Source organism: Gorilla gorilla, chromosome 5 (genome assembly GCF_029281585.2).
Source record: "Gorilla gorilla gorilla isolate KB3781 chromosome 5, NHGRI_mGorGor1-v2.1_pri, whole genome shotgun sequence".
Taxonomy (NCBI): domain Eukaryota; kingdom Metazoa; phylum Chordata; class Mammalia; order Primates; family Hominidae; genus Gorilla; species Gorilla gorilla.
The window spans coordinates 131,661,856-131,883,009 of record NC_073229.2 but is presented as its reverse complement, the minus strand read 5'-3'; the positions used below and the strand labels follow the sequence as shown (position 1 = coordinate 131,883,009).

The window sequence follows — 221,154 nt, the reverse complement described above, 5'->3', positions numbered from 1 at the left end:
CCTCAGATAACAAGACATGGGATTGTGAAGGAGTAGGTGATTTTTTTAAAAACTGCAATTTTTTTTAAGGAGAGGGGTGCAAACCTGTCCATGGGGCTGATTTTTTTTAGTTTTGTTTTTGTTTTTTTTTTTGGTCATAAACACTCCAAGAACTGAGCACCTGCCAGGCTTTCCTGTTGCCTTGCCATGTGCCCCTATCCCTCCCCTGTGGCAAGAGAGGACCACACTAAGAACCCTGGGGATGGTCCAGCAGACGGTCAGACATCCAGGGGAACAAACCTCCCTGTTTCCATTCTGTGATGTCAAACCCAGCTGCATCACCCCCATCCACCCGCAGGCAGCTTCTGTGTGTTCCGCCCTGCTCCTGCAGGTAGAGCGCTGGGCACCTCAGCTTCTGGGGTGTCATCCACTCCAATGGTTGTCCTAATGCAAGATGATCCCTGCACAGACAATTGGAAGCTGGATTTTTGGAAATCTAGCATTTGCTTGAAAGAGAATGGCTGTTATTTACTGCCACCAGTTAAGGATCATGAAAACATGTCTGCTAACAATGGACTTTGTGTAATTGTTCTGATGCTAATAAGCAACTGCTGGGACACTTCCCGTGGTAAATTCCTTTGTGGTTTCTGTGGTCTTATCACACATGGGCCTCACCAAGATGCTGGGCTGGAGAGAACACTCACTGTGACTCTCCCAGGCTTCATGAAATTCCCCGACTTAGAAGCAGTTCTGGGCAAAAACACACTTTTAGAGGTGGATTTGCTTTTCTTCACTGTGCTTTCACAAATGAGGCCCCAGATCTGCGCTCTTCAAATCCTACATAAAGAGCCCAGAGGTTCTCCCCATGCTTTGGGCTTGGGGTTCTCCCAATGCTTTGAGCATTGGGCTCGCTTTCCTGCAGAGGAAAAGATGGCAGGTAGAGCTTAAGAATGACACTCTCCCCCAGGTCGGCCGAGTGTGCTGTGCCATGAATTGATAGTGGCAGGACGAGAATAGTAGAGACGCGGGTGATTAAACAGTGATGCCAGACAGTGTGGGGACAGCAGCATCTTTCCATTTGAAGGGTCTACATATACCACACAGACCACCTATACCTCAGCTGTCTTCCCACCCTACCCTGCTCTGGGGCTTGACCACGTGGTCTGAGCCTTAGAGTCAGTTCCATGCACTAGGCGCTTGCACAGGCCAACAGCAACCTCTTCTATTGGCTCCAACTTTGGAATACACCAGAAGCCTTGCTTCTCCAAACAGCTCATTGTGAAATAACAGCACCTCACTAGGTGTTGCTTTACAGCAATGATGTATGACTGAAGGCTACCTCTATCATAAATGTAGCATCCTCAACTACATTCTTTTCAAAGTGTTGTTGGAAACCCATCAACATCCCTTGAGGGTGGATTTTTTTTCTTTTTGGAGAAAGCCAGAGCCACTGGGCTCATGCCTGGTGCATGACATGGGTAATCAGTTTCAGGTTTCAAATCATGTGTTTTCACACACATTCGTTTGTCTTTTCCTTGTGTGTTTCCTTACTTGGTACAAATAGTTTGAATAATAACAGCCACAATTCACTGGTTAACTTAAATATATTAGGCAGGTGTTAGAATAAGGAGCTGCAATGTATGGACTACTTTGAAGGACAACAGTATTTGGATGTATAACATTCAACATATTCATTTTAAAGTAATGTTACTGCTATATCCTTAGGCATGGTAAGATGAGGATATTGTGAGTGTTTGCAAATATACAGAGACCACCCTCACACGTAGAACCGTAGAATCCTAGAGTTGGGGAAAAGAGGTCTTGGGGGACATCTGGATGGCTCCCCTCCAGAGTAGAACCTTCTCCCCCGTGGGTTCCACATTGCTCTGTGGGGGGCAGAGCATGGTACAGTGTGCAAGAAACAAGCTCTCCAAGTCACCTCCCCGCATACCTCCATCTCCTTATCTGGAAAAGGAGGGGAGTCATCCACATGACCTTTAAAAGCATTTCCAGCTCAGTTACTTTGGCCAAGGCCAGTGGGGCCGTGCTGCCATAATAGTTATGGGCTGTTGGCTCATCTCTTTTGTTTCATGGCTGCTGGCTTCTGCCTCTCCTCCTTCGCAACCTCATCTAGATATTTTTTGATCCTCTTCCCTCATGGGCTCATAACTTCTCAAGGCCATGTAAGCACCACTTGACCATTCTTTCCCACTCGTTTTTTACTTCTCATTCTATTCTTTCTTCCTGCCTCCATGTTTTTTTTGTTGGTTTGTTTTCTTTTTTGTCTTTCTTCATTCCGCTAGCTCAAATGCCTTGGGGATGGAGACGGGGTAGAGAAAGAAATAAGAATAAGCCAACTCTGTCCTCCCAGGCCCAGCAGTTCTGACCTCTGCCCAGTTGTCACCCACCTGAAGTATTCCTTGAAGGGTCTGCCCCACTTCCTGTCCAATCTCCACTTGTTCTATTTCTCAAGGTCTAGCCCTCTCAGCTCGATGCCTGAGGTTGGGAATGAGAGTCTCTGCCCTTCTGAATGTTTCATTCTGTGACTCACCCTGATGTACCACTGAGAGGCCTCTTGAATCTTCATCAAGCACAATGCCCTTCTCACTAGCTGTCCGTCTTCATTCAGCCCTGAAGGTTAAGTGACCTGGTGCCAATTCGATGTACCTCTCGAGAATCACAAGCTGCTTCTCCCGCCATCCTGCAACATGCACGGAGTCTCTCTGACATCCAGCAGCAATTCAGATAATGCCAAAGTTCTTTACAGAACACAGAACGTTGTCCAGACCCAGTTAGCACTGACTATACAGCCTCATGACCAAAGCCAGGCCAGAGTCTTGTGTGTAAGTGAGGAGGGTCCAGCCAGCATGAAAAATGAAGGACAGTGAACTACATCAGAAGTATTTCTGGGGTGAGGTATTGTTTTTGGACATTTATAAGACTACTGAGACGTATGCAATATTAAGTGGCTTGTGTCTGAGTAGGGAAAGATGATGACATATTTCCCAAAAGAAAATGTGGTTTAGAGGGAGGAGAAAGGCAGCACAGCTCTGGAAAAAAAATGTTTCCATTCCTGGCCTTTCTACAGCACAATTGCACACCTCAAGGTCTTTCTAGAAGTCAAACATGTTTCCTCCTCAGGAACTGAAAGTATTTCTGTCCAAGTGTGAGAGACTTTGAGGGACTTTGATTTCTTTTATTATCCATTGTGTTCTAAGCCATAATATTTAATTTTCTGTCATCTTCTAGCTATATCTTTGATCGCTTGGGGATTTAAAAAAGAACTCCTCTCATTTTATCCTCAAGAAAATATGAAATATCATTTGCTTTATAGAGCAAATATTTCCATGTTATAGATGTCTGTTGATTAGATTATTTCTCTACTGTATATACCTAGAAGTAATTTCATTAACATAAAAATTTTATACTTTAAATACATTTGTGGATAAATTTGCTTTTCATTCTATTCACATGCAAGAAAACTAAACTGATTGAATAAAATCATTTTATCATAATTGTCTTGCTGCTATTTTTTTTCACTAACAGTGAAAACTTTGTGTTAATGAAGTATGATTGTAACACCATGAATCTTCTCCCTTCATGGGGCCAAAAGGTGTGTTTTACTAGCTACGCTAGGCTGTCATTATCCAACAAGACTCCTGCTAACAAATGAGGGCCCATGAGTTAGTGAAATCCATGTTCCCTAAGCTTGTGAGGTAGAATGACGATGATGGAAATGTTATGTCTTTTGTTTTGTAAGTTGATGGGCTTATTTTCAGAATCTTTCTTTCAACTCAGCCTTGGTTAATCTCATGTTTCCACCTGTTTATGCTACTTCCGTACCCCATATACCCACTCGGGAGGCTTCCCGATCTCGCTGCATCTGGGAGAGCGGCAGCTGCACCTTTTCCCTGGTAAAACGTCTTACTTTATTCGCACACTGCGTGAAACAGCCAGAAACCAAGGGTGCAAATAGGTCATCTCCTTATCCTGGGAAGATTAAAAACAGGGTTGACTACCTTCCCTCTTCTCTACTGAGACAGTATTTCCTCCCTTCTAATTAAGGATTTTTAGAGGGGGTGTGCGTGCATGTTCATGTGTGTTTCTATGATTGGGTTTGCAAACTTAAGAGAAAGGTCATTAGTGAAAGTTTGCACATCATTTGCTTGTGCTGAGGCACGTGTGCAAGAAGGACTCGGCGTATGTACTGCAGATATTCTAATTGTATGAAAATTCCTTGTGCTTTCATTTCTTATGAACGTAATGGAATCTTGGAACATTAGTTCAACTCCATCTTTTACTTGGAAGTGCTCGGGGAGAGAGAAACTTTCAGCTTAGGAAGTGGTGTAATTTTAGGTCCTAGCTTCTTTACAGAACAAAACTAAACCAGTGGATCTAATTTTGCAGACTAGACATTAGTGAATATAGCTCATTGTAATGGTGAGTGGCATTTACATTGGAGAGAGACAGCAGTAAAACCTGTTACCTGAGGAAACAGCCTCTCCTTAATCTTTGCTCTTTGCAAGCACGCTGAAATCAGTGTTTCCTAATATTGGGACAATCCTTTCACCTCAAAGTGTTCCTATGTAATTGTGTTACATAATGGGAAATTGTAATAGGCAATTTGGTTCTGTAATTCAGTTTGCAAAGCATGCAAACATAAGATAACTAGGTTAAATGCAAATTTGCATTACACTAAGGTACCGAGATAGGAAAAAAAAATATGCTGTGTCTATAACTTAGAAACAACATGAATTTTATTCCCCATGTGCCTCAAAATGTAGAGTTTATTAAAGTTATTTATCCTCTAGTTTAATTTCATCACATACTGTGCATACAGATACATTATCTGAGTATGAACCCACGTGTATTCTTACTGCATATATTTACAGATCTCTCATTTGTCATAAGCAGGCTGTAAGTGTAGCGTGTTACTTAGGAGTGAGTTGGATGTACTTATTTTTATCATATACAGTGTTTTCATAAATTGACCATTATATATAAGATACTACATCAAAATGTGCTTTGAATCTTTCAAAGCCTGTTATTGTTTGTAACTTTTGCAGGAGGGCTATTAGTTCATTATTTAGAGGTCAATTTTTCTGTTTTTAATGTATTCTCTTAAACAGTGATTGGTATGTACACCACAGTCAGGTATGTACAATTTAATTAAACAACCACTACTGGCCTTAATGATTTTAATAGTTTGAGGTGGTTTTTGTTTGTTTGTTTTCATTTTTGATACAGTTTTTTTTTCTAGTACAGTGCATCACGGGCCTGTGTATGATTCAGTGAGATTTCTAAATCTTAAGATTTCAACACAATGTAGTACTTTCTGTTCATGCTGTAAAAAGTATTTCTGTATTTTAAATAAAGAATAAAATTTATGTGAGCCTGTATATATTTTATCTGATCAACTTTTCTATGTTGATTACTATTTCATTAGGACTGGTTCCCACAGGTAGAGAGCAAGGATAAGCCTTTTCAAGGTGGTCCTTAGACTACTGAAGCCACAAGGGCTGATTCACTGCTGCCTGGATGGCCCCTGTCACCTGGAGACCTGCTGCACTTCAGGGCAGCCAGCCCAGCTCCCACACTGGCTCAGGAGAGACTTTTTTTTTTTTTTTTTTGAGACAGGGTCTCACTCTGTCGCCCCGGCTGGAGTGCAGTGGTGCAAACACAGCTCCCTGTGGCTTCAACCTCCTGGGCTCAAGGAATCCTTGAAGCACAAGTATCCTTGTGCTCCCTGAGGCCTCCCCAGAAGCTGAGCAGATGTCAGCGCCATGCTTCTTGTACAGCCTGCAGAACAGTGAGCAAATTAGACCTGTTTTCTTCATAAATGACCCAGTCTTGGGTATTTCTTTATACCAGTGCAAGAATGGCTAACACAGTCTCCTTCTTGGTCAGTAATCAGAGACAAAAGGGCCTCACTTCTCTGTTAGTGAGAGGATTAAAATAAATTACAGTGCTTGTCAAGGGCCCTCAGACAGTGTCTGCAGAATCTGGAGTCCTGCTGCAGGGGAGTGTACTCCTGTCGGTTGGTTGTGGCTCTAGTTTGAGGATCATGATTCCTTCTGGATTTTGATCCAACCCCAACCCTGACCTGCCAATTTCCTACCCAGAGGCCTCTACCCTGTCCTAATGCTTAGCAATGATCACTGGCAAAGGCAACGTGGTTCTCAATGAAAGCAATTCAGGGGGTTAAAGGAGGTAATCCTCCCATATCAGTGTCCTCTATGGCTGGGTGAGGCCAGCAAGGAAGGCCAGACTTAGGGAGTGTTGGGGTGCAAGCCTCCAAAGCCTTCTCTCATCATCTGCCCTTGGTTTGCTTACAACTTAACAGACTGAAAATTTTAATCTTGCTACTTGCCCCGCCTTGAACAAAACGATTTCCAAGCTCATATCCGTTCTCTCTCCCCCAGCACGGGTCCACACTGAATGACCTCTGTCATACATCCAAGAAGTCTAAGTCTCTGAGCCAACACAAGAAAATACACCTACAAGTGCCCTCTCTCACCCAGATTTAAGGGTGCCTTCTCTGAGACTGCTCTCCTCCAATAGTTAGACACAAGCTCTCAAAACCCAGCTTCTTTTACTAGTTTTTTCTCATTATAGTTGTACAAACAATAGTATCCTACCTCTAAATGATCCAGGCAAGGAAGAAATCCTGACATAAATGTTACTTTTTCTGTCAAATCTGAACACCGATTTGGCCACCTGAACACCTGAACACTTTCAGGCCTAGAAAAGAAGGAGAGAAGCGGCCGGGCACGGTGGTTCACGCCTGTGATCCCAGCACTTTGGGAGGCCAAGGCAGGTGGATCATGAGGTAAAGAGATCAAGACCATCCTGGCCAGCATGGTGAAACCCTGTCTTCTACTAAGGATACAAAAATTACCTGAGTGTGGTGGCAGACACCTGTAGTCCCAGCTACTCGGGAGGCTGAGGCAGGAGAATCGCTTGAACCCGGGAGGCATAGGTTGCAGTGAGCTGAGATCGTGCCACTGCACTCCAGCCTGTGTGACAGAGTGAGACTCCATCTCAAAAAAAAAAAAAAAAAAAAAAGAAAAGAAAAGAAAAAAAGAAAAGAAGGAGGGAAGCATCTTGCCTTGGGAAAACAGTTGTGCCGTGTGGATGATTAATCATGAAGAGACGGGATCAGCATGAGGCTCAAAGCTGATGTACAGGTGTGTGCACATGAGAATGCGCCTATGCACATGCACTGCCCCCCTCACTCCCTGTTTCTCACAAGCCAGAAGACAGACTGGACGGGAAGCCACAAGCCCAGATTTAATCCTGGCTTTCCCACTGACAAGATGAGGGCTCTGGGCAAGTCAGTTCACCTTTCCAGACCCCAGGGAGTTGGACTAGACAAGGTCCATGTTCCGCAGCCCCACCCTGGCCTGCTGTAATAGCCCCTGGGTCTATGACTTAGCTGCAGAACAGGCCGTTTATGACTAGACTCATGACCTTGAGAGTCCTGAGCTGGTGGGACTCACTGGGGCTCTGTAGGGAAGAGAGGAATTACAGGAGATATATAGCTAAGACCAAGATGATCTACCTCAGGGGTCTCTCTCCTGATTATCTAAGTAGTAAAGTATTTCTTAAGACCGGAATGGAGCTGATTTTCTTAGGCAAGTTACGGGGAAAAGAAAATTTCCCACATACTATGTGAATCACTGTGAAAGAGATATTGCTCCATTCTAGGAATTTAAAGTGCCATCACATATGTTGAGCATGGCCGGATCCTGCCTTCTGATCTCTGACTAAGAACTTCCATTCATTCTAGTGCTCAATGAACTCACACAGTTTCCCATTACCCCTTTCATTAAAAAATCATTTTTTAAGTAGAATTGCTTTTCTCCTTGAACTCTTCACCAAAGTTGATTCCACATCCATCTAGCAGTGGCTCCTAACTTATTGTTAGCCTATTAGTGGAAGCAATAAAAAATACTGAAAGATGAAGGTTATTTAAATGAGAAATATCTCTGTAAAATCCCCACAGGGTTGGTGGAATGGAGAAGTGGTTCTGACAGTAGCTCTGTTGCCGGTTTCAGACTATCAGGTTTGGCAACAATGTTTTGTTAGCAGCAGTTAATCAGCGAATCCCGTTACTTAATAAGGTTATCACTCTGAGCAAAAGCTGCAAATTACACGTTCTTTCTCTCCAGGCTGAAGACAACATCCTTAACGTTTTACATTTATAAGTAATATCTCGTTAGCAGAAACAGGGTAAACAGAAGCACATGGAATATGTCTTTTGTGTGTAATTCAGGATGATATTTTTATTCAGAAATTTCAAAGTCCTGTAAACCTGCCCCCCTGCCAAACTCCTCCGTTATTTGGTGCTGGTTTGGACTGTGTATCCTAAAGAGGTAGGAAAACACACCTTTTTTTCATCATCAGCTGCAGAAGACACCCTGTCATGGCCACCAAGAGTAAATTCACAGGCTTGTAAAAGCCTAACTCAAGTCACCGCCAACCCCAGGTGGCTCTGCTCATCAGCCTTGTCCAGTGATTTAGTGATGGGGGGAGGGCCCTTCTCTGTTAACAAAACCATCTCCATTAACCCCTGTGACTCTCATTTGCCATTTCATCACGGAATAGTCTATGAATTCTGTCTTCCCACTCTCTCACCCCTCCCTTTTCCACCCCTTGACTCACGCTTGAGTTTGAATTCCATAGCATCAGTGGCCAAATTTCTTCTGCGTGAGTTTATGCATATTCACATATCCCTTTCCCCGTGGGGCCCAGGAACCTCCGAGAAGTCTCAGGTTGTGCTGAACTCATTGGCGTCAGCCTTGACCTCCCACCAAGATGGCACCATTGTCCCATGTGGCATAATGGTGAGAGTGTCTTGCAGCTGACAGGAAGTGCTGTGGGAGCTCCTTGCCGTCGGTGGAGGGGGGGAGGAGGGAGGGGCAAGGGAAGTTGCTCCCTTGGTGAAAAATACAGGAGAGGGGGTTCTTGGAGAAAGGCATCTGGGAACCAGGAGGGTATGCAAGGGAGGCTTTCTAGACGGCATCACCTCCAGAGGAGCAGGGCTGTGTGTGAGCACATCCTCTGCACTCGCAGCTGCGTGACCCTGCAGACCTGCTCTTCCATCTCCATCGTCTCTCCAGTTCAGCAGTTGTTGCCTTTATTTTTTCTTTTTGGCTCAGAAAGCTGCAGAGGGGAGGAACTTGAGGGTTTTGTTTTTTTTTTTTCTGGCATGTTTTCTGTGTGCATGTACTGTCTCTACCTCATTCCAGTTGTTGATGACATTTTCCTTCCCGCCCTTTCTTTCCCCTCACCCCACCCCTCCCATGCATTCTCCAGTCCGTAGCATTTTTTAGAGCTGCATATAATTTCCCCAGGGAGAGACTCTGTGTTTTCTGGCTGACTTATTCTTTATATATTCCCAGTCAAACACTCTTCCCCTTTCGGTTGCACCTCTGCATCCTTCCTCCACTTGGCTCTTGAAGCGTTTTTTTCTTGGTGTTTTATTTCCTCCTCTTGCCTCCTCCACTCCCGCCCCCAGTGAGAACATCTCTGTGCATGTCTTACAGCCTTACATTTTCCACCAAAAAACACATTTCCAAGGGGCCTTAGTGACTTGTGAAAATTCCTTCCAAACCTGTCTCCTGGAAACAGGATGGCAGATGAAAGATTTCTTCATTAAAATTAGACACTTTAAAGAGGCATCCAGTAAAAGCTCTGAAAATCCCCAGTGGGCCTTTGTCTGCATCATGCTGGTGTGGAAGCTAGCGGGGAGGCCAGGGCTTCGGGGAAGGGCCGGGACAAAGGGCTCCGGGGTTCCACTACCCCATTTGATGACAAAGAATCTCTCCCACGGGTGGGGAGCTTTGAGCCCGATGGGTTGTTCACTGGCTTTCTACACCATGGCTCACACTACCATTGCTGTTTGCAACAGCTCATGTTGAGGTGCCTGGAGGTCCTCATGACCTGCCCTTTTTGGAGAACGAATAGGATTTACGACTTGAAAAGCTGGTCAAGGCTCTGGACCTCATTCCAAGCTGTGATTTCTCATTTGGGCTTCTAATGTTTGATTATGCAGCTGGGTGGTGTCCTCTCTAAAAAGCAGCTTTTGTGACATTAGCTAGCTCCCCGCTAGGGGTTTTAACTGGACCAGCAGAGTGCAATCAGAGCTTGCAGGAAAATCCTGGGCAGGGCCTTAGGAAACTCAGGGCCTGGGAAAATGGTTTTCCAACTCTGGCTGAAAGCATGAGAGAAGAAAGACCAAGGCCGCATCCTCCTGGGAGCCAGGCCAAGGCACTGGGTGCTTCAGGCACAACATCTGACTGATTTCTCGAAACTGTGGGCACCTGACGGGGAAGGTGAGTGCATGAGGATGGCTCAGGCATCCCCGAGGGGCTGGCAGGAGCTCCTGTGTGGATGCCTGGGTGCCTCCATGAGGACAGAGGCTGGGCGTTGAGAGGACCCGATTCTCCTTAGTGTGGTTGATGAGAATCGTGGGAAGACCAACCCCATTTCCACTGGGTTTGGGTCCTCAAAGAAGAGGCCACCATGGCCCCTCCAACCTCAGACTGAGCAATTCCAGGCTCTGCTCCTCCTGACTCGCAGGTGACAGTCCTACCAGACGCTCTCAGGTGTTTCTGCGCTGTTACAGCTGAGAGCCACTGAATGAGAAAGCACACCTGGCCCGATGGCTTGCAAGAATTGCACCCAACAGAGGGAAAGACTGTTCTGAAACCGCCTGAGACCTCAGCCTCCCACCCTCACCCATTTTTGGAGGTTTCTGCTGAGTAACTTCACAAACTGGGCCTCTGTTTCCTCATCTGTAAAACAAAGGCATTGAATGAGGCCTGGCTTTTGAAGCTGTGTTCTGAGGGGCCCTGAGGGTTGCGGGGACAGACTAGGCCTCAGCCTCCTGCTCCCTCTCATCGAGAACTGCTCCACTTTGATCTACTTCATATGCTGGAGTGTATGATTGTGTTTGAAGAAAGGAATCCACTGTTGTAAAAATTGTCTTGGAAGCCAGTGGTTTCTGGGGGCCCTTTCAGATCTGGTGTTCTGTCCTCCCAATAATCTCATATCACCTGCAGGTGATGAATCATTATCATCATGGTCATCGTCATCATCATCATCACTGGCTAAACTTGTTTTATTATCCAGAGAGTGCAGGCAAGGTGAGTGTAGAATTACCTAGACACAGCCAGGTGCAGTGGCTCACTCCTGTAATCCCAGCACTTTGGGAGGCCGAGGTGGGCGGATCATGAGGTCAAGAGTTCGAGACCAGCCTGGCCAACATAGTGAAACCCCATCTCTACTAAAAATAAAAAAATAAAAAAATTAGCTGGGCGTGATAGCAGGTGCCTGTAGTCCCAGCTACTTGGGAGGCTGCGGCAGGAGAATCGCTTGAATCCGTGAGGTGGAGGTTGCAGTGAGCCGAGACCGCACCACTGCACTCCAGCCTGGGTGACAAAGTGAGACTCCATCTCAAAAAAAAAAAAAAAAGAATTATCTGGACACTCCTGCCCTTGTTTCAAACTGGCAGGGCACAGAATAAATATATTATCACTTCCTCTTATTCCCCAGCAAGAGGAAGAACTTTCAAGCTCTGTGCAAAACCCCAAAAAATCTGTTTCTTATTGATCACCTCCACAAAAGGTCTTAAGACTCCCTGAGATGGGTGGGCTATTAGTAGCCCAGACTTGGCCAATTTTGCCTTTCACTTTCACTGTTATCCATAGAAAGTAAATTGATTTTACAGGGCAGCCCTCAGAGCCCACAAAGAACTGACTTGTACCTGAACAATTAAAAAGTATGGGCAGGGCTCAGTGGCTCACGGCTGTAATCCCAGCACTTTGGGTGGCCAAGGCGGACGGATCACGAGGTCAGGAGATGGAGACCATCCTGGCTAACACGGTGAAACCCTGTCTCTATTAAAAATACAAAAAATTAGCCAGGCATGATGGCGGGCACCTGTAGTCCCAGCTACTAGGGAGGCTGAGGCAGGAGAATGGCGTGAACCCAGGAGGCGGAGCTTGCAGTGAGCTGAGATTGCGCCACTGCACTCCAACCTGGGTGATAGAGCGAGCCTCCGTCTCAAAAAAAAAGTATGGAGGGCAGCCAAAGTAGAAGGAAAATAATGGTGAATTATGGCATTCGTATTCCAGAAAATTAAATATATTTATAAGAGTAAGGAGGTTCCAAATGGTCACTAAAAAGCTGATCACGTTCATTAAGAAACAAGCCCTACCAAGAGAATCCTGAGAGAAGGAACTTTGTAGCCAGGGAGACCAGTGTTCAGACTCTATTTTCTCTTCCAAGCCCCATGACTTTGGGCAAGCGACATCCTCTCTAAGCTTAGCTTGTTCACCTGAAACATGAACATAATAATCAGTAATAGCTTTTATAAGTGAGAATGGAAGAAGATAATAGACATAAGCCCCCAACCATTTCTTCCTTTCTCCAACTCCCAGTGTCACAGAGGACTCACCAGTTCCAGGAGTCTGGGCCAGTGAGACAAACAGAATGCTCTCTATCCTGTGATTAGAGACTAGATAAGTTCCCAGGAAAGGTGAAAGAAGTCACCAGGAAAGGGCTAGGCAGGGTGATATGGTTTGGCTGTGTCCCTACCCAAATCTCATCTTGAATTGTAGCTCCCACAATTCCCATGTGTTGTGGGAGGGACCCAGTTGTAGGTAATTGAATCATGGGGGTGGGTCTTTCCCATGGTGTTCTCATGATAGTGAATAAGTCTCACGAGATCTGATGGCTTTATAAAGAAGAGTTCCCCTGCACAAGCTCTGTCTTTTTGCCTGTCACCATCCATGTAAGACATGACTTGCTCCTCCTTGCCTTCCATCATGATTGTGAGGCCTCCCCAGCCATGTGGAACTGTGAGTCCATTAAACTTCTTTCCTTTATAAATTATCCTGTCTCAGGTATGTCTTTATCAGCAGTGTGAAAACGAATTCACACACAAGGCTTCCCTTTCTGGATCAAGATTCAGGCCAGCTTTCCCTTCTGAACTGGTCCTCACTTGGTTACTCAGTTAACCTGCTGCCCAGATTCTCACATCTAAGAGGAAGTAGAGTAGGCTAGGCCACCCTCCAGCCTACTGCACATGGGACTGGATAGGACAAGGAGAGGAAAGAAAGACAAGATGTCTTTCGTTGAGACTACCTTACTCCTGTAGTGAGGTGTATGGGGTGCACAGCTTACAGTTGAGCCCAGTCTTAAGAAATTGGAGTCGCTGGGACAAAGATAGTATTTTAGTAGCTCTTATAACTTTTCTTTTATAATCCTCTTGCTATGATCTGCCTCATCCACAGGATCCTGCAGTAGTCAGTTCCCAGTAATGAATGCAGCAGGAAGGCCAAGCATGGGGATTTGAGAGCCAGACTACAAGAATTTGATGCCTGACCCTGTCATTTCCTAGCTGTGAGTCTTTGGACAAGTTATTCCACATCTTTGCATCCTCATTTGTAGAACAGGGGTGCTAGTAGTAGGCCTATCTCATAGGATTGTTCTAAGCATTTAATGAGGTCATGCATGTCTAATATCTGTCATAGCATAATCACTTGTATTAGTCATGACAAGTAAAGCAAGCTACCATAACAAACAACCCAAAATATCAGCGGCTTAACATAATACTTGTGTTTCATTTATACCAAAGCCCAATGTGGGTCCAAGTGTTCTCCTTGAAGAAGATACCATGGCAGTTGCCATGGGAGGAAAAGAGAGAAAAGAAGGATTGCTCAGAGGGAACTATACCAAGCCTGCAAACTGCATACATCACTCTACCTGCATTGACCTGAACCCAATCTAATTACAATGGAAGCTGAAAAATATAATTGTCTTCCTGGGTATGCAGGCAGAAAAAAAAATGGGATTGGTGAGCATCTAGTCATCTCTACCACTGTACATATGAAGTTTAGCTGATAATAGTGCTGTTATGGTTATTATCTATAGGAATGAGCATGGACGGTGGGGTAAATTAATGCACAGGCAAACCTAAACTTCAGAGGAGGAAACTCAAGGTTAAGCAAAGGATACATTCTCCATCTTCACTTCCTTCACCTTTTGCCTGACCAGCCCTCCTGGGAGCAGGTGGGCTGACTGCTTTGAACCTCACCTCCGCTGGACACTCCTACTTACCTTCTGGCAGAGGAGCTCCTGGCTATCAAGCAATCTAAAAGGCAGGTGGCAGAGTGACCAGGGAGAAACCTGGAGACTAGATTATTTAAACGAGTCAATCACTTCCCAAATCAGTGACCATTAGCTTCAATGATGACCTGCATAATGTTCAGCTCTGCAACTGGTGATCACAGATGGGGAAGGGGGTCAGACCTAGGGAGTTACATGGATCCTGATGACAGTCAGATGGTTAGAAGTCCCTTTGCCATTCTTTTTCCAACTTGATGCCAATGCTGGTTTCCCAAAAAACCTCCAGCATGTATGCATGCCTTAGGTATCTGCAGAAAACCTATCCAGAAGACAAAAATGTGATCAGGCCTCTGCTTTAGGCAAGAGTGGACTCTCACAGGCCCATTCCTCTGTCTAGGTGGACCTCTTTTACTTCTTTGAGGGACCCAGGATATAAGCCTCTGAAAAGCTACTGAGACCCCAAGAACAAAAATGGACAGAGATTTTATTTTGGCCACCTGAAGAAAGCCATGGATAAAACACCTTCTCAGCAGGCAGATATACCTGTATATGCCATGTGCAGTAGCAGTGGACTTGCCCACCTTTTACTGCAGACTACCATTGTATCTAAATTTCAAGCAAACTATTAGGCTCAACATCTTTGTTAGAATATCGAATCCTAAGGCACAGATGTGGGACCCATGTCAATGAAGTCTTTTATAGCCAACCTTATAGTCCACCTTCCTCTGTCCATCCTTCCAAAATCCACTTCCACATGTGCTTCTGTTGTTTCTGCCAACAGACTAACCAGGTCTTGCAATGCCTTGGCATGCAGCACTTCCATCCTGAGGCAGGGACTATAGTTCCTCATTTGGCTATGCTGAGAACTGACCCTAGCTAATGGCCTAGAGGCAACGGCGATTGGGAGTGTGGGCGAGGCAGATCTTGAAGAGTACATACACCATCTTGTGAGGCTTCAGAGGAAGTCTTTACATCATCTCCAAGCAAAGGGAAGCTGTTTTCCTGTATTAAATAAGAGAGGCCTGCTTCTGCTGGCCTGGAGAATTATGGAGGATTGGTGGCTAGAGATTCTTAGGCACTTCCAACATACTGTCCCTATCCCTAGTCTCAGGGTACCACTCTTTCACCTTTAGAACTGTGAATTTGACATAGGAGACCCAACCATGCAAATTCAGTATGCTTTGCAGCTCTGCTACTATTATTATCAGATCCTGGGCCTGATTTTCAGCAGTTTGTTCTACAGATGCAGAAGTTAGGGGCTCCCATAGAGGCTCTCTGGCTTTCCCAGAATGCTGTAAGTTAGCAATAAGCTGTTTTGAATTTTTTTGTCAAGCATTCCAATGTCATCAAAAGCAGCTTGTACCTACTACAATCCTTATAATTAGGATCACCACATTCCACCAGTCAAGAGCCATAGTCAGTACATAGTCCAGTGGTTCCCAAATTTGCTGCATATAAGAATCACCTGGAGATTTTTTAAAAAGTACTTACTGTCACCTGGCCTTCACCCATAGACACTTTGATTTAATTAGTTTGGGATGAAACCTAGGCAATGGGATTTTTTTTAAAGCTCTCCCCATGATTTTAATGCACAGCAATTTAGAAACTATTGGCATCTCCGAATGCCTCATCTTCTACTTGTACTTCATCACAATTAACTACAGGCAAAAGCCTGGTGATAGTGATGCCAACGCACATCAGGGGTTGTTACCAGTCCACTTGCCACCAGCAATGGGGGCCCTCCACCTTTAGATTAGTGGGCAATTCAACTCCAAATCCCATCTTGAAGGTCTGCTTTCTAAGGCCACTCTTAAAACTATCTTTTTCCAGGTTCCCTAGAAAACAGAGACTGAGCAAATCCTATATGCTAAGGCTTTTGGGGGGAATGAAATTCTAGGAAAGCAGAAGTGAAGAAAAAAGATAAACAGAGAAAAAGAGTTAGCAAATATAAAGTGCATTACTGGTTGGGTGTGGTGGCTCACACCTGCAATCCCAGCACTTTGGGAGGCTGAGGCGGGCAGATCACTTGAGGCCAGGAGTTTGAGACCAGCCCGGCCAACATGGAGAAACCCCGTTTCTACTAAAAATACAAAAATTAGCTGGGTGTGGTGGCACACGCCTGTAATCCCAGCTACTTGGGAGGCTGAGGCATGAGAATCACTTGAATCCAGGAGGCAGAGGTTGCAGTGAGTCAAGATTGTACCACTGCACTCCAGCCTAGGAGACAGAGCGAGACCCTGTCTCAAAAAAATAAATAAAGTGCATTACCAAGCTGGCCACAGCTTAATGAGAAACTGATTCAGTCCTGCAGGATGTCTTCAGAGAGACCATATGGGACTACCCACCCTCAAATAGTACCTCTCAGGATAGGCAGACAGAAGGATTTTCCTCTAATTCCCATCTCCAATTGGTCATAGTTTGCTAGTTGCCATTCCTGGATTTGTGTGTGTATGAATACCAGATGGATCACATAGTACCTTGAATCTCCATAGTAAAAGGAAAGTCCCATGCCAGCAAATGAGAGGCAAGAGATCTACGGCACAGGAATTGAGGAGAGGCATTGCATCAGTTGTCTATTGCTGTGGAACAAACCACTCCCAAAACTCAACAGCTGAAAACAACAACCATTTTATTTGCTTATAATACTACAGGTGAGCAATATGGACTGGGCTCAGCTTAGTGGTTCTTCTGTTGATCTTTCCAGGGGTTACCTACATGGCTGCAGTCATCTAGTAGCTTACTTGGGGTTGAATGGTCCAAGATGGCCACAGTGACATGTTGGGCACTTGGTGCTTCCTGATGGCACCATCTCATCATAGGGTCATCCTTCATGGTCGCTTCTCTTCATATGATGATTCGCCCTCTTGGAGGCTTTCTGACATGGCAGCATTGCATTCCAAGATGAGGAGACAAGAGGCTGCAAGATGTCTTGAAGCTGAGACTCAGAAGTCACACAAGGTCATTTCCACACATTCTGTTGGTCAAAGAAGTTACAAGGCCAGCCCAGATTCAAGGAGAAGGGAAATACACATCTTGATGGGAGTAGAGCAGGCATACTGTAATGGGGCATGCACATGGCAATGAAAGGGGTCATTGCAGCCACCTTTACAAATATTCTACCATGAGCACTGTGACTTTATGCTTACAAGCAGGCTGCTGTTTCATGGCAACAGTGGAGGCAGCAGTGGCCAACTGGCTCCAAAACAATAGCACAAGTGGTGGTGAGAGCTGCTCCAGCCAAAAACCAAGGAGAATGTGTAGATCTTGTGTCCATAACCTGAATTCATTGCAGAGTATACAAATGTTTTAGAAAACAATGTGGCAATATTTAATAAAAAGTTGAAGATGCACCTGTACTCCCACCTCAAAATTCCACCTCCAGAAATTCTCACAGGTGTTCACAAGGTGAGGACAAATATGTCCATGGTAACATTGTTTGAAATAGCAAAACATAGAACAACCTAAAAGTCTATTCACAAAGGAATGGATAAATGAACTCTGATATATTCATTCAATGGTAGTATACAGTAACTAAATGATAATAGATGTATTGCATGAATAAATGTCAGAGATATAAAGGTGAGTGCAAAAAAGAAAGTTTTAGAAGAAGACACACATATTAATATAATTTGTTTAAAATATTTTAAAGGCAAAAAATGATATGTTGTATTGTTTAAGTATGCATACATACATAGAAAAATATAAAAACATGTATGAGAGAGGCTAGGAGCTTGATACCAGCTGGGGCGACACAGCAAGACCCTGTCTCCACAAAAAACTTTTAAAAAATTAGCTGGATGTGGTGGCGCATACCTGTGGTCCTAGCTCCTCGAGAGGATGAGGCAAGAGGATTGCTTGAGCCTAGGAGTTCAAGGCTGCAGTGAGCCATGATTGCACGACTGCACTCCAACCTGGAAAATGGAGTAAGACCCTGTCTCTAAAAACAACAACAACAAAACCACATGTAAAAAAGTGTGATGGTTAATTTTATATGTCAACTTGACTGGGCCATGGGGTGCCCAGATTAATCATGATTTCTGGGTATGTCTGTGCCAGTGTTTCCAGATGAGATCAGCACTTGAATCAGATGGTCCTCCCCAGTGTGGGTGGGCACCACCCAATCCATTAAGGGCCTGAATAGAACAAAGAGTAGAGGAAGAAGGGCTTTACTCCTTTTTTTCTGCACCTCTGCAAATATATATATGTCCTATCGGTTCTTTTTCTCTGGAGAACCATAATACAGAAAGATACTCCCAACTTCAGGATTATGGTTAACGCCAGGAAAGAAAAATGGGATCAGGGAAGAGTATGGGGTGGGCATGAGGGATCAAACAATCTGCAGTATTGTGGTTTTTAAAATAAAAAGTCATCCAAAGTAAACAGAGTAAATGCTAAGTTTTGTTATATGTGGGCTTTGGGTCCACGGCTTTTTATCACATTATTTTCTATAATTATATTTTAAAATGTCATAATAAATAAAAAACAAATATCCTTAAAGGCATCAAAAGACCCTAATTCTGGTCTGGAGTCAGCTTCTAATCTTGCCGTTTGATAGAAATATATATGGGAGAAATACACCAAAATATAAATAGTGCTTATCTCTGAGTGACAGAATTTTAAATGATCTTCGCTTTCTTAATTTTTATTGAATTTTAAAAGAATTGCTTGTACTTTTTTTATCAGAAAAATTAAGATATTTCTTTAAAACTTTGTTCTTTAAGGCTGAGTGCAGTGGCTCACGCCTTTAATCCCAGCACTTTGGGAGGCCAAGGTGGGTAGATCACCTGAGGTCAGGAGTTCAAGACCAGCCTGGCCAATACGGTGAAACCCTGTCTCTACTAAAAATAGGAAAATTAGCTAAGAGTGGTGGTGCACACCTATAATCCCAGCTACTTGGGAGGCTGAAGCAGGAGTCGCTTGAACCCAGGAGGCAGAGGTTGCAGTGAGCCGAGATCACGCCATTGCACTCCAGCCTGGGTGATGGAGACAGACTCTCTCTCAACAAAAACAAAAACAAAGAAAACCTTTGTTCTTTGGCCTTAGAGAAATCATGCAACTTTTCTGCTAACCTTGTGCAGAAATGGTCTTTAAAGCTATTACGCATCACAAGAAAAAATAAATTGAAATCATCATTTTGTTCACTGGACATATGCCCCAGCCTTTGTTAGATCACATCATTCTCCTGCACAGAGCATGTACACTTGGACGTTAAATCCAGCTGTCCTCCAGCGTGGCTGCCCTTCTGGTGGGAAGAAGGACAGGGACATCATGTGCAAACAAGGCTCTCCCTTACTGAAAAGTAGACCTCCCTTCCCTATTCCCTTATTAAATAACTCTCAGCTACAATGGCTTATTTTGACGGAGAACCCCCTTTAAGATATTATCCTTTTCTAAGCTCACCAGGCAATAAATAAAAGGACACCAACGTCTACACACCCCCTCCCATGTGTGCTGATTTTACAGTGTCACTTCCCATCAGTTGAGGTGTTCATCACTATCATAGTACAGAACCTTGAGGTTTCTTTATACTAACTGGGCTGGGGTCTCTTTTAAGGGGTCCCACCTACTTCCTGCCCACCAGTGAATGAGGATAGCTGGTTTGAGCCATCAATACCAACAGCCACAGCTGTGTCACCCTGTAGGTGAGATTAGTAAACTGAGAACACAGAGGCAGCACAAACTCCCTCAGTCCTGACCTGATTCAGCAGATACAAATCTGTCAGGTGGCCCAACTCGAAGTAGCTTAAGCAAAAAGGGGGAGTTATTTATAGCTTATCTAATTGGAATGAATAGGGTGGATCTGGAGACTCAAATTATACCTGCAGTTTGCATCTCCGCTTCCCTCTTTGTGTTGATCTCATTCTGCCTTTCCTCAAATAACTCCCTCCAGAGGGTAGGACCAAAGAAAGGAAAACTGGCAGTAGGCAGTTCCAGACTTACCTTGCTCCAGCTCAGGATCTGCAAGGAAAGAAAGGGAGCGCATTCACCGTCTTGGAAGAACTCTGATTGGACCAACTTGAGCCTCCTGTCCACCATGAGGACCAGTCATTAAAGCCAAGGAATAACTGGCCAAGCCTGGGCCATGTGCCCATTTTTGTAGCTGAGGGATGGGGCAGGGTACAGGGATGGAGGCCTCATCAGAATCTAGGACACAGGCATGGAGGAGCAATTCTCTAAAGGAATAAAGTGTGCTGTCATCTAAGGAGAGAAGAAAGGAAGACTGGGCAAACAAAAACAAAAGTCCACCCAGTGCACATAGGACAGGAGCTCTATTCTGCCACAAGTCTGTTAATAAAACAGTATAGAAGCATCTCCAGTGAAGTTTGTCTTCTCCTCCTGCTCCATTCTAAGGATGTGTGTGGATTGCATGTGAGGTGAGGGGAGGGCCTCTAGAGTAAGATGACAGAGCTACTTGCAGCTGTATGGTAGGCGGAGCAGGGGTGGGAGTTCATCTGGAACTAGCCAAAACTCCTCCTCCTCCTCTCCAGCTCTGTCACCCCTCCCTCTCCTTGTTTCTCTGTTCTTTTACTCATCTCCTTTCTTTCTAAAGGCAATAACCTTCATGCTTATAACCTTGCGTAGTGATAATTAAAAGATATCCTGGCTTCTGAAGAGCAAGCCCTTGAATTTCAGGGGCAGAAAAACAGTGAGTGACAGGAAAATAATAAGCTAATCTCTTATGAACATATACACAAAAATCCTAAACAAATCACTAGCAAACAGAATTCAGCAATGTATTTGATTGCCAATTTTTGATGTACAAAAAGACAGCAAATTCATGTACTTCAATCTAATAAAAAAGAGTTCTATGACCAAGTTGGATTTGACCCAGGGATACAAATAATTTAACATTTCATATTGTCATTTTGACATGTTATATTATCATCTCAATAGACGACTGACTAAAATACATGACTTAATAATTCAAGGTTAATTTTTTAAAACAAAATAGCAATAGAAGGAAGCCTCCTTAACCTGGTAAGGATAGCTAACAAAAATCTTCATCAAACTTAATGACAGAACCTTAAAACTACTGTCTTTATAAGTAAGCAGATGGTAGATGGTGGAAGCTAGGTTTCTTCCCGTTAGAGAGGAAAATTACAGTTAATAAAGGAGGAAGTCTAGAATGAACCATGTTGTACTGGATTACAATCAGAAACATTGTAATCCAGTTGAGCTCATGTTGAGATTAATAAAGATGCAAATGGCTAGATTCAGACATAATTATAGGTATGTGCATACATGAGCTAGTATATATACATATATTCTTAGTTCTGTCTGCTGAGAAGACTAGAAACAGTGATATCCCAGTTGTAAGGAGCACACAAATCACCCAGATCTTGGTTTCCAAATTCCATTCTCCAATAAAAGGAACCAGAGCTCCTTGGAGAAATGGCTGATTCTAGGTCTAGGGCAGGGAAAATATAAAATGAGTGCAGATCTTGTTATATAACCAGAAAGTAAGAAGATGCCAAAAAATAAAAGTATAGGGGCATGTCAAAGGGACACCGGAGCCAACCTGAAAGAGCTCCAATGCCCAAACTGGAAGAATTTGAGCAAGAAAATAAATAACATACTATAAGCCAGAGTATAAGAAAATACATGAGTCCATACTGATATAAACAAGTGATTGAATAAGCAAATGGACAGATAAATAGGAAAGACAAGTCTTTCTTACAGAAGGATTCCAGATAATACAGTATATGAACATACTCCATCCTCTAGGAGGTGAAGCTTAATCCTCACCGATATGGTTTGGCCGTGTCCCCACCCAAATCTCACTTTGAATTGAAGTTTCCATAATCCCCAAGTGTAGTGGGAGGGATGCAGTGGAGGTAATTGAATCATGGGAATGATTACCCCCATGCTGTTCTCATGATAGTAAGTGAGTTCTCACGAGATCTGATGGTTTTATAAGCGGCTTTTCCCCCTTTGCTCAGCACTCACTCCATCCTGCCACCCTGTGAAGAGGTGCCTTCTGCCATGTGATTGTAAGTTTCCTGAGGCCTCCCCAGTCATGCAGAACTGCAAGTCCATTACACCTCTTTTCTTTATAAATTACCCAGTCTTGGGTATTTCTTCGTAGCAGCGTGAGAACAGACTAATACAATCCCTCTCCCCTTTCCCCCTTCTCCCACTTAAGAATGGGTTGGAATTGTGAATAGAAAGGGCATAGGGGAGGTAACTTTACTATGGAAAACTCTGGCAAACATTGCCTTAGTCGGGTGACTTAGGTTAACTTCACCAGTGATGCTTCATGTTGACAGCATGTACTCTTGGATACAACATGATAAGAAGGACACTGCTCTGATATTATTCCCAAAAAACCATAAACCCATTCTATTCATGAGAAAAACATCAGGCAAACTCAAAATTGAGAAACATTCCATAAAATACCTAACCAATATGCCTCAAAACTGTCAAGGTCATGAAAAAGAAAGAAGGAAAAACTGTCATAGACCAGCGGAGACTAAGAAGATATGATGACTAAACAGAATGGGATATCCTAGATGGGATCCTGGGGCAGAAAAGGAACATTAGCGGAAGAACTAGTGAAATCTGAATAAACTCTAGAGTTTAGTGAATATTGATATATCAGTTTTGGTTTCTTAGTTTTGACATGGGTACCATGTTCTATAATTGTTAACAATGGAGGACACTGGGTGAGGGGTCTATGGCAACTCTATGTACTATCTTTGCAAGTTCTTAAAATAAATTTAAAATTATTTAAAAATAAAACATTTATGCCAAAAAATTTCCCTTGAAGTCAGGACAAGTAGGATGACCTCAAGATGCTAACTGACAGTGTAACAAAACAAAAAGAAACAAAATATATCAGGATTAAAAAGGAAAAGCTGAAATGTGCATTATTCAATATCATTGTTTACACAGAAAATCCAAAACAATAAACAAACCATTAGAACTGATAAGGCTTCAGTCAATTTCTAGCAACACACACACACACACAAATATTTACCTACATAACAGCAACAATAACAAAATGTATTTTTAAAGATTCCATTACAATAGCATGAAAAAGCTTATAATTTATCTAGAAATTAACCGAACATAAGATGCTCAAAGCCTTTACACAGAAACTTAAAAGGTTTCTTTGAAACATACAAAAAAGAAATCGAATAAACGGAAAGATACACCATGTTCATGGATGGAAAAACTTTATATCACAAAGATGACACTTTTCCACAAATTAATATAAACAGTAAAATTACAATCAAAATCCCATCAGAGTTTTTCATAATATACTTTCCAGGTAGTTTATTTCCACCAAGAAACAGACCACATGAAAAGCTCCACAGAGCAATGACCAGTAGCAACAGCCTCATCTCTTCTTTGCCAACATCCCAGCATGATGGGGCCTGTGCCTTAGTCCCCACTCACTCCAAAGGTGATGAGTGGGATGAATTTCAAAGCCAGGTGAGTTCTATTTTTTTTTTTTTTTTAAAGCAGAGCAATGGAGAAAATTGGTTCCTGCTACTTCTATTGCTCAGGGACCAAAGCCTCTTCCTCTCTGGGATCTGTCCAGCCAGGACATAATAAATAACCTCACCAGTGGAAAAAACACTTTCATTTGATTCCATGAGTTTATAAATCAGTATGTTACTCAGTTATCCCCTGACTTCATCTAATATTTTTCTCCATCACTCCAGGGGGGATAGTGTCCGGCAGGAAAAACTTACATTCTGAAATGTGTGTTTCATCTTCTTCCAGTATGGAAAAGCGGGCTCAGTGAAGAGGGAAGAGCGAGCATCCACTGCCAGCTTTCCAGCTGGACACGAGCCATACAAAGGCATCCAGGAAGAATCTAGTTGGAAGATGACTCTATCAGGCTGGATCGGAACTTGATGGCTGGCAGCTCTCAGGGAGACTCCACATGACCCGCTCGGAAGAGTCAGCCATCCGTTTGTGCTTCAGTGTCTGTTCCTCTAGTCAGAAGGAAGCTCTAGGACACAGCTTGGGCCAAAAGATAAGCCCCAACAATCGCACCCACGTGTGTATAGTACCTCATAGTTTGCAAATTATTTGATCTCATTTGACCCACATAAGAACCCTGTGGATATCGTCGTTTGAAAGATGGGAAACATGCTATTTTACAGATGGGGATGCAAACCCAGACGTCAAATTCACACCTAGCGCGCAGGCAAGCCAGAACTCATATCCAATTTTTTAAAAAGGAGTGTCCTGAACTACTCCGTCTTCATACACCTCCTACATCATTACTTTGTGTGGTGTTATCCCCAAATCTCCACCTGCATCCAGCTCTTGAAGCTGCAGTTCAGGCTTGGTTGAGGTGTCCGGCGGCGGCAATTTTACCCATCTGAAAGCAGAGAGAGGCATGTGGCTGGTCCGCAGGCAAGGCAGAGAGGGGTCTTTTGGTATCGTAATCATCAGGCCCCCACTAATAAGAAAAGCAGTCTCTGCAAACTAGGAACTTCAAAGAGCAACCAGCAACACCTTCTCTGCGTGCTGCGGCTCCTCCTGGGCCTGCTCGCAGAGCCATCCCCTGGCCAGCCCGCTGCTGACACCTTGTGGCCGACAAACAGAGTTCTTGCCCATTTCCTCTCAGAATTACGTCAAGCAAGGTGGCTGAGTGCTAGGAACCAGGCCCACCTCCTATTGTTCTTCCCGGGTTCCCCGATAGCCCCCTCCTCGGACGCCCAGGGCTTCAGGGTGGCTTAGTGTCAGGGCTGCTTAGGGGCCTGTGTGACCCTCAGTGGATGTCCGCTGAGTTTCCTCAGGACCCAGGCTGCCCAGCCCCTGCCAAGCCACGGTGGCAGTCACAGGGCCCTCTAGGTGGCACCTGCTGCCCAAGGCAGGAACCAGCACACACAATGCTCACCAAAAGACTGGCAGGTGAAATAAGGGTTTGCTCATAAAAGCAGGCATGAGCCAGACGCCTGAACATTGTTCTACTTTGGGGCCCTATATCTGCCACCATAAAGTGTGGGTGTCAGAGGGGTCAGAGGACACCCTGCTGGAAATAGATCTTGTGGCAAACAGCCTCTGGGGACAGCCATTGAGGCAAATGACACCTTGGAGGCATAAATCACCCTAGGGACTTGTTCTGTTGTCAGTGGAAAAACAATTCAAATTCTAAGGAGACACTAATGGCAGCAGAGGGAGAGGGTGCCCCGTGTCTGCATGCCTACGCTTTGAGAAAAGGGATCTAACTAAATAGTAGAGAGTCTTGTTACTATTTTTTTTTAATTAAAAAAATTTTTTGAGACAAGACCCAGCTCTATCATCCAGGCTGGAGTGCAGTGGCACAATCTCGGCTTACTGCAACCTCCGCCTCCCAGGCTCAAGTGATCCTCCCACCTTAGCCTCCCGACAGCTAGGATTACAGATGTGAGACACCGTGCCCAGCTAATTTTTGTATTTTTTGTAGAGATGGGGTTTCACCATGTTGTCCAGCTTGGTCTTAAACTCTTGACCTCAAGTGATCTGCCCACCTCGGCCTCCCAAAGTGCTAGGATTACAGGTGTGAGCCACCATGTTAAGCCTTGTTATTATTTTAAAATGTGGTATTCAGTGATTTTCGTTCAAGGCATTGTTAATATTCCAAACAATGATCATCATTGTGGCTGTGATGAGCTTAATTAGATTAATAAAAATTTAAGATAGTTCTATCTGAAAGCACCAGGATCTCCTATTACACTGAGTAGTCAAGAGTCTGAAAGCAGCCCTCTGTTAATTAATCTCCAGCCCTCTGTTTCCCCACCTATAAAATGTTTGAACAAATTTGTATTTCTCGAAGTATAGTTTGTGAACATGAATGCCTCAGAATCACACAGTCTTATTAAAAGATGCAGATTATAAGATCACTAATCTGAGGTCTGGGGATCTGCAATTTAACCCATTCTTCAAGTAATTCTTATGCACACGTATTTGAGAATCATTAAAGTGATGCAAGGCCTAAGATCTATTGAGACCTATTATGCACCAGGCACTGACAAGAGGTCTTTTCTCTTGAAGAGCCCACAGTCTTGTTGAGAACACAGACAAGTGAACAAAAAGGTACAGTAACTTACAAATGCTGTGAGGGAAAGGAGGAGAGAGTGGGTGACTGCCTGGGGGCATCATCTCTTCTGCTACCATTCCAATGTTTGTCTCCTCAAAACTCATGTTGAAATTCATGCCCCGATGTAACAGCACTGTGAGGTGTGGCCTTTGAGAGCTGACTGGGTGGTGAGCGCTCTGCCCTCATGAATGGACTAATGGTCATCACAGGAGTAGGTCAGTTATCGCAAGAGCCAGTCTGTTACAAAAGGCCAAATTGGCTCTCTCTGATGAGGCCCCTCTCCATGTGATGCCCTGGGTCGCCTCAGGACTCTGCAGAGAGGCCCCATCAGCAAGAAGGCCCTCACCAAATGTGCTCCTAGACCTTGGACTTCCCAGCCTCCAGAACTGTCAGAAATAATTTTTTTTTTTAGCTTTATAAATTACCTAGTCTCACGTATGCAGTTACAGCAACAGAAAAAGACTAGGCAGCTTCACAAAGGAGGTGGTACTGTAGCTGAGTCAGGAAAAATGGGTTCCCCAGGGCACTGAGTTTGGCTGAGGGGGAAGGAGAGGCCATCCCAGACCTCAGGGGCAGCATGTGACTTTTGGCCTCCTCCTGGGGCTGGGACTGTGAGGCATCTGATGCCCCGCCCCTAGGGTGAGGCCAGCATCTGTAAGAGGAGAGGGACGCATTAAGGATTAGCCTGCGGTTTTCATTTGATCCAAAAATGGATCCAAAGCTCTGGTAATCTCATCCTCTCCTTCCAAAGAAGTAAGAGGTCAGGTCCTCAAACAGGGAATACCCAAGGGGCCCCACCCCATGTCCACCACAGTGCGCCTGTGGGAGGCTGCAGGAGCGATGGGTCAGGGAGCTTCCACAAAAGCAGGCCTAAGTTCTGTGTCAGCAAATTATGTTTTTAGTAAAAGGCATTTACTATTTAATCAGTTTTTTTCCTTCTTATTTCTCTTTCTTCTTCTCCCCTTGTTTCCTTTCCATTTTCTTGACAGTCTGATATTTAAAACTGTCTATTTTCTATAGTATTTGGAAACTGCACCCCGAAATATCTTTAGTTACCTACTACATGGGATCTAATTCTTGTTCTTAAATTTACCCCATCCCTCAGCATGAGTTCGGCCCATGCCTTCTTACCCAAATAGCCATCGTCCTGGCCTCCTCAGTCTAGTGGCCTTGGGTATACACTGAGAAAAGTAAAGCCAGGCTAAGCACCATCCCATTGATCTTCTGCTAGTGACACGCTGGAGGTTGCTTCTATCAGCTCACAAGAGCTGATTCTAAATTTTCAGAAATTTACTGAGAAGCTGTTAAGTATAGACATTATTAAAAGTTAAATTATACACACTTAAATAAGTTATATTAAAAGAAAAGGTAATAAATGTTAAGAACATATCGTTTCCATTATTTTACTACATTATATTATCATCTATTCTCTTGAGGTTATTTACATCTATTATATCTGCATAGTAGAAAATTATATAAGAATGTGTGGCTACACATGTCTTTCTAATTGAGTTCTGTGACATCACAGTGTTAGCTTGAAATCTGTCATGGTGAGAATATTTACACCATGGATGTAAATTGGCAAGTGCTGGGAATCAGGTCTTGATTTATTGTTTTGTTGCTTGTCTAGACTTAAAGTGATGGGGAATGTTCATAATGAAGATTAAACTCAAAAGTGTGCCATGTCTGTGTCTGTGGCTGTTACATTGTGAATAACATGAAAATTTGAGGAAATATTCTCCCAGTATTTGATTTAGAAAAGAAGTCACTCATGTCATTGATGAATGAGTGAGGTTTCAACCTATGTCTTCGTGGTTTCACTTTTGTCTAATACATTAAGATACAAGAAAATATCATTCAACATTTATATCAGAACTACACTCATTCAGCAATTGCAACCAGGTAGTTACAAGAATTCAACAAAAATCAACAAGGCCATGCTGTGAGAATCTATTGGTTCTATGGAATTTATAACAAAGAATGTTATATATTTTATCGTTATTATAAATTGCATGTTCCACATCTTTCATAACAGCAAAATGTATAATAAACTTACGTACTTATGGATAATCACGCTTTTTCCCCTCAGAGAGCCCACAGTTAAACACGTTCCAGCACACCATTAATCCACTGAGCTTTGTGTCTGTGGAACACAACTCACACCCCACATCAAGGCAGCAAACACTTTAATCGGTTCTAATTCCAAAGTAACTGCTGAAAGAAGCATTCAGAGAGTTCATGAAGACCCGGGTTCCCATCTTGATCCTGCTACTCACGAGCTAACTGCCACTAGACAAGTCACTCCGCCTTTCTCTATACCTCACTTCCCACATGTGCAAAAATGAGGGCATTGAACAATACGAACAATCCTGTCCTTTCCAGCTCTCAAATGTCATGGCTTATGCACATGTGAGAAAGGGACAGCTCCGAAGTTGCAGGAATTCAAACCAACCTAAAGGCTTCCAAATGTCATCTCTGAGGTCATGTTGTTTACTCACTGTACCTTCAGATGACATGAAAATCAGGCAGCCAGAAGGGCGAAGAGAAGCCTTCTTTTGAGCCCCGTCCATTTGAGATGACATAGCCATGGGCATGGGAAGGGAGTGAGAAAGATGGACTAAATTTGCTCCGTAAGCAGGGCCCTGCCGTCCTCGCTTCCTCAGCTCCTGCCCCTCTTCCTCTGGACTCAGGCTTTTCTGCTCCATGGAGCCTCTTGGGCACTGAGTTCTCCCCACACAGCAGAAACGAGCCCAGCACAGAGAGCTCCCTAACCTGAGGGATGGCCTACAAGAGATTAATAGCGAACTTGTAGGAAGGAAGCATGCGGAAGCTCACACAGGTCTTTTGTAGCCTTCACAACGTTGGGCAGGAAATGGTTAATCAGGGCCGGCCCTGAGCCTGGATGGCTGCAGGCAGGGAAGGGGCAGCGATTAATTACACTACACAGGAAGTGCAGGCCTCCATCCCTCTGCCCAATGGGGAAATCCATTTTCAATTCTGACCTCAATGTGGAAGTGACTCTTCCTGCCAAAAGGAGAGGAGTACAAGCGTCCCCGCCCCCACAGCACAGCAGAACCGGAAGACAAAACACAGGCAGATGCAGCACCAGGGGTAGGCAAAGCCCAGGCAACGTGCACAGCAGGCAGCTTGATGGAGAAATTTTTCCTTAGTGGCACCTGATGAGACAACTCTTCCTGTACATGCACTGAAACAGGGAATAGGTACCAAGAAAAAAAAAAAAAAACCCAGGAAAATGCTACTTGGTATGGAACAGGAATAACAGGAGACACAGACAAGGTCAGCATAACCTAGAAGGAGAGTCCAGACACACCAGACATTGCCTATAGTTCCATAGCAAGGAGTGCAGCCTGGGCAACATAGTGAGACCCTTTCCTTAAAAAAAAAATTGTGTTTTTTGTTTTTTCGAGACAGAGTTTTGCTCTGTCACCCAGGCTGCAGTGCAGTGGCACACTCTTGGCTCACTGCAACCTCTGCCTCCCAGGCTCAAGCAATTCTCGTGCTTCAGCCTCCTGAATAGCTGGGATTACAGGCATATACCATCATACCCAGCTAATTTTTTGTATTTTTAGTAGAGACGGGGTTTCACCATGTTAGCCAAGCTGGTCTCAAACTCCTGGCCTCAGGTTGATCTACCTGCCTCAGCCTCCCCAAAGTGCTGGGATTACAGACATGAGCCACCGCTCCCAACCAAAAAAGGTTTTTCTAAATTAGTCAGGTATGGTGGCACAGGCCTGTAGTCCCAGCTACTCAGGAGGCTGAAGCAGGAGAATCGCTTGAGCCTGGGAGTTTGAGATTGCAGTGAGCTATTATCATGCCACTGCATTCCAACCTAGGTGACAAAGTGAGAACCCCCATCTCTCTCTTTTTTTTTAAAGCAAAGAATAAATGGAAGGCATACCAGAAGCCCACTGCATATTTTTTATCCATATTTTTAATGAAACTAATATATGATTAAAAAAAAACATACATAGTTGCTATTCCATTTTTCTGTTTGTCTAAAGGCCCAAGCTGAAGAACCCCTCGGGGAATGGTTTCAGATAGATCACCTGACCTATGGTTAAGCTCCAGGTTGTGATGCTCAGGGTGGGAAACACGAGGTGAGCTGCACTGTCCTTCCTTCTGCTTTATGGACTGGGGTCTTCGGGGGGTCTGTCTCTGTCTTGGTGTGCAACACGTTTACATGTTCACATACTCTATCAGCCAAGGCCCAACCAGGAAAACAGAGAGCACCTTAGGCCCTTGCAGCCAGGGGAGCGCAAGGAAGGGAAGGGGGTCCACAGTGATGGAGAGCTGAGAAGCTGGGCAGGGGACAGTGAGAAAACCCTGAGGCTGAAGGAACAAACATAGGAAGACTTCATGGGAGCTGCAGCTCTGAAGGGCTTTCCAGAGGGAACTGAGGAAGGTGGCTGAGGGAGAGAGAGAGGGAGAGAAATCCCATCTCCCATTAGCTGAATACAGCCAGGGTGAGGGCCCTGCCATGTGGAGCAGAGCAGGGAAAGTTGAGAAATGGATCTCAGAGCAAACAAGCCCAGAGCCAGCACACTTGCTATCATCTAACCCTGGAAGCAACCCCAAGAGTAGGTCTCATCATCTCCATATCACTGAGACAGAAATCGAGCCTTGGAGACATTAAAGACCAATGCGGCCAGCAGCGCACGGCAGGAAGTGGCGGGGCTGAGAGGGAAACTTTGGTCTTCCACCTGCACACCCACACTGTTCATTTTTCTGTGGCCCTACAGCGGTGTGGAGGTGGTGGTGGCTATTGAGCAGCACGGCACTTCCAAGTTGGTTCCACGGTAGCCGTCCTTACCCTCCTGCTCGTTCCTGTGCCAGGAGCCACGGTCAGGGTGCCACATGGTGCTCTGGCATGAGAGGAGGCCATCCTGGCCAGGACTGCCAGCCAGGGAGGTGGACTCACAGAGGGCCTCTCCAACCTCTCTGAGCCCCCATTAAAGGCCACTGTGAGCTCTTCAGAAGGACAGAGCAATGGGCCAACACGAGGCTGTGCCAGCTAATTATTCAGCCCTCCTTCTGGTCCCTGGAAGCCCCAGCCCTGCTGGACGGGCGGCCTTCTGTGTTCCTCGTGTTAGATGGCCTGGTTCCCCTCTCAGAGGGACTGGTATTTGGTTGATCCTTCAGGTTCCCATTTGGCTCATAAAACACAAACATCTGCTGGGGTTCTGGTTGGCCTGCGGCAGACTTCAGAGTGGAGAGGGATGGAGGAAAGGTGAGGAGAGTGAAAGGAGGACTCGGGCAGCCTTTCTGGGGGAGTTAATGAGTTACTCTGTGATGTGGTGGGGTGGGCGGTGGGCTTTATCAAGCCAGAGCCCTGATCAGCTCCCCAAAGAAGAGAAAGGAAAAGAGAAGAGGACTTTCCCGGAGTTTCTCTGGAAAGTCTGAGGGAGTCTGCGATGCTTTCCTCCATTGCCGCGCTGCCTCCAACTGTTCCATTTCTCACCAGTTGGCTATTATTTTCTAACGCATTTTGATAATTACTTTATCAATCAAGACAGATAAACAAAAGCCTAAAAATACATCTGAGTGAGCGAGTTCCCAGAGCCAACCAGTCTTCAGTACTCTGATTTTTGTGACTTTTTTTTCAGAGATGCTTGGGAAACAGTTGAAGGGCTCCATTCCTTATTAATGTGTGGCCCAGTAGAATACACTAACCAATCTCTGCCCTCCTGGCTCGGATGTATAGGGTCAAAGGAATTCAGTTAAGGAAATGGTATCTAAGCAAAAGAAGGCCCCTTAAAAAACTCGCCTAAAGCCTTTTTCTTATGAGGATGGCTCTTTGCTTTTGATTTGCTTATTAAATCCACAGATGCCTGGGTCAAGAGTTGAGAAAGCCCTTCATGTAGTACCTTTTAAAGAAGTAAAACGGAGAGAGTTGTATTATATCATTGCAACTGTTTAGAAAGAAAAAGTGCCAGTTACTCAATGAATAGAGCTCATATTTCAGAAGCCAAATGCTGTCTAGTTATACCCTGTGAGCGCCTGGACATAAACCCAGCCCATTAACCTCATCTTTATCTCACAGAATGGCCCCGCCCAGCCAGGCTTATTAAGAGCCTCAAGGGAGAAGCCAATGAGCATGGCATTTGAGAAGAGGCACCAGCCTCAACTCCTGCCTTAGTCCTAATCTAAGATTTTGGAATGAAAAATTCACTGGGGCACATGACCCTCTTGAGCTTCCAGGCTTTTGCACCACGTGCCACCCTACCCCCTTCTCTAGTTTTCATTTCTCAAAGTAATAGTGGTCCCTCCCAGGAGGGGGTCTGGGCCTTCTTTCCCCCAAAGAACGGCACAGGACTAACATATTCAGTGACTTTCCTGACAATCCATGGCAGGTACTGCAGGATATCAGACCTGAAGGAAACCATCCAATTTATAGCTGCTCACGTAAAAGCCATCAGGAGGATCATGAAATGATTCTCCATATGGTGCCCTGAAGCTTCCAAAAACTATACGAGAAAGGGGCTTGGAAGGAATTCTTTCCCTTTTGGAGACAAGGAGGGTCGAAGCCAAGCATCTGTGGCAACCTGGAAAAGACACTCCTCTCCGACACCCACCTCCACTTCATCCCCTGGGGCGGCCCCGAGGATCAGTCCGTGACGGCCCAGGCCCACAGGGTCACTGCCATTGGCCACTTAGGCTTGTCCATTAACCAAGCTTATGTTCTCTAGCATAAATGAACTCTACAGTTACATTGTGTGGAGGCTTCGGGACATGGTTTGCCAAATGGAAAAACATTTGGAGGTTGGGAAAATATCTTGCACATAAATTACTGAAGGCACAGAGAATCTAAAAGAGGGATGGAATCAGAAGCCAAGGAAAAGCCAGGAGGGAGCCAAAGAAAAACGGAGAGAGAGACAGAGACCGGGAAAGCGATGTAATGATTTCTCTTAATGACCTGCCTTCAGACCAAAGGCAAGGTTCTAAGCCGTGTTTGCGTCTCATAAAAGCCATGTGCCTGAGTATTAGGAAAGATCCTTTAAATGGCCGGATCAAGCCTCCATTTTTCATCCTTTCTGAGTAGAGTTCTTCATTGATTATGTTAAGTGCCAGCCCCCAGTTAGAAACACAAAAGGCTCATTGTCTTTGACTGTGGCAAAGGCCAGTTACACACTTGTTAATTTCCTGATTTATAACACTGAAGAGACGGAACTGAGAGGGGTGCTTCCTCTCTCTTTCTCTATGTCTCTCTGTCTCACTCTCTCTCTTGCTCTCAGTGGTGGTGGTGGAAACTATTAAAACAGAGGCAGATCAGGAAGTTTGTGATAAAGAAAAGCCAGGCTCTGGTCTGACATACAATCTCTCTCTTGGCTTAAGTAAACTTGCTTCTTCAAGGCTTGCCATCAACAGAGTCCGGCTCACGTTTCACCACTAAATCTGAGTCAACAATCTCTAATCTGGACACTGGGTTCGGAATCCAGGCTCAGGTTGCACTTGGAAGCTGACAGCAGGGACAAGAGCAGAGAAAAATACGGCCTTTGTTTCTGGTTTGATCGTCCCCACAGAGCTAAGCTGAGGTCATGTGTCGTTTTCTGTCATCAACAAGATAAAAGTTTGCACCTTTCTGGCCCTGAAATGTCTCTCCTGCCATTTATATTAAGGCCAAGAAGCTCTCTGGCCCAGAATCGGAGGGCCAAGTTTGTGGAGAGCTTAGATTTGGAGTCCTTTTCATCTTTCTGACATGTGATACCGTGACATAGGCAGCCCTTGCGGGGTTGCTATGCAGATATACAATTTCTGAAAAGTTACACCCGGAAAACGAAAACCCTGGGCTGGATTAGCATTTCACAAAGAACAGGGAGAAAATGTGTAGCAGTTAGGCTAAAAAGCTAAAAAAGAAAAAAAAAGTGAATTAAAGTTTCATGAAAACGAACTCTTTTTTAAAGGATCAATAAGTATAAAAGTATCTTATTTCATTCCTGGCCTTCGTTCCGAGCCCTAATCCAGCCACTGTGTGTGAAGGAGATACTGTGAGCCCTGTGATGGAGATTGGGAAGGGAGGTCTTGGTGTGGGGTGAGGTTCAGTCATGCTGGGGAGTGTGAAATTAAAGGGCTTAGGTACGGTCCTGCTGTTTTATAAAACTCTTCTTTTTTCCTCTCTACCATTGTTTTCATTGTTTTTACTTTGTACCAAGCCTTCTCTTTTGTTTAAGTAAACCTAGAAGAATAAAAACAAACACATAGTCTAAAGGTTCTGGCTAAATAAGTTTCAGTTTCTACCTTCCTTTTCTTTACCGATGTCAAAGGCATGCCTTCCAGAGCTCACTCACTCACAACCTAGCCTTTCCTAAAAAGTGTTTTTCTCAAGTATTTCCAACACCAGAAATTATTTTACATGAAACATTAAAATGGAATGTGATTGTTTGCATGAGACATAGGAGACTGGAAATAATGAGAGGTTTTTCCTGTTATCCCTGAGACCTAGTGACTTCCAGCTAAGACCCTTACATGCCGTCCTGTGAGCCAGCCGTGTCCACACAGCTGGAGAGGCGGTGGCCCCTCGCCTGCTGCTCAGGACTCCAGGACACCCCAACAGTTTTAACTGCAGAAAGTCTGGAGGGAAGCCCAGAGCAGGAAATAGGAAAGGGGGTTTTGAAGGACACAGAGGACATGGAGAAGATTCAAGGAACTCAACTGATACTGCTCCAACGGTGGATGAGAGGCATAGCAGCCAGGGAGCTAGACGCCAAACAACTCTGCCTGTCCATGCAGAAGGCAAAGATGCCTTACCCTGACCCTTGCATTCAGGAGCTCCAAGGCTGGTTAGAGGAAAGCAGAGGAGGGGAAATAAGAACAGTAAAGGGCCACAGAGTAGATCTCCTTAGGCATTCTTACTTATTAGATTCTGAAGCGGCAATGTTTGCACAGAGTTCTCATAGAGGATGGGAATTTATGGGAAGTTTGTTAGGTTAAAAAGAGATGGGCAATTGACTTTTTCTGTAACTCAAGAGATGAGAATCACTGTTACGCTCCTCTGTGTCACCTCCAAGGTTGATGCTCTCCAAGATGAACTGACACGTGTGAAAGTGAAATGAGGTATTCAGTAAACTGGCTCTGTTCTCATGTACACAGCACGTAGACATCCATCCATCCACAAGAGAAAGGCCCAAATGGGAGTGTGCAGTGAAGTGTGGGCTCCAAGCTCACACTCCCCAAGTATAGTTCCAGGCTGTGCCACAACTGTGTGCTCAGTTTCCTCATCAGTAAAACGGGAATACTAGTACTGACTTCATAGGGTTGTTGTGAGGTATAAATGAAGTAATGCAACTAAATGACGTTTAGCAATCCTTGGAGAAATGTACATTACAATTAACAGTGGTGTCTATTCCTTCTTGTAGGAGTTCACTGTCTGTTGATTTGGCCCAAATCTGCATGTGAGGAACAGATGAGGAAGGAGAGCATCATCTGTTGCCTGAGGTCTGAAGCAAGATGGAATGGCATTATCAGACATGCATCACATTGGCTGATTGAGATCCAAACTGAGTTATGAGCTGAGTTGATGCTGGTATTTCTGCATCCATCAAGAGCACCGACTGCCCTTGGGGGCAGTGGGTTCAAATCTGGGCTCTATTACATCCTAGCTGAGTGGCTGAGCAGACCACTTAACCTTCCTGGACTGTATTTTCCTCATCCAGAAATGAGGATCACACTGCCTGTAGCACGTGGTTTTGTGAGAACTGCCTGAGATAGTCCAGGTGAATGTTGTGGTGCCTGGCACATGGAGGTTCTCAGCATGTATGTCCTTTCATCCAGTCTTTCAGCTGGTCAACTGGGGATCCGAGGCATAGCCCAAAAGTGACCATGGGGCTTGGAGTCAGCTCCCTGCACTCTGGGAACAGTGACCCCACGTGGGTCACAGTCAGTGCGGCCCCGGCAGCTCTACTGGTGCTCCTGTTCACCGTCCCATCTCAGCAAGTGCCGGGGGGGAAGCTCGGTGTGCAGTTCAAAAAATCAGAACAATGGGAAGTGGAAAAAGCCCCTGGCTCACGTGCCGTCTGCTCCCCACCCCAGGAAATGTAACACATGTGCCAAAGTGTCCTCACTCCTCTTCCCTTCTCTGAGCTATGACACAAGCCCCCAGCCCCTCTCCTTCAAGTGTTACCTACAGATACCTTGACAGTCCTATTTTAGATCTTGTCCAAAACCAGGTGTCAGGAGAAGTAGCAGTCATTTTTTTTTTCTCCAAACTTAATATGATAGTCAAAGATGTCTTGATCTCATTTGGTTGGTTTAGGCACCAACTAAACAATCATAACTCTGCCCTATGACCTCAACTGCCAAGCGCCTCAGGCCATAGTGAGGCAGCTTAGCCCTGGAACCCACTACTGGGTCCTGCCTCTTACTATTTGTAACGCCTTGGGCAGAAAACCCCTTTGTCTTCATGCCTCAGTTTCTTTGGCTATGAGACGGGGATGATGATACTGTCACTCCCTCACTGGGCTGACGTGAGAATTACATGAATGACTGTCAGCAAAGCCCTTAGCACAGGGCCCTGCACAAAAGAAGCACCTAATGACTGGGAGTCACCTCTCAGCCAAAGTCCCCCTTCGCTAGAAGAATGACATACACAGGTGGCAACTGTTCTTTCCACCCACAGTCGAGAGATAGAAGAAGAGGCATTTTCTGGGTACTGAAGACTATCTTTCCATCTATAAATGTGTCCAAGGGTCAAGGAATTATCTCATCTCAAAGGCACTTTTGGCAAAACACGTAACAATTGCATGACCTGGAATCAGCATTCAGCACAAATGCAAGGGCAGTGGCTGAGTCTTATCCCATTTGTGTTGCTCCCAGCACTTAGTACTGGCCTTGCATTCAGAAGCCCCAAGTGTGCTGCTGACTGGCTGCCTCGGGAGTAGCACTGACACCTCCCTCAAGGACTAGAAACAAAAAATGAAACTCCGGAGTCTTTCTGTGTTTGCTGCACAACTGCTCTGATTTCCAGGGTCTTACTGTCTTCTACTGTCATTAGGCTAGTAGAATAAAAGTGGTTCAACTCAGCCAACACTTTCAGTTCCAAGAGCAGTGAGTAGCTCTTCAAGGATGCAAAGTGAAGAGGGCCACGGTGCGTCCCTCCAGTGAGCCTGGCAAGGTGGGAAGACTGTTCAGCACAGTGCCAGAAGTGGCCTCTGTCCATTTAAACATGGGTCATGGAAGCCCAAGGGAGAAGCAATTAATTGCCCCTCAGGGATTCAAGTTTGGCTTCATGGAGGGGTGGCATGTAAACTGATCCTTCAAGGAGATGGCTTATTAGTTTTTAAAATAAATAATGACAATGAGGGCTTTCCAGGGGCTGTGCATGTGCTCAGGAGATGAGAGGCAAATAACACACAATCCCCATCCTCAAGGACTTTGCAGACTGGTAAAGTGCACAGACAGATGAGCGGCTGGAAAAGCTGAGTATGATCTGCATCAGGGCAGAGGTCAGCACAGAGGGGGTGCCTGCCCCAACAGGGGAGGGGAGGAGCTGGTCCATGCGGCTTCCCAGGGAAGACCTCATCTGAGCAGCTGGGCTGCAGAAATTGCCCAGGGAAGTGGAAGGAAAGACATACCATGTGCAAAGGCACAGGAGGGAGAGAGAGCAGGGGCATAGGAACCAGTTCCTAATTCTAGGCAGGTGTTATGTTGGCAAGGCTGGTGACAGGGAGTGGGAGTGGACTCGGCTGGGAGGCAGCAAAAGCCAGAGCTGGGAGGGCTTTGCATGTTATACCCTGCCCTTGACTTTGACTACGTAGGCTACAGGGAACCACTGAAAACCTGCAAGGAGGTATTACATGTCTCAGGGAGGGTCCCTATTGAAGCTGTTAAAGGAGGCTAAGCATCTGGCCCTTGGGGTACACGGGGTGGCTGAGGAGGGAAAGGACTTCGCCAGAGTCTTCAGTGCCTATGTACCTGAGCCTCAGTCTGGTCTTTTGTTGTGCCATCTGGGCGGCATGGCCTGGTACTTACAGGTCTACTTGTGGCTCAAGGTGCCCATCCCTTATCAGGGGAGCACCTACCTGCAGGGGAGGGCAGCTTTGCAAAGTTATGAATCCAGGCTCCAAACGTGTGATTACATAAACCCTGGAAAACATTGAGAGAGCGTCCTAGTGAGACCAGGAAGTGGTCCATCTTTTCCACAGCCCTATCCTCCCATCAAGTATAAACCACTAGGGCAGGGACTGTGAGTTTTCTTCCTCTCTGGCCTCCCCTCAGCATCAGGCATGGGGCTTTGTGTTCTGCGGGGGGTTGATAACCACCAAGGAAAATCCCGCCTGACTCATTTTTCAGAAAGCAGAATGTCCTCTGCAAGTCCTCGCATCCAGTAAGGCGAGGCGTGCACTCACCATTAACATGCAATCTTCTGGCTTGGTTTAAAATGAGGACCACTTTTGAATAAAACTGAATCACTACCACACATTTACAGGAAGTCAAAGACTCTTCATGAAGATGTCAACAGTTTTTCTCCACACTGGAGGTAGGGGCTGGGTACTGGTGCCAAGCCTCCTGGGCTTGAATCCCATTCGGCAACTCACTAGCCCTGTGACCTTGGGTGATTACTAAACTGCTGAGCTCCAGGTTCTTTGTATGTAATAAAGGGAAAATAAAGGCCCTTCCCATAGGGAAGGTTATTGTGAAGATTAAATGAGACTAATGTGCGAACGCTCGACATGTACTCACACTTACATACATTATTGTTTCTATTTCTCTTTATATATGGTTTTGATATCCCAAGAGAATTGTGCATTCAGACAGCAGTAAGATCGTGAGAAGGAAGAGGAGGAAAAGGGGTGCTGATGGCTTATGAGATGCCACAGAATCTTTCTATGCTGGAACAAAGGTACCTTTTGTTTCCAGAAGGGTCAAAATGTTTGCTTGACAATCTTGGACTACAGACAAAAGCAAAATCAATATCCTGGATGACTGTCTCCATGGCCAAGACCAGATGAATAATGCTATCAGGACAACCACAGCCGGGTGCCTCGGCCGCTGGCACGTCTTTGGCTGGGCTTGCCTCGGCAGAGTTCAGATGGAGTCACCGCCATAAATATAACTCTGCACCAGGAAGCCTCCAAGATTCTCTCGGGCTCCATGGGAGAAGGAAATCAGGTCTCCGGAATCCACAGGATGATCACTTCGAGGGAGCTGCTCGTGGTGCCTCAGATTTTAATGAACATTCATTTTTTGAGAAGCTAAATCAACTAAGTGCGGGACTCTGAACAGGTCGAGTTGCTTTTCTAGGCTTCTGTTTTTTCATATGTAGAACAAGAGAACTGAACTAGATTTACAATGACTAGAACTAGATATTAGCATACTTTCCACCTTAGGAACTTTCTGATATTTAACTCAGGTACCAAAGAGCCAAACGGACCCACCCCATTCACATAAGGCTGAAATAAAAGTCTCTCTAGTCAGTGGGGTGAGATGGTGTGTGGATGTGAGTGGAACCCGTGGAGCATGTTTGCCTCCATTTGATGGTGCTTCTTGAACCTCAGGCCTGAACCCTTGGAGCCAAAAAAGATCAGGACTTGAAGAGCACTTGGAAGGGACACCACACCTGGGTCTACAGGCCTAAACACTCACTTCCCATGCACTGTGTGCTGTCAGTGATGGGCATGGTTGGGAAGCAGACCCTGTAACGGACGGAGTGGGCTCTTGTCTGCAGACAAGTGTGGTCTAGCAGGTCAGGAAGAGACAGTGCCATCCCAGTAGCTTACCATCTTTTAAAACTCCTTAGTTCTATTTTTTAAAATGTTTCCCAGGGGGAGAAAAATGAACACCTCTGTAATAAAACAAAAAACAAAAAACAAAAAAACAGTAGTCATAATAATGAGAAAAGCCAAATAAGCACATGTAAGTGCATTTTTTTCCTTCGAGATTTATTTTTTGTTTGATGAATCTGACACCAGTCAGGGAGAGGAGAATGTTGTGACCCAGCAGAAAAATATGGCCCCAGAGGAGGGGCGGCTTCTTCCTGCCTGGGTGGGTTTGGTGCTGGGGTTGATTTGTTATTATTTTTTAATTTGTTGCTGGAAGGTTTTCTTCTGTTTACTTTTATAAATCTCTCCCCGGGCTTGCGAGCTTCCCCTCCCTCCCGCCTCCCCTTCCCCTGCCCCCAAATTTCATTTTTAAAAAGCGAGCTTGCTCGCCAGGTGTGTCCCCCAAGCTCTCACAGCTCTAATAAATAAGGAGCACCTGTAAAACAGTAGCTTGACTTGTGAAGTGACTCTGTACAAAGGAGAATCTAGAAATACAGTATGTACACCGCATCCTCGGGCCGTGGTGCTTCAAGGCTGGCGCCACACCGTCCTGGCCCTGCCCACCCGCGACTCGCCACCCCTCCTGCTGAGGCTCCGCGGCCTTGTGGGGCGGGGGCACCTGGACCCCTCCAGAGGGAACAATTGCTTTATTTGAGTTAGTAAACAGATACACTGAATCACAAGGTGATTTGATTTTTTTTTTTTTTTTAGTTTTCTTCCTTTTTTGATTTTTTTCTTAATTTTTTCTCTTCTTGTCTTTTTCTTTTTTTTTTTTTTCTGTACTCATCAGAATGGGATACTCCACAACTGTCTCACCAACTCAGTGCCAGTACACATGCTCTAGAGGACTTCTGGACTCGCAGCTACAACTGTACAAGTGCACACAAGTGAATCTACCCTGTTATCCTCCACCCACTGATTGAGGATCGAATTGCACATTTCTCTTAACCATGACAGGAGAAAGCAAACAGTGAAACAGAATCATGGGTGATCTTTCTCACTTTCCCTCTTGTTTTCATTGGTTTGTCCATACCATTCTAATTATCATGAAAGGGCTCTGCATATAGAGAGATTGTCTCACTGACTTCCTGGATCACCGAAAACCATCAGGGTTGAAATTTCATCCGAGTCTTTCCTGACGCCCAGCAAATATTCCCCCTCGGATTATTTTACACCTTGAGGGCATTTTGGTCTTCAGTTCAACACTCTTGCTCTGTTCCCAAATGGGGCGCTATTTAGGGGAATTTAAAGAGAAAGCTGAGAAGAATAAACATTTACCGAGTTCTCTTGGCATTCAGTCTCTGAAAAACCACAGTATAAACTATTCATGCTGCTTCTTACATCTGTCAAATCGCAAATTAAAAGCCATAAAAGTGTAACACTGAAAATATGGCATCAAAAAGGATAAAGGTGGCCTTTGTAAAAATAACAAGAAAAGTATATTAGCCAATAAAATATTCTAACTCTTCATTTAAAAGTGCATCCCGGGCAGGACAGAGATGACTCTGAAGCATTGGGCCTCCAGGACCACCCCTCTCCGCCATCAAAACGTGAACAATATAGGTCCAAAACCGTACAATGCAAATCACAATTCTTAGTGTAGCAGCAAAACCACAGCAGTTTTTAAAAAGATTAAAAAAAGATTTTTTGTGTTCCAATCCATATCATCTTCCAGCCTCAGTCGCTGAGCCTTGAAGATGGGGCGGGGAGAATACCTACATTGGTCCTTGTGGCTTGTCGGTATTTCGTTTTTTTTAAAAGCCAGGGGTGGAATCCCTAAGTTCCTCTGGGGAGAAGCAGAGATGGTGGCAGCAGGAAGGCTGGGCCTGCTTGGTGGGTCCAAGACGCGCGGGCTTCTCTGGGCTAGAGGCCATCGAGGGAGGGCTGCTTCCTCTGAGATGCTTAATGACAGGAAGCGGCTTTATTTGCTTGAGTTTTAGCCAGAGGGGGTGGTGAGCTGACCAGCTGGTGTCATTGGATGGCGTGACATGGTTTGCTCTGCGCCCTCTCTCCATGAGCGTACCCTGTGAGTGAACGTTCCTGGAAAAAGAGCAGAAAGGGCTGTCAGAATCCACTGGACCGATCCCCCTCCCTCCGCCCAGCTGGGGAGAACCCAGGCATGAGTCAGACAGCAGCACACTCTCCAGCCACCAGGGCAGACCTAGGATGAGCCCCAGAACCGCTGCAGCACAGCGTGATTTCAACAGCAGTTTCATTCACGGTCTGCTCAGGTCAGCCCTGCCAGCTTTGTGTGAGGAAATGAAACTCAAGTCGCTTTTTGGAATACCATAATGAGTAGGGTGCACCACGCCCTCACCCGAAGACCACAGCATCCTTTGCAACCCAGCAACCCTCCCCCTCCACATGACTGCATGCTTAACCAGCAGGAGGCTTTTTTTTTTTTTTTTTTTTTGAGACAGGGTCTCGCTCTGTTGCCCAAGCTGGAGTGCAGTGGTGCAATTGGCTCACTGCAATCTCTGCCTCCCAGTTTCAAGTGATTCTCCTGCCTCAGCCTCCCAAGTAGCTGGGATTACAGGCTCAGCTAATTTTTGTATTTTTAGTAGAGACAGGATTTTACCATGTTGGCCAGGCCTGGTCTTGAACTCCTAGCCTAAAGTGATCCACCCACCTTGGGCTCCCAAAGTGCTGGGATTACAGGCATGAACCACCGCACCCAGCCCCAGCAGGAGGTCTTTTGAGTCACCCAAGGTCACTCCAAAGCCAGGCAAGGTCACAGAGGACCCTGGAGCTCCTGACCTCACTCCTGTAACCCCATGTCTCAGCTCTGGTATTTGCTGAAAAGAGGGCCAGTAGATTCACTTTTTGGCAAGTGGAAAATTACTATGGACACATATACCTATCTTCAGAAGTTTCCCACAAAGGCAACTAAGCTGGAAGAAATGCTTGCTTTTCTCCGTGTGTGGGTCTTGCCTGTAAAAGGTGAGCCATTCACATCTCTTCACATCCAAAACAAACAGTAGCACTGGACTGGAAGAAAATAAACCAACCAAGAGCCTTGGGGTCCCAGGGCAGAGGCTCTGAACAGGATTTTCCACCAGGAAAGTCAGTTTCTGGGGAATGCTCATCCCAACATTCACTGAGATATGAGGCTCTGCCTCTTGATACCTGCAGCCTTCTTTCATTTGCCGCCAGTCACTTGGTTTGAAATAGAGCTTCCTGAGGCCACTCAGTCAGTCCTGGGAGCAGCCACTTAGAAGTCTGCCAACTGCATGGTAAAGCCCCAGAGGTCAGGGGCTTGTCTGTTTTGCTCGTGTCTCTACACCCAACTCCTAGCTCAGAGTCTGGCCCGCTGTGGGCGCTCGACACACTTTGATCACATGAGTGGGTCAGGCGCCTCTCTTCTGCCATGCCCCAAAACAGCACCTTTTCTTCCTGCCAATAAATGAGGCTGTCAGAAATGTGAATGGGTAAAATTTGGCTAAGGTGAGGTGGTGACAGAGGACTTGTAAACATCTTTACAACTGTTGAGATTATTCTTAGCACAATGAACAAATAACTTCAGAGAGGTGATAGAATGTAGGACTTGAAGGGACCCCAGAGATAATACAGTACCATTTCCTCATTTTATAGTGAAGAAATGGAGCCACACAGAGACCTGGAAGCTTGCTTGGAGTGTTTGTAACATGAATTTAGCAAGAGCAAGAGGAGGTCAAACGCCCATTGGGAGGACAAAGTGGCAGCTTGTGCTTTGAACCCTGCTATCTAAATCCTGGTGTTAATGGCAACAATAATCAGCAGCAGCCAAAAACAAGGTTTGAAAGTTTCACTGTGCACGACAGGAAATGCCTGAGTTCCCCCAATCACATTAAATCACCAGATCTGTGTGTACTTAATATGTATATTAAATAACCAAAGTGAAAATGCAAAACACCACAAATATGTAATGGGGGTGGAATTACAAGGCCATGGAAACCTTTTCATTTGGCATGGTCAGATTTGGAAATGTGGATATTTATTTCTGAATAAAGAGCTCACATTTGACTGTCTTTCTTTCTTTCTTTCTTTTCTTTCTTTTCTTTCTTTCTCAAGAATAAGTGACAATGGAGAGAGGGGATACAAAAACAAAAGCACCAAGGGCCACTATCAAATGTGAGGCCACAAAAATTGAGGAGCTGCAGAGATGACAAGTGGATCCAAAGACACCGGGGTCACTTCTTCTGGGAACAATTCTTTTGCATTTAGCAAGCACAGCCTGGAAGTTGCTGTGGAGGGAGGGAAGCCATCCCCACCTCTGGGCCTGGAACCAAGAGTGACTGAATCTTGTAGTTAGAGGGGGCCTCCTTCTTTCTTTAAAAGGGAGGAGGGAGAATGTTTAACATTTTCCTCCAGTAAACTGGGAAACACCGCCATTTTGAATTGCTTACTTAGGAATGCTGCAACTGCTTTTTTAATAATGTAGCTTTTTTCTTTAATGCAATCACTATTTTAAAAAATGAATATTTCTCCAGTAAGTTTCTTTATATTCAAATCACCTTTGGACAAAGACCAAACATGGACAGCATCAGCCTACTTAAAGAAAATTTCCAGGCTTTCACAAGAGACTCGGTAAAACGGGATTATAATAAGAGCCATTCTGGAACCTTAACTACAGCATTTGCCATCCCAAACACTATAATAATCATTATTATTCTCTGGTATCTATTATTGTCTGGTAAATAATATGTGTTTTCCCCCAAAGTTCTAAAGGGTGCAGCTGCACCACACTCTATTTTTCGCAGCCCTAGTCCTGCTGCTCTGAAAAGCTTGCTCACACGAAGCTTATTTTAAGAGAATGGTAAAGTAGACAATTTGTGCTGTTTCTTTCCCTCTCACCACATACTTGCTGCGTCTGGGACACCCACAAAGGCCAGATGGTGGCAGTACAAGTCCCTCTCTGCTGATAACATTTGAGGAGGGGGCGGTATTGAAGGCATCCTCATTTGTCCTTCTGGCTCTGGCTGGTTCAGGGCAGCCCCCTTGTTGGTGACACAGGAAAAGACTCTGGAATCGATGAAAATGAAGAACCAAGCTTGGGCTTCACTTTTCTGATATTTATTGGTATGGAAGGTATGAAATCCAACAGAGTAGGGAGGAAACAAGTTTGGATTTTTAGAAAGTGATCATGGCAGGAAGTTCCAGAGTCTGGAGCTGGTTCTATTTTGCCCTTGCCAAGCAGAAGAATCTTACGAAAAAACTGTCCTCCATGTCTAAATGTCTTCATCTGTGCAAAGGGGAAATTACTACAATAAGCGAAACAGAGACCCGAGTTACAGTACAAATGCCTCTGACTGGCTATGTGACCTTGGACCTGTTCCTCAGCCACCCTCCCCCAGAGCCTCGATTCTTCTACTATTGTCCTCAGCCACCATCCCTCAGAGCCTCGATTCCTCCTCCATGTTCCTCAGCCACCCTCCCTCAGAGCCTCGATTCTTTCTCTGTGCAGTGGGGGCCTGGGTGAGCTTCAGTATTAAGTCTTCCATTTCTCACATGCTCAGATTGTGGAATCTTTCAACAAAAGCCAGTATCAAATATGTAGAATTATAAACTTGAACAACTGAATATTAATCTGTTACCAGTATATAAGGAAGCCCATGAACTTCTGGACCCTGAACTCCAAAATTTCAGAAAGAGTCTCCTTCTCTCAGTACACACAAACATACACACACATCTATGGCAGAGGTTTGTGGAATACCCCTTAAAGCAGGGGATTCTGGGGAAGTGGCCACAATTGTGCCTCACACTTGGGTTTTCGTCTGATTTGGGCATTTGTCTGAAGGCAGGATAACCCACCCCTGCTACATGAAGCATCAGACACACACAATTACATACAAATAAGCCCATTTCTTATGCTATATATGTATCATACATGTACTATGTGTGTACCATACATACACGCTGGCACCACAAGGCATGGTCTCCATCAGGCATGTATGACCAGCTATCTTCAGAATTCCAGGCCTGCCTGCCCCTTTTGGCCAGAGGAATGAAATATTTCTCTTCATGGAATCTTAACTGCACACCAAATGCATTGAGAGACTCTCTGTTCACCTGGTGAGTCACTTTTCTGTTTCATCAGGGAAGCATGGCCAAGAATGTGATCTAGATACTCATCCTCCTTTATAACACAAAATTTTCCAGAGAATTATAGATAGCAAAACTGTGCCTAAATACATTCTCTCAATGTTGATACTGTCAAAATATGGCCACTCTCACCTTTACTTCTTTGACCTTTATAGCCTAAGACTTTCACTGTTAGCATTCCATAAAACTTCCAGGCAACCACTCCCAAAAGTAAATGTGTGTTCAGAGAAAAATGTCTGTCTTATTCTACATCCCAACATTTCCAAACTAGCTCTTTTGTGGTGGCAGATTTCACTTCTACCAGGAAGCCTGCCTCTATTACTCTAACCCATTTTCTAAACTTGTATTATTTCCTTCCTCAAATACTTTTGTAATTAGCATAATCAAAATCCAGTAGGCCTGTCCTGTCTTCCTCATTTAGAAGGCAAGCTCCCCATGTCTGTCATATTTATCCCCAGGAGCCTAAAACCCTGTGGCATCAATTCTATGATGTGCAAGAAATGCCTGCTGCCAGCCAGCTTGCCTTTGTCCAATTACCCAGGCCCTACCAGAGATCCACTCACTCGGGCACGTCTGCCCATCACTTATCACAGTTAAATACAGCCATTACGTGCTGGCTGCGGCAACGCTGTTTATCTGGGACAATAACGAGTCCCTGAGGACTGGATTGCTCTCAGGTAGCCGCAGCTATTCTGGGACACTCACAAGGGTAGAGCCCTGCGGTCAATGAACAGAGCCGCCTGCACTAGCTGATAAACTCTGAGTGTGATGCCAGATAGTGGTCCCCACACCAAACCCATCCCAGGAAGGAAGGTTTTTACCAAAATATGATTCCTTCTCTCCTCCATCAACCATTGCTTCATGAAGAGTTTTTAAATGGCTTTTGCAGGATAGAAATTGTTTTCATTTTTGAAGAGGATGGCATCTCTTTTCTTATAGCTCATTAACTGATGAAGATACGTGGGAGATACTGCAGGTTTGGTTCTAGACCACTGCAATAAAGTGAGCATTGCAATAAAGCAAGTCACATGCATTTTTTGGAGGGTTTCCCAGTACACATAAAAGTTATGTTTATACTATACTGTAGTCTATTAAATGTGCAGTAGCATTATGTCTAAAAAACAATTTACATTTCTTAATTTAAAATATTTTATTTGTAAAAAAAAAAAATGCTAACAATCATCTGAGCCTTCAGCGAACCATAACCTTTTTGCTGGTGGAGAGTCTTGCCTTGATACTGATGGCTGCTGACTAATCAGGGTGGTGGTTGCCAAAGGCTGGGGTGGCTGTGGCAATTTCTTAAAATAAGACAACAATAAAGTTTGCCACATTGGTCGATTGTTCCTTTCACAAAGGATTTCTCTGTGTCATACCATGCTGTTTGATAACATTTTACCCACAATAGAACTCTTTCAAAACTGAGTCAATCCCTGCTGCTGTTTTATCAACTAAGTTTATGGAATATTCTAAATCCTTTGTTGTAATTTCATCATTGTTCACAGCATCTTTACCAGGAGCAGATTCTATCTCTAGAAACCAATTTCTTTGTTCATTCTTAAGAAGCAACTCCTCATCTGTTCAAGTTTGATCGTGAGATTGCAGCAATTCAGCCACATATTTAGGTTTCCCTTGTAATTCTCTTGCTATTTCCATCATATCTGCAGCTACTTCCTCCACTGAAATCTTGAACCCTTCAAAGTCATCCACGAGTGTTGGAATAAACTCCTTCCAAACTCCTGTTAATGTTAATATTTTGACCTCCTCCTATGAATCACAAATGTTCTTAATGGCATCTAGAATAGTGAATCCTTTCCAGAAGATTTTCAATGTACTTTGCCCAAATCTGTTAGAGGCATCACTATCAATGGCAGCTAGAGCCTTATGAAGTGTATCTCTTAAATGATAAGACTTGGAAGTCAAAATTCCTCCTTGATCCATGGGCTGCAGAATGAATGTTGTGTTAGCACGCATGAAAACAATTAATTTCTTTGTACCGCTCCATCAGAGCTCTTGGATGACCAAATGCATTGTCAATAAGCAGTAATGTTTTGAAAGAATTATTTTTTCCTGAGCAGTGGGTCTCAACAGTGGGTTTAAAATATTCAGTAAACCATGGTATCAAGAGATGTGCTGTCACCCAAGCTTCGTTGTTCCACTGACAGAGCTCAAGCAGAGTAGATTTAGCATAATTCTTAAAGGCCCTAGGATTTTCAGAACAGTAAGTGAACACTGTCTTCCACTTAAGGTCACCTGCAGCATTAGCCCCTACCAAGAGAGTCAGCCTGTCCTTTGAAGCTTTGAAGTCAGGCATTGACTCCTCTCTATCTATGAAAGTCCTAGTTGGCATCTTCTTTCAATATAAAGCTGTTTTATCTATATTGAAAATCTATTGTCTAGTGTAGTCACCTTCATCAATGATCTTAGCTAGATCTTCTGGGTAGCTTACTGCAGCTTCTACATCAGCACTTGCTGCTTCACCTTGCACTTTGATGTTATGGAGACAGCTTCTTTCTTTAAAGCTCACGAACCAACCTCTGCTGGCTTTAAAATCTTTTTCTGCAGCTTCCTCCCCTCTCTCAGCCTTCACTGATGAAGAGAGTTAGGGCCTTTCTCTGGATTAAGTTTTGGATTAAGGAAATATTGTGGTCGGTTTGATCTTCCATCCAGACCACTCAAATTTTCTCTATATCAGCAATAAGGCTGTTTTGCTTTCTTATCATTTGTGTCTTCACTGGAGTAGCATTTTTATTTATTTGTTATTTAGAGACAATATCTCACTCAGTCACTCAGGCTGGAGTGCAGTGGCATGATCACAGCTCACTGCAGCCTCAACTTCCCAGGCTCAGGTGATCCTCCCACCTCAGCCTCCTGAGTAATTGGGACTACAGGTGTGCACCATCACACCCAGCTAATTTTTCATATTTTTTGTAGAGACAGGGTTTTGCCATGTTTCCCAGGCTAATCTTGAACTCCTGGGCTCAAGCGATCCGCCAGCCTCAGCCTCCCGAAGTGCTGGGATTATTACAGGTTTGAGCCATTGTGCCTAGCCATGGAGTAGCAATTTTAGTTTCCTTCAAGGACTTTTTCCTTGAATTCACAACTTGATTGGCACAAGTAGCCTTGCTTTTGGCCTGTCTTGGCTTTCAGTATGCCTTCCTCACTAAGTTTAATCACTTCTAGCTTTTGATTCAAAATGAGAGACATGGGTCTCCTCCTTTCACTTAAACATTTAGAGGCCATCATAGGATTATTAACTGGCCTACTTTCAATCTTGTATCTCAGGAAATAGGGAGGCCCAAGGAGAAGGAGAAAGATGGGGGAACAGCCAGTTGGTGGAGCAGTCAGAACATACCCAACGTTTATTGACTAAGTTTACCTCTTATATGGGTGCAGTTCATGGTGTCCCAAAACAATGACAATAGTAACATCAAAGATCACTGATCACAAATCACCATAACAGATATGATAATGAAAATGTTTGAAACATTGTGAGAATTACCAAAATGTGACACAGAGACATAAAGTGAGCACATGCTGTTGGAAAAATGACATTGATAGACTTGACAGGGTTGCCACAAACCTTCCATTTGTACAAAGGCAATATTCGTGAAGCATAATAAAGCGAAGCATGATAAAGTGAGATATGCCTGCAACTGAAAAACATTCCTTCTCCTTTCGAGTCTATAGCTCATGGTAAGGAGAGGGTATGGGAGCCAAGGGTGAGTTTCATCTTAGCTCAGTGTTAGGCTCTGGTCTGAATCGCAGTTTCATCACTGTGGTGCTACTCACCCTATGGCTCTGAGAAGCTAAGGTTCCTGAGTACTAAAAATAAAATAAAAATAAAAATTAAAATTAACCAATTATAAGGCCTTGTTTTCTTTAATTTTTAAATAACTTTTTCTTTTAGCTATATCCCTTATTTTACTCGTTAATCAGTAAAAATTACAACCATATATGACTCCCTACTGGGATAACTCTATCTTTAAGTCTTCATTTTACAAATGAAAATGTTGTTTTCCTTTGCTGGTTCTATGGGTTAGGGGAGAGCAGTCTGTTTTTTCTTATAAGCGGTCATTGCTATTTCTTGCTGACCTCTAAAAGTCTCTGAGGGGCGAAGAACCCAGAACTACGGAGCCCCCTCTTGTGCACTCACTTAAGTAAGTCCTTATCTTCACCTTGGACAATGGATCCTCTTTACTAAGTTCTTTCCAGAACCTGGAAGTTTAAGCAAACCAAATGACCAGGTCTCTGGCAGGCCCTCTTCCAAAACCATGGAGGGATTCATGACTAACAGTGTAGTTTTCTTTTTTCTTTCTTCTTTTTTTTTTTTTTTTTTTTTTAACAAACACACTATAGCAGATGGCTCTGTTCACTCCCAAAAAAGAAAAATAGAATAAAGAAGAATTACATGATAGAGCTGTTCTGCAGGAAATTTTGAACAAGAGCCTAGGTCCTATGCCCTGGCTTTCAGAACTAAGTACTTCCCATTGTGGTTTATGTCTTCAATGAAAGGAGTTTTCTTTTTTTTTGAGACAGGGTCTTGCTCTGTCACCCAGGTTGGAGTGCAGTGGCACCATTATGGCTCACTGCAGCCTCAACCTCTTGGGCTCAAGTGATCTCAGCCTCCCAAGTAGCTGGGACCACAGGCATGTACCACCAAGCCTGGCTAATTTTTTTCTAATTTTTTGTAGAAATGGGGTCTCCCTGTGTTGCCCAGACTGGTCTCAAATTCTCGGGCTCAAGTGATCCTCCTGTCTTGGCCTCTAGGCCTTGCAAAGTGCTGGGATTACAGGCATGAGCCATGGCTCCTGATGGTTTTTTTTTTTTTTTGGTAGTGGGGGTGGGGCAAGGTCTTGCTCTGTCACCCAGGCTGGAGGACAGCTGCATGATCATAGCTCACTGCAGCCTCAAACTCCTGGGCCTCAGCCTCCTGAGTAGCTGGGTCTACAGGCATGCCCAGTTAATTTTTAAATTTTTTGTAGAGATGGGGTCTCAAACTCCTGGGCTCATGATCCTCCCACCTCAGCCTTCCAAAGTCCTGAGATTACAGGCATGAGCCACTGTAACCAGACTAGGAGTCAAATTTTATTGCACACCTAATTTACATCAAATACAGCACCAGGCATTTTTATATACTTATTTCACTTGGAAGCAAACAGCAATGCTACTGAAATATTTATTACTATCTCCATTTTACAGATGAATAACTTTGCCAGGAAGGGTTGCTAGAAATAGGAAAAGGTGGATGGAAGTCCAGCTTCTAGAACCCCAAAGTCAAGTTTCCCCCTCCCGCTGGGAGTGCTGACCCCTAGTCTATGTTCCATCTCCCCCCTTCTTTGCCCTGACAGTAGGGTGGCAGGGTCACAATGTCAGAGCTGTATAGTGCCTTAGAGACATACATGGCCTAACACCCTGCCTTTGCAAACAAGAACTCTGAAAAGTTTTTCATAAGAAAAAAAAAACCACACATTTTCATCAAGTCTCATCCAACACACAAACTAGCTGATGTCAGTTCACGGAACTCAGCAGGCCCCTGGCCCACAGCTCTGCTCCCCTCTCCCCACTGTGACTACAGGAGCAGGTGTCACTGTGTCCCTGTTAAAGTGGGAGATGCTAAATCCTAGATGAATTTAGAGACTCATTCAAGGGGTCAGTGGAAAGGACAGGGTCCTTGTCCTTTTCTGATTTCTACCACCCTGACTCTCAAGACTGCGGCCTTCCAAAAATTCTGCCTGTGACAAAAAACCCAGATGTTTACTGTGTTAAGATTAAGTGTGTTACTTCTCTATGTTATATGAACAGAGGCATTCTAGGTAAAAGAGAAAGAATACAGAGAAAAAAGCAGCTTCATGTGGCAAGTAGCTTTGACCTGTGGGTCAACAGCAGATTTTAGGATTTAGATGAGGTCTGGGAAAGCAGTCTTCTCCACACTTGATTCATTCTTTATGACCAGCCCATTAGCAGAGAGAGGGAGGGAGAAAGCTTCATATTAGTACAAATGCCATTGCAAAATGTAAGAGCTATAATACTGATTTCTCCCCCAACAGCAAAAATGATGGAGAGTGTGGTTACTAACTGCTTTTCTGCAACCCTTTAACCCCTCAACCCTAGATGTTCAGGCACAACCTATTTTCTCTCTGGAATTGGCTTCCTGATGTGAGGAAGCCATGCCGTGGGTGGCAAAAATATGACTCTGGTGCTTGGCACAGGGCATGTAACTGAAGCAGCTGCGGTCAGATCCCATGTCCCACCGAGAGGAAAGGCAGATGAGGACTCAGGTTCTAATCCTGGCTGCGCCACCCTGTGACCTTGGGCACTCGCTCTCTTTGTTGCAGTCTCGACTTGTAAAAGTGGAACCAGAGATTTTATGAGAATTTCTGGAATGGTTTCCCTAACCTCTGAGGTTGACAACGTGGAAGTGTTTCATTATTTTCCATTACACATCCAAGGGAAGAAGCTCTGGGCTGTAGGGGCTACCATGACAATTTTTGTAATAAGCATCTACTATGAGCCAGGTAGCTCCCAGACATTTTAACTTGTTATTTACATTGGAGCTGATAACTGCACGAAGTAGGCGTTATTATCTTCATTTTTTACACATAAGCCATGGACAGTGGTTTTGCATGGAAACTCTGGAGCCAGGCTGCCAGTCATATCTCAGCACTGCCATTTACTGGCCACATGACTCTGGGTGGCATACTTAACCTCTCCAAGCCTCAGTCTCTTCATCTGCAAAATGGGCTTAATAATGCTAAGTCTCATGCATTGTTGGTATGTAGCATTTAAACACTGCCTACATGTAGAAAGTGCTCAATAAATATTAGCTATTATAATTATTTAATGAGAAAATGCAGGCCCAGAGAGGTTATAAAACTTGTCCAAATCCTCACAGCTGGTAAGTGACCCAGCCAGTTTTCAAACCCAGGCAGGTCTCACTCCAGCCCCAAGCTCTGTCCTTAGGCAATGCATCCTTTCTAACAGGATGGCAACTGCCATTTTAGGGCATCTGTGATGAGCCACACTTTATACATTTCCTTACCTGTCTCTTACAGCAATCTCATTACTCATGACATAGAGACTGAGGCTCAGAGAGCTGAAGTCCCTTTCTCCCTCACCTGGTAAGTGTCTCTGCTGGGATACGAACCCAAGCTGGCCCAACTCCAGAGCAGATATTCTTTTCCACTAAACCACACTGCCACCTTCCTTCACCACCAGGAGCCCACTGGCACCACATGTGGAAGCTTCTGAAGGTTTACAGCCTGGAAAGTCAAAAAAGAGAAGAGGACATATCCAAAAGGTTGCCAAACTTTCTTAAAAGTAGCCGCAGGCCATGGGAGGATCTGATTCTGATTCTGAGAAAATCTCTGGAGATGTCTAAGGAATATAGAGCAAGCCCCCTGAGCCTTTCTGCTGCCCTTCGGTCTAAGGACAGACAGTCTAGGCATCGCTGTGTAACCTCCACATTCCGCATTCATGAAGTCCGCTGCTGCAAGAGCCAGGGCCTGCCTCTGTGCACGCATGAAACAGCAGCCCACATCTGCCCTTCCCTGCTGGCTTAAGGCTCAGAGCCGCTGGTTGGTCAAAAGGCTGGGGCCTCTGTTTCTGTGGCCATCTGGAGCCAAGCCAGCATCTTCCTTCTTTAGATCCTGGAATGGTCTGTCGATTGTGAGATTTCCTTCCACCGTGCATTGTGACATTTCCTTAGGCCCACTTAGCACAAAGAAAGTTCTTCTCACTGTCCAGAGACAATGGCTTTCCATACTTAACCCATAGATCTGGCAGCGCATGTCCCTTGCACTCCAGCGATGAAGTTCTGCAATGTTTAGAATCAACTGCTGGCAATTAGCCTGCCATCAGAATGCAACCATCAGCTTTAGCAATGCCAGTCTTTCAGTCTACAAACAGCTGCTCAAGTAATTTTCCTCAAACACAGATTTCATCTTGTCATTCTTGTGCTTGAGGCCACAGTGACGTTGCCCAATGTATTGAGTACAAATTCCCCAAACTCCTGTTCTACCACCTTCCCACTCTCCTCCAGCCTCATGCTTCTCACCCTCTGTGGTCAAGCCCTTTGTTCCAGCCAAGTGAACCGGAAGGTCATCCCTAATACAGCTTGCTCTTTTCTGTGCCTTTTAATATGCTACTTCACCCCTCATTTCTCCACCCCTGATCGCCAGCCCACATCCCTCCTCAGGTTCAGAATTCAGAATTCATCGACCAGAAGGCACTACATCAAGACAGCTTCATTAGCTGTTCCTCTACGGAGATGCTTTCATTCATGTGATCACTGAATACTTGTGTGCTCATTCTTCCAGCCCCTGTGCTAGGCACTTGGTTACAACAATGAGTGAACTGGACCCGGTCCCTGCTCTTGCTGAAGCCTACTGTCTGCAGTGTCACATCGGTTTGCAGGTTCTGCATGTTGCTTGTAAAAGTGACCTTGGCTTTTTTTTTTGTCTCTCAGTAGGTTATTAGTTCTTCAAATCAAGTCAAGGACTCCTGCCACACACCCTCCCCTACTTTTTTTCTTTTCTCTCTTTCCCTCTCTCTCTCTCGTCTTTTAATAACACAGACCTGAGCAAAGTCAGCATTAGATATTGTTAGTGCAAAATGGATATGTTTTACCCTCTAGGGAAATAAATGAAGACTATCTCTGAACTATGAATGAGCAAAAGGGGACTGCTTCCCTCTGTTTGGATATGATGAGGAGTTATTAAGTTTCGCAGATTGTAATATATGAATTAAGTATACATTTAGGATTTATAAAATCCAAAAATAGGATTTTAAAAGTTATTATTGCTATGCATAGGCCACACACACATGCACACACACACACACACCCAGAGCTAAGACAAAGGACAAGTTGATCACCTGATCGGACAGTGAGAAGTGCTGTCAAAATCAGGATTAGAACCCTGAACCAGTAGCCCTCATCTTCATTTGCAAGGTTATAATGTTTTTCCACCAAAAATTTTTCATAGTCTTTCAATCAATATATAAGGTTCATGTTGCCTAAACCTTGGGGATTATGAAAATAGCCACTAAGTCCCATGTTTATGATGCCATCTTATTTAATGGGAGGATTGAAGAAATCTGCATGTATTTTTGGTTTGGCAAATCTTAGAATTATTTTTTCAACATTTGGGTTTGGATAAAACCAAAACTTATTTTGCCAAGCACTTTGGCCTTAATTTTCAAACCCATGTGTATTTTAAAAGAAATTTGATCTATATGTTTCTGACTCATTTACACTTAACTCATGAGAATGCTGTTTGGTAAGAGCTATTAGATGTCCAAGCAAGTTTATGAGCCTTTTAAAGCCTTCTTTTCCCCATTCTTACCAGAAAGTTGTATTTTGCCAGCCATAAAAGAGTGTGAGCCCCAGGGGCCTGTGATCACTTTGAAATTTATAACCTCCAAAGCTTAAATGGATTCTGCGTTTGGAAAAAGGGTTTCCCCCTCCTCTTTTTCATATTAAGCGCACAAACAGGCTACCTATGATAAAGACAGGATCCTATGTCTTAGCTTCCAAGATGGCTGAAGGCAAATAGTAAAGAATTCAATCCAACCACCAATAAATTGTCCCTAAGACATTTCAGAGGAACAATATGACACTTTAAGTTCATTTGGACACAGACTGAGATCCAACACTCTAATGGGAAGTTTTTTGTTTGTTTTTTGTTTTGAGATGGAGTCTCACTGTGTCGCCCAGGCTGGAGTGCAGTGGCACGAATTCGGCTCACTGCAACCTCTGTCTCTCAGGTTCAAGCTGTTCTCATGCCTCAGCCTCCCAAGTAGCTGGGACTACAGCCATGCGCCATCATGTCCAGCTAATTTTTTATATTTTTAGTAGAGACAGGGTTTCCCCATGTTGGCCAGGCTGGTCTTGAACTCCTGACCTAAGTCTGATCCACCCGCCTTGGCCTCCCAAAGTGCTGGGATTACAGGAGTGAGCCACCACGCTCACGTGTGGGACTCAATACGGTTCAGGTTAGAACACTTTAGCTTTTGAGTGCTGGGGAATTTCTTTGTTTTAAATCACAGACAACCAATCTTGTTTATGATTTTTTAATACATTTTTAAAATAATAAAATAAGCTGATTCTACTAAAAATGACATTTGAATTAAAACCAGAAAAGCAAGAAGAATGTGAATGCATGCTGCAGCAACTTCATCTTGTATCTTCTATAATGATGCTCAGATACTACTCAATTATATTATTCTAGTGGGAGAAAGCTTTTGGGTAAATTACTTAAAAATGGCTTATAAAGGCTGGGCATGGTGGCTCATACCTGTAATCCCAGCACTTTGGGAGGCCTAGACGGGTGGATCACGAGGTCAGGAGATGGAGACCATTCTAGCCAACAGGGTGAAACCCCATCTCTACTAAAAATACAAAAAAAAATTAGCTGGACATGGTGGTGCGTGCCTGTAATCCCAGCTACTTGGGAGGCTGAGGCAGGAGAATTGCTTGAACCCAGAAGGCAGAGGTTATAGTGGGCAGAGATCGCGCCACTGCACTCCAGCCGGGCAACAGAGTGAAACTCCATCTCAGAAAAAAATAAAAATAAATAAATAAATAAAAGCTTATAAATATTTAAAGTATAAGCATCTAACACATTATAATGACAAAGTTTTACATTTAACCACATGTGCTCCAAATATCTTGAAATTACTCTAAATACGGGTTTAAAATATCAAAAGGGCTTGTTGATGGGATGCAGAGCTTTGCAGAGAAACTTAAACCTGATCATTCTTGCTCCCACAACACCCAAGCTGCACAATTTTTAAAGTGTGTGTGTGTAGATTTCTTTAGAAAAAGATCATGTTACAGTCTGAATTTCTAAAACAAGAGTTGAAGGATGAAATATAGGGTTTCCCCTTCTCTCACCAAATGCCGTTTAGCCACTTTGCTTCTAGATAATTTGTTATTGTAGGTTGGTTCAAATTTAAGACAGTAACATTTTAGAAACACTTGCAGAACTAAGCCAGCTGCAAGGAGGATATCATTACAAATTGAGACACATGTTGTATGGGAATACCATTCATTTTCAATACCAAAAACATGTCTGGGGAAATAAGCCATGCAAATGAGGGAAAGATCTACTTTTTAGTTGTATTTTTTTGGATGTTAGGTCAATGTTCCATATCAAATGAATTCATGAAGCATTTCTCCCTTTTGTTCTTTAAATACTGTCAGTCACATTCTTACTTCCCTTTTTACCCAAAACAAAACACAGCTTACTATATCAAAGACACACAACAAACCAGAGGTTCAGAGGGGAAAATGATGAGACAACTAGTGCTGGTGCAGCCAAATATCTGGATGGGAATGAGACTGGGAGCACTGGAAGTTTTGATTTGCCCCAGCCCTGACCCCTTGGCTACCTGGAAAGCCAGGTCTGCTCTGCCCCCATCTCTCTACTCAGGGCTGTACATCTGGACCGCACAGTACAATTGCACAAGCATTTTTTGCTTATGATCATTAATTCAGTCCAAGGAGTGGCAGAGTTAGGTAACTTGACTGATTTCCAATTTTAAACTATGTAGTACACTTGGGACTATTTTAAAGCATTAGAGAATAATTCCAAGTTTTTGTTATTGTCATTTGCTTTTGCTCCAGTCATTTTTCACTAGAATCTTTTCGATGACCCTTGAAATAAGTTTTGTGCATGTGTGTGTACTTCCCCTCCCTGTTGATGGTCTCATGTTCCCAATCCTGACCCCACCCTATTTTTTTTTCTGTGCTGTGGAAATCCACAAATCTGGAGAAGAACTCTCTGCAGTTAGTATTCAGAGCTGGTGTCTGAAATGGCATTTACCCCATTTCCTTGAGAATGGGACCCTGTTAAACGATGCCAGTGCTAAATTGTTTATTTTCTAAAGCTAATTTCTTTCTTTCTCTGAATGAATTTCGTTTATGCCCTTTGAGGCCCTAAGAAAAAGTTTACACATGCAGAATGCATTGCCTTAACATCCATCCACATAGAAAGTGCTATGCACTTAAAACGGCAACTGAAGGATACAAAATAAGTTGTGCAGGACATGGTAAAAGAAAACAGCATGGCCACCCCCGCCCCTTTGGCACGATCTCTTAGACAGGAAAGTCTGGAAAAGGCGGGGCATTCGGGTGAGGGTAAGTGTTCCACAACATGAGGTAAGTGTTCCACGGTGCAGTGTATTTTGGTCCTCAGACATCTCTGCCCCTCTGCAGCACTTGTCTGCATGAAGGTAGGTGTAAATGATTGAACATGGTGCACAGGCAGCAGCTTAGGCCGGCAAGGGAGTGACTCATTGGAAACCAGTCAGGGAACTGATTTCCAGTGCCCTCCTGGGCAACGGCTGGTTAATAGCTGGCCGAACGCGTCTCTTTCCAAGTGCAGTCTCTCCAAGTAAAGAGGCATACTGGGGAGCTAGGGAGCATGGGCAGCGCTCCCAGACACTGCCACATCAATGCCCTGGTGTTCACCGACCTGTCCACCTCTCTGACTCTGGCCATTCTGCTTTCTTGGCCTCAGTGGCAGGGTAGAAGATCTTTCCACAGAAGAACAGTGTCTCCCTATATCGTACAAATTTTGAAGGTCCAAGTGCTGGGGAAGTATCTAGCTTATTTCTTTTCTTGCTTCTCTTTTCTTCTTTCATCACAGGCCCTTGTGGGAAATGGTAACTTGAAGAAAAGTCTATAACCTTTTGCATTGTGTCACTAAGGCAATCTTATTGAGGCAAGTGCTACATGATGTAGCTCCAACTTTGATTCTGCAATATTAGGCCCACAGCAGAAATTGCCAAACAATATATTCTAAGTTTTAAGAGAAACTTTCCATTAATTCAGCTTCCTCAGAGAAACAAGAAAAATTTCAACTCAGATATTGCTCCATAATAAGGTAAGATAATCCTTCAGAGATATAGAGCATACTTTTTCTGGAGCCAAAATCTATGGACGTCTTCTCCCATGAAAATGCCTCTGTGCATAGGCACATAAAACTTTCCATGAAATTTCAGGGGGAGTTGCTGAAGGCCATCCAGGGACGAGTCCAGGGGGCCAGGAGACCAGCTTTAGGGAGCTGCCATATGGATCTGGAGACAGAGCCAGGACCAGTGCTGCACTAGCATGACCCTGAATGGGTGCCTCCTCAAAGTCTCTGCCCTAAGCCCTTCCTTTGCTTCATTCTAGTCCCAGTCCTGCTGAAGATGGAAGGTTATGGGTACGTCTGAAAGTAATAAATATCCAGTCACAGATGTCATTTCATATTCCATCATAACCTGATTGACATCATATATAAAAGTTGGATGCTTGTACATTAAAACCTTCCCTACAAGTCCCTGGTCATAAGGGTTAACATGGTCCCAGCAGCATTGAATGGGACATATCTCAGGCCAATCTTGACACCATTCATTCCAGAAAACTTTCCTCTACAAGTCTGAAATGATCACAGGAAGCACACTCCCAGGTCCTCCCACTCACATGTGTCCATGACACAGACCTGGTGTCTTCTTTCTGGCTCTTTGAAGTACCTCTACCTAGAACTATATGTGCCAACTGCATCCCAACAGACAAGCTAACCCTTAACTTAGGGACTGTCACCAATTAATATTCCCAGTAGTCAAGTACTGGACCATTAGATAGCACAAGTCTGACACAGGATCCGAGCACATCCCATTCATACTGATTTCCTTTTGTCACTCTCAGTTTTCCTTCTTTTCCTTGTTTTAAAAGTAGGCACCTATAGTATTGTTTCGAATGTATGGACTGACTTCCCAACCTCCTCCCAGACAGCCTCCTCTCTTGAACTTCTCAGTTTGAGAAACTAAATTGGCAAAAAACTTATTTGTGACCTCCACCCTTTTGGCTTCCCCAATGAAGTGAACTCCTTGCCTTGGAACAGTTGTTTCTAGGACTGTGGCTCCATGACCAGACTAACAATTAAACTCCAAAAAGCCAAACTACAGGTGCCTCCTCCGGCTTTCCCTGAGAAAATAAGATGTCAAGTCCCCCCTGCTGAGCCTGGAGTAGTATCATGGAATTGGGACCAGGAAAAAGGGTCTTATATTTTCTTTCTGGTTTTTGAAACTTAGAAATTTGGGAGCCACAAAGGTGGAAAGTTGTATGGACCTGTTGTTCCTTGAGAATGGAAAAAGTGAGATGAAAGGGTTACTCCTTGTACACATTTTTTCCATTGATTATTTTACTTAAAGAGTCTATGTCATTTCCCTGGAAAACTGAGGAGGGGGAATATTTTCTTTTGAATATCTTCAAACATTTGCAAATGGTTACTCTGAACTCCCCAATGTACCATAAACAAGTGTAAACTGTAGAAATTCAGAAAATGTACAAATACAAACAGCTATCCCTCAAGCTCCTAGGCAAAGACAAAGAAGGGAGTATTCCATTTATAAATGGAATTCTTTGTGGATAGAATAGTTCGGAAAATGTTTATACATTGTTTTCCTTATTATTTGGGGGGATATTTTTTCCAGCTTACAGAAGCTGCAGAACTGGCATTTGGAGTCTTAAAAGTTGAAGATCAAAGGAAGTTTACAACCTTTTAAAATCTTCAACTAAACTTAATTAGTTCTGCATCTGGGGAAAATAGCTGTCCACTGAAATCATTTGTAATCATATCAACACACAAGAATGCATAAAGGCAGGTAACCAGGAACAGAATAATTTCCAAATGGGGAAAAAAACCCCTGTAATTTACAAAGAACTAGCAAATAAGACTTCCTTGAAGACAACTGTAGCTGCCTCCGTTGCTAATTTCTAGATACTTTGGTCTGCTTTTGATCTATTTTAAATGATTTTTTTAAACAATACTACAGACTGGGAGCGGCGGCTCATGCCTGTAATCCCAACACTTTGAGAGACCAAGGTGGGCAGATCACTTGAGGTCAGGAGTTTAAGACCAGCCTAGCTAACATGGTGAAACCCCATCTCTACCAAAAATATAAAAAATAGCTGGGCATGGTGGCATGTGCCTGTAATCCCAGCTGCTCAAGAGGCTGAGGCAGGAGAATTGCTTCAACCCTAGAGGCAGAGGTTGCAGTGAGCCCAGATTGTGCCACTGCACTCCAGCCTGGGCAACAGGGCAAGACTGTCTCAAAAAAATAATAAATAAAATAAAATAAAAATAATAAAATAGTACTACAGTATGAAAAAGGCAGACATAGTGAGAAGAATGAAGATGCTGACCGAAGTTATTGACAGATTATCCTATATAATATATAATGAATATATATGAGAAATAATATATAATGAATCACCAACAAGCACACGGAGAAATCATTCACCTGCACCTCACCCACCACATCTCAGCCTGAGTTTTGCTTTTGGTTTGTAACACTTTCCACTTTGGCTTTAACTTGTCACCAGTGTTCAGCATCAGGGCACAAAAGCCATACGGTCCTTTATTTAGTGGATACACTTCCAATTTCCCCAACCATATGAACGATCTGGGTTTCTGAAGGCATAGAAGAAAAACAGCACCACATGTGCACAAAAAAACAGGAAGGGGCCTGGGCACGTTGGCTCACACCTGTAATCCCAGCACTTTGGGAGGCCGAGGTGGGTGGATCACCTGAGGTCAGGAGTTCGAGACCAGCCTGGCCAACATGGCAAAACCCTGTCTCTACTAAAAATACAAAGATTAGCTGGCCATCGTGGCGTGTGGCTATAGCCCCAGCTACTCAGGAGGCTGAGGCAGGAGAATCACTTGAACCCAGGCAGCGGAGGTTGCAGTAAGCCAAGGTCGCACCACTGCGCTCCAGCCTGGGTGACAGAGTGAGACTCTGTCTCAAAAAATAATAAATAAATAAATAAATAAATAAATAAAACAAACCAGGAAGGGCCAGAGAATGTGAGTAAATTGTGGCAGGTTGAGGAGACTGTGCTGTGAGGTGACACGGAACTTCTGAGGGCAAGAGGAAATGTGATTTAGTGGAGGAGAGGTGGTTTTTCCCCCATCTTAAATCACTTGCCTTGTCACACTTTCATAGCTGACAAAGCCTGAGTATTTCTGTATTTCTGATTTTAAAGAAAAGCTGTAATTTCTTGGGGGACCCATCACTGAAAGAACTCTTCAATCTCAAGAGGTAGTGGGCAATTTCATCACCACATCTTCTGAAATTGGCTGGAGCCAGGTTAATATTTTTAATGATTCTGGTCCACATACAAGACTGATTCTTTATTCAGAAACATATATCATCCAAATAGCCATCGTATATTTTATGTTTTTATGTTATTTTGGTCCCAAGCTACTCATATGTTAGTGTCACTATTCTTGACTTGGTCACTTCTCACTCCAATGATGGTATAATAGTAAAATCTCTCACCCTCCCATTCTTCTTCTTTCAGCCTCACCTGAATGAGTGATATTAGAATGTGTTTAAAGTGACAATTCCCAACGCTTTCTGACTTTCTGAAGGCCGTCACTTTTTTTGTCACACATCTTCCCATTACTCACAGCTTTGTCAACCAGATTAAATTACTCTCGTGAAGAAATCAGAGGCATTTTCAACTGAGGTGACTGTGAGAAGGCTGAGGCCATCTGTCTTCAGGCAGCAGAACTTGTAGATGTAAAATCAAGAAGGAATGGTGAACTCATTTTTAGTATTCTTCCTCTACTGGCAAAGCCATCAGAGGAAAAGGAAACCTCGAACGATGGTGGCTGAGAAACCTTTCTTCCACAACTGACAAGTCTCCTTGCTCTGGTCTGTGCTTCCCAAGCAATCTCCTGGCTATGCTAGGGGCCCAACTTAGAGACCAGGGACTGGACACACCACAGCAAGTGCTGTGCTCCACGTTTGTATTTCCCACTGTGGAGTAATGGGTTGGTAATGTAGGCTTGTTGGTGCTGCAGAAACAAGAATTCAACTGTCTGAACACTTAGAGAAGTTAGGAGGTAGACTCAGTTTTTGTTTGTTTTTTAAGAAACTTTCCCCTATGACAACTGAGGGTTGTTTTACCCACTGAGGTGGGTAAAACAATTTTAGTATGTAGGGTAATAAAGAAACTAATTAGCCTATTCTCCTACAGTGGTTTTTAAAAAAATGCAGCTCTGGAGTCAGACAGCCTGGATTTGCATCTCAACTCTGCTAATTTGGTAAAATCTTGGGCAAGTTACTTTAATGTCTCTGTCTTGGTTTCCTCATCAATAAAATGAAGACGATAATTGTCCTATGGACCCACATCCAAATAAATACTACCGAAAAACACTTAGAAGACAGCCTGCATACAAATGTGAGCAATTATTCATCTTACGAGATCCACTCTGCTGGCCCCCGCTTCCTTCCTCCTGGAGTTTGCACTCCCACCAGATGGGGGCACGCCATCATATTTATCTTTGTATCTCCCTAGTCCCTGGAAGGAGCAGCGTACAAGTTAGGTGCTCAATAAATGCTCATCTCTCCTCTTCCTCTCTATAAGAAGTTGATAAATTCAACTGAATTTTGGCCTGTTTGATGCCCGCTTGGATAGATGGGAGAGCTTGGGCTGTGTTCAACAGGCCTGAGTTGAATACGGCTTCCCCACGTACCAGCTCTGCTTCGGGCACAGTATCTAAGCTTCATCTGCCTCCTTGGTGAGATACAGATGATGCCTATTCCACCAGAATTGGCAGGAGGAGCAAATGAGGCCACCTCTGCCTATGACAGGCACACATGTTAGTTCCCCTTCCCAAAATTGAAAAATTTAACTCACTCTCGGCGGCTCACTTGGCATTAGGCAGGAGTCTGTCTATGAGGTCAGAGATGTGCAGTGTCACTCACTTTAGCAATGCCACCCTCTTCCCTATCGAAGCCTCCCATTACCTGCAAAGGTGAGCAACTCATCAGCTGAGCCGCTGGGCCCCAAAAGGGGGAGAGAGCAAAGCTGGTCAGTGACGCTTGAGGCCTACCCTGGGGGATGCTGCTTGGTGCCAAACTGCAGGAAGGAGACCCCATGAACAGGAAAGACACCCTGCCAGGCAAATAGGACTCAGTGGCCTGGGTTCAGTTGACATATGCATGTAAGAGTTAGGTTTCATTCTCACTTTACAAATGGAATCCCGTCCTTATCAAGAAAATTTGGTGACATTCTGCCAATGAGGCAACCAGCTCTATTTAGTAGGTGGCCCAGCTCATGGGTTCACTGGACATTTCACCACTGCCCTGCAACCTCATGATCACACATTTAGGTGTCCCAAGTTAATCTCTTCTCCCTCCCCCCATCCTCCTCTTCTCCAATAGGGTGATTTACGGAGATGAGCATGATAATAAAGTGTAATTGGAGAGACAGTATTTCATGACAGGTTGGAGACTGAGCTCTCCCCTCAAGTAAGTGACCCGGGGCTTGGCACTCACATGCTGTGGCTCAGTTTCCTCGGCTGTAAAATGGGAATGATGCTACTGAACAACTCAGCATCAGAGCTGCTGGCTCAGAATGTTGATAGCGTGACCACACCGTGTACAATATAAAACACACACGGTAAAATCATGACTATAATTACAACTCTCCCCTCTGCCTTGTCAGAAGTAAGGAGAGGTGCACTGGCTGGTGCGGAGGAGCGCCCGGCGGACATACAAACCTTTTACTTATTCTGATTTCTAATTCGGAGGCACCTCCTTTTGAGCGGCGGCTCCAGGTCCTCAGGCCCGGCGCTGAGCATGGGCGAGGAGATGATGCACGGCGCCATGGCAGCCTTCTCCGCGGGTTTTGGCACAGGCTGGATCACGCAGCCGGTCTTGGGCAGCATCCGCAGAGCATAGGCATGGTCCTCGTCCGCGGGGTTATTAAGGTTCGGGTCTGACTTGTCGCCCCCCGCCAGGGCCTCCTCGCCCATCAGCTTTTTGGCCGCCTCCCCGTCCAGGTGGCAGTTGGAAGCACAGTTATTCTCCTTGACCGACTCTAGCTCGCTCACCGCCGGTTCCTCAGGCGACAGCAGCTTCTTGGGGGGCGCGGGCGGCGGTGGCGGCGGCGGCTGCTCGGGAGGCGGCTCCGCGCTCTTAGCGCCCTCGGCGGCGGCGCCGCGCGTGCCGTTCACGATGACGTTGCAGGCCGCGGCCGCCTCGGGGCCCGCCGGGGCGCCCGGGCCTGGGTCGCCGGCGGCGGGCGGGCTGCAGTGGCCGTCCCTGCAGCCGCCGCAGGTCCTGCGCTCCGCGGCGCCCGGCTCGCGCTCCGCCTTGACGTGCGCGTGCAGCGCGCGGTGGATCACGTTGTGCAGCCGGGCCCGGTGGCCCACGGTCAGGTCGATGACGCCGTCCTGCGGGCCCTGCAGCACGCCTGGGAAGCCGAGCTGGCCGCCCGCGCCCGGGGGGCTGCCGGCGCGCCGCGTCAGGTCCACCACCTCGCTCCGGCCGTGCTCGGCGGGCGTGGGCGCCAGGCTCAGGGCCTGGCCCGAGCAGCCGGGGGGCGAGTCCGCGGACTTGGACGAGCCCTGCTTGGAGTCCCGGGGGGACAGGGAGTGTCCGCTTGGCTTGCCGCCCGCCGCCGCGGAGTCGCCAGGGGCGTTCGGAATGAAGTTCTCCCCGTTGCTGGAGAACCCGTTGGGGGGCTTGGAGTCGCTGACGTGAGGGATAGGGATGGGGATGGGGATGGGCACCGGTAGGGGCACGATCACGGGGTACGGCACGAGCAGGGTCGGGGGCGGCACCAGCGGGGCAAGCGACGGCAGCCCGAAATTCATCATCTGGGGCACCGGCATCGGGCCATTTGGCATCATGCTCACTGGCGGGAAGGGAAGACTCGGCAGCGGGGCGCCCGGAGGCGGCGGGGGCAGCAGGCCTGGGGGGTTCCCAGGCATGGTGGGGGTGCTCGGGGGGTGGATGTGGGGCGATAGCATGGGCCGGTGCATGGGGCTGGAAGTGGGGCCCAGGTTTCTGGGGCCACCGGGCGGGGGCCCGATGCCGGGAAGCATGGGGTTGGACAGGGGGCTGTTGGGGTTGGAGGCATGGTGCGGAGGCCCGCGGATGAAGGGCGGGCGGATCTGCTGCATGATCTGCTGCTCCATGAAGATGGGCAGCGGCACCGGGCCGCGGTTGGTCATCACCATGGGAGGGCTCCGAGGCGGGACGCCAAGGGGAGGCCCGATGCTAGCAGGTGGCTGGACGGAGACAGGAGGGATATTTGGAGTCTCGCTGATGGGGATGGACTTGGGCACTGGCGTGGGGATTTTAGTGACAGAGCAGTTGGCAGTGTCAGATGGAGAGACGGTGGTGGACGCCGACGGGCCAGGGCCCTGGCTTTGGCCAGCTGTAGCCACCGGGGAGGGGGCCTTCCTCCGAGCATCTGTTAGCGGGATATTCCAAGAGTCTGGAGTGAGCAGCTGCACCCCGGTGCCTTCTGCTTTATTTTCCATGGGAGGGTGTAATGTGCTGCACAGCCCAGCTGGAAGATTGGCCTGGGTCTCTTTGTAGAAAATGTCCATTTTGTATTGATTGAGACATTTTGCACTGCAGAACTGAAGCCTTCTTTCCCCGTCCCCAAAATCCAGGTATTCTTTTGTGTGTCTTATGTGCTTACACCAGTCACATACCTACAACACAGTAATAAAAAACCACAACAGGTAAGACAAGCAATTTACCTGGGTAGATGACGTTTCGTGTTTCACATAAAGGTTCTTTAAACTTTACCAGCACTTCTCAAACAGGCAGAACTGTTTCCTTCTAAAAGGTAAAATTCTGAAATGTTTGTAAAATGATGGGTTGGCTTTATAAATATGAGCTCTTCAGAATACCAATTATCACAACCTCCTATTCTTTTTTCTTAAATTGTGTTGTCCCCTTTAAGCATGACTTAAAGATGGTTCTGAGAAAAGGGAATATATATACCTGTCCAATGTACCTGCCCACACATTTTCACTTGTCAGAGAGGCTCATTGTAAATGCAAACCTAAAGAGTTTTGGAGGGAAAAGTTCTCCAGAAAGTTCAATGGGCTTGAAATATTACCCCTTACAATTCTCCTCATGCGAAGTCACTTTACACTGTTGACTATGTTTGATAATGCAGTTGGAAAGAGTGTACTGTGTTAACCAATAACACAAAGCGCTGAACATCATTATGTCTGGCTTCCAAGGAGAAACTTGGAATTAATCATGAAGTCTGTGTGAGGTTTAGCTATTCCCAACCTGTGATGTTGCAGCAAGCTAGAATTATTTTTTGAGCTGTTTGCCCACTCTCTCTCAGTAGTCAGAATTTTTGGTGACATTTCTTGGCAGCAGTCTTATTTAACAACTTTTCAAACACCAGAGAACATTTTCCAAAAGTTGTTATGGCTTTTTCCCCCCTTCAAATCTACTCTTGGCAAAAGAAAGACATCACCAAATTTATTTTAAAGTTAGGCTGCAGAACTAATTAAAGGCTGAGAGCTTTTCCCAATTGGAAATCACTAGACATCAAAGTTCAAAAAATACTCATTCTCAGCTTCAGAACCCATTACTTTGGAGAAATTATTGTGATTTCATTAACACATTAATTTTGCAACACCATCAGCTCTCACAGATGGTGAAGACATGATCTACAATTCAAATATGACTCTTGTTTGCACAAATGTCTTTCCTTCATATGGCATTTTAAACAAGAATTAATATGAGTAATCTTGCCATAGCTATAAACAGATAAACAGATGTCAAAATTTTCAATAGTTCTTTCAGTGCCTTACTTTTTTTTGACAGAGTTTTACACACACAATCTTTTTTCTTTTTTTCCTTTTTTTTTGGGGGGGGGGGCATTTTCTCAGCACTCAAGCCATATATAGCAGCAAAGAAAGAATTGTGAAACAGTGCAATGGTGAGTCTATTGAATTTGAGTCTCTCCCCCAATAAAGCACTGGTTCCAATATTGTTCTAAATGAGACCCTGTTTTTGTTGAAGAGGCTGTCTGTTGTTCTGTTGTTGGTGCGTGTTGGTTTTTTAAAAAAACTATCATAAACTGATATAATTAAAAGATGATAAATTTTAATAATGATTGGTCACATAAACAATGCAAAAACAACATATGCTGGGCATTTGATTACTCATCTCATTTAACTCTCAGCTTTCCTTGATTGTAAACAGTGGTGGCATGCTGGTATGTGATCATGGGCGAACACGCACGTGGCAGATGTGGGTCTGTATGTGTAAATCCACTCTTTTCCTTCTCGCTTTTTTTCCACTGATATTTGCAGGTAATAAACTTGATAGTGTGAGACTGAACAACATGTTGGCACACATTCGTGTTTTGTTTAGTCTCATCAAATTGCCCTTTCAAACTACTTCTTGCAAAAAATTTTGGAGAGTGAGAAAACTGCTGAGTTACCTTTGATGATTAGAAAGGCACTCTTTCAATTTAGCTATCAAAACTGTTGCAGTTATTAAAGTGGTAAAAAAAATATTTCAGTGCTAATATACTCCTGTGTTTCACTATAGTGTTTCATGTTCCTCCTGAATTAAGGGAAGCTTTTATCATAATTGAGATGCCCAGTTTACAAAAAAGTGCAGAATTGCCTCTGATGAGAAGAGACCCACAGAATCCATCAGACCCTCAAATTTTTCATCTAGATAAAGGTTAAGTAAACAAGTATTAGAAACATGATGCATGTAAGTTATTGTTTTATAAACCTGATCATTTAAATAAAATTAACGTATAATGATGTGGCACTTAAATTCCACTATGAAATAAAACCACCTGCTTCTGTTTCAATATTAGGCATCCATAGAAAGCCTGCAGTGCAAATTTACAAGCTTGAAGTGAAGGATCAAAAATAGCTTCTTTAATCATTGACTAAAAAAAATTATCAATGAATTAAGCTAATTAAAATAATATACCCATTTTCTGGCATATTTTTTTGGATCTTATTTTTTAGCCATAAGGGAGAAGGGTTTTCTGAAATCCTTAATTGGTTTTTAAATTGCCAGATTGAATTATTTGCCTCCAAAGGATTCCTGTTTCCTCAAGCCAAATAAATATTTTCAAATGGAGTAAAAAATAATAATAATCTAAATATAATTTATATGTTCTCCCTTCCCTTCCTTCACTTTCAGTAATCCAATGATGAATAAGGAATGCTCATAGATCTATCCCAATTGTCAAATGAGAATTCTCCACCATATCTCATCGATTTTGACATAAAAAGAATTACAGACATAAAAGTTAGAAGCAAAATCCTATTTCATCAAACTTTCCCATTAAAGCAAAGGCCTACGGTTAGCTGCTTGATTTTCAGCACCATCCCAAAGTGTTCAAGTAGTAGTGTGACAGTTCATGACTATCTTGTTTTGGGTAACGTGAGAGAGAGAGAGAGAGAGAGAAACAGAGAGAGAGAGAGACAGAGTGTGTGTGTGTGTGTGTGTGTGTGTGTGTGTCCTTGCCTTATTAAATTTCAATTCAGAATACTGATCTAAAAATACAGAAAAGCAATCTTTCTGGTGAAGCAAAAAATTATTAGAGGAAAAACTGTCACTTAAGAAATAATGAATCAAGTCTGTCTTACAGGACTCATCATTTAAGATGAGGTCAATGAATTTATGGCACAAATGGCTATATCATGTGAGGCAATAAAACACGGTACTATCATTCATTCTACATCTAACTAATGACACACTTCTAGTAATTAAAGATTTCATCATAAGAGCCTGAACTGATTACTTAAGATGTGGTAGTTAGATGAAAATATATACCATATCCCTCTGTCTTTAATAAAACAACATTTGCATATCCAGGAAAACACAATATGTGTCTCATAAACTCTGGTTTTCTGAATTGTGGTGTGGTGGGTTATTCTTTCCTTCTTTCACTGACAGCTTTACATTTTATTTCACTTTTTAACTTTTTGAGGAATTATTTTTTCCTCATTATGCCAAGAAGTACCAAAATTCCTTCAGATATTTTAAAAGATAAAGATTAAGAAGTGCAGGGATTTACGCACTGAGCTCTGGAATGATTTCCCCCTAATTTCACCCCAGCTTTGTTTCTGTTGGAATCTGGCCTCTTTGGTTCCACTTCTCTCACTAACAGGTCCTAGATTGGACAGAGGCTGAAGCTGTTTAACGATGCCAATCTGGGGACCCAACAACCAGCAAATGCAATGCCATTGAGCGAGACAGCTGAAATGCTTCGTATCACAAATACATAATGTATCACCAGGAAGACAAAAAGATCACAAAGGAGATAAACAAATGCGTATTCCATTCAACCCTATAACAGCAGTCCTCAAAAAGATTAAATTTACCTTCCTGGGATGGGTCCAACTCTAAACAACAGAATGAACATTTCCTTTAGTCCATTTAGAGTATTTATATTTGGGTGGCTGACTGCCAGAGTAGTACTTATAAGCTCAGTGGCCTGATGGATTCACTCCTTTCCTGTGAAATAAATGTGTGGCAACCTACACCACTCAACTGCTCCAAAGACACTGCCTCAGCAGATATATCACTTGCTCCTGATATAAGAAAGCCGAAAGGCACGACTTGTGGTTCTTATAACTCTTTCCATCTTGTATTTCCCCGGAAAGAGAGAAAGCTATTCATGTTGGCAACTGAGCCTTTATTTTTATATAAACGTCAAAGTCAAGGCCAAAGTATGCCATGAGGTTACCCACATGGGCACGATATACAGGTTCTTCTGGGCTTAAGAGAAAACTCAGGCAACTGAGGGAGGGGGACAGGGTTCCTAATTAACACATTCATCAGCTGTTAGCTGTGGGAGTAAAGTTCAGCCTTTAATGGAATCCACCACTGCCTTCTGAGCGGTAATCTGGCATCAGGCAATATTTAATTAAGAAACCCTTTTGCTGAAATCTTTAACTGGGCAAAGATGTTTGTAGCAATGGAACAGTAAAAAAAAAAAAAAAAAAAAAGATATTAGCACCTCCGTGAATGCCAGCAACAATTTGAAAAATAAAACAAAAAAAATCTTCACGTGCTTTCCACTTCATCTGACTGTCTACTAATATATCTCCTAGGTAACAGCTCAGGAGTTGTAGCTCCTTAAGCAAAACTGTAGCTTATAATAAAAGGGAGGTTCTCTGGGCCTTGGCATGTTGACTGTGGCACTGATCTTGTAGTCTAGGCCAGCTCAAAAATCATGAACTCATTCAAGTGAAGCAAAGGAGGATGGAGGGACGTGGGCAGGGGTAATCAGTGTTTTGAAGGCTTTGGGGTCTGCTCTGCCTGTAGACAGTCACCTCACAGCATGAGCTGAGGGCCTCAGACTGACCCACCTGAGCACTTGCTCCCAGCCCTACCCTGGAATGCCGTGGTCCCAGTATCAACTGTTCCTTTGGGTCTAGACACTGCCACCAGCAGGGCCCTAGTTCAGTGTCCCTGAGTGGCAAAAGAGGCTATGGAAATCACACAGGATTTAGAATCAAAAGATGTTGGCATGAATCTGGGCTTTATTCCTTATTAGCAGCGCAACATTATGAAAATCTCAGCCTCAGTTTCTTTATCTGTAAAATGGAGCTAACAGTCTAATGATTGTGTGCTAGGCATATCACTAAGCTTCTTACAGAGTATATATTTTCAATCCCCAGCCTGTCCCACGTGTTTTACATGTGTTTTATGGGGAGGATGCTTCTATGGCTGCAGGAAGAGGGAAAGGGAGATTTTCATCCACTGCTTTCCTATGAGCCTGTGTGTCTTTGAGATAAAACAGGGCACGTTTCTCTCTGGGCAAACTCATGCTACACCTCACAGATACCAGCCCCCATCTTGCTCCCTAGGAGGCTCTGTCCCCAGGGCTAACAGAGGAGCTGTCTGCAGGGACAAGGAACCAGCCCACAATTCTATGTGCATCCCAGCTGCCCACCATCCTGAAAAGCCTCTATTCAACTCCTGCTGAGCCCTCTTATTTTTCCAAGGCCAGTCATTTTCTAATTCAGGCAAAAGCTTGATAAAGCAACATGGCTGCTTGGAAATGAGCGTTAGAACCATTAAAATGAATCATTCCTCTTCGGCTCAACTGCTGTTTGAATAGTGGAAACCATAAACTGTGCTATGCATATTTTATTAAAAAACAGAGCTGATGGACGATCTGCTTGACTCATTACATGGCAGAACTATCTTCCAAAGGAAAGGCCAGAAGCCACAGTATCAGGTGCCTTTTAAGACTGGATGACCCCAACCTGCCATGGCAGCATGTTCACTTGAGGGAAGAGCCCCCACAAAATGGGGAAGGGCACACCAACACTAAGCTCACCATTCCAAGTTTTTCTTGCAGAGCTGGATTTGAGTGAAGGAAGGAAAAAGATGACCTAGTCATAGACATGCAAAGCCATACGGAATTGAGAGAGGAATTTAAAGTAGAAACAGGAAGGGCTCTTATACAATAAAAACAAATGCATGAAGAAGTTCATTTTCAAAACAAGAAACTTTCTGCAGGTTTAGATTCCAGCATGCTGGTGTTTGCACATAGTTCTTTTTATTTGGGTTTTTTTGTTTGTTTGTTTTGCTTTGTATTTTATTCATTCTCATTCTCTAGCTTGCTCTAGCTCTCTCTCTCTCTTAAATAAGATTTGGAGCTCAAGGAGAGGCTAAAGAACATCTTTGTTAGAAGTGAAAAAATCTCATTAGAAAACTGCCCTGTAGGAACTTTATACCATGACTCAAGTTCTACTTATCTTATAAATTTTAAGCTGGGTTCTAGAAATCTTGGCCCAGGTCACAGGAGCAGATCCTTCCTTCTCTTTCTCATGTGCCATGAACTCTGTAAGGCAGAGCAGAGATGGGCTTGGTTTTCAGGATCTCAATGAGCTTTAACAAATGGCTTATTATGGACCCAAGTCTCTGATTCTACAGCCAATGCAAGAGATGGAATCCTGGCCTGTATTCAGTGACTGCAGGCCCACCCTGACAGCCAAACACATGATTCAGAAGATGATTTTTCTCTTTGGGCTGATGTTTTACGTTGCTTAAGAGTATTAATATACCATGACAAAACTCTCTGCTTCATTTAAGGTGGATGAATGCAACTTACACCTTCACAATACAAGTCATCCAGATGGAAACTAAAAAATTCAATCGTACATCAAAAAACCTGGTCTGCCTGGTACCAAATGCCTGCCTCTTTGTTTTCCAGTTATTTGGTCCTGAGAGGGCACAGAAATCACCTAAGAAATCTCAAAGCAGTGAAATTAAGCCCTAAAAGGAACCTCGGTGATCATCTCATCCTCTCCTCCAACCTCCAGCTCCCAGTGGAGCCAGGCATTTAATCCCTCTGAGCCTCAGTGCTCAGCTGTAAAAGGAGATCATCCACAGTGACGACCCTGCCCGGGAAACATGTGAGAAAGAAAGGAAACTGGGAGGGGACTACAGACATGGAAAATGTGCCTCCTAAGAAGGGAGCAACGTCCTAGCCCATCTCCCATTGCCAGGCCGTCCCATGCCCATTTTATCAGCTCCAAGTATCACAACTACTCTCTGCCCTGAAAAATTTGCCATCACATAATCCAGTTTACTCATTGAAAAGTGAACATTTATTCGGGGCCCATCATGGGTGAGGTGCTGTGCTAGGAACCTGGGACATGAGTAAAATGAAGCTCCTGCCCTCATATGAGGTAGAATCCGCCCCAGTAAACTGGAGGCACAAGTTTTTGTTTTATTTTCATTCAAGCATCTCTGCTTCAAACTGAAGCTTAAGAGAAAACTGATCTGCTATTTGTAACACTTTTATTCATTCAGAAATAAATACTGCGCTGTGCTCCAGAAGGCAATGGGCTGTGGAACAGGGCAGGAGAGACTTAGTACACCTGCCCTTGCGGAGTTCAAAATCTGTCTATTAGCAATAAGTGGAAAAATTAGCACACACTCTCCTCTATCAACAGATTTGTTCTAAAGGTTAACATGCAACTAACAGCTTTTAGCAAAAAAAATCCTTAATATCTACTGTCTCAATGTCAAATTTCCCTTTGTTCTTCTAACCCAATACTGTGACTCCTCTTTTTTTAAAATGTATTATCTGAATCTTTTTTCAGATATGTATTTACCTTATTTACTGTAACTTTTTGTTTTTCAAGTATATATTTGGCTCTCTTTTTGTGTCATTGTTTTTCTTCCTGCTTTCTAATGAATATTTGAAGTTTCATTATTTGTGACTATAAGAGTTTAAGAAAAGTTGCAGGGAAGGACTTTGGGTTGTACTTGTATATAAGGGAAACCCATCAAACTAATGTGTTAAAAAGTGAAGTATGCTAGTTGCCCAGCTTCTGTCTGTGGTCACACACCTCATTTCTTCCGTCATGCAAACTTTTTTTTAGAAAATGGCAAAACTCATATTCTAAAATATGTTGTTTTAGTTCCACAACACAACTAATGAGACATCAAGTAAGAGGACTTTTTGGAAGGATTGCTGTGATTATCAGTGGTATCTGGAGCAGTCCCCCCAACCCCCCCGCCAGGGACTTTGAATCTGCCTTCCAGCCTCCTCACTCCCTGGGTTTTATCTCACCCTGGTGATGGGTGGTACCCCTGAAACACCACAGGGTCAAGCTTACGTTGTGTGCAGGTGACCCAGGTCAAGGGCACTGCTGAGCAGCACTAATGGCACCTCTGATAATCCCTCATTGTGTCCACTACCTTAGCCCACTTTCTGGCTGCTTTTCAAAAGTCTGCAGCTGCTCCTAGTGACATCACATCCACTCACCAACTACATACTGATTGCTTGGGCTCTGCCAGGCACCTGGCTATGGGCTTTACTTGCATTGCTTCATTCAGTTCTCTTCTGACAGTCTCTTGCACATTTTCTGCACCCTGGGCCATAGCCTGAACCTACCTGTGGGCACCCTAAGTTGCCCAACTCAGCCCCTGGTATCCATCTCTGCCCAGTCCTCAAATATCTCCAGGACACTCTAATGAAAGTCATGGCTTTATTATTGTGACTACTGCAAGCCCCAGTTTGATGTAATACTAATAAATTATACACTAGTAACAATAGGTAGCTTTATTTAAGCTCTAGTACCCATGCTGAGCATGCTACATGAATTTCCTCATTGAACCTCCACAAATACCTTATCATATAGATAACTGGGGGTTAGATAGGTTAAATAACTTGCTCAAGATTACCTATGCAGATAATAGATGGCAGATCCAGATTCTAAGTTAAATCTGTCTGGCTTCAAAACTCATACTACCCCACTATCTCAAGGGTTTTTTGCACTTTCCTACAAATTACAGGATTAAGATAGGTGACTAATATTTGACAATAACTTTCTGTTTTGAAATTCCAGAATCACTGACATTTAGAACTCTAAGGAACTTCGCAGGTGAAACCCAACCTATCTCCCACAGCAAGCTTGGGTTTCCTTCTACACATAGGTCATCTTCCAGGTGGCATCCATACTTCCTGTGACAGAGACAAACATTCATACCCATCTACACAGCCAAAAGAGTGATTCATACCATAGCAATCTTTCTCCTTTGCACCAATTTTCCTGGTGGCTTGCTAAAGAGGGTTGTAATACAACTGCAGGTCTCTATGCAATATAATTGAGGCAGTCTATTTTGTTGTCAACCAGCATTGATTATTAGAAAGTTTAACCACTCCACCTCCCTGTCACTTCTACCTACTGTTTGCCAGGGTCTCCCAGCACAGATCAACTCCTCTTCCAAATCTCAGTCTTTGAAAAAATTAAAAGGAGTCATCATATTTGCTCCAGATTGTTATTTTTAAACATCCCCAGTTCTGGCACCCAGTTCCCAGGGCACAAGTTCCCAGGGCCCTTCTATGCTGTCTGTCCTCCTAGGGACATGCTAGTGAGACCAGCTGCCACTGACCCAGGAATACACTTCACCTTGTTAATGCCCCTCTTAAAGGGTGGAGCCCAGAATGGAATGCAGTAGCCTGACTAGCAGAGAGTCCAGTGGAATTCTTCCTCCCTCATGTAAAACACTATACCTCTGCTAATGCCACCCAAGAATGCATGTGCTTTTCAGCAGTCATGTCCCACTGTTAGGCCTTCACTTTTTATATTTTATTTTTTTATTCTTTCCTCTGTGCATATGCTTACCCAAGGTCTTTGTTTTTTAAAAACAAACATTTATTGACTATTCGTTATATTCCAAGCTTGAGCCTTTCACTTCTCTCTCTTAATTCTGGCAACAAACTTGTAAAGGAGCTACTATTTTTCCCATTTTACTTAAAAATGAGAAAACAAAGATTCAAAGAATTGACGTGGTTTCCCTAAACCGTCTCAGCCTACAAATAGTGAAGCCCGGATTCAGATCCAGAACTTCAAACCCATCCTCTTTTCACTCTACTATGCTGCCTACTTCACTCTGAGTTTCTGGTCAACCGAAACCTTTTTCTTCTAAGGGCTCATCAACTATTTCTTTAATAATATATTCAAGGTCTTTTGAGGGTAAGCCATCAAACTACTTGTCTAGAGTTTCAGAAATCAGAAACCCTTTCCCAATTTTAAAAATTTGGTCAACATTTGTCCGTTTCTGTATTTTTTACAGGGCAAAGATTAACCAGAAGTAGATATGAAATCATCTACCAATTTCCTTTTGTAAGCTGGAAGATCTATTTTGCTTAGCATAGCAGGTGTTCTCTGCCTATCTCTCTCTCTCTCCCCCTGACTTGGGATTGGTACCCTTCTTTATGGTATTCCCTACTCTTTGCAGTGTAGAGAACATTCTCTCTACGGAGAAAATGGAAACCAAATAAAATTTGCCCAGCCCTGCCTTCTCATCCTCTTTTGTTAAATATTACATGACTTGCTCTAAATACTGATCTATCCACTTCTACTTCTTTTTCCTTCTATGAACATAGCGTTACTAGCTCCTTTTATTAACTTGGGCATTCCCCCAAGGGTTCAGCTCCTTTTGCAGCCTAGCCTTCCTGATCTAATTTCATTTTCAGAACTTTACACAAAGCCCCAAATAACTCCCCAAATGCACTGAGCCTCTGATTGTCGGACCAAATCCACCTTTCCTTGGCACTTCAAAAAAATCTGCTTTTCTAAACTCCAGGGAATGTGGCTGATCATATCCAGCATTCTCCCCCTCTGCTATCACGTATTCCAAGATAGTGCCACTTCCCCACTCCAGCCACATTCCAAGTAGCTCTACCCTAGATTAATCAGATGGTGGTCAAAGTAGGATTCCCTTCACTGCTCCTCCACCTTCTCATAACTCTCCACGCGGCATGGGGGGAATTATTAACTGCTCTGTTTTGAAGAGAATAATATTTTTAGTAGATAACAAGATAAATTATCCCATATCTTGCTTTGCTAATTAATGCATTTTTTAAATGTCTGCTCCATATTTTATACTAAATATCCCCAAATTATTCTTTTGATGCTTCCTTTTATTTTCCTAAAATTCCTGTCTTGCATTTCCCCCTCAAGAGTGTCAACTGCTATACAAGGATATATTTTCAAGCATTTTACCTACCTATTAGATATGTCTGTGGGGTGTGTCATTTTATATTTTAGTTCTCTGTGTTAGCTCTAGTCTAGGCACAAGACACTGCCAAGTCTCAGTGGGATCTCTGAGACTGTTTTCACCTTTTTGTGCCCATAAGCCAGGGCAACTTTGTCCTTCCCATTCTCTGCATTGGCAGAGACACTCTGGAAGTCAATTGTTTGTTCCTGCTAATGTCTTTGTTTACTCTTGAGAAGAACTGGCTCTTCTCCACAATCGCATCTCTTCTTGTATCATCCCAGCTGCCTTCATCATGTCCAGTTTTCAAGTTTATTGGGATAGTTGTTGCCTCTGCTAGCCACCTAATAGTTGAAAGTTTTCTTGATGAGATTAAATCTGTAAATACATTCTTCCCAATTTTCAATCAGTGCCTCAGGCTTTGATTCCATTTGGCTCAGAAGACCCACATGCTGCCCACTCTGCAACTTTGGGTCCTGCTCCTGTGCCCTCTGGCACCCCGTCTACCTTCAAGAGCTGCTGGGAGGATCAAAACAAATAGTGCAAATGGAAGCATTCTAAAAAATAAAAAGTGCTGCATAAATACAGATGTTTTTATGTATTATTACAAATGTAAGGTAACACATTTTCCTATTTAGAAAAACAGGGCCAACTGTTTTACCTATACTCTACTCTTACTTACCCTTTATTCTGTTAAATCTGTTATTTTAAAAAAAGAGAGGGAGAAAAATACCCTACTACAAATTTTCCTCTGATGTGTACTTCAAAGTAAAAAGTACACTGCAAAAATAAAACCCAGAAACCCAAACCAACAAAACACTTGACCCCCAAATTCTTTACTATGCTTCTAATGGTTTGTGGAGTGTTTGACAGCAATATAATTGCAATAATGAGGAGGTTTTTGGGCCAGGCTGTGGTCTTAAGCTCACTATGGATGTTTTAGCCCTAGGCTCAGCTTCAGGCCAGCACCAGTCACCCCGGCCAGAGTTACCAATGGAATCCCTTATGCTCTGTCACACACAAATGTGACATTTATGGCATCTGGTATATAATGCTGCAAATTCAAAAGGCCCCGTGTGTTGGGCTCATGAACCTGGGGAGAAGGAATAATTTGGATTGCCTATCGTCTTTTTTAGTTAATTAAAACCTGTGTGAGAGTGACTGCTTAGTGGCAATTTCCTAGATACGTGGGAGGGATGTGCTGGACTGCTTCTGATTTCTTTGGATCTCCACACTGGTTCCTTTGTCTCTGAAAAGCTTATTTCCTGTTTGTGGACTGCTGGTTTGCCTAGTTCTTTTCTGTCTTTGTTCTGTGAATTTAGCAATCCTGCTGTGCTAACTACCTGGTTGAAAACCAATGCTCAACAAATACTGGATTCTCCACTAAGGATCCCTCTTACAACTCCATCCTCATCAGCGAATCCTGGGTTCGCCCAACTGAATCTCCTCATCCGGGCCAAATGCCTGAACTGTTAAATGGTGTGAACCAAGACAACCCGGGACACAGATAGGTATTCATATATATTTAAGCACACCTGTTATTTATATAGCTCCTTTCTTCCAATAAATTCAAGTGGCTCAATAGTACTATCATAATATCACTCACTAGAAATCTGTAAAGAGACAAGCAGCCAGATAACATACCTTATTTTAGAGCTAAGTAAATTAAGACTAGCAACAATTACATATCAGTTGTCAGTATTTGGGTAGAAACCCCCATTTCCTAACCTCTGTATGACTAATGACATCATTCTTTGGCCTACTCTGAAGGAGGGAATGAGATGCAGAAGAAAACTGAACTGCCATCTGACCCTTCATACAACTGGACTCTTGGCTCCCGGGTAAGAGGAGAAATGAGCATAACAGAGCTGCCTAATTCAAACAGCCTGCATAACACGCCCTGGATCTGGTGAGACACAGAAAAAAGAAATATGGCGGATGCTCTAAATATGTGAGGGCGGGCCTTTCTTTCAGTGCGTAGTATCTAAGAGTGAAATAAAAGGTGTTACTGGGTATTTCCTGCTGTATCAAGGCATGCCTTTGATACAGATTGGCATGTTCCAAAAGTGGGCAGGAACAGGAGAGGGAACAAAGAGGAGGAGGAAAAGAACTGTGTGCTAGCTAACTACTTCTGTATCAGAACAGAGCCCATGAGATGCTGGTGCCTGCTGTGGTCATGGCCCTGCTGTCTCATTGGCTGTAGCTGCCTGGACCCAAAGACACCTGAAGATGTTGGTGTGGGCTCTGCCTAAGAGGGACAGAGCAACTCAATGGACCAATTAGATGTTCTTATTTGGGAAGTTTGGAATCAATATAATGCCAAGAGACTAAATAGTGGTGGAGAGAGTGGTCATGGGAATAAAGCCAGAGGACCACAGAGGAGAGAGGCAATGTGCAGAAACCACAGGGAAGCATAGGTCACAAATTAGAGAGTGGGGAGAAGGGAGCTGGAAGTGGATGGAGTAGAAGCCAAACTGCAGGGAATTGCAAATCTTTAACGGCCACGTGCTAAATCAGGAAGCAAGGATGCCTGCTCCTTGGGAGCAGTAAGGCAGTCCAGTGGCTCAGTTATTAGCACTGTGGGACCATTCACTGCCAGAACAATTGCTCAGGCACCACAAGGATGAGTGGCAATGGCTATTCCCACCTTTCTGATTTCCCTGGGCTTCTTTATGGCAAGCTTCCATAACTTTAGGAAGACCAAAAGTCTCACCCAGCTTGACAGACTTTCTCAGATTTAATCCTTACCATAACCTTCCAGGTATTACTCTCTGCTAAAAAAAATGAGGAAAATCTAGGAAGGGGCAGTGACTTCAAGGTCCTTGCCTAATCCCATAATACTCCCTCCTGGTGGTCAATGACCCTGTATCTTGCTATGGGTGTGGGGTACCCAGGACAGCCTCAGTCTGGGTGGACCAACTCAAATCCAAGGGCTGGGAGGCCTTGTCTTCTGCCGGTGCAAAAGCATAAAGTTTACACCAGGACATGCCTCTTATAGAAGCCTGCATACACCTGCACTACTATTTCTGAGGGTCTCCATAGAAAGGAAATATGAATACTCTCTCAGGTTCTTGTCTATTCCTAAACCCATTCCAACTGCCCCCCACCCCACCGACCCTACCACTGACCAATATGCCCCAACTCTCTATTTCCTAAAGTATATGCTGAGAAACACTAGATCCACCAATAAATGCTCTGTCACCCAAAAAGGATCCCATGGCCCAATAAGTTTGGGAAATGTTGCATATTCTATGCTCTTCTTTGTAGGTTCTCAGTGCAGGCTGCCATGCCTGAGCATCTGAGGAGATCTGCAGAAAAGAAACATGCTTAAACTTCATTCATCCAGAGTTTCCCCAGCTTTTCAAAAACAGAACTCTTTTATTTTTAAAGTAGGCTTCTATAGGAAAACACTTTGAAAAATGCTACCTTAATCACTTGGATGCATAAGATGGGGCCAGGAAACCTAAGCCTTATCATGTTTCCTTTAATTAAAGCTTTCTTTTGTGGTACTGGACCTGGATCTCATGGCACCTTTACACCCCAGAATCCCATCCTGCACATGATAAGGGTTCAGGATGCAATTACCAGTTGTAACTAAACTGCAGGAGAACGTGAAGGTGATTCCTACACATGGGCCCCTCCGCATGTTAACAGGCTCTGTCCAGAAATCAACGTTACTCGTCCCCTTGTGGCACTTTTCTCGGCCTCAGTGCTCCCCCGCCCCTGCTCACCTCTAATCAGCTTCCTGTGCTCACTGAGGCCTAGACCCTATTATATTTCACCTTGTGGTTTCAGCTTCTGCAGTCACTACAAACTCAATTTCTGTCCTCTCAGTTCTAGTTACCCTACGCAGCCCACAAGCCCGACAGGATGTCATGAATACCAGTACCTATGGCGTGACCTTCCAAACCCCGAGGCTTCACCCAAGAGCATTTTAGGTCACACAGCTGCATTTTCTGCATGACAGACGAATTCCTGAGCATTACATGAGAAAGGAGCCACAACTGAGCAGCCTCTTCACGTGCACTTAAACCAAACAACAACAAATGGCATATCGCTATTTTTTGTATTTATACACAAAGGACTGTCCTCAACTGTCATGCTAAATAAAAACATAAAATCAAGAAAACTACTTCAAACAGCCTTGCTGGCACACTGATTTTGAACTAAATCCCATTGGTCTATGGATGAGGGTTTATTCTAGTCATGTTGATCATTTTATCTCTTCCTTTGGCCACTCTCTGCCACAGGCCTCTGCGCAAATTCAGCCTTATCCAGAGTAAGTGACACATATGTCCTAAAGGGCCAAAGAACTATGGTCTCAAGAGGAGAATGGGTGATCAGCTACCCCCAGACTAAGTAAACTCTTCTAACCAGACAAATACTTCATGGCCTAATAAACCCAAAGGAACTATGAATGCCCTTAATACTATGATTGCTGGAAGGTCACCTAACTTTCCTGAATTGTACCAGTTAGAAGTTACGCAAATTCTTCTCTATTGTCCTGTTCACACTGTACAGTCATCTACCCATTAATTTGACTAAAAAGGGCTGCAACAATTACGTAATAAGAAGGCATATGGGCCGCGCACGGTGGCTCACACCTGTAATCCCAGTATTTTAAGAGGCCAAGGCGGGCGCATCACCTGAGGTCAGGAGTTCAAGACCAGCCTGGCCTATATGGTGAAACCCCACCTCTACTATAAATACAAAAAATTAGCTTGGCTTGGTGGCGGGCGCCTGTAGTCCCAGCTACTTGGGAGGCTAAGGCAAGAGAACTGCTTGAACCCGGAAGGTAGATGTTGCAGTGAGCTGAGATCGTGCCACTGCACTCCAGCCTGTGCGACAGAGAGAGACTCCGTCTCAGAAAAAAAAAAAAAAAAAAAAAAAAAAGAGTCATACAACAACCCAAGCTGCCCACATCTGTGTTGCCAGGCACTTTAAGAGAGAGCATGGGCTTGGCCCTGGGATGATCAAATCAAGCTGTGGGGTGGGCAGGCTCCCCAGCTAATTGAGCTTCTTTGCTGAACACCAGTGAGATGTGAGAGATGAGTTTGGATTGGAATTCCATTATGGGTTTTCAATAATTAAAGATTACATGTTTGGAACCTCATTCTTCTGTATTACTTTTTAAATATTAATCTATTTACATCAGCTGGACTTCCTGCAGCTTGATACGCAGTAAACGGGAGTCACACTGAGATAGACAACTGTGTTCTTAGCTTAAGACATCTTTGATGATCACCAACAGTAAAGGCGACACAAACCCTCTGTTCAACCCAACCCTGTGTAATAATTACCCTGCCTTTTAGAGGGTGGCTGGTTCCACTTTTTTCAGCACACTCACACATTCCTCATGACTACACTGACTTTCCAAATTAGCAAGAATCCAAATTAATTTTATCTCGAGAGTTTTATAATGCCCCTTAAGATCACTGGGGCACGCTGCCCTCTTTAGAAGCAGGGTTAGAAAATGGATGTGGAAGGTATGTGAGGGTTTCCCTGGAGATAACCCCACACTGCAGTGACACTCCAGGATAAAATTCAAAAGCCAGAGCACACATCAAAACCTCATTAAGGGATCACCTGTTTTATACCATGCCCGCATGCTGTTAGGACTTTAGGTGTGCGGGTGAACCCTGCTGCTCTGAAGCCTTCCCTGCCTCCTCCCATTTCATCATGCCTGGCAGACGCTCGGAGCAGCAGCCCAGCAACTGTCCGGGAGCCCCTGTCTGCTGCCTGTTCATCCTCTCTCACCACAAACACACGGCACCCTGAGGACACAGAGGCCCTCCCCATGCCTGGATGCAAATGGCACTGCCCAAGAAGACAGCCTGAGCCCAGACTTCAATGGAATAGGGATTCTAGGCCAGGCAAGACAGCCAAGGGCTGTCTAAATCAAAGGACTGGGCCAACCGTCGTCGCTGTGAGTGTCCGCTGCTTCGGAGATTACAGCCTCCACTGTTTCCGCAGTCAAAGTAATCATCAGACCCGAATCCACACTCGGCCCCTCGCAGAGAGCGCCATAGAACCCTCTCTGATTTGGTTTCAATTTAAGAATTTTATTCCCTTTTAAGACAAAGCGAGCAGTGCAGACCAGCCATATTACAGGGCTATTTTAAAGAGCAAAACACCATTTAACTTAATACAAAAAGATGTAGGATTCAAAGTGGAAAATTACAAGGGAGCTACCCCAGTAATAGAAAAGTCCCCAGCTGCCTACCCTTGTGACCAGAGAGGAAGCTAGATGTACTGAAAGTCCCAAGAAAATCTTCCCAGATATTAGTATATTGTTCTATTGTTTTACTTTTCAGTGCTATCAATGGCATATGCAAAATACCTGAATGCAAATGTCTGTTCTTAGTCTCAGAAGGGAGCCTGGGTCCGTGCATACCATCCAGGCAATGCATGGTGCCATCAGGGCTGGTCCAGGAAAGCTAAAGTCCTAAAGCTGTGACTGGTGGTCCCAGGAAGCTGAGTGTCTCCTTCCCCATGGGAGAGGTAGCTGTACTAGACTTTGCAAAGGATAAGTAGATCCCAAGAGTGCACAGGAAAGGCTCCAGAGGGAAACAAAAGCTCCTGATTTATTAGAGACTCCACAATGGCTGAAGCCGCCCCCCCGCCCCCCCGCCACCCTTCTTCCTCAATGAGCAGGCATCCTTTTTTTTTCTTTTTTTTTTTTTTTTTTTGCCCAGAGACAGAGTCTCGCCCTGTCACCCCAGGCTGGAGTGCAGTGGTATGATCCTAGCTCGCTGCAGCCTTGATCTCCTGGGCTCAAGTGATGTTCCAACCCCAGCCTCTTGAGTAGCTGGGACTACAGGTATACACCACCATGCCTGGATAATTTACAAATTTTTTTTAGAGACAAGGTCTCACTCTGTTGCCCAGGCTGGTCTCTAACTAGTCATCTTCTTTTAACCCAGAGTTTCAAAATCCTTTCCCGTCCATAACTGGAATTGATTTAATTTTGCCTCCTCTTCCTGCTCTCCAGAGGCAGAACTAACAAGCAGAAATCAGCCTGCCCAACCTCAGGGCAGGTAGGAACTCTCCCCAGATTGTCACAATCAGATTTTTCCCTTGGAGAACACACCATCCTTTGAATAATTCCTGGTCTGAACAAAAAACCAAGCACATTCTATAGGTAGACAGAAGTAATTCAGAAGGGGACTGACCACTGAGCTTTTCACATTTGTAAGACAGACTAGGGGCAGGTGAGGGACAAAGTGAAGCCCTCTCATTTTGCCCCATACCCAAAGGCTGTTGTTTCCTCAAGATTATCTCAGCCTTTGTCCCTCTGATTTCCAGGTGACTTGGAAAACAGAGTAATAATCCCTAGAAAATACCTAAAAGCTTAATAAATCTATTGCCGGGAAGTACCCCACTAATATTCAGTCTAAATCTTTCTTTCCTTAATTTTATTTCATTACTCCTACCCTAATTATACCCCTTGTTCTGAGCTAAATAAATTCCTTCCTTCCTCTGTGTTTATGTCCTTCAAATGTCTGAAGACCATGATCATGCCGACCACCCAAATCCTCAAACCTCACTAATGTGGCTGCATGAAATATAGAGAATAACACAAACAGTCCCCATGGGTGCCGCAGGCTCCAGCTGGATCTCTCCTGCTTTGCTAGAACCCAAGGTCCTTACTCAGGGAGTGGCTCCATTTTGAGTTCTCTAATTATCAGCATAAAAAGAGAGACGCCAGTAGGTCAGAGCACTACACAGTTATCAGGAAACATTCAAAATGATGTTCCCACTGAATTTATAACCAGACGGAAACAAATCCCCAAACAGTAATTAACTCTAAATATTTCAGAAATTTACGTCAATGATGCTTAGTGATTTTTTTACAAGGAGGGGCATATTTTAAAACAGCTAACACAATAGATCAACATCAAATTCCCTTTTGATACCGGTTTTGCATTCAGCAAATAACAATCCAGCAATTTTTGAAACCTCAGGGTCATAACACCTTGGAGTAGATCACTGGCACCAGGGGTCATTTCATTGCATTTTCCAGTCCATGCAGGCAGCCCTGCTGCCATATGCTTGGCTGCTCATCTTAGTCTACTGTGATGCTTCTGCCAACGGGGAACTCACTACTTTATAAAAGTGTTCATCCTACTCTTATTAGCAGACTTCTGATACTGAGAAGAGAACTGCCTTCTTGCAAACCCTACCCATGGGCCTGGCCCTCTCTCTCTCGAAGCTACTTAGCACAACATCCTCCTCCACACGGCAGCCCTTCATAAACCTGGCAACAGTGTCATGTGCTCCCTGGCCTTTTTGTCCCAAGGGTAACATCCTCAGTTACTCCTACTGTCCTTTCGTATACATATTTTTTAAGAGATGGGGTCTCACTCTACTGTTCAAGCTGCTTCAACCTACTGGGCTCAAGGGATCCTCCTGCTGCAGCCTCCCAAGTAGCTGGGACCACAGGTGTGCACCACACCCAGCTAATTTTTAATGTTTTTGTAGAGATGGGATCTCGCTATATTGCCCAGACTGGTCTCTAATTCTTGGCCTCAAGTGATCCTCCCACCTCAGCCTCCCAAAGTGCTGGGATTTTAGGCGTGAGCCACTGCACCTGCCTTACTCCTACTGTACTTAAGGCATCATAACATCCAGACCATCATGGACCAGGCTGCTCTGCCTTACACTTCCATTTCATTCTTAACATGTGACACAAGATGAAACACAACATACTTCTGAACCTGCACCTCAGAGATTGCTAGAGCTGAGCTTGCAGATTACATGGATCATTTTGTGACTGTTGAAAAGGCCTCCCCTTCCTCTGCCTTAGGTATGATATTCTACCTTTGAAGGCGATTTCTTCAGGTTAAAATATGATATATCCAGGAGTCCCCTGTTAAAAACCCAAATATCTCTGAAAGGCATACTATTTTAAGCTTCTAGAAGCCAGTATAAATTGATTTATTCAGCAACTTTGGACTTAGACCTGGATTCTAATCCTGACTTTGTCATTTCCTAGCTGTAAAACTGCAATAAAATTATTTAACCTTTCTGAACATGAAGGAATTAGTTAAGAAGGTCTTTGAACCTGGAAATTCTTATACAATCATAATCAAACATAAGCCAAGTATCTGTGAACTTATAACAAACAATTTTTTCTTTCTCCTTTTCCTCTCACTTACTACTTCTATAATTCTCAGAAAACAGACCTGATTTCTCTACATAAAAGTAGAATGAGTCATTCCTATATCTAATATCAAGGTAATCATGGAGTAACATAAAACATCTGAGTCCAGACAGTCTAGTCAAAAACAACTGAATGGCTATGTATTTTTAATAAATGTTTTTCTGCCATCCCTTTGAAATATTTTGAAACATCACCTTGAAACAAGGTCAAAGAGAACCCTTAATCCAGAAAGGCATTTTTCTCCTGGGTCTAGTCTTAGGACCTTCGAGAAACTCTAAATGTTGATCTTGGCAGCAGAAATAAGATGTAAGTGGCTACAGCCTTGACCCCTGGCTGGGATGCAGAAAGCTGCAGTAGGGCACACAGCCTCCACCTAGCGTTCTGAGTTCCTGTTTAAAAACAGCACTTGGTCTCTGGAAACTTCAGGGCTTCTCAAACTTCAGTGTACATCAGAGTCACCTGGAGAGCTTGTTAAAAGACAGACTGCTGATATTTGTATGCCAGTGTTCATTTCAGCATTATTCCCAATAGCCAAAGGGTGGAAACAACACAAGCATCCATCAACAGATGAATGGATAAACAAAACATGGTATAGCCATACAATGGAATATTATTCAGCCATAAAAAGTATCGAAGTATTGCTATATACTAAAACATGTAGGAACCTTGAAAACATTCTGCTAGGCAAAATAAACCAGACTAAAAAGGCCACATAATTCCACTTGTACAAAACATCTAGAATAGACAAATTCATAGAGACAGAAGGAGATTAGAGGTTATCTGGGGCTGGGGATTGGAGGGAGTGAGGAATTATTGCTTAATAATTACCAAGGTTCTGTTTGGGGTGATGAAAAAGTTTTGGAAATGGATAGTGGTTATGGTTGTAAAACACTGTGAATGTCACTGAATTCTACAGTTAAAATAGAAAATGCTATGTTTTATATATATAACTACAACATTAAAAAAAATTAGCCCACAGATTCCTGGGCCCCACTCTCCAGTTTCTGGTTCAGTAGGCCTGAATGGGGCACAAGAATCTGCATTTCTAACACGTTCCCAGGTGACCTGATGCTGCTGGAACTGAATTTTGAAACTGCTGCTCTAAGTCTACAAAGAGGAGGCTAAACAAACCCTTCAAACTCTCTTCTCATCTTGCTTTGTTTTGCTGATTATCTAGAAAAGTTCAAACTTCTGTGAAGGTATAGCAAGGTCAACAAGCTGGAAATAATAAAAACAGCTGAGTCTGTCATTCTGCACTCAGGCTGACCTCAAGCTATCAGTTCTGTCCTTTGGTTTTCTTCTGCCTTTTCTTCTCACTCAGTGTTGAGCCAATGTTGACCATTTGGAATGCCAATAATTAACGCCTACTCAAGCAGAGTGGGAACAGGTGCAAGTCAGAATGGGCAGTGGAGAAGTCAGCCTCCAGGTCTTGTCCTCAGAAATCTTGCCCCAAATTGTCCAATCTCACTATGCTAACGGCAAATTATTTTCTAATAGGCCTTAGAAAAATGCTTGCTGCTTAAAGGTTCAAAAGAACTTGTGTGCCAGCCCTCCTGATATTGATCTGGGCAAGATATTCATGAAAGGTATAGAGGATGTAATGCATATGTCTCATTTGGGGTCTGGTAAACTGCTCCAGAGCTCACGTTTCTGGGATTCTCTTTTTTTTCCATTCTTGGGTTCACCTCAAGTTCACCAGTTTTCCCGATGGAATTAGTTAACTCCTTCAAAATTAATCTATTTTTATTCCTGCTCATTTGACTGTTGTATTTCTACACGTACATGCTTAATTGAGCAAAGTCTGCTGGACATTTTCTCTACAGAGGTAACACTGCACAGCTTCTTGACCGGAAAGAACAGCAACCATGTCACCACCATTGCGTACCCTGACATCAGTGGCTGACATGTAAATAGTCATGGCAACAACACGGGTGAGTCCAATGCTGGCCCGGCCAGACAGCACATACAGCCGGTCCTCCTACTGGGCTGAGGAGGAAAGTGATAGCTTCTACTCAGCAAGCAGATAGTGTTGGTTCTTTTCAATTTGCAGGGCTGTCATGTTTAAATATGAAAATGTTGCTTATAGTCAAATGTTAGTGACAGCAGCCTGTGGCGTCTATCATGGTTTGCACTCTTACTCCTGCTAAAAATAGGCTTGCTTTCTCTGGATTCCTTCAAATTCCACATCTGCAGGAAGTTTTTGTTGCTGTTGCTGGCCTTTTCCTTTCTTCCTGAAAGATTACGGTTCTTTGGCTCCACCGAGGCCCCCTCTTTCTTCCCCTCTCTGGGAGAACGCCATTCAGAAGGATAATAAACACCCCAGGCTCAAACAGTCCCACAAAGACCTCATGTCGGTTCTCAGTTATTAGCACAGGCCTCCGCCTCTGAAGCCTTTAGTGAAGAGGGAACTGGGGCAGCTACAAGGGCAGAACCATTTGACCTTCAGAAGTAAAGGAACGGAGGCTGATGGGGTTGGCTGGGGAGGGTGGAAAGCACAACTGGACAGCAAGTCTTCTGGGTTTGGGCCCCACTGGGCAGCACCTGCTGAGCAAACAGCCTGCTCTCTCCAGCCTGCCAGAATCATTTTGTTTTCCAGGTATTAAATTCATACTCTACAAATGGTAACTATGGTAGTGATGCATTTATTTAAAAATTACCAGTGGAACAAATGTTCAACTCTTCTCAAGGCAAGTATTCAATTGCCTTCATTAATTCCATGGTGTGTGTATGTGTGTGTGTGTGTGTGAGCGTGCGCACACACGTGCGCACACGCACATGCGCAAAGAAAGAGAAAGATGGGGAGAGAGTGGGCATGTGGTTGGAGCAAATGGTACTATTGCTTTAGGTTATGTTCAGAACCAGCCAAACAATCATGTTTCGAACAAGACCTGAATGCTTTGAAATGCTCAAGAGCTTTAAAACACATTAGAATCACTTGAAGAGCTTCTCCTCAGGCTCCCACTCTTGGGGATTCTGATTCAACTATTCTGCATGGGCTGAGCCTCCCAAGGGTTTGCATGGTAGCCATGTGGCACCTGCAAGGACCTTCCGAGCAAAGGCCACACATTAGCATGTGGATCCCCGGGCTGCTCAGACCTACTGTGTCCCTTCTTTCCCAGATCACTGCCTCTCACTCCCTGCTGCCTCTGTGGGCCAGTCCCCTCTGGTACACCCTCCTCTTCAGGAGCTAGCAATGATTCTGGCCATGAAACGTCTTACAGGAGACAGTCCAGAGAGGTCCCCAGAAAGGAAGACAGCCAGTTCTGCAGCCCTGGGTGGGCTGTCTTGCTCATGGAGACCCCAGAGAGCTCTGGACCGAATAAGCACTGTGGAAAGGGAAGAATCCATTTCATTCCCCTTCTACTCGCAGCTCCTCCCAAATGCCTGACACCTGATGCATGCTTGATAGAAGTTTGTGGAAGTGTCAAGTGTTTTCTGTTTTCCCCAGAGTTTACAACGTATGTGGCAGTACAAGGGGCCTTCAACTGGATAAGATGTGACTAAGAAGAGGTGGTTGTAAATGAGCTCCTATGAAGTGGGCCCCATGTGGGTCCCAACTTGTCTTAAGGACACTGGATATGTGTATTTAGAGTGGGAAGAGAGGTCCTCATAGAACTAGAAATCCTCAGTCAGGGATGGGTGAAAGAGCACCAGATGACTAGGAGCTGGCAACACTTGGGTAGCACTTTAAGATCATGACCCCATTGCCCAGTCCTGACTTAGCGCTTTGCTCCCACTTGAGCGCTCCCCTAGGGCCAGTGATGGTCTGGTGGGAGTAGGGCTTTGTCAGTAGGCCTTCCTGGAACCTCTCTCCTCTTCCTAATATTTAGGACTCCTTACGCATAATGGAGCTAGGCAACAAGATTACCCCCTCACCAGGGCTGCCAACACCACTTACTACCTCAGCCTGAAAGACCCTCAAGATCAAGCAGGAAGTCCTGGGAAATGTATCAGTTACTGACTTGTTAAGTACAAATTCTACACCATGAGTTGACTTAAGACAAAGAATCTCTGCATTGTGCTCCATGGCTGTTCTGTAATTTCTCTCTACTATCCACAGACACCAACTCATTCTTGGGATTTGCTGAGGAGCAGGAAGTGTAGCCTAAGAGTATACAACCTGGGGCTTTTCTTGTCTATAAGGGCTATTATTATAAAATCCTATCTCCTTTGACAGCCTATACATACCTCTCTGAAGTGGTGGTCTTCAAGCTGGGGTGGGGTACCCCAGGGGGTGCAAAGATCATTCACTGAAGTAAGGGAAGAAAATATTAGAATGCCTATTTACAGTTACTGTTAATCATTTCCATTTGTGTGAGAATTTATAATTATATAAAGATACTACAACATAGTACATCTATACAATTTACAAATAAGTACACAGTGTGGGCATGTGCTCAAAAAATTATTTTAACTGATGAGGTGTGTGATCAAAAGCCTGCTGAGATCATGGATCTAAGTGACAACAGTCTGGCCTCATTTTCATTTACTGAAAGTATCAAATTAGGGTGTGAATAGCTGGGGACATATTTGATGACACTCCCTAGATTTTTCTTTGGTAGTGGTGGTTTGGGGCGGGGGAGTGCTGTTAAAGAATAGATCAAAAGTCTCTTGTTTCTGTGTCAGGCTAAGGGGTTTTCTGATGCCAAATCGAACAGACTCACTGGATTCCCTCTCCCCAACAGGATGTGATCTGTTCCTCCTTGGGACCCCTCTTTGATACTTTTTCCCTTGCTCAAAGCACAAGTCACTATAATTTCTGTTGTCTCTTGAGTTCCTGTCGTATCTGCCCTTGAGGGCAGTATCTGTCTCTTAACTCATCTCGTGAGGACCTTGCATGTAGTATAAGATGGAGAATACTTGGAAACATAATTGAACCTTTCATTTTAAAAGAGATGTCGATTTCTACAGCCAGGTCACTGGGCACAATGCAGCATGCAGCACTTACCCGGCTTTAGATTCCATAATCAGCAAAAGCTAAAAAATAGCTTTTAAACTTACCATCCTATGTCAGTCCTCTAAATTATTTCTGCCTTATTTTTGAAATCTCAAAAATAGTAATTCATTTCATTTTTTTTTAAGGAAAAGAAAAAAGACATTCTAATACCACGCAACTATAAAAGACATCATCTCAGAAAGAAAAGAGAATCCTTCCCAAGAAAGGACCGGGACCTTGCACCTCCACATAAAGTATATATCTAGCCCCCCCATTTTTTTTCATCTCATTCATCATGCCCCAGTCCATACATCACCAACGAGGAAACTCAGAGGTGAGGGGAAACAACACCACACAAATTCCAACCAAATCACTGGCAGCATTTTGCCCTACCAGGTGGTCAAAGGAGAGACAAGCCCAGTTCTGAACAAAACCATGATGTATAAGATGTAAGATGTTTGTCCCACCTTCTTCATCTCTGTCTCCTCGTTGGTTATCTATCCTTCCTTCAGGAACCTAGTCCTAGGCAAATGAAACTCAAAGTGTCAGTCATCATAAGGCTCTTACCTTAGATGGCATTCACAACCCAAAGAAAGTAACCTCTAATAGTGGAATTTTGTGTGAGTGGGTAGCCCATCCTTTCCACCTGAGTAGCCCCTCAAATCACAGCACATTCATGGCTACAAACCAACTCACCTCTCTCTAGAGCTGGCCCTGTAAAGAGGCCCATAGCTCCAGCAGCCATTAAGATTCTGGATTGACACAGTGTGTCTCATACCTGGTAAGGGGCAAAGCTCTCTATGGAACCCCATGAAATGCTGATATGGTTAGTTCTATATTTGAACTGAAAACAATGTTATACCCCCAAAATATAATTATACTGATTATATTGCATGTGCATAATCAAGAAAACCCAACCTCAAGCCACATACTCCTCACATGCACACAAAAGGCTGCTGAACTACACATGATCAGCTCTTTCTGAGTTCAGCAGTGTTCATTTTTTCCTATTGCTTATTCAGTTTGATAAGTGCTAGCATATGCTTGCTACAATAGGTACCAGGTGCCAAATGCGTAAGAAAAAGTAGGAGAGAAACTCTTAAATGGAAAAAAATTATATTCATTAACTTAATTTTTTTCTGCAACAATGCCAGCATTTGACATCAGCAGCAAAGCACGAGGGGCCAGCTGGAGGCGCACCAGTGTTCCTTGGGAGCTGAATGATAACAGACCAGAATATTTCATGTTGGGCCTGTCCCAGAAATTCCAGGTGGCTACAGACATGATCCTTTAAGTTACTGTCCACTTCCTGTTGTGCAACAAATTGTCACCAATTGCCTGAAAAGAATCAGGACACATTATCTGACCAATGTTTGTTCTGCTGTGGGTGGGGTATGTAAGGCAGACTGGGATGTGTAGCTGGAGCCCCAAGTCCTCTCCATGATTTATAGTGTGACAACAGGCGGAACATTTAAAACCAGGTGTCCTGGAAAATGTATGTGAGCCATATCAATAACATCACCCAGAGCACGTCCCTGGGACTGGACTTAAGGTCAAATGCTCACCAGCCCCAGTGCTTTACCACACACACCTTCTTCCCAGTCCCCTTTCTCAGGGCAGATTCTCTCCCAACAATAGGCGAAACCCAAGGCCAAGGAGTCTACCAGGCACAAAGCTCCCTCACCTGTTCAAGGGATGGGGGTGGTGATAAGCTCCACGTTGGACATCACTATAGGCAGTTCCTTTGAAGTCATGGGGTGGAGGCTGGGATTGCCCCTGGCTACCTCTCCTCACAACACACATTCATCTGCCTGAGCAGAGGGAGGCCAGTCAAGTCCAGCCTCTCCTGCTCCTGTAGGCAGAAAGCAAAGTAGGAGGAAGAGGGGATCCCAGTGAGGGCGCTGCTGCCCTATCCCCCACCCAGACCTTCAATGTAGGAACCCCCTCTTTTCCTTCCAGGGATTAAACAATAGAGCCCAAATGCCAAGCACACAAAGGCAGTTTGGGATTTAGATAGCTATTAGCTGCCTCGCCTTTTCTCCCTCAGCTGGAGCCCTAAAGCTCAGACATCAAATATCTAGAAGCAGTGAAGAAGAGGGCTGAACTTCCTGGGGAGCTGCATTCCCTTGAATGCTGCATCCCTGCTGCACCCCCACTGCCACCCACCCCAACCTGTTACTTTTTGCGATTCCAGCAAGACATTCTCTCAGCTGTGGATAAGAGTTCTATCTAGGGGCCAGGCGCAGTGGCTCACACCTGTAATCCCAGCACTTTGGGGAGGCCAAGGCGGGTGGATCACCTGAGGTCAAGAGTTCGAGACCAGCCTGGCCAACATGGTGAAACCCTGTCTCTACTAAAAATACAAAAATTAGCTGGGCGTGATGGTGTGTGCCTGTAATCCCAGCTACTTGGAAGGCTGAGGCAGGAGAATTGCATGAACCCGGGAAGTGGAGGCTGCAGTGAGCCAAGATCGCGCTACCACACTCCAGCCTGGGAGATAGAACGAGACTCCATTTCAAAAAAAAAAAAGGAGCCTATCTGATCTACACAATATGTTTCTCAATGGCTATGAAAGAGTTTGGGGGTGTGTGAATGTGTAGTGGGTATGTGTCCTATATTAATAAGGAGGTCACTGAAGCTGTCCTAAATTTAGAGGCTAAAAATCATCACCCCCTAGCCTATAGGGTCTCCAACTTTAGTGTGCACAAGAATGCTATAGCGATCTCATTAAAATGCAGCTGAGATTCAGGAGGTCTGGGTGGGACCTGGGATTCTGCATTCTTAACAGGGGCCCAGGCAATGTCCCCACTGCTGGTGGGTGGGCCACATTTTGAGCAGTGAGAGGCTACAGACAACTTGGACATGAAAGAACGGGCCACAGCCATGAGAGCTGTATTTCGTGAATTTTGAACCAGGGCACAGGGTCTGAGGAAAGGTTTGGGTTTTGTTCCTGGAGCCGGAGGCAGTCTGGGAGCCACATCAGAATGCTGAAGATTCATGCTTCCTGGGACATTCTAAGACAGCAGAGACAGTGGGTCCCAAACTCAGCTTCTAAGGACACACTGTTGGTAAACTGGATCAGCTGAAGCTGCTACTGCACTCAAATCTCTTTTCTCCCAGACCACTGGAAAGAAATGTTAATGCACTGATTTAGCAAATTTGTTTTTCGCCTACATATTTTCCTTCCTTTAATTAGAAGCCATAAATTCTTGTTAGAATAAGGGCAGTTAAGAAGCCGAGGCCCCTGAACCCCAGCACCTCTTGGGTTCCCCACTTCAGTTTGCTAGCCCCATGGGGGCCTGGAGATGGGGTTGCCTGGTCTTTAATATTCTGGTACAAGTGTCAGCCCTCCTCTGACTTGCTCTATTCCCACTGGGACTTTGAAAAACAGATATTGTAGTATGTATATAATATATGAGAACAAAGGGGAAATATATCCAGAGAATACAGGAAGCACAAAGACTGTCTGGTTGATGGCTAATCTGTTCAGCATCAGAACTTGTGGGAAATTTGAGCATGGGGGATGAACATGCAGAGTGGAGGGGGGAAGAGGGCTCTAAGCAGACTGACAGGTGACTGGGACCTGAAGGGAAGTGAGGCCAGGGAGAAATTCCAGGGGCCAGATGGGCCAAAGAATTTTTATGAACTGAAATGTCATATTTAATTTTAAATTTTCCACAGTGCTGTGACATAAATGCCCTTCACTAACTTGAATCTTCAGCGAAACTTGCTGCATGTACATGCACGCACCCATGAAGACGCACACATGCCACTGCCTGCTGAGAGATTCGGAGGCTCCAAGGGGCTGACACAATTTGCAGTTCTGGGTCCAGAAACCTCACCCCGCTTCAGGGCCAACTTGAAGGGTGCTATTATGCCACGTCACTGGGGGTGCCCTCATAGGCATATTGCAGTGAAGGTTCAGAGAGCCCGCCTGTCCCCTGACCTCACCTTCTTAGCTTCCAAAGAGAAGGAGGTGGGGAGGGGAGACGGGTAACAAGGAGCAGGGCTATGGGGATGGGATGTGGGTAGAGGTGGGGTAGGGGTAGAGGTGGGATAGAGGGTGTGGGGGGATTAGGGGGTGGGGGCAGGAGCCACTCTTCATAAAAGGAGTGGCCAGGTCTCTAGAACAGGACGAGCAGTGAAACAAAATGATATCACAAGACAATAACCACAGCATGCATAAACAAGAATTACCCAAATTCACTAGGCAAGGATTTATCTCACAGACCGAGGCTGCTGTATCCACTAACAAGCATTCACAGATGACAAAACCAACAAGCAAGTGGCAAAGGAATACTAATAGGACAGCAGAAACAGTCCATCCTGCTTAGACAGCTTGATTATATATTTGTGAACCTGTTGGCTCTTGTTTATGACTTTTATTTGATAACTGTATTAAAGATGGCAAAAATTACTCTCAGTTCACACAATGGGAATTAAATATGTCAATAATTCACAGCATTCTCAAAAGACTGGCACATTTCCAAATGCTGGGCCACCTGAACTCATTTGAAGACCAATGATTTACGAAAACAGACAAAATAGGTGAAACAGAAAAGGGTGTGCAAATCTTGGGACATATGGTCATCACATGATAGCCAAGGTGCCCATGTCTGCCTGTGAGTATAATGCCACCAACAAAGGATGCCCCCAGTACAGCCCTGAGTCCCAGCCAGGAAATAAGAAAACTTTCCCATGGAGATCCAATTGTTCAATCCAAAGTTATTTCCTTCCCCTTCATTTTCTGAACATTATTGCAGGGGCTGGGGATTTGGGGAACTCTAGGTCCCCAAAGCAGGAGAGCCACAGGCACCCTCTAAGTCTAGCCCTGCTTTCTCAGAAACTTATGATGAGACCTCATGGTATCTCACATCTCAGGGAAAAGGGGCCTGCCATGGATATGCTAGCTTAGTACATCTCTCTGAGCATAGAGGCTTCCTTCATGCCCCCAAAGTACTTTTTGGGGGGCTTCCATTACATGGTACTTAAGCTGCTTTTGAGACAGTTTTCCACTGTGTTTTAAAAGTCAGTCCTGGCATGTCTGTAAACATCAGTTCATATTCCTGGAATAAATCTTTTTTGTGTTCCATCCTGCTACCCACAGGGGTACAGATGGCATGTTTTATGTGGCGGCCACTATTTACAGTTCAACCCCATGGAGGCCCATGAGATGCCACAAACGTAGCCCACACAGGAAGACAGCCCCTTGGGCAGAGACATTTGTCCCGACAGGCCAGGAGTGCCAGGAAAGGACACACCTTGAAAGTACACGGGGTGCCTCTGCCACTGACACCCATTCTCCATTCAGGGCATCCCCAGAAGGCACACTGGGAGGCAGGCTTTGCCCAAGTGTCAGCGGAGTGTCCATGGCCAGTGGCCGTAGCAGCAAAAACAGCACACAAAATGCCCAAAATTGGCTGCAGAGTTTAAAACATCAACAAAGCAAATCCTTCCTGACCAGGAAGGCTTACCACATTCATTTGCATGTTCATGAGCATCTGCTAGCTGAGTATCAGTGTATCCTTCTTTCTATTCTGATGGACAGCCATTAATCACAGTAGATCTGCCCTTGTCAGTACCTCAGTAAACAGATAATGGAAGCAGGGGTTTTTTTTTTTTTTGTGGGGGACGGGGGAGGCAAGGGGAGAAGAATCACTTTACCCAGAAGAATATTGTGAAGAAGCCCACTGCTGCCTCTGTCTCAGACTAAGTTAGCATTTGCTGAAAATGTCAACAGATTGCTTCTTGAGTTTTGAGTTGTGCAGACATCAAAAGCTTATTTTGCTTAAAATCACTTGGTTGGTTTAGGCATTTAGAATGTCTCTGACTAAGTAATTTGGATTAAGAGGTTCTTGTTGGGTTTTACTGGTTTAGCATAAATCAGGACATAACTGGAATAGACCCCTTCACATAACCTGAGCCTTTAGGCCATTAATGAAGTAAAATTTGCTCTTTGTGTTGCCTTTTTAGTGGATTCTCCTCCTTCTTCCTTTCCTTTCCCTTTCCTTTTTTTTTTTTTTTTTAACGCGGCTTAGTTGCTATGCAGAGGCTTAGCGCTCCTGCATGGGGATCAGTTCCAGACTTTGGTTTGATTTGAAACAAGCCAAGCAAATTTGCCTGAATGTGATTTCAAAAGGTTTTCCTGTTTTCCTATTTCTCTCATCAGGAGATTGAAGGAAGCTGAGAAGCAAGTCACTATTTGAGTTCAAATAATGCTGGTCTGATTTTCTCAAGTATTCAGTATGATTCAGGAGACACTGCTCGGATAGACAACCCCTGCTCCTCTGAAACACTTTAACAGTTCTCCAATCAGGACTGAGTCTCAGGAAGCTAATTTCAAAAGGCAGATTACTTATAATTGCAGATCAAATCTTTTTCTTCCATTTTTACTTCTGTTTCAGTCTTTCTTTTACCCTTTCTCTATATCATGTGGACTAGATGTGACTCAAAAAGTTAATGGAAATTGCTCTCATCTTAATTTAGGAAAAAAAGAGAAGGAGAGAGAGCAATGAGTATAATTTGCAGATCTGAGCACAGGTCATTACAGGTGTGTTATAGTAGTGTATTCATGAGCCTCCTGGGACAGGCATGCTGAGCTATCCAATAACTTTCTTAATGTGCAATTACACACCATTGGACTATAATTGATTAATTGAAAAGAGAATGTAGGCAGATGTGAGGGCAAGACTTCTGCTGCTCATTAAATGAATATGTCTTTGCTTCTCTTTAATAAATTAAGTGGAACTACTCAAAAGCAATTAAGTCAGTAGTGAAATTCATTAAATTTTAAGTAATTATTGGTATTAAATTCTGTAATAAAATTCAAGACTTTGCATAGTTCCATTTCAAAAAGAAGTATGATTATTCTATGTGGTCAATTTAGCGGAATGGGGGTTCCAGAGAAAACTGTATTAGACCCACTGACATTCTGTGTGGAAATCACACACAGAGAGAGGAAGAGACAGAAGGCAGAGAGGCTCTGGAGGCACTGGCCTGCCCTGCTGGACCAGCCAGGGCAAATGTGACACTTAAATTTAGGAATGGAGTCATGTTTCCAAAGTAATTTCGAAAGTGTTTCTTGCATTTAAAATTTAATCTAAATAGTTTCAGAAAGATGACAAACACTTATTTTTAAACCTAATGTCTTTCTACAATATTTGACACCTTCTCTAGTAGCTAAATTCAAAAATACACATGAATATGCGGAGTTGGGAGCAAATTGGAGAAAATTCTTTCCAGGCCCTACTCTCATATGGGAAACAAACCTGGGCTATTGGGGTATGGGAAGAGGACAAGATGTGCCATAGTTTAGGGACAGGGCCACAAAGAGCTGTCAGAGCCCATAGGTGGCTGCCACAGCTTCTGCTTCTATTCATTCTGCCCAAGAAACTCCGCAACTCAGAAATAATGTCAGAGAGGAACTCAACTGAGCCAATGCTGCCGCATTCCAGACATTCCTGACAACTCCCTAGACATAGGAGAGACCTTGGAGTCTGAGCCGACTGCAGAAAATTGCCAATAGAGAGCCACACCGGTATGGTTTGTTCATTCATTCATACAGCCAATATTTCTTGAGTGTCTATTCAAAGGCTTTATTAAGATTATTTTATACACATTATATAATTTAACAATATAACTCTAAATAATTTAATAATATAAAGTATATAATGATCTTGTAAAAATGAGGGGTAGAAATCTGTAAAAATCGAGTTCATTTCATGCCCATCCAAAATGATTTTGTGCCCTGCACATAGTAGGCACACAATAAAAGCTTGCTGACTAGATAGATGGCATTGATGATATGGATTCTGTGGTAAACATGATGGTATATGGCACTTGCATAAAGTTCTCTAATTTATGGAAACTAATATCTTGGCCAGGATAAACCAAAGAGCTGATGATTATGGCAGCTGACACTGAAGGCGAACTGATTCCAAGGCCTTTATCCTCAGGCTTCAGCTCCAACCATCAGTGTCCTTAACAGTCCTGTCATTTCTTTCTTGCAATAGAAAACTTAAAATGCAAACCCATGAATTTTGGTCTTTTTTTTTTTTAACAGTAGATTCAACCACATATATATTTTTTAACCTGTACTTCAAAATCTAAACATAACTTTGCATGGTTAGTTTCATCATCTAAAAAGTAATCCTTGTATTGTCATTGTTTGCAGGGCTAACACTCGAATGAAGTGAGAACCAGTCTCCTAGCAGCAAGGCTGCAGGGCCACTACATCCTGGAGGCACATTCACATCATGGGCCTGTGAGAGGCTCCACACTGCAGCCTTGACCAGGCACGGCACGTAAAGAGGTATGTGGCTCTTCCCATTCCCGTAGGAGGAAAGGCATTTTACATAGACCCTAATTCCTGTTGGAAGAGAAAAATTCCAATCCTCACACACATTGTAATTTTAGAAAGCATAACTAAAGCTAAAACTAAATTAGACAAAATAGGTATATTAGGCTCAGAAAGAAAAAAGCCAGGACAGAGGAAAGACATTAGGTCTCAATTTCTGTTTGCATGTTTTCTTACCATAATAGGCAGCTTATTGTCCCACAGCTCATTTTAATCTTGAACATGACCTTGATAATCTGTGTATGGGCAACCCAGCTATTTCAAAGAGGAGCTCTAATCAAGGGGAGATGCACTTGAGTTTTGACTAAATGACATTTTGCCCACATTATTGTGGATTTTTGTTTCTTTGTTTGTTCATTTTTACAACTGAAACGAGTCCCAAATGTATTCCAGACATCTAAGCCAGAACAAAGGAAAACTGATTTATCAAATCAATAATAAGTGCCTAATTGATATATTCTGAAACTTATCAGCATATGAACAAAAAAGATGACCCCAAAAAGTAGGTGGTTGTGTTCACTTCCAAAAGAAAGTCAGGATTTTAAATGGTCAGGTAATTAGAAAAATTAAGAAATGTAGGATTTTAAGAAATTTAATTTGGGAGTTAGCAACCTCCTTTTTTTTTTTTTTTCTCAAAAATCATCTTATGTTAATCCAATGTTCTACCTTTATAAACCCAGCAAATTAAATAAAATGGTTTTTTTTGATGAAGATCTTGAAAATATTTAGGATTATAATTGGATAAATACCAGTTTTCTGTCTAGAGTCCTATACATGTGCAAAGTGTAAAGAATAAGCTAAATCCATATGACCGAAAGCTGTATATCATAAGATGGTTCATTTTTAAAAAACGGATTCGGACTACTCATATTGAGTTTTATTTGTTAGTATTTCCTTCTTTCTCTTAAAAAAGTTGAGTACAAAAGGATTTATCTTTATTAGTTACACTTTATTGAGCACTTGCTAAATGACAAGCACACTATATATATTACCTCATTTAGCTTTTACAGCAACCCTAAATGGCACATACAGTTATTCTTTCTGTTTTACAGATGCAGAAACTGACCATCTCAAGACCACAAAGCCGGTAACCCACATAGCCAGGAAGTGTTTCCAGGGTATATACACTACATGGTCTCTATGCTATTTTCAGGGGGGAGCGGTTATTGCATTCCTTGTACTGGAGACTCTACCCACATTTAAGAATCTTTCGTTCCTACTTTGTATTTGTATAGTTTAAATCGTACTGATCCCTGAATCACTCTGGATCACAAATATTTTTAAACTTCAGTTTCTTGCTTCTACTTTGATCTTGTTTTTCCCACAGCACACAACTAGCTACTTAAGACTGTTATCCAAAATCTAAATTTACAGGAAAATTGGCTTGAGATGAAATCTTTGCCAGTTATTTATATTAAGATGATCATAAAAACTTGATGACCAATATTTTTGGACAGTCATTCACAGAGTCACTTTCTTGCCTTTCCAGCTGTTAGAAGTCTTTGTCCTCATCACAGGGTGCCTGGACTGTTCTAACCGCCTTCTAGAAGTCTCCCTGCTCCCCTCCTCCAACCCATGAAAGCAGTGCTTTCATAACAGTACTTCCTGGCTCAGGTACCTAACAGAGATCCCTATAGCCAAAACACCAAATGTAAAATTAGCTGTTTGGCTGTCACTGTTTTTATTATCTGACCACAACCTACTGAATTCATTTTATTCTCGCCATTCACAGAATGACGCTAGCACAGGCAGTCTCCCAACTGGCCCCATATGCATGATGCGCACCCCTCTCATCATCATTCCACATCTTCTCTTTCTCTGGGATGCCCTTCCATCGCTACGCACCCTCCAAGGGCAAGCCCAACCTTCATCTCTTCCAAGGACCTATTCCTGATGACTCCAGGCCATCATTTCTTCCCTATTAAACGGCCTTTACTTCCTTATTGCACACATACATATTTTAATACGTATTCCTATTGTCTAGTCACCATGCCACACCATCTGGCACTTTATTATACACTGGAAGTACATTGTTCATATAAGCATAGTTTGTAAACTTTTTTTTTAAAGTTCTCTTTGTCTAGCCCAAATCTGTAAACTTCTTATGAGAAGGATGCACATTTTACATTATACTTTGTTTGCACTGCAACACATGACTTTTAAGCCCAGCCCTGGGGAGACAGCAGGTACCTAATAAATGCATGTCGATTGAAAGACAAATGTCTTAAAAATCTGGGTAACACACACACACCCCATAACCACCTGCTCTCATGTGAATTCCACTTTTTGAGATGTGTCCATGACATTAAATACCCAGTTTTTTTAAGGCTTTAAATCTCTATAGACATTGTCTTCATGCAGTGTATACAAAAGAATAAATTAGAGCTATGAGAAACAACTCAGACCAAATAAACCAGGGAGAATATATCCCTCAAGAAAAGGTCTTTTTGGTTTGAATTATCAAGACCGGCTGTCTCCATTGATGCAGCTCAATTTTCAACTTGGCTGATTTGATGACAGTCAGAACATTGTTTAAAAATCAAAATGCATGAAGGCTAAGGAAAAATGAAAATAAAAATTCCATTACAACTTAATTTTTCCATGTTATTTATTTTTATGCATTCATATATAAACATTAAATTAGTATAGAAAAAATACTGCATAAATGTTTGAGATGAGTTAAATGCCATAAACTCATAAATACTTCAGTAATGCTTGTTTATTTTCCTTTTCCTATATATAAATACCCACATTTCTACATGGGATATATAAATCTGCCCTCATATATTGTATTTTATATGGTAGCTATGTAATAACGTTGCATATTTTCAAAATTCAAGCTATCTGGTAAGTATATAAATATTTCCCTAAGCCAAAAATGGTGTTTCACTGGAGCGTCTTTACATAATTACCAGACAATTTGGAACTTAAAAGCATCACTGATTGAAATAGCTATCTAATGAAGGGCCCCAAATATTTCACATATCTTAGTATCTGAACACTTTTTATATGAAAGCCTTATCCTAGCACATGTTCAATATTGCCTCCCTTCCCATCTCTGGCTTTGCCACTTAAAAATGTTCACGTGTTTCTTTTCCCCTCCCTGTTCACATAGAGAAACAAATAGCACATCCTGCTCCAATATCAAAATCAGGTTCAAATTTTCCATTCAAAGGAAATCAAACTAAAATGAGATCAGAACACCAAAAAAACAGCAGAGTACTTCACATGGTTAAGTCTGAGGCATAACTTCTATACAATTTGATATACTGAATGTGGATTATGAAATTCTAAAGTATGGATAATACACCTACATATACTTTGTCTCTTCTGTAGGTTGGGAAGCTCTCTAAGAGATGGTGGTGGTGGTGGTGGTGATGGATAAGGGCATCCTAATCTATAGAAACATACTTTATCCTAATGAAATCTATAGCTTGTTTTATTGAGAGAGACAGAGAAAGAGATTATTGCTCATCTACCTATGTATCTCCATGAATTTTCAAGAGAAATATTGATGGACATGCAATCCAAAATAGAACAAAAAGCAATTTTCTGGAAAATCAAGGCAAAAGTAAAGTTTCTTATTTTAAACTCAGCTTATCTGGGGTATGTCTTAATTGATTTAACATTTCACTTGCAAGAATGAACAAGCCATCTATCAGCTCCACTCAAGGAAAAGTGAACAGCATTAAAATGCTCAGCCAAGATAGCCAGAGGCCAACCTCTACCCTGCCTCACTGGCGGCAGAAATACAATCCAGAACCAACTCATAAGCATTTCATTTTTACCTGAACTAGAACCAGGGAGATATGTTATTGCATACATTCATTCAACAAATAATTCTTAAGCGTCCACCTCCATGGTTCATTGAATCTATATCACCATTGGTTGTTACAATGCCTTTATTTTAATACCACCAGGAAAAAAAAAAAACACTGGCAATTAAACAATGACAGGTCATCAATTGTAATATATGACTCCCATTTCTGAGATATTAAAATGTTAGGGGGGAAAGTGCATCTCAGAATTCATGAAAAATGGTGTGAGCTAAGCATGGTTCTCAGGGATCCAGCAATGAACGAGAGAGACAAGGCTCTTGACACACAAAGCTCTCCGCCAGGGCAGACTCATCTGGAATTAAGAGAGAATGAGTACTGTACTCTAGCAAAAGTCTCAGTTCCTGGTAGCATGTAGCTCTCCAGGAAGAGACCAAAAGAGTAGGAAGTGTGCAAAAATACAATTAGGAAAAATATTTTAAGCCAAAATGCAATGAAATACATTATTTTGAAGAATCTTGTTTTCCTGAACCTGCTCATTTGAAGCTTAACCTGGGCTGCTATCTTCCTTCTTCCCTTTTAAAATTGCCTTACCAGTCCTCCCATCTCTAATTTCTTGCCTCTCTTATTAATCACATATGTCATTCTTCTCCACTTCAAATATTTTTTATACTCTTTCCCTTTTCCTCTCAAGAGACTTTCATTAGCTTGTTCTTCTAACCATAAACTAAGCACATGACTGAATATGATTAATATTAGTTCTGGCTGGTTACTGGTACATTTTAATATTGATAATTGATATCCTATCTGATTTCCTGGTTTTGCTTGATATATGATCTATAGTTTCCTTGAAGCCACTGGGGTGAATTCTCTTTGGTATTTTAGGCAATTGTTCAGTTCTAGTAATTAAAACAATAAAGGAGAATATGACTGACTCCCATATGCTAATTTATTGCCAGAAATCTCAAAAGAAATAGATCCATTCACTCTAAGGAATACAACCCTAACAAACCAAAATAGTTCAAGCTTTTTTTAAATAGCCTTAGTGATCCTAAAAAAAAAAAAAAGGATCAAAATCTATAGCAGTCAGATTTTTAAAAAGACACTCAAATGTTTGTATCATATTGAAAAATATATTTTCTATAGTCTACAGCTGATCTTTTAATGTCCCAAGTCTACCAAATTAAAAACTATATACCTTGGCTCTGTTCCCCACAATTTATTATGCACTGGGAATCCGCAAACATTGCCATGACTTTCTGAATAAATTGCCCTTCCTAACATTCCCCATAGATGTTCTTTCTGGCTTCAGAATTCTACCAAAGAATTGTTACTAGAAAGAAACTAGAAAGAGTCATTCTGAATTAATTTCTTAATCCCTTCATTCCACAATCATAGACTGCACTCCGTCTCTGGCCCTGGAATGTAAAAATGTGTAAGACCTGGCTCCTACCCTGAGAAGGCAGTGGCATGTGTTGGCCTGAGCACAAGCATGGGTGTGTGGTCAGAGATGTGGGTCAAGCTCCAGCTCTGTGCCTGCTCACTGGGCCTCCTGCCCTCCCCCAGAGCAAGGAGTATCCCATCTCTGCATTTTAATTTCCCCACTTCCAAAATGGAAACAGCAATATCTACTTAGAAAAGTTACGGTGAGAATAAAGGGCCTTAAAAGGGGTCTATACAGACAGATCACAGTGCTTGTTCATTGGAGGTGCCTCACAAAGGAGGATTTCTTGTCTCCTTCCCTTAGCACGGTATCAGAGGCACATCCATTTGCTATGGCAGATATGGCTCTGTGTAAATTACACCTTTTTCCCTTGCTTTGCATTTATGTTCTTAGTTGCACATTTTAACATTAAAAATTTTACTATTAAATGGTTAGGCAGAATGAAGAGGTCTGGGACCATGTAGAGAGTTTTCCTTGAGTCTTTTTTTTTTTTAAGCTTAGTGCCAAGAATTATCTTTGTGCCGTCCCCTTCACTGTTCAAAAGGAAATTTTGTGGGGTTTTCATGCAAATGTGCACATGTAAAACTTTCAGGTACTCCATTGCTAGTAAATTTGGTCAAGTAGTAGTCTATGATGTACTGGAAAGCAAGCAACCTTGGAATAAATCATAATCACAGCAACACTGATTGAGTGCCAGTTGTTTACCAAATACTGTTCTAAACACCTTACAGGCAGTCATCACTTAGACCCCAGGCCAACCCTACCCAATAGCTACTATTGTCCTCATTTCACACACCAGGACGCAGACACACAGAGATTCAGTGATTTGGGCAAGGCTATACAGCCAGTGGGTGGAGTGGAGGGGATTTCTGAATCTGAACAAAATAATCAGGCTTAAGAGTCCAAGTTCTTCACTACAACACTATACTATTTTTTGGAAATTTTAGATTATCCTACAAAAAGGTATTCAGATACTGCAGTACTTCGTAAGTCAGCAACATTTGCGATGCCGCCAACAAGTATCTCTAGTTCCCTAGGCATAAAAAGGCAAGTGGATAGATGTTCAACCCTTTCTCAGAAGTTCTTTTACCCAAATTAAAAATATTACATTTGAGTTTTTATCCAAACAAACTGGGAGGAGACTCAAGTTGAAGAATAAAGACAGGTACTCCCAGTATCTGCCTCAAGATTTTGTTTAAACTAATGCATCCTTCTAGCTCCATTTTGTTAGTAATAAGACTACTGGTTGTTGAGCTTTTATTAGGTGCTAGGTATACTAAATGCTTCATATACATGATCTCATTGACTGCTGAAACAACCCCATGAGGTAGGCAGGTGCTGTATTTATTCTCGTCATATTGATAAAGACGCTGAGGCTCAGGAGAGTGAGAAACTTGCCCAGAGTGCACAGCTAGCACATCTGCGGAGAAAGGATTGGGACTCCCACTCTTATCCACCAGACCACAGTGCCTCCCTTGGAGAACACACAGTCTTCCATACCTCCCTCTGGCTCCAAGAATCACTGTGATGGACTGTGTGAGAAGCCAGCATGAAAACCAAACCATTATACCTCTGACATTTGTAGACAATGGCTCTGAAATCTGAAGGGCAAAGATCCCCCATGCTCTGGAAAGGAGAGCCTGCCAAATCAAGACTCCATCCCCCAATAAGGCCCCTATATCAGAGCAGAAGCTGAGCAACTCTAGCCCTCCCTCATGTGGCTTTTCTCTCAAATAATGGAATTACAAAGAGAGGTAAAATAGAGTTTGCATGCACGGGAAAGGAGGGGAGATGGTCAACTGTGGTCAAGAAGGTCTTTATATAGGAAAAGTGAAAGGACCTGAACTACAAGACTATGGCAGAAATGGGAGCCAACAGGCTGAAGAGTGAGAGGAAAGTGGCAGACAAAGCTGGAGAAGAAGATGAAACACCAGCACAGATGGGAACAGAGGAATGTGCAGATGAAATATGACTCAAGTGGAATCCATCCCTTCTGCCTGTATTAAAGTCTAGATGGTCTTGCTGGAGAGCATAATTATGCCACCACTATCAGAACTGCCTCTTGCTTAGTCTAAGATTGTGACTTTTATTTCTGGAAAGTTCTATTTTTCCAAGATAGTTTAGGAAACTACGGGAATACAGGAATAACCACAAACTAAAGGGATCTGGGAGATGGCTGGGGAAAAAAAAATGGTGAGACAGGCTAAGTTTCTCTAGACAGCAGCCAGTCCCCCTGGGATTTTCTGGTTATTTTACACCTGTGGGGCTATTGCAGTGACTACTTCAGGAAACTGATACACAGTATACAATGTATGCATACATCATATGATGTTTCGTTTGATGTGATGTGAGTTCCAGTGTGTCATCATGATTTTAATTTTCAGTGCCTGTGCTGCTCAGCTGTAAAATCAAAGCAATAGTATGTAAATTCATGTTGAGCTGGGGCATAAATCTGGCTTTCATTAGACCAAAAGCATTAAGGGGAGGGTCTCTGGTCAACTGCACCTATTCTGAGACATCTATTAAGTTTCAAATGAAACAGGGCAGTTTCTATCACCTTTCAGGGGTCCTTGTTATATCTTCATGATCTAGCAGAAAAGTTCTAGCAATGGCTAATATATGGCAGCCATCCAGAATTTCCCCTCACTACTGTGAGAGGCTAACATGTACTGGTGAGTTGGGCTGGATTGCAAAGACATCCAATCTTGTTTTTAAATGAATACACTTAGAACCAGGGGCCTGAGAGTAAATAAAGTTCAAGTCATCACTGGCACTGTGATGTGTCTTTCACTTTAAGGGCTTTTAAAACTGGGTCTGATTGGCCAAGCTTTACCAAGGTTGTGTTGAGCAGGAAAAGAAAAGCACAATATATAACCAAGAGTCATTTGTTTTATGTATGCATTGTCCCAAAGCTCCAATTCCCAGTTTAATTAGTATCAATGGATTCTTTCTAGCCAGAGAAGAAGGATCCTAAAGATTTTACAAAAAAAAAACAAAAAAAAAAACAAAAAAAAAAACACCAAAAGACCAAATCTGTCCCTCACAAAAGCATACATACTTCAGAACAGTACAGCAAAAAAAAGTGGGAGGGGGTGCGGGGAAGGAAAATGAAGCATGATTAGTCCTGAGTTGATAATTGTTGAAGCTAGGTGAAAGGAACATGGGGGTTCATTATATGATTCCCACTACTTTAATTCTGTATACTTAGAAATTTTCCATAATAATGTTTTTAATCCACAGAAGTGCTAGGAATTCCCATGAAGCAGAATTACTAAAATCCAGACTCGATAGGATAGTGTCAGTTATTGAGACCCCTGCATATGGGACTGCCTGCCTGTTCACCCCTTAGCCTTCAGGTACTCTACACTTGGCCAACCTAGATACTAACCTGGGTGCAGTGCACCTGGCCCATACTTTCCCACCTCCATGCCTGTGCTATTTTCCTCTGCTGGGAAAACCCCCTTCCCTTACACTTCCTGGCAACTATCTAAATCCAACCCATGAAAGGCCTGGATCAAAGGTATCTTCCCTTGTTAAGTTTTTAATGACTGCATACAGAAACAATCTCTTCCTCCTCTGTACTCCAAGAACTTTGCTAGTGCTCTTTTGGGGCACAGCTCACTGTGTAATAACAATCATGACTATAAGAAGATGATAATAACAGCAGCTAATATATACTGAGCACTTACTATGTGCCTGGCTCTTTAAATATGTCATCATTTTCCATCCTTATGATATGCTCTGAGGTTATTTCCTTTTATTATCACATTTTACAAAAGATCTGAAGCTCAGAGAGGTCCAAGGGGCTGAAACAGGGATCCAAAAGTGTGATGTGATATCAGATACGTTACAATAAATGTTAAGCCTCTGCGCCTATGATCCTTAGCTATACCACCAGGATGACAGTGTATAAAGTCCAGCTGGGGCAAGACCTGAGAGCCCACATTTTTGACGACTATGATACTGTATGTGCCTTATTTCTCCTACTGAATTGCAGGCTCCTTCAGGGAAGGGACTGTGTCTTTTTCTATGTTGTGTCCCTACCTGCACTGTCTAGTACAATGCCTTGTACATAGAAGATGCTCAATAATGTCATGTTTATTGAGCCCTAGATTAGCATGGGGTATTTCTACTGCCTAAGGACTACATGCAACTCTTATAATCCACCTGTCTACATCCATGAGGAAATGAAATGGAAAAATCAGCCCACAGAAAAATAGCCTAAGCATCTCTTCTCTCATCACTTCTGATCACACAGCCATAAAACTAAAGTAGTTTTCATATTCTCCCTACACAGGCATTGTAAGTGACCAGGAAGAATTCTTCCTTGATGCTATTTTTATTTCACCTTCCAGCTGTGAGCTCCCTCCCTTTCCCTCTGCAAAACCCTCACCCCTAACAGCCTCAGGAAAAGCCAAAGGGATTCAGACGTTGTCTAGGTGATGACTCAGGAATCTGGAATTGAGGGAGACAGGCTGATTTTACCCCTCTGAGTTTCCTTTCCCTTAGTTCCCCTTTCAAACTTCCTAAGCCTGGCTTTTTTTCCAACCAAATAATACTCCATCAGTTGCTGTTGTTCTTTGGTTATATTTTGACCTTCTTCCTGAACACAGGGATGTTCTCTGGACTGGTCTTTTGAAAACGTGGGGAGTAGGCTCAGGAGTCTTCAGTTCCTTCTCAAAACCCTCTCAATGTTCCTCTTCTTCTCACTAGAGGTCTTTCCCCTCCAATGGCCCAGCTTATGCTATATTTCTGCAAGGTCTTACTCTCAGTGGGCTTTCAAAAATTGAGAAAGTCGTGGCTGAGGAGAAACAGTGAGCTCATAACACACTTATGATCCTCCTCATTCTAGCTCTGAACCCACCTCTAGCCAGAGATACGAGCATTTGAATAGAGGAAATGAGAAGCCTTCTAGTCCCAGAAGAAAGAGGCAGTAATGATAAAGGGACCAAGAATGGAGTTGGGCTAGTCTCACCCATGGCTGGCTCTAAATGTTCCCTTTTCCAGGCTCTTGTAAACCAGGCTGCTACACTGTTAACATGATAGAAATTTCCTACATTTTCTTTTATTAAAAGTTTTCTTTAGTCATAAACTTAGATATGCCAGCAAAACACCCGTGTGTGTGTGTGTGTGTGCACGTGTGTGCGCATGCCTGCAAGTGTGCATGACTATCTATGAAGAGGTAGGTGGGGCCACACTGAATTGTGACATATCAAATAGTACTCGTTTTATCTAATGTCACTCATCTTGACAGCCTTTCATTTTCAAAATTAATAAAAAGCATAAGGAGACTGCTGCACAGTCACCAACTAAAGGATCTTGGCCACAAAGCTAAATATCTAGTCATCTGTGTTGTACATTAAGTGTGAAGGCACATATCACAGTTTGGGATTTAAATGGAAAAATCAATACCCTACAGGAAATCTACAGTTGCATAGCAGATTTTTCTATCAACCAATGCTTTCTTTGTCAGTGCCTTCTGATTACACATACTTGTGTATTCTGGGCATCGATTTTGCTTTGCTTTTGTTTAAGTTACTTAATATTCCTCCCTCTTCCAAGAAGCAGGCATGTGGGGGTGGGGAGTGGGCAGAGACATTAGAGAGTCAGTAATAAAGTCAAGGCAATGTCCCGTCTACCTGGCCAGGGCACTTTCTGTCAGTGTCTGTGGCACAGAGTACTAGTCATCCAGCCACGTGCTCCTGATCATCTGGGGGCCCAGAAGCACCCTGTGCCCTCAGTGCTTTCTCCAGAGCTCCCATGCTTTCTAAACTGGCTACTACTCTTGCAGCAATCCATGCAAGAAGATGGCAGAACCACCCTTCAGCTAAAAAAGTACTTTGGAGTGGAGCTTGCAATCTTCTCTGACAGATTCTTTAAAAATCTGCTCTAAGTTGCACTAAGAAAACTCCAAGGATTTCCTATTTCTTTCTTATGAATGAACAAGTCTTTTTCATATAGAAGCATAACTTCTCAGGGCTTCATAACCAGCCAAACACCACCACTTTTCTTACAGCTGAAAAAAATTAAATTTCTCCTTGGAGAAATAAGCTTACTTATGTTTTCTTTTTATTCCTTTTCTTTTATCACAGGAAAGTATACTGACCAAAATAAAGCATTTCTAACAGTGACTGGAAGGACGAAGATTGTACCAAATTGCTCAAAACTACTGCCAACACAACAATGTGTTTAAGCACAGCAATGACAAAACATCTATTTTCTCTAAAGACAGCTAAAAACGATGTTCACATATATGTTTTGCTTCCTCCAGTATAAACTGACCACAACCAGGACTCAAGCATGTTCATTTTTCCAACAAATAGACAAAAATTAAATATGGCATGTTACTTTTGCAAATTTCTCTAAAAAGAAGTAAGCTACCCCAAAGCATTCTGATACCAAAACACAGCATAAGGGCCTCTGTGGTCTTCTGCTGAATAATCGTAGTTACAGAGACACATTAAAACTGAAATGAACAAAAAGGGTTTCCTCAGAATAGGTAATGCTAGCAGTCCTGGAAGTTTAAGAGTCCTAAGATAAAACATAAGGTAAGTTAAAATTTCAGAAAAAAATTACATTTATAAGCAGCAAATTTGCCTGTGGATTTGTTGGTCAAGGGACTACACACACAGAATAAGTAGTGTAATTGTAACTGTGCAGACTGTGGAGGGGGAAAAGGAGGTTCTTGCTGTCAACATGTAGCTACTGCGGCTAGAATGGGTAAGAACTGTATTTTTGTCTCTTCTGCTCTTTGGACACTTTGTTTTTAATGAACAGTTGGTATCAGAGCTAAATCCAAAGACTGTTACATGTGGGATTTCCTAATGCAGAGACCTGGCAGAGCTGTACTATATTCGGCCAAAAAACTAAACAGAAATTAGACTACCTCAAAATGTAACAACTGAGCATCTTCATTCTCTTTCAGTGTTTTCACTTAGTTGGAGCAAATGTTTTGCTTTAATGCAATTGAAAAGAAAAGAACATTTAGGGACAACATAGCTAGATCCCTCATAAAGCTTCATTTTCAAAAGGAGTGTTTGAATCTCTAAATAAATGACAATTCATTCTCTGTTTACTTTAGGTAAACAGAAAATGCATTGCAGAGCACTCATTTTCAAAAGCTAATCAAGAACATTAGGTCCCAACAGATTCATTTAATAGAAATATAATAGGCATTCCTGCTTGCTTTTCATCTTGTCTGGCTGTAAATGCTAAAATGAACAGCAAATTAACCCTGCATTGGAACAGAGTCTCAATGTCACAGCTGATATCCTCCCTCTCACGACTTGTAAACATCCCCACACCCTGTCACTGCTTTGACTCCTTCTGCATAGGAGAGACGATTAAGTTTGGCAAGAGAGTGGAGGAATACTTGAATTCTAAAGGGAGTACTGCGTGTCAACTCTGCTATCTTCCCTAGCAGAACAAAATATTACCATGTTGTCTCCTAAAATAGTGTACAATGAGGACGTAGGAGGAGGGGTGAGGGTGAGGTTGTTTTTTCCCAAGCTACATATATCAACTGTCTTTCTCTATATTTTTAACTTTACTAGCCATTCTCCAAGTGGCTGCTTATAAACTACTAAACACAACAAGCTAATAAAGACAGGGCCATTCAAGCTCTATAATCAGATATAAAAGATTTGCAAACAATTTGAGATCTTAAAATTAATATTCAGTGATATCAGAATTAGCATTTAGAACTCTATACAGAAAACTATAATATTTCATCAATTATGTAATCATGAACAAACCCTTTCAAAAACTGTTTTCACTGTGCTAAAGTAACATTCTAGACTTGTTGTAAGTATGTTATTCTTACAAGTAGTTCGCAGTTATTCTTGAAGGCAAGCCTTGGAGTTTCCTTAGCATAGTGCTGCTGGGGAAAATTTTCAGCATGTCCATCTTCATCTCTAGCCTGAAGGGAAATATAATGGCCTATTTAGGGACTTACAAATAATGGAAGAAAGAAAGCTAAAAAGCATAACAGCTCAGATCATTCAACAAACGGGAATCCAGAAATAACAACAATATTAAGAAGTTTGTTTAAATACGCAGTACGCCTTTTAGGTATCAAAATTTGGGATTTATTTTTCTTTACATTGTTTAGTTTGAACATGCAAATTCATTGTGGTGTAATATTTAAAACAATATCAAGCAAACCAAAATCAAATAATTTTGTTGGCAATTACCACCACCTTAGTTTTTCAGTGCGCATTGTTCATTGCACATTTAGGATTATATGACATACATACGTGTTTAAACTTTTTGGCATGCTTAAGCAATCTCTAGATAATGCACTTTTAAAAAATTCTAATAGCAAGGCCATAAGAAAAGCAATCTGCATAATTATATTTTGCATTGTAATACTATTAGAGATAAACTGATTCCCCTCCATTTTTAAATAAAGATCTAAAAGGAGCGATGATCTGGTAAGAACCATGATTCTTCAATCAAATGCAGTAAAAAAAAAAAAAAAAAGATTTAATTTAAAAGCTGCATTAAAAGTTACTGGTTATTTTGATCTACGCTGTTAATTAAGAAAGCTGAAGTTTAAATGGAGACATTAACAGAACCCATTAGCAATACCGCTTGCATACAGTCTTCTTTCTAATCTCCACTGGTTTCTGGTTTGGAGTGGGAGAGAAGGGAGAGGTAGGTGAAAGGGGGCGTGTCTGCAGCACACTCATTAAACCATTCATTTGCGTGACACTTGCACTCCGCTCTGCTCTCATCTCATCTTAGCCCTAACTGCTCTCTCTTTCCTGGCCTCCTGAAATTCACAGCTGAGCTGTCTCCCTCACATATGGCTTGCATATAATTATGCATATTCCATTTTACACTGCATTAAAATGATGAGCTCCTGGCTCCCTGCCAGCTGATTTTTAAAAGCCCTAGTGAAGTAGGAAAAAGGAGAGAAACACAGGGAGAGCCGCACAGGAAGCAGCAGGTAGTTCTGTCTGCTGTCTCTTTAGATAAAATGTATGTCTGGCACCAAGGGAACAGCTGAGAACTACCTGTTGTTATGTATGGATTGAGGGGGCAGAAAACAATGAGCATACACTGTGGCAGAGAAGACAATGCTTATGTATTGTTTCTCCTTTAATGGAGCAAAATCTGCCCTGATGAGTGTCACTCAGAGCTCCCTGGCTATACTGGGGCTTGTCATTTTAGAAAGAGATCCATATTTTGTACATTTTAGAATGTATTGCTTGTGTTTAAGAAAGCTTCTGCTACCTAGTCCAGGGAGGGAACTAGATGGAACTTGGAAGTGCAATGTCATGGTCAGTAATATTTAGGTTACAAGAAGTTTGTGGGGAAAAGAGACTGCTCTCTTTTGGTTCACTTTTGAGATTTATAACATCCCTCATGCTTGGTGCCTTTTTATTGTACCTTTTTTTCCTACTAAATCAGACTAAAATAAAAATGCAGTTATAGGATTGGCTATATGCGACAGAGAAAAAAGTTTAATTGTTGTTCATGTCCAGTGGCTACAAGGCACTGAGACCAACGATGTTTCTTCTTACTGCATCGGAACAACTTTGCAGCTAAGCCAGGGTTTAAATTAATATAGCTCAAATGGGTCACATTTTAAATCCCAACTGGCAAAGGCAGCAGTGGCATAGATAAATGAAAGGCAGTTGTAAGAAAGTAGGAAGATGCCATTGGGCAGTGACAATATTAGATTCTTCATAACAAAATGTTAAGCCACTCTATGAGGTACAGGTCTCTTAAAGGCAGGGACCACAACAATTTCATCTTTCTTGTTCTGCCATGCCCAGTGCCTTACTTTTAGTTGATATTTAACAAACATTTAAGTGATGGAAAAAACCCATACGTGGATAGTAAGTAGAACCTACCATAAACAACTCTGTAGAAAATGCCACCTCAAAATATGCTAAACTTGGTAGTAGCTTTATTATATTCCTGATGCACTATGATATATATGCTTGGAAACATACTTTGCATATAATTTTCAAGGGCTACTATTTACATATGTATGTCTATATTCAATATATATGTATCTTGTATATAAATATTCATAAGGTGGAATGTGTTTATTATGCATGTACTATGTATACACATTCATACACACCAGATGCCTAAGGATATTTTCAACATTAGTGGCAAAAATACATTCATTCCACTTACATGTAAGGTGCACACAATGTTTTTTGTGTGTTTAAAGGACAAAAAAAAAAATCCCATTATCTAATATTTGAACATGCTTCCTCAAAGGGGCTACAGACTTCATATAAAGCCGCATAATTTATGAGGTTAAATAAAGTAGCAGTGGAAGAGAAAGGAGAGGGGGATTGAAGAGATTCGGAAGTGGAGAGAGAAAGCTAGAAACTTGCTTTTTTATTGAACCGTTATGTTCACCTCTGCATCAAACTTCCATGGCTCTGGGAATGGCCTGTCCTCTAACACCCACCCTGACTCCAGAGTCCAAGAAATTCTATCCTTCAGCCATTTGCTGTGTTTCCACTACATGCCACAGAAATGAAAAGCATGCAAAGTACAAGAAGTTCTTGAACCATCACCTTCACGTGTATTTGTGTGCACAAATAACTCACGCACACTTCTCACCACTGTAATCCCCTTTGCATTGTGAAATTTTTAATGTGTAATGTTAAATTACTATGACAGGAATAAGTGGAATTCAGTGCATTCATCTAACGCAGGAATTCGCTACCCCAGCTGCATATTAGAATCATCTGGGGTGTTTGTTTTTTTTTTTTTTTTAACATATTGGTATCTGACCCCCTCCCTTTCTAAGATTCTGCTTTAACTGGGGCCTGGACACGGGTGGTTTTTAGAAAGCTCTCAGGTGACTGTAATGTACCAAGGAAGGGCGAGAACTGCTGATCTAAGGAGAGTGCCTACAGCTATCAAGGGGAGGCCCTTGGCATAGCTGCCAGAACGTTCTCTAACCAGGTCCCAGGCCCACTGGAGTGAACCATTGTGCTATGAGAGGGGGATATACAGGTTGAGCAATCCAGATTCAAAAATCTGAAATCCCACATGCTCCAAAATACAAAACTTTTTGAATCCCAACATGATGCTCGAAGTAAATGTTCATTGGAGCATTTCATGTTTTCAATTTTCAGATTTAGCATGCTCGACCAGTAAGTATATACAACGCAAATATTCCAAAATCCCAAACACTTCTGGTCCCAAGCATTTTGGATAAGGAACACTCAACCTCTAGGATGTAGTCCCTATGGTAGACCTTACCCTAAATATTCAAAAAGCCTGGGCAACACAGGGAGACCCCATCTCTACCAAAACAAAACAAAACAAAAATTAGCCAGGTGTGGTGGCATGCACCTGTAGTCCTAGCTACTTGGGAGGCTGAGGCAGGAGGACTGCTTGAGCCCAGCACTTCGAGGTTACAGTGAGCTATGATCGTGTCACCACACTCCAGCATGGGCAACAGAGCAAGACTCTGTCTCAAAAAAAGAAAAAAGATTTAAGAGATTACAGAACTAGTTGCTTGTGGGCAAAAATTATCATTATTTGTTTGTTTGTTTCTTAGTTTCTGGTATGACCAATAATCTTGGAAGAACTACCATACCACTTCCTTAAAAAGGCCTTCCCAAACCTCTCTATCCAAGGCAAATATCTCCTCTGTGGTCCTTCTTAGACTCAACATGGTTGCAACCTTGGAATTACTGGTGTGATTTTTGTCTCCCCTACTAGCCTACAAGCTTCCTAAGGGCAAGGACAGAGTCTGATCTCCCACCACTGTATCTTCAGCCCAGCCACTGCCTGATGCCCAGTAAGTGATCTGTAAGAATGAGTTGGATCATTCACAGAACTGGTGGCAATGTTAGACAAAATCCATAGGACCTTCGTTACCCTAGAGAATCAGTTCATAATGTTTTACAACCTCTTATATATTAAAGTCAGAGGTTTATTCTACATCTGCCCCCACTTGGGGTGCCAGACAATGGCTTAACAAGGAGGGTGGACACAGGACACCAACGACCCCTTCAGGGAGGAATATGTGAACACTAAAATTGTTCAGAATCACTGGCTCATGGTAACAACATAAAGCAGACCAACTTTTAGCTGGTTTTATTATTGTTCTTAAATCCTCTGCAGACAATGCATTCTCTAATTGCCTCTTGAGAGTGGACCACCCCACTGTCGGCTCTAGATATCCACTGGGGCCAAAAGAATTGTGTTCACGTCTGACTTTTTTCCAGAGTGACAAGTTCTGAAAGAAGGCACATCAAGGCACTTCATGATGAACTAACTCTCTCCTTGTGTGTTATTTTCAACAGTTTTATTCTGACTAATGTGCTAGATATTTATGCCAACTACAGGGAAAAGCAAATGGGAGACTATTTTTTTGCATTTTACTACAAATGTGATTGTCAGAACAAAGGTGCATTTTTGACCTATTATTCTAAGGAAACTTCTTCTTTTTTTTTTTTTTTTTGCCATAACAGAAACAAAAATCCTTCAGTTAAACTGCAAGCAGATTTCCCTGTTTTGCTGACAGTTGTGTATCCATTTTCATGTTGTGCCTAACATTTAGATAAATATTAGATGATATGAGAAATTTACAGTAATTGCCTATTTCAAAAACCTCTGGTTTAAACAAACTTTGTATTCACCTCTCTTTCCCTCTGAATCAGCACTAATTCACTTCTCTTATTTTGATTCTTACAATACAGCAAACTTTAGTTCTTCAAATTCACTGCTTCCTCTGAGCCAAAGTCTTGGTGCCATGTGCATGTTGGAGCAAGCTAGGCATTCTTCCTCCTCTGGAGAATGCCTTTAGAAAAGGTGGAACATTCTAGAAATAGCTCCACTTACCTACCCCAGAGAAGTGTGATGTTTCTGACTCCATGAAAAGGTTAACAATATTGCCATTTAAGTCGAAAGATAATTAGGCTTCAGAGTTAATACCTCCCTGTGATGAATGCGAGTTTACACTTCTGTGTCATTGTGATCTCAGGATTTCTTTTGAAAACAAGCAAAGATTCTGCCTGGAATCAGGGCCGGGGAGAGCACAACAGAGTTTCCAAGCTTAGCCCTCCTATGCTGCAGCAGAGGCAGCACATGTCAGCTCACACATGTGGCATTGTTACCGGACTTAAGAACACCAAAAACAGCTCAACTCAAAGTTGTGAGAATAAGTGTATAGTTGAAGAATTGGAGAGGAGAAAAAAGGGGCCATTGATTTTATATTTTATAACTAATTGTTGGAAACAGAAATAATAGAGTTTATTTTCGAATTCAAGGTAAAAGCATGGGGACACTGCTCTGAAAACGCATGGAATTTCATTTTCTGAAATCTCGTTTCTGGTTTAGCCTTCCTTTCTCAAATGCATCCACACGTTCTCTTGAGGAAGCTCAGGAATAAACAGCAGCTATCACACACTGCCTTTCAGTATGCTGTGAATGTCTTTGTGAACTTGAACTAAAGGTCAGCACTGATTCTTTGTCCTGCAGTGGACAGACACCTGGGATCTCTGTTCAGCCACTCCTGCCTCTGGTGGGAACAACATAGGGAGGTCTTCAGAGTAGCTCCCTGCCTCCCCTGGAGTTACTGCACTGTTGAGCTCATCTCAGTGGCCCAACTCCTTGGGTCTGAATTCTTAGTGCCCTTCAACTGGGTCTCCTGTCCTTCACCCCCATTCTTTCTGGTGGAGCTAGATTCCATATCTCCTTCTGCTGGCAGATCCTTATGTGACCTTTAAGCCTTCATTCAGACTGCAGCTCCTTTAGGAAGCCATCAGTGACTCTTCCTCCTGGTCCTTGCCTAAGCTCTGCACCCTCTGTCCCTGTATTTCCATTCCACACCAATTTATTGCATTGCATTATGACCATGTGTGTGTCTGCCTCTCCCACTAATCAAACAGGTCCTTGAGTGTGGAAACTGCATTCTGACCAGCTTCAAATGTCCAGATCCTGGACTAGTGCCTGGCATATTATAAGGGTTCCATAAATGACCGAGTGAGAGAATGAATAAATGAATGGGTTTCTATCCTTTAACACTATCGCTGGATATTCAGCCTTACACTCCAGTCCCTACCAGTTGAGTGTTCTGCCTCTGAACCTCAGGAGTCTTCTCCATACCTGAGTCTCAGCACGGCTCTCCTGGAGCTATCTGATCACACCTGCCTCACACCTAGACCTTCACCAACTATTCGGTGCACTTCTGCCCAACACCTGCTCCTCCTACTTGGTTAGATACCATGGTCTTGGCCTCACAGAAGATCTTGCACTCGATATGGACTTTGGCCAATCATCTTTTTGCCCCACATGTTTCTCTCCTCCACGTCCCTGTTGAATTGATCCTCTGGTCTTTGCCCAACAAATTCTCATCCTCAAAAGTCCATTCCTTGATTAGATTAAGCAACTGTGCACCTTGTTCCCTGTTTCTGATATCTCACCTTCTCCTAGAGTCCCAGGTCTGTCTGAGACTCCTTGGTTACCATCCATGTCTTATTTCCTCTACCAGACTGAAACTCCTTGACGGCAGAGACCATGCATTATGTATGAAGTCTCTTATATAACAAACAATCCTGTAAATATATGTCGAATGGATTCATTAGCTCTCATTCTTCCTTAAGCCAAGGCCTGGAATGTTCTGTTTTTCTCTACTCTGAACTGCCTACCTCTATGAATGGATAACCCTTAAATACGAGTTATTTCTATGCAAATATTCAAGTCACTGAACAGATTGTAGAGAGTTGCATGGTTCTCAAACAAAATTATGTGTGCATGCAGCTTGGGTGGAGGGCTTTCTCCTGGACAGAGGGCTCCCACCTGGCATCAGACTCTCTGCTCTGGAGATATGCCAGTAACCCAGAAACATCCATCTCTGGACCCAGGCATCTGCTCCATTCACATTACTACTAATGTCTGCCTAAGGATCCCTTGCCCTCCCTTTCACCTGCTTGTCGAAGACTGTCTATGGGGATTTCTGCAGTGGTGCTGTTTTACTTTGTTCTTTTAACCAAATGTATTTAAATTCCCATTTAGTATGTAGGCTGTAGGAAAAGCTGTTTGCCCAGAGAGGGCCCTCCTAATTCTCCATCCTCCTTAACTGGCTAACTGACAGGCTTTCTCCATACCTCTTCAGGCTCCTCTGACAGCTCACACACCTCTGATGGATGAGATGGACTTATTTGCTGCAGCTATTTTTTCACTCCATGCAAACCTTTATATATATCATAAATTTTTAACATCCAATTTGGAGTCTTCAAAGAATAATGGTAACAAATATGCAACATGAAGATAATGGGAATCGAATCATGTTTATGGCCTCCATGAGAATCTCCTTAAATGATGTCAGGTCAGGGCCCCTCAGAGCCGAACGCATGTGAGGCTATGGGGCTGATCTCGTGCCTGATTAATGGCTGCCTTTACTCAGGGGCCCTAATGGATTGCGTGACAGTTATGGCAACAGATTCCACATCAGCCTGAAATACAGCTTCCACATGAACTAAAATATATCATGTTCATCCCAGCACATTAAAACTGTGTCTGGAATAATCAGAGCAGTTGCTTAAGCGGTTCTGAAAATGCCTGTTTTTACTTTTTATTTTTAAATCTATTTTTCCTTTATTGGACAGGTGACCCTTTTGCATTTATCTTGCAGGGCTCTTTCTCAGGTCACCTGAGTGTCTTTGTTTGGTAAGAATTGTTATTTCACAGGTAAGGCCCAGCAGCTAGGAGCATGCAGCCCCCTTCTTTTTCATTCTCTGCTAAGGCCACACCACCTGACACCCCAGGCAGCTTCTGATTATTCCGGAAGCTTAATCGACACTGGATTATCCAGGCTCCTTTCCCTTCCCCCACTTTCTTCCTCCGCCCACTGCCTGCCTTTTGGCTTTTCACTAGTCATTTGCATCTATTACCCAGGGACACAGTGAGGGGAAACAAAAGGAAGGGAAACACAAATGATTCCACTTTGCTGCTGGTTGGCACCCACAAAATCCTTAATTAATAGACCTAATCTAGGCATTTCAGGTAGTCCTTTTATTCCTTTTCTCTGAAATCACTAGGCAGAAGGGGGTTGGGCTCATATGATTATATGCAGATCTCATGATGGACCTGAGAAATCAGAGAAAATGAAACAGGCAAGGGCTGTACTCCAGGACCCTATCTGTAAGGCTAGAAAAGGATCCAGATGTTACAGAGGAGATTCACTATCTATAGGATGCCTCCCCCAGAAATAACCCGGCCTCAAATGGGATTAAAAAACACAGTACTAACCAGATTAAGACGCTGTTCTGGTTATTATCCGGGATTAATAATAATGGCTAACATTTCTACAGCTTTTCATGCACGTACCAGACACCATCCTAAGTGCTTTATATGTATCAACTCATTTAATGCACACACTCATACATATATCAAAGAAAAAAATGACTTATGAAGTAGGTACTATCATTATCTCCATTTTATATATGAAGAAGCTGGGGCACAGAGACATTATGGAGTTTACACAAACTCACACAGTTAACAAGTGGTAGAACCAGGATTCAAACCCAGGCAGTCTGGCTCCAGAATCCCCATGCCACACACTGATAATCTCCCACCTATGTGCTGGTGGCAAAGGTAAATTGTGTACAATAACTTGAAAATACTGGTGTCATTACATTTTAAAAACATGTTATTAAGGGAAATTTTCAAATTTTCTTTGGTTTTAGCACTCCAAGATTGAATATACCAAGAAAATTAGGAAAAGAGAGTGTTTAATGACAAATATAACAGAATGGGGGGAAGGGAGGGAGGGTGCGGGGTGGGGGAAGAGGCAGTCTGCAAAGAGCCCAAGAAAAGGGTTCCCTGCAGCTTCAGAAGCAGCGTCAGTACGTCTCTGATACAGCCTGTGGAAGATGGTACTCCAACATCTTCAACACTTAAATGAACTTTTTTTTTTTTTTTTTTTTTTTTTTGAGACAGAGTCTTGCTCTGTAGCCCAGGCTGGAGTGCAGTGGCGCCATCTCGGCTCACTGCAAGCTTCGCCTCCCTGGTTCACACCATTCTCCTGCCTCAGCCTCCCGAGTAGCTGGGACTATAGGCACCCGCCACCATGCCTGGCTAATTTTTTTCTGTTTTTAGTAGAGATGGAGTTTCACTGTGTTAGCCAGGATGGTCTTGATCTCCTGACTTCGTGATCCACCTGCCTCGGCCTCCCAAAGTGCTGGGATTACAGGCATGAGCAACCACGCCCAGCAAAACCAACTTCTTTAATCTAATTCTTACTAAATAAACTTCAGATCATCGAGTATGACACCTAGGCCTCTGAATACCAGAAAAGACACGTCCTACCAAACTCACTCAGTTCTGCAGGTCCTTTAGCAATCTCCTTTGTGGACTTCTAAAAACATCATCAATATTATGATACAATTTTTTATTAATCCTGTAGGTGATGCTATACAGACTACAAGGGGCATTCATGCTATCTTGTCTCCTGTATTCCTGGCATTCGGTATATAAGTGCAGATTGTGACTTTGGTCAACATGAGTCAGTTCATCAAGGCAGTGGATATCCCTGGACCAATCAGTGAAACTGAGTCCCTGGATGTGCCTTGTTGAGAAACCTGCCCACACTGTGGTGATTGTTTTGGGGGATGAGGGGGTGGAGCACCAAAAGCCAGTTGGCCAGCCTCTGCTCTGTCCACAACACCCTCCACTCCTAGGAATAATAGAGACAGAAGTACAATAAATGCAGCTCTGAGCAGGTCGATGGCTAATTAGCTCAAGTTGGTGGGAGCACAAAGCAAGAGCTTAGGTCACTGCCCTGAGTGAGTTAGCTTGATCTGTGTCACTATCACAGAACACACCCTTCGTCATGACCTGCCACGTCACATGTGTACAGGTATTGGCAAAGGGGAGACAGACACCAGAAAACATGTGAAAGGATGCAGATGAATCAGTGCACATCTCTCACTGCTTCTGGAAGAAATAACTCACAGGGCACATGCTGGTGAGGGTAGTCATGGATAGCTATGAGTCACAAATTGAAACAAATGGTGTCCGTGAATTAGTTACTAATCCTGAGGTCAAGAACTATAAATTCTCAACTAACAGCAATACTTGTCAAAGACATGACATCACAATTGTTATTTGTGACAAGAGCTCAGCACTCAGATGAATTTAACTTTCTTTTCTCCCACCAGCAACCACAGAAATGCCATAATCAGGGTATGGGTATAACCAGGGTTGCCTACATCTGTTCTGGCCAGTCCATATGCTAAGCCTCAGTTTACCTCATCCCCTAGGTGCCCACAAACCAGCAAAGCAGGGCTGCAGATGCTTCAAAGCCATTCCCAGCCATCACCCTGCACTCTTGCCACTCATTCCCTGCAGCTTTGGCTTGAGCCCACTTCCACACCATTCCCAGCTCACCACCCTCACTCTGACTCTGGCCCTGCCCTGGCCTTTTGATCTGTGTACTTGGCCTGGCTGGAGCTGACTGTCCTTCATGGGTATGGCCTTGGTCCTGCCACTCAGGTCTTTATTCTGGACAGACATAGGAAAGTATCCCACCCTGGTCACTGCTCTGGCCTGGTACAGTGTTACAGTCAGCATTGCATAATGTTGTCCAAAATATAATTTGTCTTAAAGATAAGATTTCTTTAGGAAGAAATATGAGTATTATATATGTAAAGATCTAAAATCAGCCTGAATATGAAGGAGAAAGCCTAGGATGAGGACAGAATCCTGACTTTTACTGTGCGCTAGCCACATAAATGATATGCAGCAATACTGCAACTTCTGCCAGTGGATGTAGGCAAAGGAGGAAGATGAGGTGACACATCCCTGGGTCTTTCAGACTGTGAAGTTCAAACATGATTTTGGGCAGGATGGTCCTCCTGACAGCTCCAATTATGATCCACGTGCCACTTGACCTGTTAATGGAGGTGCTATCAGACTTAAGGAAGAAAAATATCTGAATTACACTGCCTCCAAAGCCAGGACCAATGAGCCTCTCTGAGGAGCCAAATGCGAAGATGGAGGTGAAGAGGCTTCATAAATAATGACTCTGCTCCAGCGACACTCTCTGGAGTCTTTGTTTCAAACCCCAGCCATTCTGCAGATGATGAATTGAGGTAATAAAAAGTAGGATTGTGGCATGCTTAAATAGGGGATAATCATTTTGGCAGAATTTGACTGGGGTTTAGGGACACGCCTGTTGAAGCCAACAGCTGAGTATCAAGTTGAAGTTCACTTCTGGATGACAATTTTAGTTAATTCTTGCTCCTCTGTCACCCTGTCTTCTTCTTCTTCTTATTATTATTATTACATTCCAGGAGGTGTATTTTGGGGTCAAAGCCCAGGTGAAAGAAGACAAAAAGTGACCTGCGTTTCCACAACCTCTCCCTTCTTAGTGTAAACTGAGAAAAATAATATGTGGTTCTGCCTTGCACAGTGAGCAGCCCCACCCCTTCTGTTTGCTCCATTCCCTCCCTCACTGAACCTTTCTAGCTACCAACATTTCCAAGCTGTCCCAGTTCCTCTGCACCTTGGTCTCTCAACCACCCAGTGTTGCTCTAGATGGCATCTCAGAGATGACTGGAAACCCCACTGTATGAAGGCTGGACCCCACTGGGGAGGGCATCACCAATTCCAGAACCTTCCAACTCAGTGACTACTTCATGGAGCTGTCATCCGGAACAAAGGAAGAAAATTCAATATAGAAACCACTTTGACAATAATAATAAGATTTAATGATTGTTCTGTGCCAGACCCTGTGCTAAGCATTTTACAGACTTTGGCTCATTAAAGCTTCCTAAACCTTTAGGAAGTCCCTATTACTCACCACCTCCATTTTGCCAGCGTAGAAACTGAAGTGTAGAGAAGTTAAGCAACTTGCCTAAGACCAAAGAGCCCATAAAAGGCAAAGTTGGGCTCTGAATGCAGGTGTCATGACACCAGGTGCAGATCTCAACCCCCATGCCACACTGTTTGTGCACCCCAGGAGCACAGTGGGCAGAAGCAGCATGGTGACAATGAGTGGCAGAAACCGCAGGGATTACTAGAAGGCAGAGAAGTTGTGGCTCAAACCCTCACATCCTTGCAGGTCCTTGTGGGTGAGAGGTAACTCGCCCTCTGGTCTCTCCCCTTCGTGGTAAATTATTGGTGTCCAACACAGCTCAAACGGAGGGGTGGTGAGGGAGCTGGCACCTCATGGGGGAAGCTGAGAGCCAATCTCATAGGCTGAGGAACACGGCCAAAGGCTAAGCAGACCCAAACCCTAGGCCCACCAGTATTGGCAGGGTGGACTCTCCATGTATTCTGGACTTGGGGTATGGGACCAAGATGAGGCAAGGATGGGAGGAGAAGGAGGACGGTGGCTGCAGATGAAATAGGAGTGGTGCCAGGGGAGTCCTGTGATTCAGCGTGAGAAACCCTGCGTAGAGATGGGGAAGGAGACATCCCTGAAGCTGACAGACTTCTCACCAGAGGGCTCACTCATTTTGAAATCTCTTAAATTCCAGTTTCATGTGCACATCCCACAAATGAAAGATTATGGGATCTTTAGTGATCCCATAATCAAAGTAAGAGTCAGCTCAAATCTTTTCTCAGGCTCCTAGACAAATTGAGACATGTTCTCAAGGACATGGGATTCTAGATTCATAAACCTTTTCCTATGGTTCTTGCCTAATCACAGAATAGAAAGCTGTTATTCTTTGATGTGGAAAATAGTAAAAGGGGAATAAGAATGATCATTTCATAAGGTTATTGATATTAGCCTTCCCTTCTTAATAAAAACAGGCAATGTTTACATGCAGTCAAGTATCCTAGTATAATAAAGAAATTTCAGTCATTTCTTTGTCTTAAGGGATGAAAGACTTTTGCCTTTGAGTTAAAAAAATGTTTTGACTGGTTCCATAAACTGTAGGATGCACTATATGTGTCATTGCGGCCCCAAAGAATGCAGACAGTAGGGCAAGGGCACTTGAGTAATGTTTTCCTTAGGTCTCCATTCATTCACTTATTCATCTGTTCTTCACTTATTGAGCATCTACTGTGTGCCAGGCAGTAGTAGACAACTGAATAATGAAGCGCCTAAAATGAATGGTATTCAGCCCACATGCTCCATACATTTTAATTTTTTAAGTTCAATGATAACAGTAAAGCAAATGGTCCCTTGAAAGCTCTATTCATATACAATCTGGAGTGTCAAAGATCATATATTTATAGCCTGTTTAAAACTTAGATGTTTAAATAATTATAATTTTATAGCGGTAAATAAAAGTAAACTACAAAAGGCAGGAAGTAGAAAATACTCTTGTTAGCAGGCAAGAATTTTAAGGAAGTAAAAAGCAAGAAAAAGTGAGAGCAAATTCTTAAGGGCTGAGCACCCCATGTGCTCACTTAGTTGAGGACATTAGTACAGAAAGGGTTGAGGAGGGCCATGTGGTGCCACTCCAACCCAAGTTTGATTCCTGGTGCCACCACTGATGGAGAAAAGGAGAACCTAAACATCAGCAAAATGGGGTCCACAACATCCATTTCAGAAATTTGTTGCAAGGATTAAATGAGACAATCCGTCACACAATGCCTGGCGCAGTGCCCCACACAATGCCTGGCACAGAATAAGTACTCAATATATGACAGTTACTTAAATTTCACAAATCTGCTTTCTTTTCTGGAGAAAAAAAAAACCTCAGCTGGCAAGAAGGCAATAGGGACTCACTATCTTTTCTTATCATTAAAGTCTTGATTAAAATTAAATTGCATGCAACTATAAGGGTATGCCCAGCATCCCACTGCAAATGCCAATCAGAAGACACTGCCAAAGGCTGGAGGAATTTTAGAAATGCACAAACACATCCACTAATCAGGATCCTTACCCTCTACACAATCTGGACACAATCAGTACTTAACGACCACTTCTATCTCTCTTCAGCCATCTGACTATCCATTTCGCTCCCTGCAAAAAAGGCATTGTTTTGTTTCCTTTGTATGTCTTCACTCCTGGTGTGTCCTGAGCAGCATCTCGGTCAACAAACTTTCCACACTTACCAAGGGGCTCCCGCGTCAGCAGCCCAGGATTCGTGGGCACTGCAGTATGGTGAATTCCATGGCCTTCACCATACCTCTGCCAAATAACTCAAACTATGATTTTAGTGTTATTTCCCTTGATTACCATTTATGTCACCTCTTTTAACTCCTTATTTTCCAGCTACTAACTTTACCCTACGTAAACTTTGTTTCTAACTCAATAACAGAGGACACCTTTATCATTTGCTAATTTACGTGCTCAGTGCTCAGCAGAGCTTGGGCACACATACATTGTAATCCACACACTGAGTAACCTCACCAAAGACAGAGAGGAGCAGAAAAGATAAACGAGAGGGAGATTTTCTGAACAATCTGATATTTGGCTCACCATTTCGAGAAAGTGTGCAAATTAAGGCCAGGTGCAGTGGCTCATGCCTGTAATCCCAGCACTTTAGGAAGCTGAGGTGGGTGGACTGCTTGAGCTCAGGAGTTTGAGAACATCCTGGGCAACATGGCAAAATCCTGTCTCTACTAAAAATACAAAAACTAGTTGGGCATTGTGGTGGGCACCTGTAGTCCCAGCTACTCCGGAGGTTGAGACACAAGAATCACTTGAGCCCAGGAGGCAGAGGCTGCAGTGAGCTGAGATCGCACCACTGTACCCCAGCCTGGGCGATACAGCGAAACTCTGCCTTAAAAAAAAAAAAAAAAGTGTGCAAATTTGCAGCTATTATTTTCTTATTCAAAAGGCTAGGGCTTTTCTTTTTAACTAAGTGTTGCCAGATTTATTAGGTCCTCCTTCATTTTAGAATTCAGTTCAAAATTGCTATCTTCGGGGTTTGGTTTTGTTTAAATGTGTCCACCCTTATCTTTCTGAAACATCATCTCTTATTTATAATCCTTAGACATGATTCTCCATCACCTGGTAATTTCTTCTGCATAAGTGAGAACTCCCCTCCCTGAGTCAGCTGCGCAACCTGAAAAAGCTTTCTTTTATTTTACCGATTTATTTCATCTTACAGTAAAATGTCCTCCTTGTACAAAACATCTTAATTGCTATTTCTCCTCGTCCCTTGCCTCGTCACAGGAAGCTGCTCCACAGGTACCACATAATGTTTATGCTCATTTGTTTCTTTATATTACATCCTGCCTTCCTGTGCACTAGAATCTGATGCCTACAAAGATATAATCAAAATGAAATTGTATTAGTTTAGATTAGCATCTGTGGCAGCGATTCCTATAAATGATACAGACAAGGCAGTAGCTATAATATGTCTTGTTTCGAGGTTAAAATGAAAAATGACATCTTTGATGGAAAAGACTCCACGGAGACCCCGGTAGAAACGAGGCCTCTTCCTCTGCTCACAGACAGCTCTCTTCCCCGTTATATGGCTGACAGGTGTGTAATCATGTTCCTTAGTCACAGTTTGTGTTGAAATAACCAATTACCAAATGAATGAGAATCAAGCTCCAGTGTGACTGTTGCCACCATTGCAAAGTGATGATGTGTCATCCAAAGCTCAGGCGTTAAGGGGAGGCTCTGACTGGGCTTCTCCTCAGCCAAGGATGCTCTCCAGGGCCGCAAGAAGCCTTGCCGCTCTACACTGAATTTGATAAAATGCAGGACATTTCTCCTTTGGCCCCTGCCCTTTAGTAATGGAGATTCCAACAGGGACACAATGGATGGTTAGCCAGGTTTCCTGGACAACTCAACATCATCCCTACCATTTCCTTTCCTTGACTTTTCCAGAACACATCATCCTCACCTGTCACCAAGCACCCACTGGCACAACTGTCTCTCTGGCCACCCAGATTTCCAAGTGAACAGGGCATTATCTGCCATATTTCTCCTATATCTTTCCTCTGTGACATACATCATCTTCTACCAGACCCCACAGTAACAAAGAACAATGCCAAAGTCCAACAGCCCTGACACTCCAAGTGTACCCTCACCAGGCAAGGAATTCCCCAGATCCACTGATCAGGAGAGGTGTGGTAGATGCAAGTGGCCCACAGAGTCTTGCGTTGTTCTAGGTTCTAGATGAATACCATCAAGGACAGCAAATCCCTTCGCATTCATGAAAACCGTAAGCACAAAAATTGCATTTTTATTGGCCCAAAGGTTATTTGTTAATATGTTGAGGAAGAAAGCTTACAAGTAATTCAAATAAAGTCAAGGAAGAAAGTTGAGATATGGACCTATTTACAATGGATTATGATAGCACTGCTATTACACTTAATGTGGATCTTCACCAAATGTGGATCAATCTCTCCTCTCTGCCAGGCATACCCTGTTGCAGGGCCCATGGGTGGAAAAGCCCTACCTCCCAGACTGGTGGCTGAAAGAATGAAAGGACAGGTGAAAGGAAGTGGCTGCCCCATGGCTTGGTTTCCCATCCATAAAGCGGGGCTCGTACTTGTTACCCACACTTGGTAGAATGAGAGCGTGGCTGTAACCACCATGTAACACCAATAGTTAAAACTCAACAAAAGATTCTGAGTTGTGTGTCCTACTGACAACTTTTGAATCAAAAATACTGTATGCTTTCAAATAAACATCAAGTTTTCAGTAAAGCCAAGGAAGGTGGTGATGCAATTTTTAGGCAGTGAATATCAAGGTAAAAATTCCCTAGATTGATTGATTTAGGCTAAAAGATACAAGGAGATTAAGATAGATTCAAAGAGGTGAGTGAAAAGTACAATTCTTTTATAGCCTTCACCCTTTTTAAAAACTTATCATGAAATAAATCTCATCATGAAAGATGTCCACTGGAAGATTTACCCACAAAGACCAGACCAATATTACTTTCCAATAAAAATGCTTGGTAAGCTACACTTTGCAGGAGACGAAGGACAATAAATGTGTAAGGGGAAGGAAAAAACACCAACTTGCTCTCACCCAGTGGTATTCCTCTGTAACTGATGAGTATTTAACCAGTCCCGTTATTCTCATTAGCATAAGTGCTAACTACCCTTACTTCTCTCTTCCTGGAAGGGCAACTGAGACCCTAAACCTGCCCTTCACAATGGCTAGCATCATGGGCCCCAGTTGAGGGAGAAGGATGAGGTTCGAGCTGTGTAAAGGTAAGCATAAAACAATGTGAGAGATGGGCTGAAAAGGGGGGTGAGAATGCAGGCGGCTGCAGAACACATGGGTTTCCTTCCCAGGTGGGGCGAGGCCTGGAGCTGCATTACGCACAGGGCATTTCTCCTCCACTTATTCATGTGCTCCTGGCAATTTTGGCAGGGGCACCTCGAGTGAAAAGCACACTACTTTGCACATATGGTGGAAAGAGTCTTGTGCATCAGTTGAATGCATACTGTACTACATACACATTCTGTTTTATCTCCGGGCCCAGCCGTGCTGCAAACGCTTGCAAATTGGGAAACCTTCTGTGCAGTAAAAATACGGACAGGAGAAGCTAGACTGTGACTTATAAGATGCAACACTAGCCAAAAAAAGCCAAAGTAACGAAAAGTTGAGGCGTGTGCTTCACACTCATTGCAACAAAGGCAGCTCTGGAAGGTGGGGACTCTCAGCCAGCCTTTATTTCATCCCCCTTTATCCTGTGGTTTCAGGTCCAATGAATGGGCTTCCCTTCCACATGCACTATGCCCTCTGGGAAACCTCTGCCTGTATCCACTGGTGCTTTATTTTTCAGAACGTTTGAAATTTACATGGAAAAACAATTTCAGCAAAATTTCTCAGATTTGCCTTGGTAGGGGATAGTGATGAAATTGTTATTTTTGTCTTATCCTGAAGCCTTCAGCCTACTGTTCTGCAGTGGGATGCCACTGCCCTTAGAGAGTCACTGGCATCATTTTCACTTCCTAAGTGTTTCCGAAAGCAAAATCTGATACTGCTCAGGATTCAGAACTCCCTGTATATTTGGGATATTAAAGGGGCAAAGTGGTGGATTGTTCTGACCTTTCTTCTTTTCCCACTCTTCCTTTACCTGCCACCCAAATAGATTTTTAAAACAACTCTTTTAAAACAACTGTTTTCCAGGTAAGGAGAGTGGTATAAAAATTCTTTCTCACTTCCAATCACGGATCTTTCTTTCTTTTTTATTAGCCTTATATACGTTAATAAAAAAGCGTGGGAGTGTAAAGATTGTGTTAATAAAGCCGATTTTATCACGGTCAATGCATGAAGGTTTCGCTCAGTCTGTTTCAGCCTGCTGAGAGTGATAACATCTTCTTGTTTCAAAAATGAAGAAACCAAGAGGTAGCCAGGTGATCTGACCGAAGGCACAGAATAAGAATTACAATATAGGATTCTTCATAAGATACAGGGTTAGAGTACCTGAGGAAAAGGGCAGAAGGTATCCACCACAATACCCACTAGTGTCCCTATTGACTGGCAGCTCCTTCTCATTCAACACATCTCTCCCCTCCTAACCCTTTCGTCTGGGCAACATCAGAGGTAGCAGAGGAGCAGCAGGCTTAATAATGCTGACGTGTGGGTTGCTCCCAACCTAATTTATTCTATGTGTAGAACCTGTGATCTAGTTTCCATGCTATTCAGAATCATATACTCTCACAAAAGTTTGGAGTGATGGGAGTTAGCCCCAAACTAGTGGGAAGCTTAGAGTTGCCTGAGGCATGCTTTGGCTCATTTGAGTCCGTTGTTCATCTTCAATATGGTTTTAGTTTGTCAAATTTCTAGAAACAATAAAATACATATTTTTAAAATTGTGTTTTGTAAGGACTCCACAGACAACTTGACCGTGTTTCCCACTGTTGAGCACTAGCATTGTCCAGGTTTATTTTTCTTTGTTTTGTTTTTGTGGTGGCTCTTTTTTTCTTAATGAGTTGAAATATATGAAAATACAATGGAGTCAATAATTGGAAATGACTCTCGCCATTTAACCCTATCTATTAACAATAGTGTGTGATCATTGTTACTGGTACAGCTGAAATTCTTAATGGAGATTTCTAAGCAGTATATAAAAACCTAAGGGAAAGACATATTACATACTTGGATAAAGTCCCAGGTTCTTAAAATGTACCTTTTAACAAGGTTACAAGGGAACCAGTCAGTTGAGTTTAAATACTGCCCCTTCTTCCACACACCCACTCTGGAGCCAGAAAAGGTGGAGCTGGGGAGATTCTCTGGGCTACTCTCAGAGTCCCTTTTCTAGCTCTCCTTGGAAACTCCCTTTGTTCCAGGTCTCCCAGGGCAAAGACACACCTTAGCATTATGGCTCACCCAGGTATAAGCAGCTGCTTTCTACACCATGTCCTTATTGGAACAAGAAATGACTTCCTCAAAGTCCGTATTCTGGGGGCATTTCAAGTACTATTATTTTATTTTGTATCATCAAAATTCCTACATGTTTTACACACAAAATTCTGGAAGTGGATTTCATTTTAATACAAAGTATATTATCAGGAGCCAAGTCTCTTTCTAGAGGAACTTCTTCCAGTATTCTGAATTCATTTTATCTCACAGAATACCAACTATGGAAATTATGGGAAAGACACACATGAGCTCTGGTGACTTCTCTCAAGGAATTTTCTGCCTGGTTAAGATTAGGTATATACACATTAATGGAAAATAGAGTAAATAAGTGGCAGATGCTGGTTTAAATATGTGCCCTGCTAGCCAAGGCAGTGAAATAGAGCCATCCTCATAGGCTAGAGTGGTCAGAAGGACATGGGATTTTAGCTGAGTACCATAGGTAAGATTTCAATAAGGATTTTTAATAATTTTTAAAGATATGTCCATCTTTCAATTCCACACTCAAGGAGCAGGACCGAAGAGGAAGAAAATGTGTTCTGGATTTTGGATCAGAACCACAAATCTGTCCGTCTTCCCAATGTGCTTCCTGCTATTTCTTTTCTACTTCTAGTCATGGTCATTTTTTCCTTCCTTCTTTACTATATAAATAAGAAATGCAGGAAAAAGCGAGTCCTTCTAAAACTGGACTCAGCACTTTTGATCATCCTTGATGTCCAGCATAGTGCTTGATACATGTGCTCAATAAATGCTGTGTAATGGACTTCAATGTTACACTAAATGTCTGTAATAAATGTTGTGCAGAGAGATCATTGCAGGTATCTGCCTGACACACCCCCTCCTCAGGAACTGTGTAGCCATGTTTTTGTACCACATGACCTGGTCTGAGTTGACTGGACCAAGGTTGGGCACATGACCCAAGGGCAGCTACTAGAGAAGGTGTCCAGCAACCCATGACACACCCTGCTGCAAGAAGATGTGCGTCAATCCGATTTCCTCCCTCAGGAACGTAAGCTAGAATACACCAAGAGACTGCAGCAGGTGAGAATGGGAGCTGAACTGAGAGGACACAATGTTGAGAGGCACTGCAGAGGCCATGATGGATTTGTACATGTTGAAGTGATGAAGACCAGGAGCTATAGGGACGCAAAGAAATCTGGTCTGGTCGACGGCGAGAAAAACATGGAGCAGACAGCCAGAGAAAATCAGAGACACCGTGAGAGAAGGAGAGGTGGAGAGAAGCCAAGCCCAAAGCTGCCTCGCTTCTCACTGCTTTCTGCTTCCAATTCCAGCCCCCTTTCCTGAAGAGCCTGGCTAAAATACACAGTAACATCTTCTGTCTTCAACTTCACTCCACTCCCTTCCCTTTCTAAAGTCTTGGTGCTTATTTTCTTTCTCCCCCTTGGGGAGAGGGGAATGGGCTCCTACAGATGAAAAGAGTCTCAAGTGAACAAACATAAGGATTTTGAAACAATCAAGTATCTCATCCACAACCCACCATCACCTGCTGAGCCAGGTGGACTGGGCACTGCATTAAATCTAAGAAAGGGAAACACATGAGTGAGAAGGGTTTTGGTTTAAACAGAACTAAGTTGTCCATTTTCCTTCATCACCTGAAATCACCACTAAATATACGGATTAGACAATGCTATCTGTTCAGTTAATAGTGAAGTCAGAGTAGATTTTATTTTTGATGAAAAATCAGCCAATTAGTTCATAGCCTTTCACCCTTCGGTGGTGTCTGTCATTTCTGATTTCTGAGAGTGGCAGATGTCAGCTCCCTTAGCAAGAAACAAATTTTAAAAATTTGTTTGTACACATAAGCAGACACAAACTGAGCTTAAACCCACTGGGGGAAAGTACAACATTATGCTTGAAGCAACTGGAGAACATGGCTTCAACTGCTTTCCTTGCACAGGAGGTGCGGGACGAGCCAGGATGTCTTCCCACTCCAATTTCCTTTTGTATTTCCCATAGTGTTCCTGGTTAGATTTGGAAGGTGCTGAAACTGGTCAATTAATCTGGATACTCAGATGACTTTTAGGTTCATTTTGATTTTTCAGTCCTTCTGGCTCTGCACTATTGCCTAGAGATTAGGTGCATATTCTACAATTTAATAGAGTCTTGTTACTCCCTAGGACTCTTCCTCCTCTCCAGGGGCTCTACCCATCCATCCCACACCTATCTCATTCCAGAGGTCCAAGTCACTTCCTACTCAGATGACCATATGGGAAGTGGGTCAGCTTTAGGTCTCTCTCTCTCTCTCTCTGCCCACCCCCGTCCCTCCCCAGCCGCCACACACCCACTCCATCCACCTATCATGCAATCTGGGTCCAATCCTTTGCACCTGCCTTGTACTGGATTCCACGAAGAGGTGGAGCAACGTAGAACTCTACCATGAGACAGTCTCTGAGGCAATCTGACCTTGGTCTGACTGAACCTGCAGGGGCAGCCTTGTGCAGACAGATTCTACGGCAGATGGAGACAGAAGAACTCAATGGGACTCAGCAGAGACTCTGGAACCCATGGACAACTAGGTCTTATTTCTGATTGTCCATGTCACCTCTTTTGCTTCATTAAATATCACTGAGTCCTGAGCAGATGATTTCTTGGCCATCTCTTGACCCTTCAAATGACAAGGAGACTGTACTCCTTCATCACTGCATGAGTTGAAATACTATAGACTGATGTAGCCATACACTCCAAACCAAAGGAAAAACATCAACAATCTCACAATTTGTGTTACAACCATCCTAGCTTCAGCTCTCAATAGCCATCTCTTGTTTCCCTCTTGCCCTCTTTATTTTGATCTGCTGCCCTTTCAGGCAGTGATGCTGTTTTCTTTAGCAAACCAAAGGCAGTCTGTTTCTGAGTTAAATGTCACTTCAATATTTCCCCAAGTGAGATGTTTGAACCAGTTTATGGGTTTCCTAAGCAACAGGGAAACGCTGGAAAAATATTTGGTATCTCAGGTCTGCAAGTTGCCTTAAACTTTGGCTCCCCAAGGCAAATGAAACAGATAGATTGAATACTCCAGTCTCACAGACGTTTCAAGTTGAAAAATAAAGTATCGGCCTGAAAGCATAGAGCTCTGAGATCTGGGAAACTCTGAGCCACGCCACTCAGGTTTGTGCCCCCAGACAGTTTTATTACTGAAATATTCTAGTGACAGTAAGGGAAACAAGCACAAATCCAGAATCACAGAGCTATGGTCAACAACTAACATAAGAGGAGGGAAGTAAGCCTCCCCAGCCAAACACAGAATTCTGGAAGAAAATTCCTGTGGGAATGCAGATTATGCCCTGAAGGCTGCGATTTGATTAACCTTCTTGTAGCATGTGTAACGACAAATGTTATTGGTCATAAAATTATCCAGCCCTTATTAAAACACAGCTGCAGCTCTGGGCTCAGTGACCTCCTGGGGGAGAGATTTCCATAAGATAGTGATAGACTTTATGGAAGGAGAGCACCTTCCTAGCGTTGAAACTACAGGAGAGTGTTTTATACTTTAATGAGGAGTTCTTGAGAGAGACCAGGCTCCTTAGTATTAAAAGCTTTAAGAAATAGAAGGGCCAGATTACATTCAGTCTGCTACTTGGTGGGCAGCCAGCCTACAGCTCACAATATGGATACGTCTTCCTTTATAGGGAAACGCGCGCACATTTGGGTGTGCATTGTCACATTCACACAGACATACCTATTTTGCATCCAAATGTTTCCATTTCTCTTTGTCTTATATAATCATAGAATCTCACAATTTGAAGGAAACTTAGACTACCCACCCGTCTCCATCACTAAGTAGAGCTGTACAAAAATGGATACTAGTTCCTGCCTTTGGAAGTGTTCCAGAGAGGCTCCGCAACCCTACCGGATGCTATCAAGGGCTGCCACGGCCAGCTGGCTCCTCCCAGTAGCTGGTGCTGGTCCACTCTCTGTCTCAAGCTCATGTGAGGGCCTCCCTGTACTTTCTTGAAGCGCTACATTCATGGGAAATGTGGCTATGAGGCTGCATCCCCTCAAGCCAAAGCCATGTGGAAAGGGTGTCCTCTGCTTTTCCGGACATACTGGAGAATCACTGAGAGACGCCATTTTGTCTATTGTAAGTTTGTTTTTTTTCAATAGGAATAAAAAAGGAACAATGAAAACGCTTATTCTTTTCTGTGGTCCATTTCTCACTATTTATATCTTTCTTTTACCTCACATGAGCCACGAAACTTATTTTTACTAATGATGCTTCCTTTGTGAAATTTTAGATCCACTCCTAGAAATCCTTTCCTAAAATACAGAGTTTTAATATTTCTCTTAAATTGATAAATTTATCTGCTGAGAAAATCAGAATTCTCAGAATAATTACAGAGTTGCAACTCATTTTTCTCAAGTATGTAAATTTCCTAATCATAAGAATGTATTAATCAAATGATATAAATTTCCCAATGGTACAAATGTTTTTCTCAAATAACATAAAGTTTTTCTTGTGAAATTATTTTGACCCATCAAACTCCTACAATCTATTATTCTTATTTTTCTTCTTTTTTTGCGATGGGGTCTCACTCTGTTGCCCAGGCTGGAGTGCACTGGTGTAATAATGGCACACCACAGCCTTGACCTCCTCGGCTCAAGCAATCTTCCCACCTAAGTATTTCAAGTAGCTGGGACTACAGGCATTCACCACCATGCCCAGCTAATTTTTAAATTTTTTTGTAGAGACAGGGTCTCAGTTTCTTGCCCAGGCTGGTCTCAAACTCCTGGGCTCAAGCAATCCTCCTGCCATGTTTCTATTACCATTTTATTACTCTCAAAATTTGTATTATGAATATGTAAAATATATGCAAACATAGAGATAACAGTGAATTTCCAATTTCTCTATTCACAGCTTCAACGACTATTGAGATTTTTACCTTACTTACTTCATCTATCCCTTCTTTTTTTCTTACTGAAAATTCTGAGACATCATGCCATTTCATGTACGGCAGTATATTTCACTTTATCAATTTTTTCATCATTTTGATGTTATTTTAGTTTCCTTTTTGAGATTTTTTTTAGATTTGTCCCTCAGGTTACCCATCTCACAATGTTCAGTCCCTTCCTCAAGGGATCTCAGCATCTCAACATGTCTCAGTCATACTTTGTCACCTCTACTTTGCAGAAGGCGACAAGGAAATAACTGTTTGCCCCAGAACAAAAACACTTCTGATTTTATTATGAAACATGGAATTCTGGTCATGAATTTAAAGTCTCTTTTATTATGCCAATTGGCATACAAAAATTATCTGAGGAAGACAAGTGATTATGCTAACTATACTACTTGGTCAACATAACACGAAATATGCTGCCGTCCATAGTCTCATCAAGACCTCATGGCAGCATGCACCAAATGGCTTGTCAGGGTCTAAAGACAAACGTTTTTTAACCTCCAAAAGGCTTCCTTTTAATATACCATCATTAAGTAAAATTCACTATTTAACAACCAGGGAGGCCAGGTGCAGTGGCTCACACCTGTAACCCCAGCACTTTGGGAGGCCCAGGAGGGCAGATCACTTGAGATTAAGAGTTTAAGACCAGCCTGGCCAACACGGCAAAACCCCATCTCTACTAAAAATACAAAACTGAGGCATGCACCTATAATTCCAGCTACTCAGGATGCTGAGGCATGAGAATCACTTGAACCCGGGAAGCGGAGGTTGCAGTGAGCCAAGATTGCACCACTGCACTCCAGCCCGGGCGACAAAGTGAGACCCTGTCTCAAAAAAAAAAAAAAGAACCAGGGAGCCACTAAGAAGCAAGTGTGTGATGATGTAGTAATATTTTAGTTGAAAGAATACATGACTTTTGTGATCTCTTTTGAACACCACAGAATCTCAGACACAGAAAGAAATAAAAATGTGTGACACACCATTCAGGGGATCTATTTCTTTCTGTCGTTCTTACTCCTTTTTAAACTATCAAGCTGTAATAATTACTCCATCTAAGCAGCCCCCAGTAAATGAAACAGCCCTTAGATAGCTGTCAAGGCTCAGTCTTCCGGAAGCTTTGATTTTAATGAAACTCATTAAGGAAAGAAATTAACAGAAAATATCATAATTTGTCTTGTTTCAGAAAACTAAACAGAAACAAAAGGCTTCTTCACCTGACAAGGAATCTGACCAGCCAAGCTCCTTTATTATATCAGAGCTCCCACCAGGCAGCTGCGCAGAAGCACAGAACTACAAAAGAGAAAGCACCTCCTCCCAGAGAAACGGACCAGCCCAGCCCGGCCCAGCCAAGCCCAGACCGACTTGTCGCCTCAACTTCATGGAGAAAGCCTCCTCAGTCGGGGCAGGGGTTTTTGGAACCATCTATGCAAGCACAGAATATCTAAGGAAATGAAAGGCTATGGACAATAATTCCCATTAAAGGGCTATGGTTGGAGACATTGTCCACACATCTGGCTGTAAAACTCCCCTCTCCTAAGTCTAATTTCTCTCCAGAGAATGACGAAATATTTAGCTTGGATTTTTTTTTTTTAATTTAAAGAAACCCCATGAACTATGTATGCCTTGCTTCTCCTCCTGTAATGTTTTCCAGTACAAGTTTAGCTGAAATGTCTCAAGACATTAAGAAACATTCACCTTAACATCCATCTACCATCTCAGATACTCCCAAGACTTTGATGACACCCAGAATCATTACGCTGATAGGTTTGGCACAGTCCTGATTTGAGTATGTTCAGATTCCATGTGGATTTAATTGGCATCTCTCCCTGATGGGTCACATACCCCCAGAGACAGACCTTTGCAGAAGAAAGTGTTTATGAAACTGAAAGCGAGTATATTATTGACAATGGTCTCACTGCTGCTTCCCAGCTGGAAGCACACATTTCTGAGTCTCTCAAGAAAAAAAGCCTGAAAAGGTGGTTGGGCTTTTCCAGAGATTTCAGTTGCGTCAATAGGAGACAAGATGAGAAGCAGAACAGAACAGAGGCCGTGAACATGGCCATGAATACCCACCTCCACAGTCTGGTGGGGAAAAAGACTTGAGTCCATTCCCAGCCCCGTCACTCCTGGGCTGTCTGATTGAGTAGGTTAAGTTCTCTGAGTCTCAGTTGCCTCCCCTGTAAAATGGGGACACTAACATCTTTGTCATCAGGGCATTATGAGGCTTAAACAACATAAAATGCTTAGCCCAGTATCTAATATAGTGAAAACTTTAAAAATGGGAGAAACCGTGAGTATCCATAGGTGTATGAAGAGGATGCTACCTGTTAGGGGTCAGGAAGGCTCCAGAGGTCAGGTTTTGGGGGAAAGGGAGGGTGGGCTTGGAGAGTCAGGTACTTGAAGGAGAGAATCCAGAGAGGAAGGAATCCCTCATTGGGTGGACAAAGGTGAGACCCTGGAAAGGGAGCAGGTGGACTTCAAGATTCACACTTGGTTGACTTCTCACCCTGGCTTCACACTGTCCTGTAACAGACCCCTGTGAAAATTCTCAAATCCTTCCAGGGCTACTCCTATCTTTACTACCAGGATCTACACGGGAGACCCAGGAGAGAGCTGCATGAAGCATATCTGAACACCTCTTGGGCTGGGGAAGGATAAGTAAGGCTCCTGAAATCCTGTTTTTTAAAAACAGATTGGTAGGGTGAAGGCAGGAAGCTGCTAAGTAGAAACCACCAGACAAACTAGAGGAGAGAAAAGAATGGTTATTCTAAGGCACGTACCATTATTTTAACTGTGAAAGGGTCATTTTGAATTAGTTATTTTCTGTCTTTTTCTGGGCTCCCTCTGATAGACAACCAGGACATCAGGCCACCCTCTCCCCAACTGCTGCCCCCTGAATAAAGTCATAACTCAGTTCTATGCAGTGCATTGAACACAGTTCCTTTTAAGAGAAAAAACTGACATTTCAATTGCAAGTCACTCAGGGACTGACGACTGAGATTCCTACTTTAGATTATAAGAGTCTATGTTTGCCGCAAGGTACAAACTACATGTGTATTAAAGAAACTAATCAGACTATATGTCACCCAAATTTCATACAAATCCATATTCTCTCACACAACACAAAATAAGAGGTTTCATATGACAATTACCACTGTGACTGAGAACAAGATAATTACTCCAACCACGACAAATTTAGGAAGACTGATTAGTTAATCTGCAAACGTTTTGTGTAACCCATGATTCCCTGATAAAGCCATGTGGATGGATGATCAGGAGATTAAGGACCCTCTGACTGTGGATCCATTTATTCTTGACAGGACTAGGTGAACATGGTAATTCTCAATATCTCCTCTTTTTCTTATTTCATGCCTGTTTCTATTGTTTTCTTAGTTTAAATAAATTTCATCTTAATTTTTTCATCTCTGATCCATTTACATACTTCGTACTAAAGGATGTGTATATTGAAGGGAGAAAAATATGCTGGTCAACTAGTGTAGCCTTTACTTGTACAGCCTCCACATCTTCTGTATGGGTTCCCAGGTTCAAAAAACGCACCCTTTACATCAGTGTAGCGTGGGAAGTAAACAAAACAAGAAAAGAAAATGCACCCAACACTTGACAGTACAGATGAGGAAATCTACTAGTTTATAAGCTAGCTTTTTTTTTTTTAACATTTAATCTTATTTGGTTAACAAATTAACATTCCTTTCAATGTTCTTCATTTCAAAAATCCCGTCCTAGTTTATTCAGTTCATCATTTGGTTCAGAAATAGTTTATCCATTCATTCAGCAAATACTTATCAAGAAATTTTCATATGGCAGATGAAGTTTCAAACACTGGAGATGTAGTGGTAAACAAGACAGACAAAATCACTGTCTTCATGGGGGTTTCATTATAATGAAAAACAGGCAACAGACAAATTAACATCTACAAAAAATATACAATATCTAGTAGTATTATACGCTATGAAAAAGGAAAGCCGTTATAAGCATTTAGAGAAGATGGGAACTGCTTATCTAAATAGCTAGTTGTTAAATAAAAAGGTCTCACTTTTTAATATCACTAGAATAACTTAAATTTTTTCTGATCTCTCTAGTATCTTATGAATTAACATACCAGAACTAAAATGCTACCCATGGTATTCTGCAGTTTTAATTATTTTATATTTCATTATATAAAATATATTTATTATATTTTATTAATTTACCTGTACCCTCCCTGCCTCATTCTAGAAAGGATTTATGACAGAGCAGTTACATAAATCGCCCTGCCCCTTTGCTATTCAAGAACTAGATCTTTAGGCTGGGCGCGGTGGCTCACACCTGTAATCCCAGCACTTTGGGAGGCCGAGGCGGGCGGATCACGAGGTCAGGAGTTCGAGACCAGCCTGGCCAACATGGTGAAACCCCGTCTCTACTAAAAATAAAAAAATTAGCCGGTGAGGTGGCAGGCACCTGTAATCCCAGCTACTCAGGAGGCTGAGGCAGAAGAACTGCTTGAACCCAGGAGACGGAAGTTGCAGTGAGCCGAGATCGCGCCACTGCACTCCAGCCTGGGTGACAGAGCAAGACTCTGTCTCGGGGGGGGGGGGGAAGAATTAGATCTTTATGAAAATAGTAGAAACACAAACTCATTTCCAAAGTATTTTATGTTCTCTCATCTGAAGTTGATTTCTTGGACAATCTAAGTGTATCAGTAAGTACTCAGAACCAAGTGTGCAAGAAAGATCAAATGAAAAGACTAAAAATCAATACAGCCTACATCTTATAATCATAAATTTTGTAGAAATTTAACTTTGTAATTTTTTTCATGACATCAGTCTCAGAAGCATATCAGGATTAATCCTGTGGATCAACATTCTAAGTCTAAAATGTTTAAATTTTGCACTCTAGATACAATGAATGGCAATATAACATGGGAGAATAGAGGCAGAAAAACAGGAGAAATTATCCATAAATTATGCAGAATCATCTTCTGCTCATCCTCCTTGGTAGAATGGGAAAAGCTGAATGACACAGACAAAGGATAAACCTAAAAAATCACAAAAGAACATGCATAACCAGTAACCTACCCCATAACCAATCTCAGCCACTCAGCCTCAAAGTTTTTCTTAGCAGCCAGATTTTAGAATAATGATGGTGACAGGAAATCCCTTGTGTTGGTGTGAGAGCTCAATTCATGAATAATCAAGTATCATCTACACAAAATGGGACCAAATAAAGTGAAATATCTGTTTTAAATCCACTACCTGGCACTCTGTCCATCGTTGAAACACTCTATAGTAACTTTCCAAACACTTGGTTTATATTGACCGAGTCTGATATACAGCTAAAGGCCATCAGATATACTTTGATTTTTGATTCATTTTGCCATTCTTGAAAGAGTAGCCATTAACAGTTTCCAAATGGCTATATCTTCCATAATTTTTAATAGTTTCGGAACAATTTGATATACAGACAGCAAAAACAAATTTCTGCTTGTACAAAGCAAGCCTACAGTTCACAGAAGCACTCATATTTATCCTTACGATATATTTAAAATGTATCTTTGCTTTTCAAATCACTTCTATCAGAGGTATTCACTAATTACTTATACAAAGGAAGTTTTATATGTTTTCATTTTTATCTTGATTTCAAAGGAAAAAAATCTCTAAAATGTGAAATATATTTTCTATACCTCAGTTTTAGTTCTTTTTTGCAGTCATATTATGTTTATTTTATTCACAAAATGGTCACTTGCAACAGCAACAAAATAAGTGTACCAAGTACACATATATATGTTTACCAAATATAAGAACTGGTAAAGATCAGAAAGGAGAGATTAAGTTGAAGTCTGGAGGTATGTGGATGCCTTATAAATTATAAAATGTGATATAAATGTATATTCTTGTTATTACTGCTATTAATGACATACTATCAATTAATTTCCTTTGAGGCTCATTATATAATATGTTAGATCACAGTTTTAGTTTGGACCCAATTACCACATGGTCCTCTTTTATCCGTCACCTGATGTTGGGAACTGCCAGATGGACACATCTGCTCCGAGGTTTGACTAGACTCTGTTTCACCCAGGCAAAAGTAAGGTTTAGACTGGCCCAATGTCTACAGCGGCTGAAAGACCTGCCCAAGCTGATGGTTTCCGTTCTACCTCTTATTCATGTATAACCATGATCCTCCTGTCACAGAATCAAGGCTTATAGACTAGGTTGTGCCACTTGCTTTGTTAGGCACACATTAATGCAGTCAAACTATATAATTAATTCATGCCATTTTGTCAAGCCAATTCACAAAGAAAGAACATTGGAAAACCACACTATTACCTCGTTGGATACCTCCAAATAGTATTTAGTGATTTGGTTTCAGGTGTGATGGATCAGACGGGTCTCTAGAAAGTGTCTGAGGTGATGGAAATCATGCTGCTGTGAGCATTATGAGATTTCAGGTAAGCTGATTTGTGTGTGTGCATAGAAGTATAGCACTGGTATAACAGAAAACCTTTGACTACATGGAGATTTCAGAGAGGCCATTATTAGGTCATTCAGCATATCAAGGACAAAGCACTGATTTACTGGGTTTGCTTCAGAGTGTGCATTTCTGCTTTTTACACATGACAAACCACTGAATGGGATCGTTAGACACCACCCTTGACTGGAACCATCTTCTAACACAGGCTGCCTGTGCCCTTTATAACATCCCTATTACATTAACAAGGAGAGCCATGATCTGGTTTCTGCAACTTGCCACGGAATTCTCAGGTCAAGTGTAAATGCATATTACAGAGCACCCTCTGGCATGTATTGTTAATGTCCTCATTTTAAAAAATCTCTAAAAGTCTTCAACTGTGCAACTGGAAAATGTTTCCAAATCCTCTTACCCCTAACATATCAAATCCCATTGTTTATTAAGTCTGATGTTTTGTAAATTTGATCCTGCCTAGTTTATAGGGGAGGAATATCTTCCAAAACAACCCAAGAGAGTTCTTGAGGAGACAAAAGCAAATCAGAAGAACCCGCTTTCTTGGTAAGAAGACAATTCTAGGATTAGGAGACACAACAGTATTGCTAACCAATTGCAGTTCTGTCTGGGTCATGTGCTATCTGTGGCAGAAACAGGCAAGATGGCAGATGCCCTGGGTTATTTTAATTAATTTAATCATGTGACTAATTGGTCTCTGCTGGGTTTCTGTGGTAACTGCTTCCTAAGTGCTGATGGGCAATTGTGTTAAATGTAGCTTGGAATCTGCACGTAGGGCGCAGTGCCTTGGAGAGCCGTGCAGCTGCGCTTGGAAGGTGCCCTGCTGGGCCTCTGATTGTTGGAGTGCAAGGCGCTTACAGCTGCACCGTCTTCTGGAAACAGGCACTGCCTCCCTTTTCTGAAGGAACATTGCTTACCTACCTATGTGGGCGAGAACTCACTGTGGACATATGAAAATGATCTGTGATCAAAAAATACTCAGGTTTGGCAAGGATTTGAGAATTTGATGGAGAAGAGTATCTGCAATAAAGGGACAGTGGAATGGGAAAGAGGAGAGAAGGAGAATTAAGGCGACTCTTCTATGAATAATATGCCGCCCCAGAAGCTATCATGTGTTATTCATAGCTGTCCAACTGATACTAATAAGCCATCCTTTTAAATGCCTTGCAGGGTTTATCTTTTTTTTTTTTTTTTTCATTCTCTTACAATGCCATCTCCTCCTGTCACTGAGAAGGTGCGTGGGAGAACGGGTGGGTGGATGGCCAGTTTTAGAGCACAGTCTACTTCAGACAGATGGAAGGAAAATGACTTCCAAATTTTCTCATGAAGTGGGATGTTTGTATTTGCGCAATGCATTCTAGCACCTGTGCAGAGAAAAAAATGTAATCACAGATTTCCCTCAGAAGGGGATTTTAAAAAATGTAAAACCACTAACTGCAGCACAAGGATGCTGCTGTACTCGAACAAGGCCTTCCATCTGCAGACCCAGCCAGGCTCACAGAATAATAGTTTCTCCACCACCTCCCACCCCCCAGCCCAGCCCTCTGTAGAAAGAAAAGTCAATGCTTGCACCATCTCAAAACCTGAAGAGAAATTGCTTCCTATGTCTATTGGGACGGTGGCATGAATGATGATGCGTTTTTTCCAGAACAGAAGTGGGAGTCATTTAGAGGGCAATGTTGCTTTTCCTTGACAAATGCCACAGTGACCCACCAAACCCACTCTGTGTCCTTTGTGTTCTAGACTTCTGCAGATTGGTGGCTCCAAGGGATTCCAGCTCTACTTCCCCCAGCAGCCCTCCCAGACATGAAGAGATGTCTCGGCAAATTAAGCTAAATTGCCTTCATCTAGAAATTTCACATTAGAGATGAACACTTAATGGGCTGACAGTTTAAATTCCTTTCAGAGGTGGCAGGGAGTAAGGAGTTCTGTTAAGTATTACGCTGCATCTGACAGGGCATCCAGGCAGCAAGATTATTTAATCCAACATCTTACCACGACTAGAGCTTCCCCACATCCATCAAGTCTCTGTAATGCAAATGGAAGAAGCTCTCCTTAACATCACCAGTTTTGTGACTTTAAAGCCATCCATTTTGAGAGGTCTGGGATTGCTCTAAGTATTGGACAAACTGCAGAAAAACTCTGTCACTTGTTTCTCAAGGCCTACATCCTGGAAGGAGCATCATCTCTAGCTCTCAGGCCAAATGCCCTTTTCCCTAATACTGTAATACTCAGTATTACATCTCTAGCTCTCAGGCCTAATACTGCCCTTTTCCTTATTACTGGAGGGTTACTCAAAAAATCTGCTGGGAGGCATACCAGGCAGTACAAGTCAAACCCCAGTCTGGCCACGCTGTCCCTCATGCTGGTGGATTTACAGCTCACCTCCACCTGTCCCAACCTCCATTCTAGGCTGCACATGTCAGAAAACCTTCCATCTTCTATCTCTGGCTTAAGGGAAGAAACCTTGTTTGTAGAAGAGAAGATGGGAGCTGAATTCTCTCATGTCTAATGCATGTTACATTATATAGAACTCTAAACCAGAATTCAAAAAGCCCACACCTGAGGCAGGCAGATGACCTGAGACCAGGAGTTCAAGACCAGTCTGGCCAACACAGCAAAACCTCGTCTCTACTAAAAATACAAAAAATTGGCCAGGCACAGTGGCTCACACCTGTAATCCTAGCACTTTGGGAGGCCAAGGCGGGTGGATCACGAGGTCAGGAGTTCAAGACCAGCCTGGCCAAGATGGTGAAACCCCGTCTCTACTAAAAATACAAAAAAATTAGCCAGGCATGGTGGCGGGCGCCTATAATCCCAGCTACTTGGGAGACTGAGGCAGAGAATCGCTTGAACTGGGGAGGCGGAGGTTGCAGTAAGCCGAGACCACTGCACTCCAGCCTGGGCAACAGAGGGAGACTCCATCTCAAAAAAAAAAAAAATTAGCCGGGTGTAGTGGCGTGCACCTGTAGTCCCAGCTACTTGGGACGCTGAGGCAGGAGAATCACTTGAGCCCAGGAGGCAGAGGTTGCAGTGAGCCGAGATCGTGCCACTGCACTCAGGCCTGGGCAACACAGTGAGACTCTGTCTCTAAATAAAGAAATAAATAAATAAATAAATAAAGTAATAATAAGCCCATGAGTGGATTTCAGAAAGTCCATGAACCCCATGAAATTATGTGTGAAATTCTCTGTGCATGTGTATTCCCTGGAGACAGACTCCAATCTGAAGCTTTCTTCAGATTATCAAAGAAGGCCATGATTCAAACAGTTAAACTCCCAGCTCAGATAGTTTCCTTTCTCTTTTTTATTATTTATTTATTTATTTCAATAGGTTTTTGGGGAACAGGTGGTGTTTGGTTACATGAATAAGTTCTCAGGTTTATTCTCCACTCCACACCCACCCCATCTCTAATCTGGCTTTAAGTACCAAACTATTTAAATGGGGAAGCCTTAGCTATTATGTCTTCATCAGTCTACTATTTATTTATTTATTCATGGAGACAGGGTCTCACACTGTCTCCCAGGCTGGAGTACAGTGGTGTGATCATAGCTCACTGCAGTTTCTAACTCCTGGGTTCAAGTGATCCTCCCTGCTCAGCCTCCTAAGTAACTAGAACTACAGGTACACACCACCACCCCGATCAGTGGCTGACTTTAAAATAGAGTCAGCCACTCTTTCTACTTGGTAGCCAAGATGTTCTCCCATCAACTCCCCTGATGTTGGCCAATCCTTGTGAAGGATGTGCCTCGTGCCATGGTTAACAACACAGCTATGTGGAACAGGCCTGGAATTCATCTCATTTGACTGGAATGGAGAAGACCAGGCTGAACATGGTGAGAGTCTATCCCTCTATTCAACTCCTCCTCCCCTTTGGTCCAGGCTCAGAATGACAGTGAGAAGCTTCTTGGGAGGCTGCCCCTCCTCATTGTCTGGTCTTCCTCCACTCCCCCGGCTTTCCCACCCTTGGTCCTCCGCAACAACTCACCTCTGACTTCCTTTGCTTCATTTTCACCTGATACAACAGCTTCATATAGCACAGCTTAAAATTTGAGCATTCCCTTTTACTATCTGATCAATACACACATCACCTGCAGTTCTCCATCAAGACAAATGCATACTTAAATTATAAATGGAGCAGCCACTGGCCATTTTGTGATAAATATAACTCTGCTAAGAGAGCCCACAATGAAAGTTGAGCATAACTGATCATAGCTCAGTTTAACTTGGTGAAATTGCAGAGTTAAGGTCAAAGAGAATCCATCCAACGGTGAGAAATTGAAGGCCCCCAACCTACCATGATAATGATATTTCATACCAATATACGTATTTACCTACTATTTTCAAGCTTCTCAACTCCTCAGTAAATCCCAATCAACAATTTTTTTGTTATTGTTGTTGAGATGGAGTCTTGCTCTGATGCCCAGGCTGGAGTGCAGTGGTGTGATCTCAGCTCACTGAAACCTCCACCTCCTGGGTTCAAGCGATTCTCCTGCCTCAGCCTCCCGAGTAGCTGGGATTACAGGTGTGCGCCACCATGCCCAGCTAATTTTTGTATATTTAGTAGAGATGAGGTTTCACCATGTTGTTGAGGCTGGTATCGAACTCCTGACCCCAAGTGATCCACCTGCTTCAGCCTCCCAAAGTGCTGGGATTACAGGCATGAGCCACTGCACCCAGCCCCAGTCAACAATTTTTTAAATGAAATAAAACAGAAAATATCAGAGTGGATCACATAGGAAAATAAGTATGGTATTATTTCATGAAATTTTTATTTCAGTTTTAAATACATATGCCCTGTTTTGCGTATTCTAAAACCCAGATATTTCTCACATTTTAACACTTCTGAAATCATGATTCATTTTGCCCTTGTTTTTAGCCAGGTTGTAGCTGTGACATAATTGTATGAAAATCTTCATCAATACCTTCTGGCAAAATCAAGAAAACGCCATCATCAAAGTGACTTAGATTCTGTGAAACTGGTTATGAGTTTGTGTGTGTGTGTGTACTAAATTATAAAACAAATTTTTTACTACTGGTTCATAATAAATAAAAGCTTGAAAAAGAGCATACTAAGCCATTTTACAAAGTTATTATGTACACTTACTAAACATTGATATTCTAATCATAAAGGAGACCAGTTTCTATTGCTCTTCAGGCAACTGCAATTACAGCCTCCTCTTGTTACTGAGTTTAGAAACTTCATCAGAGCTGATATATCTGCTGTGGTAACCACCCCCCCACTAGATGTGTGGCCCCTGCAAGTCACTTAACTTCTCAGGGCCACAGTTTTCTCGGCCGTAGGAGGAGGATGTTGGAGAAGTTTTCTACCACCACTTTAAGGTTGCACAGTTCAGGAAATGTGCAGACACATATTAAACTCTTCACGTGCCTGTCAGTCTCTGCATTACTTTATCCATGAGCCCTGAGCCCTGTCTGTTAGATTCTCTGCTTCTTTGCCTCCTTTATCTCCTGAAGACTTCTTCATAAAACATCCCAAGGGCAAAATGATGTCAAAAATCCATTTTTAAAGTTATGTAGTATTGTTTCAAGCATTCCTACAAAGTCCGTGATATTTTAAAATGTTAAAGCACAACATGGGAATGACAGTAAGGGTTATGCATTGGTTTTTTAATGTGTGACATGTGGCGCTCTCATTCCTGACTCACATCTTTTTTGAGCCTCACCGTCCTTTTTTCTATCCATCCCATTTCCTGAATCTATATTTTGGTCTCTAAATTAGCATGTGCTCACTCATGCATAGAGCCTGGCCTCTGGGCTGGGTAAGTCACCCTGTGGTGCCTGGGTTCTTCTTACCCGCATCAGTTCCAGCATGTCTCACGTCATGTCATTTGTTTACTGGTTGCTCTCCCCATTCAACTGTGACAGCCTCAGAGGCAAGGACCTCTCTTTATTTATCTTTGTATCCCCAGCCACAGAACAATGCCCTTCATACTGCGGATGCTCAATATTGCTTGTTGAATAAATGCATAAGTGAATAAATGTGTGGCGTGAAGTCAACTTCCACACAAGCACAGGACAATTCAGACGCTCAAACAGACACTCTTCTGAGCAGAAACCACGTCTCAGATGTCTAATTTCCACGGCACCCAGCACTGAGACAAGTTCCATCCTCTGAGGACCTCACTGAGTTGCAGATTCATGTGCTTGTTTTACAGACACCAGTCTGTACCCAAATATGCATTCTTATGCTTCTCTCTGGCCTTTCACTACCCACACTATTCCAGTATCCTGGTCCAAGCCGAGAGTGGGTCAACTGTTCCTGTTAGCAGCTGCCCTGCAAGGGGGCTGAGTGACAGAAAGGATTATTTCAGCTTTAGGACTCAAGACCAAAATGGAAGCTGCCAACTTCCTTCCTGTCCCCACTGGTCTTCCAGATGTGGAGAGGAGGGACCCCATGGGTGCCAGGCTTCCCAGGAATGAGTAAGGCCCATCTCTCCATGTCTCCTCCCATGCACAGCTGGGTTAGAGTAACATGACCATAGCTTACCAGGCCCCTGGACATCCCTGGAGAGTGCAGGTGATAGGGGTTAACTATCACGGTTGTTTTGACATAGGTTTTCTCCAGTACATCACCCCATCTCCCTACACACATAGGGAGAAAGAAATTGAGGTCTATATCACCTTTACTTGCCCCTGATCAAACATTTAGCCAAATATCTAGGCCATGGAACATCAAACATCTCCTTATCCAGAGCTGAATTATGTGATCATAAAAAATTAAAAATTAACTGATACTTACTAAGTACTAAATGACTACATTAGAAATGTAAAAAAAAATGAGCAAAAGGGCTTGAATGAGGAGGGGAGCTGTACTTCTGGGGGAAAGGAAATATAAAGTTCTAACTCCATTTACTCTGGGGCACTTTAACTTTCTTCTTTCATCACATTTAATGCAAAATGACACCCTAAATGAAACCCCATAAGGCATCTAGGGTTTTTTTTTTTTCCTGAGTTTCTATTTAATTCTGGTTATTTTGATTTAAGCTTCTATAATCAATTTGTGCTTCAATAATACAAATAACTTCTATGAGCTCCACCCCAGTATAGGGCTTGGGAGTATGCCTCTTTATAATTAATTCTCTGGACTTATCTGGTTTTTTTTTGTTGTTTGTTTGTTTGTTTTTGAGATGACGTCTCACTCTGTTGCCCAGATTGGAGTGCTGTGGTGCGATCTTGGCTCACTGCAAGCTCCGCCTCCCGGGTTCACGCCATTCTCCTGTCTCAGCTTCCCTAGTAGCTGGGACTACAGGCACCTGCCACCATGCCCAGCTAATTTTTTTGTATTTTTAGTAGAGACAGGGTTTAACCATGTTAGCCAGATGGTCTCGATCTCCTGAACTCATGATCTGCCCGCCTCGGCCCCACAAAGTGCTGGGATTACAGGCGTGAGCCACTGCGCCCGGCCGGTTTATCTGTTTTTAATTCAACTTTTTTATTTATTTATTTATTTTTTAGAAATAAGGTCTTGCTCTGTCACCCAGGCTGGAGTGCAGTAGCACAATCACAGCTCACTGCAACCTCAAACTCCTGGCTCAAACAATTCTCCTACCTCAGCCTCCCTAGCAGCTGAGACTACAGGTGTGCACCATCACACCTGGCTGATTTTTTTTGTATTTTGTAGAAACAGAGTCTTGCTATGTTGTCCAGGCTGGTCACGAACTCCTGGCCTCAAGTGATCCTCCCACCTCAGCCTCCCAAAGTGCTGGTGTTACAGATGTGAGCCTTTGCACCCAGCCCTTAATTCACTCTTTAAGTCAACTTTGAATGTGCTGAAATTTGGGAGGTCAATATTCTTTTCTACTTATTAAACAATTCATGATAAAGAACGTTGAAAATTATATTATAGGTTGGCTGGGTGCGGTGGCTCACGCCTGTAATCCCAGCACTTTGGGAGGCCAAGGCGGGCGGATCACAAGGTCAGGAGATCGAGACCATCCTGGCTAACACAATGAAACCCCGTCTCTACTAAAAATACAAAAAATTAGCCAGGCATGGTGGCGGGCGCCTGTAGTCCCAGCTGCTCGGGAGGCTGAGGCAGGAACCCAGGAGGTGGAGCTTGCAGTGAGCCAAGATCACGCCACTGGCACTCCAGCGTGGGCAACAGAGCAAGACTCTGTCTCAAAAAAAAAAAACAAAAAGAAAACAGAAAAAGAAAATTATATTATTGGTACATGGTTTTCTCTGGTGCCAGTAGGCCATGAGATTGGGGATTCCTTTTGTTGTTGTTGGTAAGCAGTACCTTGACTTGATGTCAGATTTGAAGTTCTATTAGATTTACAGCAGTGGTGTCTGCTCCTTTACATTTGATTCACAAATCCCTCATACTCAATGAACTCTCAATGGTACCACTTTAACTAGAAGTAAAAAGTCATCAAACTAAATCATGGGACTGGGTTGTAAGTCTACCTTCTCTCCCTTCCATTCACCTGCAGTAGTCTAAATCACTCCTTCCCTGAAGCATGCCTTATCAGCTGTGCAGTGCAATAGAAGGGGGAAAATGTTTTCCCAACCCAGAAACCCATCAACTTGGACCCCGAAGCACGACATCTGAACACCTAACTGCAAGACCAGGAACAGCTCACAACTACTATCCATGATCATTAACAACCTGCCTGCATTTCCAGGGCTGCCTCCATGGATTAATATATGTACTATGTATTAAACCATCTGCCATGGAGTCTGACCTAGTCTTTCCCCATTGTGGCCAACTGCAAAGGTTACCCCTGAGTGTTAAGAGGCTGAGTACACTTTGATTACATTTACATTTACCAGTTCTTTAGTTTTATTATTAGTTCTTTTGTCCTCAACAATATACCTTTTCAGGCTTTTGTATCCCATATTTGTATAGCCTGCAGTATAATAAAAATACATTTAATCCTCTGTGTCAACTCTTTTAAAGTTCAGCGTTAGCCTTTTATAAAAATCAGGTTCAAGAAGAATGAACTACATGTTTCCTGTGAGAAGGGACATAGCTTGATTATCAGCATATTGTTTGACGTACTTTTGTCTGCTTTTAAAAATTGTCTTTAATGCAGTCAAACATTTAAACGTTAATTTTTTTACTCTAGGCAGGTAACACAATGAGCCCCCTACAGATGGGACCAAGTTCTCCTCTCTAGGGATGCTGAGAGTCAGCCCATATCAGGGACGTGAGGATTAAAACGTTTTGTTCCCTTGTGCTCGCTGATGGCTGAGTGAATGGAATAGCATCTGATGTCAGGTTACCTCATTATATGTATATATTTGTAAGGGTTTCTTTTTGGGCGGAGGGTAATTCTCTGTGGTTTTTCAAATGAAAGCAACTAAGAGAAAGTAGTGAGTGCTACCTCCTTCCTGTCATCTACTGCCAAATAAGCCATCAGTATTACCAAGTGACACTACTCCTAATATAAACCCCTGGGATGGTACACTATTAATTTCTCTACTCTGAGGAATATCATCCACTCCTTCCCCAGGTTCTTAATCCAAGGCTGGGCTTTATTCCTTGTCTTCAGTTGTTTATGTTCCTCAAGGGTCTCTTCAGGAGGAGTCAGCCAAACTCTAAATGAATCACTTGGATTTTTGAAAATCCAAACAACTTACCTTACTTTTTTGCAAGGCTATATTTGGTCGTTTTTATTTAGGTTTGTATCAAATGCTAACTCAAGACATAAATACTGTTTTTTGTTTGTTTTGTTTTGTTTTTCTCAAAGGAGCCTCCTCAAATAGTGACCCTGCAAACTTTGTACTGTTCTGTCATTCCTTAGAGTCTGGCTTTTCTCAAAATTATGATAATGGACACTCACCCATTTCAAATCCAGAGGCTTTCTGTGTGCACATGAGTGCAGGCACCAGCATGCTCATGGGAAGATACTTGGAGGACTGCATCCAGGATGCAGCAAAGCAGACCCTTGAGAGAGGCTGGATGCCCTTGCACCCCAGTGACTTCTCCACTCTCAAGTATACGTGCTATTTTTAATGCTATCAGCAACATCGTACTTTATTTCCTTCATATGTTTTGGACCCTCTGATTTACAGCACTTAAGCTTCTCAAATTTGCTTCAACTGATTTTCCTTAAAGATTCAAACCACTGTTTAAGTTGCAAAATATCCTTATAAAACCTGCTCTACATCACAGATTGATACAGGACAGGGAAGCTTCTCCCAATTGTCCATATACGGCATCTTTCTCTTACACTGCTTCCTAAGGTCCTTGGAGCACAGCTTCTGATATCCAATGTCCATGTGTACAGTCTTCACTATTTTTGGTTGCTTTCCGAAATGTCATCTGTGTGTCCTCTCCATTTCCCATTGGTCTTTAATACGTCTTCCAAATTTCCTGAGACGGATTTTTTACTTTCTAAAGGATGCCTTTTTAGTACTAATAAAACTTTCATACTTGTCTGCTTAATCATGCCAGCTTTACTGTCCCCTTTTTCCTTTTTGTTTTTGGCTCAGAGGTATATGAACCATCTGTGCCTCTAAAACAGTTTGCTTAAATAGCCTCCAGGCAGATTTTATGGTTTTTAAGTTTTTTACTTTAACCTTCAGCCTGCTGTTAGCCATTTTCAGCACAGTTTTAAAATCAGCCTCTTTTGGAAATGACTGTCATTATGTGTGGCTTTCAGGAGCTACTATAACTGGAGAGGAGGCTGCTGACTCCAGCTAAACTGGAGTCCCTGGTTCACAGTCACCTGAGGCAGGTAAAGGTGTAGCTAGCCTTATAAGGGTCATCTCTCCCATCTGGCATCTGAAGAGAGATTCAGATACCTCTCATTAGGAATATCCATGTCCACATCACCCAGGTAAGACCCAGGAAGATAAAATCTGAATTACTTACCTGCCTATTTATTTGTCACTACATTTCTATAGAGTTGTCATCATGACTTTAGGTACTAAAATTAGATGCGAGGCTGAAACAAAGAATACAAAGAAAGGGAGGAGAATCCCTTCCTTCCCGCCACACCATTGCACCACAAGAATCACCCTCTGTTGCCGTGCCAGCAAACATGCTGTTCTCTTTCCGTTTTATCACGATTGTCTTGCCTAGGGACCTGAGTGTCAATCAGCAGTTCTCTGTCCTGGAATTCATCATTACCCAAACTTTCTGTCTGCCCTTGCATTAACGTTAACGTAACTATATAGTTCTCTCTCTATATAACAAAACTATATCTCTTCACCACACCTAGTGGGGATGAGGGTGAGTATCTGCCCTTTCTGTGGCTCTTCCCAGCAAAAAGTGACTTATCTCATTTATCTTTCAACCACATTCATCAGACAGTAATTACACTATTCTCCTCTCTCAAATCAGTGCATTTTTGCCCAATCTTTTCTCTGCTGTCATTGTTGCTTTTCTAGTACATTTGATAGTTAAGAACACTTAAGCTCTTATAGTTATCAGTGTGATTATTACAGTATTATGATGTATTTATAAAATGCTTCTACCTTCAAGAGTTACAAGCTGTATACTCTCCGAAATGATTTAGTATTAATGTGCTAACTCTATAGTCCATGAAGCTGATCGAAAAGTCAGAGCAGGCAGAGGCCAGCAGGCAAGCAACGAATCCCCAAGGATTGGTAGAATGAATGAATGAATGAATTTGCAAACAAATGGATAAATGGGGTTATCATTCCAGGGAATATTTGTTTGTTCGATTGTTCTCTTGTTTGTGGGTAAAACACCATTCCTTCATAAAGAACATGAAATTAGCAAAGAAAGCGCATACCAATGCCAAAATTAGAAATCACACTGTGGTGTCCTCAGCCCAATAAGCTCTTCCTTCTCTCTTTCCTTACTTAACACCTCTTTATCCTTCAGATTTCAGTGCTAGCCCCACTTACTCAGGGAAGCTTCAAGATCTTCTGACAAGTCAACTCACCCTGATAAAGGTTCTCATGGGACTGTGCCCAATACTATCATGGCACTTGCCACAGTGATGACTTCACATTTCCGTTATTATTTAAATAAACATCTGTCCCTCAATGGACTATAAGCTTCATGAGGGCAAGGACCAGGTTTTGTTGGCCACTGCAACTCCCACAGTTACTGTTCAACAAATATTTGTTGAATGCATAAATAAATAGATTAATTAATAATGGTGAAAGCTGCAGTCTTCAAGACTTCTACTCCTTTGGCCACCTGAACTTGAAGCATTTAGCCTCAGACTGTGTCACAATTCTTCTGAACACTTCTCTTTTCCTTCTGTTTAGCAGACACAGTTTTCAGCCACAAAGAAAGTAGCTTCAGTGTGTGGACCAGCTAACTCTTGATGGGTAACAGCAGCCTCATCCCATCAGACTTCTACTCCAAAGCATCTAGCTCCCCACATCCAATACAGTCCTTGGCCAGCCTCTCCTAGGCCACTTACACTGAGGAAACTATATTCTGAGCTATCTGCTGCTGTAATGGCACTACTGTTCCTATTTATAAATGGGAATAACAGCTAACCACAATCCCTTTGTTTTAGTTCTGTGCAATCTCATGTTCTAAAGTCTGAAAAGAGTGGAAATAGTGATCACATCAGTCCTGATACTAGAGCCAATGTTCTAATAATCAGGTTTCTCAAAACAGCTGGTGCTGGGTAGAAGAGGTGGTTCATCTAAGGACCCTATGATGATGGCTAACCACATTTTTATCTTTCAATCCACTTTGGATTATTTTTCCCACATGTCAAGGGTAGACAGGCATGACACATCCATCGTATAAAGAATTCAGCCTCATGAATTAACCTCAGGAGATCATCTCTCTTTCTCTCTAGATGGCATTTGCTGGCATCTCCCATCAGCCATCACTCTGGTCCCCTCCCTAACAGTTCCCTGACTTTCATTCTGGTAGCTACCCCTCCCCATGCTGCCCATGGGCTTCAGAGGAAAATGAGCTCAACCTGAATTTCAGAGGGAAGCCCTGATTGGTTCATGCTAGACATTCCATTGCTCTCTCTCGTCATAGCCTGCCCCCCCAATTCAGGTATGAGCATGTAATGTAGGCATAGACAATGAGTATGAATTTCAAGACTCTTTTTTTGGAATGCTAGGCCAGAGACTGATTCCAGAGGATGTCAACAAGAAAGTGTGTAGTCCTGATTGCTGCTAGCAGCTGTCCCATGACCACTGGGGAGCTTGCCATGAAATGTGGCCAACACTGTACATGGAAGAATACAGAGATGGAAAGAAATGGGACTGTGATAAGACCACTGTGCTGCTGAATCAACCTGCCCCAAAGTACATACTAGCTTGGGACTTTATAACTCCAAATGATATCTTTTATTGTTGAGGTCTTCTGTTACTTGTATTAAAAATCCTGACACACCCTACAAGTAATCACCAGACTATACCTACTCTCAGAATAAAGCTGACATCAAAATAATCCCTTTACCCAAAGATGGTCCCTTCAAGATTACCATCTCTTTACCATAATGCTACCTCTAAGGCTAGAGCTTGAGAAGGCCCGTGGATGCTGTAGGTCTCTCAGAGCAAGAGTTAGATTCTGTATGGAGCTTGCCTTCTGAGGCCCTAACCTCTCTATCGGGTTGGGGACAAGCCCCACCTGCCCTACAGAAAGAAAATCGCTGTGTCAGAACACTTACCCAACAGCATCCCTCCCTGGTGCCTTTCCTCCCACACCTTGCCCAAAAAAAAAAAAAAAACAAAACACACACACACACAAAAAACACACACACAAAAAACTAAATTGGTTCAACACACTTTTGCTACTGGGAAATGTTTCATAACTACTAATGAATAATTCAGTGAATAAGATATTTTTAGTTTTCTATTGCCAGACACACCCAACTTTGATGTGAATGCTGTTGCCTTTCTTACTCTTCAAATCCCCCTTGCATACGGGATCCTGAATGTGTTACTTCCTTCACAGAGGCCCAATCAACAACAAAAATCAGATCATATCACCCATCCTGCTCAACAGCTTCCAATAGCTGCCATCACACTTAGAATGAACTCCAAACTACTGCCTCTCCAGCCTACGTCATTTGGCTTCTCACCACCTTGATCATTCCGCTCCAGACATCTGTACTTCTTGCTGCTGTTCAAAAATGCCAAGACTGTTCCTGCCTGAGGACCTCTGTTTCTCACTTACTCCCCCTTCTCCACAGGACACTCTGCTGCCAGCTCCTCACACACAACTAGCTCCGTCACTTCCTTCTGTCCCCAGCACACGTCACCTCCTCAAAAATAACTCCTGTGATCCTCAGATATGAAACAGCAGCCCTTCACTAGCCTTCTCCCTCACTCTGCTTTCTATTATAGCACTTTTTCCTATCTGAAATCATATTACAAAGATATGTTTAAGCCTGTATATATCATCTATCTCCCCCGCTAGAGTGTAAGTCCCTTTAAGACAGGGACTTTTTCTCTTGTTCAAAAGTCTACCCACCAAGACTAAAACATGCTTAGTGCCGTATACAGGCTCAATATATCTTTTTATTTTATTTTTTAAAGAATGAATGGATGATTAAATAACAAGATTTTTTTTTAAGTGTGGCTAAAAACAAAAAGCTGTAGGGAGGTACTTATCTCCTGTTGGGCAAATTCCCCTTTTTCTTTGTTATCAACTTATATTGCTCCACTTATGAAACATACAATCCTACAGTTTATCACAGAAAGTGTCACATCCTTCAAAGATTCTCCTTATAACAAAGATTTAGATGTGCAGTTATAAAAATGCTCACCATATTTTAAATAATATGAAATCATTCTATCAAAACAGATTATAAGATAACATATCATTTATGAGATCCACATAAAAATCACTGCTTTACCATGGAATGTCTGGCAAAAGGCCAGCGAAAATTTGCAGTCATAATATCTCAAAATTCCTATTATCCATTGAGCCTCCAAAATATAGCTATTGGAGTGGGAGTGGGATTAATTAATGCTAATTAGCTAATCAAGAAAGTTAAACATTAAGAAAGTTTAAATTTCTGTGACAAAAATCAGATGCAAAATCTTTGAATTACGTCATAACTTCTACTATTTCGATGGAAAAATAATCATTTCAAAGTCAAGGCACTTGTTTTTCTACAATCAAAGGTGGTTAAATACCTTTAAATACATTTCAACATATTTATGAAGGAATTATCCTACATGCCTCCAAAGCTCTCTCATAAATCAGTATAATGTTTCCAAAGCACATTTGGAAGTACAAAATTCATATCTACTAACTATATTTTCCTCTATTCGAAGATGAATTAAGCAGAAAATACATTAATGTCTGAATTTATAATAGGAGTGGTTAACCCTCAACCACAGCAAACTAATGAGGAATATTTTACCATGGAAAAATTAATCAGGGCTCTCCAACACTATGCAATTTGACATTTTGAGGACTTAATCAGGAATGGATTTTATTCCGCTATTTACTTTTCATCATGGGGATGACTTACAAAGACACTACCTGTTAGAACAAATATAATTCTTGAGCTTAATCTTGTCACTTTAAAGAAATTTATTTTAAATAATATTCCATAGTTTAAAAATAGTCCTCGCAGAAGCAACATTACTAAGATTATGTCATTTCTGGGCCAAATTCAGCTCTCAAACATTGAGCAAGTATCAACATAGACACAGTGAGCCTCAGAAACTGAATGTGACTAAACCTCTGTTAGCAATGAGACAACACAACTTCTGGGAGGTTGTGACTTCTGGACATGGACTTCCATCCCCAGCCATCGATTATCACTATCTTTGTTAAAGACTACAGGAGTTTCATTTAACTAGAGTGCTCAGTAAATTGCAGCAGAGTTCAAGCATCTTTATGGATTCATTAAACCATTGATCTGCCTCACAGAGCTTGTAGCAGAGCCCAGCTCTGGCCCACAGCCTGTGTTTACAGAGAATGCAATAGACTGATGTTTGTAACCTCCAAAGGCAGTCTGTCAGTAGACATTAGATTCCACTGTGTGCACAGCCACCCTAAGAGTGGATTGTAACATAGGGAATTTCCCATTCTTAGTCTCAACTGCTGGGACAGAAATGAAGTGACCATCTGTAGCAAGATTTTCTTTATTCCATTCTAATCTGTGATAATATAAACAAAGAGCAAAGAGCCCAAGGAACAAAGAATTACATATGGCTTGGCCAGTTCACACTTCTGTTTATGTGTACATAAGCTATCCAGAGGTATTGAAATGGAGGAGAAATTAAGATAATCACAGGCATGCCTATAGCTTGGATCCCCCATGGGGCCTCTCGAGTATATTAGGCATTGTGACCAGACATTTCAAAGGTGTACAAGAAAAATTCAGGACTTAATCTACTACCTTAAAATATCTCAAGGCAAGCCACCTGCCCTTTTATGCCTGCACTTATTCAGATACTTAACATTTTTAACAAAGCACTGAATCAACAGAGTATAACTACTATTCCAGGAAAAAGAATAATCATTATCTCTTGGTTTCTCAGGACAGTTCACCAAGCATTCTCAGAACCTTCTCCCTCCTCTGGTTTTTATTAATAAGGTCTCACAACACCTTCCTTTTTAAGTCAGGCACAAAGAGTAACTTTGTGCTGAATGCAGCTTATGATCAGAGAATCACATCAAAATGACCTGTAAGATAATTCTTTAAATGCTCATTCTTCAGATAAAGCTGAACACTGTTAGTGGCAAGGTGAGAGAGTTGGAAATGTAAGTGTCTGGATCAATAAGGAGAATGTTCGTCCCAAATAAATAGATCCCTTCCTGATCATTTGTTTCACTGAACTGCCCACTGCCCAAACAGACAGTCAGACTATGAACTCCAAACACGCACATTCATCACTCTGCAGAAGCAGTCACCAGAACACAATGTGGCTGATGCAATCTGACACTGTGGTTAATGTTAAAAGGGAGCGTGCCTTTTAGATGGATTGGATAATTACCAGCAGTTCCGATGAGAAAAAACTTGATTTAAGTGAACAGCATTAGCCGTCACCAGAAGGATGGCCAGAGATGTACTATGTCTGAAAATTAACATTCCAGCATATACGTCAATAGCACTGTGTATTGATCCCCAGGTGACCGGATTCTGATTTATGAAAAACTCCCTCTCTTCCTTCCGCTCACTGAAAAATGTTGAACACAGACTGGGGCTTGAAGCTATTTCGAGTTTTCATCAACTCTTCACATTTAATCTAAAATATCTAATGTTATTCAGAAACTGATGTCCATTCTGGCTAAAGGGTTAGAATTATTGCTGTTTCCTTCACAGTCTCCTAACATGTGGCTCATTAAAAACTAGAAGTGGTTGCTGTTCCTTTCAGTACAAACCCACTTGCCCCATGCTGTGTTCCAGGTATCCCTCAGACCAGAGTTTCTCAAGTGGTTTTCAAGTGTTTTGGTGAACATGAGGTCACATGCCTCTCCCCAAGCTTCTGATGGCTTTCTAGAGTACTATGTCCCACTCTGTCTGCAGAACCTCTGCCTTGGAACACTTCGCAGCTCTCCTCAAGAGCCTGTGTGTCACTTTAAATGGACCTACACTTTACTTCACTAGCCAGAACTTTCCTGCTCTAACCCTACTCCCAAATGTGTTTCCAAGGACTGACGTTTACCCCTCCTCTGTGATTGCTTTTTCCAGCCTCTCATTTGCAGCAGCTCATCAATATTCCATTCTGTAGTTCAAAATACAAGACAATAAGAAATATTTGGGTTTGCTGTTCTTTTCCCCAGAGCTTTCTGAGAACACCCATTTGCTATGACCAAAAGGGAGCTCAGCCACTGGCCTGCAGACTAAAACCCTGGGAGGAGAAGCCACTATACACATGAGGCAGTGGATAGGCTTATAGCACAGTACTAAGGAACACTGCAAAACCAAGCAATCATCCTGCAGGCCAGGGTGCAGCTGGACAGATTCAGGAGGCTCACTGGTGGCTGTTAAAACCAAGGGAATCCACAGGAAGAACCCTGGGGCTCCCCAGGTGCATTTACTGGTGGGCCAAAGATATTTGCCAGCAACTGGCAAAAGCAAGTATGTGGCCTGAGCTTCAGGTGGTCAGGGGACATTAATTGCAAGTAATTTCTTAATGTCCTTCTCCAAGCCTTCATGAATGATAGCCATTTTGCAAATTAAATCTTGCAGGTATTTAAAGGAAAAAGAGTAGACAGGTTAATCACTAGATTAACAGGGCAATTGTTACACATTTCTTCTGTACTACTTGGTTCTATAATTAAGTCTGAAACTGAGAAATCTTTCCAAGGATATATTCAACTTTAATAAAAAGACAAATGGACTATGTCTAAATAAAATATAACTCCAAATAACATGATGATACATGCTAATTAGAGATGGGTTCTTCCAAAAGAAATGTCTTCTAAGAGATCGCTATATAACCAAGAATATAGTTTGAAAGTAAAAGAAATGCCAATAATACAATATTCTCCTCCTTGAATATTTATGTTATTATTATAATGATTGTTAGGAAATCTTAATGGCATCATTTGCAAATGTTGTTTCTGTCTATATAATCTTTTTCTTTTTAATGCATCCTTATCCTCATCTCTGAGCCACATTGGTTTCTTCCCACTATGGTCTGCTGGGGAACCACAATATTATGATATTGAAGAAGTATTTCGATCTTTTTTTTTTTTTTTTTGAGATAGGGTCTTGCTCTGTTGCCCAGGAAGGAGTACAATGGCACAGTCATGGCTCACTGCAGCCCCAGCCTCCTGGGCTAAGCAATCCTCCCACCTCAGCCTCCTGAGTAACTGGGACTACAGGTGAGCACCATCACAGCCAGCTAATTTTTGTATGGTTTGTAGAGACAGGGTCTCGCTCTATTGCTCAGGCTGGTCTTCAACTCCTGGGCTCAAGCAATCCTCCTACCTCCACCTCTCAAAGTGCTGGGATTACAGGCACGAGCCATGGCGCCCGGCCTTTCAAATTAGAAAAAACTAGAACAAGGAAGCAAAACTTTGGTGCTCTTAGGAATTTGTGTTTACTTGTAAATTATCAACATTCCGAATCCATAAAGAACACTAAAAACTTGAGATCCGAACAAGAAAAGTAAACAATCATCCTTTACATTGCCTGCAGTGGCCATTTGTCTTGACTTTTAATTTCCTTCTTGATTTTTGGATATTAGTTTGGACAATAAGATATTTCCCATGTAAAAGGAAAGAGATCAAACACAGGCCATTTGGAAGTGACTAACATTTGTGGTCTTGTTTGTTACTTCTTTTTAGAGGGATAATGGTTACAAGACATTACTCCCTTAGGAAAGAGTATTTTTACGTGTGCATTACTATGCAAAGTAAAACTGGTGTTAGCAAGTTGGACTAAATGTTTTCACAAGAGTGCAAAATCACTAAGGAGTGTCTGCAACTTTCCAATTCCTAGATGAATTACAAGGACAGAAATGCTCTCAAGTCCAAAAATGGGCTGGGAAAAGAGTGAGCTATTAGTTCCCTGAAAAGTCTCCAATACATGAAATAATGAGATTGACATCCCATTGTCCATACAATGCCCACAGACTACATAAGTATTTTTCTTACCCGTTGTTTCAAAAACTTTTAAGCCAGCAAATAAGCCTTCGGGGATAAGGACCCTACAACATATATTATGAATTAACACTATCCACTTCCTAGAGCCAACATTCTGAAATGTGTAAACTAGTAGTTAGAGTCCTTAAGTGAATACAGCTGTGATTCATGGTCCTCTCCTGGCAGTGTTGAGTAGAAGTATTTTGAAGAAAGCCTAATATTCGTAGCAATCCAGACAACTCTTCAAATAAAAATTTAAATTCAGTTAAAAATATAACCTATATACTATATAGGTTAACCTGGCTTCAATCCATCCCACCTTATTGCATAGTGACAGTCTGTGAGAGATGTATGTGACACTTTCAACCCACCCCACTAAACAGAGAAACCCAAAGAGAAATGAAGGATTGAGAGGCAAAAGAAATTTAAAGAGCCCATTTTCAGTGGGCCATCATTTTGAGAGTTGGGTTATTTTTGTCCTTGTTTTCAGCAGCAAATCAATTCCTGACTCTACACCCAAGCGTGTGTGAAGAGAAATGCACAGAGACCACAAGCACAGCTGTCCAATTTACATTCACAAATGCAGGTGTTGCTCAGACACAAAACAGAGGTCAGCTGAATACTGCTCCTAATTAGCTACCTTTTCTACTAGGATTTTTCTTTGTAAAGTTATGCATGCAATTTGGGTTCAACTTAGAGACCATTTTTAGATCCCACCATGCTAACCAGCAAGAAGCGGGCTGTCATTATAAAGCATAATTTACAGCACAGTTAATTTTATGTTTTTTTAAGTCTACACTATACCTAAGGCAAAATTCTGTTCTGCACACACATACATTATTCACTCTGTTTTCTATCCACTTCTCAAAACTTAAAAAAGGTAGAATTTAGCCAGAAAAAAAATCTGTTACGTAGGAATGGGAAGAATTTTGCCCTTTTTCTAAGATTAAGAAAGTCCACAATTTAATTAACAAGGACTAAGGACTCTGTTAAATGATACAAGAAGAGAAGTAGCTATTTGCTATTGTCTTCAGTACGGAACACCCAGGGGCTTATTACAAGCAGTTCTTAGAAATGGCAGGATGGAGACTGGTATCTAATACAATCCATTAGGAAACCCAAGCCCTAAATGAAATGACCACAAAATCCTATCAGTTAACAGAAATGCAGCAGCTGTACATGTTTATTGTAAGACAATATAATATTGTAACAGAGATAACACTCTTTAAAATCAAAAAAAAAAAGAAGCCAGCAAATGATATGACTAGTTTATTTCTCTATTTGGAAAAAAAAAAAACACACACACACACACACAAGAAGGCATAGCACGTCAGAGCTTTGGGATATATAAGGAAGGACGAAGACTGCAGAGAAGGGAGGAATTGTTTGTACACTAACAGACAACTGGGATCAGCTGGCAAAGTCACTGGCTAAACACCAAACTGCTGCAACTTCCAGGTTTAGCAAGATGTTCAAAGACATACCCCAATAACTCCTGGTAGAAAGTGAAATGTGATGGTCCTTCTCCCACTGCTGACTTTACCTGCTGTAAGTATTTCAAATGCTAATTCCTATCCTGGCTCCCAGTTACCCATTTTTCAAAAATGTACCCTATGAAAGTTTAAATTCAGTTTGACCTTAAACTTTATAATGATGTAAACAATATAGATATAGATATGGTATTCTGGAGTGTTTTTCCAAATGGAATCAGGTGCCTTTCTTCAAAGGCTCACTATAAAATACAGTTTGCAAAATATAACATGTATCACCAGGATTGTGACAAATCCATCTTGCTTGATTTTAGTCCCTACAGGCAGCCCATCAAGATTCAGACCCATAACCCTTCAGAATTATAGAAAGACAAAAAGCCCTGTTCTATAGCCATCTTCTGGGATGGAATGCAAAGTATTTTGTTGTGGTAAGTAGGGCTTTGAAGAAGAAAGCACTGGGCCCACTCCTGGGTTTGTTACTCCAGTGCTCGGCATTCAAAACGGGAGCCCCGGGGTCTCGGAGATCATTTTAATCCCCCTATATTAAAACAAAACGTGTCTCCCGTGCATCGTTCTTCCCACCCTCCTCCCCAGATTCACTGGCTCCTCCCAGGGGAAAGTGAACTTGACTGCTGACAGTCCCAAAAGAATTCCAAACAATTTCCTTACTTGCCTCTCTGTTTCAGTGAAGATTATGAGCCTAACTCTTAGAGACTGCTACTAAAATTCCACCCTGCTGAATTCTGCAGCCTAATTCTTTTGGCATTATGTTTTTTGGCAGAATGAATGTGACCCAAATTTTCAGGAGATAATTTGCTGCAACAGTGCCTGCAATGCAGTGAGCCCATAATTAGCATTTCAGGATTGCAAATATCACACTTTTGGAAAAATAATAATTGTTTGCTTCAAGAAAGAACAGATTTGGATCTTGTATTATAGAAATGGAAACAACAAAATGTGGACAATTTTAGTAAAGATTTTATGAATTGAGGAAGCTTTACATATCAATGGAAAATAATTGAGGACTAGCAAGTTACCGCAGTAGTTGGTGGCAAAGGCTACAGCAGTTCTTTAAGGATTCAGAAAATAGTTGTATGCATGTGCGTGTGATTGTAAAAACATCATGCATTCCATTTCCCATCCATGGTGGCTAACACTATTCAAAAAGGACATTTTCAGACCTGGGATGTCTTCAAAACAAAACAAAAAAAAATTCTAACGATGGCTGTTCCTGTGTTTACCCACCACGCTTCTCACAAATGCTTGGCTGTGTGAGCAATGTTGTTTCACGTATTCATGATTTCATCTTTTCTCAATATCAATCAGCTTTAACATAAGATGTCAAGAGAGACTTGACATTTTTCTTGACAAGAACTCGTGGGCCAGATTTTGAAAAGAGCAATAGCAGTATTTCCACTGGGTACAAGAATTAAACTAAGTGGGCTAAAACTTTCTGGCCATGCTTTTGTGGCTAATTACTTGGCTTTTATAAGAAATATCTACCACTTATCTTTCATGTACTCAGAGTGCAGTCTGCACTCTACTGCTGGAAAGACACTGGCCATGAGGATACCAGCTGTGATCACAGTGTCCTCATCAGATTCATTCACCCTCTCAGAACACAAACACTAAGCCAAGAGAAACACATTAGAAGGGGATTCCTTATTCCAAAAGGTTAAGCATGACACAAAAGGGGAATCAACAAAACAGAGAGAATAAAAATATAAAAGTAAAAGGTGCGCAGTGTTTTCCGCTAGAAGCTATGAGGCACATGCGCGTGTGGGCTGGTGAGGCCTGTGGGGGGCCGCCTCTCTCTCCGGTGCTCTTACCTTATTTCTCTTGAAGTAGGCTCGTCGGCAGGCCGCAAAGCACTTCTCGCTGCAGAAGCTTTTCACCTCACTTCCCATACTCAGGGAATAGCGCTTGATTCCCACTTTCTGGCACCAGGCACACATTATTTGTACATTTGACACATCATCTTCTATAATAAAAGTATAAGAAAAATGTTCATATCAGAAGCAAACATCCCTTCAAATTTAGACACACCCTGAACCTGACAGAGCTACCCGGGCCTGATTTTAGTTTCTGGACCTTGGAGGAGAAGTGCTTTTTCTTTCTCTCTCTCTCTCTTTTTTTTTTTTTTTTTTTGGCTCCTAAGTTTCCAAAAGACATTTACTTAAAAACCAGAGCATGACTGCAGAGCCACAAGGGCTCCTAGGGCTTCTTAGCCTGGTTTAAAAAAAAAAAAAAAAAAAAAAAAAAAAAGCTTCATCTGCCTAGTTAAACCAGCCCCAGTACTAACGAAGCTTGTAAAATAACCCATTTCTTCAAAGGTCCTGTGAAAGCCTGCAGGATCTGCACTGGGTGGGACAATTTGTAGGGTGCTAACTTACAAACGGAACACCCTCATGTGAACCTTGACCAGGCGCCAGACTCAACCATGGCATGTTCCCTATTACTGTTAAATGATATGTGCTATTGTTTACTCTTGCAATGTAATAATTCCTAAGCAATGCGTTTAGTCAAAAAAGGAAAGATGTGCGTGGCCAGACTCTGGCAATGGAAAGGGAGAAGCCTGCTTGCTGAACAGACTCTGACAATGCAGCCTTCCGGCAATGGTGTCCTAAGGGAGATGCAGGCCTGATTGAAATTCTCCTCCATGTGATGTGGTTCATGGGCCCTGGATGGAGGGATGGTAATCGGAATGTCAGATCATTCTCAGCCAGATTGGTGGTCCTCCCAGCCCTTCATGTCATGTCATGGGGTTGCTCAGAATGAATTTAGGTGGTTTGCAAATATTTCCATTATTTAAATTGTATTTCTTTTCCTTTGTATGAGAAGAAAACAAATTTAACTAGCATAATGAGCCCATGATATCACAAATACTACTGCTTAAAACAAAGGATTTTAAACTGAGTCAATTAGTAAAATATATTCAGTAAATCATAGTGCAGGTGGTCAGAAGTTATGACAAACATTATGATGGTGATATTCAGGTCTGGGAAAAACTGGCCTCTGAGGGGTGGGTGGGGGTGAATAAAAGGAAACTTTAAGTAGACACCTAAGTAATATTTCCTTGTTGCCTCTTAACAGCTTTTGCTACATCTTGAGTTTTCTCTGTCCTCCCAATTGATAGTGACTGTGTGTGTGTGTGTGGTGTGTGTGTGTGTGTGTGTGTGAGAGAGAGAGAGACTGATTGCCACATCTCTTCTTCCTTTACGGAATTTTTTTTTATTAACCCACATTCATGCTCCAGACATCAATGGTAATCACAAAATCCCCAACAAGCACTTGTATAGTGTTGTCTGATTTCTGGATAAAATCCCCCAAAGACTAATTGCTAAGCAAGGCCTGGTCCATGAGTTGTTGACATATTCAGGGTTCACAGAGTCTGTCATGCAATCATTTCATTTCCAGGGAAAAGATTTGGTTTGAGGCAGTGTGGTCATCAGCCTGCAAAATTAGAAGCAAACTAATTTGTAGTGCAGAGATATGGCTTTTTTCCCCGAGTATCACCACTCAGAACTATGTGCAGCATTTTATTTACCTCAATGGAATAAATATTGCCATTTTAATGACCTTTTAGTATTTCACAAATTACATATTGTGATCTATTGTTATCAAGTGAGATAGTATAAAAAATGACCTTTGATGTCAGTCCAACATTTTTTATAACTTTCTTTAAATGGTATAATATGAAATCAAATGTCAAACAATTACTGTATTTAATAATTTGTTCTATTCAAAGCAAGCTTTTTGATATTTCAGGAATATCCTTAACAAAACAAAATTTAAAAATAAATAAATAAAAGCAAGCTTTTATTTATATTTTACATGATCTCTAATATGGCATCTCTCTACATATGAACATTTTACATGGTATGAAAAATTAGCAAAGCTTTATAATTTACCTTGGTGTATGGAGGAGTTTTCTTAGATTAGAAAGAGCATATATTTTAAGATAATCACCTATCTTTACTAAACTAGATAGCAACTAATAGTTTCTATTTTTCCCAATTGATAAGATACTTTAAAATCTTAAATTCCTGAAAAAGAAGATACAGCAGAATTCTCATAAATTATCCACTGGCAGTAAGCTTGATTCTGGTGAAATCTGTAAGGAAAAAAATTTATGTGGGAAATCACCTGGCCTCACAGTTTAATGAGGAGACCCCACTTCCCAAGGAGCCATTTTAGAACATGCATTAGGTCCCCCTCATTATTTCTTCCTTTAAATAATCTGATTTTGGAAACAAAGCATAAAACTGTTTAAGTCCTAGATCTTCAGCTATAATGGACCAACACTGAGATGAGAAAGAATAGAGTGCAAAGCTATTCACAAGGCCAGGCGCTTAGCTTGCAGCTTGGACCTGGCCTGAAGGAATGATGCTTGAGGCCAAAGGGCAGCTCCGGGGTCTTTCTCAAGCTTCAATCCATCATCACCAGACAGACCCACTTGTCATTTTTTAAAGGGAGGCAAGAATACTTTCTTACAAATGACCTAACAAATAAACGAACAAAAAGGTAGAATTTTAAAACAGATTATTTCTTATAAATCATTCTTACTACAAAGCAACAATATGAGATGAGACCAAATACATTGTGCACTTTTATATCTGGCTGCTGGAAAAACTTCTAGAATGATGGTTAGCATCTGCCTTGTTAAATAAGTCGACGCTCCCCGCAGTTTTTCGTACAACTCCATTTCATAAAGGTATATGCTTTGGGAAAAGCCCATCAGATTTCTCCTTTTCTAGTATTAAACTGTTATCAGCAGCTAATGATCCAAAGAACAGTCTGATAATTGGGTTATTCAAAAAATTTAAAAAACATTTTCCGATATTTCAGGCATTCTAGATTTATAAAAGTCTTTTATATTAGTAACAGATTTTAGAAACTAATAAAGAACTGTGATTATCTAAATTAATATTGTCAGCCAAACTATAGTTCAAAATTCTGTCATCAGACATGAGATGGTATCCCCATCTTATGACTGCACCCCTAGAAAAGTGAACGCTTCTTAAGTGGTTAAAGTCAAAAGGATCAGTCCACTTCAACACCTGCATCTCTTTCTACCTGAAACACGGAAATGAAATGCATGCTTTACAATAAACATGGAAATGAAATGCATGCTTTACAATGGCAAAATAGAAGGTTTCAGCACTTTAACTTTTCTAACTTGATCTGCTTTAAATTTTTTTTTCTATTTAAAAAAATATTTCTTCAAGCTAGGGAAAACCTAATTACCTGTCTTACATTTTGGCTAACGGTCTGTGCCATTAGAGACTTGAGATTACCTCAGAGAAGATTCACATAACAGATTTTTACATTACATTACCTTACAGCCATCAGCCTGTGCATTTTTATAACAAACAATACGACAACAAATGTAAAATGTTTACAGCATTAAATCACATTCCCAAAGAGAACGGTTTGTATAACATAATTTTCATATGATAATATCATATAAATATGTATCAGTCAAAATAAGCATATTTCAATTAATCATGAAAAATTTGTACCACCTCTTTAGAATTTAATTAAGCAGAACGTTTAAGGCATTTTCTTTCCAATCTAATGTTCCAAGAGCTATAGAACATTTTTCTACTTTACATCCCAGAAGTTCAGATTACTCCAAGATGAAATCAAAATTGTATTTATTTATTATAGTGCAGAGAAGTATGAGATCAAGCATTTCTGGAATGCCCTGCTGAAGTTGTTTGAGAAATTGCCTTATCTGGTGACTTTTAAAAATAAGGATGGCCATTGGTCAGTGATCTTCTTGGGGCATTTAAATTGGCTATAAACATGTATACTAACTTACCTGACCAGTGCCCAAAGAAAATCAGTAGGGCATTAATGGACTCCAGGCAATTAAACTGTAGATTTACCACCCCTTTGTAACTTTCATGGGAGTCCAAGACTGAGGGGAAATTCCGAAAGTATTTGCTGGGACATCTATCTCCTCCAACAGTTCCTAGAATGCACACATCCAGATAATCAATGAAAGACCTGGATTATATTTGAGACAAGTTACAAGGCAGTCTGAGGAGACTCCTGTGTGTTCCCCATGCCATGAAATGACATGAAATGGCCCATGGCCGGCCTGCACTGTGTCAATCTACTTGTTGCAGCAGCTATATTTAAAAACAGAATAAAGTCAAGGCCTGGAAAGCAGGCAAGAAACTGAAGTTTGCTTTCTTTATAACTTCTGCAAAAAAGAAATTCCTTTTTGAAATAATTCAATTCCAAAGACTTTAAAGCAATCTAACTTAAAGTTTCTACAGAGTCCACCAGGAGTTTCTGTACAATTCCCTGTGTTCTAGGGGTGAAAATACAAGGAGACCCAGAGAAAACTGGGACCACTAAACCACAAAGAACATAGTGATAGTTAGCAGTACTTAGCAGGTGCCCGCACAATGCACGGCTCATTTCAATGTTATTTAATCTTTTTCACAACCACCACCAACCAGGCAGTTACTAACATTAATCTCCATTGCGCAAATGGGGAAAGTGAGTTTATATGTTAAGTAATTTGCTCCTAATCACACAATAAGTACATATCAGAGCCTTACTGAGGACCAGGCCATCTGATTCCAGAGCCCAAGCTCTTGACCACTACACCTTAGAGACCACAGCTTTTCTAAGCAGTAAGATTATAAACCATCCTCACAGACCTCTCTCCACAAAAAGGACTAAAAGCTGTCACACATTTTGCAACTTACACAGCACATTGCTCAGTGACACAACAATAGACAAAGAAAATGAAATCAAAAAGGTCAAAATGTCTTTGAGGAGACAGCTGAAGTGTTAATCAATATTTGTTGATTGATTTTCAAAAAACAAGTTAAAGGCCCACGGTGCAAGCCTTTACTTCTTTATGACTATGAGACATGGATTTGCTGCAAACATTCTGTATAACTTGCACCAGCAAGTGCTACTTAAACATTAAATAATAAGACAGGCCCAATAATATGTGGATCTCAAGCAGTTATTCTACCCACAGGCAAGCAATACTCTTGCCAGCCTTCTCTTTTCTAAGGAGCAGGGATCACAGCAGAACATGGATAAGACTGGCTTTCCATGTGGTTGAAATGGGAGACCCCCCTACCTCTGTAATTTCAAGGGTGCCAATAAGAATATCCTAGCTTCAAAAAATTATCCTTCAGCTGCTCACTAAGATTAAATTCTACCACTAGAAGGTCATTTCTTTGGCTAAATGTTTCTTATGAACCATTAAAACACCAATTCCCTGAAAGCAACGAGGCTCAATATATACTTGTAAGTAATGATTTATGCTTTGAAATGAATGATTCTTTCTGAAGAATATGTTTTTACAAGGAATGGGAAGAAGGGCAGAGGATAGGGTTCCAATGAGAAAGGTAGAGAGGCAAAGATGGGAGAGTTGGGACATATTACTTAGCTAATCTCTAGCCTTGGAAAGAGCTAGGGCAACCTGAGGGCAGCCAAAGGAAGGCAGTGTGGACAGGGTGATGACACTGTAGGACATGTCAAATGTTCAGAGTGCCTTTTAAGTATGAATATGAAACACAGCAGACAATGGCATATAACTAAGGATTGCCAGAAAAGAAAAGCAACAGGCAGATCCACTTAGGACAATCTCAAGAGGGTGACTTTTTATAAGCAAATGAGGTAGTAGATGTACATTGCTTTGCAAATCTAAGTTGCTACTATTTGAAAGACAGTGTGGTGAAGCACAGAGATGGAGACAGAGGACCTTGGTGAAAGTACTAATATTGCCCCTTCTAGTTGTATGTGACAAGAGTAAGTCGATCAAGGACTGGTCATGCCCACCCTAACTATAGCTTCGGTGAGGATCAAATACGATTAAATATGCACATTCTATATGTAAATGAGCCTTCCTTAGAACGAGTGGCAATTAGAACCACAAGAAAAGGGTAGGTGTCAGCTGTATGCAATCTGGAGAGGCCCAGTGACCAGGCACCAGTCTCTCCAATCACATCCCCTCCTGTGGATGACATCTGTAAAACCACTATCCTTGAATACAAAGAACAACTCAGTAATTGGTTAAATTTCACTAACTTAGATTATTTAAGAGTAAAGCCATTAGAATTAATAAAAGCCTCACAGCTATTCTTTTAAAAAAGTACTTAACTTGAATTAATAGTTGACAAGATGTTGCCAAATATATCACTGCACTGCCAGATATTCTGTAATTAATAGATGGGAATTCTTTGTAATTATTACATTAACTATCCACACATGGGTGGATCTTCCTAAGTGCCTGAGAAGTTTGCTCATTTAAAAAGTATCAGAGCAACAACTGAAAATGTCTGCCACTTTGGTAACTGAACTATCAAGAATTCCCAAAGAGTGGTGTCTGAAAAAATAAAATTTTATTGAACTTAGCTCTCATTAAAAGGATAATGCAATTAAATGACAAAGGTCCATAATACTACATGAGTCTTTGTAGTACCTAAAATTATCCCTAATTTTCTTTTGTATAAATAGATTTGAAGTTATTTTAAGAATTTAAATAGTCCACTCCTCTCTAAACAGAGTAGTACTTAACCCCAAAATAAAATCTAAATATTCTATACATAAATTAAAAATTGGTTCCAATAAGTAAAAGGAATGACCCTATATTATACAAAATTACAGAAAAATGACAGACTTTAAAATTAATTTTCAATTTTCTAACGGAACATTCCACCCAATTTTAAATTATTTACATTCATATTATGAAGACAGACATAGACATAGATACAGATATAAAGAATATGATTCCAGAAAGAACTACATGTTTACATGTGAGCTGGATAGGACCTGAGGTGTGTGGCTCATTTTATGACAGGCAGAATGCAGTAAGAGAGAGGTTCAGACAGTTGTGAGAGCCATTCCAGAGGGCACGGCATTTGAGTTGGGTCTTGAAGGATTTGGAAGGCGGGGAAGTTAAAGAGGAGAGAAAGGACAGAGGAACTGCAGGAGCCAGAGAGTGGAAGACAGGCTTGAAATGGGCAAGAATCCTGCAGTCATCCAGTTGACCAAGCTTGTGTGAAGGGAAAAGTAGATTAGACAGGAGCTGATAGGGCCTGAACAAGGAGTCTCATGGATGTCATTTTGCCATAGGGGGAGGGAATCAGCTCGTCTCTATTCCACAGGTAATAAGAAACTCCCAAATGTTTCTCAATAAAACATGACAGACTGGGCACTGTGGCTTACACCTTAATCCCAGCACTTTGGGAAGCCAAAGTGGGTGGATCACTTGAGGTCAGGAGTTCAAGACCGGACTGGCCAACATGGTAAAACCCTGTCTTTACTAAAAATACAAAAAAAAATTAGCCAGGCATGGTGGCGGCTGCCTGTAATCCCAGCTACTTGGGAGGCTGAGGCAAGAGAATCGCTTGAACCTGGGAAGTGGAGGTTGCAGTGAGCCAAGATGGTGCCATTGTACTCCAGCCCAGGCAACAAGAGCGAAACTCCGTCTCCGGGAAAAAAAAAAGAACATGACAGGATCAAAGATGTGTTAAGAAATGTTACTCCAACAGGAGTAACAGGACGGATCAGAATTTGGAGAGACTAGAAATCCAGTTCCACATCTAGAAGCCTCAGTAAGCAAAGTGAGAGCAGGGTCCATGTCTCATTCTCTCTTGTGTGTTCAGTGCCTTGCACAGAACAGTGCTCATGCTACATGAAGGAATAAATGGCTGCAGAGGAAAAGGGATGAAGTCCTGAACTTACAAGGTGACAGTGGAAATGAAGAAGACAGATTTAAGAATGAGATGAAATCAATTATCAAAAGGTAGAAATGTTGCGAACCCAGAAATCACTGAAATTTCATAGTATTCATCTTCCCGTGTTTCTAGTCAAAGCAGACAGCGAAAAGTCCACAGCATTCTTGGGGAAGGTGACTCCAGAGTCAAATTCAAACAAAATGAAGTTGCTTTACAGTCAATGTCCCTTCCTCATTTACTCTCCCGTACTCCAATGAAGGACAGCAAAAGGAGAGACTGATAAAGTCACAACATTGTAATTCTGTCTTGAATACCATGCTGAACTTGGATTCTTTAACATGACACTACTAAGTACATGTGCCTCCAGCTCCCTGACATTAATGTGAGTATTTCCCCATAATTTCACTGACTTGCCAGTGAAGGAGTTTCTTCTTGTAAGTTTCTTTGACAACCTCGCCTCTGCTTCTCAGTGTTCACTGTGGAGTCTGTCTTTCCTATGTAATCACCCTAAGAAACTGGAATAGGAAAGGAAAAAGGTAGAGCTTCAGACTAAGGAAAACCCACAGTCTTGTATGCAACACTTCCGAAAGCATGTTCCACAGAACACTAAGCCCATAGGGTACTTACATGGACGTGATTTTTAAAAAAGACTTCCATGATTAAATATGAATGGAAAACAGCAGGCTAAACAAAGTTAAACAACAGGCCTTTTACAGCAGGACATTTTGTTTCCACCAATGTACAATTAAGAATCTTTGAAAAGGAGAGAGAGTGTGCCATATTTCACAGATTTAACAGTGGACATGTCTTTTCACAGAGAATTCCCAAGACTGGACTTCTGAGGAAGCCTCCTGGAACGTGCTGCTCCACTGCCCTACATCAGCATTGAGGCATGAGCATTTCCATGTGGGTCATTAATTATCAGGAAGGTTTCTTCTCTTTTGCCCACAATTATATCCTCAATTGCCAGGAGCCTCCTTTGCCTGCACTGGGCAGAAAGACAAGGTCTGCAGCCATGTGGCCAGTGCTGGGCACGTTGACCAACACCTACTAGTCCTCAGTATGCATGTTCAGATTGACTAAAGACACCCATGGTCCACAAAGTCCCATGGTGTCTGTTGCTTGCATCAAATACAGAGAAGGCAATCCTTTTCCTATAGAGCCCTACAGAGAAAATGGGAGAAATCAACAATAAGGCAAAGAGAGAGTAATACAGACCGAATAGCTCATGTTCACTGGCTGGCTGCCATAGACAAGACGCTCAATTAAAATCGTATCCCCATCCCTGGGCCCTCAATCTGAACCTCTGAGCAATCTAAGATGTCCTGGGACAATGATGCTGCAATCATGGATTTGCTGTCTGCTAGACTTCTCTCTCCTAGATGGCTGAAGTCTACTCAGCATCTAGTCCACAAATGAACGTGATGAGCGACAAGGGAGTCAGATCAAAAAGTGTGCTCCAGCAAGCCTACCACTCATAGAAAACCAATGCTGAGGCCTTGCCCTGCCTAGAGGGGCACCATCTTCAAAGAGATACAAAAGTGGCAGCATATAAAGACTAAAAGGTCAAGCTGCTTTATACAGGACCTCAGAACAAGAAAAGCATTTCCATCATCTGCTCTTTAATGGAAGGGCTCATTTCCCCTTCTGAGATCTGACTGTCCCAATATTTACACTTAATGGGTCCCACCGTGGTTGACAATCTCCCCAGAGGTAGACAGAGGATTCATTTCTTTACTCAACTTCGTGCCAGGCACTGTATGATGGGCTGCAAACGCACTGACTAACAAGACACGCATGGACACTAACAAGGCCTCAAGGAGCTTCCCATGGCTGCCCCTAGTGTAAAAGGCCAATGTGCAGGAGAAAATGGCCAAGGACAAGCCTGGCCTGCTCCCAGGGCTCCATCACCATGAAGGGTCATAGGAGCCAGATGTTCTTGGTGACTGTAGAAGGCGGGTGTAAGCATCTCCACTGGAGGGGAGCACAAGCAGCCCATCATGACAGAAGAGCAAGCCAAGTCCCTCCTCGCTGCTCCAGCCAGTCCTGCCAAGCAGCAGGCCACGTGGGGCCACCTCCTAGGGGAGGCAAATTGACAGGCTAGAGACTGGGTGTCAAAGGGACACCTGGGAGGGCCCAAGCACTCAGAGAGAGCACTGCTTGTTCTCCTCCTCAGCTCCTTTTCTTCCCTCAATACCCTGAACTGTAGTCACACCCAGAAAGTCAAGTTCAGTAGGTTGAAGGGTATGCAGAACTGCATTCAATTAAATGTGTTAAAAGAAGCAAGATGAACCTACTACAACATTTCAACAAAATAATTTACTTCACTCTTCACTCTTCTCACCTTTAAATATTTATTTAGATTTCTTAGAGCAAAGATTGGTTGAAAGACTCTCTGAAGGGGCCCTATGCCAATCCCTACTCTGGAATGTAATGAGACACAGCATGCCAAAATAGTCCTGCTATGGGAAAAGTAGAGGGCAACACTAACAAGAAATCCTTCAGAGCACTCTTCTCTCTAGACATTCCTCTTGAGCTGCACTACGTATTCTTATGACTCCAGTTACCATCCATAATACGACGATGCCCAAATCAACACAATTATCTTTCATGAGCTACTATGTCCAACTGCCTCCCAGACATCTTAGTAAGTCAAGTCCAAAGCTGCATACACATCCCTCTCCATTTCCAGTCCCCTTCACTGTGTTTCCCACCTCAGTTCCTGGCCCTATCATCTACCGAGTTACCTGATGGCAGAAACCCAGCATCTTTCCTGCCTCTTCTCTCCCTCTCACCTCCCACCTCCCACATTCTGATTAATCACCAGGTCCTCCTAAATATTTTTACACAGCTGGGTGTGGTGGCTCATGCTTGTAATCCCAGCACTTTTTGGGGCCAAAGCATGTGGACTGCTTGAGCCCAGGAGTTTGAGATCAGCCTGGGCAACATGGTGAAACACCATCTCTACAAAAAAATACAAAAATTAGCTGGGCATGATGGTGCCTGCCTGTAGTCCCAGAAACTGAGGAGGGAGAGGTGGGAGGATCACCTGAGCTCAGGGAGGTCAAGGCTGCGGTAAGCTGTGATGGCACCACTCGACTCCAGACTAGGCAACAAAATGAGACCTTGCCACAAAAAAAAAAAAGTTTTTATACTACACCCAATCATTCATTCATTCGATGAATATTTATCAAGTCTACTTATATGTGAGGCACTGTTCTAGGTGCCTTATCTTCATGGAGTTTGTTACTCTCAATCCCAGTGAAGCCACCAATACCTCTTGCCCATACTACAAGTAGCCTCCTAACTCACTGTCATGTAGTTCCTTCTCTCTATTCTGCATCTAGAAAATTCTTCTGAAACACCAATATGACCACTGCTCTCACCTGCTCAAAACTCTTCAGTGGCATCCACTGCCCTCAAGAAGAAAGTGGCACTCCTGGCATGGTCTCCATGGCTCCTAAGACCAGGCCAGCCTCTCACTTGTCTGCTTTCTGGATTCTGGCTTCTTTCACTTCCTTGAGGCCCTCCCTCCACTCAGCCTTTAAATGTGCTGCTTCCTCCCTCACAACCCTAAAATCCTTTGCCAGTTTAGTCCTACTGATGAATTCAGTCCTTTGTACCTTATCTTACTTAAACCTCATCCTAGGGAGACTTTCTCTGACCCCAAACCTGGTCAGATCCGACAGCACTCCGGACTTGGTAATTCTCAGACTTGATTGAGTTGGTTTTTGTCTGTGTGTGTGTGTGTGTGTGTGTGTGTGTGTGTGTGTGTGTGTTTTAATGTCTGTCTCTTCCACCAGACTATGAGCCAGGTTAAGACAGGAGCATATCTGTTTTGCTCACTAGAATAAAATGTCTGACCTGGGGCCTCAGCACAAGGAGAAGAAAAGCATCCTTACCAGGTGCACCTTGGGTGTTGGATACCCAGTGGGGGAATGGAGGGAGCCAAGGCAATAATTCTATCTTAGGTATGTGCTCAACACAAATGTGTATATATGTGAGCCAAAGGCACATAAAATAATCTTCATAGCAGCATTTATTCATAATAGCTAAAAACCGGGAACAACCCAAATTTCACCAGCAACCATTAACATACACTTGGGATTCCTTAGATGGGCTTAGGTGGGTAAGTGTAGGTCCTGAAGTTGACTGTGAAATTGTGTATACTAAGAATTCCTGCCTGCATATGAGAACTAGATTTCCATAGTTTTTAAGAAAATTTTAAACTCCTCCTAATTTAAGCAACTAAGCCCTAGAATGTAATTTAACCTTTTTAATCCTATATTTAGTCTGTTCATAGCTTTCTCAAATCAAGTAGAATATTTAAAAATCTCATCATTCCTTATTATTAAGGAATTATTACCAAGTGAAATGCAAATGTACCACAGTGAAGCCTAAAAATTAAGTTATAGGCATAAGGCATAGATATACCCCTCTGTGGTCTACTTGAGAGCTGCATTTGATATGGTGTAAAGTGGAGAGAAATTAGGAGACACTGGGTGAGTGACAAAAGTAGAATATACAATATCTCTACTTCCCAGTGGTTCTTATCAGGGTGTGACTTGGCCCCCAGGGGACATTTGGTAATATCGGGAGACATTTTTGATTGTCACAGCTAGGAGAAGGGGTACTAATGGCATCTAGTGGGTAGAGGCCAGGTATGGTGCTAAATGTCCTATAATGCACAGGACAGCCCAAACAAATTATCCAGCTGAAAATATTAACAATGCTGTGCTTTAGAAACCAGGCTCCACAGTGATGACAGGTCTGTGTATGGGACACCTCTTGTGCTCCTCTTCAAATCCTCTTGGCCAAGGGCACTGCCTTTGAGAACAAAGTTGCCTTAGAGGGAAACACTAGTGAAAAGCCCCAGAACATACTGGGATCATTATGACCACTCTCCTGGGTCAAGTTAATCAACTAAGTCTTCTCCATTTAACAGGAACTTTAAGAAGTCAGCACTGGGACTGTCCCTAGAATAACAAGAAATGCCAGAAACATGGCCACCCTCTAACAAGAAAGGAAAGGCACAGCTGACATTTCCTCTTATTTCCTGTTAGCATCTTAGCTCCTTGTTGACCTGGGACAAGGTATCCTGAAAGTATTATCCTAGCTACGTCATAACTCCAAAAAGAGTTAGAAAATGTCAAGAGAAGTTCTGGGCTGCCTCCGGAATCACAGAAGTATGTGATTTAGAATCCATGATCAGATTGTGTCCCCATCCATTTCAGAAGTGAGTTCTGGTCCTGGTTCTGCCATTAAGGCAACTGAGTGACCTTGAGAAGATCATTTAACCTCTCCAGACCTCATTTCCTCTGCTGTAAAAGTGAAAATTTAATTAGATGATATTCTAGGTTTCCTCTAAGTAAAATTCTAGCATTCTGAAGCTCTCACAATAACACAATCCATTTAAAGGAGCTGAGGCAAAGGATATTCTTTTTACTTTCCTGTTTTACTCGAACCCCTGACTTAGTTTGTTTCTCCTCTTTCTGTGTAGCCACCACTGTTTTTCCTTACCCCTATCATAAGAGGATTAGAAAATTCTTTGGCTGACAGGACAATTTTAGAAATGGCCCTTTCTGAGTGCTCCGTTATCGTGCCACTGAGAATCTGGTGCCCTTTTTACTCTTTCGTTGTATATTCATGCTGGACTTTGAAGGGAAAAAAGACAAATGTTCATAAAATTCTAACTTTTTTATATTCCCTTCCATTAATTTCTGGTCTTTCACTGTGGACTTCCATACACATGGCACTTCATCCTGAGTTTCCCAGAAAACAGAATCTGAGTCAAAGACTTGCATGTAGGTGCTTTACTGGGCATGTGATGCCAGAAAGTAGGAGTGAGGGACAAGAGAAATGAACCTAGGGAGCAGAAAGAGCCAACAGAAGGATGTGCTATTTAGTTGGCTACTGCTAAGGGAGACTGGTGTTCAATTGCAGAGGTAATTCTTTGGAGTGTATTAAAACATTTCATAACTATCTACCCAGGGCACAAAAGAAGGAAAAATTCAACTCTCATGTCCTGTTGATATAGCATGCTTTAATCCCCTACACTGCTGGTTTGCAAATGTGTAAGTGAATGCCAAAAGGATCCACATAGGATGCCCATGCTGCTATGTCAGAGAAGTCCCAGAGCAGGAAGCGAGAGACGTATGCCACAGGTGCGAGGCAAGTAACTTTCAGAATGCACACGCCCAAGCTGGTCAAAGTGTTACAGCAATCATGGGATTAACACATGGGGCCAAGAGGATTTGAAGAGGAGCACAAGAGGTGTCCCATACACAGACCTGTCATCACTGTGGAGCCTGGTTTCTAAAGCACAGCATTGTTAATATTTTCAGCTGGATAATTTGTTTGGGCTGTCCTGTGCATTGTAGGACATTTAGCACCATACCTGGCCTCTACCCACTAGATGCCATTAGTACCCCTTCTCCTAGCTGTGACAATCAAAAATGTCTCCTGATATTACCAAATGTCCCCTGGGGGCCAAGTCACACCCTGATAAGAACCACTGGGAAGTAGAGATATTGTATATTCTACTTTTGTCACTCACCCAGTGTCTCCTAATTTCTCTCCACTTTACACCATATCAAATGCAGCTCTCAAGTAGACCACAGAGGGGTATATCTATGCCTTATGCCTATAACTTAATTTTTAGGCTTCACTATGATACATTTGCATTTCACTTGGTGATAATTCCTTAATAATAAGGAATGATGAGATTCTTAAATATTCTACTTGATTTGAGAAAGCTATGAACAGACTAAATATAGGATTAAAAAGGTTAAATTACATTCTAGGGCTTAGTTGCTTAAATTAGGAGGAGTTTAAAATTTTCTTAAAAACTATGGAAATCTAGGTCTCGTACGCAGGCAGGAATTCTTAGCATTTTTTGAGACAAGGATCTTTTTGAGAAAAAAAAAAAAACAGCCTTTCCTAAATTGTGCACATATGATATACACACAGTTTCACAGTCAACTTCAGGACCTACACTTACCCACCTAAGCCCATCTAAGGAATCCCAAATGTATGTTAATGATTGCTGGTGAACATTTGGGTTGTTCCCAGTTTTTAGCTATTATGAATAAATGCTGCTATGAAGATTATTTTATGTGCCTTTGGCTCACATATATACACATTTGTGTTGAGTACATACCTAAGATAGAATTATTGCATTATACATTTTCAAGAACATTTAATTGTATAAATTATTGCATATGTGTATGTTCAGCATTAATTGATATTGCCAATCAGCTTTTGATAGTGGTTATATGTATTTACACTCTCACCAGCTATGCATGAGAGTCCCAGTTGCTCCATATCCTCCTCAAACTTGGTATTGTCAATCTTCTTCATTTTAGCCATTCTCATGTGTGTTTACTGGTCTCACTATGATTTTAAATCTGATGTCCCTAATGAGTAATGAGATTGAAAAACTTCTCATGTTTACTGATAACTTGGATATTTTCTTTGATGAAGGGCCTGTTTACATTTTTTGCCCATTTTTCTATTGAGCTGTTTTATTTTTATTTCCAGAAATTCTTTATACATTGTCAATATGAGTCTTTTACAGGGAAATGCATTACAAACATCATCTGGTACTCAGTGATTTGCTTTTTCATTCTTTTGAAAGATTTTTTCTTTTTTTATTTGTATAAATTCATGGGATATGAGTACAATTTAACTACATTGATATATTGCACTATGGCAAATTCAAGGCCTTCAGTGTATCCATCACTGGAACAACACATATTGTATCCACCAAGCAACCTGAAAGATTTTTTAAAATCAGCAATCATTCTTAATTGTATTATATGTAATTAACTTTTTCCATTATGGTTAGTACTTTATGTATGTAGTTTAAGAAATATTGGTGTATTCAAGATCATAAATAAACTCCCCTAGGCATTCTCTAGAAGCTCTATTGTTTTACCTATCACATTTAGATCAACAATCCATCTACAATTTGTTATGAATGATGTGAAGTAGAGAATCAACATACATTTTTTCCATAAACATATTTATTGAAAAGACCATCCTTTCTCCACTGCTCTACCGTGTCATCTTTGTTGTTATAGACTGAATGTTTGTGTGTCCCCCAAATTCATATGTTGAAGCTCTAACCCCCAATATTATGGCAATTGGAGATGAGGCCTTTGGAAGATAATCAGTGTTAAATGAGATCATGAGGATGGGGCCCTTGTCCAGTGGGATTAGTGCCCTTATGAGAAGAGACAGCAGAGAGCCTGCTCTCTCTCTCTCTCCCTTCACCACATGAGGACATAGTAAAAAGGCAGTGACCTACACTCCAAAGAGAGAGAGACTTCACCAGACATTGACCCTGCTGGCACTCTGATCTTGATTTCCAGTCTTCAGAACTGTGAGAAAATAAATTTTGGTCGTTTAAGCTACCCAGTCTATGGTATTTTATGTCAGCCTGAGCTGACTAATATATTTATCATGAGTCAAGTATCAATTTAGATTTGTTTCTGGACTCTGTTATAATTGTTTATACCTATATCCTTGCATTCTTGCCTACTATCATAATTATTCTGTCCTTACAATAAATCTTGATATCTAAGAGTGTAAGTCTCCCAATTTTATTTTTTTCTTCAAGATTGTCTAAACTATTCTTGCTCCTTTGCATCTCCATATACATTTTAAAAAACAACTTTTTAATTTCCACAAAATTTTATGCAGGATTTTTATCAGAATTAGATTTAAATATATAGATCAATTTAGGAGGAATCTTCCTCTTTACAATATTTAGTCTCTAATCTATAAACATGGTATGTCCCTCTATTGATTTAGGTCTTCTTTAATTTCTCTCAGCAATGTTTATGATTCTCTGTGTAACAATCTTACACATATTTTGTGAGATTATTTTCCTGGGTATTTGATGGGTCTGATACTACTTTAAATTGTATTTTTAAGATTCACTTTTGAAATTTTTATGGCTGGAATACAGAGATATAATTGATTTGCAGATATTGACTGTGTTTAGAGACTTTGATAAATTGAGTCGTGAATTATAATAGTTAACCTGTAGATTGACTGTAGGGAGGTCTATACAAAATAGCATTTCTATCTTACAAATCTTGAGTTTCTTACTCCTTTTTATTTCCTTATTAAATAATTGTCTGTTAATTTCCAGTACAGAAGTGGGTGATACTGATCTTTCTTTTCTTTTCTTTTTTTTTTTTGAGACAGAGTCTTGCTCTGTTGCTCAGGCTGGAGTACAATGGTGCAATCCCAGCTCACCACAACCTCCATTCGCTGCAACTTCTGCCTCCCGGGTTCCAACAATTCTCCCACCTCAACCTCCCAAGTAGTTGGGATTATAGGAGCGCATCACCACACCCTACTAATTTTTGTATTTTTAGTACAGACTAGGTTTTGCTGTGAAGGCTGGGCTGGTCTCAAACTCCTGTCATCGAGTGATCTGCCCACCTCGGACTCCCAAAGTACTACTATTACAGGCATGAGCCATTGTGCCTGGCCCATAATGGTCATCTTAATGTCATTCTTGATATCAAGAGGAAAGTTTTCAATACTTCACTATTATGTAATATTGGCTGTGGAGTGTTCTGTTGATAACCTTTGGACAGATTAAGGAAGTTCTATTCTATTCCTCCTTTGCCAAAAGGTTTTTTTAGTCATTTATAGTGCTAAAGTTTATCAAAATTGTTGCTGCAGCTATTACTTTATTCTGTTAATGGTTTTACTTTAACAGAGGTTTTACTTTATTTTGTTAATCATATTGACTGATTTGTAAAATTTAAACCAACCTTGCATTCCTAGAAAAAAATCTAAATTAGTCATGATGTATTAACATTTTGCATATATCATTGGCTTTGGTTTGCTATAGTTTTGCTCAGTATTTTTGCATCAATGTTCATGATGAACAGAAGTTTTCCTTCTTTTTTTGTTTTTTGAGACAGAGTCTCGCTGTCACACAGGCTGGAGTGCAGTGGTGTAATCTTGGCTCACTACAACCTCCACCTCACAGGTTCAAGCAATTCTTGTGCCTCAGCCTCCCAAGTATCTGGGACTACAGGCATGTGCCACCATGGCCAGCTTATTTTAGTATTTTTAGTAGAGACAGGGTTTTGCCATGTTGCCCAGGCCGGTCTCAAACTCCTGAGCTCAAGTGATCCCTCCACCTTGGCCTCCCAAAGTGCTAGGATTACAGGTGTGATCCACCATGCCCAGACAGAAGTTTTCAATTTTAATGTAATAAAATTACACTAAATTATTGTTTTCCTTACTTATAATGCCCTTGGCATGTAATGTGATCAATGTTATGCTGAGATCATAAAATAAGTCTAAGTATTTATTTCTTCTCTATTCTCTGAAAAAGCTTCTCCAACTTCTTTTGTTTGTTTTTTTGTTTTTCTTAAATGTTTCACAGAATTTACCATTGAAGCCATCGAGGTCTGGAATATTCTTTGTAGAAAAGATTCAATTATTTTATTTCCTTAATAGGACTACTCAAGTTTTCTATTTCTTCTGTCTGTTTTGGTAAGTTAAACTAATGTGACGTCTCTGTCAAAGAAACTCTGGGAATTATTCTAGTAATCACTATGCATAACATCAAAATGATTAGTTCTAATAACATATGAACCTTTTTATTTACTCACATTTCATATTTCCTAGCACTTATCTTAAAAAATGTCAAATCTATTATTTCATTCACTATTTGTTCAAAGTAAAAATTAACAATCATTAAAACTTGTCCCAAGCAGTATAAATCTTTCATCAGACTTCTGGCTGCTATAACTATACATATATGCAGTTTGCTTTATATCTGTTCAATTAACAAGTACCTGTTAAAGCACATTAAAACATACCCTCTCAAATCATAAAATCAGGAGAGCAACTAACCATACAAGTCACAAAAAAAGGATTTTATAAATATAGGGAAATAACAGATCATGTAAGCTAACCACATCATTTTGCAGACAAGGAAACTAAGGCTTAGAGAAACTACCTTATTCAAGATTACATGGCCAATAAATGGCAGAGCTGGCATTAGCAACCCAGGTCTCCTGGTTCTTGCTCTGGCAGTCTTCACATCATGCTACCATTCAAATTATACATTTCATCTGGCATTAAAAATGATAGAACACACTAAAATGTGCCTTACACATTTTTAAGAACCCTTAATTGTAAAGAGAACAATAAAGCAGGACCCATATCATAGTATCTAACATTTTCAGGTTTCATTTTGGAGCTTTTTTTATCACTTTGAATTTTAAATTACTATCTTCTAGCCTATATTAAGTTTCAGGTGCCATTTCCCCTCAACTGTATAAATATAACAGTTCTTGATTATCTGCCTATAGACTTTTTGCTACTCCACTTTAATTGCCCTTGTAGTCCTACCATGCACCTTCCATATGCAACTAAAATTATATCATACATTCCAAGGTCAAACTAGAATGATGTTTTGATCATATGCCAACAGTACTATTAAGTTCTTGGTAGTCAAGGATGATGACATACATCTGTATTGTCTAGCACAATGTAAGGAACATTCAGTAAATACTTAACTGACTGAAATACTGCCATAGTGTTTTGGATAATCCAGTGGTTAAGGATATAGGCTAAGGAGACATAATGTATAGGTTCAAATATCAGCTCTGCCACTCAGTATCTGTGTAACCTCAGGCAAGTTGCTCAACTTTTCTGGGCCTCAGTTTTCTCATCTGTAAAACAAGGTTAATAATAGCATCCACACAGAGTTGTGAAAATTAAATGATATAAATCTACTAGCATAATACATGCTCAAAAACTATTAGCTATGATGAGATTATATCATTACATTATTAAGTACTCACATTTCTGCCATTCATCGTTAATTCCTCCTGTCCTATCCTAAGTGATTGGGAAAACTGAGGGTTCAGTGAACCTCTTTTTCTTTCTTTTTTTTTTTTTTTTTGAGAATTGCATCTGGTACATAAATAGTAAGTCATCCAAATCCCATTAACTCTAGGTAATTTTATTTAATAATCATTTTAAAAGTTGGACAAATAAATAAAGTCCAAAGCAATTTTGATTAAATCCTGTTTTCTCAATGGCTATTTGGAACACATCATCATATGCAAGCCCCAAGAATATTGAATAACAGATAAAATAAATAATGACCATAATGCAAACCACATTCTCATTCCCATTTCCCTGCAAGTACAACTCCATGTCAGAATTATAAGAGCCAAAAAGTAACATGCTTATTAACTGTGGGTTACTCAGCTATATACATAGAGGTTAGCAGATCACGTGACTGTTTCCATATTTTCCGTTAAGCTAATGGTTCCTTAGAGTCCAGTTCTTATAACCCCTTAGGAATTTCAAGATTTGCCTGAAAAAATATATCATATTTCCCTGACTATAATGGAACTCAAATTTGGAAAACTAACTGAAAAGCAAACCATCCTGGAGGACAGGAAATGGTCATTGTTTTCAAAGACAAGACATTCCTGCACACAGGAAATCAAGCTGGTTTTAGGGGATCGATCTTATGTTGCTCCACACAAACCTGTCTGTGCCGTGTGGACAGGCTCTTCCTTTTACTTCACATGTGCAAACATGGTAAGAAATGAGAATAAGGGCACTTATCATTTGAGGTAAAAGACACTTTATTCAAGACTGCCACATAAATGCGTAAAGAGAAGTATATTCCCTCTTTTTTTCACATTTCATTTCATTTTAAAGTATTCAGAGATTTACAGGGATTCTGGACTTGGAATAGGCAAGTTGTAAGCCTCTGGGAAAACCTGTCAAAAGACTCAGATCTAAAATGTGGTTTTCTAGGTACACACGGTTTTCTGCAGCAGAAAAGCTCTCACTAGAAAAAGTTGCTTCATTTCATTTTTCCTTGTGAACAAAAACAATCACACTAATAGTTTTATTAATTTAAAAAAAAATTTTGGGAGCAAAATGTTGTCATGGAGCAAACCCAAAACTAGAGGAGAAAAAGTCCTGGTTTGAGTCTCAACTGGGCCAGGGTCTACCCTGGCTACTTTGACCAGAAGTTGACAAGGTGGGGAGACCCAAACCTGCCCTACCTCTGCAGAAAACTGATGGCCAGTCAATGCAGCCAAGGGCTATTACACTTGTAAAGCAGTGAAGACCATTATAAGGCCTTTGTCAAAGATATGTATTCAAAATCCCTTCTGAGTGCTTTACCTCAATCATCAAACTTGGAGGGGACCAAATTTAAAGCTCAATTAAAATCAGAGAAGGCCAAATATCTTAATGAAGACTCACTACAGCACAGTTCTTACAATCCATGCCCAAGCCCTTTAAAGGCATGATCATCTTCGAATGAAGTCTCAAAGGGTTGAACCCATGCTAAAGTATCTAACATGAGATGAATTACAGCAAAGTTACCGTTTAATTAACCTATCTTTCAAAATTCTTGCTGACATATTTTTTGCCACTTCAGATTATGTTCATGATGTGATTTTTTAAATTAGCAAAAAAGGAGGTTTTTACATTTGTTCAAACTGAAAGAATAAAGACATGTTTGCACAAAAAGAAAGTGTTGGTCAATACTTTTATTATTTTCTAATATTCTTATAAGTTTTCTTCATGGCTTGCCTATATGGCAAAGCCTTATTCTGTTCATTTCCTAGAGTCTGCAAAAAAGTCTGTGATTATTATTTAAGGATCATGGTGATTCCCTTCACTGCATGGGGGCGGGGGAGGGGGAAAGCAAAAGCAAAGCTATTATCCTGTATTTATAACACGTCTGTTACCATAGTAATGCCTGTGCTGTCACAAACCATACCAAGGGCCAGAGGCTGTCTCTGTGCGGGGAAAGGCAGCACAGAGTCGGAAGATGAATGCACACATGTGCGGCCAGAGCAGGGTCAATGCTGTGGTAACCACCAAGACACGGGAGCTCCCCTTCTCCAGAGAAAAGGGAGGGCAGGGCCAGAAGAGCAGTTCTCCAGGCCCAGAAGTAAGCTACACCCACAATTCTGTATGCAGCTGTGAGAAAGGAGAGTGGAAATCCAAGTCAATGCAGTATCACCGTGTTCCCAATCACGAGTATTCCACTGGGCCCATTGGCTGCCAAGACATGGATGGGATCCAGTGGTGAGCCTGCCCCAGCACATGAAACACATGCTTGGGAAACAGTGCCTGACTGGATGGAGCCCTCTGGTACCCTCAAAGAGAAGCAACTCGCCTCATGATGGCAAGAACTGTAAAACAAAGCTAGGATTTTACCCCTACTGGGCCATCCACACTTATAGAACCACAGATTCTCAGGGTTAGGGAAGAACTCATTGAGTGTCCCCAAAAATGTGGACTTGAAAAAGTAACTTTTAGCAGGAAGAGAGTGTATGCCCTGTCATTGGGGTATCTGGAAGTAGTATATTAACAGGCATTATTATTCTGATACAATCTAGGGAAATTTTGTAGGAATATGCTAAAAGGCAATTTACATTAAAAGAATTTTGGATTAGGAGTCAGAAGACCTTAGTACTAGTCTTGGCTCAAGTACTTAGAAGCCATGTGACCTTGAAAAAGCCATTTAACCTATTTGAACTTCAGCTCTTTAAATTTAATATCTAATATGCTATTTCCCAGAGTTATATGAAGACCATATTAAATAAAATAACCAACGTGAATAAATTTCATAAACAAAAAATTTTAATGAAAGGTATTATTATTATTAGCACTTTCACATAGCCAGTTTACAATGGGATAGGAATAATTTGAACACTAACACAGGAATCCAAAGCATACACATGATCCTCATCTTCCCTATCTTGAGAGGTGAACTTGCATGATACAGTCAACTCTAAATTATTCAAGGGCTGATTATCAAGGGGCCTTTTGCTCCTAGCCACTGTACCCTTTATTTGTTTCCCCACAGGAATGCAGCATTAACCTACATACAGCTAGAAAATTGACAGTAGCATATCTCAACCCAATTACCTTGAATCACAACTCTGGTAAAAGTTTTAGCAATGGAAGAGTTAAAATGATTCACTAGATGGAAGTTTTGGATAATTTGTTGACTTTAGCCATGGATAATTAAGAGTGATGGAATCCTCGTTTCACTATCAAGGAAGCTGCAGTCAAGGTCAAACAGGTTGGGACTAATCCAGACAAAACACTAGCATTTTCTCAGTGAAATGCTTATATATGTGCAATAAGATTTGAATATCAGTCATTCATTCATTTATTCAACAAATATTGTGTCAAGCTCACCAAATACCCTGAAAACTCACTATTTTCCTGCCCTTGCTGTTCTTCCTTTCTTGAAATAATACATACTGCACCTCAGCAAAGTCCATAGCCTGACTCTTTGAAACTCTAGTCACCTTCCTGTTATCATGAGACTTTGGCTAATCTTACCTTAGCACAAGCAGCAAATTATGTCCGTGGGCCACACCCTGCCCACTGTTTTTTTTGTAAATAAAACTTTATTGGAACACAGCCACACCTATTTGTTTATGTATTATCTATGGCTGTCTTTCTGCTACAACAGAAGAGCTCTGTAGTTGTGATAGACACAGTATGGTCTAAAAAGTCTAAAATACTATCTGGCCCTTTACAGAAAAGGTTTGCAGACCCCTGCCCTAGATAGTATGACTAAATCAAAATTCAACTTCCCTATAAGTTCCTGCTTGGTAACTAAGAGAATAAGCTCCTTAAAAGTAGAGAATCTTTTTGTATCTTTGTCTTGTCATATAGAACCCTTGAGTAGGACAGAGTCAAAGTTGGGAGCAGAGATAGAAAATTAAACATGTCCTTCCCTACATTTTATTTTCAACAGATGAGCGCCTTGGAATTCCATGGAAGACAGCACAAAACCAATAAAACCACTGGTGTTCAGTTACTCTGGCTTCTAATTCCTCAGAGTTCCTACATCTAAGACTTTCAAGGCTCAATTTTTGGCCTCTGTCCCTTCGCATATTTATTTCCTGATCTGATGTGGAATTAGAGTTAAATAGGAGCTGTGTGCTTGAATTCCACGTGGCTGGCTCAGCAGGAAACTCCAGGGCAGGTTTTTTGGCATGCCAAACTTATGTTAGCCTCAGCTATGCTAATTTCTAAAGCTGTTTGCTTTGCTCAAATAAATCTTAGAGACCAATTTGCATTTGGATGCACACCTTTTTATGCACAATTTATGTGCATGATAACTCTAGGGCAAAAAAAAAGAAAAAAGGTCTGGTTTTGTGAGGCAGGCACTATGCTAAGGGCTTTACATACATTTTCTTTTCTTTTTTTTTTTTTTTTTGAGACGGGAGTTTCGCTCTCGTTGCCCAGGCTGGAGTGCAATGGCGCGATCTTGGCTCACCGCAACCTCCACCTCCCAGATTCAAGCGATTCTCCTGCCTCAGCCTCCCTAGAAGCTGGGATTACAGGCATGTGCCACTATGCCCAGCTAATTTTGTATTTTTAGTAGAGATGGTGTTTCTCCATGTTGGTCAGGCTGGTCTCAAACTCCCGACCTCAGGTGATCCGCCCGCCTCAGCCTCCCAAAGTGCTGGGATTACAGGCATGACCCACTGCGCCCAGCCTTACATACATTTTCTTATCTCATCTCCACAACAACCACATGAGGTAGGGCTGGGATCCCCATTTTACAGATGAGAAAACTGAAGTGAAGAGAGCTTATGTAACTTGTCCATGTTCACAGGGTGGTACATGACAAAGCCTAGATTTGAACCCAATCTGTCTGAATCTGAATCCCATGTACTTGTCACTTACTCATACTACCTTACTGATACCTTTATCATCATCTCCCCTCCCCTAAGCCACTAGGCATATATTCAAACGTAAACTCTACATTTACAAAATTAGTTACCCTTTTTTTCCCACTTGGCCTATGTAAAATACGTCTTTGGTCCTTGGGAAATAAATGTGGACCCCTCCGTATCACAAAACAATCAACCAAAGGAGAACAGGGGCATAATAAGGCAAACTTTATATGATACACCAATTAATTAGTAATTAGTAGACAAACACAATTACAAGTGATTTTGACAGGTAAATGGATTTTAATGACATATCTAAAACCTCAATACGAAAGGACTTTTTTTTTTCTCTTTTTGAGACGGAGTCTCACTCTGTCACCCAGGCTGGAGTGCAGTAGCATGATCTCAGCTCACTGCAGCCTCCGCCTCCCAGGCTCAAGCGATTCTCCTGCCTCAGCCTCCCGAGTAGCTGGGATTACAGGTGCCTGCCAACACGCCTGGCTAGTTTTTGCAGTTTTAGTAGAGATGGGGTTTCTCCATGTTGGCCTGGCTAGTCTTGAACTCCTGACCTCAGGTGATCCACCCGCCTTGGCCTCCTAAAATGCTGGGATTACAGGTGTGCCAGGCTGAAAGGACATTTTTACTGCTAAAATGCAGCAGGCCAAGCAAAAGAATGTAGCGGGAACCATGAAGGAAAACGAGAGTAACACTTAGAATACAGTGTAAGTATATCTATAACATAAGCCCAGGAATTTGTATCTACAAATTTCTTCACTGTTTATGGAAGCATAACCAAATACCTATCTTCCCTAATAAAAACACAAACATTAGCTTTAGTATGTTATAATAAGTACTGCTGTTGAAACTCAGTATTTATCATTGTTCAATTCAACATACAGAAAAATAACCAGCATTACAATTAAACATTCTAGGATGATTCCAACATTTTACAGGGAGCCAGATACAATATTATTTAACTTCTTTCTCTGTGTGAAATATATAGCCCAGCTTGCAATATCACATAACGCTCAGCCCGTTGCCATCTAGATCTAATACACTGCCATCTAATTTTCTGGAAATATAAAAGAATGAATTACATTTTCATACAAGTGAAAGATCTCCATTAAAAAAAGAAAAGAAAAGAAAAAAGCTCTCAAAGAGAGCTTTCCAGGAATTAGAAAACACTCTGTTGGAGAAGATATGTAATTTTCAGGGGTGTCCAACCTTTGGGCTTCCCTGGGCCACACTGGAAGAATTGTCTTGTTTTGGGCCACACATAAAATACATTAACATTAACGATAGCTGACGAGCTAAAAAAATTGTTTTAGGGCCCGGCATGGTGGCTCACACCTGTAATCCCAGCACTTTGAGAGGCCGAGGTGGGTGGATCACCTGAGGTCAGGAGTTCGAGACCAGCCTGGGCAACATGGTGAAACCCTGTCTCTACTAAAAATACAAAAATTAGCCAGGCGTGGTGGTGAGCAGCTGTAATCCCAGCTACTCAAGAGGCTGAGGAAGGAGAATCACTTGAACTCGGGAGGCAGAGGTTGCAGTGAGCCAAGATAGCACCACTGCTCTCCAGCCTGGGCGAGAAGAGCGAAACTCTGTCTCAAAAAAAAAAAAAATTTAAATCTCAAAAAAAATCTCATGATGTTTTAATAAAGTTTACACATTTGGGTTGGGCCACAGGTTGGATAAGCTTAATCTAGGTGGTTTCTCTAACGGATTTAGAGGAAAGCGTGTTGAAGAACAAGCCTGCCTCATGCCCTTTTACAAAACTATCCCTCTCCTCAGAAGACCCCAGAGGAGACGTGGCCCTCCTTGTGCACCACCCAGTTTTCAACCATGGTTACTTTTTTTTTTTTTGAGACGGAGTTTTGCTCTTGTTGCCCAGGTTGGAGTGCAGTGGCATGATCTCGGCTCACTGCAACCTCTGCCTCCCAGGTTCAAGCGATCCTTCTGCCTCGGCCTCCCGAGTAAGTAGGATTACTAGCTAATTACTAGCCCGCCACCACACCTAACTAATTTTTTGTATTTTTAGTAGACATGGGGTTTCATCATGTTGGCCAGGCTGGTCTCAAACTCCTGACCCCAGGTGATCCGCCCGCCTCGGCCTCCCAAAGTGCAGGGATTACAGGCCAACCATGGTTACTTTTTTTTCTTGCTAAACAGTCATTGTCTATATTTTATTTTTAAAAACCATTTTATCTTTTTTTTCTCATTTAAACAGGTGATTTCAGAGAAGGAAAATAACTTTGTTTTGTAGTCAGTGGTAGAAAAGGTTTACTGTCAGTTGAAAGTTTATAGCCTAAGTAGTAGTAGGTAGGGAAATTTTCCTAATGTAACAGTAATACTCTAAGTAATGCCTGTATTAACATTTCTTACCTATAAGGTCCCTAAAACAGCCTCTACCAAAGTTAACTTGAGCATTTAATAATTATTCCTAAGATAGTTAAAACAACTTTCTATGAATTGTTATCACTGAAAACACCAGTAGTGACTTACCTGCTGGTGGCTTTATGAAAGGTGGTGGAATTAAAGGTACAATAATGGGCACATTGCCATGATCCTTTGACCCTGCAGGTGAGTCACTGAGTCCATTTCCAGTGGCAAGCCCTGAATAGCCTGTGCTTATATTGTATGGTGAAATAACACTGTCCTCGGGTAATTTTGGTTTTGGCAAAGAATTTTCTGTAAAAGAAAAAAATCATATTCAATATGACCAAGGAACGTAATGCAGTAGACTTAAATTTTTCCTCATTTTCTCAAGTAAAATGGCCATGAACCCAACATATTTCTTCTTGCTAATCTTTAAACAATGTACTAGAACTCCACAGTTCATCCAGGAACTTTTTAGTGTGGTTACCATAAATTTCCAGTGGGCTCCTTTATAATTTGCTCCACTATGATAGCTAATATTCCAGTTGAATCACGGTGATAAATTTTAGCACTGTAAAATTCCATAGAAAATTGAGAGGTGGTGGCTGGGCAAGGTGGCTCACGCCTGTAATCCCAGTACTTTGGGAGGCCAAGGAGGGTGGATCGCCTGAGGTCAGGAGTTCAAAACCAGCCTGGCCAACATGGTGAAAGCCCGTCTCTACTAAAAATACAAAACTTAGCCGGGCATGGTGATGTGTGCCTGTAGTCCCAGCTACTCGGGAGGCTGAGACAAGAGAATCACTTGAATCTGGGAGGCGGAGGTTGCAGTGAGCTGAGATCATGCTACTGCACTCCAGCCTGGGTGACAGAGCAAGACTCCATCTCAAAAAACAAAAACAACACAAAACAAAACAAAACAAAACTGAGAGGTGGCTAGGCGCAGTGGCTCAGACCTGTAATCCCAGCACTTCAGGTGGCCAAGGTGGGCAAATCACTTGAGGCCAGGAGTTTGAAACCAGCCTGGCCAACATGGTGAGACCCCCGTCTCTACTAAAAATACAAAAATCAGCCAGACATGGTGGCGCACGCCTGTAATCCCAGCTACTTGGGAGGTTGAGGCACGAGAATCGCTTGAACCCAGGAGGCGGAGGTTGCAGTGAACTGAGATCGCGCCACTGCACTCCAGCTTAGGTGACAGAGCAAGACTCTGTCTCAGAAAAAAAAAAGAAAGAAAAGAAAATTGAGGGGCAATTAACCTTTTTTTCCATGTACAACGTGATATACAGCAAGCATAGCTCTCTGGCTACCAGGGGAAAGCCTAAAACATGCCCTCCAGCATTGTAACTAGGTCCCACTGTATTATAAACTTGTATCATAATATAATCACATGAACCAATGAGAAAGAAACAGGGAAGAAAACTGATGCTTCACAAGATATTGATAATACCCATTAAAAAAATCACAAAAATAAAAATTTTAAAAACTTACAATGATATGAGCTTTGTGCATCATATCCTTGCATGTGAATCACTTAAAAAAACAAATGAACAAAAACCTCAACCATGGAAAACAACTTTTTTGTTCTAGTAGCATATCCTGGCATGCTGTATGCTCCCCAGAAGCAAAGATTATTACCTAGGCCAAGTATTATATGAGCTATTCGTTTATAGAATACAAACTCATGACTTGCATTTTTCATTTACAGTGAAATTGATGATACTATCTCTGTAGCATGATGTGTACAATTTCATAGTAAGCTTAACATAAAATTTGTCATGTACATTCAATTCCACTTGCCTGCAGGGCAGCTCAATTACATTTCCTTGCTTGGCATATAAGAAGGGAAAGCTCTATCTTAAAGACTGGAAATAAAACGTTTGAACAGGTAGTTTATGCCAATAGATTTTGAATGCAACGCAAATATTGATCAAATTGCCAGTGATGATGTACAATTTGTTTTACCCACATTTTATTAAAGTTTCCTGAATGGGCTGCTTCTTCACATACTTCTCTTTTCTTTGACAAGCAAGCTCCCATTCCTAATTTAGGTTCATAAATTCAGTATTCATACAGACTTCCCCCATGAGATATCTGGCACTGTTACCCACTGGTAGAATCAGTGTTAATTCAGCTCTGCCAAGGCTCTGTAATTTTCACTCTTTAGCTGGGCTTTGATTAAAAAATTCTTAAAGAGTAATATAGGCTCTAATCATCTACCACTCTCTTACTCCTCTTTTTACCCTATTCAAGTGCGTGGGGGCAGGGAAAGAATGAAAATGTCAAGCAAAACAAAAATAGTAATTCCGTTTAGATTTCCCACTGAAAAAAAGGAAGGAGGATTACCAAACAGTGAATCTCTCTAGCAGTCTGAAGATCTAAACCTAACATTTCACTTAACAGAAACCCCAGTCCCCAACAGATGATGATCTATCAGAGTGATCAGGAAACTCTAGTTAGCAAACTTCGTCCCTTTCTTTAAATCTGTATGCAGGACCATGGCACTTAGGTCGCTAGTCCTTGTCTAGTTCTCCCATTGCTGGGAGGAGATTAAGCTGTGTCTATTTTTGTTTTATGTTGTTCTTTTATATTCTGCAGAATTCTGCTTATGGGAAAGCACTATTGGGGATGTATGTTTAAATCAACCATTGGCATAATCAACAAAGCAACTCAATTGAGTCCCAAAGCAACTCAATTCTGGCAGGTTGAGATAGTTAATCCTTCTTTGCATGAACAAAAGGACATTAAATGTCATTACCTTTGAGAACAGAAATGTGCTGCCGGCTCTCCCCATCTGTAGGGTAGCTCCTGAATTCAATATCTTCACCATCTTTTAATTCAACCTTATCATAGCCATACCAGCCAAGGAGTTCATTCATGGTGTTTTCTGCAAAGTTCTGAAAGAGAAGCATAGGCTACTACTTATTTCTATAATCAATAACTACTTGAAAAGAATGCATAAATTGAATTCTGCTTGTCCTACCTCATTTATTTGCTGCCCTGCCTCACTTCCCCTAGTGTGGTGTTCATTTTTCAAATCATGTTCAAAACGATAATGTTTTTAAATCTTAGGATGATGCATTCAATTATGACAGGGCTTCAGATATTTGTAATTTAAAGATAATAAGACAAAAAAGGTACTATATTTGTTAGTTTTGCCTATGAACAGGAAGTCATATTTTAGCACATTAGTCTATAAAATCTATATCCAACGTCAATACAAAAATATTGAAAGGTGAATCACAAAAACAGCTAAGGAAAGATTTTGAAAATGAAAACAACCTTTTGTGGTTCAGATCAATTTAAATTAAAATTGCTTTCTGATTTAGGTGTTGTTTTCTTAAGATAACTCTTATCGCGGATAACACCAAATTTCAACAAAGAAAAATTTCAGAATTGTTAACAGTACCATACAGAAAGCTAGGTTACAATAGGTTACAAGGGTCTTTCTTTTTTATTTTTTTCCTTCTGCAAGAGTTTTTTCAAAAATCAGGCCAGGCACGGTGGCTCACGCCTGTAATCCCGCACTTTGGAAGGCTGAGGCGGACAGATCACTTGAGGTCAAGAGTTCAAGACCAGCCTGGGCAACATGGTGAAACCCCTTGTCTACCAAATATACAAAAATCAGCTGGCCCTGGTGTCACACACTTTTAATCCCAACTGCTCGGGAGGCTGAGGCAGGAGAATCACTTGAACCTGGGAGGCAGAGGTTGCAGTGAGCTGAGATCACACCACTGCACCCCAGCCTGGGCAACAGGGCAAGCCTCCATCTCAAAAAAAAAATTTTTTTTTAAATCAACACATAAGTTTTTTTTATAAATTTCATTAGTGACAGGTTCTTTTTCCATAAAATCTAAGGTCACTAAGATTGTCTTCTGACAAGTAACATAAAAGTACCAAATAACTTTAAAGTTACTAGCCAGCCCATTTGGGATAATGTATGAAAACATTTTATGAACTATAAATCAATACATAAATGTAAGATAATATCACTGTTGCTGTTGTTATGGATATCATACTTCGAAAATAATAAGTATAATTGGACAGATTTAATATCTTATATTAAAGTGACTGTATCTTTTTACCTTATCAATTGCTATATCTGGAAACAAGATGTAAGACTCTGTGTTAATGATTTTAATGCTTACGTGTGCCTTAAACATTCCTGTCTCGCAGGGAACCACGAGCTTCCTAAGCTGAGCCAGAAAAACTATATATTCTAACCTTCTCTGTGGCTCAAAGAATCTTTTATTATCCTTCTTAGAAGCTGTCATTTCTGAATTACACTACAATATATAATTTATATGCCTGAAACAAAGCACCAAGGCTAAGCCAGAGTGTGCACAGTCTCAACGTGTGAGTTCCGTGTTTTCTTGAATTTCACGACTTTAAATTTCAGCAGGGGTAGCATAAAAAATAAAAGACATTACACTACTGACTCCACAAAAACAAACCTGGCATTTCAAACTACCCACAGGATGCTAGATTTTTTGCTTTAGTACCCACTTAAGCTCTGAACTCCAACTGGGTCAATCAGTGATGGTACAGTGCATTAACAATTAAGAAAAAACTAGCCAGATTGATTCAGTGCTACCATCCGCAAGGCCAACAGTCAGTCACATCAAGCTTTAGTGAGGCATTTATTCTCTCTGATGGCTGGTCGTGTCCACAGTAAGTAGATATTTTTTTCATGAATGCACAAAGATATGATCAATATGAATAATAAGCTCAGCAACTTTAGGAATATCACTGAGGAGGACTGGGTTGAACACTGCCCCACTCAATCAAAAGAGATCCCTTTAATGAGGCATCAGTCTCCCCAACACCTAATTTCTTTCACTGAGATGAGAGCCTGACTTGAGAATGACAATCCCTAGGCACACAAATAGAGGTCCTCTATCAGTGGTCTCACAGCAGAAATCTCCAAGGATGAGGCTTATACTTTTCATCAAAAAAACAATTCCCAACAGCATTAAAAGCCAAATGCAAGCCATCCTATTGGTCTGTGTGCCATCTGCCCCAATCTCTAAGAAAACTGTGCCAAGACAGAATATCTTTTACATATATCCTAGTGACTATATCCAGTTTTACAGACCGGTCATCTATGGGTGCCACTTTCTCCTGTTTCTGTCTAGCCTCTGAAGTCACACAAAGGCTACGAATGCATAATCATGGAGCAACCCCCTAGCCAAGGATATAGATTTGTTTCAGTCCAGCTGCAAATCCATTCAGCCTTTCAGAACCAGTTCCAGGAATGGGATCCAGAAGTTTTAGACATTTGGGTAAAAACTGAAACCTCAGTTGGAATATTAACACCAAATTCACATTATTTGGGTATCAAAACTGCATCAGTTTAGTTTATGGTTTGTGCTGAAAAGTCAGAGGCTTCATGGAACAATCAATATGAACTTGATCTATTCCATGATTTTCAAGTTACTATAAATGTCAGGGTAAATAAACTCTAAAACATTCCCTTTTTTGTCATGGAAAATAAAAATAAACACCTTAATGTTTTGATATATTGCTACAAAAGCAGAAAACAAAGATTTATAAAACTTCAAGCCATAAATCTCAAAGCTTTCATGAAAGGGGCAAGATGAAAGAGAGAAAACGAACACCGAAGTTTTTTGTAGTACAGCTACAAGAAATGACTATTACTTCTGTTGTATACACTATTGTATGAAGAAGCCAAAGGACTCCAAGGAGTCAAAAATTTAAAAATTTAAGGCTGGGTGTGGTGGCTCACACCTGTAATCCCAGCACTTTGGGAGGCCAAGGCGGGCAGATCACAAGGTCAGGAGATCGAGACCATCCTGGCTAACATGGTGAAACCCCATCCGTCTCTAATAAAAATACAAAAAATTAGCCAGGCGTGGTAGCAGGCGCCTGTAGTCCCAGCTACTTGGGAGGCTGAGGCAGGAGAATGGCGTGAACCCGGGAGGCGGAGCTTGCAGTGAGCCAAGATCGCGCCACTGCACTCCAGCCTGGGCGACAGAGAGAGACTCCTTCTCAAAAAAAAAAAAAAATTTTTTTTTAATTTAAATTTCAAGGTGAAGTTTGATGCTAGATGTCACAGGAGTTCATTATGGTGCTAAACCAAAGTAAATAAAATAAATTTTTAACGTTATCATCCAAGAAACATATTCTTTTTCCTTTCCTTTTTTTTTTTTTTTTTAGACAGGGTCTCACTCTGTGGGCCAAGCTGGAGTGCAATGCCATGATCTTGGTTCACTGCAACCTCCACCTCCTGGGCTCAAGTGCCTCAGCCTCCCAAGTAGGTGGGAGTACAGGCGCAAGCCACCATGCCCGGCTAATTTTTCTATATTGTAGAGACGGGGCTCACCATGTTGGCAAGGCTGGTCTCAAACTCCTGACCTTAAGTGATCCACCTGCTTCGGCCTCCCAAAGTGCTGGAATTACAGGTGTGAGCTACTGTGCCTGAAGAAACATAATATATTCTAAGAGACATGAATTTAATGTTTATGGCCTATAAAGATTTTCAAGTCTTTCTAGCAGAGAATTCCAACAGTTACTTTTCAGCATTTTTTTGCACTATTATCCCTTAAAAAGGAATTTCCTATTTAAAAAGTTATTCATTTCCTGTTTCATATATATATACATGTGTTTCATACATATATATGTGAAAAACAATAAAGGTAATAGTAGTTAAAATGCAAAGAGATTTTCGAGATAAGGATGTTCAGTAATAAAACAAGCCACTGAACGAAGGCAGGTTATGAAATCTGCCTCCCTCAAAATCTTTACCCAGCATTTCTCCTGAAGACCTAGGGCAAGAAATGAAGCAGAGTCTCTTAAGAGTGCCTCCCAGTTTTAGGATTCTGTAAAATCAAAGAACTTCTACTTATATAAGAAATAAAATACCTTTTGCAAAGAAATTTCATAATTACAGTGATCATACCTCATGAATTTTACTGAGTCACTATTTCAAATATTTTATCATTGCTCCCATAAATCATCAAAATGTGCCAGAGATTTCAATATTTTGGCATCTGAACTACATTTTGCAGACTGCTTCTTGCCCTTGGAAGTGACACAAAAATCATCTCTCAAACCATGTGGTCCAATTTGGGTTTGGAAAATAGGTCACTGTAATTATAATAATGTCTAATAGTCTTATAGCACTTTACAGTGTTTCTATATCTTTTAATTCTCCTGATCCTTTCAATAACCCTATGTGTTAGGTATTTGATTTCCACAATAAACTTTTGGTGAACCTATATGACATCATCTTTTCACGACAGAAAATTAGAACATCAAGAAGGTAAAAGACAGGCATGAGAGATCTAGTAAAGTCAAAACTAAAATACATATCTTCTAATTCTTAAGCCAGGTCTCTTTCTATTATAAATTCTGTACTTCCCAATGTATCCGCAATTGCAAAGAAGCTACCTCCCGGACCAATCAAAGAGCTGCAAAGATATCATGCAAGAGGATGTCAATATCATATATAAAGAGATTTCTAAACAGGGCATATCTACTTACGTTAAGACTTTGCTTGCTTTTGGATTTGATCATTGACCTCTAGTTTCCTTAACAGGGGTGCTCAAAATTCACAGTTAAAATGGAATCTCCTCATTTCACAATGTTTTGATACTACATCTGACTCTAATTGCTTTGTACTTCTAATACATAATTTCCCTGCCTCTTTCCTTCCCTCTCCAATTCTCCTGTCTCACCTCTAGTGTTCATAAGAAAAAAAGGCAATCCTAACATTTAGTCTGAAAGCATGATCTCTTCTGAGAATTAAAACAAAAACAAAAAAAGGTCACAGAAAGATAGGTGGAAACTAAATTTTACTATGTCTTTACTCCTCCTGAGTTCTTCCTATACCAGCAAAATAATTTTTGTTGCATCTTAACTGCCAGGATATTCATCAAACACCTTCCTTATTCAACTGGAAGTACTGTACAAATGTCTAAGTTCAACCGACATGATTTTTTTTTCTTTCTGAGGAGCTGTGAATGACACTACGTGATTTTTGATTGAACATTTTACCAGGTAAATAATAAAGAGTTGACTTCATAACACTGAAAATAGCAGTAATTACAAATTCGCAAAATACCTCTGAAACACAAGTACTTCAAAATCTTCAAAAAGAACTGGTGATTTTATTTATTTTGAAAACAACAAGTAGATTTTAAAACACAGATACTGATTTTTTCATACCAGGCCTTGCAAAACTGAATGCCAACGTGTTTTCAAATTTGTATTCTACCCAAGACAGCAGGAAGTATTCAAAGAGCCCCCAATCACTCACCCAATGAGGGGCAAGTCATGCCCTTCCCCTCCCCATAAACATAATTCCCATTTTCACTGCAAGTCCCAGTTCTAGTAAAATATGTCATCTATTCCAAAAACAATGTAAGTTACTTGAGGGTAGGAACCTTTAATTTCATTTTATGCCTCACCTAACACAATGCTGAGCACTTAATCCAGTCACAAATATTTATTTAAACGCAGTTACAGAGAAATGATCAAATAAAATTCAGGAAAACCTAATTTTAAAAATAAATATGTAAAAGCTTAAAAATTATAACATGTAGTATTAGTAAGCACTCTCATGCTATTGGGAATTTAAATTGCTACAACTGTTAGAAAAAGTAATTTGACTCTATGCATTAAAAGCCTTAAAATTGTACATACCCTTTGACTTAGCAATTTTACTTCTAGGGACTGTTGAAACTATTCTAGGAAAACAGCTATGGAAATATACATGTTTCAGCATTGTTTTCTTAGAAACAAACTAAATGCCACACAATAGGAATCCTAGTTAAATAAATTATAGTTTGGTCACATAATGGAATACTATTTTGCCACTAAAATATATACTGTAGATAAATTTTTATTGCCATGAAAAGCTATTAACAGTATATTAAGTTTTAAACGGAAGGTTAGTATAGTATGAGACCTTTTTTCATAAAAACTATATATCATATATAGAGAAAGGGCATGAAAAGACATATATCAAAATGTTGACAGTAATTGTGTCTGGGTGGGAAAATTACAGGCTTTGTTTTTCTTTTTGCTTATTTTTATTGCCTACTCTTTTTGTCATGTCCATGTATTATTTTCATAAAAATAAAAAACTAGTTTTAATTAAAAATTAACACATAGTCTCAGTCATAGACAATTACATCAGCTATAGTCACAGTCCTAATGACAATAAAAAGGATTTGTTGGTTACATTACTTAACTTCAAAACATTCTGACACCCATTATCCAAGAAAGTGGAGCACATGAGAAACGCTTTCAAAGGAAAAAGAAACTCCCAATTCCAAACAATTTATAAAGCATGGGGGAAAAATGCTACTATCTCTGCTAGTTAAGGTTATGAATAGTAGAATGATGGTTACTTCTGAAAAATATTTTATCTCCCTTTCCATCTCCATATATTCTGACTTACTTCTGGAGCAGATATCTATCAGGCATCATTGGACTCATTAATAGAGATAAAGAAAGGTAATCTGCAGAAGACAGGCAGAAGCCTTGTTCAAGTTCCAGAGTGAAGCAGGAATTGAATCTGGTTAGAAGTCAGTTTCTAGCTCTACTCTCAGGCCTGGCCCAGGGCTGAGTCTGAACTGTCTTTCTTAATACAGACCCAATGGATCAGTTTTATTTTATGGTTCTGCCAAGAAAAAGGTCATGACATAAAATTTAAATAGTGCAAAAGAAATATTTGAAGAGCCCTTTGCAGATTACAAAGTACTTCCTCATTCATGATCCCACTGGATCCAATGGTATAGTTAGGATGAACCATCCCCACAGATGACTCACTGGAGGGTCATCAATGTGAATGAAATAGTAAGGGTGGCCAGATTCCCACTCAGTGCAGACTTTATATACTGAACCCTGCTGTTTTTACCTGAACTACAGCTTTTGAGCCTGAAATTCTTTGAAGATGGTTCCTATGCTCCATTTTGGTTCATTTTGCAGAATTGCTCTTAGCCACAACACAATGATTTTAATGCAGAGGACATATCATTAACACTAATACTCAACTCTGACCTGGAACAGGCTGGAAAAGAAAGTCTTACTCTCTTATTGATATATCCTAAATTGGATGGCTATATAATTGGCATATGAAACCAAAATCATGTGGTTCTGCATATAAAATGTATGGTGTTTTACTGTCTCGTCGTGATACAGAGCAGACAATCATGTCCCCACATTTTAATCTGCTGCCAGGACATCAAATGTCCTAAAAAGGTCAAACAAATGCTGTGAAATTGTGAATACCAGCCCTCAGGCTAACACTGTGGCAGGCATGGCAGGTGTACAGCTGTGTGCAGCTGTGTCTTTTCACAGCTGCAGAACTGCCTTAAAAAATCACCAAGACTTGTTACATTGTTTTCCTGTCTGTGCCAAAGTCACTGGCCTTAATGCAGCACAGAGTTCCACAGGCCTTTGGTTATATAAGAGATATTAACACCCATCAGTCTACAGATCCTAAAATATACATTCAGCAAATCTCACTTACCACATGCTTTCATGTCTGTTTACATGTTTCAATTGGCACTATCAAAAACAAAGTCTTCCGTGTTTTTTTTTTTTTCCTCTTCTAACCTGTAATATCCCCTCTCCTTCAGGAACATATTCAATAATCTTATTAGCTTGAGAGTACAAGTGTGGCTGAATTCCCATTCCACAAGAGGAAGTTTTAGACTTTAGGGATTTTGATGGTATACCTTCTACTACTTGTAATAATTTTGTTAAGTATAAAGAGTCAGTAAATAAAAGGGAATTTTATATAAGATATAAAAAGTTTGGTTACCCTAACAAGAGACTACCTTTTCCTAGAACTCTCCCTTTTAGAGAGCCACTGTGCTCACTAATATTTGCCCTTTTTTAAGGCCCTGTTTTTTACTTTCCTTTAAAAATTCTGTTACCTCTTGGTTTCTATAAGTCTGTCTTTCACACAAGGAGAGTAGGGCTTGGCTTCTCAGAGCAGTGCTTGGCAAGCACAGAGGCAGGAAACGCAGAAGGGAATGAGTCTGTCAGACTCATTTTCTTCTAGTTCAAATGTTTATTTCAGATTCGAGAGGAAGTGGAGTGGTTCCTTTCCATTTCCTCGTCTCTGGAATCTGCGAGTTGTATAAGTAAGTTTAGAGAATGACGCTCTACCGTACATCACACCAGTTCATGGATGGAGAAAGAGACTCTTCCCAGAAAACTCCTGGTTTGAACAGACCATAATATATAACCATCCAAGCTCTCACAGGACAGTCTTTTATGGGTTTAGCTTGGAGCCTTTGGCAGGACAAGTGAGAGCAAGGCTGAAGGCTCAGGAACATCTTATACCTGCTCCCAAGAGGCCAGGGCTATGTGCCCACTAACATTAGTCCCCATCCCTGCCACGTGGCACACCTGAGGCCACTGCTTAGAGAGGGGGAGTCTAACATAATTTGTGAATGCCATAGTGGGATCTGGGGTCCTAAGTCCACTTTCTAAGTTCCTGAGAATTATGCTTCAGACACCAGGATAGAGTTTCAACAGCAAAACTTAAAATATACCTGTTTTAATAATGAGCCAATTTCAAACTTAAACTTGCTGACTTTTCCAGTCCATGCTCTGATTTCTCTCTCTCTTAAAATCAAGCTATTTATCTCACCAGCTCGGCTCTGCAACTTGCTTTATTGTCTGTGCAACTGACACAGGTTATTTTTAATGCCAAATTGAGACCATCAGAAAACAAACTAGAAAATCTTGTGGTAAGTTTACTACTAAACTCTAACAGATGTGCCTGACTCAAATTGTAGGCATCAGGACTGAAGCGTAATTTTAGGTACAAATTACTTACTGAGAATATTTATAGACAGAAAACTTCTTCAGCAAAGAAGCATCTCTGACATTTAACACAGATTCTCCTGTAGTTTAGCAATTGATAAAGAAGTTAAACATTGTAAGTGCATTAATTATGGTTTGTTTAGGAAAGTTTCCAGCACAGAATGCTTGATCTAATCATGCTGGTTTTGTCAAAGAATTTTAAAAGACAAAAATTGAACTCATAATCTCTACTCACAGTTTGGATATTTTGAGTTGTATTGTTGTTTGGTAGCTACTGATCACAAAAGATCTATGTGCACAAAATAGATATCCTTAAGGGCAACCATATTTACCTTACACATATATTTACGCTTACACATCCACCAGTGGAAGTTAGTTTTTATGTTATATCTACTATGTTCTGGATGAACTCTTAAAACTAATTAACCTTCCCATATGTCAGAATTCCCTTGTGACATTCATTTATTATGATATATGTGAGCTAACAGTATACCTGAGACATATTACATTAGACACAATCACAATATTCACTTTAGAAACATATACTCTGCATTGCTGTCTGATTTTTTAAAATTCTACTAGCCACTAATTAAATAAGGCATACTAATTGTAAGTACATTGGTACAACCAGTCTTTCTAATCAGGAAAAACCAGGATAAGGGAAGAAGAAAAGGAAAGATAAAGAAACACCGTAAAGGTCATAGTGAGACAAACATTTCTACATGAAGATATTTTCAGGGAGTACACTACAAGCAAGCTATGCCAAGTCATGTACTTTTCATACACAAAATTATATTGTATCAAATTTAAATTTGTTACAACTGCCATGTACATTAAACCAGTGATAACGAAAATGTAACTCAATATCTGATCTAGTGAAACAGCAACTAGCATTAGCTCTCAGTCACATGAAGACACTCTTCAATGCCATTACTGATGTCAGCTAAACCTCAGCCAGTTTGTCTTCTCCAGCCATTTTAAAGTAAATATGTGACTATCTCAATTAGGAAATCTTGAAGGAAGTCTCCGTGATGAGGCAAGTTTGTTGCTCATTCTCAGTGCCCTGCATTTGCTGTACTTAAAATAGACACTTGTACCAATGTCCTTTCTATTACCCGAAGGGGGAAAAAAAATCACATACACACCAGTCCTTTTTCTTTCAGCTCACAGAGAAGCAACTCAATCCAACCAGTGTTGAAACCTGAGTAGGTCACTGTACACCACGATAAAATTCCCTAATCCCTGAGCCAAATCTCCCTAAGGGGGGCCTCCTCCTGATCCTCCACTTCTCAGGCTGACTTTTCCATTTGCTCTCTCTTCTTTCCCCCTTTCATTTCCCCTACCTTCAAGCCTTGATATGTGATCCGAGGTGGGGGCTCAGGTTTCCGTTTTTACAGCTTAGGCCACGCTAGCTGTATACATTCCTTTCTTTCTGCCGGGCAGTGATTACTTACCAGGGCTTAGTTTACACTGGTCCAGATGAAAGCCGTTCAGATGAAGGCAAACACAGCCAGGCAGCTCCAGCGGCACCGATATGAAGCTGCACAAGGCCACATTGTGTTCTCGGTGACATTTTGTTGCACACATTTATATACAGGGCAACCAACTTGTTATGTTACTCTACACTTAGGTTCAGGGAGCTGGAGGAGTAATAGTATCATGATGTTTGGGGAGGGGTTTTGCTGATGTGATTATTAATATTAAAAACAGAAAGATATTAAGGAGCTCAAAATAATCCTTCCACCTTTTGACTTTGAGAAACCACTTTTTAAGTGAGGACTTTTGGTGCTGTTATATTAGAAGAATGCCAACTAAACAATTCCACTAGACTCTCAGGCATGGTATACTTGAACATGACTAAAATTTTTGGTTAGGGGTATTTTACTTTGGTCCAAAGAAGAGAGAAAATACTGATCCTACGGACAATTGAATTATTTGCCGTGTAAAACTTCTTATTTAATGCTACTCTGGATTGAAAGGGTGAGGATTAAAACTTCAAATAGTGGGTGGTGATTTGGAAGGAAAATAATATTTTAAAAAGAGGAAATTCTGTGCACCAAGGTTAATTCCATACTTAGTCCTGCAGCATCGGCTAAAAATTGTGTAATTTTTCCCCTTCACACAATGTTGTTTTTGTTTCTTCCTCACCAGTTCAGACAAACATCTGTTATACTGCAGAAGGACAACTATCTCCCAAACCACGGACTGCGCCTGCAGCCAAAATCAACAACGCGAGCCCCAAGCATCGAGCACAGTCAGCCTTTATATCCAGCCGGGATAACATTTCACATGTTTTGATTAAAATTAGCTAATTTGTAATTCTAGAACCTATGAAACTTAAAAGCTGCCATCCATATAGATCACATTAGGCAGCGTTTTAAAGGGCCAGAGCTCCTTGTGATTTCCTAGTGGCTTTCACCTCTCTCCCCTTTCCCCACCCCCAACCTAAAATGAAATGCAAAAGTAATCTGGAAATGCAGGACAGGAAGTAAGGGTAAGTGAGGAAGAATGGTTATTATGGACTGTTTGAATTTTGTTCCCATCAAAAAACAACAACTTCTACCGGTCTTAAAAAAAAAAAAAAAAACTGTCCATCATTGGAATCAACGGTGGTTTCCATCACAAGAAACAGCATTGATTTCCAAGGCAAATCTCCCTTAACTCTCCGTTGGACTCATGCTGCACCTCATGCTTCCAGGTACTAAGTTCCTTATCCAGTAATAAAACCCCTAATTCTGATATTTAGGTTGCTTCTGACATTTCTGAGAAGTAAAGCTAAGCATATGCACCTAGGTACGCATACATATATGATATATATCCATGCGTCCCCTGCTAAGCGTGAGCTATGATAGAAAATGCTTGTTCTAATGAAGAAAGCGTCACAGCGCAATAAATTTGACTTACTTGCACACCATTTTCATCCAGTTTGTTTTTTAAATACAAACTGAACCAAAACTGGCCAAGTAGTAGTATTAAGCCACCTGGTAGTATTAAGGATTTCATGCAGAAGATGGGGAACACCAAGAAGACCGCAAAATGCAAACCTGCTACTTTTTGATGGCTCGCAGAAAAATAAATAAATTGTTTTAAATCAATAGAGACTCGTGAAATCAACACAGAATAAAACCCTCGCCCAGGCAAAAGCCGCAACTTCATGGAAAATAAGGAGGTGGGGGGCAACGAGGGGGTCCGGAGCCGAGCGGTGCTCTTGTGCAATTGCTCTAACGCGAACAGCTGGAGCGCCAGGCTGCTGCGCTCTCCACCTCTGGTGCACCGCTGGCCTGGCGGGGAGCCCAGCCTCGCCGAGAGGACTCCGGGCCGGCCTTAGCGAACAATGGGCAGGCGCCCTGCAAAGGCCGCCCCTCAGACAGCTGTCCTCCAGCGGGGCTGGCCGGGGTCTGCTTGGCTGGGAAGTGAGGCAGGCAGAGGCGAGCGGGAGGCGGAGGCTACCAGTGGTGAGGAGCGGGCGGGGGCGGGCGAGGAGAGCGGTCAGGACCGTGCCCAGATCCGCGCCTCTCGGGCCGCAGCTCGCCGGGCACTGACGGGCTCTTCACGCCGTCGCAGCTGGTTGGTTGGGGGGAAGCGGGATTGAGGAGCAGGAGGGTGAGCTGGGGGAGAGGGGTGGAATAGAGCTCTCTCCGGGGTGCCCCGGCCAGGAGGCTCCTAACTTTGGAGGGACCCTGAGGATGATTCCCAAAAAGGGGGAAGAAACTGCACCGTCCACTGGGAAAGCCTCTTCCCCTGCCCACCGCCGCTCGAGTCCCCGGTGCCCTCGCCCTGAAACGCGCCCGTGCCAACCTGGGATTCGTAAGGTTAAATAGTATGTGGTCCCCCCTCATCAAATCTGAGGTTGGCAACAATTTCGGGGATGCAGCCCCTCGAGTTGGCCTCTGCTTTACACCTGGAGGAGGAGCGGAGCCGTTCTGGGCATCCTACAGAAACTGACAAGCGCGCCCCGGTACCCCCCAGATCCATACCACGGCCCACGGAGAGCGGGCGCAAGAAAGAGCTCAGTCTCCCTGGCCCCCGAGATCCAAAAATACCTTCATCTCCTCATTGATCTCCCTTTTCACTGGGTGAGCCGGCTTCCTGCTCCGTTTATTTTCGGGAGGTCTCCCTTCTTTCTCCATTTCTGCCATGTTTTTGTGTCTGGTTTCTGTGGAGATGAAATGGCTGCTGCCGCCGCCGGCGGTGGTGGTGGCGGCGGCGGCGGCGGTGGAGGTGGTGCTGATGGTGGCGAGGCTGGCGGAGGTAGCGGTGCTGGCGGGGCCGGGCCGAGCCGCGAGGGGGAGGGCAGGCGCCGAGAAGCGGGGTCTCTTCTAGCGGCGGAGGACGTCAGTGGCTGTCACGGGTAAGGGTAGTGCGCAGAGTCTCGGGGATGCCGCCGCCGTCGCTCCGGCTCCTGCTGCCGCCGCCGCCGCCGCCGCAGCCAACGCCGCCGCTGCTGCCGCTGCCCCTGCCGCCCTCGCTGCCGCTGCCGCTCCCGCCGCCGCCGCCGCCGGGCCGCATCCTCGGGGCCCCGTGGAGTCGTCAGCCATCTTCCGTCGCTCTGTCCGTCCGCATGGGCGCGGGGAGCAAGGGCCGGCGCGGAGAGCGGCCCCGGGCTTGCGTGCGCGGCTGTGTGTGAGCCCGGGAGAGCGCGCCAGCCCCGGCGCCCAGCGCCTCCCGCGAGCCGAGCCGGGGGCGGGCCGGGGGCCGGCGCGGGAGGAGGGGAGGGAGCGCGGCCGGGAGGGGGTCGGAGGGAGGGGAAAGGTGGGGGGGGCGAGGACAGCCCCCCGGCTCTCGAGCGGGCGTGGCTTGCACCGTCACTGGATACGCGGATGCTGCGCGGCTCCGGGGGCTGCTCGCAGCCGCCTGTTCATCCGCGGCGGGCACGGGCGGCTCGCGGCGCCCCCCGCGGCCGCCACCTCCCCGCCACACGCCAGGGGCGCCGGCGCCCGCTCGGAAACCAGCCCTGCTCCTCAGCTCCGCGAGGTGGGCTGGGTTGCGTGTGGAGTTGGTTTTTGAGCCCGTCCTAGGAGCCGCTGAGGAAAAATGAATGGGGGTGAAAGGAGAAGGTTGGGCGGTGGGAGGTCGCGAGACCTGAGGTCGCCTGGCTAGAGGGCCGCCGTCCCCCGGGGAGGGTTGACTGAGCCTGCCGCCTCGGGGGTGCAACGCTGGGGTCTCGGGGAAAGGAAACCACAGCCCGGACGAGCTTCCCCCCACTGAGCTGCCAGGATAGTTTCCCCCTCCGGGGGCCACCGCAGAGTGCGCGGAGGCTGGAGACCCCTTGGAGAGGTCCCCGCGCCCCGCCCGGCTGGTCCTCCACGCGGCGCTGCCCCGGACTGCAATGGCAATGAAGCTTTTGCCTCTCAAAGAACTACTTAGAAGTAGGACATCTCGGCCTTCAGCCCCTTGATTTCTTTTGCCCCTTGTTCCTTCTCTCTTTATCTCTCTCTCACTTATGCCCTGCTTCAAAGTAACAGCTTTACGCGTGACCCCGCCTGCACCCTTATCTGGGTGTCCTGGGTTTCGCCCAAAAGGTTGGGCTGAGTGGGAGCTTCTGGGAGCGCACGGTCCCGCGTAGGGTCCCACTCACCCGGACCCCGGACGCCCTCGCCACGCCCCGGTGGGATCCTCCCCTCCCCGCCCGGTTGCGCTTTCTCCTCCCGACTTCCCAGCTAGCGCCTGCCCTCCATGGAGCGGTGCTCGCTCCCTCTGCGCTCACATGTCCCCTCTTTGGCCCTCTCCTGCCACGCCTGGGGCCGAGGTCTGATTGAGTCTGTCCCTGTCCCTGGGTTGAGGCATTGGGGGTGACGGTTGGATGATGTTTCTGTGATACGCGCGGCTCTGAGCGCTCCCACACGTTGCAGAGGACACATTGACGTTCCCGGCTTCTCCTTCCCGCGCCGCGACACTTCATAATTACCTGACACAATGCGATATGGGGGTGTCCATTGTTCCACTGCATGTTACTGTGGAGTGTTCGTTATGACAGTGGTGGAACTTAAAATTACACAATTTTTTTAAGTTCCTAAAAGAATGAATTCCGTGTGGGGATATGAGTAAGCTTTCCATTAAATCTCAGTTTGGCCTGTCAAACGAGGCTCATTCTGGGTATTACATCGCCTAATTTGCATTTTAGCACTGTTTTGTTTCTTAAATGTCGCATTAGAGATATATGGGCGTGTACGCAGGAGAGCTGAGTACCTCCACGTTGCCTATTTTGCATTTTAGCATCATTTTGTTTTTAATAAACGCCAACTTAAAAACATCTGGGAGTGCACCCAGGAGGGCTGAGTACCTCCTCCCTCCTGATTTCTTCTCTTCCCCGTCCCGGGGAGGCGAGGGGAAGCTGCACCCTGCTCCCCGTGGCTGCCTAGATCCTGGGCAAGCCAGGAGGCCAGAGCGAGCCAGGCTTTGCGCCTGCAAGGGGTCCGCGCGAGAAACACTTACGCCGAGGAAAAGTTAAAATTCCTGGGACGCCCAAGAGTCAAGAGAGGAAGACTGATGAGGTTTTAGGGGAGCTTTGCAGTACAGGCGTCCTGTATTTGCGATTTTCCCAGTAGCCTCTGAGAACGTATCTAGGTACACTCAGGTCGTGAGCCGCGAATCCTGTGGCCGGGTCTCAGAGCCCGCAGCAGCCCACAGCGCACCTACGACGACCCAATAACGCGGAGAGGAGCCTAAAGCTGTCGCAGCAACTTCCCCCCACTCCTGGAATATAGTGCAACATTCGCCAGTGTGTGAGTGGGTGTATTTTGCGGTGGGGAGTATGTCCCTAATGCTGTTGCTGGGAGAGGGAGAGGAAGAGAGAGACTTTTGGTTTTTTAAATTGAATTTCATCCAAAACATCTGATAAATAATATGTGGGTTGGAGAGTTGTTTTCTTTGTTTGATCCTGTTAGTCTTTAATGAGGGAAATAGAAAACTTTTTGGGGGGCTTTTTAATATTCTAAAACTGTGGAAACATGTTGTAAACTGTACGCAAAAAGCAGCTTTTTGTCTTCTGTAAACATATTTAAGTCCCCTCTGTTTCCTTTGGTGCCAGAAGCATTACAACTGATTCACTGTTGAGCAGCTGATATCAAATAGCAAGTTATATACCCCAAGTCCTAAGATACAGTTTCACAAGTTAAGAATAAAATAAACAGAAAAGGTGAACTGTAGCCCAGAGTTATATTTAGAGGCAGCTATACTTCCTTTAAAGAAAATTACTTATTCTGTGATGGTTCAGGCATTTAATAAAAATAATGATATTAAACAGCCACCTGTTCCTTCACAAACATATGTCCTTCAGAAAACTGAGGTGAGAACATTGTATTGAAATCCACAATGCACATCTTTGGTGACAGAAAGAAGGCTCATAAAGTATATCTGAGGAAAACTTTTAGTCTAGAATGAACTTCAGAAGTAATGATGATTGTTACACCTTTTAATGACCCTACGTTTCTTCATATCTACTGTAGACGAAAACAATTATAACAACAGATGATGCTTTATGAATTTAGATATACCATGAGTTAAATAATGTTCCCTGAATAACTTCATAATCCATAAGAGTATAACTACACAGGTAGGAACAACACATTATACGCATTTCAGAAGAGCCCCACTCCTGCTCCAATGACGTATCCTTTTGCTCCCCCAACCACTAGCACTCTCCTGCGTGCTTGCTTTCTCTCTCTATACCCACAAATATCACCCAAGGCTCCAGACATGCAATTAATCCTCAATTTTCCCTCTACTACCCCTGCTAGTCATCAAGATGGGTACAGGACTGATCTTTGATACATTCCTCAGGTACAATTTTGTGACTTCTTTTACCCTTCAAGGCTAGTCTTGATGATCATTCTACCCTGATTCACCTAGAAAACACAGAGGATGGGAAGACCCCAGGGTGGTCTGCCTCAGGCCTCCAACCTCCACATTTGTTTCTTTGTTGTCTCCAAGAACACTTAACTCAGAGACCGAGTCCTCATGCCTGGTGAGGAATTAATAAACACTAGCTGATTGATTAGTATGATATAATAACAGAGTTAAAAAGTTTTCCTGTATTATTGTTTGAAATTAATGTTTATCTTGAAAAGCTCTGTGATTTAACCAAATATGGGGATTAAAATATGTGAAATAATTACTATGCTGAACACATTGTAGTAATTATCTTCATTTAATAATCACAAAACTCTATGAGGCTGTTTCTACTATTATACCCCCATTTCACAGATGAGGAAACTAAGGCTTATATAAGCTATTAAGATAAAGGCTATTGGCCAGGTGCGGTGGCTCAGGCCTGTAATCCCAGCACTTTGGGAGGCTGAGGCAGACAGACCATTTGAGGTCGGGGGTTTGAAACCAGCCTGGCCAACATGGTGAAACCCCGTCTCTACTAAAAATACAAAAATTAGCTGGATGTGGTGGCATGCATCTGTAGTGCCAGCTACTCGGGAGGCTGAGGCAGGAGAATCACTTGAACCCCGAGAGGCGGAGGTTGCAGTGAGCCTAGACTGCACCATTGCACTCCAGCCTGGGCGACAGAGCAAGACTCCATCTCAGAGAGAGAGAGAGAAAAGCTATTAAGTATTGGGATTTGAATCCATAACTTTCTGTCCTACTCTAGGTTTGGAGCTCTTGACACTATGTGAATCTGCTTTTCTGAATTTCTTTAACAATCTGTATTTTATCGAATCTAAGGCCCACATTTTTCCCATTTTAACATCTGTAAGATTGTAATGCATCTTACACTGAACTCTTACAATTATAAATGGCATCTTTATTTCTCAATGGTATATAAAATATCAGTACATTTTTTTTTCTTTTTTTTTTTTTTTTGAGACAGGGTCTTGCTCTGTCATCCAGGCTGGAGTGCAGTGGCACGATCGTGGCTCACTGCAATCTCCACCTCCCGAGTTCAAGCAATTCTCCTGCCTCAGCCTCCCGAGTAGCTGGGACTACAGGCACGTGCCACCACACCCGGGTAATTTTTTGTATTTTTGGTAGAGACAGGGTTTCACCCTGTTATGCCAGGATGGTGTCGATCCCGACCTCGTGATCTGCCTGCCTCGGCATCCCAAAGTGCTGGGATTACGGGCGTGAGCCACCGCGCCTGGCAGTACTTTTTCCATGCAGTGGTGTGTTAGGCTCCATTGGGTTGTATTGCAATAACAAATCATCAGAAAACCTCAGGAACTTAAAGGTTGCTCAAATAAAGTCAGGTGAAGATCTGTGTGACTCTCCACAGCAACTATCCTCCATGCGATGGCTTGGTACTGCCCATCCGTATCAACTGTGCTTCCACAGTCACTAACTACTCTAGGGGAAAATAGAGCCCTGGAGGATCTCCCACCAGCAATTAAATGCTACAATCTTGTAGTGACATGTCACTTTTTCCTCTAATCCATTGGCTAGAATTAGTCACATGGCTCTGCCCAACTGCGAGGGAAGCTAGGAAGTTTAATCCTTCCACGTCTCACAAAGGAGAGGAGAACTGGATATGGGTAAGCACGTCATGTTTGTACCACAAAGGCATCTTCAGTTCATTAAAATATGGTGATGTAATTAGGACCCATTAATATACATTAAATATAAATATAAATTAATATAAATATTGGGAGTCTGTTTTATTCAAAACCAGTGAGCAGTGCTTGGTCTGTGATTTGTTATATTGTATCTAAAACATACTTTTGAAGTTCATGTGAATGTTTAATTGCAAAGAACAGAATTCTAGAATCAATTTCAAAAATAATATGAAAGAGCACAACGATAATGCCAGATTTTAACCAGGTGTCTATAGATGAGCTTCCAAGGCTCTGAAACTTCCTAAAATGCATTTTTTTCAGTCCACTTTTTTTTCTGGAGAGTGAGTACATATCTGACATCATATTCTCAATTGAGGTTCATGATTTATTCATTCATTTATTCAACAAATATATACTGAGGTCCCTCTGTTCTGGGTGCTTGGGATCCAGCAGCAAATATGACAGACAAGTCCCCAAATTTCTTGAAGCTTACAGTCTGGAAAGGGGACAACAAACAAGCAAACAAGTAACAAGATAATTTTAAATCCAGACAGGTAACATAAAAGGACAATGTGATACAAGGTGGGTATATTGGCAGTGTCTGCTTTAGCTAAAATGATCATGAAAGACTTCTCTGAGGAGAAATCTGACCTGAAACAGGGAAGATGAGAAGGAACTATCCATTCAGAGATTTTAGAATCCTAGAGAAAAGTGTTTTGGTCAGAATTTTAAAGGAGCTGAAGAATGGATATGCTCAGCATGTTTGAGAAGTTGAAAGGTATCTGGAATGTAGAGAATGAGAAGAAGAGTGGCAGGACAAGGAGTGAAAGAGGAATGCAGAGGCCGGATTATATGAAGCCTGCAGGTCATGGTAAGGGCTCAGGATTTTATTTTAAGTGCACTGTGGACAAATGCACAGTGGAAAGACACCCCCTTTGCACTATTTGTATGTGTGGGTCATCTGGCCATCATTAGCTCTGTCAACCCAGCTGGGCACACATCTAAGTGGGGTCCCCTCCCCTCCTTGCTGTTCCAAGAACATCTTGGCCCCCTTTGCCATGCAAAGTGAAGATCACAACCCTCCCAGAAGGATGGGGGCTCTCCTTCAGTCACAGGGGTAAAAGAAGCTCCCTGGGGCCAAGTGTGGTGGCTCACACCTGTAATCCCAGCACTTTGGGAGGCTGAGTTGGGCAGATCACTTGAATTCAGGAGTTCAAGACCAGCCTGGCCAACATGTTGAAACCCCCACCTCTACTAAAATAATACAAAAATTAGCTGGGCATGGTGGTGCATGCCTGTAGTCCCAGCTACTCAGGGGACTGAGGCAGGAGAATCGCTTGAACCCAAGAGACGGAGGTTGCAGTGACCGAGACCGCACCACTGCACTCAAGCCTGGGCAACAGAGGAAGACTGTGTCTGAAAACAAAACAAACAAACAAACAAAACTCCCTGGCCAGTAGCTTCAAGCCAACTCCGGGTTTTTGGCAGGAGAATGAGGGGCTTCACTCTACACTAGTGAAGTCTCGAGCATTTTGCCTTACTCTTCATTTCTTTATTTGTGAAATGAGAACAGTAATTTATATTTTGGGCTGTTGTGTTGTGGCCACATAATGTCTCCTAAAGTAACTAAAAATAAAACAGCACAAATTTCTATAAACAAGTGTATATTATTTACTTTTCTGAGGATCATTATTATTTTACTTTTACTTAGGTTTATATGTATAAACTGATACAGATGTGTACCAATTTAAGGAAACCTGACACATGAGAACTAATTACCTGCATAATCAATATTCTTCATTTTGAAATTAATATCTAATAGGGTCTCTTTCAATAGTAATTTGCCAAAAGGTAATAATTTTAATCTATAAAAATGAGATTTCAATATACACGTCTAAGAACATTCCAATTGTACCCATTGAGGGAAGTATACCAATACCTATAAATTTAAGGAAAAAATCATTTCAAGTTATAATTTTTAATTTTTATCCATTAAAGCAGAAATCAAAGCCCAGTATGTATTTAATCCAAATATCTATGCTAAAAAACAAAAAACAAAAAAGCATGAAGCTCAACTATCAGTGTGCATATCTAGAATATAACAGCTTTATGTGTATTAAGTTTGTGGAAACAAATGAAGACTACCCAAATGAGAACAAAGGCTATTTTTTTTTTTTTGCTTTTTTTTTAAATTTTATTATTATTATACTTTAAGTTTTAGGGTACATGTGCACAATGTGCAGGTTAGTTACATATGTATACATGTGCCATGCTGGTGTGCTGCACCCATTAACTCGTCATTTAGCATTAGGTATATCTCCTAAAGCTATCCCTCCCCCCTCCCCCCACCCCACAACAGTCCCCAGAGTGTGCTGTTCCCCTTCCTGTGTCCATGTGTTCTCATGAACAAAGTCTATTTATTTAAAGTAAGGGAGACAGCCACCATCACTTGCATTTGGCAGAGATTCAAAGGCAGGTGTGGGAGTGGGAAAGCTTCACAGTGTAAAAACAAGAAAGGCTTCAGGTGTGCTCTGATTGGATGTTGTTGGCCTGGAGAAGCTGAGGAAGGCTATCCAAAAGGCCAGGCAACTAGAAGCAGGGCATCTTATGTGATTGGTTTGGGGAGCATATTTGGAGATATTTGGAGTTCGATGGTTGGTCCTGAGTTGGAAGGGTGGTGGGGGAAGAGGGAGAGGGTATGGAGGTGGCAGTAAGAAATTAAGAAGCTGGCAGGCATTGACCAAGTCCTAACCATTCTGATTGAAGCCAGAGATGGTGGTTCGGCTTCTCTGACTTGTTGCTGCAGCAGTTGTAGATCAGAGTTCTCTTGTCATGCATGGTCTGTCCATTTGTATAGTAAGTCTCTCAAGTCATTAACTAAAAAATAATTTAGGTCAGGCAACTAAGGAGAAACTAAAGCATAAGACAACTTCCACTTGTGGTGAGATAATATTTTGACATATTAAGAAGTGTTTTTGTTTTGTTTGTACCCACTAATTCTTTTCTATCTCACACACTCATTTATTCAAATTAGATTTGGCATCCATTGCTTCAGGGTGAGGATGTTACAGAAGAAATTCACAGCCCCAGTTGCATACCTGTTATCCCAGCACTTTGGGAAGCTGAGGGAGGTGGATTGCTTGAGCCCAGGGAGTTCAAGGCCAGTCCAGGCAACATAGTGAGACCCTGTCTCTACAAAAAACAAATGAACAAACAAAAAATTAGTGGGGCATGGTGGCATGCACCTGTGGTCCCAGCTACTTGGGAGGCTGAGGTAGGAGGATCACTTGAGCCCAGGAGGTCGAGGCTGCAGTGTGCCATGATCAGGCCACCGCACTCCAGCCTGGGTGAGAGAGTGAGACCCTGTCTCAGAAAAAGAAAGAAAGAAAGAAAAGAAAAAGAAATTCACAGAAAAGCATGAGTTGCCCATGATTTTGGATTTTTTTGTTTGTTTTGTTTTTGAGACGGAGTCTCGCTCTGTCACCCAGGCTGGAGTGCAGTGGCGCGATCTCCGCTCACTGCAAGCTCCACTTCCCAGGTTCATGCCATTCTCTTGCCTTAGCCTCCCTAGTAGCTGGGACCACAGTCACCCGCCACTACGCCTGGCTAATTTTTTTTGTATTTTTAGTAGAGATGGGGTTTCACCGTGTTAACCAGGATGGTCTCGATCTCCTGACCTCGTGATCCACCCGCCTCAGCCTCCCAAAGTGCCGGGATTACAGGCGTGAGCCACTGTGCCCGGCCTGATTTTGGGTTTTAAAATGGAAATGTGAAATTCAAGACAGAAACAATGGTTTGAAAGAAAACATTTTTCTTCAAGTTTGAAAAGCCTAGATTTTTTTTTTTTCAAAGTGAAAGCAAGCTTATTAAGAAAGTACAGGAATAAAAGAATGGCTATTCCATAGACAGAGCAGCCTGAAAAGCCGAGATTTTGAGTGTCAACACTTGGTGACCTGAAGGATTCAGATTATAAAGTTGACCATAAACGTAGGTTTAGGAAAAGGAATGATATGCCAAAGGGAATTTTCCCAGTCCAGAAAGAGATCATGATTCTATGGGGTTGGGAGAAGGAAGGAGCAAATGAGCAAAAGAGCTTAGACATTAGATTTCCGACCAGGTCCCAGTGCCCAGGGGTGGGGGGAGAAACGGGAATGGGTTTGAGGAAATCTGAAGGCAGAGGGTAGAGAGAAGAGGTGACTCTGTCTCCCTTCTGAGATGGAGCCTGGAACAGCAGTGAGCCTTACAGAATAGGCCAATCCAACATGGTACAGGCAGGCACTGTGGGGTAGGCATAATATATGGAGGAGCCTGGGCAGAAGGTCCTGGGGTGACCATAAGTATGCTCTACCTACCATAACGTGTATGTTTCATGTGCAGCAGAGAGTAAAAGAGCGGTGGCTTTGAGAGACTGCAGAAGCAGAGTAGCCCTGCACCCAAAATGTTTGATCAGACACTCCACCAGGACTTCTATCTCAGAGGATGCCAGCTGGAGAGATGACTGAGGCTGTGGAGTAGATGCCCCCCACCCCATACCCCCCATGTAGATGCCAGCCTGATGAGAAAGGCACTAGGAGGTGTAGGAGGTGGGCAAGAGAATTCCAAATCAACTGAGATTATATGGAGACTTCATTTCTGCCTCTTAGCATACTAGACTTATGAAACAGAGATTCAGTTCAGGTATACAGAAATAAAGAAGCTTATGTTTAGTAAATACCGGAGGCTTTTACGTTGATACTTATAGTTCATACATATATTTACCCTATGACTCAATCTTGCGTTTACTAATTTTTTAAAATGGAGTTTTCTGACTCAGGTAGATTTGAGGCATCATCTGCCTAATTATTTAATATATAAATAGTATCCAAACAGAAATAGTTTCTTTGGAGTTGTGGCCCCAAAGAAATATTATACCAGGACCAACTGAAACAGAGAACATTTTTCAGTAATTATTCAAAATTATAGTAACTATAAAACTTAACAGTGTCTTGAGTTATCTTGAGTTGCCACTGCCTTCCTTGATAATATCCACTGATGAAATCAGAATTCTTCTCTTTGATTTTATAGATACTAGTGTAGACTTAAAATAATATTCCTTTTAGATAAAATCATATTTCCTTTAGATAATCAAATATCATTAAAATTATTAAATCTCTCACAATCCTTTGTTGAGCTATAACATCAATTATTGGGTATTGAATTCCTCCTGTGAGCCAACTATTTTGCACATATTATGTTATTGATTTCTCACAACCAACACTGAGGGTGTTATTGTCTCTATTTCACACCTCAGGGAAGTGAGGCTGAACACAGGGTTATACTAGGAGGCAGCCCATCCGGGCCAGAAGCCCCAACCTGCCAACTCCCACAAAGGCGAGAGATGCTTTTACCTATACTACTCTGCTGCTCCTCTCTGCTGAGCCTTTTTATCACATTTTTTTTTTTTGGAAAATAAAGCATGCAGAGATGGTAAATAATTTTAATTTCTTCTTTATTCTAATTTACATCTAGCTGCTATGGAAATTAAAATAGCCATAGCAATATGCTCAACCTTTGAAAAGTAACATACTACATTTTAATATTCTCAAACCAAATATGGTATTCAGTAAATGGTTATAGAGGATTGATATCTATGTTTTGACCTACCTCCTTTGAGAAACATTGTGTGTAGTAAAAAACATTTTTCTATCACAGAAAATTTGTCTCCAATGTGCTGTTGGGCCATACGTTGTCTATTTATTATATCCCAGAACGAGGAAGTTGAGTGGAAAAGATTCTGCAGTTTAACTATGAGAGGACATTATACATTTCAGTGGAAGAAAAAAAAAATCCATCAAAAGCTAAGTAGATAAATTAAGGATTCCATAATAAGTCTTAGGATATAGACTGTGCATTTGTTTTGTTTCATTTTTTAAATTTTCATTAAAGCTGCTAACCCTGTATACCAGACTCAGAAAAAGGACGTGCTTCAACCAATTTTGTCCTCTCCACCTGCAGCTGATCACCTTTTGGTGGCCTGGAGGTGGAGGAGAGCTGGTACAACAAAAATGAAGAAAGAAAATACAGATAGAGTGACCAGAAGCTGTGCCCAGAAGAAAATCTCAGGATATACCGTGTGGAAAGGCACTGAAGTCCTAAACTGGAAAATAAAGCAAAACAAACCAAACCCCTTGGGAAAAAATTAAGCGCCACACTGAACACGGTATGCATGGGGGTGCTCTTTTCATGTAGTGAGCAACAGAGTTTTGCGGAGTGAACACATGGACATTACAAAGAATTTTAGTAATAACAAAAGCTACTATTTATCGAATGCTTCTTTATGTACCAGGGCTTGTGCTAAATACTTCATAGAGATTATTTTATTCAATCCTCACAAGAACCCTATGACATAATTATTGGTTTTACTCCCATTTTACAGATGAGGAAATGGAGGGTTAAAGAGATCAA

General features: G+C 42.3%; 1 protein-coding gene and 2 long non-coding RNA genes across 4 annotated transcripts; all 3 read right to left on the bottom strand.

The window, feature by feature from the left end:
• Window positions 1-40,025: 40,025 nt before the first annotated feature.
• LOC134758767 (uncharacterized) lies at window positions 40,026-64,565 on the bottom strand. The gene is made up of 2 exons (XR_010134337.1): window positions 53,127-64,565; window positions 40,026-41,970 (listed from the first exon to the last, which is right to left on the bottom strand). It is a non-coding gene; the product is annotated as an uncharacterized lncRNA (long non-coding RNA).
• Window positions 64,566-64,574: 9 nt separating this feature from the next.
• SOBP (sine oculis binding protein homolog) lies at window positions 64,575-209,911 on the bottom strand. 2 transcript variants are annotated; one of them, XM_031012401.3, is made up of 6 exons: window positions 209,257-209,907; window positions 196,167-196,305; window positions 193,538-193,723; window positions 166,425-166,576; window positions 112,835-112,930; window positions 64,575-66,518 (listed from the first exon to the last, which is right to left on the bottom strand). In XM_031012401.3, exons 1-6 carry the CDS (start codon window positions 209,350-209,352, stop codon window positions 64,575-64,577), a joined length of 2,613 nt encoding a protein of 870 aa, XP_030868261.1. In that variant the 5' UTR covers window positions 209,353-209,907. The 2 variants fall into 2 exon arrangements, with proteins under 2 accessions (XP_030868261.1, XP_055246691.1); XM_055390716.2 differs by lacking the exon at window positions 112,835-112,930 and having other exon boundaries at window positions 209,257-209,911.
• Window positions 209,912-216,899: 6,988 nt separating this feature from the next.
• On the bottom strand, window positions 216,900-220,491 carry LOC129534256 (uncharacterized). The gene is made up of 3 exons (XR_008680776.1): window positions 220,354-220,491; window positions 217,809-217,902; window positions 216,900-217,587 (listed from the first exon to the last, which is right to left on the bottom strand). It is a non-coding gene; the product is annotated as an uncharacterized lncRNA (long non-coding RNA).
• Between the last annotated feature and the right edge of the window lie 663 nt (window positions 220,492-221,154).

What these genes read in the sequence shown, in the direction of transcription:
- SOBP (XM_031012401.3), bottom strand. Translation starts at nt 209,352, where the DNA reads ATGGCAGAAATGGAGAAAGAAGGGAGACCTCCCGAAAATAAACGGAGC. An exon ending in CCTACTTCAAGAGAAATAAG is followed by an intron (nt 112,931 to 166,424) that starts GTAAGAGCACCG and finishes ATTTCCCTTCAG; the next exon opens with GCTAGAGATGAAGATGGACA. An exon ending in AGAATAACTGCGAACTACTT is followed by an intron (nt 66,519 to 112,834) that starts GTAAGAATAACA and finishes ACTGTGTTGTAG; the next exon opens with GTATGTGACTGGTGTAAGCA.